Below are 274,220 nucleotides of genomic sequence, written 5' to 3'. Positions count from 1 at the left end.
ATCTATCTCCCTACTCATCTCAATGAGGTGCTTGAATTTTATTTTTTAATAGCACATAAGTCATTTGCTTCAGTGTTAAATTCTCCATTCAAATGCTCAGTATCATTCTGCTTTTATATCTTGGAGTCTCCCATTATGAACCCAGATATCTTTGAGTAATTTGAAAATTAAGATTTTTTAGATAGTCCAGCCAGTGTGGCTCAGTTGTTGAGCATCAACCTATGAAACAGGAAGTCACGATTCAATTCCCAGTCAGGGCACATGCCAGGGTTGTGGGCTCAATTCCCAGTGCGGGGCATGCAGGGGACAGATGACCAATGACTCTCATCATTGATGTTTCTATCTCTCTCTCCCTCCCCATTCTGCTCTGAAATCAATAAAAAAATATTTTTTTAAAAATATTCTTTGGATAACTTGACTTGTAGTCTTGTAATTATCTGACCCTTACTCAGCTCATGACTAATTCATATTATAAAATCTTTTATTGAATTTATTGGGGAGACATTGGTTAATAAAATTATATAAGTTTCAAGTGTATAACTCTAAAATACATCATCTGTATATTATATTATGCATTCACCATCCAAAGTCAAGTGTCCTTCCATATACTATAAAATTATAGTAAGCACATGACATCAGCGTTGTTTTTATACATCTCAGTTTTCTTGCTCCTAAAGACAATGAAGTCCAGTTCTGAGGGTCAAGTTTATTTCTCCTATACTTGCATGAGTTCAGGGATCTTTTATTCAGGTATGCACTCCAGAAACTGAAAGAGCGCCTAGTACATATTAGGTGCTCAATAAATTTTTTTTTTTTTTGCATGAAAAACATTCACTTTACCTTAATTTCCTAGCTCCTACCACTAAGTCCCTCTTATTCTATTTATCCCAAAAGGATGAACCAAAATTAACTGGTAGAAAAACACAAGCATCCAAAGCTAAAGGGAAAAATATATAGAAATAAGTATATGTACTAAGATATAGAGAAAGCAGAATTCACACATAAGGGGAAAAATCTGTATTTCCCTCTACATATAGAATATATAGGCTATAATGCTTAACTAACATCAAAGACTTTTGGGTAGCCTACAAGAATTACAATTCAGAAAAAGGAAATCTTTAAACTGAATACCAAATTTTACTCTTCTTCATGTTCATTGTCCAGTCCTTTTACGGGAATTCCCTGTTGGCCATGCCTTTCCCACCCCCACCCTCTACCTCATTGCATAACCTCAGTCTTCTGTTCCATAGAGAGAAGTTCTCCTCAATCTTCCCTTCACTCCTCAAGTCCGCAGATGCTGCACTCACCAAACTACTCCTACTTTGGAGCACAAAAAATTTAAATAACATCAAACTAATTCCTCCAAGAAATACAAAAATAAGGACAGATTTTTTCAGAATTAAATGGAATCTTAATATCGCAAGCTGAGGCATTTCCCTTTACTTCACAAGTTTTAGAGCCCTCCAGGGATAAATGAACAAGTATATGACTTGCCATTGCACAAACTAAAGTACTCACCAAGGGGTCCTTCCTTTGAATAATGAGCTTTCTCTAAAAACAAATTCTATCTTCCATCCTTAGGACCACAGGATAATAGGATGAGGAGGGGAAAGAGAAGAAAGAGAAAAAGCAGGCCCTGGCCAGTGTTGCTCAGTTGTTAAGAGTGTCAGCCTGCACACTAAAGGGTCTTAGATTCATTTCCCACTCAAGGACATGGACCTGTATTGCAGGTTCAGTCCCCGCCCCAGTCAGAATGTATTCAGTCTAAAAATCAATGGAAAAAGTATCCTCTGGTGAAGATTAACAACAACAAAAGAGAGAGCAGTTCAACCATCCTTCTAGAAATCCAAGGATCAGAAATACTAGAATTAACTTTCAGAGTCCTCTGCTACATTATTCTAAACAAGTTTATAATTAGAGGTATAGCAGGCATACACTCAGAACATAACAGAACTTCTCAAGCCCACCCATGCTTGTATATTTGCCAGGAAAGACAGAAAAGTATTGGAAATGACATGCAGCAGCTGGAGTCAAAGCAAAGTCACCATTGCATGCAGTGACTTTCAGACTTGAGGCTAAGAACAGTAAGCTATTGTAAGAAAGTACAAACAAAACCCAGTACACAACTGATTCCAGATAAGTTTGTGGGGGAGAAAATCACCCCATAATTTTAGATGGACCAAGTTGTCTACCAAACCTGCCAAACCCCAACAAAGAGAGCAAGTATCCAAGGAGTACTACAACTATTTGAAACCATCCTCTGTCTCTACTGCAATGAGAACAATGGAGTCCTCAAGACTAAACTGGAGGTGACTAAATTTTACTCAACTTACCTAAATTTAGGGTTGTTTATATCAATACTAGAGGCCCAGTGCACAAAATTTGTGCCCTGGGGGGAGGGTGTCCCTCAGCCCGGCCTGCACCCTCTCGCAGTCTGGGATCTCTCTCACAGTCCGGGATCCCTCTCACAGTCCAGGACCCCTCGCTCCTCACCACCCGCCTGTTCAAGGCTCCTTAGCACTGCTGCGGAGGTGGAAGAGGCTCCCGCCACCACTGCTGCACTCACCAGCAGTGATCCCGGCTTCTGGCTGAGCAGCATTCCCCCCGTTGTGAGTGCACTGACCATGGGGGGTGGGGGTGGGGGAGAGGGGGCAGAGCTCCTGCAATGGCATCTGCCCCCTGGTGGTCAATGCACATCATAGCAACCGGCCGGTGGTTCTGGTCATTCCACAGTAATGATCGCTTAGGCTTTTATTATATAGATTCAGAGAGATCAAAACATGGGGGGGGGGGGAGATTAGCTCAATTATTGAAAATTAAGTACATTTTCAATGTATTTCTGGAGATAATGTGGGTAAATATGTGATCCCACAACATTTCAAAGAAAGGAATCACAAAATTGGAGGTCATTCAGCAAGATCATGCTGTTCTTCATGGGGTACTTTCTAGACATGTAGAAATGATTCCTGCTTGCTGCCAAAACAGAATACAATGAGGATCAAGGGAATGAATGTCTCATGGGGAAATGTTTCAGGGTAGAACTCTCAAGAGGTACATAGTTTTCTATAAATCTCTTGACAATTTTTTTTTTTTTTTTTTTAGAAAAGACTCTATCAAAGGCGATACAGTCAATAACATAATTAATGTAAAATTCAAGCCACTTAGGTAGAGAAGTCGCAATCTATAAAGAGCCTCCAAGGGCAAGGGGCCTGATAGATTATTAAAATAGTCAATGTGTCCATAGCCTGGACGATTTTAATTCCACTCTAAAGCAGAGATCCAGCATCATCACAAGCCTAGGAGATGCTCTGAAAGACACTTTCTTCGCCCATTGTGCTATTCTACCTGAGAAAGAACAGTCTCCTCCAGGTTTTGCTGCCGTGTCCATGTGAGTCCAAGAAGGGAAGCATTCCTAAAGCCCCATCAATTCACAATAGGAGGAGAGACTTAATTTCTAGACTTTAAAAGTTTCAGTAACTTTGTCAAAAATTGTATTTAGTCTGTCTTTCCCCCATCTTCTTCCTTACCTCATTGAGCCTCTATTCACAGAGTTAATAAATTAGGCATATTAATTTTTAATTAAATTGGCCTTTCTCCAGAGTTGAGAACTTTTTTCTTTGAATTGAATTTTAAACATTTATTTTTTCTTTTCCCAATTTGAGGGAGGAAATAAAGCCAAGAGCAAAGACTTAATTTCCAGTTCAATATAAGTGCAAATGTAAATGATGCATCAGATTCAGCATTACTGCGCAAACTCAAGTATGGCATACTTCACCCTTCTTTTCCCAGTGATGACCACACTTAGTCAACTTACTTGAAGGTTAAATAATAATGAAGAGTAAATATGTTTGAGATTAGTGTTTGTAAAAGGGTATATTTAGTGATAGATCTATCAATGTTCATATCTCTGTTTAATTAAAGTTTAATCTAAATATATTTTAATTTTTGTTGTTTCTTAAAAATTATAAGATGGTTTAGTTTAAGGAACAAGTAAAAATACAAAAGAAACTGTTAATAAGAAAATTTCTTTGGGAACAAACTATTCATCAAAGGTAGTTTTCAAATAACATCTGACTCAGATGTTTAATACCTTTAAAGCGTTTTTAAGAATCTAATCTGTTGGAAGGCAAATAAGATATTAAAATAACAGCATACTAAAGGTCAAATCCAATACTAATCAATGCTATTATAACCCAAAACATCAAAACTATTAAACGACTTTGGTGAATCAATAAATTTAAGTAACATTCTAGAGCAGAGGTCCTCAAACTTTTTAAACAGGGGGCCAGTTCACTGTCCCTCAGACATTCCACACATGCGCACTGCGGGCCCGGGACGAGTCGGCTGCTAAGCAGGACAGGCAGTGGTGGCAAAAACACCCCGCGGGCCGGATAAATGTTTTCAGCGGGCCACATGTGGCCCGCGGGACGTAGTTTGAAGACCCCTGTTCTAGAGCAAATGAAAAGCAAAGTTCATTTTGTTTACACTGGGAATAGACTCAATTGCTGAAATACATGTGACATAAAGCATGAGAAATGTGATCACAGAGGGAAACAGGATGCAGAATTAATGGGAACTGGCAAAATCCAGTCAATCAATCAGTTAGTAAATATTTATTAATTAACTTACTATTGCCAAGTACTAAGGCAGGTGCTGCAGAAACATTAAACAAACAAAAAAACAAAATAGACTATGGTTTTGTTCTAAAGGAGTTTGTAACCTAGTAGAAGAAACCAATGAGCATTTAAGCAAATAACTCTTATTACATGATACTGCAATTGCCTTTTATAATATACACTCTTATCTCCCAGAAGACTGTTTTCTAAAGAAAAACTCTTCCCAAAGCAGGTGGCAGCCAAAGTGAATCCTGAGGAATGAGGCTGTTTGGATGAATAAGGAAACTCCAGAAAGAGTAGGTCCAGAAAGAAGGAGGGTGTGGTGCTCTGAGGGAACCAAAGAAAAAAAGACTAGAAATATGCTAGGATTAAATCACAAAGATTCTTGTATATCATCAAAGGAGACATTTTAAGGATAAGTCAGAGACCAACAATAGGGATGGTAATTGTGGAGTAATTGTTCTGCACTGCTCCGTAACACCGGAACCCACTTCTCTATGATTCCCTTTTGGGCATAGAACCATCAAATGCATTAACACTATTATTATTAACTAGAGGCCCAATGCACAAAAATTCATGCAATAGTAAGCCTTCCTCCCCCTGGCTGCCAGCACCAGCATTCCTCTGGGACCCAGGCTGCTTCCCTTCTCTGGCCACCCCCAGGCACCTGGGACCCAGGCCGGCTTTCCTCCAGCCCCGGCTTTGTCAGGAAGGATGTTCAGAATGACGTCCGGAAGACATCCAGTCAAATTAGCATATTACCCTTTTTTTATTATAGATAGTGCCTTGGCTTTCAACACTTGTTATAGTGTTTCCCATAGAAGGTGCATTTCAGGGCAGCTAGAAAGTAAGCAGCCTCTGAGGACTTGTCTTGCCAAGCAAACTTAGGTGATTAGTAGCAAATGCTTTCCACTTAAAATATAGAAATCCTTCGTTTACCTCCAGGGGTGGGCAAACTTTTTGACTCGAGGGCCACAATGGGTTCTTAAACTGGACCGGAGGGCCTGAACAAAAGCATGGATGGTGTGTTTGTGTGAACTAATATAAATTCAAAGTAAACATCATTACATAAAAGGGTACGGTCTTTTTTTTTTTTAGTTTTATTCATTTCAAACGGGCCAGATCTGGCCAGGGGGCCGTAGTTTGCCCACGGCTGTCCTAGACTCTGGTCATCAGACAAAAAAGCATTCTTACCACCTCCTTGTGTTGTATTTCTCTTGTCTGACTTCACCATTCATCTTAGCAGAATACAGAAAGAAGATGGGAAACACCCAAAACACATCTCTGGACACCGTGGTCACAGATTTCATTCTCCTGGGCTTACCTCACCCCCAAAATCTGAGGATCCTCCTCTTCCTGATCTTCTTCATCATTTACATGCTCACTCAGCTGGGGAACCTGCTCATTCTGCTCACTGTGTGGGCTGACCCAAAGCTCCATGCTCGCCCCATGTACGTGCTTCTGGGTGTGCTCTCATTCCTGGATATGTGGCTCTCCTCAGTCATTGTTCCTCGAATTATTCTAAATTTCACTCCCTGCAGCAAGACCATCCCATTTGGTGGTTGTGTAGCTCAGTTGTATTTCTTTCATTTCCTGGGCAGCACCCAGTGCTTCCTCTACACCTTGATGGCCTACGACAGGTACCTGGCAATATGCCAGCCTCTGCGCTACCCCATGCTCATGAATGGTAAGTTATGCACCATCCTTGTGGCTGGAGTTTGGGTGGCTGGCTCCATCCATGGATCTATCCAAGCCACCTTGACTTTCCGTCTGCCCTACTGTGGGCCCAACCAAGTGGATTATTTTTTCTGTGACATCCCCGCAGTATTGAGACTGGCCTGTGCTGACACAACTGTCAATGAGCTTGTGACCTTTGTGGACATTGGGGTAATGGCTGCCAGTTGCTTCATGCTGATTCTGCTCTCCTATGCCAACATAGTCCATGCCATCCTGAAGATACGCACTGCTGATGGGCGACGGCGGGCCTTCTCCACCTGTGGCTCCCATCTCACCGTGGTCACAGTCTACTATGTCCCCTGTATTTTCATTTACCTTCGGGCTGGATCTAAGAGTCCCCTGGATGGGGCAGTGGCTGTGGTTTACACTGTTGTCACTCCATTTCTGAACCCCCTCATCTATACACTGAGGAACCAGGAAGTGAAGTCTGCTCTGAAGAGAATAACAGGAGGTCGAGGGGGCTGCAAGTGAAAACAGTAACCAAAGGCTCAGGAACTACCTCCATCTTCGTTGCTACCACTCTTTTCAGCTACTGCTGCATGTGGCAAACATTCAACAAATAGATGTTAGTTTCAGCTTAATTGAATGTAAATCTGCTATGAAGAGCTTCTGGTGCTATATTTAACCTCAATATATTGGCCAGAACTGTTTTACACTTTTCTAACCCATCTCTCAGAAGAAAGCACATTCTACACAAATAAATATGAGGAATAAATGCTCTATCTAGGAGGAGAGGGGGTTATTTCAGGCAAATTTAGGGGAAACCAGCATAATGCCAACCCATCCCTCTTCATCCATTTGCTTCATTCCTAATTTCCCAAGCCGCTAGGCATTCAGGATTGCTTTGCTTAGGTCAAAGTTATCCTTCCAAGCACTTGGTGTGAATCTCTGTGGATTGTCTGTGTTTCCTTCCAGCCTTCTCTATCCTCCATGCAATAACTCACCAACTTCTGTTCACTCCGTCTCAGGAATGTCTCTCTGGCTTCCTAAGTGATCCTTTTGTTACCCCCATCCTCATCCATACCGCTACCAGATTTTCCTTTTTGAAACATAGGACTGAATGTGTCATTTCCACTTTGTGAATATTCACTGCCTCTCCACTGCATATAGATAAAGCCAGACTTCTTAGCTTGGAATTCAAAGTCCTCCACAATCATATCCCAACACACCTTATCTCTCTTTCCTAGTGGCTCCATCAATTTACCTGCCATTCTTTAAACGTTCTTCTTACTTTGGGGCCTCTGAGCCTTTGCTTAAGATATTCCTTTATCAGAAATACTCCTCATATTGCTAAATTGATGTTTTGTACTTCCTTCATGGCCCATGAAAAATTCTTATTCCTACAAGTTTTCTTTTTTTTTTTAAATATATTTCTTTATTGATTTCAGAGAGGAAGGGGGGAGAAAGAGATGGAAACATCAATGATGAGAGAATATCATTGATCGGCTGCCTCCTGCACACCCCCTACTGGGGATGGAGCCTGCAACCCAGGCATATGCCCTTGGCCGGAATCGAACCTGGGACCCCTCAGTCCGCAGACTGACGCTCTATCCACTGAGCCAAGCCAGCTAGGGCTATTCCTACAAGTTTTCTTTGATCTTTCCCAGTCAGAACTTATCACTTTCTCCCTGTACTCCTCTAGTCCTTTGAATTTTATAAGAGCACTTATCATAGGCTGGCCTGTACTGTAGTTTAGATCAGAGTCCCTGGAGACCAGAAAGATTGTTTTATTAGTGTTTGTGTTGTAGCCCCCTTTTCCCTAATATCTACTTGTAGGCACTGTGGTAGAGATGGCTAATTGCCCACCAAAATCCATTCTCTTCATCTTCCCTAGTCAGAGAGCTGTAGCTAGAATGTGGCTGCCCCACTTTGGACTTTTCCTGGTCCCTCTTGCAGGCAAGTGTATTTATATATCTAAGTTCTCCCAACATGAATATGAGGAGAGTTTATGTATATGTGATACTTCCAGACCTGGCCCTCAAAACTGGCCCAGAAACTTTCCTGTGTTCTTTACCTGCTCTGAGGTGGAATGGCATATGACAGGAACCCAGATCCATTAGCAGTACTCTGTAACCAAGTGGAGATGGGTCATCTGCCAAGTTGGAACACTCACCTCAGAATTTTAAGAGAGAGGAACATAAGCCTCTAACTTCTTTAATCCAGGGTTTTGTTATTGGGTTACTTTGTTATAGCAGCTTCACCACATCCTAATTTATATTTCATTCAATCGACAATTTTCAAAAAATTAAAACAGCCCCAGGAAAGCCCTGCCCAGGTGGCTCATTTGGTTGGAGTGTCATCCATATACCAAAAGGTTGAGGTTTTGATTCCAGGTCAGGGCACATACCTAGGTTTGTGAATTCAATGCCCAGTTGGGGCACGTATAGGAGGCAACTGATTCATTTTTTTCTCTCTCCCTCTCCACCTTCCTCTCTCTCTAAAATCAATTTTTTAAAAAACACATATCCTTAGGTGAGAATTTAAAAAAAAAAAAAACAGCACTAGGAAAACCTTTTGAACTACATTTGAATTATCCAAAGCATCCAGGAAAGCTTTTGGTCAATTATCATAATGCCAAACATCAAAATCTGGACACCAACTAGCTAGTCATTCATTGAGCCAATCAATCAATCATGCAATGTCCTTCTAACTAGGCCAGAATGAGGTAAATAGCCTTGACTTATCCCTGTAACCTGTCCAGGTCTTACCTGGAGGAACATTTAAAAGAAATTGGAAACAGAGAACTCAAGTACAGGACAGTGTTAAGAGCAAGTATCAATAGCTCCTTCCAGAAAATGAAGGACCAGGTAAATGTGTTCATTTATTGACAGTTTTTTCACTCAGCAGTGTATTTCATGTGAGCCAAATTTTTTTTTTGCAGATTTTTTATTGTGGTAAAATACACATCACATGACAATTGCCATCGTAACCATTTTTTAAATATATTTTTACTGATTTTGGAGAGGAAGGGAGAGGGAGAGAGAGATAGAAACATTAATAATGAGAGAGAATCATTGATCAGCTGCCTCCTGCATGCCCCACACTGGGATCAAGCCCACAGCCCTGACCGGGAATTGAACCATTACCTCCTGGTTCATAGGTCAATGCTCAATCACTGAGACATGCTGGCCAGGCCATCTTAACCATTTTTAAGTGTACAATTCAGTGGTACTTAATACATTCGTGTTGTTGTGCAACTATCACCATCATCCATCCCCATAAGTCCTTTCATCTTATAAAACTGATACTCTATGCTCATTAAATAATACTCCTCATTCTCCCCTTCCTCCAGTCCCTGGCAATCACCATTGTATTTTCTGTCTCAGATTTTGATTACTCTTAAGTACCTCATATAAGTAGAATCATATAGTATTTGCCTTTTTGTGGTTGTTTATTTCACTAAGCATTATAATGATATGGGATTTTTGGACTGGAACACGCGGTGTTGCCCTGGGCAGGATGGCTTCCCCGGATTCTTTGTCTGTGGGAGACGAAAAATGAATCCACGGATGAAAGATGGTATAGCAAAGGTGGAAATTTATTGAAGAACAAGTACAGTCTCCCACATAGGAGGGGGAAAGAGTCCCCCGAGTTCCTTTTTCCCAGGTGTATAAAGGCTGCAGTTTCTGTGCCTCGTTATCCCCTCTGATTGGCCACTATTCCCCTGTGATTTGGTCACTATAGCAACTCCTGAGCTCAAAGGTCAAACCTCACATGGGACATGTGAGGCTCTCCTTCTTTATTTTGTAAATATAGACCTTTGACTACTCCCAGTTCCTTTGTCTTATGGAAATGTAACTTCTGCTGTTCCCTGCTTCCTTGTCTTATGGAAATGTAAGCTTTGTAGCTCTGTAGCCCTGTGTTTCTTCCATGGACCCCTTTAATTTTAAAAATTCCCTAAATCTGCCAATTTCACCCCTAAAAATTCCTATTTAAATAACTTCAAAGTTCATTCATGCTGCAGAATATTGTGGAATTTTCTTCCTCTTTAAATATAAATAATATTTCACTGTATGTATATACCACATTTTTTTATCTATACATCCATTGATGGATACTAGGGTTTCTTCTACATTTTAGGTATTATGAATAATGCTACTATGAATATGGATATTCTAATATCTCTTTGAAACCCTGCTTTCAGTTACTTTGGGTATATATCCAGAAGAATTGCTGGATCATGTGTTAATTCTATTTTTAAATTTTGAGGAACCAGCAAGCTGTTTTTCACAGCAGCAGTATCTTTTACATTCCCACTAACTGTGTACAAGAGTTCTAATTTCTCCACATTCTAGCCAACACTTGATGTTTTTCTGGATATATATATATATATATATACATATATATATATATATATAGTAACCATTCTAATGGGTATGAAGTAATATTTTGTTGTAGTTTTCATTTGCGTTTCTCTAATGATTAGTGATGTTGAGAATCTTTTCATGGTTTGTTGGCCATTTGTATATCTTCTTTAAAATGTCCATTCAAGTCCTTTGCCCATTTTTTAATGAATAGGGTTATTTGTTTTTTATTGAGTTTTAAGGGTTCTGGGTATTTATTAATCCCTTATCAGATATGTAATTTGCAAATATTATCTTTCATTCTCTGGGTTATCTTTTTACTCTGTTAATAATGTCTTTTGATACACAAACCTGTTTAATGCTTATGAAATCCAATTTCTCTATTTTTTCCTTTGTTATATGTGCCTTTGGGGTCATAGCCAATAAATCATTGCCAAATCCAACTTTGTGAAGCTTTTGTCTTATGTTTTCTTGTAAGTTTAATTGATTTTAGACTTACATTTAGGTCCTTGATTCATTATGCATTAACTTTTGTAAAGTAGTCCCCCTTTATTCATGGGGAATATGTCCCAAGACTTTCAGTGGATGTTTGAAACCATGAATAGTACTGAACCTATATAGTCTGAGGTTTTTTGTATATATAATAAAGTTTAATTTCTAAATTAGGCACAGTAAGAGATTAACAACAACTAATAATAAAATAGAACAATTAAAACAATGTCTACACTAATAAAAGACAAACATGCAAATTGACCTACCTTTGTTACACCTTAAGCCACGCCCACCAGCCAATCAGAGCAACTATATGCAAATTAACCCAACCAAGATGGCGGCCGGCAGCCACGGAGCTGGAGCAAGCAGGAAGCTTGGTTGCCCCAGTGATGGAGGAAGCCAAGCTTCCCGCCTACCCTGGCCGGCTCTGAGCTCCACTCAAGGCAACAAAGTTTCAATTATAGAAGATAAATAAACCCCAGATACCTGCTTTCAGCTGGCCATGGCCACGGAGCTGGAGCAAGCAGGAAGCTTGGTTGCCCCAGTGATGGAGGAAGCCAAGCTTCCCATCTGCCCTGGCCAGCTCTGAGCTCCACTCAAGGCTACAAAGTTTCAATTATAGAAGGTAAATAAATCCCAGAATTAAAAAAAAAAAGAAAAGAAAAGAAAAAAAGAGAGGCTGGGAGCGTCTGTGGCCAGGGGGTTTGGCCAGCCTGAAAACGGCCCTCAGCCCCTCACCCAGAATGGCCAGGCACCCGAGTGGGGAACCCCCACCCTACAGGGTGTGTGGCCAGCCTGAAAACAGCCATCAGCCCCTCACCCAGGCTGGCCAAACCTCCATGGGGTGAGGGTCCCCACTTGGGGTGGGGGAGGAGGCTTGACCAGCCTACAAACAGCCAACAGCCCTTCACCCAGGCTGGCCAGGCACCCAAGCGGGACCCCCACCCTAATCCGGGACACCCTTCAGAGCAAACCAGCCAGCCCCCACCCGTGCACCAGACCTCTATCCTATATAATAAAAGGGTAATATGCAAATTGACCCTAACAGCAGAACGACTGAGAAAGACTGGTCACTATGACACACACTGACCACCAGGGGGCAGATGCTCAATGCAGGAGCTGTCCCCTGGTGGTCAGTGCGCTCCCACAGGGGGAGTTCTGCTCAGCCACAAGCCAGGCTGATGGCTGCCAGCACAGTGGTGGTGGTGGGAACCTCTCCCATCTCCTCAGCAGCACTAAGGATGTCCGACTGCAGCTTAGGTCTGCTCCCTGCTGGTAAGTGGACATCCCCCGAGGGCTGCCGGGCTGCCAGAGGGATGTCTGACTGCCAGCTTGGGACTGATCCCCCAGGGAGCGGGCCTAAGCCAGCAGGTGGACATCCTCCGAAGGGTCCCAGACTGCAAGAGGGCATAGGCTGGACTGAGGGACACCCCCAAGTGCACAAATTTTTGTGCACCAGGCCTCTAGTACTGTAATAAAAGTTATGTGAATATGGTCTTTCTCTCCCTCTGATAGCCAATCTGATAACCAAGACTGCTACTAAGTAACTAAGGGGCAGATAGTATATGCAGCATGGACACACTGAACAAAAGGATGATTTATGTCCGGCCCAGGGTGGAACAGGATGGCACAAGATTTCATCATGCCATTTGGAACAGTGTGAAATTTAAAACCTAAATTATTTATTTCTGAAATTTTATCATTTAATATTTGGGGGCCATTATTGACCACCACAGGTAACTGAAATCACAGAAAGCAAAACAATAAATAAGGAGGGACTATACTGTATATGGTGTTAGGTAAGGGTCCAACTTCATTCTTTACATGTGGATATCCCAGCACCATTTGTCAAAAAGACTGTCCCTATCTGGCCAGTGTGGCTCAATGGTTGAGCATACACCTATGAACCAGGAGGTTGGGGTTTGATTCCTGGTCAGGGCACATGTCCTGGTTCAAAACATCAGAATTATTTTTGTTTCTTTTTTGGGTTTTCTATCTTTTTTTGGTATTTTCATTTTGTTCACAAATACTTTTATTTACTTTCTCCACATCTTCCTTTAGTTCTTTGGGCATCTTTGAAACACTTGCTTAAAATATTTGTCTATTATATCTTCTATTAGGTCTTTCTTAAGAACAGTTTCTGTTGGGGTTTTTTTCTTTGAATGGGCCATACTTTCCTATTTCTTTGTATGTCTTATGAATTTTTTTGTTGAACACTAGACATTTGAATCTATTAAGGTGGTAACTCTGAAAATCAGATTCTCCTCCTTCCCCAGGGCTTGCCAGGTTTATTGGTTTTGGAGGGTTTTCTGTTTTGTTTTTTATTGATAGGGTGGTTGTGCATGTAGTCTATTTCTGCCAAGGATCAGCCTGAAATGTAAACTTAGATATTCTGAGGCCTTTTCTAACCTTTCCTTGGGCATATGTGGTCACTTTCTCATTTTCCCTGTGTGTGCAGTTGCTTTTTTTTTTTTTTTTTTTTTTAGAGAAAATGGAAGGGAGGGGGTGGGGAGAGAGAATCTATTGGTTGCCTCTTGCACACAACCCAACTGGGGCTGAGGATCAGCCTGCAACCAAGGTATATGCCCTTAACCAGGAATGGAACCCGTGACCGTTCAATATGCAGGACAATGCTCCAACCACTAAGCAATATTAGTCAGGGCTGAAGTTGCTTTTTTTTTTTTAATTTTATTTTTTTTAAAATTAAATCTTTATTGTTCAGATTATTACATTTGTTCCTCTTTTTTCCCCCCATAACTCCCCTCCTCCCAGTTCCCACCCCACCCTCCGCCCTCACTCCCCACCCACTGTCCTCATCCATAGGTGCACGATTTTTGTCCAGTCTCTTCCCGCATCTCCCACACCCCCTTTCCCCCAAGAATAGTCAGTCCATTCCCTTTCTATGTCCCTGATTCTATTATAATCACCAGTTCATTCTGTTCATCGGATTATTTATTCACTTGATTCTTAGAGTCACTTGTTGATAGATGCATGTTTGTTGTTCATAATTTGTATCTTTACCTTTTTCTTCCTCTTCCTCTTCTTAAAGGATACCTTTCAGCATTTCATATAATCCTGGTTTGGTGGTGATGAACTCCTTTAGCTTTTCCTTATCTGTGAAGCTCTTTATCTGACCTTCAATTCTGAATGATAGCTTTGCTGGATAAAGTAATCTTGGTTGTAGGTTCTTGGTATTCATCACTTTGAATATTTCTTGCCACTCCCTTCTGGCCTGCAAAGTTTCTGTTGAGAAATCAGCTGACAGTCGTATGGGTATTCGCTTGTAGGTAACTGAGTTTCTTTCTCTTGCTGTTTTTAAGATTCTCTCTTTATCTTTTGCTCTTGGCATTTTAATTATGATGTGTCTTGGTGTGGTCCTCTTTGGATTCCTTTTGTTTGGGGTTCTCTGCGCTTCTTGGACCTGTAAGTCCATTTCTTTCACCAGGTGAGGGAAGTTTTCTGTCATTATTTCTTCAAATAGGTTTTCAATATCTTGCTCTCACTCTTCTTCTGGCACCCCTATAATTCTGATGTTGGTACGCCTGAAGCTGTCCCAGAGGCTCCTTACACTATCCTCGCATTTTTGGATTCTTTTTTCATTTTGCTTTTCCGGTTGGGTGTTTTTTGCTTCCTCGCATTTCAAATCATTGACTTGATTCTTGCGCTCCTCTGGTCTACTGTCGGGAGTCTGTATAATATTCTTTATTTCAGTCAGTGTATGCTTAATTTCTAGTTGGTTCCCCAATATAACATCGAGGGTCTCATTAGTTTTCTTGTAGATCTCATTAAGTTTATCGGCGGCTTCTAAACAGTTCTTGAGAGACCTTAAAAGTGTGGTTCTGAACTCTAGATCTTCCATTGACAATTTTATCCTGTTTCTTTGTCTCCGCATTTTGTTATGCTTCCTTGGTGCACCCCCTAGTGGTCTTTGTTCGTGGTTTTATAGTTAAATCTTGATTGTTGTAGCTAATTCCAGGGAGGATTTGACCTCCAGGCCAAGTGGCTATAAGAATCAGCTGTGTCTGCAGTGAGAGAACTTCTGTCCTCTAGGGAGGTGCTAATCTAGCCTTTGCCTGAGGCTATCTGGCAAATGCCTGTGTGCAGGGCTTGGGCGGGGCGGGTCGCACAGGATCAACAGGGTGGGCCGGAGAGAGCAGTTATGGTGGCTCTCAGTCCTGTCCCCAGGGGCTCTGCCTCTCTGAGTCCCAGCAACGGCTGCAAACCTCGGAGAGAAAGCTGCATTCGCTCTGACCGAAGCCAGGCAGTCCCGCTTCTCCCGTTTGAGTCTGGGTCCCTAAAGACTCGCCCGGATCTGGAGCTCAGAGTCTGCGACTCCCTCCCGATTGAAAACGCCAACCGTGCCCTCCGCCGCCAGCCCGCTCCACGCACTCCGCACCTCAGAATTTGGCTTCAGCACGGCGCCTCCTCTGAGTGTCCGTATGCGTTTCTCTTTCCTCCTAGTTGTAGGACTTCCACTCAGCCAGCGTTCCAGTGGTTCTGGGTGATGTCCGTTCAGTCTTTTAGTTTCACTTTTGAAGTAGTTGTTCAAAGCAGCAAACTCCGGCGTTAACCTATGCCGCCATCTTGGTTCTCCGACCTGAAGTTGCTTTTTAATATTCATATCTTAATGTCTGTCTCCTGAAGAGATAAAAAGCAAAAAATAAAGGAAGAGAAAAAGACACAAGCTCTTTAAATCCCCTGGTAGTTACCTCAATTGGAGGAGGAGAAGCTTGCAAACATAGGGGGAGATGCAACAACAATGGCTGCCATCTCTTTATCTGCATCTCTCTCATCAGAAGCAATAAAATTGCCAATTGTGACACAACTAAAATAATGTTAGAAAGAAATGAAAGTTAATGGATATGTCTTTTGTGTAACACTTAACCTCATGGACCTCATTATTGTTGCCAGAGGAGATAAGATGCTGTGAGGCCTGTGAGATCTTGGGATTATATGCACATTTAATCCATAAAACCTAACTACTCTCTTAGAGGTATGTGTATCATTACTGTTATAGTTTTGGCTGGTGACAAGGGCTGTGAAAGAATTCACAACTAAAAGAAGAGATAGAGCCCTAACCAGTTTGGCTCAGTGGATAGAGCATTGGCCTACAGACTGAAGGGTCCCAGGTTCGATTCCGGTCAAAGGCATGTACCTTGGTTGCGGGCACATCCCCAATGGGGGGTGTGCAGGAGGCAGCTGATTGATGTTTCTCTCTCATCGATGTTTCTAACTCTCTATTCCCTCTCCTTTCTTCTCTGTAAAAAATCAATAAAATATATTTTAAAAAATAAAAAATAAAAGAAGAGATAGATGCAGAGAGAAAGTTTTGTTTGTTTTTTTACTTCCCCCAAGGGAAAGGTCTGGTGCATTGCTAATCAATACAAGGGCAAGAAATAAACATTGGCCTGCTCTTTTAAAGGATAATGGCTGTTGTTGCTAGGTGACAAAGCAGGGAGGAGGATTGGGCTGTCTGTGAAAACCTATCTTTTTTAAATCTGAGCGGATGTCCTAGGGAGGTGTCTTTATCAGTATCTTCACACAAGCCTGTAAATCATGCTTACAGTAAAAGTTATGAAGAGTTCAAAAGAGGCCTTTTTGAAGAGAAGGGGGGAAGGGAACTTTCCATAATTATCCTTGAGTTGTTAAACCAGCAGGGAGGAGGTGTACGCAAGAATGTACCCTTGAGAGTTACTCATCCTGTCTTGCAGTTTGAACAGAGTGATTAACAATCTTGAGGTTTAATTATCAGGTGCTCCTCATAAATTGTAGAAGGCTACAGCAAAGAAAAAGAGAGGACTTTTTTCTTGTTCTCACACTCACAATTGCTAATTTAATCAATGAACACAACTACTATTGTGAAAAAGAGTGATTTTTGTGGAACAAATCTAGAAGATGGTCAATTGAAACTGTGAAACTAGATTAAGTTGTGAACAACTTAGGAAATCATGAGCCTGTACCTGTATAGCCCTATTTCACAAAGTACTTCTTCACATGTATTCTGGTTGTAATATACAAACCTTGACCCATAAAATTTAACAGTTTCCTTTTTGAAAACTATTTCAACTGAAATCATGCTTTCTAGAATAATGGAAGCAGCAAAATATAAGAAAAGAAAAGGCCAGGCTGTGAAAAGGTAATACAGACATTTTCGCCTGGCTTCATCTACCCACACACACCCTTTTGGGCCAGTTCTCACTAATTTGTCACAAACAAGTTTTGTTCTTCCCCTAATCACCTCTATTCACCTGCGGTCCAAATTTAGCCTGCTACTTGATTTTTTTAAACCCTGCAAGCTAAGAATGGTTTTTACACTTTTTAAATAGTTGGGGAAAAAGAAAAGAAGAATAATTTTTTATGAAACATAAAATTTTTTTAAATATATTTTATTGATTTTTTACAGAAAGGAAGGGAGAGGGATAGAGAGTTAGAAACATCGATGAGAGAGAAGCATGGATCAGCTGCCTCCTACACACTCCCTACTGGGTATATGCCTGCAACCAAGGTACATGCCCTTGACCGGAATCGAACCTGGGACCCTTGAGTCCGCAGGCCGACGCTCTATCCACTGAGCCAAACTGGTTAGGGCTGAAACACAAAATTTATATAAAATTCAAGTTTTGCTATTTACAAATAAAGTTTTATTATAATATAGCTATGTCCATTTTTAAATATATTTTTATTGATTCCAGAGTGAATGGGAGAGGGAGAGAGATAGAAACATCAATGATGAGAAAGAATCATTGATTAGCTGCCTCCTGCACGCCCCCAATGGGGATTGAGCCCGCAACCCAGGTATGTGCCCTGACCAGGAATCAAACCGTGACCTCCTATTCATAGGTCGATGCTCATTCACTGAGTATGTCGGTCTGGCAGCCATGTCCGTTTTTAAGTGTACTATTTATAGCTGCTTTCATGTACAATGGCAGACTTGAATAAATGCAACAGAGACCGTATGGTCTTCAAGGCCAAAAAAATTTATTATCTGCACTTTACAGAAAAAATGTGCCAACCTCTGTGCTAGATACTTCAACATCGAAGTGACTTGGGAGCTACAGAGTTCACCTCAAAATTTTGGGGGCAGAAGAATAGATCACATTCAAGGTACTCTCTTAATACATAGACCATCACTAGACATTTGAAGAAAGTTTGAGAAAAGGTTCAGACAGTTCCAAAGATCAGACTAGCAGAAAAGAAGTCAAATGAATCTCAAAGTATTCAAAGAAACAGAACTAAGAAATACTAATAAAATTCACTACTCAGGGAGCATACTGTATGTGATAGTTGAATTGAATGACTTCTCGTGTCCCTCTAACTCTAACCCTGACACTCTATTTCTCCTAGTCTGTGCAGATTATGTTAGCACTGTAGTAATTCAAAGAAATAGGAATTTCATGAAATGTGAATATGCCAATAAAATAATATTTTGACTGATAACAACCACATTAGTTTTTCCTTCCTTTTTTTGCAAATTTGCTTTTGGAAGGTAAAAGAAATCACAGACATGCAATCATCAATAAGCCTTGTTAAGCCCCACAGACTTTGTCCAAATTGATGTTACAAAATTCAGAAAAGTTATGAATAAGGGAGTTTCCCAGAAACAAACCATAAATATTGGCCTCATCTTATCACAAAGATCCTATATAATAAAACCCTAATATGCAAATAGGCCAAACAACCAGCAGAACAATCGGTTGCTATGATGCACACTGTCCACCAGGGGGCAGATACTCAATGCCCCCCGCCCCCGCCCCCCCCAGAGAGAGGCAACCAGCAGCGGTAATTGGGGGGCAGGGTATGCCAACAAGCGCCCCACTGGTCGCCTCATGCAGAGGGAGGCAAGCAGTGGATGTGATCCAGGGGTGGGGCCAGCCAGCGGGCAGCACCAGACCACCAGCCAAGGCAGGTGCCAGCGGGGGCCCTCCGATCGCTCCACCCACCAGTCACCCCACAGATGGCCCTGATCACCAGCCAGGCCTAAGGACCCTACCCTATATATTGGGAACAGTCCCTTAGATTTAAAAATTAAAACCTGGCAAAGTTACTCTAACACTGAAAAAATAGGATGATGCAGTAATTACATGCATGGACTCTGGCTTGCACATTTTGTGGTCAGCCCTGATTATGACACATAACTGTGTGACAAAGCCAATTACTTAACTTCTCTCTGCTTCAGTTTTCCACCCATAAGATGGGGAAAATGGTACTACTGCCTCAGAAGGATCATGTTATGTACTACTTTTTATAATCAGGGCAAAAAAATGTAGCTTCCCATACAACAGCAAGATGCCTTTCACCTGTAAGAAAAATATGGTCACTGGTGCATGCAGCATCCTGAATTGCGAGAGGATGCAGGCCGGGCTGAGGGCCCCCCACCACCACCATGCACAAATTTTGCACACTGGGCCTCTAGTGCTACTATATTACCATACCTGATATCAAACTATACTACAAGGCCATAGTAATCAAAAGAGCCTGGTACTAGCATAAGAATAGGTATATGGATCAATGGACTAGAACAGAGAGTCCAGAAATCAACCCACATCTATATGGTCAATTAATATTTGACAAAGCAGGCAAGAGAAAGACAGTCTCTTCAGCAAATGGTGTTGAAAAATTGGACAGGTAGCCTAGCCAGTGTTGCTCAGTGGTTGAGCACTGACCTATAAGCCAGGAAAGTGATCACAGTTTGATTCCCTATCAGGGCACATGCCCAGGTTGTGGGCTTGATCCTCAGTAGGGGATGTACAGGAGGCTGCCAATCAATAATTCTCTCTCATCTTTGATGTTTCTATCTCTATCTCCCTTCTCCTTCCTCTTTGAGATCAATAAAAACATTTTTTTAAAAAGAAAATTGGACAGGTACATGCAAAAAAATGAAACTAGACCACTAACTTACACCATCCACAGAATAAACTCAAAATGAAAAAAATACTTAAATGTGAGTCACGAAACCATGAAAATCCTAAAAGAAAACATAGGCAGTAAAAGCTCATAGGCAGGCATCTCTTGTAGCAATATTTTTGCCAATATGTTTCCTAGGACAAGGGAAACAAAAAAAAAAATTAACAAATGGGACTACATCAAACTAAAAAGCTTCTGCATGGCAAAAGAAAGCATCAAGAAAATGAAAGTGAGCCCACTGAATGAGAGAACATATTCGCTAATGATACATCGGAAAAGAGGTTAATCTCCAAAATAGAACTTACACAACTCAACACCAGGAAGACAAGCAACCCAATTAAAAAATTGGCAAAGGACTTGAATAGACTCTTCTCCAGAGAGGACATACAGATGGCCAATACACATATGAAAAAAATGCTCAGCCCTAACCAGTTTGGCTCAGTGGATAGAGTGTTGGCCTGCTGACTGAAGGGTCCCAGGTTTGATTCCGGTCAAGGGCATGTACCTTGGTTGTGGGCACATCCCTAGTAGGAGGTATGCAGGAGGCAGCTGATCGATGTTTCTCTCTAATCGATGTTTCTAACTCTCTGTCCCTCTCCCTTCCTCTCTGTAAAAAATCAATAAAATTATATATTTTTTAAGAATGCTCAACGTCACTAGTCATCAGAGAGATGCAAATTAAAACTACAATGAGGTATCACCTCACACATGCCAGAATGGCTACCATCAACAAATCAACAAACAAGTGATGGCAAGGGTGTGGAGAACGGGAACTTTAGTGTACTAATGGTGGGAATGCAGATTGGTGCAGCCACTATGGAAAACAGTATGGGGTTTCCTCAAAAATTTTAAAAATAAAATTGCCACTTGATCTAGCCATCCCACTTCTGGGAATATATCCTAAGAATCCCAAAGCACCAATATGCACCCCTCTGTTCACAGCAGCGTTGTTTACAACAGCCAAGATCTTGAAACAGTTCAAATGCCCATCAGCAGATGAGTGGATTAAAAAGCTGTGGTACAGCCCTGGCCTGTATGGCTCAGTTGGTTGGGCATCATCCCGTTCACCAAAAGGTTGCCGGCTCAATTCCTGGTCAAGGCACATTCTTAGGTTGTGGGTTTGATCCCAGGTAGGGGGGATACAGATGTGTCTTTCTCTCTCTCCCTCTCCCTTCCTTTCTAAAAATCGATTTAAAATCTTAAAAAAAAAAAAAAAAAAAAGCTGTGGTACATTTACACAATGGGATACTTAGACTGCCATAAAAAAAAAAAGAAGGAAATCTTACCTTTTGCAACAACATGGATGGACCTGGAGATTATTATGCTAAGTGAAATAAGCCAGTCAGAGAATGACAAATACCATATTATCTCACTTATATGTAGAATCTAATGACCAAAATAAGTTGATGAATAAAATAGAAGCAAAGGCATGGATATATGAAACAGTCTGACAGTTGTCAGAGGGAAGTGGGCGGGGGGTGGGGAGGAGGGTGTTGGATGAACAAAGGTGAAGGGATTAGCCAAAGAACATATATGCATAACCCATAGACACAGACAATAGTATAGTGATGGCCAGAGGGAAGAGGGATGGGGGCTGGTTGGAAGGGGACAAAGTTGGGGAGGGGGGACATCTGTAAGTGTCAACAATAAGAAAAAAAAACAAGGGTTCTATTATAATATTCCCTAGGCTGAATGTCTCACACATTATAATTGACTCTGGGGAAAATAAATGATGTAACAGAACACAAAGGAGACCAACCTTAGCAGTTACCTTCAGAGGGAACCCCAACTCTTTTCCCCAGTTTGTAAGGACACTAGAAGAGGACTTCTACAACTAAGCAGGCAAATAATAAAGAGTTTCATTCTTTTGGTCTTTTGCCATGAGCTCTTCACAGTAAATATCCTGACCCTGTGAGACCCAAAACCATTGAAATTATCCTAGGAACAGCTTCGTATCTCTTCTTTCAGACTGCGAAAGGATTTTCTGTGGATACTGACACCTCCAGATGAAGGTGATTCTCTCCCCCAAGTCCCATTCCATTTTCCAGAGTTAAATGTCATCTACAGGACTTGATCACTGATGCGGAGAGGTGCTGACAAGAGAGGAAGATATTCCTAATTCTAGATGACCACAGAGTAAGTTTCAGATATCGATACATGTTGGGTTCAAACACTGTGCAAAGGATTTCTTCACATTCAGTCATTTTATCTCTCAATGTCTTTTCTTGTTTCATTATGCAATATATTTCTTTCTGCTCTCATAGAAATTTTCTTTCCTGCTCCAAGTCTAACTGTGCAGCTACTATTTAGCCTTATAATATGGGGATAACACTATCTCCCCAAGCCTTTTACTGGCTACATCTTTCTCTAAAGCCACCTTTCTTCAAGCTCATTCACTGCCTTAAAAGGTAAGAATATCTTGGAGTTCTGTGGTGGTTCCACCTTTACTCCTTGCTGTTTGGTCCTTGTCAGGTCCCTTCTTCCTGTAACACAGGTTCTCTGCCCAAAATGTGAAGAATGGATGTGAGTAAAACTATAATCTGATTTCTGTGTTATTTAAACAGACAGTTCAAATGCATTGCTAATAAGGGTTTTATATTTTAAAGGAAATTTGAGGCCTTATTTATCAAACTTAATAACTCAATTTTTTCTCATCTCATTGTTTATATGTATATATTTATTATATATCTACATATTATTTCTCTTTAGATTATTTTCAGTTTTATTTTATTGGGACTGTGAAGATTTCGATTATTTTCATGTCATGTAAAATTCGGAAAATGGCAATAGATTATATGTGTTCTAAATATTTAAGATGCTTTTATATAAATTAAAAGAAAGTGCTTTGAGTTTATTATCAAGACATAAAAAAATTTAAGTTTCTTCATGACCATTTGGTAAATGGATGACTAGAGTTAGGTATGTAATTTGAGACCAAAATTAAGCTGAAATAGGGTCAAGCCTGCTCTTTTCCTCATTAGAAAACGTACTTAACGCCCTAGGCCCGTGGTTGGCAAACCGCAGCTCATGAGCCACAGTTTGCCGACCACGGCCTGAGGCAAATCAGTCACTAACAATTTTTAAACATCAGCATTATAGGTTTACAGGCGTTTTGTGATCCACTAATGATTCCCATATTTTTTCAAACATGCTTATACTAGATGACCTTTTGTATCTGATATAAGATCACAGTGCAAAAATGTATTGCATCAATACCTTCACAGTCCCTGTAAAATGAAAATACTGCTAAGCCCCCAGGCAATGGTCTACTTTTTTAAAAAATGTATCAGTGTGACAGTGAAAGGAGATGGGCCATTTCACAGATTAATGGGAACAAAATGTGTTTAAGTTTAGAACCTGCACTTAACTCTACTACATCTAGGTTTAGAAATAGGGCAGCAATTAGAATCTTTGACAAAATGAACCATCAAATTCTTAAAATCGTTATTCTGATCATAGACAAAGCTATGGCTTCAGCACACTAACAATTAATGTTGTCAAAGAATTTTTAAAACTAACCATTTACAATCTGAAATAACCTGATTTACTAAATTATTTGGGCTTATTTGTGGGAAGGAATGCTAAGTAAAATGTAGAAAGAATACTAGACTGGAAATCATAAATCCTAGTGGTAGTGCTTACTCTAGCGCTGTATAGCCATGGGACTCCTCTGTCATTTAACTCCTCTAAGGATCATCACTGTACAGGTGTAAAATGCCATCATTATTTTGTGAGTTCATACCATCCTAGTTCATTGAGGTTTCATCAGTGCCATGTTTCTTTCTCTTTGTGTCATGTTCTTTTCTCTCTCTCTCTCTCTCTCTCTCTCTTTCTCTCTCTCTCTCTCTTTCTCCCTTCCTACCTCCAATTTTGTTATTGAAAGAAATTAAGGCATCTCAGAGCCACATCTGAAATATCAATGAATCACAGTAAGAAGAAGGGTGCTCACCCAAGTTTCATGCCTGGAGATCTATAATAATGGCAACAGCACAGGGAAGAAGGAAAAAGAAAATTGTCCTGTTAATATTTATAACTAAATTGGGAAGAAACTTGTTAGAGAAATAGATAGAAGAAACTTTAATTGCAACTGGAGTAAAATCACACCTAATAAAGACAGTATTACAAATAGGGCTATATGCCTTCCCCTCATCCTTCCCTTTAAGATGGTTCTAAAATCTAAGGGCAAGATTAGGAAATACTATTCCCTCAGGTTAAATAAAATGAGAATTGGCATATACAAACATTGAATCATTGTGTTGTGCATGTGAAACTAATATAATGTTATACATCAATTATACCTCAATATAAAAAATTAATTTTAAAAACATTTTAAGTTCAGGTTCTATGAAGTAGCATGTTAACTTTGTAGATTTCTTTTTGGTAGAAAATTTATCTCCAAAGCCATAGTTTCATTGCACTGTAACCAGGTTTATATTAATCTAGCAACCTTATGCCAATAGTCTTTTTTTTTAATGTCTATAAATACCCTATTCTTCAATGTTCTTAGAAACTTTATATTCTAACTAGTTTTCTCATTCTCATGTTAATAAATATTTTACATGTATTTAAAACACACACACACACACACACAAGAATCAGCACACTGCATGTGGACTGGATCTCCCTATTTACAGGAAATTTCCCAAAAGTAGTCATTGTTCCTAGAGAGTAATTCAGAGAACAGAGAGAGTATTCCCTAAAGCAAATAAGAAAACAGTACAAAAAATAAATAAGCAAAAGATAATTTAGGAACTCTAAAAAGTTGAGAAATGTGCTGAAAAGAAGAAAGCCATTGAAAATAATAAAGGCAATCTAAAAGAGATATAGACTCAGAAAGAAAATAATTAAAGTAAAACCTTGTGAACATATCCTCACTACTGCCCAGAAGAAAAAGATATTGTATCTGAAGGAAAGAGTGAAATCTAGAGATACTTGTGATTTACCAGGTGCAATTCATTGAAACTGTTGAAGCCTGAATTGTGTGCTCCATCAAATTCCCTTTGCTCTGATTCAAAACTCAGAAAAATACTTCTGGCTCCTAATTTGTTTTCCAGGGACCTCAATATTAATAAGTGGTTGCCCGGAGTAGTAGACATTCCATTTCAGTCATGGGAGTGAGCTCTCCCACTACAGATTAACAAATGGGTTGTTTGGTTTACAAGTCATTCTCTCAGGTATTTGAACAGTGTGAACTGATTTCCCGATGCCTGATTCTGTAGGGAGACCAAATCAAGCTTCTACCGTAAAACTGCAGAGTTTAACATCTGACCTTTTCTGGTTTGCTCGACCAGAGCAGGCACCTGACTTCTCACTGTGACCATCCCTCTTTGCTTCCTCCTCTTCTCTCTTCCTTTTCCATGTTCCAAGACACAAATATTAGATACAAAGGAATCAAAATACATAGCATCAAGCACCAACCACAACTTCACTTATATGCTCACAGCTTCATGGCCATTCTTTTCCTTTAATGATGAAGGACTTGGAGAGTAGACTTACACAGCATCAATCACTGTCACACACAACCAGCCATTTAATCAAAGTTCCATTCCGTTTTGTCTACTACAAAGAGGGAAAGAAAATTTTTCATTGCCTTTCTGCATATTCCCCACTCCATATAAGCTTATATCCTGGCAGAGATAAGAATGAGGCAGTGGCCTCTGGAAGTTTCTAACTGGCAGAATTCTAACAAAACAAATACAGTCAAACCTCAGTTCTCAAACATCCTCCATCTCAAACAATTAGGTTCCAAGTTATTCAAGGGGAAAAGTGTCTGTTTGTCAAGGAAAAAACCCAACAACATTCAGTTCTCCAACCAGCAACACTTTATGTTGATACCTCAGCATGACAAACAGCATCCCTAAGGCAACAAAGGAAAGCATGCTTTTGTTGCTGGCAAAATCAATGATTAGGACGATTTTAAAACATAAAGAGGTGATCAAGAGTGCTAATGTTGCCAAGGGTGTGAAAGTGCTCACAAAACATAAATCACAGGCAATTGTAGAGGTAGAAAAAGTGTTGCTAATTTGGATGAATGAAAAGCAGTTAGCTTGTGATAGCATTTCAGAGGAAATGATATGTGAAAAAGCAAAGATGCTGAAAGACATCCCTAGAACAGTGTTTAAAGTGACTCCTATAAGGCTAGTAAGGAGTGGTTTGATAAATTGAAGGAAAAAAGTGTTTATTTATAGATTAAACAGTACATTAGACATGTACTATATATCAGAAAAGTTAAAACAGGGAATCATTTCTGGGTCTGGAACAGAATAATTCAAATTTACATGATTTCTAATTGGAAAAAAATGATTCGGTTTTTGAACAAATCGCTTCTTGAACAGCCTTCCGGACTGTATTAAGTTCCAGAACTGAGGTTCTACTGAATCCTTTCCCACACGTGTCATTTCCAGTAAATCCTTAATCTTTGGCAAAAGTTCTCTAGGTACAAACTTCTAAGCGCAAACATTTTCTATAAACGTCCAGAGAGTGAATATTTTAGGGTTTGCAGGACAAACACAATGACCACCTTGCCATCCTAGCACTAAAGCAGCTGCAGCAATACATATGTAAATGAGCATGGCTGTGTTCCAATAAAACTTTCCTTACAAAACAGGCCAACCCCTGTCACAGAACACACTTTTCCCTACTTGTCATCTCTCCACATGAGAGAAACTTCTCTGCCACTGTCCCAATTTTTACAATCTCTTTCTCTAGTTCCTCCTCACTTTCCTCTTACCCCCATGCTAAGTCCTGTTTTGTCCATTCTGTAGGTAAGAATTCTCCAGAAGATGGAAAGAGTCAACAGCACATTGTTGACTGAGTTCATCCTGACAGGAATTCCCTATCCACTCAGGCTAAGGATGTTTCTTTTTGTGTTCTTTTTGCTGATCTACATCCTAACTCAGCTGGGGAACCTGCTTATTCTAATCACTGTTTGGGTAGATGTGCAACTCCACGCCCATCCCATGTACATCTTTCTTGGTGTTCTTTCCGTCATTGACATGGCCATCTCCACCATCATTGTTCCTCGCTTCATGATGAACTTCACTTTAGTCATCACACCCATCTCATTTGGTGGCTGTGTCACTCAACTCTATTTCTATCACTTCCTGGGCAGCACCCAGTGCTTCCTCTACACCCTGATGGCCTATGACAGGTACCTGGCAATCTGCCGGCCCCTGCACTACCCTGTGCTCATGAATGCTAAGCTGAGTACATTACTTGTGGCTGGAGCTTGGGTGGCAGGATCCATCCATGGGGCTCTCCAGGCCATCCTAACCTTCCGTCTGCCTTACTGTGGGCCTAATCAGGTAGAGTACTTCTTCTGTGACATCCCTGCAGTTTTGAGGCTGGCCTGTGCTGATACAACAGTCAACAAGCTGGTGACCTTTGTGGACATTGGGGTGGTGGTTGCCAGTTGCTTCTCCCTGATTCTCCTCTCCTACATACGGATCATTCAGGCCATCCTGAGAATCCGTACAGCTGATGGGCGGCGCCGGGCCTTTTCAACCTGTGGAGCCCATGTAACTGTGGTAACCGTGTACTATGTGCCTTGTGCCTTCATCTACCTGAGGCCTGAAGCCAACAGCCCCCTGGATGGGGCAGCTGCCCTATTCCCCACAGCCATCACTCCTTTTGTCAACCCCATCATCTACACTCTGCGGAACAAAGAGGTGAAGCTGGCCTTGAAGAGAATGATAGGAGGCTGTAGAACTTAGAGTCAGGTTTGAAAGTTCCTGTCCCCCACTGGGGAAACCTTCGCATTTACAATTTTTTCTAATGTTTAGATATCACTGAGTTTTGCTTTTTCTTCTTGCTTTTTCTCTTTTATGTAGCCATATAATATCAATACATCAATATCAAACACAGTTTAAGGTAAAATACTACTTTCTAGCCCTAACCGGTTTGGCTCAGTGGATAGAACGTCGGCCTGTGGACTCAAGGGTCCCAGGTTCGATTCTGGTCAAGGGCATGTACCTTGGTTGCGGGCACATCCCCAGTAGGGAGTGTGCAGGAGGCATCTGATCGATGTTTGTCTCTCATTGATGTTTCTAACTCTCTATCCCTCTCCTTTCCTCTCTGTAAAAAATCAATAAAATATATTTTTTTAACAAAATATATTTTTTAAAAAATAAAATAAAATACTACTTTCTAGCATCCCTTAGAGTTAAAAAACCTCAGCTGCTCCAAAAATAGAGAGTGAGATTAAAGCCACTCAGAAGATAGCAAAATCTGGCACACTTAGACATCCAGAGAAATGGCTTAACAAAGAAATCCTATAGGCTTTTTAGTCTCTAGGCTGACATTGGTCAAGAGCTCATAGAATAACCTATGCTTCCTCTTTTTTGTTTCAAGTTTTTTAAAATATATTTTTATTGATTTCAGCTAGGAAGGGAGATGGAGAGAGAGAGAGAAACATCAATGATAAGAGAGAATCATTGATCAGCTATCCCTTGCACGCCCCATATTAGGGATCGAGCCCGCAACACTGGCCAGAGCAGAGAAATTGGGAACTTTTATTAGATTTATTTATTTATCATTCAGAATTCCTCTTCTATCATTTATCTGTTTACAATAGTTGTCTGTTTTTTATTGAGTTGTTGACTTTTCCCTATCAATTTGTAAAAGATTTTTGTATATTATAAAAAAATCATCTGTTGATTATATGAATACAAATATTTTCTTCCAACTGTATCATTTACTTGTGTTTATTCTGTCTTTTTATTTAAAAAATTTTATTTTTGTGCACTAATCTTTTTTTTTATGGATCCTTAGCTCTTGGCTTGCTTAAGAAGCTCACTCCCCACACCAAGATTTTCTAGTATCCTGAATTTTCTTGTAACATTTTTATTTTTGTTTTGTTCATTTATATCTTTATTCCAGGCAAGACAAGGCAATTAGACAAGGCAAGCACTAAAAGATCCCAAAGGGAGCTGATGAAAGCTTATCTCCCCTCTGCCTCTACCGTTACTCAGAACATTGTTAGGGGCTTCATTGTAGGGGACACAAAGCACTTCATTGTATGGGACAGAGCAGGACCTCAGAGTGGGAATGGGGGGGTGGGGTGGAACAGAACCACAGTCACCCTTGATGAGGTGATGCGGAGACTATTCCTCCAAGCAAATTGTTGAGACTATTTCCCCACACAGGCCACCCTCATGTTCCTCCAGGAGCTAATGCCATGGTAGTAACAGTGTGTGTGTGGCAAGACCTCTGGGTAGAGATTTCATTGAATGACTTTGAAGATGGTGAGTTGACAGCTGTAAAAGTCAGGCTTCCACACATACCTCACAGTTGGACCCAACACCGGCCACCGGTGTCAGGGAACACATTTGCTCTTCTTGCAGCTCTTCTAGGTAGCCAGGCCTCAACCTTCATTATCACGTCACAATAATATTTGTACTTGCCAGAGACCTTTGCTTTGGGTCTGTCAACGTGAAGTTGTGGCCCTCAGAGAAGCCAGACTGGTCCTTTGGGAGAACCCACATCAGAAGCACATATTCTGTGTTAATCTAAGAACATATTCAAACCCAGAAAATTAAAAGTGGAACTGCCTTATAACTCAGCAATTCCATTTCTGGGAATATATCCAAAGAAACCTGAAACACTAATTTGAAAGAATATATGCACCCCTATGTTCATAGCAGTATTATTTACAACTATAGTCCCAGTGCACGAAATTCATGCATGGGTGGGTTCCCTAGGCCTGGCTGGCAATCAGGGCTGATCTGTGGGGCAACCAGCAGGGCAATCGGGGGTCCCCGCTGGCACCTGCCTTGGTCAGCCTGGCACCGCCCACTCACCAGTCCCAGCCCTCGCTGCCACCACCAGTCGCCTCCCTCTGCAGGGTGACCATCATGGCGATGGGAGGGGCCCCACTGGCACCTGCCTTGGCTGGCCTTGGGCCTGTGGGTTGGGGGCAGCTCCTGCATTGAGCATCTGCCCCCTGGTGGTCAGTGCGTGTCATAGCGACTGGTCGTTCAGATATTCAATTGATTTGCATATTAGGCTTTTATTATATAGGCTAGTCAAGACTTAGAAGCAGCCCAAGTGCCCATCAGTGGATGAGTGGATAAAAAAGCTGTGGTACATTCACACAATGGAATACTACTCAGCCAGCATCCAAGGAGGTCCTGTCCCTAGCAGAGAAGCTCGGACCCAACAAGGGAAAAGGACAGATAAATGGTGATGAAAGGAGACCTGACTTTGGATGCTGAACATACAGATAATATACAGATGATGTATTGTACACTTGAAATATCTATAATTTTATTAATCAATGCTACCCTTCTAAATTCAATTAAAAAAATTTTAAGTTTTGAAGAAAAATAAACAAATTTTAATAATTTCATTGACTTGGTCCTGGCCAGTGTGCCTCATTTGGTTAAGCATTGTCCCATGCACCGAAAGGTTGTCAGTTCAATTCCCAGTCAGGGCATATGCCCGGGTTCCGGGCTTGATCCCAGGTGGGTGGCATGCAGGAGACAGCTGACTGATATTTTATTCTCACACTGATGTTTCTCTCTCTTTCCCTTTCCCTTTCTCTCTTTCTAAAATCAATAAAAACATAATTGGGGGGGGGGGGTTTCTTTCTTTTGTTATCCTCACCTGAGGATATTTTTCCATTTGTTTGGGGTTTTTTTTAGAGAGAATGGAAGTGAGGGGGAAAGACAGAGAGACAAACATCAGTGTGAGAACCTACAACCGAGGTACGTGCCCTTGACTGGAATCAAACCTGGGACCTTTTAGTCTGCAGGCCAACGCTCTATCCATTGAGCTGAACCAGCTAGGACAATACAAACATTTTTAAAGACATATGTTTATTGATTCCAGAGAGAAAGGGAGAGGGAGAGAGATAGAAACATCAATGATGGGAGAGAATCATTGATCATCTGCCTCCTGCATGCATCCTACTAGAAACTGAGCCCGCAACCCAAGCATGTGCTCTGATGGAGAATCAAACCATGACCTCTTGGTTCATAGGTCAACGTTCAACCAAAGAAGCCATGCTGACTGGGCAATAAAAATATATTTTTAAAATAATAACAACAATTTCTTTGGCTTGTACGACTCCAGGATGAATTTTACTAAATATGCCCTGTTTCTAGAATTTTCAGCTTCAGAGTTGTGTTTATAACCTATAATTTTATAAGGCTGACATTTTTTATCTGTTTATAAATTCAGAATACAGAGTCAAACTTTCATGCAAGCTCCTTATTATATTTTGTTGTTAATAATCCTCATTCAATGATTTTTTTCCCATTGATTTTTAGAGAGTGAAAGGGAGGGAGGGAAGGAGGACAGAGAAGAGCAAAACACTGATGTGAGAGAGGCACACTGATTGGTTGCCTCCTGCATGTGCTCTAGGGAGCAAACCTGCAATCCAGGTAAATGCCCTTGACCGGGAATTGAATCGGCACACCTTCAGTGGGAGGGCCAACGCTCTAACCACTGATCCATACCAGCCAGGGCTCATGCATGCTCCTTACGATCAGTTAGCTCATAAGTAATCTCCACCAGAAAGAGTATTTTCATTTAACTCATTGTGATTCACTACATTTAATTTCCCTTTATAATGATTTTGTAATATGGATACATACTATGGCCATGGTAGAAATTAGTCTCTTTTAGATCAAAGGCATCATATTCTTTCTTTTTTTATTGAACATATGTTATACTTCTTGTTTCATATTTCTTGGATATCCTATTCTGGTTTTTTCTCACAGTCTTTTTTGTTTGCATTTTAGTTTTTGAGGTTTTTATTGCAATATCCTCAAGCTCAGAGGTCCTTTCTTCAGCTGCTTCTAGTCTACTAAAGGCCACCAAAGGCAGTCTTTATTTCTATCGTAGTGTTTTTAGGTCTAGCATTTCTTTTTGTTTTTTTCTTAGAATTTTCTTCTCTCTGCTTAAATCATCCATCTGTTCTTGTATGTTGTCTGCTTATCCATTAGAACTCTTAGCATGGTAATCATGGTTGTTTTAAATTCCTGGTCTGATCGTTTCAACCTCACCGCCATAACTGAGTCTTATTTTGATGCTTGCTCTGTCTCTTCAAAGTGTTTTTCATTTTGTTTTGTTTGAGGGATTTATTTTTTCATTTTTTGTTTTGTTTTGCCTTTTAGTGTGTCTTCTACCTTTTTATTGATAATTTGGCACGATATGTTTGATAAAAGAACTACTGTAAGTACGCCTTTAGTAACAGGGTAGGGGAGGGGAAGCATTCTATGGTTTTATAATTAGGCCTCAGTCTTTTACTCAGCCTGGACTTTATATGTGCTTCTCAGTCCCTCCTCCCGACCATGGATGGCTAGAGGGGGCTGGAGTTGAGTATTTTCCTTCTCCCAGGTCAGTTAGATTCAGATAATACTCCAGCAGGTTAGGCTCTGATTAAATCATTTCCCCTGAAGGTAAAACTTGTAACGAAGAGAATGCTCTGGCTTATTTCAAAATGGTTTCATTTTTTTCTCCTCCTGCAAGCAAGAGGGGATTTTTCTCACTTTTCCAGACCAAGGTAGAGCTCCTAGAAATAAAACACAAAATCCTGGGGGCCCCCCCATGACTAGATCTCCTGGAGTTTTTCTCTCAGATTTGTCCACACTGAGCCTCCAGGTAATTGTCAATTATAGTTCAGGTTTCCCTTCCCCACTAGTTCAGAGGGTACTGTGTCAATGTGGATCCATCAATTATAACAAATGCACAGTGGAAATGTTGATAATGGGGAGGCTTTGAGTGGTGGCAGGGTTATATTGGAAATCTCTGCAGTGCTCAATGTTACTGTAAATCTAAAACTGGTCTAAAAAGTAAAACATCTTTTTTAAAAGACTTTGGAAAAGATCCAGAAAAGACCAAAAGACATAAATAAAGGCTGGGGGAACAGAATTTCAGGAAAAAAAAGTTAAAAACGAGCAATTAGCAACATGTTGAGTATGGTGGGTTGGTTGTTGTTTTTCCATCCTATTTATACACAAAATTAGGGGGAGACGAGGCAACTGCAATTTGCAAGAATCACAGAAGAAAGCACTCAGCTCTGTGGATCTTGTCTTAGGCCTCCTGCCGGTGATAAGCCCCAGAATCCCATCATGGGCCCTTGGCCAGAACATGTAGTTATGAGAAGGGGATGGGGTTGCACTACCAGCTCCCTAAGAGGAACCCTCTAGCCTAGTTGACAAGCTCTTTTACTGAGATGGTGGAACCCGAGAAAGAAAGTATCTACTAAGAAATACTGTTCATGGTTAATCGGGTCCAAATTTGAAAAGAAAACCTAGCAGCCATTGCTGAACAAGGCCTCTCATGCACATCATGCTTCAGGAAGAAGCCATGTTGAACTGCCTGCCTCCTGCACTGCCTGCCTGCCTGCCTGCCGGGGTCCAGCCCCAGGGGTCCAGCCCCAGCGGTCCAGGGGTTCCCAAAGGTGTGGACGGAGTCGGCGAAGAATGTTTTACACGGAGACAGCGTTCAGAATTCTCTAGCTCTCTTTAGTCTCCGTGGATCTTCCTGTGCCTGGCTGAGGCCACAGAGAAGGATACCCAAGCAAGCTGAGCCTTTATTTTATAGTCAGAGGTAAACAAGGTAGTGGTCACCAGAGTTACACTGTTCTTGTGAGTTTCACTTGTTTACACTGTTCCTGTGAGTTTCACTTGTTTTTGTTCTTGTTGCACTTCCCTCAGCCCATTAGCTTCCCAGGTAAGATCTAGGGAGCATCATAAAGTCAAGCCTAATTATGCTAAGAGGACTGTGCCCTCTTAGCGGGGACTTATTTGTGACTTTGCCAACAGGTCAGTCCAAGGCTTAACCCTACATTGGCTCCCCACACCTGCCTACACTGTGTTCCTGCCATCTGAGCCAGCCCTTATAAAGAGGTCCTGGAATCACATTTCAACCATTAAGCCTGAAACTTTCCCCATCCAATGGGCACTGTGCGGCTCTATCTTCTTTGTATCTTCACTGACCAGTGGATCCATTATGACCAATCAGGATGGTGCTATTTGAACCAAACTAAGAATTTTGAGTCCTCGTTTGCTTATAAATGAACCAATCAGGGACCAGGGGCACGGACTTCTCTCAATATAAGTATTATGAGCTTCTAAAACCAGGTGAAACCGTTAATACTGATCGCTACTGACAACAAATAATCAATTTGAACCACGCTTTGATCATAAAATGACCAGAATGTGCCAGAAGACACGGCAAAGTAATTTTGCTTCATGATAACGCACCATCACACACTTCAAAACCAGTTAAAGACACGTTAAAAGATCTTGCCTGGGAAGTATTAACCCACCCACCGTATTCACCAGACCTTGCCCCTTCAGATTACCACTTGTTCAGATCGATGGCACACGCACTTTCTGAGCAGCACTTCAAAATGTACAAAGAAGTGGAAAATTGGGTCTCTGAATGGTTTGCCTCAAAAGAAGAAAAGTTCTATTGGGACGGATCCACAAATTACCTGTAAGATGGGGGAAATGTGTAGCTAGCGATGGACATTACATTGAATAAAGCATTTTTGGTGTTTCTCTTGAAAAAAAAAAAAAAGGAATGTGCTTTCTCTAATCAGAACAGAATCATCATGGTTAACAGAGCATGATTAATATTTCTTATCATTGTAGCTGGTCCCCAATATTCAATTCTGCCCCTAACATTTTCAGGATCTAGGTCTCCACTGAATAACTGACAGGTCAGTGCCAGGGCAGGGGGTCATTACCCAATGCAGCTGGTCCTGAGGTCAGCCCTGGGGTCACTGGTCTGGTTTTGCTGCTTCTTTGGACCTGGAACTGAAATACAACTGAGGCCTCGATGTTAACTCTAGGGAGAAAGGTCAGGGAGTTCAGACAACATGACCAGCGATATACTAGGGGAGGAAAGGTCACCCTGGGGAGGAGGTCCCACCCTACCATTGTCCTTTGCTAAGCACCTGGGCTTCCCACCTTGGTGACCTTCTGTACCTGGCCCATCGTCTTTGCTCTGCTCGTGTCTGTCTAACTGCCTACCACACAAGGGCAGCAATACCATGCCTGCCACAGCCTGGCTTCTGTTCCTATGATGGGAGAGATAGAATGTTAGCACTTCAACTCTGGAATACATCAAAATGACAGTGGAATAAGTCTTCTGGTTTCCGTTTGTAAGCTACCAAAGGCTGCCTCTAGAAGGGAAAGGAAGAGAAGAACATCATCCAGCTTCAGAATCATGCTGAATTTGTGGTGACAGCAAGACATTCAGGTAGGAAATATTTACTATGAAGTTGGGAAATATGAGACAACCTCATGTACCTATATTTGGATTGGATGCAAAACAAACAAAACAAAAAAAAAACCTGAGCCATCAACATAAAATAATATTTAAGTACTTTAAAAATACATGTGAGAAAAGACTGGTATTAAATACATCACAGCTAAACACTTTCCTAGGAGTGGTTCCTGAATGTTACATCTTTCACCCTCTTTCTTCTGCAGCTACTTAATAGCCTGCATCGCAGGCTCTCACTCATCCATCGCTCTTCTTGGTGGTAATTTAGTATTGCAACCACCAGGTGGAGATGTCACCCTGCTCTTCACTTACTATCAAAGAAAAGAGAGGTTAAGAAATTTGGAGGGGTGGAGGGGATCAGGTTCTTTACTTCCACTAGTTACACAAGTAAATGCGTGCCTTCATACCCTAGAGCGAAAAGAATTTGGAGAGTGAGTCTGAAAGGTCAGGCCGTGGCTGCCTCTGCCTCTCATTGTTTTCTTAGTCCTTTGGTTTCCATGGGGATCTGTGTTTGAGTAGCAACTCTGAATCCATTTATTGCCCCTCAAGGCTTGGGGCTGAGCCCAGAGACTGGTTGTGAAAAACAGCACGATTTGAAATAGGTGGAAAGAAGATTTATTTGGTAAATCTAGATAGCAAAAGATAGTAAGATCTCAGTAAAATATTTGTTGAATGAATGGATAGATGGATAAATGTTCCCTAAAATAGGATGGCCTTGACTCATCCTACTTTGTTCTAGCTTGCAATAAGACAAAGTAGAGACAAAGAAAATTGTTTTTTTTCTGTCATCAAAATCATAAAAATGTGTCTTCATTAACAGATTGACTAACTTAAAGATTGATTAGGGTGTTTTGTTGTTGTTGTTCTGCTTAAATTAGAAGTTTTTCATATTTGCATTACTAATAGCCCTTGTTTTTAAGAGCATTTGCTTTTCTGTCCTTTGGAGCAGTTCACTCAGTATCCATTCACAGATTGCAGTCCATCTACATATGAACAGCTTTCTACCTGGAGATGGAATCAAGGCTTCCCTCTTAGTCCCTCCCCCTCCAGCCCACCCTTCCGCCTCACTTTCTCTTCCATTACCTTGTTTAATTGCCACTCTCTATAATTATCTAATTTATTTCCTTGCCTTTTTATTGCTTGTCACCTTCCACTGCCTTCCTTACAGTTTTCTATTCTAAATTTAAGAGTCTAGTGAACTTCAAAAATTGGTCAGGCACTAGGCCAAATGCCTTAACTGAGTTGTGCTAAAACTCTATCACAATCCTATGAAGTAGGTACAATTAATCTCATTTTTCTATGAAGAAACCTCTGTCAGAGAAGTTAAGTAAAATGACCAAAATTAAGCAGTCGATAAGTGGTGAAGACGATTTAAACCCCAAAACTCACATCCCAGAATCCACAGAGTCTTAAGAGTACAGACTGTTTTAAGATAAATGTATGAGAGCTTCAGTTCCACAATTCACAGCTGCATGATCCTCAGTAAATTACCTCTCTAAACCTCAACTTTCTAACTGGTAAAATGAGGATAATAATGTCTATCTCACAAGATTATTGTAAGAAAGAATGTAATTAAAGACCTCAGATGGCCGTCACAAAGAAGTGGCCCATAAAGATTACCTACTTACCTGTTGACCTTCTATATCAAATTAACGCTTCTACATGAAGGATCTGGTTTTATTCTCTGTGCAGTTATGACATCTAGTACAGTGCTTTATATATAGTAACTAACCATGGACACTTGTTTAATAGAGGAAGGGAGGGAGGGAGTGAAGGAGGGAGGGAGGGAGGGAGGGAGAGATTTACTGCCTCAGTCAAGTGGACAATCAGTCAAGTATTCCTTCTTCCCATGAAACATTATGCATACCTTTATGGAATTTTCTCACATCATTATATATATATGTATATATTCAACATTATCCCTCTTCTCAAGGAGAGGCAGAGTCTATGTCTTACCTTTATAACCCCAGCATCTCAGTTCCCTTATAATAAGCATGAATGTGATTTTTTTTTAAATATATTTTATTGATTTTCCACACAGAGGGAAGGAGAGGAATAGAGAGTTAGAAACATCGATGAGAGAGAAACATTGATCAGCTGCCTCCTGCACACCTCCTACTGGGGCTGTGCCCCCAACCAAGGTACATGCCCTCGACCGGAATCGAACCTGGGACCTTTCAGTCCGAAGGCCCACGCTCTATCCACTGAGCCAAACCAGTTAGGGCTGAATGTGATTTTTTTATGTTGAGAAATATATTTTTTTAATGCTACTTTTCCTCCTAAATGCAGGTCCAGTGCCTGAAATATGAGGTGCATCTGATAAATGTTTGTTGAGACTGTGACTAATTGGAAGATCTAGTTCGGTCCTAAAGTCCAAGGGAAGGAAAGGATTTCTCCGGCCTGGGCTTGGGTTTAAATCCTGAGGGATTCTGCCATCCGGAGATACAGAATCATGAACTTGTAAGCTGCTTTGGTTTTTGACTGGACTTATTTCTAGAGGTCACAAAGATCATCAGCAGGCCTGAGGGTTGTTGATGGATTGTCATATTTTATTAATTTAATTCAAATTAAGTTCCAATATGCATATTAAATTATAATTACATTAAAGTCTTCAGAAGAAAGGGAGAGACAACAATGTAAAGAATGTAGTCAGTCCCACTCTGGCATTCCGTTCAATGAGTATAGAGTGAGTCAGTTCTCTTGTCCCCTCTCTAATATTAGCATGAGTGTAATTCTATATTAAGTGCATTTTTTTTTCTACCTACCCCTTAATGCAGGCCAATTGCATCATCTGATAGTTAGCCGAAGAAATGATCATATATTTCAATACAAGCACAAAATTGGTCTCTGGTACGTTCCTTCCTCAGGGATTTTCAACTCTGATTCTAGGTGACTTTTGTCCTGAGTAATGCCTTTGGAAACTGGCTACCATGAATTAATAATTGCAGGACCCTATGTAAAAGCACAGAGGTTAAAGCTGGGTGAGAAAGTCATCTGGTCTAACTTAATCATTGCAGACGGGGAAACAGGTCTGGAGAGGTAAAGACATTTCTTATGGTAATTTAACTGGGGAGTGGAAGAGTCTGACTGGAATCCAAGTCAATGACTTTTCCACTACAAATGGAAATATGTGTCATATGAGGTCTATTTGTCAAGTGGACTTTCAATATAAGGTCGTGGAGGGGGAAAACTATGATTTTATACATATGTGCTTTTTATTTTGAAAATTATATATTTTAATGCTCTTATTTTTTTATGTTAATCCTCACCCAGTGATCTTTAGAGAGTGTGGAAGAGAAGGAGGGAGGAGGAGAGAGAGAGGCATCAATGTGAGAAAGACTCATCCCTCAGTTGCCTCCCCAAGGCCCCCCAACCAGAGCAGGGGATAGAACCCTCAACCCAGGTACACGCCCTTGACCTGGAATCAAACCCTCAACCCTTCAGTGCATGGGCCCATGCTTCAACGCTGCGCCACACTGCCCGGGGCTTAATGCTCTTATTTTTGAAAGATCTTAAATTTAGAAGGGCTTTCATAGTAAATCTTCGTGGAACGGGCTTCTAGTAGTACTATACTAGTTATGACACTTTCTTGTTTGTTTTCTAAGATTTTGAATTAGGTAATGTGGTTGTATTGAGTTCATTTCCTCAGGCTATATTTTAGGTATCTTGGCCAGTGGGGGAGAAAGTGTTCCTTTTTCCATTTCAAGAAAACAAAGTTAATACTGGAATTTCAAGCTGATTGAATAAAGATGGAAAGATTAGAAAGGGTGTGTGCGGAAGGATGGCTGAGCTTTACAGTATAAAGAAGGGGGCAGGTGGTGGAAAGAGGGTCCGTTCTTGAGTAACAGGCCTATTTCTCTCAAGTCTCCCTCCTTACCCTCTCTTTTCTTTTAGACTTCCACCTAATATTTTGGAAACACATACATACCCTGGTAACATTTATCTCTTGATCAAAAGATGGGAACAGAGGTTGTTAAACCAGCTAGGGCAAAAGCAGATCTAAACCTCATAGAATAGAATTTGGTCCCTAAAGTCACTCCTCCATCATCCTCAATTTTTGTTCTAAATCCAATGACCCCTCCCCCTTCTTATCTTTGTATAAACATTTAAGCTATACATATATTTAAATCTCTCTCTGTATATAATATATATACAGATATATGTGTGTGTGTGTGTATATATATATATATATATATAGAGAGAGAGAGAGAGAGAGAGAGAGAGAGAGAGCGTGCATCCACAACATGAATAGTAAATTCCTGAACCTCATATTAAATTCCATGAGATTAAGTGGATCATGGGGTCAAGAGAGTGTACAATGCATTTTAAGACAAAGAATAATGAATCAAACAGTATATGATTATTAAATAATGTAAGTACTATATTGCCATCCATTCTCATAGAAAAACTCAGTTGCAGTGAAGCACAGAATTCTCCACAATGGCCCTTATCATACATTTTGAATTTCCATATTTAAGCCAGGTGCCATTCACCTCAAACCCACAAGTCCCATAAAGTCAATATTCATAGCAATCCTTCCAGTTCTTGACTCCTTTCTCCATTAACTCGTTTGCTATCCTATTCCAGCCTCTTTGGACTTTCAGGGTGGTCGGATCTTCAGCTCCTCCTCGTTCTCCTTATGGATGCTGGCTTTGATTTGCACCATCAGCTCTCCTTACTCTGAACTATCCTGTGACCTCCTGGTTCATAGGTCGATGCAGCGGGCTAAGATCTATTTTTTAAATGTTTACTTATGCTTGGCTTCTCACTCATCCTTGCCTTGTTTCTTCTTTAGTTCCAAAGTATAGTAGAAAGAGCAATTCCTTGAGATAAGATATGGTTCCAGAGAATCTTTTTTTTTTTTTAATATATTTTATTGATTTTTTTTTTTACAGAGAGGAAGGGAGAGAGATAGAGAGCTGGAAACATCGATGAGAGAGAAACATCGATCAGCTGCCTCCTGCACATCTCCCACTGGGGATGTGCCCGCAACCCAGGTACATGCCCCTGACCGGAATCGAACCCAGGACCCTTCAGTCCGCAGGCCGACGCTCTATCCACTGAGCCAAACCGGTTTCAGCTAGAGAATCTTTTGAAAAGTCACTTGGTCTCTGTTGTTCTTAGTTTCCTTATCTGAAAAGTGAGAGATTTGGAAATGATCCCTATGGCCCTTTTCAGATCCAAAGTCTTTGGGAGTCCACTTGTTCCTCCCCTTAAAGATTTCTCCTGAAAACTCTGTTTCTATTATAGGTTGTCAATTATTCATATTTTCTGACATACTTCAATCCATATCCTATTCCAGCCGTGGGCAAACTACGGCCCGCGGGCCGGATCGTTTGAAATGAATAAAACTAAAAAAAAAAAAAAAAAAAGACCGTACCCTTTTATGTAATGATGTTTACTTTGACTTTATATTAGTTCACACAAACACTCCATCCATGCTTTTGTTCCAGCCCTCTGGTCCAGTTTAAGAACCCATTGTGGCCCTCGAGTCAAAAAGTTTGCCCACCCCTGTCTGTTCCCTCAAAGATTTGCCTCTGTGACTTAACTCTTTCTTTCTCATCATTCTGATTTGTTTTCCTTCCTCATGGCTTGGTCTTCCTTCCTTCCTCCCTTCCTCCCTCCCTTCCTTCCTTTCTTTCTTTCTTTCTTTCTTTCTTTCTTTCTCTCTTTCTTTCTTTCTTTCTTCCTTTCTTTCTTTCTTTCTTTGCCTTTCTCATCATGCTCCCTCACCCTTGCTGTTTGTCCCTAATTCCCCATTCTTTGTTGATTTATTGATTTTCTTTCAAATGACCAACTTCAGGATCCCCAGAACTTTAACACATTGTTCCTATAATGTTTTCCTTGAAAACACACACACACACACACACACACACACACTCCTCCCCGCCCCCACTCTAGCCTTCTCCCACTGCCCACCAGGCTCAGGGCCCTCTTAGCTTACAAACCTCCCTTTCCTTTTCCACTCTCTTGTCCTCTTCACAAATTCTGGTTCCCTTTATTTAACATGAGTAATATGGAGAAATGAAGGTAAGCAAAAAGAGTAAGTTCTACCCATCCTCTTATGGGTGTTTCAATTCCGGCCATCCTTTCAGAATGAACTCTGAAAAGAAACACCAGACAAGAATCAATCTGAATGACACTCCTTGATCTTCACTCCCTGCCTCTGCCTCTAAAACACCATGGCAACTGCCACCTGAAAGAGGCCAGGCTGAGAAATCATCTAATAAGACCAGGGATTGTTTGCCGGTGGTTTCTTACTTAGTGAAGTGCTGCAAAGGGGACTTTTTCCTCCTTACTCTTGGTTGCCTTGCTTCCTTAATGCTAGTAAGGCAAAAAAACAAACAAACAAAACAAAAAAAACATTTGATAGTATATGGAATTAAAAGAAGCGTAATTTGTTGTCAATATTAATTGAAGGTCTTCAAATTTTCTATGGAAGTTGAATGTTTGTGCCATCCTCCAGGTCTGTGGCCAGAAAACAGGCCTATAACAGAAGCAGGAATCAGCAGAATGGCAATAAAGCGTCACATTGTAGTGAGAGAGAAAAAACCACGGGCTGCCCAAATAGGCATTGCTTGGGCAAATTTCAACCAGCCATTTATCAGCTCTGAGACTTTGAGCAAGAAAGCTACTATGCTTCTCTAATCTCAGTTTCCTCATTTGTAAAATGGGGTGTTCTGCATGTCTAAGTTGGGGATTGTATAATGCTTCCTTGGCAAAGGTATTTTAAAGAGTAAATAAGATGCCGAAACCGGTTTGGCTCAGTGGATAGAGCATCAGCCTGCGGACTGAAAGGTCCCAGGTTCAATTCCGGTCAAGGGCATGTACCTGGGTTGCGGGGACATCCCCAGTGGGGAGTGTGCAGGAGGCAGCTGATGGATGTTTCTCTCTCATCGATGTTTCTAATTCTCTATCTCTCCCTCTTCCTCTCTGTAAAAAATCAATAAAATATATTAAAAAAAATAAATAAAGAGTAAATAAGATTATGTATTTAAAGGGCTGTGATTATGGTTACATCAAGTTTACATGCTAGATCCTTAGTTTAGCTCTTTTGCAATTAAAATTTCTATACAAACTAGTAAAAGAGGAATTCTAAGAGCAGAGTATTGTCCTGAGAGAAGAGGCCTGAATGAAATGCCAAAAAATTCCTGGACCCCCACACAACTATAGTTGTATTTTGAGGGCAAAGCCATTATGAAGCTCTTTAAATGAGTTAACACTGTATTAATTTGCACATCAACAAACATTTGGCCAAGAATAATATATACATTTGAAGGACATGTTATATATTTGGATCTTTTACCAGGCCCTTTTACGTGTACTTGGATTTCCTTGTAACCGCACTGCAGTCCCCAAGGAATCTAGAGCCCATGGTTTAGAAACCACCAGTCAAGTGCAACTGCCTCAAACTTAACTCTGCAAAAGAATCATTCGAGAGTTTGTTTAAAAATCTTAGTGGCCCACCCCAGAGACTCTGATTAAATAGATTTGGGGTAGAGGCCAGGAGTGTGATAAATTCTCCATGTGTTTACCATGAATCCAGAGGAGTGTATAGAGCTCTGAGAATTAGCATTCCAGACCTGCTCCTCTTTTCTCTCTTCCAAGGATCTCATTCCAATCACCTTCTCTTTGTTCCTCACAATTCTAGGCTTCTTTAATTGGAGTGTTGTGCTGACATCACAAAACAATGTGCAGGAAACTCTCTAAAAGTCAAACATAGTGACTGGCTTTCTTTTAAAGAGCAACAACATATCTTTGCTTTTCTAAAGACTTAATCTTGACATTGGAAATACCCTAACATCCATTTTAACTAATTTAGAGGCAAATTGTACTCACTAATGAAGGATACAGAGATTATGTGTAAGTGGTCTGGCTTGAAAATTGGCTCCAAGATGTAAACAGCACAACAGTACTTTAAGCCATTCCTGAAGAAAGAAAGAGATTATTAGGCCAATAGCCAATATGGAAGCCAAGATAAAAATTGTTGATAAAATTAGAAAACATAAGAAGGAACCACAGAGCCAGAAGAAAGCGCTCATCTTTTCCACCAGCTCCCCCCACCCAGAATATTTTCCCTAGAGCAGAGGTGGGCAACCCCTGGCACGCGTGCCAAACATGGCACGCCAGTAACTTTTGCTGGCACGTGAAACCCTCTCTTATAATCTTCCATTTACAATTTTTTTCTTAATATCGACTTTTTTATTTTTCAGATAAATTCAGTGTAGGTGCATCTTAATTTTTTTTTTTAATATATTTTATTGAGTTTTTACAGAGAGGAAAGGAGAGAGATAGAGAGTTAGAAACATCGATGAGAGAGAAACATCGACCAGCTGCCTCCTGCACACTCCCCACTGGGGATGTGCCCGCAACCAAGGTACATGCCCTTGACCGGAATCGAACCTGGGACCCTTCAGTCCGCAGGCCGACGCTCTATCCACAGAGCCAAACCGGTTTCGGCTGTAGGTGCATCTTAGATAAATAAATAATTTTACATAACATGTTATCTTAAAGACCATACACATGGCTGACTTTGAAATGCAGTTGATTGAATTTCAAAGTAGCTCAATTTGGAAGCAGAAATTTATTGACCTTAAAGTTGACTTGGAAAACATTGAAAAAAAGCGATTAGAGACAGGAGTACCTGAGAGAAGTGTCGAAATGAACTATTGAGGACTTGGAATGCCATTCCAGAAAATTTTTTCTGTTTAAAAAACTTTGCAACAGCGTTACTCTCCATGTTTTCATCCACATACGCTTGTGAATCTTTGTTCTCAGTGATGAATTTTGCTAAGTCTCATAATAGGAGTAGCCTGACAGATGAAAGTAGTAGCTTGTGCATATCTCTGAAGGTCACGAAATATAAACCTGATGTAAAATCTCTGTCATCAGTGATGCAGCAGCAAAAGTCCCACTGATAATATCAAACGGAGTCATAAAGTTTTCTGTCGGACTATCAGTGTACATGTATACATTAAAAAATAAATGTATTTTTCATCATCATATACTGTGTTTTTGTCGCTCGAATGGATTTTATTATTTCTTCAAGGTTCTTCACATACATACACCTTATGAGATATCAAGTAGGCGTAACATGTTCTCAAAAGATTAGGGTTGGCATGCAGAAGAATTTTGAGTCAGAGATTTTGCTGGTTTTGGCACACACTCACAAAAAGGTTGCCCACCCCTGGCCTAGACCCTCTCAGGTTCCCACATGTGGGAAGGAACTGGGGGTAGGGTGCTAGGATAGGTCCCTTTTTCCTATCCTTTGAATGCCTCTTCACCTTCAATGCCCTTGAGTGCCTCTTCACCTTCTTAAGAATGAAAGTGTTCATTTACAAACAAGGTCGAAAGACCATGGAACATTTTCCAAAAATTAAATCACCAGTTGAAACAAGTAGAGTGTTGCTTTAATATTCTCTTCTGCTATTAAGTTTCTCTCTCTGTCTCTCTCTTTGTGTGTGTCTCTCTCTGTCTACCTCCCTTCCTTCCTTCCTCCCTCTACCTCTTTCATTCTCTCCTCTTTCTCTCCCTCCCTTCTTTTCTCCCTCACCCTCCCTCTCTCCTTCCCCTCCCCTCTCCACTTCACCACACACAGAAACCCCTTTTCAAAGGGGCTTTTTTCCAACTCAGTGAAGTAAAGTCTTTGCCCCTTTGTGGGGAAGGCTCATTAACATTCCCACAGCAGCATCTCTTCAAGGATTTTACTTTTGTAACTCTGTGGAGAGGTCAAAAGGCCACAGTGGAAAGAGGTAAAAGGAAAAAAATGGTAAATGGGGGAGGGCAGAAGAAAGGAGAGGAAGGGAGAGGGCCCTTCCTTTCACAATAAGGCCAGCAAAGAGGGTGGAAAAAAAATAAGAAAAGACAAGTCAGACCAGACCCAGGAAAGGGACCAATATTGAACTATCAAATCTACCCTTGGAGATTTCATAGACTCCTGACAAAAACAGAAAGCGGTATTTCTTCTCTCCTTTCTGTTTCTCAAAAGGGAAGTAAATGATGGGAAAAGTGGGATGAGAGAGTGACAGTTACTTCCACTGAGAAACTAGAAGCTTGCCTGGTCTCCGTGTTCCCATTTTCCCTACAATTACAGCCTCATGGTAGCTGCACCTGCTTACCACAGGGGAGCTAGCTGGATGAAAACGACAATGTCGGCAAGAGTTCCAAGGGTGGAATGTGAGGGAGGCACCCAGGGTCCTGACCCCAAAGGACTGAGAAAATAATGGAGATTCAGTGAACTCCAAAGCAAAGATCAGAGTGCTTCCCAAATCGCTTCATAGGTGGGTACCTGCTCCATTCATCACCAGCAATCCTCCTACCATCTGTTGTCTCTCTGCCTCCCTTTTTTGTATTGCCAGACTAGCCTGGACTTGTGTAAGGAAAGAAATGAAAGAAACCTCAAGTTTGCACCCAACACTGTGAGTGAGCTATGCTGTGCTTTTCTCTGAAGATGTAGCCATCAGAGATTTACATCATTAAACTTCAAAGAGAAAAGTAATTCCCACTTTGCTAAGTGATCGTGGTGTTTCAGATGCTCCTCATCTCAGCCAGAAGAGCAAAGGGTAAATAAGGTCGAAAGAAAAAGACCTAGACCTTGTAGCTAGAACGTAGGGCATATCTGGACATGTTGTGCCCAACAGCACAGTATTACTCACGTTCAGGTAGGAATAGCATGGCCACAAGTTAAAGAATAACAACAACAACAAATCACGTTTAAGTGTACCACCTGAGCAGAAGAGACCTGGTTAGTGACCAAGTGATGTATTTCAGAGATGGAGGATGTTCTTAAAGGTCAAACTTCATATCCAAAAGGACATTCTTCCCATAGAATCCTTGACAATTGTTTTCAGCCTCTGTGAGAACATATTATTTTTTTTTTAAATATGGAACGCTTCATGAATTTTCACATCATCCTTGCACAGGGGCCATGCTAATCTTCTCTGTATTGTTCCAGTGTTAGTATATGTGCTGCTGAAGTGAGCACTGTGAGAACTGATTACAGGAAGCTCACAAATTCACTGGATAATCTGTGACACTTAGAAAGTTCCTTCTATATTGAGCTCAAAGTACCCCCTCATTGCCTCCACCCATCTACATCATCTTCTCAGAGGGAGCTTCCCCTCTACACTAGAAGCTGGACAAGGAACGGGAGAGACAGAAAAGCTACTGACTCTGGTTGTTATTTTAAATGAGATTCCTTAAAATCGATCACTTTTTAAAAAATATATTCCATTGATTTGTTTTTTGTTTTTTGGGTTTTTTTTTAGAGACAGTGGAAGGGAGAGGGATAGAGAGATGAGAGAGGAACATCATCAACTGGCTGCCTCCTGCACACCCCTCCCCCCGCATAGGGGATCAAGCCCGGAACCCAGGCATGTGCCCTGACTGCCCTGACCAGGAATCGAACCAGTGCCCTCTTGGTTCCTGGCCCGATGCTTAACTGCTGAACTCCATGGCTGGGCATCAAACCCTTTTCTTTTCATGCCAAGAGTCTGTTGACATAGCATACCTTTAACAATATTACGGGGGTGGGGGAGCGGTGAATGCTAGCCTGACTGTCAGGCGCACCTGGCTTCCAGGCCCATCTCTGCTAGATCATAGCTGTGCATTCTCGGATAGGTTACTTAACCTCACTGAGCCTTTTGGTTCATCTATAAATAGGATCATCATAAATGGGAGTGGTAAAACATGCCATGCTAATGTCTGAGTTGTAATATTTTAAAAAAATGGCATGTACATGAGAATATTCTATAAATTATAAAGAGCTCTACATACATGAAGTTTTTATACTGACTGTTCATCTTTACTTTTTTTTTTTTTTGCCAAGTTTTTGTACACTCATTTTCAACTAGAGATAGCTGACTTCTTGGCCTCATTATAAGAATATACCAGAAAGTTCTTATTTCAAACTATAGCCCAGAAGCAGTCACATCATCAAACAAGGTGGTATAGAATCATGAAAGGATCAAAAGCACTGTGAATATCTTAGAAGAAGAGTTAGGAAAACAAGTGGTGGGTATTTTATGAACAGACCGCACGGGGAGAGGCCCAGGGCCCCAGCAGGGAGGAGAGGGTTAAATCCTTTCCTCTGCAGCACAAAAGAAAAGAGTGTGCGGAAAGATTAGGATTTTTGCTTTTACAATGGGAGCTGCAGAAGCGTAGGGAAGAAGCTGAAGGGGAAAAAAAGGGGGCGTCTCCCCTTTAAAGACTTGCAGAGATTGAGAGAGAAAGAGAGAGAGAGAGTCAGGGACAGAGAATCAGAGAGAGAAAGAGAGAGAGAGAGAGAGTCAGGGACAGTGAATCAGAGAGAGAGAGAGAGTTTGTCTATCTCTGGGAAGAGAGAACATCTCTGCTTCACAGTGATTTGGCTGAGGGAGAGGCATCAGTTGGCTTCAGACCCAAGGGAGAGACCAGACCAGGTCACCCTGGTTAAGACTAAGTGAGCGTCACCCCTCCTTCCCTCACCTCTCTCTACCCGGGAATGTCTAGGCGAAAGCAGCGGAAACCCCAACAGTTAATCTCGGACTGCGAAGGTCCCAGCGCGTCTGACAACGGTGGGTGCCTGGGGAGGGAGGAGGGGGGAGCTCTGAGTGCAAGCCTGTGTGGGTCAGGCCAGGGCAAGGGGAGGGCCCCCGGGCCATGGGCTAAACCAGGGGGAGGACATAGTCACAGGGGAGAGGACTGGAGGGGGCAGGAGGGGGGGGCTGAAGGAGTTGAGATACAGGGACTAAGGAGATGACCTGTGGTAGGGAGAAGCCCCACTTGGCTTTTCTCAGGAATGATTCTGTTTGTGTTTTCCTTGTTGTTTTTCTCTGGATGAAATGGAGTTTTCAAACTGGCTCTGTCTCCCCACCCAAGAGTTTTCTCCCCAGGTCCCCCTTTGCTCACTGGTCTTTGTGCCGTTGCTAAGTAACATCCTCAGACCTGAAGACTGTCTCTTAGGGGTGGGATTTTGCCCCCCTTTTCTTTCTGGAGAGTTGGGTTGCAAGAGAATGAATTGGATAAATGCGGAGATTCCCCTGAGGGAGAAGAGAAAAAAGTTTCTCATTGTTGGGCTGAGCAGAGAGCGGATCAGAGCTCCCAGAGGGAGATAGCTAATGTCGGTCAGATGAAGCCTGGTTTGGGACTTGTATCCGTGTCACCTGGGATAGAAGCTGGAGGGGAGGTCTGGATGAGGTGCTTAGGTTTGGGCTTCAAGGTAGGCCAAGCTAAAAAAAAAAAAAAAAAAAAAGTATGCGTTAATACGTACATGCATATCATTTTGTAAGGATATTATCATCTGTTTTTTTAAGTGATAGAATTTCTTTATGGGTGTTGGGGTAGATTTCTTATAGCATTCCAGGAATAGGCAGACAATAGAGCAATAGGGTACTGAGAAGTAATATTGTCCAAAGTCTCAGAAACAGAGGCATAGTCAGGATGAAAACCCAGGTTTCCTGAGGCTCAGGGTTGGTGGTGCTCACTCCACTAAATCAGGGTTTCCAAACTTGCTTGATGGGTAGGTCTAGGCTAGAGTCTGGGCATCTATATCTTTGCAAATGTCCAGGTAATTCTTAGGATCAAGCAAGGGTTGGACATACTGGTCAGTGGTATGGCTATATGTGTTCTCACTGTGACAGTCATGACTCAGGGATAAACTATTTGTTTAGCAAATAGTTAATTCACCCAACAATGTAGTGTAGGATTAGGCACAAGGGTTCTGAAGCCAGACTCTTAGGATTCAAATCCTGGCTCCACTACTTGGTTAGCTGAGCAATCTTAGTTGTTTGCTTTACCTCCCTATGCCTCAGTTTCCTCATCAGTAAAATAGGGATGACTATACTAGCTACCTCACTAGGTTATTGGGAGAATCGAAATGAGTTAATATATGAATGTACAGCACTTGGAAAAATTACTAGCATAAATAAGTACTTAATGCACGCGAGTATTGTTATTATCATTATACGTTAGGACAGTGGCAATTCCCAAAGTGCTGAAATATGACCAAAACTCAGGAATCTCTTGGCAGATTTCAACATTTCTTTATGAGAGGGGTGCCATGAAAAGCTCTAGGAGAATGTATTTGAAGTGACCAAAACTAACCCATGCATTTGGTTTTCCACCTGTTGTAAAAACATGACTGGAGGCCAGTCACATCGGTGCTCCAGGTGTGATGGCTTGACCTTAACAGACATACTGTGCTGCGGGTAGAACACCTCCTCCTCAGAGTCACTGCTTTGCTGGGATCCCACTGTGCCCATATTTAGAGGCTCATGGTGGTGACATCTGTTCCCTCCTGGGACACATTAGCCCTTCTTAATGCCTCTGCAGGCCGGATGTTTCCTCCTCCTGCGCTACAGGAAACTTCCCTCAGACCCTCAGAATTGCCTCACAGTCCCGCTCCCCTGCTGGCTTGATGTTGGAACAGTGCTTAATCTCCCCCAGCCCAGGAGGCTTCCTTTCTCTTTTCCCAAGTCTGCTCACCCATTCTCATTCCACAGCTGAGCAAAAATCTGTGAGGGACCCAGAGGAACCTTCAGCAACTGCCCTGAGTGGCTTCCCAAGCTCCTTGAGCTGTAGCTCCCACTTGGGGCTGTGAATCCTGGGGGGCATAAAGATGCTGCTCCAAAGCCATCCCCATGGAAACAGTGTAGACTTCAACCCAAGGTCAGCAACAAATTTCAGTTGAAATATTGCCTTGAGCCATGAAAATGAGAAACATAAATGTAAAGAGCGGCAAAGTATAGTAACCGTAGTTACCTCCTAAGATCTGCCTTAAGAAAAGCATAAGGGTTTTTTGATCAGCATTCTCCTGAAAGCGAAAGATCCTGGGTTACTTACATGACCTGGAGGGCTACTGGGTCTCATCTGTTAAGATGTGGGAGCTGTTTGATGAAATCTAAAATTCCTTCCTGCTCTTATGAGATATGTAGATTTCTCATTTCCTCCTTTTCCACAGATAGGGTTTCTGTTTGCTTATGTGATCTTCAGTCCCCTGACTTTTTCTTCTACCTTTGAGACATTTTCTTGTTCTGAATGCCCCAACAATTAGGTAGGGAAGTTTCTTTTTTAAAAATATATTTTTATTGATTTCAGAGAGGAAGGGAAAGGGGAGAGAGATGGAAACATCAATGGTAAGAGAGAATCATTGATTGGCTGCCTCCTATACCCCCCTACTGGGGATCAAGGCCACAACCTGGGCCCTTGATCGGAATCGAACCTGGAACCCTTCAGCCCGCATGCCAACGCTCTATTCACTGAGCCAAACTGGCTGGGGCAGGTAGGGAAGTTTCCTATTTGGGGGCTCTTATGTGTGTCCCTTGCTGTACCTGTGAAACTGGTCGTTATCATGAGCATCAGCAGACATGTATTTAGGAGGCTAGGGTGCCACGGAGGTTTTCTGGAGTCTTTGCCTTCTTTCAAGCAATGTTGACTCTATGTGACAAGCAGATGCTGAGCCTTTGTTGCACATTTTTAAAGCCGCATCTCTGCAGCGACCTAAGACGTCACCAAGAAACAGTCTGTAAAACCTGTTATCCAGCCATGTTTTTGTTCAGCTTCTTTGACCAGAACACCCAAACCTAACAGAATAGTTATTGCACATAAGTGATGAGAAGGAAATAGTCTATTTACTTTAAAACTCTGGAGAGAGAAAAAAAATCTCTCCCCTACAGAGTCTAGAAATCTGGATGAGAGAACATAAGGGACGTGAGTAGGGAAAATGTAAACTAGTACATCTGGGAAATAAAGGAAACAACCAGAAACCCAGATATTTAGTGAGAAGGAGAAACCAGGACAACAGCCAAACAGATCTAGAGGGAGAAATGGAAGCTGGCTGACATCAAGAGCAGCAAAAGGGGAAGAAAGCAAAATTAGAGTTTTAAGGGCTCTGTTCTCTTTATATCTGGAAGCAGAAAGCAACGTCCCTCAGGCTAAGCCCTAAGCCTTTCAGCCCTAGGTACCCCTGGGTCAAAAAGAGAGCATTTCTGAGTGGATAGAAGTAACTCAGGCATGATGTGGCAGAGACTGGAGAAGGAAGCAGAAAGCCTGGTTTTCAGTCCAGCCTGGACTTTGAAGCTATGTGACCTGGGGCAAGTCCCTGCTCCCAGGGCTTCACCTTTTGGCCTGTAATTAATGACACTCATCAATAATATTTGTGGAACATTTACTATTTGTCAGGCACTATGCTAAATCCTGAATGTATTTTTTGTTTATTCCTCCCAACTACACTATTATTACCTCCATTAAAAAATTCTTGTGTGTGGTAAAATACTATACTCATTAAACACTAATGCCCCCTTTCCCTCTTTTCCCCTCCCCCTGCGCAACCCCCCCCCCCCCCCCATCCCTGGCAACCACTGTTCTACTCTCAGTCTCTATGAATTTACCAATTCCAGGTACCTCATATAATGGAAGCATATAATATTTGTCCTTTTGTGTCTGGTCTAATTCATTTAACATGTTTTCAAGGCTCAACCATTTTGTAACATGTGTCAGAATTTCATTCCTTTTTATGGCTGTACCTCCATCTTAAAGAAGAGAATCCCAAGCCTGAGATAGATTAAGAACATTTCCCAAGGTCACAAACATTACAAAGTGCTGGAACTGAGACTTTAACTCAGGTCTGTTAGATTCTGAGCTGGGACACTCAATGACTGAGTTCAAAGAAGGGGTCAGATCTCTCAATTCCCTTTCAGCTCCCAAGTGCTATGAATTCTGAGTCTTTTGATGTCAGAAAAATATCCATTTAAAATACTTTTTTATGTTTGACCTAAGATATTCCTATTCTGGAAACAAACATATTTTTCTCACTTCGCACCAGATATACAAAGCATTGTGCTTGCATAATTATCCACCGTGTTGCACAGGCCCTGGGTGCATTAGTAGGTGTGGGTGACAAAGGAGTATCTGTGTATATTTAGGAGAGAAGAGTGAGGAAGAGAAGATGGGACATTATGCCTTAGAAATAGTCTATAGCAGCAGTTACAGAATCACTTCATAATTATGGACCCTGCTAATTAGTGTTGGTCCAATGTTTATAGTAAGTAGGCAGGTGTTTTGTTTCCTTAATGGCTGGAAAATTCTCAAACTCTTTGTAGAACAAAGCCTTTCATCTTAGAATTAGAAATGTGGTTCAAGAGGCACATTGGGAAAGGCAATACGGTGGCTAAATTCAGTCAGGTTTAAATCATCAAGTTTTCTTCACGGAAGTAGAATGCATGATAACTAACGTCTGGCTGTGGGCAGAATAGAGAGGGTGCCTGTCAGGAAGATTTAGCAGTGAGCAGCTCATTTTGCCTATGTCCACATTTTGGCCAGATTGGGCACAGATAAGATTTGTGAGGAGCAAAGTGGAAGGGTTGATGGGAAGGGCAGTACTCTGATAGGTACTGTGGTTCTCATCCTTGTGTGGACAGTAAAATCACCTGAGGAACTTTGCAAACATATTGATGCCTGGATTCCACCCTCAAGGATTCTGAACTGCTTGGTCTGAGGTGTGGCCTGACCATCGGGATTTTTAAGAGCTCTCCCAGTAATTCTAATAGGCAGCAAAGTTTGAGAACCATGTTCAACAAACCACCTTGCTGCACATTACCCACCTGTTTTCCTCTTTGTTCTCCCCTGCCATTCTCTCCCTAGCCTAAAGCAGCCGTTGGATGGCCCACCTGGTTTAGAGAGTCACCTGGTTTTCCCTTTTCCTCATCATTTAAGCTCTTTATAAATTTAAACAACCATGTCCAGGTCTTAGGCCTTCATCCATCCCAGATTTTGCATGTGACCCAGAATAGCTTACCTCACCTTATCTGCTATCTACTACACCATTACCAGCTTAGTTTATTCCAGCCAGTGTTTATGACTTCATTTGTGTCTGCCTAAAAATCATGCCCCCCTTTTCAAGACAGGCAGTGAGTGCAAAGTGCTGAGAAGTAGAGGGTTCCTCTTACAGGTGGCTGTTGATCTGTCACCTTTCACCAGGGACTAAATTTACCTTAAAGAAGAGTGCAGGTCAAATTACGCATCAGAAAGCAAGTTTCATTAAACCCAAGAAAGGGGACAGTGTTTCCCAGGAGAAGATGAAAAGAAAAGGATTTCTTTTCTTGTAGGAAGACTTGACAAAACAGCAACTTGATATCAAATGTTCAATGCTAATTAACAAATGCTCAGTAGAAAGCTTCCATCTGATTCCCTGCCCTTCCTGAGGCTAGAGAGCAAATGGCAGGTAGGTGCCACACAGGGCCCTTTCTTTAGCATTAGGGAAGCCACACAATGTTGATGTGCTTCAGAAAGCATTGGACAGGAGTCAAAATCCTGAACGCTTCCTTCACTGATTTACTGTGTGGACTTGGAAAAGTCACCTAATCCCTCCAAGCTTAAATGTCCTGATGTGTAAACATAACATTGCACTAACCTGTGACTTGCCAAATTGCAACAGACCCTCCCATTTCCTCATTGTAAGGGTCAGCCCTGGAAGCACTTAGCTCATCTGTTACAGAGCCATCGTTTACTATGTTATGATTCTAATGAATTACCTGAAGTTTCAAGACATAACTCAGTAAAATGTTTTCAGTGAAAAAAGATAGCAAAATTTCACCCCGTCGGTGTGGCCCAGTGGTTGGGTTGATTGTCTACTGATGAATCAGGAGGTCATGGTTCCATTCCCTGTTGTGGCACATGCCCAGGTTGTGGGCTCGATCCCCAGTGGGGGGAGTGCAGGAGGCAGCCAATCAATGATGCTCTCGTCATTGACGTTTCTATCTCTCTCTCCTCTCTGAAGTCAATAAAAATATATTAAAAAATAAAAGATAGCAAAATTTTGTTCAAAGGTTAAATGATGTTACTACTGTTAGGTTGTTTCAGCTCCTTCCAAAAAAGATTCCCTACCCTTGACATATGCCAATGGTATTAGCCAACATTTTATTTCAGAAATTACTAAGATTAATAAGAAAAATGACAAATTTTAGTATACACAAATTTTAGTGTATTTCAGTTTATTTTGTTTTGCCACTGACAATGTAAATTCTCTAATCCATAATATCTGGCACTCCCCCGAAAATTTAAAGTCCCATATGTACATACTAAGAGCTTCTCAAGTTTTTGTCCCCACAATACTTCTCTGAGGAAGATAGCACAGCTATGATATTCCCACTTTTCAGAAAGGGAAATAGTGGCATAGTGTGGTATGACTGACCACCGTGCCTCAACTTACCAGGCAGGCAAGAATAGAACTGGGACTAGAACAACATGGGTTTACTGTTGCTCAGGCAAACCACAAAACTAAGAACTTGTGGTCACCTCCTGTTAGTGAGATAAATTCTTTTAGGAAGTGGGAAATCCATTTCAAGGTAGGAAGAGAATGAATAGTACCCGATCTGGGAGGCATCTTATCCCTGCATACCTCTCTCAGAATAGGAGGCTAGGAGGCCTGTTGCCCCGAGCAATTTCTAGGCATTCAAACCAGGTTGAAGCTGAAAGGGGCTTTAAATCCAGAGGCTGCCAGGCAGCCCCAGCTGCATTTTTCCCATTGTTTCAGGACGAGCTCCCCTCCCCCAAAGTTAGAGCTAGGTGGGCCAGCATCTCCCCAAGCCCTCCCGTCCTTAATAGTGACAGTGTGTTGCAAGAGGACAATGAAGGAAGAGCAGAGAAGATGGCTCATTTAGGAGATGGCTCCTTAAATAAGCATGAACTTTGTAATTTACGTGTGGAGTAGCTGATCTGTGGAGTAACTTGCACTCAGCTATTATTCCGGAGGAGGCGGGGCAGGGTGGTTGGAAAAGAGGAGTCCTGAAATACCTTTCTTGGAAATTCTACCTTGCAGCCTCCCACCCTGAGAAACTTCTTTTGTGGAGGGAGGTGAGGGAGGGTGGTAATTGAGGTGAGGAAGACAGGATCAACCTTGGGGTGTTTTGGGGTGTGTGTTGATGGATGAATGTTTTGGGTTCCCCCTGCGCTCTGGCTTCTGGGGCTCCTCTGAGGCGATCAGACCACCCTCTCTGGAGTCGACGATTTCCAGGCTCAGCGGATCTTTTATGCAAAGAAAAACAGGAGAAGCCTATCGCTTTGCTCTGTTGAACAGGGTTGTGTTTCCCACTGTGCCCCCTTGAGCTTGCTGGGGGAGGGGACAGGCCTGGGCAAAGGCATCTGGAGATGGGGTGAGCTGGCAGAGGGCAAGGAAAGGTGAACCCCCACCGTGACCCACAGCACCTGTCACTGAGCCTCCGGAAACCCTCCTAAGCTCCAGGTTCCCGCCCCCGCACACCCACCTCCGCCCCAGCTCGCTCCTCTTCCAGCTCCCGCCGCCCTCCCCAGCAGTTCCCCCTCACTAACTCTCCTCGCCAGCAGCCCCACCCCCATCTCCCCTCTCCCAGCTTTCTGGCTTCTGCTCCTCCCACCTCCGCACCGCCCCGCTCCCCTCCCCCGCCTCCCTGCCCCCGCCGCCGCCTGCGATCTCCATCTCTGCAGTCTGGGCCGCTGGGTGCAGAGGCTGCCGCAGCCCCAGTGGCCACCGCCACCTCCCCCAATCCCCATCCCCATTGTCTCCCACTCCACCCAGCCCTCCACCTCCCCCACAACCATGGCGCACGAAGCCGGGAGAAGCTCCCTTCTCCGGGGGCCCTGCGGGGAGCCGGCGGAGCCCGGAGGTGCGGTAGGGTCCGGACTGGGCACGGGTGGGGGCGGAGGGGACACGCGGGGGGGAGGGGAGGACTTTCGGTGGACGGGATCAAATGCACGTTTATCTGCATAGACGCTCGTCCGTGTCCCACACCTATTCCATGGGCCCGCTGGCGGCCCGGGGTTGGTGGTGGTGGGTGGGGGGGACCCGGCAGGGCACTAGCTTGCGTGTTCCCCCACCGCACCCCCTGCTGGGGTTCTCGCGTCCAGGAGTGTCAGGACTGAGCTCTAGCCTTCTGCCTGGCCTGATGGTGAGCTCATCTCCCCTCCCCCAACCAGCAGTTACTGGGCTCGTAGTTAATTAGAACCTCGGGATGGCCATTCCGACCGCACCACCCACGCCTTCTCCTCTTCTTCCCAGGTGATGCTAGCGAGGAGGACCACCCCCAAGTCTGCGCCAAGTGCTGCGCACAATTCACTAACCCGACTGAATTCCTCGCTCACCAGAATGCATGTTCTACTGAACCCCCTGTAATGGTGATCATCGGAGGCCAGGAGAACCCCAACAACTCTTCTGAACCCCGGCCTGAGGGCCACAATAGTCCCCAGGTCATGGAGGTGGAGCACAGCAACCCCCCGGATCCTGGGTCCTCTGTGCCCACAGATCCCACCTGGGGAGCAGAGCGGAGAGGAGAGGAGTCTGCAGGGCATTTCCTAGTCGCTGGCACAGGTACAGCAGCGGGGGGAGGAGGAGGCCTGATCCTGGCCAGTCCCAAGCTGGGAGCAACCCCATTACCTCCAGAGTCCACCCCTGCGCCACCTCCTCCGCCTCCACCGCCCCCACCGCAGCCCCCAGGCGTGGGCAGTGGCCACTTGAACATCCCTCTGATCCTGGAGGAGCTGCGAGTGCTGCAGCAGCGCCAGATCCACCAGATGCAGATGACCGAGCAGATCTGCAGGCAGGTACTCCTGCTGGGCTCCCTAGGCCAGACGGTGGGCGCCCCTGGCAGTCCCTCAGAGTTACCTGGGACAGGGACTGCCACCTCCACCAAGCCCCTGCTTCCACTCTTCAGCCCCATCAAGCCTGTCCAAACTAGCAAGACACTGGCATCTTCCTCCTCCACCTCCTCCTCCTCAGGCGCAGAAACGCCCAAACAGGCTTTCTTCCACCTTTACCATCCGCTGGGGTCACAGCACCCTTTTTCTGCTGGAGGGGTTGGGCGAAGCCACAAACCCCCACCTGCCCCCTCCCCAGCCCTGCCAGGCAGCACAGATCAGCTGATTGCCTCGCCTCATCTGGCATTCCCAGGCACCACGGGATTACTGGCAGCACAGTGTCTTGGGGCAGCCCGAGGCCTGGAGGCCACCGCCTCCCCAGGGCTCCTGAAGCCAAAGAACGGAAGTGGTGAGCTGGGCTATGGGGAAGTGATGGGTCCCTTGGAGAAGCCTGGTGGACGGCACAAATGCCGCTTTTGTGCCAAAGTATTTGGCAGTGACAGCGCCCTGCAGATCCACCTGCGCTCACACACAGGTGAGAGGCCCTATAAGTGTAATGTCTGTGGCAACCGCTTTACCACCCGGGGCAACCTCAAAGTGCATTTTCACCGGCATCGTGAGAAGTACCCGCACGTGCAGATGAACCCTCACCCAGTGCCAGAGCACCTAGACTACGTCATCACCAGCAGCGGCCTGCCCTACGGTATGTCTGTGCCGCCAGAGAAGGCTGAGGAGGAGGCAGCCATGCCAGGTGGAGGTGTGGAACGCAAGCCTCTGGTGGCCTCTACCACAGCACTCAGTGCCACGGAGAGCCTGACGCTGCTCTCCACCGGAGCAGGCACAGCTACGGCTCCTGCACTCCCCGCTTTCAATAAGTTTGTGCTCATGAAAGCGGTAGAGCCAAAGAGTAAAGCTGATGAGAATACTCCTCCAGGGACTGAGGCCTCCGCCATTGCAGGGGTGACGGAAAGTGGCACAGCAACCCGCATGCAGCTAAGTAAGTTGGTGACTTCACTTCCCAGCTGGGCACTGCTTACCAACCACTTTAAGTCCACGGGGAGCTTCCCCTTCCCCTATGTGCTCGAGCCCTTGGGGGCCTCACCCTCTGAGACATCGAAGCTGCAGCAACTGGTAGAGAAGATTGACCGACAGGGAGCCGTGGCCATGGCCTCCACCGCCTCAGGAGCCGCCACCACCTCTGCCCCTGCAGCCTCATCTTCAGCTTCATCCGGACCTAACCAGTGCGTCATCTGCCTCCGGGTGCTGAGCTGTCCTCGAGCACTGCGCCTGCATTATGGTCAACATGGAGGTGAGCGGCCCTTCAAATGCAAAGTGTGTGGCAGAGCTTTTTCCACCCGGGGCAATCTGCGTGCACATTTCGTGGGCCACAAGGCCAGCCCAGCTGCTCGGGCCCAGAATTCCTGCCCCATCTGCCAGAAGAAGTTCACCAATGCAGTTTCTCTGCAGCAGCATGTTCGGATGCACCTGGGGGGCCAAATCCCCAATGGTAGCAACCCGCTCCCTGAAGGTGGGGGAGCTGCCCAAGAGAATGGCTCTGAGCAATCTACAGTCTCCGGGGCAGGGAGCTTCCCCCAGCAACCATCTCAGCAACCATCCCCAGAAGAGGAGTTGTCTGAAGAGGAGGAAGAGGACGAGGAAGAGGAGGAAGATGTGACTGATGAAGATTCTCTGGCAGGAAGAGGCTCAGAGAGTGGAGGTGAGAAAGCAATATCAGTGCGAGGTGATTCTGAAGAGGCATCTGGAGCAGAGGAGGAAGTGGGGATGGTGGTGGCAGCAGCCACAGCTGGGAAGGAGATGGACAGCAGTGAGAAAGCAATTCAGCCTCCTTCGCTGCCACCGCCACCACCATCAGACAGCCTGGATCAAACACAGCCGAGGGAGCAGGGAGGCAGTGAGGTTGCAGAAGTCACCGAAGAGGGGGGCAAACCAGAGAGGAGCTCAAGCCCAAAGGCAGCACTCGCTCTCGAAGGGGAAGGCAGTAGCACCACCTTGGTGGAGGAGCTGAGCATGCAGGAAGTGATGAGAAAGGAGCCAGGAGAGAGCAGCAGCAGAAAGGCCTGTGAGGTGTGTGGCCAGACCTTTCCCACCCAGGCAGCCCTGGAGGAGCATCAGAAGACCCACCCCAAGGAGGGGCCACTCCTCACTTGTATTTTCTGCAGGCAGGGCTTTCTCGAGCGGGCTACCCTCAAGAAGCATATGCTGCTGGCTCACCACCAGGTACAGCCCTTTGCCCCTCATGGCCCTCAGAATATTGCTGCTCTTTCCTTGGTCCCAGGCTGTTCTCCCTCCATCACTTCCCCAGGGCTCTCCCCCTTTCCCAGAAAAGATGACCCTACAATCCCATGAGCCTTTTTTTTTTTGTTGTACCTGCTACCCTTTGACCTAGTTTGCAGAAACTGAGAGCTCTGTAGAAGGACCTCTAAGATTTAAGAGGCTTCATTTGTCTTTTTCTCTAATTTCTTACATAGTATGTCCCAAGTGGTTTTTCTCTAGTCCCCGAGCTTGGAAACCATGCTCACAGGAGATTGACCCCCCTGAGGAATTTTTCTTCTCCATTCTTTGTACCTGAGGGAAATAGATTCTCTACAGCTTTCACATTCCCAAGGGAAACCCTTCCCAGCTTCCCTGGGGTGACCCTTCTCCCCTCCCCTCTCTTCCACTCCCTTTCCCTTTGGCAGGTGCACCTGAGCACCCACATTTGGAATTGCAGCCCAGCCCAAAGGGACCAGCAGCTGTCCCTGAAGGGCTCAGTGCCACTCCTCTCTGGTGACCAGGTCAACCTGCAGGGCTTCTTCTCCCAAGACATTCCTGCCCAGCTGGTAAGGGTGGGCCTCCTGTCTTTCTGGAACTAGAACATGGCTTTCCTGTCCAGTGACCTGCCCACCCAAGCCTGGGAGTTCCAAATCCACTTCCACTACCACTACCACTTTGGCACCACCAGTGCTATTTGGTCCAAGAGCTGTGGCTGGGGACATGCCTCCAGCAACAGGATTCAGAGAGGCTAAAGAGAAAAGAGCCCTCTTCTTATTTCAACCTCCTGCATCCAAGGCAGTGCCTGAACAGCTTATCATAGAAGAGAAGTAGCAAACTGCATTCCTTCCCCCTGCTCCAAAAGGTGCTAGCAATGAAGGTGCAGCAATATCTGTATCTGTGGCTCAGCCCTAGTGGGTAGGGAGAAATAAAGGGCATACTCTTGCCAGTAAGCTCCTTGATAATCTCATTAAGGCAAAGGTCGATATGCCAAGACATCTCCAGCTTCTCGTATTCCTTCATCATTGCCTCTCCAAGTTAGGAAACAAGTGAATTTCTTGCCAAGATGTCTCCCCTGGAATATTTTAGGAAATGTGAAGTTAGTTCATATCTTTAATAAGCGCTGTTGATGAGGATAGTTGAAGAAGTAATGGGGAGTTGAGGAGTGTTGCTCACTACAGGGCTTTATAGTGGGAACCTGTGTGATTAAGAAAGGGACGTGATATAAGGGAGTGGGCCTCGAATTCTTGGTTGGATGGATCTCATGAATGTTCTTTTGGACTAATAGTGACTTAGGGTGCAGCAGTGCACCATGGATCTTGGGAGAGTTCCTAGCACTAGTGTGCTTCTAGTTTTAGATTACTCCCTCCTTTACACCCTGGCCCCTTGTATTTTCATCACCTTTCTCTCTCAAGGCCCATTTCCTGCCCATTTTGCCTGCCCATGGACTGGGGCTTATGTCTTTGCTACTATCTGGCTCTTAGAGTCCCAGACTTTGGGAGATGAGCTCCAGATGGTGTCCTCCCTGCCTCTCCATCTTATAATGAGATGTAGTATTTACTCTTAACATAGGATCATTTGGAACAGTTCTGAGGAGGAGAAAGTGTTGGTTCTGCTAGTGACTGAATTGAATGATGGTTTCTCCTCTGAAGATGTAGGCTCCAGAGCTTCCTAACATAGAAAAATGTGAAGAGCAGACAAGGGAGCTGTTAGTGTCTTTCCCTTTTCATTAAAGGTGTTTTAACCAAATATTTGTGTGTTTCTCCTTATTTCATGACTAAATAGCCAGCTGGGGTGTGATATGGCATTTCCTAACATTGAGATTCCCTTCCCTGCCAAAAGCTGAGCATATGGTGCTAAAATATTTAATTTATGCAGCCTTGTCTTAAAGCAATCTCCAGTGAATGTAATTTCCCTGTTCTCAGAAGGTTCTGCAGGGGAGTTGCCCACTGTGTGCAGTCACTGTCGAGGTTTTCTCTTCGCCTAAAACCTTCTACCACCAGGCTTTTATGTTTCATTTTGTGGAGGTGTTTGTTTTCTTTAAAGGTTGGAAGCTGTTTATCAGTCTTTCCTGAACTCCAGGCCATCCTGGCTGACATCAATTAATTTGCAGAACCAAGATGAATTAATCTTTATGATCCTTGAGGTCAGATATTATAAACAGAAAGAAAAAGAAAAAATAATTCAACCCTAATAATTTCTACCAACAAGATAAAGGAGGATTCTTTTCTTTCTTTTTTATTTCAGAGGGGAAGAGAGAGGGAGAGAAAATAGAAATATCAATGATGAGAGAGAATCATTGATCCACTGCCTTCTGCACACTCCACACTGGGAATCACATGCCCCACACTGGAGATTGAGCTGACAACCCAGGCATGTGCCCTGACCAGGAATGGAACCAGGACCTGGTTCATAGGTCAGGTTGACGCCCAACCACTGAGCCATGCCAGCCAGACTAAAGAAGGATTCTTAGCAGAGGAAGTACATTGGGGGTGGAAGCATGAAATGAAGAGCATATCTATAGGCTAATATACAAAGTGTCCCCTTGGGAGCTCAACCAGGAATTCAAATGCTCCCTATGATGTGTGCTGATCACCAGGGGGCGGCACGAACGAAGGAAGGCCCCGGCTGGCAGCCAGAAGTCCCCAATCGGCCCTGATCACTGGCCAGGCCTAGGGACCCTACCCATACACGAATTTTATGCATTGGGCCTCTAGTATATGTGTGTGTGTGTGTGTGTGTGTGTATACACACACACACACATATACATATAATTTTTTACAACATGGTAAGGTTCATATTTAATTCTGCAACCTTGGTTTCATAAAGAGAAGATAATCCACATTGGCCTGCAGTCTGAAGGGTCACGGGTTCAATTCCATCAGGGGCACATGCTTCTATTATGGGCTCAATTCTCACACTGGGGTGGTGGGGACAAGTGGGGGAGGCAACCAATCAATGTGTCTCACATTGATGCTTCTGTCTCTCCCCCTTCCTTCCACTCTAAAAAATCAATGGAAAAAATGTCCTTGGGTGAGGATTAACAAAAAAATTTTAAAAAGAAGATGCTCCAGAAGTTTTTTTGTGACTACAATATCACTGAATCTTAGTGCTAAAGAGATGGAACTGGTAAAATGATTTGCCCGAAGTCACTTGGTGCTGGCTTCCTGCTACATCATTAAGGACTCCTGGTATAAAGCTGGAAGACAGAAGGGAGGGAGTGTGTAAATCTATTTTGGCTTGATAAAAGGTAAAGAATGATGTTTGATTCTAGTTGCCCCCACAACAACAGTACAGATTCCTTTAAAAGGTACTAATAAATAGGAACACTTAGGAATCTTGTGAACTCAATTCAGGGAAGAAACAGCTCCTGTCTCTTTAATTCCTGGCAAAGCTTTATAAATCTGTTTTTCCTTTCAGCCTGTGGAAGGAGATGGGTCACCAATCCTTCTATTTTCTTTACCTCCCCTACCCCTATTGGACATAGGTGATGCCACCTAACTAATTAAACTAGACTTGCCCTCTCTCTAGATGCCAGTTCTCATTATGATAACAGCTGTCAGTGAGGCCACTGCTGACGGTACTTCCTTGGGCAGGTCAGCGCTGAGCCTGACTCCCCATTGCCCTCTTTCTGTCTCCTTTTCACTCTTTTCCTACCTGTGCTGCTGCTTCTTTCATTGACCTCTCTTACCTGACAGCTTTTATTTCTTTTTCTTTTCACCTTAAATTTCTTTCTCTTCTGGAGCCTTTAGTCTCCCTTATTGCAGCCTCCAAGCCCCACCATTTCATATATGGTTTTCATTGATATTTTTAGAGAAAAAGAATGGGAGGGAGAGAGAGAGAGAGAGACAGAGAGACAGAGAGACAGAGAGAGAGAGAGACAGAGAGACAGAGAGACAGAGAGACAGAGAGACAGAGAGAGAGAGAGAGAGAAACATCCATTGGTTACCTCCCGCACATGCCCTGACCAGGGATCCAGTTCGCAACCCAGGCATGTGCCCTTGACTGGAAATTGAACCAGCAACCAGCAACCATGGGAAGATGCATCAGAAGATGGCCAATCAACTAAGCCACACTGGCCAGGTTGCATTTCTCACTCTTAATCCCTTCATTTGGCCATCTTTTTGGAAGGTGAATTAATTCTAACCTGCTGGAATGAGTGTGTAAATAAATGCGCTTGCCAAACACTATACATGAAATAGTCAGTGGATCCAGTTCAAACTGGATGGATAAAGAGAATTACTATTAGGAGTGAGAGACAGCTTCTTTGCTTATTCATTCAGTTAATTTATGAGGATTTATTTTCTTTCAGAGGCCAAGTGTTGAGTAGATACAAAAGTAAATAAATATGACACAATTCTGGCCCTAAGAGTTCAGTCTAGGAAGAGAAAAATGTAAACATTTTTACATGGTGGTAATACATACTTTGATAGACACAAACAATGGCCTGTAGATTCCCAGAGGGAAATAACTAACTAAATGCAAAGATGGAGAAGGGTGAGGAAGTGTATAATTCTCTTGAATTCAGCTTTCATAATAACCACTTTAAAATCCATACAACAAACTAAGGACCAAGACAGTTACTACTTAAGAACCTACACAAGATACACTGAGTCTCCTTTGGCAGATACAGAGATGTGCTGTTTTAGAGGTGTTCCTTCAAGAATGAAATGGCTACTCCAGCTGTCCTGCTCTTCACCAGCCCCAGGCCAATGACTGAGCGAGGTGGTGGGTGGTACAGGGGCCTAGTCATTCCCTTGGAAGTTGGGACTCTAATGAGCAATTTTTCTCAGGAACTTCCCATCAGGCTGGCAGAGACTTTGTCAGGTCTGCATTATAGTCTGACAGTTCTCCCTCCCCAAACTCCCTTCCTGTCCCCCATGTTTTTAAAATCTATGTTGTTGAAAGTATTACATATGTTCCCTTTCTCCCTCATTGACCCCATCTAGCCTGACCCCCGACCCTGTTTTTGTTTTTCTTTTCTTTTTTTAATATATTTTATTGATTTTTTACAGAGAGGAAGGGAGAGAGATAGAGTTAGAAATATCGATGAGAGAGAAACATCGATCAGCTGCCTCTGCACATCTCCCACTGGGGATGTGCCCACAACCCAGGTACATGCCCTTGCCCGGAATCGAACCTGGGACCCTTCAGTCCGCAGACCGACACTCTATCCACTGAGCCAAACCGGCTTCGGCTGTTTTTCATTTTTAAAAACATATTTTTATTGATTTCAGGGGGAAGGGAGAGGGAGAGATAGAAACATCAATGATGAGAGAGAATCATTGGTAGATGCCTCCTGCACACCCCACACCAGGGACTGAGCCCACAACCCAGGCATGTGCCCTGACTGGGAATCAAACCATGACCTGGTTCATAGGTTGATGCTCAACCACTGAGCCACACCAGCCAGGGTGCCCCCCTCCCCCAATTTTTTCTTAAATATATATTTATTGATTTCAGAGAGGAAGGGAGAGGGAAAGAGAGATAGAAACATCAATGATGAGAGAGAATCATTGATTGGCTGTGTCCTACACGCCCCTACTGGGGCTTAAGCCTGAAACCCAGGCATGTGCCCTTGACTGGAATTGAACTTGGGACCCTTCAGTCTGCAGGCCAACACTCTATCCACTGAGCCAAACCAGCTAGAGCTCCCCCTACCAATTTTTAATAACTGTTACTCCCCCAAAAAACGTTTTCCCCCCAATAAAACTTTTTAAAAAAAATATATTTTTTAATTGATTTTTTACAGAGAGGAAGGGAGAGAGAGATAGAGAGTTAGAAACATCGATGAGAGAGAAACATCGATCAGCTGCCTCCTGTACATCTCCTACTGGGGATATGCATGCAACCCAGGTACATGCCCTTGACCGGAATCGAACCTGGGACCTTTCAGTCCACAGGCCGACGCTCTATCCACTGAGCCAAACCGGTTTCGGCCCCAATAAAACTTTTGATCTCCTGTCTCAGCATGTGCTTCTCAGATATTTCAACCTTTGTCACTCCTAAAAAGGCCTAGATTCTACTGACATATGTTCATCTCTCTCAAACTCCTGTGACTCTGGTTACCATCCCTGGACTTCTCAGTAAACCAAGGAACATCTGTTTCCTGATTCCCAAAACAGACTTCCCTTTCTATGTCCTTCCTTGTCTTTTCTAATGTTTAATTTAATAACAGATTGTCTAACCCCAGTGGACTTATTTTGCTTTTGATCATAAAAACTTAGGTCCATCAGGTGTGGCTCAGTGGTCACGGTTCGATTCCCAGTCAGGGCTCCAGCTTGATCCCCAGTAGGGGGCCTGCAGGAGGCAGTCGATCAATGATTCTCATCATCGATGTTTCTATCTCTCTCTCTCTCCCTCTCCCTTTCTCTCTGAAATCAATAAAAATATATCTTTTAAAAAAAAACACAGAGAAATTTAGAGCCTGGCTGGTGTGACTCAGTGGTTGAGCATGTACCCATGCACCAAGAGGTCACTGGTTCAATTCCCCATCAGGGCACATGCTCAGGGTTGTGGGCTCAATCTCCTGCAAGGGGCGTGCAGGAGGCAGCCCATTGATGTTGATGCTTCTCTCTCATTGATGTTTCCATCTCTCCCTCTCTCTCTCAAAATCCATAAAACATATTTTTAAAAAATAAAATACTTAAGGAAAAAAAAAAAACCTTTGGCCAAAGATCCGTTGGTTAGTGCTGTAGATGTTTCAGTAATTCGTTGCTGTGTAACAAACCATCCCAAAACTTAGGGTCTTAATAATTATGTGTTTGCTTGTGATTTCATGTGTCTGAGTAGGCCTCAACTAGGATGGCCTGCTTAAGTTTCATGTGCTGAGGGCTGAGCTTACTCGAGCAGCACTGATTTGAGCTGGAGCATCCAAGTTGGCCTTACTTCTGGTCGCTCAGCTGAATGGCTGAAGTGATGGAGCCTCTTTCATAGATTCATCCTCCAGGGCCTCTTCCCCTTCAAGGTCTTTCAATCTCTAGAACAGCGGTTCTCAACCTGTGGGTCGCAGCCCCTTTGGCAGTCGAACGACCCTTTCACAGGGGTCGCCTAAGACCATCCTGCATATCAGATATTTACATTACGGTTCATAACAGTAGCAACATTACAGTTATGAAGTAGCAACGAAAATAATTTTATGGTTGGGTCACAACATGAGGAACTGTATATAAAGGGCCAGAAGGTTGAGAACCACTGCAGAATATCTCTCTCTTTTACTTCTCTCTTTTCAAGTGACTTATCTATCAGGATAACTGGATGTTCATGAAGGCCAAGGTCTCTAAGAAGGCAAAAGCAGAAACTGCAAGGCCTCTTAAAGTCTGGGCTCTGAAATTCAGTATCACTTCTGCCACATTCTGTTGGCCAAAGTTAGAGGGCCAGCTCATACTCAAGAGGAGGGGAAATGAGCTTTACCTGTTAACAGGAAGAGTGGCAAAGTCACATTGCATAAGGGCATGTGGGATGGGAGGCATTGTTGTGGCTAACTCTGAAAAGTCTACTACAACATTCTATATAATAAAAGCCTAATATGCAAATTGTCCCCTCGGATGGTCGATCGACTGGGAGTTCGACTGCTCGCTATGACATGCGCTGACCACCAGGGGGCAGCGTGGAACATGGTGGGCGTCGGTAGCAGGAGGCAGTGCTGCGGGCTCCGATGGGCCCTGATGAGAGTTGAACTGCAGCAAGATGGTGGAGCAGGTGAGTGGAAGGTGCCAGGCCAAGGTGGGTGGGAGCAGGGGCCTGATTGCCCCACTGATCGCCCCGCAGATGGTGACCAGTGGTGGCGGTGGCGGGGGTAGGGGCTGGCACCTGGCTCCCAGGTGCTGAGGGAGCCGGGCAGGGGGCCTGCCCCTGACCGATCGCCCAGCAGGCAGGATGGTGGAGCAGATGAGGGGGCGGCGCCAGGCCAAGGCAGAGTGCCAGGCAGGGATGCAGGGCTGCGAGGCTGGGGGTGTGAGCTGGGGCCCAATCTCCGCAGGCCACCCCAAGGGAGCCCACCTGTGCACGAATTTGTGCACCGGGCCTCTAGTATATGAAGAAAAGTTAAGAAATGTAGTGTATGCAGCACTCATCAGCTCACAACTAGGCTTACACCTGTTTTGGGTAGAAGAGATCTAGGTGAGGTTCCTTCCTCTCTGCGGGGCTCAGGGTTGTACGCAGACCAACAGTGGGCAGACAAGAAAGCAGCGGCTTTCCTTTTTGGCCCCCAGTGGCTTCTTTTTTTTTTTTTTTTTTTTTAGCAGAAAACTCTATCTCTCTCTCCCTCTCCCTTCTTCTCTCTGAAGTCAATAAAACAATTAAAAAAATAAATAAATGCTTCCTTAAAAAAAAAAAAAAAAAAAGACTCTATATGCAGATCATGCTAAGTGGCCCTCCTGTGCTCCTAAAATTTGCCTAATTTACTACTGTCATGATTTACCCAAAGTGAATGTGAAAGCAAAGATCTCTGGGGGCTGCTCTTCATCTGACTTATTTTCAAAAGTACTTGTGTTACTTCTTTGGCTTCCTCTGAAGATGAGAGGAGGCAATCCAGGCCTTAGGAATCCCAGAGCCTACCAGAAACTGTCTCTCTCTCTCTCTCTCTCTCTCTCTCTCTCTCTCTCTCTCTCTCTTTTTAGAGTTTTCTTAAATTTTTATTTATTTTTTAAAATTTTGTTTTATTGCTTAAAGCAGTGGTTCTCAACCTGTGGGTCGCGACCCCTTTGGCGGTCGAACGACCCTTTCACAGGGGTCGCCTAAGACCAGCCTGCATATCAGATATTTACATTACGATTCATAACAGTAGCAACATTACAGTTATGAAGTAGCAACGAAAATAAATTTATGGTTGGGTCACAACATGAGGAACTGTATTTAAAGGGCCAGAAGGTTGAGAACCACTGGCTTAAAGTATTACAAAGAGTATTACATATGTCTCCTTTTTTCTTTTCTTTCTTTCTTTCTTTTTTTTTTTTTAGAAACTAAGTCTCTTCTTCTAGAAAACCTTTCCTTTCCTAGACAAAAATGCTTATACTGTTTAGGGGGTGACCTGCAGAATTCTGATTTGAAGATGAATCACTTCCTTTCATCTTCTGCAAGGTATATCCAGTACTCTCTTTCTCCTCCAAGACTCTAGTCTTATTGCTATATAAACTTCTATATATTTCATTTCTATTTGTTCAGGTCCTTGAAAGAAACAGAAATTATATAACAAATGATAAATTCAGACTTGTGAATAGTCAAATGTTAATTTAACAGTTCTATAATACTGCCATAATAGGGCTACCTTACTTTAGTAATAATACAAGTGTCTAACCATAGGGCCATCAAGGATACATCCCAAATGAAAGTACAAAAGCAACTCTTATTAGCTTTCTGAGGGCAGTTGCTAGACCAAGGTTATTAAGAAGCAAATACGCTTAGGTAGAGCAGTCCCCGTGAAGTCTTCCTGATTTCATATCAGCCAACTTTCCCAACAGTATTTCAGCTGAGGAAGACAGTGTTTTTGCTTCTCATTCAGTGTAATCCCGAGAATTAAATGTTCAGAGATGCTCATGTGTGTGCATACTCATTTCTGCGTCCTCTACTTCTAGGCTCATATATAAAGCTACACATCACAAAAGGCAGTGTAAAATACCTAAGAAGTAAAGTAAATTCAGAAAATGAGATGGGAATTAGTATTTTGGTCACTACTAAATCTCTAAAATACCTATTACGTAGTAGTCACTCAATAAATATTTGCTGAATGGATGTAACTGCCACATTCCAATTCACATACATTTGAATATATATATATATATATATATATATATATATATATATATAGTGTGTGTGTGTGTGTATATATATAATTTTTTTTAATTAAATCTTTATTGTTCAGATTATTACATTTGTTCCTCTTTTTCCCCCCCATAACTCCCCTCCTCCCAGTTCCCGCCCCAACCTCCGCCCTCACTCCCCACCCACTGTCCTCATCCATAGGTGCACGATTTTTGTCCAGTCTCTTCCCGCATCTCCCACACCCCTTTCCGCCCCAAGAATAGTCAGTCCATTCCCTTTCTATGTCCCTGATTCTATTATAATCACCAGTTCATTCTGTTCATCAGATTATTTATTCACTTGATTCTTAGATTCAGTTGTTGATAGATGCATATTTGTTGTCCATAATTTGTATCTTTACCTTTTTCTTCCTCTTCCTCTTCTTAAAGGATACCTTTCAGCATTTCATATAATACTGGTTTGGTGGTGATGAACTCCTTTAGCTTTTCCTTATCTGTGAAGCACTTTATCTGACCTTCAATTCTGAATGATAGCTTTGCTGGATAAAGTAATCTTGGTTGTAGGTTCTTGGTATTCATCACTTTGAATATTTCTTGCCACTCCCTTCTGGCCTGCAAAGTTTCTGTTGAGAAATCAGCTGACAGTCGTATGGGTATTTGCTTGTAGGTAACTGAGTTTCTTTCTCTTGCTGTTTTTAAGATTCTCTCTTTATCTTTTGCTCTTGGTATTTTAATTATGATGTGTCTTGGTGTGGTCCTCTTTGGATTCCTTTTGTTTGGGGTTCTCCGTGCTTCTTGGACCTGTAAGTCCATTTCTTTCACCAGGTGGGGGAAGTTTTCTGTCATTATTTCTTCAAATAGGTTTTCAATATCCTGCTCTCTCTCATCTTCTGGCACCCCTATAATTCTGATGTTGGTACGCCTGAAGCTGTCCCAGAAGCTCCTTACACTATCCTCGCATTTTTGGATTCTTTTTTCATTCCGCCCCTCCGGTTGGGTGTTTTTTGCTTCCTCGCATTTCAAATCATTGACTTGATTCTTGCGCTCCTCTGGTCTGCTGTCGGGAGTCTGTATAATATTCGTTATTTCAGTCCGTGTATGCTTAATTTCTAGGTGGTTCCCCAATATAAAATCGAGGGTCTCATTAGTTTTCTTGTAGATCTCATTAAGTTTATCGGCAGCTTCTAAACAGTTCTTGAGAGACCTTAAAAGTGTGGTTCTGAACTCTATATCTTCCATTGACAATTTTGTCCTGTTTCTTTGTCTCCGCATTTTGTTATGCTTCCTTGGTGCACCCCCTAGTGGTCTTTGTGCGCAGTCTTGTAGTTAAGCCTTGATTGTTGTAGCTAATACCAGGGAGGGTTTGACCTCCAGGCCAAGTGGCTATGAGAATCAGCTGTGTCTGCAGTGAGAGAACTTCTGTCCTCTAGGGAGGTGCTAATCTGGCGTTTGCCTGAGGCTATCCGGCAAATGCCTCGGTGCAGGGCTTGGGCGGGGCCGGTTGCACAGGATCAACAGGGTGGGCCGGAGAGAGCAGTTATGGGGGCTCTCAGTCCTGTCCCCAGGGGCTCTGCCTCTCTGAGTCCCAGCAATGGCTGCAAACCTTGGAGAGAAAGCTTCATTCGCTCTGACCGAAGCCAGACAGTCGCGCTTCTCCCGTTTGAGTCTGGGTCCCTAAAGACTCGCCTGTATCTGGAGCTCAGAGTCTGCGACTCCCTCCCGATTGAAAACGCCAACCGCGCCCTCCGCCGCCAGCCCGCTCCGTGCACTCCGCACCTCAGAATTTCACTTCAGCACTGCGCCTCCTCTGAGTGTCCGTATGGGTTTCTCTTTCCTTCTAGTTGTAGGACTTCCACTCAGCCAGCGTTCCTGTGGTTCTGGGTGATGTCCCTTCCGTTTTTTGGTTTCACTTTTGAAGTAGTTGTTCAAAGCAGCAAACTCCGGCGTTCATATATAATTTTTTAAAATTGATTTCAGAGAGGAAGGGAGAGGGAGAGAGAGAGAAAAACATCAATGATGAAAGAGAATCATTGATTGGCTGCCTCCTGAACGCCCGACACTGGGGCTCGAGCCCACAACCGGGGCATGCACCCCTAACCGGAATTTGAACCCAGGACCCTTTAGTCCATAGGCTGACACTATCCACTGAGTCAAACCGACTAGGGCCACATACATCTTTTTTTCACAATAGACTCTGTTCATATTCATCCCTTGCTTTCCATTACTATCCATAACCAGTTTTTGAGTTAATTGAAGTTCCTATCATCAAAGACTTAGTTACAATAGGCTAACTATTTTCCCTGTCTTTAAACTCTCCTTTATCCCCATCTGAATCTAATTAGAACATAAGATAAACCTTAAAACACTCCCTATTCAAAAACTCTAAATTATCCCGTTATATTGTGATTAAATTGCAAGCTCTTTACTCAGGTAACATGTGCTTTTTTTTGCAATCTGGTCTCAAATATGGAAACAAATACCCTTCTAAATTCTCAAATAATATAATTCTCTATGTTCTAGTGAACTAATCTGGGTTAACAGGGAATTCATTTGCTTTCTTAACTCTAGTCTAGACGTTTGTTTTTAATCATGTCTTCATCCTGGAATTCTGTCCAATGGCTTCACCTACTGCAGACCAATCGGTCACTTCAAGCCTGAACCTCGGTGCCACCTTCTTCCCATGCCTTCCTGGGTCACCTGGGCTTGGAAGCCTCGTCTTCTTTGCAATCACATTTATTTTTAGAGCCTATGCTCATGCTACCGTATGTTGTAAAGATGGTTCAATATTAATAAAGGGTCCTGGCTCCTTTACCAGGCCAGAAACTCTTTGAAAATAGAAGACATGCCTTTTTTATTTTTTTTTTATTATTATTTTTTAAATATACTTTATTGATTTTTTACAGAGAGGAAGGGAGAGGGATAGAGAGTTAGAAACATCGATGAGAGAGAAACATCGATCAGCTGCCTCCTGCACACTCCCCACTGAGGATGTGCCCGCAACCAAGGTACATGCCCTTGACCGGAATCAAACCCGGGACCCTTGAGTCTGCAGGCCGATGATCTATCCACTGAGCCAAACCGGTTAGGGACATGCCTTTTTTTTTTTTTTTTAATTTTTATTTTTATTTTTTTTTTTATTGCTTAAAGTATTACAAAGGGTATTACATATGTGTCCATTTTATCCCCCCACCCTAGACAGTCCCCCAGCCTCCCCTATCCCCCAGTGTCTTAAGGGACATGCCTTTTTTAAGCGATTCTTTCTGACACAGTGTTTGGCATCATGGAGGCTTTTGATGAACCAGTGCCCCATTCAGAGGACCCTTTAAAAAAACAAACTTTTGTATTTAAGCTTACTACATGTACAGAGAAGTGCACATACCAAAATTGGCTTAATTTTCACAACATTCTTATGTAACCAGCTACCAGAATAAGAAACACATGCAACCCGAATCTCAGAAGCACCCCCCGTCCCCTTGTATCCCTTTATGAGGACTCTATTTCAATGTACTACTATGGTAAATGTAGTTTTGGTATAAGAAGAGTGAGAAGCCCTTAGCTGGGTATTTCTGCTGGTTAGAGAGTCATCCAGATGTGTTAAGGTTGCTGGTTCAATCTCTGTCAAGGCACATGCAAGAATCAAGGAATGAATGCATAAATAAGGGAAACAACTAATTGATGTCTCTCTCCCTTCCCTTTCTCTCTAAAATGAATAAAAATAATAGAAAAATATTTTTTAAAAGAAGAGTGAGATTATACATAGATACCTTATAATATCACTGCTCCATCTCTTCTTCCCTCTGAAAATTGTGCCCACCCATACACACCCATGGATTGGAACTAATAGCTATCTTTGTAAATGAATGCATGGAAACATAAACCTACACCTTCAGTGAGAAAGATATGTATCAAACTGTCAGAGGAATTCGTGATCCCTCATTTTAAATATCTGTATTACAAGTGTCACTCTAGGACAGTGATGGCAAACCTTTTGAGCTCGGTGTGTCAGCATTTTGAAAAACCCTAACTTAACTCTGGTGCCGTGTCACATATAGAAATTTTTTGATATTTGCAACCATAGTAAACCAAAGACTTATATTTTTGATATTTATTTTATATATTTAAATGCCATTTAACAAAGAAAAATCAACCAAAAAAATGAGTTCGTGTATCACCTCTGACATGCGTGTCATAGGTTCGCCATCACTGCTCTAGGAGGACTATCTTAGTCAACTCTCAAGACTAATCTTATACCATCTCACACCTGTCAGAATGGCTATCATCAACAAATCAACAAATGACAAGTGCTGGCGAGGATGTGCAGAAAAAGGAACCCTCGTGCACTGCTGGTGGGAATGCAGACTGGTGCAGCCACTGTGGAGAACAGCATGGAGTTTCCTCAAAAAATTAAAAATGGAACTCCCATTTGACCCAGTGATCCCACTTCTAGGAATATACCCCAAGAAACTAGAAACACCAATTAGAAAGGCTATATGCACCCCTATGTTCATAGCAGCACAATTCACCATAGCTAAGATTTGGAAACAGCCTAAGTGCCCATCAGCAGATGAGTGGATTAGAAAACTGTGGTACATCTACACAATGGAATACTACGCGGTGGTTAAAAAAGGAGTTCTTACCATTTGCAACAGCACGGATGGAACTGGAGAGCATTATGCTAAATGAAATAAGCCAGTCAGAGAAAGATAAATATCACATGATCTCACTCATTTATGGAATATAATGAACAACATAAACTGATGAACAAAAACAGATCCAGAGACAGTGAAGCATCGATCAGACCGTCAAAACCTCAGAGGGAAGATAAGGGAGGGCGGGGGTAAGGGGGAGAGATCAACTAAAGGACTTATATGCAAGCATATAGGCCTAACCAATGGACACACACAACAGAGGGCATGAGTGGGAAGGATGGGGGGTAATGTGGGGATAAGGACACACGTGTAAAAACTTAATTAATAAAAATTTTTTTTAAAAAAGATCAAAGTATCAGAATATGGGTATTATCTCCAAAATTGAGTGAAGCATATGGAAAGACATAAATAAAGCCAATAATTTTAATTGTAAACTAGGACAAGAAAATAATTGTTAAGTATAACAATCTTGCTTTATAATTATAAATGGGGATTTAGTGCAACACAAATAAAAACTGAATGATCCATGTTATTAAAACACACTTTTTATTCTAATTTTAAATCAGAAATTATTATGCTGATTTTACCTAAAAATTATATTGAAACAGTAATCGGATAAAAGGAAAAGTTTAACATTGCCTAATATTGCACTAGTAATTTATGTACAAATACCTGTTAAATACTCACCGGGCGTTACAAATGTAATTAGCATTGCAGGCAATTATGGATGATGCAACTGAAACTAGTACCATGTTATATTACTTGCTTTTAAAATAAAATTGTAGGTGAGCGCCAAAGATTCAGTCAGGGCTATACCTGCTGTGCAGAAACATTTATATATATATATTCATTGATTTCAGAGAGGAAGGGAGAGGGATAGAAAGATAGAAACATCAAAGATGAGAAACAATCATTGATTGGCTGCCCCCTACTTGCCCCCTACTGGGGGTCGACCCGGCAACCCAGGCATGTGCCCTTGACTGGAATCAAACCTGGGACCCCTCAGTTCACAGGCTGACACTCTATCCACTGAGCCAAACCAGCCAGAAACATTTCATACAGCAGGCCTAAGACTGCTATCCTTAGAAAGTCCTGCTTAAATGGATACCCTACAGTTGGTGTCTGAAAACCTGAATCCGAGCAGGGTTTTCACATTTTCCTAACTGATAATTGAGGCTCCCTGTGCCGAAACACTTTGCACAACCAATGGGGCTCATGTTGAACACTTGCTTTCCTTCTGGGAATCTGGAAGTTTGGTGCATGCTATGGGGAAGATGCCCATGTGACTATAGTGCCATAAATCCTTGGCACTGAGTCTAACCGGACTGGTAGGCGACATAGTTCACATGAGTTGTCAGAATTTGACACTGGAATAATGAAGACCTGGTAACTCCTCAGGGAGAGGACTCTTGGAAGCTTGTGCCTGGTGTCCTCCACCCTTTATCACACACAAACCTTTTCTCTTGGCTGATTTTACTTTGGTCTTTCACTGTAATAAATCTCAGGTATGAGCGCGCGCGCACACGCGCGCACACACACACACACACACACACACACACACAGACTAATCTTATATTCAACATGGCCGCATGCGCGCCTATCAGCAACATGGTCGCTCTGCCAGGCACCAAGATGGCGACCACAGCCTCACTGCACCCGGAAGCACCGGAGAGCGCCAATAAGAAAACATCCGCTCTCCTGCCAACACTTAAGATGGCTCCTGTTTCAGCGTCAAAGCTGCGCGAAACCGGAAGTGGCTTTTCATTTAGCGCAACACCGGTACCTCGTTCCGTTTAGCCTTGAGGTGTCCGTGTGAGAATTAGATTTTCCCGGAGCTTCAACTGGGAGGTGCTAGTCTCCCGCGCCTGATTCGAGACTTGTCCAGGCTGGGAGACAAGGATGTCGGACACGTGGAGCTCTATCCAGGCCCACAAAAAGCAGCTGGACTCGCTGCGGGAGAGGCTGCAGCGGAGGCGGAAGCAGGACTCGGGGCACTTGGGTGAGGCGCGTGTCTCCGGCCGGTGCTTAGCCGGGATGGGAGGGAGGGGACCTGGAGAGAAAGACAGCTCCCGAGTGGAAGCCCTTCTCCAAGTGGCTGTTTCTTTAACGCCTCCTGCATTGGTGCTCCCTCTCTCGCCTCAGCAGCACAGACATTCGCCTTCCTGCAAGGAGTCGAGGTTCCCACCCGGGCGTCGGGTCGCTCCGTTCGCTTTCCCGGCCCTGACGCCCGGGCCCCGTGCCCCACCTGCCTGGTTCCCCTTAAGTCCCCAAGAGGCCCCGTGTGCTAGGCCCCCGGCCCCGTTCCTTGGCGCAGAACGTCCTCCTTCCTGTTGCTCCCGCGGCGTGTTGTTCTCCCCGAGGTTCTGGTGACTGGTGTGTAGGGGCCTTTTCTTGGCGACTGTGGGCACAGTGAGAGCAAGCACTGGGCCTGGTGATCCATGGTGCCCATTTCAGTGCCCTCACAGAGTTGGTGTAGCGCAGTCAGCCGAGGAACTGGCATTGTTTCAGGCACTTACACACGGAGCAGGAATCTGAAAGCATTCGTTTTGGGTTTGTTTTTTAATTCCCCCAGCCCTGCTTCAGTGTCACAGTGGTAAAACGAAGGAACCTCACCACCCATTCCCAGTACAGTCTCTGAATTACCTAAGGCAGGTCAATGATAAAAGCTCTACAAGAAGAGCGAATCTCTGTACCACTACTGTGGTAGGTTATGCCAGTGTTTCTCAGGATATTCAAATCCATCACTAAATCTTGTCTTAACATATTCAGGACCATGCACACATTCTGGCCCTTGGAACTGGATGCCCTGGCAGGACTCTCACACCATAATAAATAAATATCTATTGAGTCAGTGTGCATGAGTGCAGTTAGACAAAATAAGTGTGACATTGACCATGCTCTCAAGGAATCTGAAATGTAGTTGGGGATAAAGGGTATGATACATGTAAAATGTCCACAAGAGTGCAGTGAGAGGAGAACTAACAAGAGTTGGTTTAGTCAGTGAAGGCATTATGGAGAGGTTGACTCTTGGAATTATTTTTTAACATTTAATCACATTTATTTGTTTGTTTGTTTGTTTTTGTTAATCCTCACCCGAGAATATTTTTCCATTGATTTTTAGGGAGAATGGGAGAGAGAGGGAAAGAGAGAGAGAAACATCTATGTGAGAGAAAGGGCCCTGGCGGGAGAAGCCTGCAACCAAGGTACCTGCCCTTGACCAGAATCAAACCCGGGACCCTTTGGTCCACAGGCTGATGCTTTATCCACTGAGCCAAACTGGCTAGGGCTGGAATTTAGTTTTGAGGGCTATATTGTACTTAGATAATTAAAAAAGAAGTTAAGAGGGTAGGGTGAGTGGAGGAAGAAGTGCAAGTCATATCGTCAGGGATTAATTAGTAGTCAAGTATTGGAGTAGTTACTGAATTACCCAAGAGGCAGACTTTCTTTTCTTGGTATATAACTTAAGTTTTTGACCTCTTGTAGATCAGTTTTCTGGTTTGTTTTTTTCTTATTCTTTGGGTTCCTCTGTTTCTGAGCCTTTTATATTTGCATATCAATTTATTTTTTGTTTTATTTATTTTTTATTTTATTGATTTTTGGAGAGGGAGAGAGATAGAAACATCAATGATGAGAGAGAATCATTGATTGGCTGCCTCCTGCATACCCCACACTGGGGATCGAGCCTGCAACCCAGGCATGTGCCCTTGACCAGAATTGAACCTGGGACCCTTCAGTCCGCAGGCTGATGCTCTAACTACTGAGCCATGCTGGTCAGGCGACATGCATATCAATTTTAGATAGAAAATATAACAATTACATCACTATCATAGACAAATGACCCATTGCTTCTTTTATTTTTTAATTACTGATTTTAGAGAGAGAGAGAGAGAGAGGAAGGGAGAGAGAGAGAAACATTGATTTGTTCCACTTATTTATGCATTCATTGGTTGATTCTTGTATGTGCCCTGACCAGGGATTGAAACTACAACCTTAGTTTATCAGATAATGCTCTAACCAACTGAACTACCTAGCTTGGGTCCCCAATTGCTTCTTAATTTATTATAGACTCCTATAACTGGAATTAAAGTATTTCATCAACTTTTTCAAAAACAGCATTCTGGAAGGATATGATTTGAGGCATTTCTACTATATACATATGTTATATGTATATATATGCGTTCCTGAAAAACTTTGCTTTCTGCAAAAGCCTGCATTAAAAATAGCAGGGTTTTCCCTGGCGAGTTGCTCAATGGTTAGAGTATTGGCTGAAGGATCTCTGGTTTGATTCCTGGTCAAGGCACGTACCTCAGTTGCAGATTCATACCTGGCCCTTATCAGGGCACATGTAGGAGGCAACCAATTGATGTGTCTCTCACATCGCTGTTTCTCTCTGTCTCTTCTCCTCCCTTCCACTCTCTCTAAAAATCAATGGGAAAATATCCTTGGGTGAAGATTAACAAAAACATGTGGTTCATTTTACAGACTTATTGCTCCCTTTAATAAAAATTATACATTGCTCAAAGAAGATCTAAATTTGGTTACTAACTGGAGAAAGTAAAATGTTTATGTGATTTCATTCTCCATAGTATCAGTAGGTTTAATTATAAAAAAAAACGCTTTCGCCCTAGCTGGTTTGGCTCAGTGGATAGAGCTTTGGCCTGTGGACTGGAGGGCCCCAGGTTCGATTCCAGTCAAGGGCATGTACCTTGGTTGCGGGAACATTCCCAGTAGGGGGTGTGCAGGAGGCAGCTGATCGGTAATTCTCTCTCATCGATGTTTCTAACTCTCTATCCCTCTCCCTTCCTCTCTGTAAAAAAAAAAAAAATCGATCAAATATATTTAAAAAAACAAAAACATTTTCCTTAGCACACAATGGAGTATACAGATGTTGTATTATAAAAATGTACACCTGAAACTTGTATGTTATTAACCAACTAGAGTCCTGGTGCATGAAATTCATGCACTGAGGGTGGGGTGTCCCTCAGCCCAGCCTGCACCCTCTCACAATCCAGCACCCTTTGGGGGATGTCTGACTGCCAGTGTGTGCCCGATCCTGCAGGACAGTGTTAAAGGCTGTTTCTGACTAATTTGATCAAGCAAAGACTCAAAGCCTCCAGATACTGCCTCTGTCTACAGCAGTGGTTCTCAACCTTGGCTGCACATTAGAATCACCTGGGAATCTTTTTTAAATCCTGGTTTCTGGGCCTCATCCTCCAGAAATTCTGTTTCTTTGTTACTAATGTTGTGGCCCCACCCCATAACAAAGAAACAGAATTTCTGGAGGATGAGGCCCAGAAATCAGGATTTTTTTATTTTTATTTTTTTATATATTTTTTTAATTTATATTTATTTTTATTTTTATTTTTTTTAGGATTTTTTAAAAAAAATATATTTTATTGATTTTTTACAGAGAGGAAGGGAAAGGGATAGAGAGTTAGAAACATCGATGAGAGAGAAACATCGATCAGCTGCCTCCCGCACACCCGCCACTGGGGATGTGCCCGCAACCAAGGTACATGCCCTTGACCAGAATTGAACCTGGGACCCTTCAGTCCGCAGGCCGACGCTCTATCCACTGAGCCAAACCAGCTAGGGCCAGAAATCAGGATTTTAAAAAAGATTCCCAGGTGATACTAATGTGCAGCCAAGGTTGAGAACCACTGGTCTACAGACTAATAGGATTCCAATTTGAATTGCCCCAATTATCCTCAGGAGTGGTGAGGGTTTTTTCCACAGAGTGGGGCAGTTGTTTTCTGCCTGGAGGCTAATTGTTACTTTTAATCTCTTAAGTGGCCTCAGGGCAAGGTGTTTTCCAGTAGGGTATGTCAACTGTCTTCCCCCCAGGCAAGGCAGATGTCTATGTGGGAAAGATGTCCTCCGCTGTGTGAGGGAATGGCTCAGCCCAGGAAACCTGGGGTGTCTGCCTTCTGAGTTCTATCCCCCAAGTCCCCAGTCCTGGGTTCTGCTCTCACAGCTCCAGTCCACTTCACCCTCCCTCTGCCAGAGCACAAGGTGGGTGGCCCCACAGGGAATTTTTGTGCACTGGCCCTTTAAGAGGGTGCCTGGACTTCCAGCTGCCACCCCTGGCAGACAGCACCCCACTGCTTTTCACAGCTAGATGTTTTGTGGGTATCCTCCTCAGTTTGGTGCTCTCTGCTGGGGAGCCCAGCTTCGGGCTTAGGTCCCAGGGTTCTCAGTGGCACCCCTCCCCCCGGGCTGAGATATCTCTCCAGGACTTCAGTTGCCTTCTGTGGGTGTCTGGCCAGCCCTTTCGCGCCTCCGCCCCTCCTACCAGTCTCTATGTGGTGGGTCTCCACCTTCGGTCCTTGGGTATCAGGGTTCTCTCCTGTGAGTTTTCTGTTGATTATTCAGGAAGCCTTTCCGTATTTCAGTTGTAATTCCAGTTTGTTCCTGGGAGCATGTCTGTGCAACATCTTCCTACTCTGCTGCCATTTTTTTTTAATATATTTTATTGATTTTTTACAGAGAGGAAGGGAGAGAGATAGAGAGTTAGAAACATCAATGAGAGAGAAACATCGATCAGCTGCCTCCTGCACATCTCCTACTGGGGATGTGCCCGCAACCCAGGTACATGCCCTTGACCAGAATCAAACCTGGGACCTTTCAGTCCACAGGCCGACGCTCTATCCACTGAGCCAAACCGGTTTCGGCTCTGCTGCCATTTTTAATCTCCCCTGATGGCTTTCTTATCCCTCAACGTCATTTGAAGTCTTACATTGCTGCCCTCAGCTCATTTGCTTTATTTCCAATTTTTTTTTTACTGAGAGTTTCCTGTCTAGATTCCATGTAGTCTAATTTAGAAATAGCAAATAACATTTGCATGAAAAGTTGGTAGGAAAGAAATTGAGAGGATTAACATCTAACCAAATTTATACATTGTTATTTTAAATGTTTGTGGTGTTTTTTGTTTTTGTTGTTATTCCTCACTAGAGAGTGAGGGTACTTTTCCCATTGATTTTTTTTAGCGACTGGAAGGGAGGGGGTAAGAGGGGAGAGAGGAAAGAGAGAAATATTGACATAAGGACATGAGAGAGTGAGAAAGACACACTGATCCGATGCTTTCTGCATGTGCCCTGACCAGGGCCGGTGGTTGAACCTGCAACCCAGGTACCTGCCCTTGACAGGGAATTGAACTTGAGCCCCTCTGGGCAACAATAACCACTGAGAAACACCAGCCAGGGCTATATATTGTTATTTTAAATATAATAGCAGTTATAATAATGTCAAATGGGTTACTTTTTTTATGTGAACTGCTAGCTCTTGACTTCATTTAAAATAAAGTTAATAGAGAACTTTATCATAAAAATAATGTGGTATTATTATATATTTAAGCCAAGTGTCTGAAGAACCATTTTTTTTTGTGGCAGTAATGAAAAATAATATGGTAGTGAATAAGTATGTTCCCAAACAGAATTTTGATTAGATTAAATTAATAAGAATTTTTTTCAGAGCGAAAGTCACTTTTTAAAAAATTGATTTTAGAGAGAGAGAGAGAAGAGAGAGAGACATCAGTTTGCTTTTCCTTCTATTCATGCACCTGTTAGTTGATTCCTGTATGTGCCCTGACCAGGGATTGAACCCAAGAGAACTTCGGCACTTCAGGACAACGCTTCAATCAAGTGAGCTACCCAGCCAGGGCAATAAGTGTTTTTGAGCTCTGGCTAGTGTGGCTCAGTTGGTTGAACATCATCCCATGCACCAAAAAGTCACCGGTTTGATTCCTGGTCAGGGTACATGCACAGGTTTCAGGTTCAACAGGAGGCAGCTGATTGATGTATCTCTCTCACATCGATGTATCTCTCTCCTCCCTCTCTATTAATTTATATTTTTTAAAGAATGTTTTGGCCCTGGCTGGTTTGGCTCAGTGGATAGCGTGTTGGCCTGTGGACTGAAGGGTCCCAGGTTCAATTCCAGTCAGGGACACAGGCCCGGGTTGTGGGCTCGGTTCCTAGTTGGGGGCGTGCAGGAGGCAACCGATCAATGATTTTCTCTCATCATTGATGTTTCTTTCTCTCTCCCCATCTCCCTTCCTCTCTGAAATCAATAAAAAAAATATTTTTTTAAAAAACAAAGACCAACCCCATAAGTCTCTAATTTGTACTTATATAAAAATAAATAAATAAAAAGGTCAGTATCTATCTATATAAAAACCCAGTGACCATTATGGCAGAATGAGCAGACGACCGGTTGCTATGACGCACACTGACCACCGGGGGGCAGACGCTCAATGCAGGGCTCATGGCTGGCCAGCACTAAGGGGTGATGAGCCAAGCAGCTAGGAGCGAGCAGGCAGGTGGTTAGGAGTAAGGGGTCCCGGATTGCAAGAGGGCGCAGGCCGGGCTGAGGGACCCCCTCTTCCCCCCTTCCACCCCCCTCGTGCCTGAATGCATCGGGCCTCTAGTTATATATAAAACAATTTGTGGATGCGATGCCTGAAATCCTCATTTTAAAGCACCTTGTACTTTTTTTTTTGTTTTGCCTTAATGAAATTTATCATTGATTATTCTTAGTTGGGTTGCTTAAGAAATTTTTGGAGCCAGTCACAAAAAGGTAAATACTGTATGATTGCACTTCTATGAAGTATCTAGACTAGAGTATTCAAATTCAAAGAAAGAGAAATCAGAATGCAGTTGTTAGGGGCTAGGGGATGTTGCTGCTAAATGGATACAGAGTTTCATTTGTGCAAGGTGAAAAAATTCAATTTGACTGTACTTAACACTACTGAACTGTACAGTTAGAAATGGCTAAGGTGATCAATTTTATGTGTGCTTTACTGCAACTTGATAAAAAAATCAACCACATTCAAAACTTAAAAAAATTAAATAGAAGATTGTAAATGTATTAGATTATTGAAAAAAGAAATCTTATATAATAAAGATTGACCATCATGCCCTAAAAAAAAAAAAAAAGAAAAGAAATTTTTGTTTACTTTAAAAGAATTTTATACTTGATAAAAAAAAATCAGTTTGATCCTAGTGTAAAATATAATAGGGGTATTTTAGCTCAAATTTATTACATTTGTAGAATTTCTGAATTGCAAGGGATTTCAGTAGTCACCAAATCAGTCCTGTTCAATGCAGGAATTTTACCTATAGTTTTTCAAGTAAGCTAAGTAGTAACTGTCACTTACATTTAATATATATTTTTAGCTTAAGTCAGTTGCTCTCAAACTCTTTCTCATCCTGACCTTCAAAGTGCTTCCATGACTCTTCCATGTGCATAACACCTTTTTGCCACAAGGAACTTTTATCAGTTCATCTGAGTTCTAGTTAAGATTCAGCAGAACATAAAGGAATTATAAGTAATCAAGGTGAAGAAAGTTATGTCAATTATTTAAAATTTGCAGCTAATATGGAATTGTGGAATCTGTTTTCCAAATAGGGTATAACTTATTTTCATAAAATGTTAACTATTCCAGCAAATTGTTTGTTATAGTTCAGCTCTGATGTCCTTGGAATTTCTGAGTCAAATTTTACTAAAGTTAGTTCCATGAGAGTGGAAATTTCCAAGTAATCAAAATATTTTTACATGTAAACTAATGCCTCATTTATACCTTATAATATTTAATTTAACAGAATTCCAGGATAGGTCCAGAGTTTAATATTTCATCTGGCCCTGGCTGGTGTGGCTCAGTTGGTTGGGAGTGGTCCCACACACCAAAAGCTTGCCTGTTCAACCAGTTCAGGGTGTGCAGGAGGCAGCTGATGTGCCATTCTCACATCGATATTTCTCTCTCCCTTTCCCTTCCTCTCTTTCTAAAAATCAATAAAAATAGATTTGTTTGGTTTTTGTTTCTTGTTAATCCTTACATGAGGATATTTTTCCATTGATTTTTAGGGATAGTGGAAGAGAAAGGGAAAAACAGAGAGAAACATTGATGTGAGAGAAACACATCGACTGGTTGCCTCCGACCAGGGCCAGGATCTGAGGAGCCTGCAACCAAGGTACGTGCCCTTGACCGGAATCGAACCCAGGACCCATTGGTCCGCAGGCAGATGCTCTATCCACTGAGCCAAACCGGCTAGGGCAAAAATAGATTTTAAAAAAAGTACAGTCAGGAAATATTTTGTGACTAGGCTTCAGCAAAGTTTTATAAGATTTTTATGTTTGATGTTAAAGGTCCCATTATTCTAACCTCTAACACTGTCATTTTGTATATCTTCTGATGTCTAGTGGCCTTAATTCATAAACATTTAAACTCCATTCCTCAGAGAGATTTTATCATAGTTTAGGTTATTGAAAATATTTCTGGCTTTTAGATTCAGGTTGATTATATCAGTTGTCACTTAGAATAGCTTGAATGGAGTTGGTATGGACATTTAAATCTACCATGCTGCTCATTTTCTATAAAGTACATGAAGGACAAGGAATTATGAAAACTTTCATTCAATAGAGAAAAAGTAAGCTCTTCCCAGAAAATTGAGGATTATCCTGGCAAAGCAGTGAATGAAAGCTTAAATATGTGTGAGGAAAAGTTATCTAGTGCTAAATTTGGTCGGAGGATTTCCCGCATGAAAGAACTGTGTACTGTGAATGCTGGAGAATTTGACTCCCGAGGAATATATAGGCTGGCAGTGGTTGCCCCTTTTTTAAAAATATATACATACATATATATATATATATATTGATTTCAGAGAGGAAGGGAGAGGGAGAGATAGAAACATCAATGAGAGAGAATCGTCGATCGGCTGCCTTCTGCATGCCCCACACTGGGGATGGAGCCGGAAACCCGGGCATGTGCCCTTGACCAGACTCGAACCTGGGACCCTTCATTCTACAGGCTGATGCTCTATCTACTGAGCCAAACCAGCCAGGGCACCGTTTTTCAGTATATATTCTCTTCATTCCTAGATCTACGGAATCCAGAGGCAGCACTGTCTCCAACTTTCCGCAGTGACAGCCCAGTGCCTACTGTACCCACTTCTGGTGGCTCCAAGTCCAGCACAGCTTCAGTTCCTGAATTAGCTACAGACCCTGAACTGGAGAAGAAGTTGCTACACCATCTCTCTGATCTATCCCTAACATTGCCTACTGATGCTGTGTCCATCTGTCTTGCCATCTCCACGGTAATGACCTGATAAGACAGGGTTGGGATCTACCACTTCTTTTCTTCAGTTCATGGTCAGTGTCTTACTGCTTTCTCCTCCTTCCCTAGCCAGATGCCCCTGCTACTCAAGAAGGGGTGGAAAGCCTCCTACAGAAGTTTGCAGCTCAGGAGTTGATTGAGGTAAAGCGAGGTCTCCTACAAGATGATGCAAATCCTACTCTTGTGACCTATGCTGATCATTCCAAGCTCTCTGCCATGATGGTCGCTGTTGCAGAAAAGGGCTCTGGGGAGGTAACAGGGTCTATCACAGGTCAGAAGCGGCGTGCAGAACAGGACTCGACCACAGTAGCTGCCTTTGCTAGCTCTTTGGCCTCTGGTCTGGCTTCTTCAGCATCAGAAACAGCCAAGGAGCCAACCAAGAAATCAAGGAAACATGCTGCCTCAGATGTTGACCTGGAGATAGAAAGCCTTCTGAACCAACAGTCTACTAAAGAACAACAGAGCAAGAAGGTAGGGGCACATGGAAATGTTTTCATACATATACTTGGGATTATAACTTTGGTTGAGAGGAATTTACCCCTGGCACAAGGAGCAATTCTTATAATTGAAGGTTTAGAACAGTGGTTCTCAACAGGGGATGATTTTGCCTTCCTCCCTCCTTACAGAGGACATTTGGCAATGTCTGGAGACATTTTTGGTTGTCTCAATACAGGGGAGTGCTACAGGCATCTAGTGGGTAGAGGCAAGGGATACTGCTAAACATCCTACAGTCATAGTAGGACAACCCCCATACAACAAAGAATTATCCAGCCCTAAATGTTAATAATGTCAATGTTAGAAATTCGGATTTAGAGAATCTTTGTTATTGGATCTGTTTGGAAGAATCATAAGATCAAGGTCAGGGGAATCCAGTTCTGGCTGGGTAGCTCAGTTGGTTAGAGCAGTGTCCTAATACACCAAAGTTGTGGGTTCAGTCCCTAGTCAGGGCACATACAAGAACTTGGTTTATATCAATTAGCCTATGGTAAAATTAGTTATACATTTTTTCACTTAAAGTTACAAAACCTATCAACAATGTTGAAGACTTTACTGTATAGTGGTTCTTGGTATAAGTAATGGAACCACATGAGTTCTCTCCATTTGCTACTTCTAGGTGTGTGAATTTGACAAGTTAAATTGACAGTAGAGTTCATTGTGCCTTGGTTCAGTACCTAACGTAAGTGGTTTTGGTGGGCATTACAGGTATTATCAAGTAGAATTTACACAGGTGGTTTAAGGCTAATTTTACCTACAAACCCTGTTAAGTCCAAAGCTTCTTCTGTCATAGGTCAGTCAGGAGATTCTAGAGCTATTAAATACTACAACAGCCAAGGAACAATCCATTGTCGAAAAGTTTCGGTCACGAGGTCGGGCCCAAGTGCAAGAGTTCTGTGACTATGGAACCAAGGAGGAGTGCATGAAAGCCAGTGATGCTGATCGGCCCTGTCGCAAGCTGCACTTCAGGTCTCTTGAGAGGGAGAGAGGTGGGATGGGTCTCCTAGAAATAGTCATTCCTTTTCAGCATGTTGCTTCCAATCATTGGGATTATGTATTTAATCCTGTTATTAAATGGTTTTCCTATGTCCTGGGCAGCATGGCTCAGCAGTTGAATATCGTCGACCTTTGAACCAGGAGATCACCGTCAGGGCACATGTCCAGGATTGCATGCTTAATCCCCAGTACGGGGCGTGCAGGAGGCAGCTGATCAATGATTCTCTCATTGATGTCTATCTCTCTCTCCCTCTTTATCTCTGAAATCAATAAAATTATATTTGAAAAAGAAAAAGGTTTCAATAGTTTGTCAAAGACCTCCAGATTCTGAAAGTATACTTTTTAAAAATTATGTTTTATTTTTAGAGAGGGAGAGGGATAGATAGATAGAAATGATGAGAGAGAAACATCATCTATTGGCCGCCTCCTGCACGCTTCCTGCTGGGGATCAAGCCTGCACCCCAGGCATGTGCCCTGACTGGGAATTGAACCGGTGACCTCTTGGTTTCTGGGTCATGCTCAACCTCTGAGCCACACCAGCTGGGCTGAAAGTATACTTTTAGAAGTAGTGTTCTGTGGGAGGAATACAGGCTGGACTCCCAAATAAATGCAAGTGTGTGGGGTTTATTTTGTTGTTTTTTTAATCTTCACCCAATGGTATTTTCCCACTGATCTTTAGAGAAAGTGGAAAAGAGAGGGAAAGACAGGGAGAAATATTGATGTGAGAGAAACACCGATTGGTTGCCTCCTGCACGTGCCCTGCCCAGGGTCCAGGCTGGGGAGGAGCCTGTAACCCAACCGAGGTATGTGCTCTTGACTGGAATTGAACCCAGGACTTGTTGGTCTGCAGGCCGATATTCTATCCACTGAGCCAAACTGGCCAGGGCCACGTATGTGTTTTTTTAATGCTCCTTTCTTGCAATAGCAAGGCACTTCTATCTCTGAGCCCCAGTGCAAGTTAAAGTTCTTTGGAAGGAAGATTATCTTAGGAGAAACAGGATTCTGGGCTCTTAGGTCAGTGTTATACTGCTCTAACCAGCAAGCCCTTTCTTCTTTCCTGTCATAAGCAAGTTATGTCTTTGCTCAGAGAGGAATTAAAACTCTTCATTAGTGTGAATTACGGATTTTCATGTCCCCTGGCCTCCCCCTTCCCTGAAAACTCTTGAAGGAAGCTCTAACAATAGAGAAAATTGGTAGATAGGAAATTGTGAAACAATTTGTTACTTGAACTGTTGGCTCTGACTGTGGAACACTATCTTGATTCTGATTTTATCTTTTTATTTCCCCAGGAGAATCATCAATAAACACACTGATGAGTCATTAGGTGACTGCTCTTTCCTTAATACATGTTTCCACATGGATACCTGCAAATATGTTCACTATGAAATTGATGCTTGCATGGATTCTGAGGCTCCTGGGAGCAAAGATCATACACCAAGCCAGGAGCTTGCTCTCACACAGAGTGTTGGAGGTGATTCCAATGTAGATCGACTCTTCCCACCTCAGGTACCTGTTGGCTAAGAAAACTTACCTCAATTTATGGACTTAATCTGAATAGGGCAGCCATACATGTAGGAAAGCAGGGCATAATTAGCAGTTTGTTTTGCTGATTGGGAATGGAGTGGGATAGATATGCTTAAAAGGGAGTAGGAAAATAGTTGGAAAAGAGGGACTGGGGCCATGAATCTCAGAGTGGAGGAAGGAAAGATGACCAAATACCACCTCATGCAGTGGATCTGTTGTGATATCCGCTACCTGGACGTCAGTATCTTGGGCAAGTTTGCAGTTGTGATGGCTGACCCACCCTGGGATATTCACATGGAGCTGCCCTATGGGACCCTGACAGATGATGAGATGCGCAGGCTCAACATACCAGTACTGCAGGATGATGGCTTTCTCTTCCTCTGGGTCACAGGCAGGTAATGCAGTTCAAAGATGTGTAGTTATGGGCAGGAATAGTACAGAGTGAGTACTGGGTGGGGATAAAATCCTGGGTTTTCCTAGCTGTGCTATTAAGATTGAGTCAGCCTTTTTTTTCCTACTGAGACCTAATGCTTATTTATAACAAATTATACCTTAAGTCCTATTTAACTTTACATTTGTTCCTTGTGAAAGGTAAGGCCACTGAGAATGGATACTGTTTTGTTTTTACATTCTTAAATCATCCTGTTGCCTTAATGGTGTCTTGCATGTAATGATATTCACTGAATATCTACTGAAAACAACACATATCTTGAAGCGAAAGAAAAAACAGGCTTGGAAGTAGCTGTTTAACTCTTTTTTCTTTCTAGGGCCATGGAGTTGGGCAGAGAATGTCTGAACCTCTGGGGGTAAGTGTTGCTTTCCTTTGGGGGAAATACATAATTGCTATAGTTGAGATATCTGTTTATTTCTCCCCGAGTATTCCTGTGATTCCTTACCTCTGTAGAGTAGATGGTACTACTCCTAAACTGTGAAAGCCTGATTAAGGCTCTAGTTCTTTCTTATGCCCCACAGTTATGAACGGGTAGATGAAATTATCTGGGTGAAGACAAATCAGCTGCAACGCATCATTCGGACAGGCCGTACAGGTCACTGGTTGAACCATGGAAAGGAACACTGCTTGGTGAGCAGCAGTGGGGTTCAATTCATTAGGTGGAGCAAAATAGAGGAATTATGTGACTTCTTATTGAGAAAAAGTTCAAATGTAGGGTTTCATAAGGTAATCTGTTCTCTGTGGTGAGCAGGTTGGTGTCAAAGGAAATCCCCAAGGCTTCAACCAGGGTCTGGATTGTGATGTGATCGTAGCTGAGGTATGTGCTTCCCAGGCATCCAACGTTTTCACATTTTAATTGATATTAGTTATTGAGGTCAAGGGTATTCTTGTCCCGAGTTCTCTCATTTGGATCTTAAAACATAAATGGAAAGGGCTAGAATTGCAATCTTGGGTAACTTAAAAGTAGCTAGACCCTTTATTTCCTAGGTTCGTTCTACCAGTCATAAACCAGATGAAATATATGGCATGATTGAGAGACTATCCCCTGGCACTCGCAAGATTGAATTATTTGGACGACCTCACAATGTGCAACCCAACTGGTAAGGTGACCAAAGAACATGTTAGCCCCCATGGGCAAAAGTATTTATAGTCAAGGACATTAGTTAGTAGCGTTTCACATCATATTCCAGTATTCTGTAAATGGGCTTCAGAGGATTCATAAGCCGACTAAGCTTATATTTTATTTTAGACTGTTTTACAGGGTTCTGCAACATTCATTGGAAATCCCATAGGTTTTAGGATTCAAACCACTGTTCTCTAGATTCCACTTTTACAACCTAATGTTATTCCTCAGTTAGTCTATGGTTTTTTAAAAAATATATATTTTATTGATTTTTTACAGAGAGGAAGGGAGAGGGATAGTTAGAAACATCGATGAGAGAGAAACATCGATCAGCTGCCTCCTGCACACCCCTCACTGGTGATGTGCCCTCAATCAAGGTACATGCCCTTGACTGGAATTGAGCCTGGGACCCTTCAGTACGGAGGCCAATGCTCTATCCACTGAGCCAAACCGGTCAGGGTTCTATGGATGTTTTGAATCTTTCCCCTGGTGGTTACTAAGAATCTAATCTGTCAAGAATTTTAATATCTTTCATTCTGTTAGTAGAGCTTTAAAAGACACGCTAATTAATATTTTTAAATTGAATTTATTTGGGTGACATTGGTTCATAAAACCATACAGGTTTTAAGTAAATTCAATTAAAAAAATAAATTTTAAAAAAGTAAATAAGAGACATGCTGCTAGCATTGTACTTATCCAAGGAATACTCACTGGCAGCAACAGCTTTGAAAAGTAGGCCTGGTCAGCCATCAGTTATTAACCCTTAAGTAACACAGATCCTGCCTATTTTACCACCAGATTCTGCCCATTCCTAACCAGTCATGCTTCCACATACTAGTCTATTAAGGTCTTTTAAAAAGAGTATTTGATGAGATGATAGGCAGTCTTAATAAAAGGTATTAGTATTTTAACAATATTAAGCCTTTTAATTCCAGGAATTTTGGTTTGCCCCATCTTTCCCCTTGCTTCAGGATCACCCTTGGAAACCAACTGGATGGGATCCACCTACTAGATCCAGATGTGGTTGCCCGGTTCAAGCAACGGTATCCAGATGGTATCATCTCTAAACCTAAAAATCTATAGAAGCACTTCCTCACAGAACTAAGCATCCATAGATATGGCTCTGTAGGCTGCATCTAAAGAGTAATATTTGTACCATAACTTTTTTTATTATTTAAATAAAAGTTTGTATCTCAGTAGGGATTCTGAGGTCAAATTTTGGCTTTGCCACTTAACAGTGTGTGAACTCATGTAACTCATCCCTCAGTATGATTCCTGATCATGTAAACTGGAAATATTACCTACTTCATTGGGTTGTGGTAAGGGTTCAAACTAAATGAATGCATGGAAAGCATTAAAATGTTGATTATACAGTATAGGATGGAAGTGATTAGTAATTAGTACTACATGAACAGGATAATAAAGAAGGGGCTCTGGGACAGCATTTCTCAAGGTAAGATTTGAGTTTCCCTCAAGGTTATCACTAGGGCTATATGCTCTAAATATTTGCTGATTCTGTTACAACTATGTGGCTTGGTAGTCTATTCTTTTGCTTAAATTTTCAAGAAAAGTGAAATAAGTGCATTTTAGATTAAATTTAAATGCTTAGGGTATGCAGAGAATAGGCTTATATAAATTATGTAAGTGAAACCACTTCTGGCATATTTTTTAAAAGATAGCTTATCAAACACAACTGAATACAACTGTAGACTTCAGTGAAACCGCTTGTTAAACATGTAGAATTCTGCCTTTCACACTCAGATACTGTGATAGCTGAGGTAAAGAAAGACAATGACTATAAAAATAATATTTGTAAAGAAGAATAAATAAGAAAATCCTAAATGTTATTTTCCCTATAGCCCAGTGTGCCTACTGTATTGAAAAACCTTTGTTCTCAAAGCAATGTATAGATGTGATATTACTAGCTCTCTGTTTAAAAGGTATCCTTTAATTCAACCTTTAATTACTTTTAAAATGGTGCACACAGTGGTAGGCTCAAAGCTGATATGTACTCATAATTTTACTCTTTTAGCCAAGTCCTATGACAATTATACTAATAAGTTTCTTCAAACCACCCCCCTTCCCACCACCCCTATGTTCTGCTTGTCCATATCCCCTTCACCCTTTCCTCTGCTATTATCACTGGCATCTCTGCTTGTACTTGAAAGTAAAGAGCAACCCCAGATTACAGCAAACTCAATGACCCTGCTCCATAGCCTGGCCCCTTGCTGAAGAGAGGAAAGGGGAGAAGCATGAAGGGACCATCATGGGCTCAGTTCAGGTACTATGAGAAGCCTGGCTTGAGTTTTCAAAGCAGGGTCTTGGACATGTTCCTGGCAGATAAATCTTCACTGGCTTGGAGAACAGGAAGGACTATTTTACAAACACCACTGTGTTCGAATTTCTAGAGGCTAACCAGGCCAAGAAGACATCCCTAAGAGAAAAAAAGATACACATAAACAGAATTATAGCTTAGATGTATTCTTTCTTAACTCTGTCTTAAATAAACAGGTTCTCAGTTCACTACCTGTAGCATCAAAGTGAAATGGTATCACTCAGTAGAAATATTAGGGCAACAGGCCTAAAAGTCAGCAGTATAGGCAATCCTAGTTTACTGAAGAGGATTTGACATAGAAAATACCAATGCCTTGTTTCATGAATGTAGATAAATCCCAAGAAAATTTGGGGAGATAGACAAAATCTTCAGACCTCCTCCAACTCCTGCCATACTATACTTAGCACCTTATTATGCTATTTATCACTTATCCATTCCTCCTCAAATTCTAATTCCCTAAGTGTTCTGATTTGCACTAAGGAGATAAGCAAAGCTAATATTCAGTCACTAACTGCTTAATGTGTCATCATACATTTAAAGAGCATACCTAAAGGTAAATGTGGTACCTGAGAAGCGTGACTGCTAATTATCTTTGTGTAGCAATTATATATATAAGCGCTTTATAAGCAGGGGAACTTTTCTAGTAGGCTTACATGTCTAGTAGACATATACATGTATATACCAACTTACTTTACCTAAGGTAAGGTATACTCTAAGGTAATACTGACATGCTCAGGGTTACCATGTTTTCCAACAGTTAATTTTAGCAACCCCTGAATTATAAGAGAAACTATAACTCACCTGCAGTGCTTCACCACACATTCATTGCTGCAGTATTCATTGTCCCAGTCCTTACTCGCAACGGGAGGGTTCTCACAACCAGACCTCACACAGCGAGGCTGGGGTGAGATTGTCACTGGAGACCCACTCACCAATTCAACATCCATTTGAGAAGGAGACTCAACCTGTGAGAGGAAGAGAGCACCAAAGATGGATTAGATTTGTTACCTACCTTGCCAGACACTAGTCAAATTAACTTTGGGACCTAATGGAGCAAACAGGAGTTAACATCCCTCACATATGGGGTAACATTTCAAAAGAAGATGAGTTCTTGGTCTCCTGCTTTTTATCCAGTTTTAGAACTTCGCCAAGCAGACTGACATGAAGTTTCTTCCCATTAGGAGAATGCTGGCATATGCTGGTATACTGACCCTTTAACAACTCAGGTTTGAACTGCAAGGGTCCACTCAAGTGTACGCAGATTTACCTGCACAGTTAAAGGGTCATTATTTTTGATCCAGGTCAGGAATCCATGTATGTGGAGGGTCAACTACTAGTTTTACGTGTGCACGGAGGGTCACTGTTCTCTTTAATTTTAATCTTACCCATCACTGACTTTATTCCACACTTGGATAATATTCCTCTGAAAATATAAAATCAAAAGTAGAATGTGAAAAGAGGTTGGGTCACCTCAACTAAGATTTCGAGAATTAAGACAAAATGTGCCATTAGAAAATGTGAAGAACTTGCAAATTCATAGTTTCCTCCTGATAGAAGGATTATTTTTCTTTAAAATTACTGCTTCATCAATTGTGGAGCTAGTCTCAAACAGACCCATACTTAAAAATAACCACTGGTCATGTGTAAGTTAAAGCTAGGGTAATGGACATCTGTTTGTCACTTTGGACTCATTGATATGAACCAATTGAATTTTTCTAGCTATACCCACTATTTCCCCACTGAAAACATCAAGCCAAGCAGTCCAGATATAGGAGAAATGGAAGCACTTAAACCTCCAAAGTTTAGGATCCTTGGGTAGATACCTCCAAAAAATAACTCTGGGCTTGGGTTGTATCCTCTCTAGTCAGACCACAGTATTTTTCTTAGTTAAGGAGTCATCTGGGAAAGGAGGTCCTCTTAATGCTTCTCACCAAGAACACTACGAGTATCCTGGGTGGGAACTGTCCTTTACAGAATGTTTCATTCTCCTGGTTGCCAAGCATTAAGTGCTAATGGCAACGCCTACTTTTATTGGATCATCAGAGGAAACTGATCATCAAAGGAAAGACTTGAAAACTGACTCACCTCAGGAACCACATCTGTGATCATCTCACAGATTGTATCAGTAGAGGTCTCCTCCACTGTATGGGCCTCAGGGCTGGTGTTCATAGGCCGCTCAGGACTACTTTCCACAGCTGGCGGGACTAAGGTGGTCTGCATTTTCAGAGTGGGTCCAGGCACAATCTTGATCTGCAGAGGAGGTGGCTGTTGCTGTAAATTGATTCGAGCTTTCTGAGGTGGAGGCTGTTGCATGGCCTGGAGTGGGGGAGGCTGCTGCAGGATGGTCACTTGCTGAGTGGGGGGCTGAGGCATCTGTTGCAATGGAGGAGGTTGTAGTCGGGGTGGAGGCAGTTGCATAGAAGCAGCAGCTGCTGCTGCTGCCTGCAACACTGACCGAGTAACAATCTGGGCTTGTTGACTGGGCTGTATAGTAGCTGTGCTGGTCTGGCCTAGTTGGATCCCCCGGGAGGTCACCACTGTGGCTGGGATAACAGTAACCATCCCTCCTTGAGACATGGTAATAGATGAAGGCAACATCTGTTTGGTAATAATCAACTTGGTGATATTAGGCTGACCCCCAGCCCCAGAAGATGCCTGATTGGCCACATAGGATGAAAGAGTGGAGTTAACAACAATGGAAGGAGACAGAGCAGGGGGCTCTGTTGAGGCTGGTGCTGGAGATGCTGGGTCAACAGTAGCAACAGGAGGTGGAGAAGGAGTCTGTGATGGTGGCACTGGATCCAGCTCCACTGTTTCCACAGTGGCCTAAAAGAAGACCAGAAAAAAAAAAAAAAGTCACTCAGAAATTTTCTGTATTCCCTGGGACATATTCACTTTAATCACCTCCCAAAAGACAATGATAGATTGAAAAGAAAAAAAAAAAGGAAAAAACCAGCTGTGGGTGCTACCCTGTCTAAAGTAAACAATGAAAATAAACTCACAAGGACTGGTTGGTAAGATTTATGATGGGAACAACAGGAAACCATGCTGTATATATTTCTAAGCTTTAACTACTAGTTAAGAGGTTGCACAGGTTTTTGGTGGTATAATAACTAATAAACAGCTTGAAAAAATCTTTTATTGGTTTAAATCTCCACCTGCCATACCCTCTTACCTGACACTCTTGATTGTCTTTATACGCAGCCAGAGCTTTCAGATACTCTTTCTTGGCAGCTTCAGTTTTCCTCTTATATACCTGCAGGAAAGAAAACCTGTTTAAGAAGTGCCCAAACACCTAGGAAAGACTGATTATCCTATTATTCATCACTGCATGGCAATCTCAATCTGAATACTGACAACTCCAGCTTGGCCAGTGTTGCTCAGTGGTTGGGTGTCGACCTATGAACCAGGAGGTCATGTTTCGATTCCCATTCAGGGCATATGCCTAGACTGTGGGCTTGCTCCCCAGTGTGGGCGTGCAGGAGTTAGCCAATCAATGATTCTTTCCCATCATTGATGTTTCTCTCTCTCTCTCCCCCTCTCCAAAATCAAGATATATATATTTTTCAAAATGAATACTGACAATTCCTTTTAGTGAATATACTTTTGAAAGCTAGTAATCAAGACAGCCTTCATGTCAGACTTTCCAGTGACCAAGCATATGAAAGCCAGCCAATCAACAAGAATCTTGCCAACCCTGACTGGTTTGGCTCAGTGGATAGAGCATCAGCCTGCGGACTGAAGGGTTCCAGGTTTGAGTACAGTCAAGGATCCATGCCCAGGTTGCAGGATCAATCCCCAGTACGGGTGTGTGTGTGTGTGTGTGTAGGAGGCAGCCAGCCAATCAATGATTCTCTCCCATCATTGATGTTCCTATTTCTCCCTCTCCCTTCCTCTCTGAAATTAATAAATATATATTTAAAAAAGAAAAAGAATAAGACTAAAAAAAAAAGTAGCTTGCCAGAATAACTACACTTCTAAAGTTAACACCAACCCATGCCCACTTCTATTAACAAAACAAATCCTGATTATTTGCTCACCTGTTTTTGCTCCTCTCCAAGACTGTCCCACATGGAGGCCACAATTTTTGAAACTTCTCCAAAAGTAGCATTGGGATTCTGTCCCTTGATGGCAGCCTGTGTATCACGAAAGAATAAGGCATATGCTGAAACTGGTTTCTGAGGTTCATTAGGATCTTTCTTTTTTCTCTTCTTTGGGGTCTTCTGCTTTTTTCCTGCTTCCACAACAACTGTCTTCTGGCTGGGAAGTTGCTGCAGGGGAGAAAAGAGAGAATTACAAGAAGGAAGAAGGGATGTATATCTGGAGAACTGCAAGAAAAGGACTTTTATATGGGGAAACTAGCTACATGGAGAAATTTTCAGAAATACTAAGAATAGAGGCAATAGGATTAAGATATTAGTAAAGTATGTGAGGACCAATAAGAATGAAGGTTGGGAGGAACGTTACAAACTATAAATTGAGAGGCAGGACCCCATACCCAGAAAAGAGCAGAGGAGATGGCAGAACAGGTGCAAAGATACTAAGTAGCTCTATATGCCAAGAGTTTTATCCCAGAATATCATGGCAGATTTGATTTTTGGCAGGGAATGCCTCACCCTCCGGAAATCCTCAACACCATCCTCATGAAGTGAATTAGTAGGTGAAGGGGTGGTTGAAAGACGATCCTCAGGTGACTGGGCAGGTGGCAGAATGGTACCACCCCCTAAGCTCAAACCAAGTTGAGAACTCAGTTCTGACTGATCAATGGTGGTCAACTGGTTATGCCCCATCAAGCCAGACGTCATGTCTGTCATTGGTACATCAATTGTAACAGGTGGGTTGGCGCTATACTGAGTTCCTATAGAATGGTCCAAGTCCTGAGAGAAGCAGAAGGACTAATTAACACTAAATATAAAGAACACCACTCTTCCCCCCACCGAGTTCAGGACAGTTTATAAACACCCTACTCATCTACATTGTATCATTGTTTAGACTCTAAACATAAAATAATCTGTCTACATATATAACATTAAGCTTTTAAATAAAGAATATAAATTAGTAAAGTCACTTCTTTGTACTCCAAAGCCTATTCCAAAACAACTAAAAATAACCACAGGTCTTAATTTTGGACAAATTAAAGAGTAAATAAATTATTTGGTAATCTGGAGGTAGTAATGACACAAAGAGTAAAGAAAAGGTTCTTCTCTGTACCCTGCTAAAATAATGGGGTTTAAAGTTGCAATACACAGGCAATGTGAGTAATAAGGCCGAAGTCAAGATGTTTCACATCAAATAAAATGTGTAGAGATTTGCTACTAATGAGATGTGCTGGAAGCCCAATATACTGATTTATAACACTAACCCACAGTTAATACATTTTGTTCAGACTGTTTTTGAATAAATCAATGTGCCAACTATCACACTCATATTTCAATTCTAGGATGTGAAGGCTATATTAAAAGGGGGGGGAGACCTCCTGCAAGTCACAATAAATCATCTTCAATTCAGAGTTAATCCTCAGGTAACTGGACATTTTACAATTTTAAACCATTTTTCAAGTAAAATTGACTCAGATGATACATTTCATTCATTCAATGGACTTTAAGTCTTTATCAATGAGCCTTTATCCACAAAAATGAGAAACATGTAATATTCAAGTGCAGTAGGGAACAGAATCACTTTTATCTTCCCTAACACCATGCCCATGAGCTTGGATAAGCCTGAACATATCTTGCCCCTTACCATGGTCAAGCCCCCACTCAGGAGCCCCCCGCCCTGCTCCATCAAGCCATGGGTCATGCCCACAGGCATGTCCAATGTCTGGACCCCATATTGGGCTGAAAAGCTGCCATCCTGAGAGGAGGATGGGTCTGCCAGGTCATCAAAGTGGCCAACCACATCTGAGACAGCCAGTGACGGATCAGAATCCAAGGAGATAGGTGGGATTTCAAATTCCTCATCACCCAGGCTTGGTGTATGGAATGTCTGTAGGGGGAAAAAGAGAGGGAAAATAATTTGGGAAGAGGAGAAACTGTATACTTCTAAGTGAAGAACATGGCTGAGTACTGGAGATTCTCAGTGTACCTCTTTCCAGCCTGGATCCTATTTTTGTTATCAATTTCTTAGGACCTATTCTATTTAGTTTTATAAATAAACCTCTCTTTCTCATATCCTTGGATATATGGCACATACAAAGCTGCCAACATCATTCACAATTTTCAATTCTTTTATCTCTTTTCTACTTTTATCATCTCAGTGGTCCTAAAATATTATGTCTATTATTCTAATGAATGATCCTTTCAGCAGCATTAGTAAGGACTCAGACTTTATTACCTGTTTAGCTATGATGTTTAAAATCTCTCCAAATATTCTAAAGATTTCACTACTACTATGCCTGAGCTTTTAGACCACAGAAATTCATCGTCAACCAGACAATTATATTTTGTTGTTTTAGGCTCCTTTGAAGCTTTTCCTATCATGGGTACCTTATCTCCCTCTAAAATGTATGCACTCAGAGTTTCCTACATCTTTTCCATTTTAGAAATCATGATGTTAACAACAAATAAGATTCCCATTTGTACAGTACTTTTGGAAAATCCAACAATGCCAAAATAAGAATAATAGTGAGGCGAAAAACATAAGAGCTACAGTCAAAAGACAAACTGGTGCTCACTTTGGCAGCACATAAGCTAAAATTGAAAGATTACCATGGCCCCTGCACAAGGATGACATGCAAATTCATGAAGCATTCCATATATATATTTTTTAAAAGGCAAACTGGTTTTCTATCAGCTCCTGAACATATTCTTAATCTTGCTCTGACCAAGCCTTTCTGTTAAGTGAGGAAGAAAAAGATTACTCCAGATGGCTAAAGACTCAATCCCTTCCTCTGAGTCCCACTACAAAAATAATATACTCTTTCTATTCCGAATGGGGCCACCATACACAGAGCTAACAGACCAATTGCTGACATAAGACACATTAAATGTTACAGTTTCTTTTGACATTAAAAAAACTAAAATGGCAACCAGCTGGTGTGACTCAGTGGCTGGGTGTCAACATATGAGTCAGACGGTCATGATTCGATTCCTGGTCAGGGCACATGCCCGGGTTGCGGGCTCAATCCCGTTGGGGGTGTGCAGGAGGCAGCCAATCAATGATTCTCTCTCGTCATTGATGTTTCTATCTCTCTCCCTCTCCCTTCCTCTCTGAAATTAATAAAAAATATATTAAAAACAAAATAAAGTAAAAAAACTATAAGATGAATCTATAGCACTAGAGCATTACACAGGGTAGGACAAAAGCACGTTTATAGTTATGAGTATACAAAACACAGTTTATTCTTGTACTATTAGATATTGTATGATTTTCCATATGAACTAAAAACTTACATTTGCCCAACCCTGTAAATAATATCAAGAGACATTGGTGTCAAGAGAGGTCTTGGTTCAAGTTCCAGCTCTGCCACTTACTATATAATCTTTTTTTTTTTCTTTTTTAAATATATTTTTATTGATTTCAGAGGGAGGGAGGGAGAGGAGAGAGAGAGAGAGAGAGAAAGAGAGAAAGAGAGAGAGAGAGAGAGAGAGAGAGAGAGAGAGAGAGAGAGAGAGAGAGAGAGAGAAACATCAATGATGAGAATCATTGATCAGCTGCCTCTTGCACATCCCCTACTGGGGATCGAGCCCACAACCTGGGCATCGAGCCCACAACCTGGGTATGTGCCCTTGACCAGAATCAAACCTGGGACCCTTCAGTCCACAGGCTGACACTCTATCCACTGAACCAAACTGGCTAGGGCTATATAATCTTAAATGAGATTTCCTCATCTATAAAACAGTAGTTGTAATGGTAATTTCCTTATATGGTTTTTATGAGGATTAATTGGATTCAGCATACAAAAGCTGATCGCATTGCTTGATATACATAATTGCTTAATAACTGTTATTAACATCTGAATTATTATTAACTTGCCATCTGCCCCAACCAATTATCATAGGTAGTGAAATTTTGGAAGCTTTAAATTTTATCAACCTGTCACATGGCATAGTAAATGTCAACTGATTCAGATAAAATGGATAAAATGCAGTAGACATCCATATTTTTTTTAATGATTAAATAATGCATTCTAAGAGGTCCTCTGGTTTTTCTACACCCAGAAAGGGTCTCAGTAATACCATTTTTATTTTAATGAAGACATTGCTAGAAGAATATTTCCAGGTAGTAGACACTAGGGAGAAAAAGGTATGTTTCTGAAATGCCCAATCTCTCTGAATCGTATATAGCTTCATTTCTATTTTCCTCTTCCAAGATCCTTACTATTTTACTTAGGGTAAAAATTTGGTAGTTGTCTGGGCTATAATATGACAGTAGCATAAGGAATACAAAAGCAGGCAGTTCTTGATGGAAAAAGTAAATATCTCCCTAAGAACTGAACTCTTCTTAGTACACAATTCATAATTTGTTATTGTGTGAAAGTTCTTATCTCTAGGTCCATGACTCTGAATTCGTTTTACCACCTTAAAAATATTGTTTTTTTATGTGAGTGAGGGAGAGAAGGAAGGATTGAAGGAGGGAAGGAGAGAGATCAATTTGTTGTTCTGCCTTTTTTTGCATTCATTGGTTGTTTCTTGTATGTATCCTGACCAGGGATTAAACCCACAACCTTGGAGTATTGGGACAGCACTCTAACCAACTGAGCTACCCGCTACCCAGCCGGGGCTTACATGACACTGAAATTTCAGTTTAGATTCATGTGAGCACTTTTCAGGAAGTGGGTACAAAGATTTTTATTTTTTTTAACCAAATTCTCATGCAAACAAACAAGCTACAGAGACAGGAAAAAGAATAGGGGAAACATTTATTGTGCTAGATCAATCGTTATATAATAGCAGTTTAAAAAATTTTTAAAGATACAGATTGTTTTGGCAAAGTAAAAGATGCCTATCCTCAACAAATGATGCTTACCATACAAATAAAAAAGCAACCCTGCTGAGATATAAAAATGATACCATCTGTTAATGAAAACTCTAAAAGAGTAAAAATTCATATCCAAAACAAGAGACCAGTGTTCTACAAAGGACTAGCCCTCACAAACCATCTGGAGTGCTCTCATGCACTACACTAAAAAAACAGACATGCAGAGATTCCCCTGTTTGAATTAACAAGGCATTCTTTGTATGTAACCTTCTGAAAACAGCTTTGTTAGTCACTATCTGTGGCTTTAATAGTATTGTGTGTGTTTTGGGGGGAAAGCAGAGAGGTGGGCTGTGTTGTTTTGCTTATTTTGGGATTCTTCCTTTAAGTATGAAGAGTAAAATAATGGCAATGAATAAGAATACGGAAGGGTAAACCACATGCTAGAATAAACACAGAGACTCCCTCAAAATCCCTTTACTACTACAAATGATTTGAAAGATTATGGTTAAAATCCAATTATTAAAATCCAAACTTATTTTATTTTAGTGGATCTACTACATAACTAGATCATATTCTAGACTAGGCTGTCAAATATAAAACAAAGATAACTGTAGCAAGTATTAAAGTAAATATAAATGAATTGGGCACAGAAGGAGAAAATAGAAACATGATGCAGTTACCTTCTCACTCAGCTTTCTTTTCCTTCTCTGTTAAATTCCTGGGCCTTTTAGGGGGAAGAAGCAGTTTGGGAATTACAGTTTATAAAATAAGGAGGCTGCCCAGCTGGTGTGACTCAGTGGTTGAGCGTTGACCTATGAACCAGGAAGTCATGATTTGATTCCCGATCAGGACGCATGACCACGTTTCGGGCTCATTCCCAAATGTGGGGCATGTAGGAGGCGGCCGATCAATGGTTCTCTCTCATCATTGATGTTCCTCTCTCTCTCTCTCTCCCTTACTCTCTGAAATCAATAAAAATGTTTAATAAAATAAGGAGGCTTACCTATTGAGAGAACAACAAAAAACCAACAACAAACCATTTCCTTCCCATTTCACACTCCCATACCAAAACACACAATCTAGCGTTTCTTTAGTTTCTTGTGTAAATTTTTCATTTTAAAGAAATTTAATCCAACACCTATTTATTCAATAATACACTAGTACTATGTGTTATTTAAATAACTTATTGTTCTTAAAAACTGATATAGTAGCCCTGGCTGGTGTGATTCGGTTGGGAGTCAGCCCTAGCGCTGAAAGATTGCCAGTTCCATTCCCGTCAGGATAAATGCCCAGGTTGCAGGCTCCATCCCCAGTAGAGGGCGTGCAGGAAGCAGCTGATCTATGTTTTGCTCTCACATCAATGTTTCTTTCTCTCTCTCTGTCCTCACAAAAACCCATTTTAAAAAAACAACTGATATAGTAGTGATTTTTAACTATTCAACCTGAAATCATTAACTGGGTCTAATCTTATAAATGCTATTTCTAATTAAGGTATGTTTATGATTACTATTTTCCCAAAGTGCTCAAAACACATTATCATTATACTAGAGGCCTGGTGCACAAAAATTTGTGCACTGGGGGGGGGGGGTCCCCTCAGCCCGGCCTGTGCCCTCTCGCAGTCTGGGACCCCTTGGGGGATGACCACCTGCTGGCTTAGGCCCGCTCCCCAGGGGATTGGGCCTAAGCTGGCAGTCAGACATCCCTCTGGCAGCCCGGGAGCCCTCAGGGGATGTCCACTTGCCAGTGGGGAGCAGGCCTAAGCTGCAGTCAGACATCCTTAGCACTGCTGGGGAGGCGGGAGAGGCTCCCACCACCACTGCGGTACTGGCAACCTGTGGCTGAGCAGAGCTCCCCCTGTGGGAGTGCACTGACCACCAGGGGGAAGCTCCTGCACTGTCTGCCCCCTCGTGGTCAGTGTGTGTCATAGTGACCAGTCATTCCCAGTCATTTTGCTGTTAGGGTCAATTTGCATATTACCCCTTTATTATATAGGATAGGAGCCAACCAGAATGAAACAAAAGATTAAACTCCCTTTAGATTATAGACATTTCCTATTTCAAGCAATGTTATAACAAATGCTATGCTTTTCTCTCTGGACACCTACTCTTTTTTTTTTTAAAATATATTTTATTGATTTTTTACAGAGAGGAAGGGAGAGAGATAGTCAGAAACATCGATGAGAGAGAAACATTGATCAGCTGCCTCCTGCACATCTCCCACTGGGGATATGCCCGCAACCCAGGTACATGCCCTTGACCGGAATCGAACCTGGGACCTTTCAGTCCGCAGGCTGACGCTCTATCCACTGAGCCAAACCGGTTTCGGCATGGACACCTACTCTTTAAAAATTATTTTTTATTGACTAAAGTATAACTTATGTTCACAATTTTTAAATATATACTTCAATGGATTTTTTACATATGCTAACATCCAATTAACCACCACTCAGATCAAAGATACAGACATTTCTATCACTCCAAAATATTTTCTCATGCTCCTTCCCAGTCAGTGCTCCCCCCTTCCACAACAGATATCACTATTCTGATTTATATCACTATAGTTTAGTACTGCATATTTTTTATCTTCATTAAAAATAAACTCATATAGTGTCTATTCTTTTATGTCTGGCTTCTGTTACTTACAATGTATTTTTGAGATCATCCAAGTTGCATTTATTAATAGTTCATTTTTTATTGCTGTGTAGTCTTCCTTTTTTACACATTTACCAGTTTATAGACACTTGGGTTGTTTCCAATGTTTAGCTACTATGAATAAAACTGCTGTGAACATACATGTTTTGGGTGAATATATGCACTCATTTCTCTCATGTGTGTATCAAAGAGTGGAATCACTAGGTCACAGGGTAAGTATATGCTTATCCTTACTAGATACTGCCAGTTTTCCAGAGTGGTTGAATCAATTTACACTCTTAGCAGCAATGATTAAGAGTTATCTACATCCTTTTCAACTCTTGGAATTGTCGGTCTTTTTAATTTTAAACATTCTGGTGGATGTGCAATGGTATCTCCTTAATTTTAATTGGCATTTCTCTGATGAGTGATGATGACCCTTTTTCATATGCCTAGTGGCAATTTGGACTCGCTCTTTTGTGAAGTATGTGTTCAAATCTTTTGCTCATACTAGCGTTATCAGGTGATCGCTTCCTAAGTCATATAAATGTGTAGTCACTATGTTGTACACTATGTCAACTCTAACAAAAAATATAGGGAGAGACAGGATTTAAACAGAGATCTCTCCATCACCATGCACTACCTCCTATCATGACATATTTGCAAAAACTTCAGCACCTAGAAAGTACTCAATATAATGAATGCCCTGGCTGAGTAGCTCAGTTGATTAGAGCATTGTCCTACATGCCAGACTGCAGATTCCATCCACTGTCAGGGCACATTCAAGAAGCAACCAATGAATGCATAAATGGGTTGGACAACAAATTGATGTCTCTCTTTAACCCCCCCCCCACCTTCTCTAAAAGAAAAATTTTTTAAATTACCTTTACTAGTTCTAAGTGGCTCACAATAAGACCAGACACAACAAAAACCATAAACCAATTAAAATAAAGCTAAAAAAAAAAAAAAAAAACACCAAAAAAACCGGGAAAGGAAGGTGAAGTGGCAATGAGGAGAAGAACTATTAACAATGGCAAAATCCTGGGCTAAAAGAAGCCACTGAAATGTAGTTATCAGCTTCTTGGCAAAGTACTTTTGTCTTAAAGTCAGAAAAACAAAACCAAAGGACGGGCTCAAACCCATCCAGTTTCTAGATGTGGACAATGTGAAATTTGCCACAGTCTAAATAAAGACACTTAAATGTGGAGACCTGATTTAGAAGAAATTGGCAATGATGCACTTTCTTTTTCTTTTAAGTCTTTTTTAAAAATACATTTTTATTCATTTTAGAGAGAGAGAGGGACAGAGAGAAACACCAATGATGAGAGAGAACCATTGATCAGCTGCATCCTGCACGCTCCCCACTGGGGACCGAGCCCGCAGCCAGGCAGGCATGTGCCCTTGACCGGAAGGGAACCGTGACCTCCCGGTGCCAGCTCCGCGCTCGGCCACGGAGCCCCGCCTCAGCGCCACAAGGAGCGGCTGCTGCAGCCGTCGGACAGCGGGAGAAACTGGGACACCCAGAGGTGACGCAGCCCGAGTCACCGGCGAACAGAAGCCCCTGTCTCACTTAACTTCTTTCATGTTTTCTGGTAACGACTTCCTTTCATCCTGTCACCAGCAAAACAAGCTCACTTTTCTGTTTTCATCGCTGAGAAGGAAATTTGAATGAAACAAAGACCCCCTTCCCCTCTCAACAGAGTTGTTTCAAGAAGGAACACAGGCCTGACCGGTTTGGCTCAGTGGATAGAGCGTCGGCCTGGGGACTCAAGGGTCCCAGGTTCGGTTCTGGTCAAGGGCATGTACCTTGGTTGTGGGCACATCCCCAGTCGGGGGTGTGCAGGAGGCAGCTGATCAATGTTTCTAATTCTCTATCCCTCGCCCTTCCTCTCTATCAAAAGTCATATATATATATATATATATATATATATATATATATATATATGGAACACATGCCCACGGCTAGCCCCTTTTAAGGCAAGCTCCTTCCCTCCCCCCAGGTTCTCTAGCTGACATAGTCTCTTCCCTCTGCGATTCCCTCGAGATGATCAGTTATTTCTCCCCAACCGAAGGAGACACTTTCACGCTGTCTTCCCCCCAAGAATCACTCGGAAATAGGTTAGCTCTTCCCTCCGCCCCGCTTTCCTGATGAGAGCAGCTCCCGGGCCGCCCCTTCGCCCTCGGGGTCCAGAGGAGCCGAAACACCAGCAGCGGCCTCGGTTGCCAGCCCCCGGCCCCGGGGTCCTCGCCTCCCCGCCGCTTCCTCCCGCCCCAGCCCTCCCCCCAGCGCCGGCCGCTCGTGCTCACCTCGGCCCCTGACAGGAAGGGGTGCGAGGGCCCTGTGATCGTCAGGTAATTGTCATTTCCTCCGGGAAACTGGAAACCAAAAGAAAGCCGCGGGGATAAGTTAGGGAGGAAGGGAGTTCGCTCGGAGTGACGGGTTCCGACCCCGACGTTCAGACCAACACTCCCCCAACCCCGCGCTCTCTGCGGTCCCGTCAACTGTCTCTCCGCCCGGCTTCCCGCCTCCGCTCCAACCCGGCCAGCCGCGCTCTCTCTCGCCAGCCTTCGCAGCGCTCGTTCCTACCTCCATCTTCACACAACGGTTACCACCGTCTCGGTCCCCTCACATCGTCCCCGCCGCCCCCGCCGGACCCGCGACCGCCGTCACTTCCGCAAGGACGCGCGTCGCTCTCCGCCGATTGGCAGGCGCGCCGGCTGCTGCGACTCCCGCCGGGAAGGCCCCGCGGACGGAGAGACTAGCTACCGCCCCCTGGCGCTTGGAGGAATTATGGCAGGAGGTGTGTTAGAGGCGTCCCGGGAGGCGGCGCCTGAGGACGACCGTGGCTCCCACCCAGAGAGGATTTCTGGGGAGAGCCATAGAGACGCGATCGGGACTAGAGGGGCCGGAGATGGGCGGATTGAGTGGCTAGAGAGGCCGGAGGCAAGTGGCTGTTGAAGTCGGGCGGACCCGGAATCCAGAGGAAACAGGACCATGACTTATGCTTATCTCTTCAAATACATAATCATCGGGGACACAGGTAACCGGCGGGCGACTGCCCTCCTGGCTGGGGCGGGGATCCCCAGCTCCCAAATCAGGTGGTGGGGGCGGGGCTCAGTGGGCTGGGCGGTTAAGGTGAGAGCGGGCGGGGGCGGGGCGGGGCAGGGCGGCGGGGCGGGGCTCGGGGTCTCCTTTCCCGGTTCCCAGTCCCCAGGCCCCGGCAGCCGGACTCGGGGCTGCTCCCCGGCCGCGCGAAGGCTAGGCTGTGCGTCCTCCTCCCTTAGGTGTGGGGAAGTCATGTCTCCTCCTGCAGTTCACAGACAAGCGGTTCCAGCCTGTCCACGACCTCACCATAGGTAAGTGCCTGTGCCTGTCCCGGAGCAGAGAGTGAAACCCGGCGAGCTAAAGAGGAAAGGGAGCCGCCGTCGGGGTGGGAAGTAAAACGTTAGCTTTCCCTCCTTTTAAATTAGTCCAAAGTTATATTACATGAAGAGTGACCGATCAAACGCCGTAAACGGGGAATAGTGGAATGGGGGGGTACATCATTGAAAGGTAACTTTAGAAGTGAGCGATAGGTGTGAATTAGTTGCTGTAGGATTTGATTTTTTCTTCCCCAAACGCAATTTGAATATTTATGGAAAATCGCCCGAAAGCATAATTTACAAACTCGCTCTGCCGGAAATCACGGGTAGCTTCACGTCGGTTTTGTAAAGTAATTACCAATGTGTAGTCTTTTTGTGTGTTGGAGAGGAAGAAGCAAAGGGAAGAGCCATCCCAGACTTAAAAGGCAGCTGACACTAATAATTTATAAAGAAAGGAGTATGGTAGGTTTCCAAAAAAATGCACTGGTGATCCTGGAAGGTATAAACATCTTCCACACATTTGGGATAAGGCATGGCCTGCTGGGGTCTTAGTATTCCCGTCCCCATAATCTCCCTAACTTCACCCCAAAGAAATGTATCAAACTAGCCTTCCTGCCATGCAAATGCAGTTTCTGAATCAAATCCCTGACTCCCATTCTTACCAAATTGCCACCTCCAAGCAACAGGTAATGGAAATCTGTAGCTGCTACTGCTTCCAAAGAACGTACCCAGAGCCAAATACCTAATGTGGTTACAAAAGGACTTAGAGAATTAGCAAAAACAGGAAAATATTTTCGGAAATGAATATTAAGTGGACACTCACACCATGATAGGTGCTAATGATGCAGTGCCTACCAAGGCAAACTTTGCCCTTAAAGTAGCTTACAATCTTCCAATGTAGGAGGTGGAGCTGGGAGTAGATACCGTCTAGTGACATGTAAATTCCTATTGCAAAGGCGAAGGAGAGACTGTCACCTCTCTCAGGAAAGGCTGGGAATTGAAGAATGGGCAAGAGTTAGCTAGGCAAAGGGCTTGTAGAGATGAGGTTGAAAAGTGATCAGGGCAAGAGGGAATAATAAACGTGCAAAGGCTCAGGAATGATGGAGACCTGGCTACCTTTGGAAAAGTGAAAGTAGTTTAATATGGCTGGAGCATGGAGTTTGAAGTGAAGAGTGGTAAAAATGAAAGGCAAAGAATAAATTAGGGACCAAGTTTTGAAATACCACGAGTAATAGGAGGAAATGACAAGTTTTTTGGTTTTTAAAAAAATATATTTTATTGATTTTTTTAAAAATATATTTTATTGATTTTTTACAGAGAGGAAGGGAGAGAGATAGAGAGCCAGAAACATCGATGGGAGAGAAACATCGATCAGCCGCCTCCTGCACATCTCCCACTGGGGATGTGCCCGCAACCCAGGTACATGCCCTTGACCGGAATCGAACCTGGGACCCCTCAGTCCGCAGGCCGACGCTCTATCCGCTGAGCCAAACCGGTTTTGGCTATTGATTTTTTTTTACAGAGAGGAAGGGAGAGGGATAGAGAGTTATAAACATTGATCAGCTGCTTCCTGCATACTCCCTACTGGGGATGTGCCTGCAACCAAGGTACATGCCCTTGACTGGAATCCAACCTGGGACCCTTGAGTCCACAACCCTACGCTCTATCCGCTGAGCCAAACCGGTTAGGGCGGAAATGACAAGTTTTAAATCTGAAGAATGATGTGATCAATCATGTTTTCCCCAGAGTCCATTACAGGCTCTGTTTCTTTCCTCAGTACCAAGATGAATTCAGTCTTCCGTACCAAGATAAACAAGACAGTTGGATAGAAAACAGGCAAAATACAAGCATCTCTGAGTTTCTAAATAGAGAAAGTTGCATAAAAGGAGATGAAGTTTTGTGTTTGTTTTTTAACCTTCCCCATTGAAATTCCATTCCTATTTTCCAGAAAGGGGAGAAAAAAATAGGGACATTTTTCAGTAGCTATCACTATTCTTTATTTTTAAAATTATTATTTTTAAATTTTTATTTCAGAGGGGAAAGGAGAGGGAGAGAGAGATAGAAATATCTGTGATGAGAGAGAATCATTGATCAGCCTCCTGCAAGCCCCCCACTGGGGATGGAGCCCGCCACCTAGGCATGTGCTCTGACCTCTTTGTTCATAGATTGACACTCAACCACTGAGCAACACTGGCTGGGCTGTTTTTAAGTTTTGTCTTGACGTTACCTTGAAAGAAGATAGATGCCAGGAAAACCAGAACCTTTATTCAGACTGTCAGTTTCCATACTCCTATGAGGAAAGCTATTTTCTAGTGAACTCTTGAGAATTTTTGGAGGTCTGAAATGTATCATTCTTAAGAACCTATTTCTTAGGTAGGCTCTTTTGTCAAACAAAAAATTCTGGAATTGCAAAAGTAGAAATAATTGTTTTATATAGAGGACTAAAGAATGACTTTGAGAAAAATGCTAGGAAATATTTCAGAATTTTTAGAAGTTTTTTTTAAAAAGTTACAAAATTAGCCCTAACCGGTTTGGCTCAGTGGATAGAGCGTCGGCCTGTGGACTGAAGGGTCCCAGGTTCGATTCCGGTCAAGGGCATGTACCTTGATTGCGGGCACATCCCCAGTAGGGTGTGTGCAGGAGGCAGCTGATCAATGTTTCTCTCTCATCGATGTTTCTAACTCTCCCTCTCCCTTCCTCTCTGTAAAATATCAATAAAATATATATTTTTTAAAAATACAAAATTAAACATTACCTAATCAATCTTAAACATGAAGTTATATTGCTAAAAATTTATTCACCTTTTCTACTTTGTTTTGTCCTCATATCTGTTCTTTGGTTACGTTTCTGAGGTTATTATCACCTAGAACAGTTTTTAATTTTAGAAATGAAACTTCAAGAAACACAAATTAATTGGAGCAAACAGGCTGTGATAATGGGTTTAGTGGCACCAAGGGCAAAGTCATTAGCATATTGAAGAAAAGAGGAACTTCTCACTTACCATGGCTGTTCATGAGAATCACATTCTTTCTCTTGGTCTTCACTGACAGGTGTGGAGTTTGGGGCCCGTATGGTCAACATTGATGGAAAACAAATCAAACTGCAAATCTGGGATACGGTGAGAGACGACAAAATAACACTGAAGGCCGATGAGCATGGGATGGGCTTTGTGGGTGGGGCTAATGGGGGAGAATGAAATCAAAGAGCTAGGGAAGCTTTCACTTCCCTCTGTTACAGTTACAAATCCTGAATGCCATATTTTTAATTTTTTGTTTTAAATTACCTAAGTAATATATGTGTTTGTTCTAGTAAAAATAAAAACCAACCATATAAGGGTACAGAATCAGAAGTAAATGTCACATAAAGCTCTCTCCTTCCCAATGTTGGTTTTTTACTTTGCCAGAGTAAACCATTATTAATGATTCACACTTTTCCTCTGTATTTAAATACAGAAATAGAAACATAAATATATGGTAGTGGTTTTATTTTGTTTTTAGAATTGTGACAAAGTAGACTTGCTTTGTGACTTGGGTTTTTGTTTTATAAACAATCTCTGTGTTGTGCAGATTTTTCCATGTTGATACATATAGATCTACCTCACTTCTTATAATCACTACATACAATCATAGAATGTCTGTACCATCATTAATTTAACCATTGCCCATGATGGAAATTTAAGTGGTTACCAAAATTGCAACGTTTCATTGTTTATTCTTATTTACTACATCTATATTCAGATATTTGAGGATTTCTGTGGTATACCTGCCCAGAAATGGAAATTCTGGGTAAGGGTTATGCATATTTTAAAATTTGACAAATGTTATCCTGCCAAAATTTAGTTGACTTCGTGTAATTTTATCCAGGTAAATTGCTTTCATATACATTATCTCATTTGGTTTGTACTTTTATTTTCCCTAAGAAAAATAATATTCTAGTCTCTATTTTAAGTTAAAAGGAGCTAGCACATAGTTCCTAATATTTAGCTAAAATCTCTATTTTTATTTACTTACTATAGGCCCAGTGCACGAAATTCGTGCACAGTGGGGTTCCTCAGCCCGGCCTGCAGTATCTCCAATCTAGGACCCCTCGGGAGATGTCTGACTGCCAGTTTAGGCCCGCCTAAACTGGCAGTGGGACATTCCTCTCACAGTCCAGGACTGCTGGCTCCTAACTGCTCACCTGCGTGCCTGCCTGATCTCCCCTAACTGCCTCTGCCTGCTGGCCTAATACCCCTAAGTGCTCCCCTGCTGACTCCCCTCTGCTGGCCTGATCGCCCCTAATTGCCTGCTTCGGCCCCCCGCCACCATGGCTTTGTCCAGAAGATGTCCGGTCTAATTAGCATATTAGCTGAGCCAAACCAGCTAGGGCCATATTACTTTTTATCTTTCTTCATCCTTTATCTATATTTGCCCAAATAACCATGCTAACTGAAGAGGCATTGTACTATAGCTAATATAAAATATTAATTAAATAATCCCAAATTAATTTGTATTTTATTTTGGAATGCACTTTGGTTCTTAGGAAATGAGCGTATCTGACTTTGTAGGAATTTATGCTTCCAAGTATATGTCTTGAAAGTACAATATGCTTCCACTTGGAAGAAATTAGAAAACTTAATTCTCTTTATCAGACCTCCATCTTAGCCTTTGCTGCTTCAGATTTTTTACTTGGATGGGCCAATACCTCAGACTGATGCAGACCAGCCCAACTTGAACCAGTCTTTCTAGCTTATTAGCTCACAAACTTTGATTCATAAACTGGGCTGAGACCAAGTGATTTTATTTCATTTATTTATTTAAACATATTTTTATTGATTTCAGAGAAGAAGGGAGAGGGAAAGAGAGATAGAAACGTCAATGATGAGAGAGAATCATTGATTAGCTGCCTCCTGCACATCCTCTACTGGGGATTGAGCCCACAACCTGGGCATGTGCCCTTGACTGGAATCATACCTAGGGCCCTTCAGTCTGCAGGCCAAAGCTCTATCCACTGAGCCAAAGTGGCTAGGGTGTGATTTGATTTTAAAAGACATATTCTGATGACCCACTGTAAGTATTTGCAGCTGCTAAAGTTAAATGCTACCATATAATTCAACCATCATGTGGGTCTCCCTCAAACTTTCCCTGTTAGTTCCTACTAGGCCACAGGATAGGAGGGTCTTTCAACAATAGAGGAGAAAAAGTCAGTAAGTGATAAAAGCAAAACAGGAATAAATTTAAGACAAAACTATTAGGGCGCCAGGCCAGAGTGGGCTTAGATGGTTGAGCATCATCCTATGCATCTGCCCGGCACTCGCGTGCACCATGTCTGGTTCCTCCAGCGTCACCGCTATGAAGAAAGTGGTCCAACAGCTCCGGCTGGAGGCCGGGCTCAACCGCGTGAAGGTTTCCCAGGCAGCGGCAGATTTGAAACAATTCTGTCTGCAGAGTGCTCAACATGACTCCCTGTTGACTGGAGTATCTTCAAGTACCAATCCCTTCAGACCCCAGAAAGTTTGTTCCTTTTTGTAGTAAAATGAATTTTGAAGGTGTTCTAAACCACTTTTCTTGAACCGGCAAATATTCAAAGAGAGCTAAATCTGAAGCCTGTACAAAAGGCTTACCCTATAACATGTGCCATACTCTACAAACTTCTGCTTTTGTCAGTCCTTAACATCTACCTCTCTGAATTTTCATGAATTTCTATTTCACAAGAATGATTATTTTATATACACTGGCAGCAGCATACAAATAAAATACTTAGTATAAAAAGTAACCAGGGCACATGCCCAGGTTGCGGGTTTGTTTCCCAGTTGGGGTCTTCCTTCCTTCCTTCCTTCCTTCCTTCCTTCCTTCCTTCCTTCCTTCCTTCCTTCCTTTCTTTCTTTCTTTCTTTCTTTCTCTTTCTCTCTCTCTCTTCCTCTCTCTCTCTTTACCTATCTCTCTCTGTCTCTCTCCCCCTTCCCTCTTTCTAAAAAATCAATACAAACATATTTTAAAAAACTGTTAGAGAATAAAGCGTTGAGTTCTTGGAAGGAAAACATGTGTTTTAAATCTTAAATTATTACTAATATTACCAACAAATTCTTTAGAATTATTTTTGGATTCTAATGTTCTAACAGGTATGCAGCTCAACAAAACCTTTGAATGATTCTTATTGGAAAGAGATTTAGTGTTGTTTGGAAAAGTATCCTTACAATTAGTGTACTGGAATTCTCATCTTCAAACCTGGGTTTAGATTATATGATGTCATGACCAAGAGAACAAACTTTTGTGCTAGGAAGTATTATGATACTAAGTTTAAGCTATAGATTCAGCATTTATAAACTTTATAATTTTTGGCCAGCTACTGAACTTACCGCTTTGAACCTCATTTTTTCCATTTGTGGTATTACTGGTATCATTTTGTCATTCTACTATGAGAGAGTCATTTCTTTTCCCATGTCCAATTTTAGTTTTTCCATCTTTAAAATATGAATAGTAGCCTTCCATCCCAAGCTTTAATTTTTTGAAATTTATTTATTGATTTGAGAGAGAGAGAAACATCGATTTGTTGTTCCACTTATTTATGCAATCATTGTTTGACTCTTGTATGTACCCTGACCAGGGATGGAACCCGCAACCTTGGAGTATCAAGATGACACTCTGATCAACAGCTATCTTGTCAGGGCACCCAATCTTCATGTAGGAATATGAGATTAATTGATTTCAAGAATGTGAAAACTCTACTAATATTATAGATTCAATTATTTTTTTATTCATACTATTACTTAAAAGATGCTTTTGTTTCCTATAAGGAGGGGGGGAAATCCCATCAGGAAAACAAAAGTACCCATTATGTGGAGGCACTAACAAATTACTCATTTATGAATAAAACTTAGTATCTTGACTCTAACTGGAAATTAGAGTGTGAACAGTTGAATTTTTTTTTTTTTTTTTTTTTTTTTTTAAGGAAAACTCTGTTCTGGGCCCTGGGCTTCTTTCCCTGTTCAAGTGCTTTGTATCTGACTAATTTTCTGTATTGATTCATTGAAATGAAACTTTCATTTGACAGCGTATTAGCATTTTAAGATAATTTTTCTTTTTATAGGTAAAGGAACAGAAACAGAAAAGAAAGGTTAATGTGATGTGTTCAATATCATGTTTGGATTGACAGTACATGTACTGAGTTTCTAGTCATTTCTAGTTATTCTAGTGGATATTGGTAAATGTCTTTGGTTGTCACATTGACTGCGGGGTGTAACTGGCATTTAGTGCCTAGAAACCAGAATGTTAGTCAACAATTTGATAGGTGGTCTCACAGGAATAATTGACCCATTCGAAATATCAATTGCATTCCCTTTGAAAAATATTGGTTTTCTCCGTGGGCAGTCATGTTTCCTTTCACTAATTCCCTTTTCTTATAGGAATTTTGTAAACTATTAAGCATGTGATCAAGTCAGTTCTGTGGAAATAACCTTGCTTTGTTGGGATTTTTTTGTTGGCATGTTGGTGGGAAAGGCTGGGCAAGAATCCTTCCGTTCTATCACCCGTTCCTATTACCGGGGGGCAGCTGGAGCACTGCTTGTGTACGACATCACAAGGTGAGTCAGATCTCTTTGTTCTCAAAATTGGAATGCTAAAGAGGAATGGCATCTTAATATTTTTCTTTACACACCTATCTTTTCTCCTTCTCATACATTGGAATTTCTTTGGCATTTTGAAATGGGCCTCAGACCCACTTTCTAAACTTTCCTACTGTAGGCGTGAAACCTTCAACCACCTGACCTCATGGTTAGAGGATGCCCGGCAGCACTCTAGTTCCAACATGGTTATCATGCTGATTGGGAATAAGTGGTAAGTTTTAATTTGAATAAATAATAAATACGAACAGTCATCTGGGTACTCTATGGACATTGAATCACTTGGTCCCCAAACTTTTTTAGTTTATGGTGCTCTTAGTATCTCAGTAAAGAAAAATTATTGTGGTAAAATATATATAACATAAAATTTACAGTTTTACTCATTTTTAAGTATACAGTTCTGTGGCATTAAGTTTGTACATGTTGCTCTATAACCATCACTACCATGCATCTCCAAACTTTTTTATCATCTCAAACTGAAACTCTGTTCCCATAAAACACTAACTCCACATTCTTCATCCTATTAGCCCCAGCAAATACCATTCTACTTTCTGTCTTTATGAGTTCTTTTTTTTTTTTTAATTAAATCTTTATTTTCAGATTATTACATTTGTTCCTCTTTTTCCCCCCCATAACTCCCCTTCTCCCAGTTCCCGCCCCAACCTCCGCCCTCACTCCCCACCCACTGTCCTCATCCATAGGTGCACGATATTTGTCCAGTCTCTTCCCGCATCTCCCACACCCCTTTCCCCCCCAAGAATAGTCAGTCCATTCCCTTTCTATGTCCCTGATTCTATTATGATCACCAGATTATTCATTCACTTGATTCTTAGATTCACTTGTTGATAGATGCATGTTTGTTGTTCATAATTTGTATCTTTACCTTTTTCTTCTTCTTCCTCTTCTTAAAGGATACCTTTCAGCATTTCATATAATACTGGTTTGGTGGTGATGAACTCCTTTAGCTTTTCCTTATCTGTGAAGCTCTTTATCTGACCTTCAGTTCTGAATGATAGCTTTGCTGGATAAAGTAATCTTGGTTGTAGGTTCTTGGTATTCATCACTTTGAATATTTCTTGCCACTCCCTTCTGGCCTGCAAAGTTTCTGTTGAGAAACAGTCGTATGGGTATTCCCTTGTAGGTAACTGAGTTTCTTTCTCTTGCTGTTTTTAAGATTCTCTCTTTATCTTTTGCTCTTGGCATTTTAATTATGATGTGTCTTGGTGTGGTCCTCTTTGGGTTCCTTTTGTTTGGGGTTCTCTGCGCTTCCTGGACCTGTAAGTCTATTTCTTTCACCAGGTGGGGGAAGTTTTCTGTCATTATTTCTTCAAATAGGTTTTCAATATCCTGCTCTCTCTCATCTTCTGGCACCCCTATAATTCGGATGTTGGTACGCTTGAAGCTGTCCCAGAGGCTCCTTACACTATCTTCGTATTTTCGGATTCTTTTTTCATTTTGCTTTTCTGGCTGGGTGTTTTTTGCTTCTTTGCATTTCAGATCTTTGCCTTGATTCTTGCGCTCCTCTGGTCTGCTGTTGGGAGTCTGTATAGTATTCGTTATTTCAGTCTGTGTATGCTTAATTTCTAGTTGGTTCTTTATCATAACATCGAGGGTCTCATTAGATTTCTTGAGGATCTCACTACATTTATCGACGGCTTCTAGACAGTTCTTAAGAGACCTTAAAAGTGTGGTTCTGAACTGAATATCCTCCATTGACAGTTTTGTCCTGTTTCTTTGTCTCCGCATTTTTTATGCTTTCTTGGTGCACCCCCTAGTGGTCTTTGTGCGCAGTCTTGTTGTAGTTAAGCCTTGATTGTTGTCGGCAATACTGGGGGTGATTTGACCTCCAGGTTAACTGGCTATGAGAGTCAGCTGTGTCTGCAGTGGGAGAGCTTCTGTGCTGGATCTCTAGGGCGGTGCTAATCTAGCGTTTGCCTGAGGCTGTCCCGCAAATGGCTCTGCACAGGGCTTGGGTGGGGCGGGTCCCCGGGGATCTACAGGGCGGGCCGGAGTAAGCAGTTATGGCTGCTCTCAGTCCCGTCCCTAGGGGCTCTGCCTCACAGAGTCCCAGCAACTGCTGCAAACCTCGGAGAGAAAGCTGCCTTTGAGTTCCGACTAAAGCCAGACAGTCCCGCTTCTCCCGTTTGAGTCTGGGTCCCTAGAGACTCGCCCGGATCTGGAGCTCAGAGTCTGAAACTCCCTCCCGATTGAAAACAACAACCGCGCCCTCCGCCTCCAGCCCGCTCCGCGTGCACTCCGCACCTTAGTATTTCACTTCAGCACTGCGCCTCCTCTGAGTCTGGGTATGATATTCTCTTTCCTCCTAGTTGTAGAATTTCCACTCAGCCAGCCTTCCTGTGGTTCTGGATGATGTCCGTTCCGTCTTTTAGTTGTTTTTTGAAGTGGTTGTTCGAGGCAGCAATCTCCGGCGTTAACCTATGCCGCCATCTTGGTTTCTCTCTTTATGAGTTTGACTACTCTGGGCATCTAATATAAGCAGAATTGAATCTTATAGTATTTGTCCTTTTGTGACTGTGGCTTATTTATTTATTTTTATTGAGTTTTAGAGAGAGAGAAAGGGGAAGAGAGAGAGAGAAACATTGATTTGTTTTCTATCCATTTATACATTCATTTGTTGTTTCTTGTATGTGCCCTGACCAGGAATCAAACCCCCAACCTTGGTGTATCGGGATGATGCTCCAATCAAATGCGCTACTCAGCCAGGGCTGACTGTGGCTTATTTCATTTAGCATAGTGTCCTCTAGATGCATCTATTTTTCCTTTCTTTTTTTAAAAAAAAAGTTTATTTACTTTTTCCATCACTGTTTATCCCCTCTCTGCCCTCTTCTACCTCCACTACCCCTCCTTCCGTTTTTAAGGCTGAATAGTATTCCATCAAAAGTATTTACCACATTTTGTTTATCTATTCATCCATTGGTAGATACTTGGGTTGCTTATACCTTTTGGCTTTTGTAAATAATGCTACAGTCAACATGGGTTTATAAATATCTGTTTGGGTCCCTGGTTTTTATTATTTTGGGTGTATACCCAGAAATGGAATTGCTGATCTCATGGTAATTCTGCATTTACATTTTTGAGGTACTGCCATACTGTTTTCTATAATGGCTATACCATTTGACATTTCTACCAGCAGTATATAAGGGTTTGAGTTTCTTTGCATCTTCCTCAACACTTACTATTCTCAGTAAATTTTCTATGACACCCATAAACCAAAAGAAATACCTAGCAGTTTTGTTATTAAATGGTTAGATCTAAACAAAATAACAAGTATTTTTGTTATAACAACTTAATAACTGAGAAAACATACGCAGTGCCTTAAGGTGCTAACACAGAAGGGTAAAAAGTAAGTCTCGATAAAACCCAGAGAAGAGATGGTAAAACTCCTCTTTGGATCCTGTCTGGAGTCACAGCTGGGAAAGGAAAAAGAAAGAAATGAAAAACATAAATAAAAAGAAAGCCATTTTTAAATAACCATAATTACTTATTAATGACCTGTAGGGCCTTGCTGGGCACTGCCTAGCTTCTCAAACCTTGGGATCAAGATGGACACTCACTCCCACTTCTTGTTCCAAATTGATTTTTGCACAGTACTTGCTTTTTATCACAGCCGCTGTCAAAACCTTTTTACGAAGAGATGAAGATATTAAACGGCATCTATTCTGATCTAATGTTGACTCTGTGAACTATCTTTAGCTTGTAATTCACACAGTGTTCTTATATTGAATGTTGCTGTATTTCCCACAAACATTTGAAGTATCCTGTGGCACCCTTCTGAGTTTGTAGTAGTCCCGAGGTTGCACCATTTGAGAATTGGCCACAGACTCATTGTACTCATTTATTGGGTCATTCAGTTTTATGGAAAACCTACTATGTCCTAAACACTGTGCCAGACCTTGAATGTACAAGGTTAAAAAAAAACCCCAAAACAACAAAACTCATGCCCCTGCTCCTATGGAGTTTAGAGGGGACACAGATATTAAATATAAATTATCTGTGTCTAATTACAAATTATGACAAATGCAATGAAGGGAAAAAAGGACTGCTATAAAAGAGTAACGAGCTGTTGTTTTTTTTTTTTTTTATTAAGAGTAATATTTAAGTTGGAATATGAAGGATGGGTAAGAGTTCAGTGGGCAAAGACTTAAAAACAACAGCAATAAAACAGCCCTGGCCGGGTAGCTCAGTTGTTTGGATTGTCATCCTGTACATCAAAAGATTGCAGGTTCCAATCCTGGTTAGGTCACATACCTGGGTTTCAGGTTCAATCCCCTGGGCTTATACAGGATGCAAGCAATCTACATTTCTTTCTCACTTCGATATTTCTCTTTCTCTCTCTGTCTCTTTCCACTTCCTCTCTCTCTAATCAATTAAAACACACACACACCACAAACATATCCTCGGTTGAGGATTTGAAAAAAACAACCCAAGCCCAGCCAGTGTTGCTCAGTGGTTGCGCGTTGGTCCATGAACCAGGAGGTCACAGTTTGATTCCCCATCAGGGCATATGCTCAGGTTGCAGGCTTGATCCCTAGTAGGAGGTGTGCAGGAGGCAGCTGATAGATGTTTTTCATCGTTGTTTCTATCTCTCTCCCTCTCCCTTCCTCTCTCTGAAACCAATAAGAACATTTTCAAAACTTAAAAACACCTCCCCCCCCCCCAAGATATTAGAGAGGGAGAACAAAGTGTATGAAAGCCTCAACTGGAAGAAGCTGTGCACATTATGGTATTGAAAGAAACCTGGTGTGGTTGGACTGAATCAAGGGGGAATGGTATCAGATGAGGTTCAGGGACCAGATCTAGTAGCATTTACAGGCCTTAGTGAGGAGTTTTGATTTTATTATAAACACAATGGGAAGCATTTAAGCAGAGAAGTGACTTGATCCGATTTTAAAAGGTCTCTTTGGAGGGGAGGAAGGGTTGAAGTGGGATCCCAGTTGCAGTACTCTGAGTGAGAGAGAATGGTGGGTTGGAGTAGGGCAGCGATGGTGAACCTTTTGAGCTCAGCGTGTCAGCATTTTGAAAACCCTAACTTAACTCTGGTGCCATGTCACATATAGAAATTTTTTGATATTTGCAACCGTAGTAAAACAAAGACTTATATTTTTGATATTTATTTTATATATTTAAATGCCATTTAACAAAGAAAAATCAACCAAAAAAATGAGTTCACGTATCACAGGTTCGCCATCACTGGAGTAGGGTGATAATGATGGAGAGAAAGAGAAAAGAATTTTAAGGTATGTTTTGGGAGCACCTCACTGTGGGGTGGATTGGGTATTTGGAGTGAAGGAGGGAAAGGTGTTAATAAAGGTATCTTGGTTTTTGCCTTGTGCCATTTACTGAAATGTGGAAGTCTGCCACAGAAGCAGGTTGGGAGGAAAATATCAAGTTCCATTTTGATGTAAGTTTGAAGTTCCTTTTACACATCAGAGTGGAAATGAAGAACAGGCAAACGGACAAACAGATCTGGAGCTTAGAGGAGCATCTGGACTAGAACAACAGCTTCTGAGTGTTGACATTTAGATGGATAGTTCTCCCTGGTCTGTATACAGCTGATGAACAATAAATATACATTTTGTAGATTTGTTGTTCTTTAATGGACTTACTCCTTGATTTTTATTTTTCATGGTTGAAATACTAGAAGCCTCCCAAATGTAAATTTCTAATTTGAAAAGTAAAAAAACAGCCTATCCTTACCTTATTTTACAGCCTTTTATTCTGTCTTTCCTAAAGTTTTTCCGCGTGACTCTCCATTCCCTTTCTGTCTTTTGCTCTATTCCTCTGCCCCATATTACCCAATTTTGTAATTTTTTCTGAATCCTTCATTTACCTGATGGCAAGCTGCTATTGTACATGTTAATAATGAGACTAGTGAGAGTTAAGGCACCTGTGTTCTTATTCCTGGTTTTCTCTCTTGTGAATTGCTTCCAGTGAAGGAGGAAGACATTCATTACAATGGGATGGGACATCTATGACTTTTCTCCTTTCTGACAACTGGAATTTCCCATTCATCTTCTTTGCTTTGCATTCACTGGATCTTATCTGAAAAAAAACACAGGGTATAAGCCTCGAGCAACTATGAGCTTGTCTAACCATTTATAAACACTATTCTCTAATAGAGTAAGATATTCTCAACCATGCAGCAGCCGACATGGATCTGAAGAATATTTTCCAAGATACCACAGAAATGAGTAACCCTATAAACATCACGTAGGATCTGTATTCCTTATGGGTTAACTAACCATTGGAACAGTTATGGGATTCTTTTAGAACGAGAGTTTCTTCTTTCATTTGGATCTTATTTTCCTTTTCTCCCCAATTAATCTCTTGTAGTGACTTAGAGTCCCGCAGGGATGTGAAGAAAGAAGAAGGGGAGGCCTTTGCTCGGGAGCATGGACTTATATTCATGGAAACTTCAGCCAAAACAGCCTGCAATGTTGAAGAGGTACTATTTGGAAAAAAGTAGGGAAAGCATTTCAGAGATTACATCGTATCTTTGCCCTTTTATTCAGAGACATGGGTAAAGAAAGAATGTTATGTAGTGAAAGTGTCTTCTGAAGGGAATCACCCCATTTCTTTACCTTGATTTCTACGGTTTTACTTTTGCTTTGGGTAACATTAATTGTAAGCTTGGATTAGTCAGCACTATTACTTGTAAATTACTTTAGTTGGAAGGTCTCATGGGTTCTACTGTAGTCATTCCTCAGCCTGGTGTTGACTGTATCAATTAAGAGAGCCTGTTTGCCAACCTAGAAACATCTCGGATCAGTACCAAAATACCATATAATTCTTTTTTTCTTTTTAAAACTACTCACAATGGCTTTTACAGCGTCTGTGAGGGACCTTCTACATTTTTACTCTGTTCTTCTAATGGTTCCTAATCCACTTTATTTTTTAATCCTCATCCGAGGATATTTTTTCCATTGATTTTTAGAGAGAGTGGAAGGGAGAGGGAGAAACACTGATTGGTTGCCTCCTGCATGCCCCTGACTAGGGCTGGGAGCCTACAACTGAGTTAGGTGCCCTTGATCGGAATCGAACCCAGGACTCTTCAGTCCACCAGCCGATGCTCTATCCACTGAGCCAGACTGCTAGGGCTCTAATTCACTTTCGAAATTCAAATAGGAATACTCTTTGTATTCTCTTTTCCTTATTTCTCTACCTAATCTGGAGCCTAATAATATAATTTATGTCTCCTTTAGGCCTTCATTAACACAGCCAAAGAAATATATAGGAAGATCCAGCAGGGTTTATTTGATGTCCACAATGAGGTGAGCAAGGGTGGGGCTGACAATTAAATTTGCTTTGTCTTAAATGCTACAATAAGCTCCTTAGAATGTAAGCATCCACTAACATTATACTAGTTGAAGCTATGCCAACTCATACTTATTTTTTATGTAGGTGCACGAAGACCTGTCATTATTTTCTGTTTTTGTTTTTGTTTTTTCTCAAATCTGAGACCCTAGAATGCTTCAAGTGATTTTATTAGTTGGTGATCTAAAAAGCTTATACAGTATGAGAGGTTTTCTTCTCAACCTCATTTCTTCACTATTTCAGTGCTTGAGAGAGGTGTAATACTTAATTGCTCAGCAGGACTATTATATAAAGCAAGTTTTGGGGCAAAACATAAAAGAATTATATGCTTATATACTACTTCTACTCTTTTGCCTGCTCCTACTCTTTCCTAATCACATCCTGATTCTGCACATAGCTGTGAATCTTAAGTATAACAGTCATCTTAAAAAGGGGCACAAAAGCCATTTCTAGTCATCTAATAGTATAACTAGCCACATCTAGTCATCTAATATTTGTAACACAGATGGCCATCTCATCTTCGCTGTCTCAGATTGTTGTTCTACAACAGTCTGGTTAGGGCACATGGCTACTTGCCAAGGTGATATCTGCTTCTAGAAAGTGTAATTAATGATTTCTCCTTTTATCCCCTTCCTTTCTCCCATTTACTTGAGCATTTGAGGTGGGCACTACTGCTTCTTTTCTTTTGCAGGCAAATGGCATCAAGATCGGTCCTCAACAATGTATTTCAACATCAGTGGCACCTATCGCCTCCCAGCGGAACTCTGGTGACATAGAGTCTAACTCTGGCTGCTGCTGAATGTCTGGCCTGGACTCTTTTTTCTCCTTCCTGGAACAGCTTCAGATCAATAGGTTTACAGAGGTCTTCATAACTTTGGCTGAGAAAAGCCTCTTTTCAAGGTGTGATGTTTTGCCTTTCCACTTAAAGACCGGGGAGAATTTGAGCCCTTACTGACCTGTCCCTTCTTTGGGGACGTGAGCATTCCTTATAGATTAGGGCTCTTCTTATACCCTAATTTTATTTCTAAAATGTTAGTATCAAAGTTGATTGTCATGGCAATTAAAAAATAAATTATTTTAGAAGTACACATAATCTACTCCCCACCAGGAATCAGTAACATGGGTCTGGGACATTCTGCTTGAGCACTTGAGATTACTGGGATCTGGCTAGCCTTTGGATGATAGATCCTCAGTCTTTGAATTTCATTGTTTTTCCACCTGTCACTTCATAAGAGTTCTTGCAGAAGGCTGCAAGAGTTCTTGAGCTGCTGAAGAATGCTGAATACTTCTCTACCATCTTATTGCTAGTCTTAGAGTAACTACAAAACTTTTGAGAGCAGTGGAATTGCTCCTGGACCTGTGGCCACTTATTACCTAAAGAAAACATCTTTCCCTGTTTGTTTGTTTTAGGGACCAGAACTAACATTGCAGTATCTTTCACCAAATAGACCCCTACTGTTTCATCATACTTAATGAGCCCTATTGAGACTTTTTACTCTAATCAAGCTATTCTGCTTACTTACTGGACATGACATATTCCACTTCTATGCCTTTGCACATGCCCTATATAGTCAAAGTCCAAAACTTTTTCCTTCAGAAAGTCTTCTTTGACTGACCTAGGGATTCTAAGCAATTATTGACACAGTACCCCTTAGCTTTCATATGTTGTTTATTCATATGTATATTTATTTGTATTTATGTTGCTTTGTAAATATGTTTTATAGTTGTTTTGTGTGTGGAATCTGTCTCCCCACATAGGATGTAAGCTCCTTGAGAGCAGGGACCACATTATCCCTGTACTTTGTGAAGCACTCCCTCCACCATTCCTTCACAGTGCCTAGTGCTATTTATGTGATCATTGAATTTAACTGACATACTTACAGGCTCAGAGGAAACAAAAGGCCTTAGAGTCATCTCCTTGTAACTCTATCTCAATCTCTTCCATCTGCTTACCCTGGATTCTGTATTGCTCTTCTCCCGCTCCTCTCTTTCCCTTCTTAGCTCTTTGCTTCCCTTCCATGCAGCGTAAAGTTGCCTGCTCCTAAGCAGTCAAATAAGTGGGTGTTGCAGCAGCCATTCTCCTTTTTTTTTTTCCATTCTCCTTTTTAAGAGCATATACTACTATCCTGGCCAAATTTGCCCTTGTTTCCCTCTTCATTCAGCTTTCCGGGTCAGTTGCTGTATCTTTTTGCCTTGCTGTCCCATTCAATTCCACAGCACTGAGTCTCGTGAATTTTTCTAATTTTTTTGTTGTTGGTGGTAAACTGCTTCATTATTAAATATATATGCATGTATCCAAGCTGCTCATATTTCATGTGTCATTTCTGATTTATCTCAAGCATAAGTAGATACTCTCCTAGGAAATTCTATCAAAGATATTGGAGGAGATACTTCTTTTTTTTTTGTTTGTTTCTTTTTCTTTCTTTTTTTTTTTTAATTTATTTTTATTTATTTATTTATTTTTTTTTATTGGTTAAAGTATTACAAAGGGTATTACATATGTGTCCTTTTTTTCCCCCCGCCCTAGACAGTCCCCCAGCCTCCCCTATTCCCCAGTGTCTTATGTCCATTGGTTATGCTTATATGCATGCATACAAGTCCTTTAGTTGATCTCTTACCCCCCTACCGAGGAGGTACTTCTTGAGATACATTCATGCCATAGAGGGTTCTGCCCCCAGTTAACACTGCACCACAGGAAGTTGAGAGACATTTGGGATATTGCTTTGGTTATGCTTTTGTTTTTTTAAATATGACCTCATTCCAAAAAGGATTTGAGGCTGTTGAATTTGGGGTTAGCCTGCACCTTCACACGAGGGACAAAACTAAAGTAAATATAACTATTGTTTTGGTACAGTTTTTCTTTATCAACCAAAAAATATTTAGTGTTTGTAGGCATTGATCAAAGAGCATTCTGCCTGGAGCGGCTGCTTTCAGAGCCATTAAAGCGTACCATTTGGATGTTTTGGAGCATATCTTTTTAACCCAAAAATCCTATATCCAGTTCTGTTATCCAAATCATTCATAACCTTCTATACTTGGGTATTTCACCAATTGTAAGATAAACAGGAGAAACATTTCTGGACAAATTCATGACTTGTGTTGATCATTGCCAATGCTCTGAGTGGAATGGTCATGAATTATCATAGAAAATGGTTCTCCCATCCATGCCCTAGCCGGTTTGGCTCAGTGAATAGAGCATCAGCCTGCAGACTAAAGGGCCTCAGGGTCATTTCCAGTCAACGACACATGCCCAAGTTGCAGGCTCGATCCCCAGTGGGGGGCATGCAGGAGGCAGCCAATCAATCATTGATGTTTCTATCTCTTCCTCTCCCTTTCTGAAATCAATAAAAATATATATTAAAAAAAAGAAAATGGATCTTCCACCCCTGATGAAGAATGGTAGCTATGTGATAATATGGGTGTTGATTGGTTTTTGAAGGCCAGCACCATTGGAAACCATATTATTTATTGCAGTCTAGATCTTACTATTGTAGATCATTGCAGACAGCAGTAATTAGACCAGGCACACCCTTTCTCCCTTCTATAATGTAATGTCTATAACTAGTTCCTTTGATAACAAGTTTATTTCATATCAAGCAGGATAATAGGTTCTCATTCTAGAAACTATTATTAAGATAATATCTGCATATGCAGTTACAAACAAACACATTGTTCTGATAAATACTAATACCTCAAGTTTGATAGAATGATAGGAGGGAATTTGGTCAACAGACTACAACATACAGGGAAATGTATGTGGTCAAGTCTTATCACTTCTGTGATAAAGTATTACTCATATGACTCCTTAAGGCCTCTGAACTCCTACCATGTGTGACCATGCAAACATGTCATTCATTTAGAAACTCCTGTCATGATCTGGAAAGGCTCCACTCCTCAGTTCAAAAACAAAAACTTCTGGTAACAGGGAGAGATTTAGACCAGGACACAGGGAAATCTCATTGACCACAAGAGCATTTAAGCCGCCATTAAATTATTTCCTGTGTGTTGTGGAATTGTGCACCTGAAACCTATAGAATTTGGTTAAGCAGTGTCACCCCAATAAGTTCAATAAAAAGATAAATAAAGTTATTTCCTTTCCTATTTATTTTTATTTTTTAAATATATTTTATTGATTTTTTACAGAGAGGAAGGGAGAGGCATAAAGAGTTAGAAACATCGATGAGAGAGAAACATCGATCAGCTGCCTCCCGCACACCTCCTACTGGGGATGTGCTCGCAACCCAGGCACATGCCCTTGACCAGAATCGAACCTGGGACCCTTCAGTCCGCAGGCCGACGCTCTATCCACTGAGCCAAACCGGTCAGGGCTCCTTTCCTATTTAAATGCAGTTATTAGAAAATTACTCGCTGCAGCCTGTTTTTAAGGCTGTCCCTTCATGGCTCTCTTCCTTACATATAATTTCTCTTAAGACTTCTATCATTTGCTCTGTCTGTATTCACAGGTAGTTTGGGTCTACTGATGAATTTAGTCCTTTAAAAAAAAAAGTTGTTCTTCCCTAAAACCTGTTTTCTCATTTCCAATGGACTCCCAGTCCAATGAACAGAACACTGGAAAACTTGCAAGAGAGGATTAGAAGCACCTACAATAGAGACATCACTTATATTGGTCTTACCCTGATGTCCCGGGGAGTGAGGGGACCATTAGGGATTACTCCAGGAACTGGGAAAACCACTGTCTTTCTAAGAACTCATTTCTGCTGCTTTGATTTGCTAAGATCGCCTCACTCCTATGAGAGGGGTGGCGGCTGCTCTCACCACATCCAGCAACATCCCAGCTTCTCCCCATCGTGAGCAAGGGACATTCTTATTATATAAGGAGTTGGGGCTGGACCTCAGCAGCCCGACAGAAGGCCGAAAAGCGCTCCACTTTCTCCACGCACTCCCTCCTCCTGCCCCAGGGCACCAGCCGGACCCAAGATGGCTTCCCAGAAACAGGTAACTAAATGTTTTCGTTCAGAGCGCCCCCAACGGCGGGGGCAGGAGAAATGCCAAGAGGCCTGGACGCCTGCGGACTGAGCCTGCCGACAGGAGCTACCGCCAGATTTTATTTTCAATCAGGCACATCTGTGGTTGCCTACGTACACTCCGGAGCCTTTTAGGACCTCCCACCCTCGAGAGACTTCCGGGATGGGACTCACACAACCCTGCTGGAAAGAGGCCGGGCGTCGGCTCTGCCATTGGTCGGAGGAAGCGTAGGTGGGCGGAGCCGGGCGAGAATGGACTACTAGCAAGCTAGATTGAGGCGAGGGCTGGCCATGCTCCGCCGGAAGGCGCCTTGTTCTCCGAAAGGGTGAGTTGAAACGCTGGCTGGAAAGGAAGTGCCGGGACTGGTTCAGGTAGGCTCCCCGTTCGTGCCCGCTCCTCAGTGCTGGTCCAGGGGTCTTTGCAAAGGCGAAGGCTCTTAGAATTGGTGCCAGTAACTCATCCCCTTCCTCGATCCACCGCCCCTTGCCCGCCCGCCAGTTGTTGAGGGATCAGGTGCTGGGTGATGCTCTGGACTGAACCATTCTCCTTTGTGAGAGGCCGGGGGAGCGGCCGGCGGCCGGCCGCGGGGCCCGAGCCGCGCGCGCCGCGGAGGGAGCTGCCCCGGCCGCCGTGGAGTTTGGGGGCTTGTCGTTGCGTTCCTGGGCGTGGTGCAGACCTCACGGCAGCTCCTTGTTCTCCTTGCCCCTTCGGAGGACGGAGACCTCCCCGGCTCCGTTTGGTTACTCCATACTTTGGACTCAGAAGTGGGAGATTAGGGTTTGTGTGGTTTTTTTTGCTTTTTTTGGCTTGTGCTCTTGTGTTTTAACAGTAAAAGTGGGTAGGAACGCATGGGGTAAGCGTGTGCAGGTTGTTAGATGTTATTGCGTGTAATTCCGGTGGGTCTTCGCGGGAGAAGAGCAGGCGTTGGGAGAGTGGTTGGAGGTGGGGGCGGGCGTGGGGGTGGAGGGCAACCCAGCCTGGCCCGGCCATTGACAGGTCCGCAGCGCGGACGGGGTTTCCGTGGCATTATGTAAACTCTCCTCGGGCGGCAGCCCCCTCCCCCTGCCTCGGGGCGAGGGCAGCTTCTTTATTTACCTGCCTCTGGTGTCGCAGGAAACTTCCCTGCCCTGGCAGCGGCTGGGCCAATGCAGCAGCGCCTGCCTGCCCTGTCCGGGGCGGTCCTGGCGTGGGGAAGGCCCTCGAGGAGGAGGTGCCCGGTGTAGCGACATGGGGGGGGGGGGGGCAGACGTTCAGTGAGCCCACTCTTTGCAGCGACTGAGCACGGCGAGCCGCGAGCCAAAGACCGAGCATTCGAGGTCCTTTTCTTTTAAAGAACGTCCCAAGCACCAGCCAGAGGAGCTGCAGAGTGAATGGGTGACTCCTGGCTCCTGCCACCCCGCACCCCGCGGCCCCAGATCCTTTACATCATTTGCTTACTCCCCCGCCGTCCTGAGCCTGTCGTGGCCGCCAGGGGTTCTCCGCCGGGGCCATCCTGCCACCGGCCCGGGCCCACCAGGCGTGGGGCGCCTTCGGCACTAGATGCTGAGTCTGCGATGTGAAGACTGACCTCCTCTAGTTTAATGAGATCCTGTCTTCCGCGGCAGAATTTCTCTGGAGTTGGTCACCAAATAGATTTCGGGACAGATTGTCAACCTCTTTCGGGCCAGAATGTGAGAGGCTTCCCATTCCAAGTGTTTTGGAATGAATCCTGCCCCCTTAACAAGAGTTATGAGAAGGAAAACATTTTTCGTTTAAGAAGGCCTGAGTTGCAAGAGTAGCATACCAGTGGGTGGGTGTGCAAGGCAGGATGAAGTACACTGGCCAAAGACGGGGCAGGCGGGTGTGTGTGTGTGTGTGTGTGTGTGTGTGTGTGTGTACAGGCTCAGGTGGGAGGTTTACAACTGAAGTAGCAAAGAAGTGATGGATGTTGATAAGGCATCTGATGAAGCAGTGTGCGGACACTTTGCACAATTCACACTTTCCCCAGGTCGTTTGATCTTTCTTCTGCATCTGGCCTTTTGATTTTGTCAGTTCCCAAGTTGACAAAATCCACTTAGACGTGGATAGAAAATGATACAAATCTGCTGAGCTGGCTGTGAATCACCAGGAAACACAGATCTTGTATTTCCTAGGACAGCCTTGTCTGCAGCGTCGCTGGGTGCTGGAGTGGAAGAATCCTGGCATTATAATCACCACCACTGCAGAGTTTTGGTTGTAAAATGAAAAACTTGACATTTTACGTGAAGGGTCGAGTTTCTGATAGGTAAGGTAGGATGGTGAGGGGGATCTGTCTTAAAAAACAAACACACACCATTGCACACATCTTTTAAAAACGGTGAGCTCTTTCCAAGCAAAACTACCACTTAAGAGTAATTGGTGGGTGCCAAGAACGGTGCTTGCTTACTGAAAAAATGAGATTTGCTATTCCCATCTGCTCAAATACTGTAACATTTTCAGAACATTCAGAGAGATACCAAATGCTTTAGAGATACTGTGTCCACAGCCCTGCAAGAGTTAAGCTAGCTTCTGAGCTTACATTGATCCTCATAGCTCGAGGATAAACAGAGACAAATATTTTTGTGGACGTCTCACCCTCACCCCTAGAAGTCAGTCCTCTTCTGGGGTTGCATTTGAGCAAGTCTCCTAATCTGCAGGCCTTTGCATGAACTACCCTTACACTACCGGGACCAACCTAGTACTGTGTTTACTATCCTACCTTTAACATTTGATTCTCTCACAGGCAGTCATTTCGTATTTTATTCAGTTTAACTTTATAGAGCTCCTCTTTAATAAATTTTTTATTCTTTTCTTTACAAAGTTAGTGGTCTTCCTTTCATCCTCCATTAGGATTTTGTTCATTTCATGTTTTTTTACTCACTGACACTGCACCTTTTTGCTTCTGTCTTGCTGAGGCCTTTTAAGGAATGTAGAGAAACAATAAATGGTTTCTAGTACCCAAGGGATAGTCATATTTCTATATGAAACTGTTCACTGTTGCCTGAAAGTTTTTTTAAGCACTTATTACATTCTAAATTTTATCCTGAATGATTTTTCCCTCTTTTATCCTCTCAGTTTTGTCTTATGTGTGTACATGTATGAAGTTGTAATTTAGCTCTTTTGGTGTGTGTTCTAACTCTCTCATACTGCCTTTAAGATTTTCATTGTATTTGTATTGCAAAATAAGTCCATCTTTTTGTAGTTACTGGTTGTTTTAAATTTAAACTACAAATTTCTCATTACGCTCTTCTATAAGTATCTGTAATTTTTTTTTTTACTTTTCACTTATCCATTATTTTCTGTCCTTCACCAGGTTCTTGGTTGTTTAATGAAGCAAAATGATCAATTAAAAAATATCTTAATTCTTGCCTTCAGATTGCAGCAGGAGACTTTTAAAAATAAAACACTTAATTTCTACCCACTAATGTATGTTACATGATAATCATAAAGTCCAGCAGGCTTAAACAGAAACTAGACTGGCATGGATAATTGCTTTACATTCACCTTCAGCAGGGATGGATCCAGGAATGTACTCTAAACAGTGTAGGGAACCTCGACAATGCTCTAGCCTCTTCAATTTCAGACTATCTAAATATATTCTTATTAGTGTGTTTGTGAAGACTTCCCAGAACATCAGGCTCCTGTTCAAATAAAAATGCCAAAAAAAGTCGAAGACAAATCAAGGATTTTAACAAGAAACTTACTCTTAAGCATAATTATTAAGAAAATATTGGGTTTGTCATTGAAAGAGTGAAACATCCCTTTCCTCTGTACACTTCCAGAGAAATTTATTGTGTATGGGTTCATTTTATTTGGCATTTTCAGACTTTACTTCATTTTAAAAAGGCAATTAAATGGCATGCTACTCAGATTACTAGGCAATAATAGGACGGTGCTTCTTTTCTCCACTGTATGTCAGCACATTAAATGTGATAGTTCTAATTCTTTTGGTAATGCCCCAATACTCCAGTAATTACTAATTTTATAATAAGACTTTTTGGTTTTGAGAGTCTGTAATTTTTCTAAAACAATGTCAGTACTTCTCTGAGAAAGGAAGTATATTAACTTAATTCTTAATTTCACCTGAGAGAAAGGATTTCAAGCGCTGTAAACTCTTTCAGATTTCCCCAATTGTCTTTCATTGTCATTACAGAAATCCTTGGAATATCCAAAGCTTTTGTGTTTTCTTTTTCCCCACTACGTACTTTCTTCTTCTTCTTCTTTTTTTAAAATATATTTTTATTGATTTCAGAGAGGGAGAGAGAGATAGCAACATCAAATGAGAGAATAATTGATAGGCTGCCTCCTGCATGCCCCACACTGGAGATAATCCTGCAAGCTGGGCATATGCCCCGACCTGGAATCAAACTGTGACCTCCCGTTTCATAGGTCGATGCTCAACCATTGAACCACACTGGCTGGGCCCCCACTATATACTTTCATTTTTTTTTCTTTCACTACATACTTTGGGGTCCACTACATCTTTGGGAATTACTCCTTTGGGACATGGAATAATTTGTACATTGTCCCATTAATGATATAGCATTTTCTTTTTCATTAAGTTCTTGAGGAAATGGTGATTTCAGTAGTTGGGCTACCTTTTTAAAGTCCAAATCATAGCAGGATTTTTTTTTTAAATCCTCACCTGAGGATATTTTTTCCATTGATTTTTAGAGAGAGTGGACAGAAGGAAAGGAGGAGGGGGAGAGAGAAAGAGAGAAAACATCGTTGTGAGACACGTTGATTGGTTGCCTCCCACATTCCCTGACCAGGTCCAGGATCAAACTTGCAACCTCGGTGCATGCCTTTGACCAGGAATTGAAACCACGACCCTTTGGGCCTGTGGCCAATGCTCTAACCACTGAGCACTGGCCAGGGCCATAGCAGGATTTTGTAACAGAACATGATTTTATCAGATATACATCTGCCTAAATAAACAGAATGGGAAAAACTTTGGATTTTTTAAATAGGGGCTGCCAAGTTGCATGGATACTGAACCTTTCCTCGGTGGTTTCTTCATTGCTTCTAATCAGTGCTCAGTCATTCTCTTTTTTTTTACCTCTTGTCTGTGGAGTGGAGCACGTTAGTAACACATCAATTCTCCTGTAAAATGTAGTGCTTTTGCTTATTTTTCAGGTATGCCTCCTGTTGGAGCAATCTTTTTCGTAAGGTCTTATATATAGGGAGCGATCACTCACGTTTACTCCTCTCCCAAAGATCATGGGAGTCAGAAGTTGAGGCAGCTGGGTCTGGGCATATGAACTACCAAGGGACAGCGTGGTTAGTTGGAGAACTGTAAGCTCCATGAGCAGGCCTTGTGAAGTAAATGGAGCAGTAGGCGACACTGGCACCATTCCTACAAAGATGAAAAATGATTAATTGAATTACCTGGATGTTGCCCTAGACGCCAGTGCTGGTTGAAGTCTTTTCCATGGGCTTGAGGTTAAAGGGTTTTACTGCTTTCTCAGCAGAGTCTTTTCATCCTGCCCAGCACTCCTGCTATTGTAATTGTGAAACTCTTACATCTATTTCCGTATTCCACCGTTATGCTCAGGAGATCAGCTCAGCCAAGTCTCAAAGGAGTAATTTTGCTTTGAGAGAAATCTTTGGTGGTACTCTTTTAAATTATTGGACAGGGAATAATAAACTTCTTTTTACTTTCCTACTGTGTGCCAAACATTGTACATTATCTTTTTCTTTTTAGATATGTTTTTATTGATATTTGTAAAGAGAGGAAGGAAGGAAGGGAGAGAGAGAAACATTGATTGGCTGCCGCCTGCACGCCCCTACCGGGGACAAACCCACAACCCAGGCTTGTGCCTCAACCAAGAATTGAATCAGCGACCTCTTGGTGTATGGGTCTATGCTCAACCACTGAGCCACACTGGTCAAGCTGTACATTATCTTTTAATCTTCAGAATAATCCTGAAATGTATGTGATGTTAGCTTCATTCTACAGAGGAGAAAAGAATAAGAGAGTGAAGTTAGGTAACTTAACTAGGAGTAGGACTTTAGTCTGTTGGACTTCAAAGCCCCATTCATTATCTAGCCTCCCCATTGAAAGGTTCAGTGTTGACCCCTGTGGGACAACTCTCTTTGACCACAACATGAGACAAGTAGGCATCCGGTAGCCTGTTAAAGCTGTACCTTTAGCAGTTGTAGAACCTTGAGAATGTAACATTTCTTTTTTAACATGTCTGTTAAAAGGCAAAAAAAATAATAGTTTGTTTCTTCTATTTAAGTTGGTTATTCTGAAGATAAGAGTATGTGAAATACTTTAAGCTCCACGGGGGAAATCACTTGGTCAGTCTTGCAAATGACTCCATGTTTTTAGCCAGTGCACGTCCAAGTAGCACACTAAGTTTTCATTAGTCACATGTCACTGGGGTCATTTTTTGTGCCTAGAGGCACAAGTGTGATAACAGTGCTTTATAATGTTTCTCCTCCCCCTGCCACACCTTTTTAACACAAATGTTGCAGTGAAAACAATCCCTCATAAATAAAGTAAATATTTATATTTTTCTGTTAGGCTGGACAAATTTATGTATATTGCCTCAGTAAAAGTAGAGCATGTAAGAGCGGTGTGTGTGTTGTGCCCCCGGGGGTGGGGGGAGGGGGGTTGAGGGGGGCATAAAGAGGACCAGGATTCTGTTACCTAAATTACATATATATTGTTACTGTGCTGAATAACCAAAAGTGGCCTTATACAAGGTGGACGTATTGATCCAGTTACATATTCCTCATCTGTAATCCAGAATGTTACTTTCACCTTGGTGACCATGTGCCAGTGAAGAGAAAGATCCAGTGTAACTTCACCAAAGGACCTAAAGATTAGGCTCTTATTTTCTGTTTCAAAGAGAGCAATACTCGGAGGTTTTACTGGAAAAAGAAAAACAACACATAATGAGGCTGACTTAAAAATGAATCCATGCCCTATTTTCGAGTCATATGGGTATAGTGTCATCTAGTTGCCGCTTGCCACAGCTTTAAATTGGCCACCACTGAGTGTTTATGGTCCCAAGCCTAAAGAGGATGACTAAAATTTCATTCCCCTCAATACTGTCGCACTATAGAAAAACAGTGTTTTTATGGGTATTGCCTGTTGCCCCTTTTGCTATATGTAAAAGCTGTGTCCGCTGCAGGTCCTAAAAAGTGAAGATGCTTATGATTTTATGATGCCTCTTCTGAATGCTTCTGGTAGGAAAATGTGCCACTGCTCATTAATTTGTTACTATCTCTGTATTCTGAGAGAAGCCCTTGCTTTTGCCAGAAACCTCCCCATTACCTCTCACTCCCACAAACCTTTGGCTGGAAGTTGAACATGCATTCCTTCAACAAATGTGTATTGAATGTCCATTGCCACCCAATAGGCAAAGGGAATATTGTAATGAAAAGTCACACGCAGTCCTTGACCTTGTGGAACTTGCATTCTAATATGGGGGGTGGGCATCAAGCTATTAATTATACTATAATCAGTTCAATATGTACTACAAAAAAGTTGTGGATGTTACAAGACAATTTATAACAGGGCATGTAACCTACAGCATCATGTAGTCGGGTGTTTAAGATTGTGACTTCTTTTTTAAAAAAATATTTTTATTGATTTTAGAGAGGAAAGGAGAGGGCTAGAGAGATAGAAACATCAATGATGAGAATCATTGATCAGCTACCTCCTGCACCCCCCCAACCCAGGCATGTTCGAGCCCGCAAGCCAAGCATGTGCCCTTGGCCGAAATCAAACCTGGGACCCTTCAACCTGCAGGCCGACGCTCTATCCACTGAGCCAGATCGGCTAGGGCAGAATTGTGACTTCTGAAGCCACACTGCCTGAATTTTAATCTGGCACTGCTTTTGCTAGCTGTGGATGTTGGGAAAATTATCATTCTCTGCCTCAGTTTTCTCATCTATAAAATAAAGATAGTTATTTTAGTCTTAAGAAAATGAAATGGGTTCTATATTTGCATTGTTTTAGAAGAGTGCCTGTCATGTAACATATACTGCATAAATTTGGCTTTTTGTCTGAAGGTCAGGGAAAGCTTTTTTTGAAATGATGATGTTTAAATAAGCTTTGAAGGATAAATAAAAACTAAACAGGCAGAATGGAGGGGAACCAGTTAGAAGGCAGTTGCACTAGTTCAGGGAAGTGAGGAGAGTAAATTGATCCAGAATGGCAGTAGAGACAGAAGTGGATGGATTGGAGGGATATTTAGGAGGTAATAGTAGGATTTACGAATATTGGATGTATTTGGTAAGGAAGAGGGTTTCTGGTCTCCGCAGCTATGACTGAATAGGAGATACTGGAGGTTGGTGACCATCTTTGTGTGTGTGCGTGCATGGCGGTGGGGATGGAGGAAACTAGAGAGATGACCAAGGAATCAGTCTCCTTAAAGTCAATAAGCCTCTTATAGGGAGAGTTGGACAAGTGGATCAACCAAGGAGAATGGAGAGACTACCAAGAAGAGCTCTTGAGTAAGTAAGTTATAAGCATATAGATAATTTGGTTGGAAAAAGTGAATAATAATTGAGGCCATGCATGTGAATTAGATATTCCTGAAAAGGAAGTATAGAATGATAAATAAAAGGGTTCTAAGACCAAAGCTTGGTGAACTTCAACAATTAAAGGCTGGTAGAGGAGAATAGCAAAGGAGAACTAGCTAGAGGTAGGAAAACCAGAAAAGTGTGGTATATTGGAAGTCAATTAAGGAAAGTGTTTCAGAGTGTGACTGACTTTTCTGAAATCTTCATGGCCCTTCTTTGGATCCCTGAGAGTCTTAACTTACGTCTCTCACCACTCAAAGTTGGATACTAGTGATTTAGAACATCTTGATTGTAGGTTTAGGCTGAACAAAGCCAGTTAGTTGAACATGGTCTTCAGAGTGTAGTTATTCCCATTTGCCTTAAATTAGATTTAATATAGAGGAAGAGAGCTAGAGTGCACATTCAAGCTCATAGGAATTAACTTGCTGAAATTAATTATTTTAGAGGCCATTAATTGGGGTGATGATCCCACTAAAACTGATTAGGTGGAGAACATTGGAAGAAACAAAATTTTTTTCCAACTGTCTATCCAACAATGTTTGTTGAGTACCTCCTAGGACAGGGGTGGGCAAACTTTTTGACTCGAGGGCCACAGTGGGTTCTTAAACTGGACCGGAGGGCCGGAACAAAAGCATGGAGTGTTTGTGTGAACTAATATAAATTCAAAGTAAACATCATTACGTAAAAGGGTACCGTCTTTTTTTTTTTTTTTTTTTAGTTTTATTCATTTCAAATGGGCCGGATCCGGCCGTAGTTTGCCCACGGCTGTCCTAGGACATAGTGGTATATGCCAAATATTGTGCTAGGTGTTTTATTAATCCTCATTACTGGTCCTGTGCCTTGATCCCTCTTTGTAGAGAGAAATGAACTAGACTCAAAAAGGTTAATTTACTTTGTGGGACAAAGATTTGAACCCTCATCCCTCTGACTTGAAAGCTCATTATACCTCCATGTACAAATATAAATGAAATACAAAATAGAAGATAATTATTTTTAAAAAGTACTTAATATGCTGTGTAAGTTCGTATCGGACTGATTACTTTTGGCTTGACAATGAAAAGTAGGGATCAAGAAGATTTTCAATTAAATCCAATGGACATTTATTATTGGACATTTTTGCTTGTTTAGTGTAATTGCTCTCTCTTTCTCCCTTGTAATACTCTACTCTCTTTGCTTCTGTGACATTGCCCACTCTGATTCTCTAGCTTTTCCTTCTTTACCTGCTTGGTAGGTATAACTTATTCTGATTCTTAAATCCTGTTGTTTTCCTGAGTTCCTCCTTAGCTTTTCTCACCAAAAAGCTCATTAATTGGATTTCCAGCTAAGCATTTTGTTTAGCCTCTATACAGTTTTAAACACTTTTTAAAAATGCCTGGCCAGTGTGACTCAGTGGTTGAGCATCGACCTATGAACCAGGAGGTCACTGGTTCTCTTGGTCAGGGCAGGTGCCGGGGTTGTAGGCTCCATCCCCAGTAGGGAGTCTACAGGGGGGTTGGGGGGTGTAGGAGGCAGCTGATCAGTGGTTCTGCCTCATTGATATTTCTCTCTCTCTTTCTCCCTTCCTCTCTAAAATCAGTAAAAACATATTTTTAAAAATTAGTTATCTTTTTTATTTATTTATGCAGTGTACATTTAAAACCTAGAAGATTTACATAAACTATTTCTGGCTTGAGAAAAATCTGAAGTTCTCTCTCAACATTGGATGTACATATGGGCAACACTTAACTAGAGCTAAATAGCAGCCACTCTATGGACATGGTTCTCCAATTCTTCACAGACCCCAATATTCTCTACTGTCTCCCCAACAGTATTGGTGCAGTTTTTTATATTCTTGCTTTGCTCTTCACACTCCCTGTGTAATCCTCACTCTTGAAACTGCTATTTAGATACTGATAACTCTACATGTATCACCAAGCCAACTGCTAGATTTATACATCCAACCTCCTATTGAATATCACTACTCAACATACTATAGGCCACAAACTCAACGTAGTTGAACTCATCTTTGCCTCTAAACTCCAGGTTCTACCATTTTTTATCTCATAAGCATTATTCAGCTCTTTCCCTTCCTTCCCATCATTACCTTTTAAACCACCACATTGCTATGATTTAGGCTCTAATCATCTTGTTTGCAAACAACAAAAATCATGTTGGCTAACTTAAGAAGAAAGGGAATTTATGGGAAGGATATTGTATGGCTTACGAAATCAATGGAAATGCTAGAGAATCTGGTTTAAAAAGATCTAAAACCAAGGGAAGTGAGAGATGTGGAAAACATAGCCAAGGTCACACCACTGAACAGTCTAAGATGATGCAGTAATACTCTGCTGTCTGCCACTGCTGAATGTTGTCTAACTGCTTGTTTTGGGTCTTTGCATTACCTCTTCAAAGTCAAAGTTCCCCTAAGGCAGCGGTTCCCAACCTATGGGTCACGACCCCTGTGGGGGTCAAACGACCCTTCACGGGTCGCCTAAGACCATCGGAAAACATACATAATTACATGTTGTTTTTGTGATTAATCACTATGCTTTAATTATGTTCAATTTGTAACAATGAAAATCCTGCATATCAGATATTTACATTATGATTCATAACAGTAGCAAAATTACAGTTATGAAGTAGCAACGAAAATAATTTTATGGTTGGGGGTCACCACAACATGAGGACTGTATTAAAGGGTCGCGGCATTAGGAAGGTTGAGAACCACTGCCCTAAGGACTGTCCAGGTAAATTAGTCTAGGTCAGTGATGGCGAACCTATGACACGTGTGTCAGAGATGACACGCGAACTCATTTTTTTGGTTGATTTTTCTTTGTTAAGTGGCATTTAAATATATAAAATAAATATCAAAAGTATGAATCTTTGTTTTACTATGGTTGCAAATATCAAAAAATTTCTATATGTGACACGGCACCAGAGTTAAGTTAGGGTTTTTCAAAATGCTGACATGCCGAGCTCAAAAGGTTCACCGTCCCTGGTCTAGGTCATGTGTGTACTTTGTCTCTGCCAGGAAGTGAAGGTGGGACCTCTGCCTCCAGCATCCTCCTGCATCCCCCTGCTCCCTGGCTCTGTAGTGGAAATTAATGTCTAGCCTTCCATTGAAGACTCCTATCTGAGCTATTACCCCAATGTAGGAAGGGGGCTTTTGGTTGTTGGGCAGAAAGAAAAATCAGCACATACCACTCTACAACTCTTTTCTAGACTACCATAGTAGCCTCCTAACTGCTTCTGTGAACTCTTTACCCTCATCCCCCAAATCAGTTCTCTAACAGCCAGAGCTAGCTAGCCAAAATGCAGTTCTGGCCATGCCATTCCCTGATTCAGTGGTTCCTCATCCACCTATAAGAAAAGGCTTTAGCCGAACCGGTTTGGCTCAGTGGATAGAGCGTCGGCCTGCGGACTGAAAGGTCCCAGGTTGGATTCCGGTCAAGGGCATGTACCTGGGTTGCGGGCACATCCCCACTGGGGGGTGTGCAGGAGGCAGCTGATTGATTGCTCTCATCGATGTTTCTAACTCTCTATCCCTCTCCCTTCTTCTCTGTAAAAAATCAATAAAATATATTTTTTAAAAAAAGAAAAAGAAAAGGCTTTAGCATTAGCCGGTTGCTCAGTGGTTAGAGCATTAGCCCACGGACTGGAGAGTCTTGGGTTTGATTCTGGTCAAGGGCACATACCTCGGTTGCAGGCTCCATCCCCAGCTCAGGTCAGGGCACATGCAGGAAGCAACCAATCGATGTGTCTGTCATATTGATGTTTCTCTGTCTCTCCCCCTCCCGTTCTCTAAAAATCAATGAAAAAAATATCCTGGGGTAAGGATTAACAAAATTTTCTTAAAATGCTTTAGCATCGTATTCAAGGTCCTCCTTGCAGGGTCTGGCCCTTACCTATCCTTTCCATCTCATCTCCCTCTAATTTGTTTTTTTGTGATTTACACTTTGGCAAGACTGAACTACAGAACTACTTAGAGTTTCCACTACATGCCTCACGTTGTTTCTCATTGCTGTGCTTTGTTTTGTTTTCCTCTTTACTGTTCCTGCTACCTGGATACCTCTTTTTGTAGCCCACTTACCTTCCCTACTTAACTCTTCATTAAGAAAGTACTAAGTTAAGTCTCTTTCATCTGTTTCTGTAATAGCTCCCTGCTTATTTCATTGCACATATCACCCTGTCTTATAATTGTTTACATTTGTCACTACTGTCATAATTCCCTACTCTTTACCCTCTCCCCACATTTATACTCAAATATACTCCTATATTTTGAAGGTAGAGGTCACATCTATTTATCTTTGGTTCTCTAATACTACCACATTACTTGGTATATCATATACTCAAATGTAAAGAAAATGAAGAGGCATTTGATGTACATCTTAGAGGATAAATAAGATTTTGATAAGGCAAAGAAATGAAATAAAGATGAGGTTTTGAGCCTGAGTGAATGGGAAAACAACAGTATTGCTGTTTACAGAAGTGGTAATTGGGTGTTCCTAGCAGTAGCGGTAATGCTAGAATGTTTAAAAATAGGAGCTCTACAGCCAAGTTAACCTGCTTCCTCGTTTGTGTCCTAGAGTACAGAAAGTAGAATTTCAATGGTTACATTTCAGAGGAAATGTGGTCAGATCATCAGCAACTCTTTTTAATAACAGTTTACTTTGGGGGATTTAAGCTTGCATACCATCACTCTGGAGTCGACTAGTCTCACTGGGGATTAGAGTGATGTCGAGTGCCATAGCAAAGTGGACACTGGCCAGTACACCAGAGCAGCCGAGTTTTAGCAGAAATGAGATGGGGGCAGGAGACCAGGTTTTGTGGTGAGCTGAGGGGCTGTTTTGGAGGGGAGGGCTCCTGGAAAGAGGTGCTGCTGCCCACGGGTTCCAGTGTCAGGAATGCAAACCAGCACTGGGAGTTGTGGCAGAAAGAGTGCTTTATCCTTTAAGAGTGAAAGGCCTCCATACCCTGCACTGGTCTGCCTCGCTCCCATGATGGAGAGATTTGGCCTCTTAATGGGGATGGGGATAAGGTGTAGTCACCACAGCCCAAGAGTTGACAGGGCTGCTAGAAGGCAGGGAGTTCAGGAGGCAGAGTTTGCCTGGAGTGGAACCCTCCCTCCTGAGTTTATGCTCTTTGGTGTACAGAACTCAGTGCTGGTGGTAGGGAATTTAATCCCTAGGACTAGTTTCCCGCAGCATGAGACAGTTCCTCTGGCCAGGCCCCTTTTTTTCCAAGCAAGCTGCAGGCTTCGCCTGGGCCCTAGAAACCGGATAGGCCTCTCCGTGCGCTCTCAACCTAACCCGCGGTGGCGGGGGAGGGGAAACTCTCCCAAGTCCCACCCTTTACGCTGTTTTGCGTCTTTGCTTCTCTGTGAGTGGCAGTCCAGTTTAGCCAATGAGGACGCGGGGCGGGCTGGAGCATGAGGGTAGGTTGCGCAGGAGGAGGGGGAACTGGTGCTGGAGAGACAGCGAGAGGGGCGAACCGGCCCCCCACGCCGCTGCAGGTAAAGGCACCTCTATTCCTACACGAGGGTGAGGCACAGCTCCTTTTCTCCTCTGGGCTTGTTGGGCCTTCCAGCCTGTAGCTTCCGCCCTAACATTGCTCCCACCCGGGCATCCACATCCCCCCTTCCGCCCCCCCCCCCCACCCCGCATCTTCCCGTCTTGGCCATCCCCACTCTGGAGGGCACCCCGCTAGCTCCCTCCTTCAAGTGCATGTACCTCATCTCCATTTTGGGGGCGCCAGTTGCCAGAAATCTCCCGCTTCTGCTGTATGGGCCTTACTGGCACCAACCCCGGCAGTATGAGCAGGTAATCTACCCGGGTCCCCGCCACCCCCACCCCCAGTCGCGTTTCCCTGTTCATAAACCCCTGACTTCCTTACCTTGCCCCTTCCCTCCTTTCATGTGAGTATATGATTTCTGTAGTTCCTCCTTTACCCCCTGGACATACGTACATTCTTTTAGCTTTCATAGTTGTCTATTTTGCTTTTCTTGTTTATTCAGGAGGGCTCACTTTACACCTTTGCCCCCAAATATCTGATTGAGGTGTGAGTGCTTTTTCCTTAGTAATTGGGAAAACGAAAACAGGGTAGTCACATTTAGCAATGAGAATAGCGAAGATAGAGGAAATGGCCTAGGATCTCAGTCTTCTTGAGGAAATCTGAGTGGCTCCAAGTTAAAAGCTCCAGTTCTTATCGTCAGTACCCTTCCATCCTTTGCTGTAGATCCCTTGCTGACCCTAATTGTGATTAAATTCACCTTGGGTGTTTGTTTCCCATTTCTTTATAAGATTTGAGACCCTTTGGGTCTCACAGATGTCTTCATGGTACAGTTTTTAAAGCCTTCTCTTTTAAAATTATATTGGTGATTTTCATTTTAGGCCTTCTGATTATTTTATTTTCAAGGGATTTCTCATTTCAAATTAAGCTGCTTCTGAGCATCTTGTTTCAGTAACATGTGTTTATATCTGTCTGCAGCTGGTCCTCTTCAAAGGATACAGTTTCCAATAACAAGATTTATACTTTGAAATAAAATAGTTTATTTTCTGAATGTTTGAGCAGTTAGAGGTTAAATGGGCATCAGTGGTACTTTGTAAAAGTACTTATTACCAAAAAAGAAAAAAAGAAGAAGTCAGCATTTGTCAATATGGCATACATTCATTATCTCTAAGAGGATGGTCAGTACAGAGAAATCTGTAAACGGAGAATGGATGTTATCTGTTAGACAACTGTTGCAGTGTTTCTCATCCATCATAAGCAATAACTATGATAAACTCCCTTTTGAGAGACCGTAAGAAACCTTACCCCACTACGGGTGTCGATAACCCCTGAGCAGGGATGCTTCTTTTTTCTCTGCTCCAGCACTCCCTGCCCCCCATCTTTTATACATCCTTACTAGCCAAGAAAATTTTGTCCTGTTTTACTGAATATAAATAACCTAAACACTGAGGTGTGTTTTCTCTTTCCATTTGCTAAATATAAAATAAGGACATTGAATACACATTTTCAAACTACTGTACCTTTCATCTCCCAGTTGAGAGTCACTGCTTTATTGTAAAGTACAGTATGGGGAGATTGAGATGGAAAAGTAGAGTATAATTAAAGTCCTTTATGATTGGACAATTGTAATGGGCAAGGGGAAGAAGACCTGTAAAATAAGAAAAGGAGAGTTAGAATTCTAAAAAAAAAAAAAAGAACACCTCAAGAACTATATTAAAGGTGATAAAACTGCAGAAGAATAAGTTTAGAATTACATTGAAGGAAAAGTGTAGTTAGCCCTTTAAGAAGGAGGTGAATCCTAGCTGGTTTTGTTCAGTGGATAGAGCATCAGCCTGCAGACTGAAGGGTCCTGGGTTCTAATGCTGTCAAGGGCACATGCCCCAGTTGTGAACTTGATCCCCAGTAGGGGGCGTGCAGGAGGCAGCTGATCGATGAGTCTCTCTCATCGATGTTTCTCTCTCTCCCTCTCTGAAATCAATAAAAATATATTTTTAAAAAAAAAAAAAAAAGAGGAGGAGGAGGTGAGATGCCGGACTATTATATAAAATATTTCTTAGTGTTAACTGGCTTGTTATTTGGAGAATATAGGTGGTGGTCTTGGATTTTAACCTTAACTGACTAGTATGTTCCACTTTTCCCCAACTCATTCCTCAAGGTTTCTGTCGTTAGTTTGGAATTAGTGAAAGTGATGAATTGTAACCATTAAATTCTGTCTTTCCTTTGGAGCATATACATGTGTATATGTGTTTTGGGCAGGTATGACTTCCTTATCTAGGTACTTGCTTTACTTGGGGCATCTAAATGCTTCATATATTTCTGTGCTTAACACCTATTTTTACTCCCAGGTTTGAACCATGGGATAGATGAGCTTTGTAGGATAGGCCAGCTGTGGATACAGCCAGGATGATCCACAAGTAGGAATAGAAGGAGGGGTGAAGAAAGTTGGAGATGTGCTGGGAGATGTTTAATCTTCTGAGGGGAAAGGACATCTTACAGGTAGGAGTTAGAAAAGGAGCAGGAGACTAGGATTTAAAAACATGTACAAGCCCTGACCGGTTTGGCTCAGTGGATAGAGCGTGGGCCTGTGGACCGAAGGGTCCCGGGCTCGATTCGGATCAAGGGCATGTGCCTCAGTTGCAGGCTCCTCCCTGGCCCAGGTCCTGGTTGGGGCTCGTGTAGGAGGCAACCAGTCGTGTTTCTCTTACATCAGTATTTCTCTTTTTCCCTCTCTCTTCCACTCTCTCTAAAAATCAGTGGAAAAATATCCTCGGGTGAGGATTAAAAACATGTACAAGAGCCCTGGCTGGTTTTGCTTAGTGGATAGAGCATTGGCCCGCGAACTCAAGGGTCCCAGGTTTGAGTCCAGTCAAGGGCACATGCCTGGGTTGCAGGCTCAATCCCCAGTAGGGGGTGTGCAGGAGGCAGCCAATCAATGATTCTCTCTCATCATTGATGTTTCTCTCTCCCTCCCCCTCCCCCTCTCCCCCCCTCCCCCTTTCCCTTTCTTTCTCCCTCCCTCTCTGAAATCAATAAAAATATATTAAAAAAACAACAACAACACATGTACAAGATGAATTAGATTAGTAGAAGTGAGTTGATGGGATGGGACTAAGAAGCAGTGAAGCTTGGTGGTGTGTCTTTAAGTCAATGATGGAGTTTTTTAAATTATTGGGCCCAGACTGAACCAAGAGAAGCAGAAATTTGACCTAAAAACTGGGAAGGGAGATAAATGGTAAGTGCATTGACCTGTAGAGACTTAGCAAGAAGTCGTGGAAAGGACAAAATAACCCATGGAAGAAAAGGCAAGTTATAAACTATTACCAGCATAAACTAATTAGTGGAAACTTTCATTGTAGTTTTTATATGGCATCTCTTATTTAGTGTAACTTATCTGATAGTAAATAGGAGGTGAAAGATAATAGGTAGCAAAGTGAGGGCATAGCTAGAAAAAAGTTGATAATAGTGTTGAGGAAGTTTATAAAATGGTAAGAGTAGATTTTCATTAAATCAAGAAACAGTCACTTTTCTCATCATCATTTAAAAAAAATATTTTTATTGATTTTTTTAGAGAGAGAGGAAGAGAGAGGGAGATAGATAAAAACATCCACGCGAGAGATACATTGATTGGCTGCCTCCTGCATAACCTCTCATGCCCTCCTCCCCCACTGGGGATTGAGCCTGCAATCCAGGCATGTGCCCTGACTGGGAATCAAGCCGGGGACCTCTTGGTTAATGGATCTGTGGTCAACCATTGAACCACACTGGCCAGATGTGATCACCATTTTGAGTAAGTTTGGGGCAGGCATTAGGAGAGGCTGGAATATGCTGGTGGAATATGTTAGTCAGGGATGGGAAATGATAGGGATTCTGGGTGAGACGAGGGTACATAATTACTGAAGCAAGGAAGATTTTGATTAACATTGGTGGAGATGCCATGTATACTTCGTAATTTTGACTGATGTACCAGCTACTGATAAGTCTGTTCTTTTTATCTGTGTCCAGGATATATTTACCCATATTACTATATTGTTTTGTAAGGATAACTGGAATGTGTTAAGGAAGAGGAAAAGTTTTGGGGTTGTGTGGAAAAGCCTTCTTCGGTAAAGTCTACTGTATCACTGACAGATTTCCTCTCTACTGCCTCTAAAACTTAGGAGAAATGGTTTTATCAATCAAGGCTTTCCAAGATTGTCAAATATTGACATCATATGACAAAGAACAGATACTACTTTTTATATAGTTTAGTTATTGCTGATGTACTTATAATCTCTTTTCTTAGTTTTTGCTTTTTCCAGCATTCTCATGAACTTGAAGCCCCAGACGTGGGTTTAGTAAACATACTTTCAGTTATTTGTATAACAGTTTTTCAAGATGGAAAGCTATCTACTGTCTCATCTTAAAATTAGGGAATACCATTTAGTGTCTGTAAGGCCTGAATGGTTCATACCAGATACAGCAAGCTAATATATTAATTCATTAAATATTTTTTAGTATTTACTGTATATATGATATCCTGCTGGTTCTTGAGGGATCCACAGATAAATAAGACATGGTCCCCATTATCAGGAACTTTTTTGTCTCTGCGAAGGAGGAGCTAGGCCACCATGCAGGATTGTGCAGGGTGTACACTGTACATGTTCATTATCAAAAATGATAATATGACAGTTTTCCAGCAGATGGCAGACAAGCATCTTCAGGAGCAGGCAGCGTTTTATAATTTGCACAAGGGAATCATTTGGGCCTTCAGAGGATATGAACAAGAGACTTATCATTTTAGTATAATATTAGATATAAATACTTTTTTTTAAAAATGTTTTATTGATTTTTTTACAGAGAAAGGAGAGGGATAGAGAGAAACATCGATCAGCTGCCTCCTGCACACCCCCCACTGGGGATGTGCCCACAACCAAGGCACATGCCCTTGACTGGAATCGAACCTGGGACCCCTCAGTCCACAGGCCGACGCTCTATCCACTGAGCCAAACCGGCTAGGGCTATAAATACTTTCAAGAAGGTGTAAACAGTGCTGTGGTATTTAAAGGTGAGGGACCAGGTCATCACAAATTGCTCTGTTAAAGGGGCTCGCCTTATGGAGAAGACTTTGAGGGTGGGAAAGATTTCAGCTGGGAGAGAGATTAGGGGTGTTCCAAGTATTTTATCTTAAATATGAGAAAGGGGGGAGGGGATTCAGAACAGAAACACTATGTATAGGTTAATTCATACGTTAATTAGAATAAACTTTACAAAACTTCCTGGGTAAAATTATACTATAAGCTTATTAGCAAGACTGTACTATGAGCTTGGTTAAAGGTATGATTTTTGCCAGTAGTAAGTAAAAGTATCTAAAATACAAGGGAAATTTATAAAATACAATATATTCAAAAACCTCTATCTGCAGTCTCTGAAATGCTGCTAGTATATCATTAAGGCCTGTCAACTTAAGAAACCTTTATCTCTGCCTCAGATTACCCATATTTCCCTCTTATTATTTTGATGTGATTTGATATTAAGGATGGTACCTAAGAAGGAGAAATTTTTCCTGGGGTTACCTACTTTGCTTATTTTTCATTTGTCTTCCCACAACAGGAGTTCTACCATCTTCCTCTGAAGACCTAGCCATCTTGCTCCATGAAGGTCAGGACAATCTGACATGCACTTGTTTCTTGCCTCTTTACCTGAAGAGTAGTCTTCCATTGTGTACATTTTTTTCTTAATAGGGGAGGGGAGGGGAGAGCCAATACCCCCCCTCCCCTTCCCTCCCTATATCTTGGGGGAAGTACCCTCCATTGCTTTCCCAAGATGGCAGACCCCATCATGGATCTGTTTGATGACCCAAATTTATTTGGCCTGGACTCTCTGACTGATGACAGCTTCAACCAGGTCACACAAGACCCCATTGAGGAAGCCCTTGGACTACCAAGCTCTCTGGACTCCTTGGATCAAATGAACCAGGATGGTGGAGGTGGTGATGTGGGGAATCCATCAGCAAGTGACCTGGTCCCCCCACCAGAGGAAACAGCCCCCACAGAACTTCCCAAGGAATCAACAGCTCCAGCTCCAGAATCTTTAACCTTGCATGATTATACCACTCAGCCCATCAGCCAGGAGCAGCCAGCTCAACCTGTCTTACAGACACCAGCGCCAACAGCAGGACTTTTGCAGGTCTCCAAGAACCAGGAGATCCTGAGCCAAGGGAATCCTTTCATGGGTGTCTCTGCCACAGCTGTGTCCTCTAGTAGTCCTGGAGGGCAACCACCTCAGTCAGCCCCTAAGATTGTTATCCTTAAAGCCCCACCGAGCTCCTCAGTCACTGGTGCCCATGTGGCACAAATTCAGGCCCAAGGTATCACCAGCACAGCTCAGCCCCTAGTGGCTGGCACAGCCAATGGTGGAAAAGTCACTTTTACCAAAGTGCTAACCGGCACTCCCCTTCGACCAGGTGTTTCCATTGTCTCTGGTAATACAGTGTTGGCCGCCAAGGTCCCTGGGAACCAGGCTACTGTTCAGCGCATTGTCCAGCCCAGCCGACCAGTAAAGCAGCTGGTCCTACAGCCAGTTAAGGGTTCAGCTCCTGCTGGAAACCCTGGGGCCACAGGGCCCCCACTGAAGCCTGCAGTTACACTGACCTCTACACCTACTCAGGTGACTTGAGTGAAAGGGGGAGGTGAATTTTGGTTTAGTAGAGGGCCCAGCAACTGTGTGAGAGAGAGCACACAGAGCTAGCTCTAGGAAATCCTGAATAAATTCCATCTTTGCTTTTTAAAAATATAAATTTTATTGATTTTTTTTTTTTTTTTTTTTTTTTTTTTTTTTTTTACAGAGAGGAAGGGAGAGGGATAGAGAGTTAGGAACATAGATGAGAGAGAAACATCGATCAGCTGCCTCCTGCACACCCCCTACTGGGGATGTACCTGCAACCAAGGTACATGCCTTGACTGGAATCGATCCTGGGACCCTTGAGTTCGTAGGCCGACGCTCTATCCACTGAGCCAAACCGGTCAGGGCCCATCTTTGTTTTTTATCAGTTAGTGTTAACATCCACGTACTTACTGCTTATCAGGTAGAAGCAGTTAGTGTTAACATTTTTTTGAACCCTTACTACCTATTTACCTAGCTGATACTGAACAGGACAGCTACAGTCCCTCTACTTAACAGAGCTCATGGTCTGCCAGGCCAGACAGATGGCTAGACAAGAATTCACAATAATGTATGATAGAAAGTTTTATGAGGAATATAGGATGCTATGGGAACAAAGAATCATTTTGGGGGAAAATATTTGTAAGACAGACAAGCTATGTGTATCTTTCCCCTGTTCTTATTACTGATTGTCTTCCTCCTGCTTTGCCTATTGAAAAGGCTAGTTTCTATTCTAAGAAAATCGAGGCTCTTGCCTCTGAAAAAAGGGCCAAAGAGTTTTGGGGGCGGGGGCAGTAGTATTAAGATAAGTAGGACCTGTAGAAAGAAACTATTAAGAAGGTGGATTTCAGTTCAATATAGACTTTTGTTCTAAGAGAGTTCCAGAAAGTGGAGTGACTACCTTGGAAGATAACCCTCCTATCGGGTTTTTCAAAAATAGGCTTGATACCTGTGCTACAGAAAAGATTCTGTCAAGACAGGAGGATGAACAAAATGAATTATACTGTGTTCTACCTCTCAGTTTTTACGTTTTTAGGATGAGGAAAACTGCTGTAAATATTTAGGTGTATATTATTCTTTAATGTACTTCTTGCAATTTCCTTTCTTCACTCTAGGGTGAATCGAAACGCATCACCCTGGTCCTCCAGCAGCCACAGTCTGGAGGTCCCCAAGGACATCGGCATGTCGTGCTAGGGAGTCTACCAGGGAAGATAGTGTTACAGGGCAACCAACTAGCAGCCCTGACTCAAGCCAAGAATGCCCAGGGGCAGCCCGCCAAAGTAGTAACTATCCAGCTGCAGGTACAACAGCCACAGCAGAAAATCCAGATCGTACCACAGCCTCCATCATCACAGCCACAGCCCCAGCAGCCACCCTCATCCCAGCCGGTAACGCTCTCCTCTGTGCAGCAGGCTCAGATAATGGGACCGGGACAGAGCCCAGGACAAAGACTTTCAGTACCACTCAAGGTGGTACTTCAGCCACAGGTGAGACTTACATGGTTAGGGAGGAAAATAGACCTCAGTCTCTTGCTAGTACCCTCAGTAACCACTCCTTGGTGAGGGTGGGGGCCAGTCTAGATTCATACCTCTGAACTGAGATGTAGAATTTTATTTCTTTCACCCATGGAAACCTTGTTTTAATTATATTATGGAAAGATTTGAGGGTTATTGTTGGCTTTGGGATAAGGGGTGATTTATCTCATATTTGTCTTTTTTTTTTTAAATATATTTTATTGATTTTTTACAGAGAGGAAGGGAGAGAGACAGAGAGCCAGAAACATCGATGAGAGAGAAACATCGATCAGCTGCCTCCCGCACATCTCCCACTGGGGATATGCCCGCAACCCAGGTACATGCCCTTGACCGGAATCGAACCTGGGACCTTTCAGTCCGCAGGCCGACGCTCTATCCACTGAGCCAAACCGGTCTCGGCTCATATTTGTCTTTGAAGTATTTCATTTACAATCTTTTCCTACTTTTGTGAAATAAAGATGGTTTTAAATATCTTCATTTGAAAGATAAAGAAATAGTCTTAATGAGGCCAAGAGATTATCACTCCTCCCACCCCCCAGGGAGATAAAAGGTAGGCTAAGAGTAGAATTTGAGATTTTTTACTTTAAGTCCAGAGACCAGAATTGGCTATATTGTATGAACATTTTCTAGAGTAATGGAGATGGTTATTGACATTAGGAGCAGGGCTAAAGGATATTGATGTTTAATTTGGCACAATTTTTTTTTATTTTTATTTTTTGTTAATCTTCACCAGATGATATTTTTTCCATTGATTTTAGAGATAGTGGAAAGGAGTGATGGAGGAGAAAAGAGAGAGAAATATTGATGTGAGAGAGACACATTGATTGGTTGCCTCCTGTGTGTGCCCTGACCTGGACCTGACCTGAAAGGGACACACCTGGGGCCAGGGATGAGGCCAGGAATCGAACCTGCAACCCAGATACTTCCCTTGACCAAGAAACAAACCCATGACCCTTCAGTGCCGAGGCTGACACTCTAACCACCGAATCATGCCAGACAGGGCTAACTTGGCACAATTCTGGTTGTTGGTATTTTATTACCCTCTTCCCACACACACAAAAAAAAAAAATTTAAAAAAAAGTGTCCAGATTTAGTGGGATTTGGGTCTGAACCTGATTCTTGAGGAATTAGAGAACTAAAGTTTCTGGCCCATCTGCCTCAGAGCTGTTTTATTTAGCTACAAGCATGTTAACATTTCAGTGTTTTCATTTCTCTAGGCTAGCTCTTCCCAAGGGGCCTCTTCTGGACTTTCTGTAGTTAAAGTCCTGAGTGCCAGTGAAGTGGCAGCTCTGTCCTCACCAGCAAGCTCTGCTCCTCACATGGGGGGCAAGACAGGAATGGAGGAAAACCGCAGGCTGGAGCACCAGAAGAAACAAGAGAAAGCAAATCGGATTGTAGCAGAGGCCATTGCTAGGGCCCGGGCTCGAGGTGAGCAGAATATACCTCGAGTCCTGAATGAGGATGAGTTGCCCAGTGTTCGGCCTGAGGAAGAAGGTGAAAAGAAACGCAGGAAAAAGAGCAGTGGGGAGAGGCTCAAGGAAGAAAAGCCAAAGAAGAGCAAAACATCTGGTACCTCCAAAACCAAGGGCAAGAGTAAGCTGAAGTAAGTACTACCCTTTGGTACTGGGGACATTTGAGGGCAGGGCACTCATTTTTACATTAATGCTGAGGAAATACTTGTGTTTACCAGCAACATAGTTTAAAGTGATCTGTCTGCTGGTTTCTGTCAGAGAAGATAATAAGGCCTTTTCTGTCGTAATGCTTACATGATTTGTTAAACAGAAATTTGCATATTTTGAAAGAGAATCACTAAGGCACAGGAAAAGATCCTTGTGTTTGGGGTTACATTTAAAATCTGTGACTATGTTTTTATATATTCGTCCTGATTTGGCATCACTGTAGTGCGAAGAATTCCTCACTATCCCCCTACCCCCCACATTAGGAAAAGAGCTGCTGAAGACATAGCTGCCCTGTTCTTCATCTCATCTGTGAACTAAATAGAACCTATTGCTGATAGTCTTAAGCAGTGTTGACAGCACCATGCTTGCCATGCATTCTTGTCACACCTAGTGTTCTCTCTTTCATGTCTTCTGGCTTTACTCCTTTCTCCTCAGCTTCTATTCCCTAGGATTTTTCAGCATTTATGGTGAAATTATAATAATGCTTTATATTTGTATATAATATTTTAGCTTTTCAAAAACAAATTTCATGTCTATTATTTTAGTTGATCCTCAACAACTGTCAGACCAGGTATCATCAATGCTTACAAAAGAGGAAACATGCTCAGCTAGTGACAGAACTGGAACTAAAATAAGGCCTTATAATTCTTAGTCTAGTATTCATTTTGCTCTGTTATGCTACTTTGCCTCAGATATTTGTAAATACAGTGGTAGTAAGGATTTGACAAATCTGGTATAAAGGTCAGCCAGTGGTTTAGAAACCCCAAAATCTTTTCCAGACACCCCACAGACTAAAGATCTAGATCCTTCTGTCTGTCTGGAAGCTTTATCTGTAATGGTTTAGATTAATTATATTTTCTTACTCCTTCATTTTCCTTGCCCTCATTGAAAATTATTTTGTTTTTTCCATTTTAGCACCATCACTCCTGTGGTGGGTAAGAAGAGAAAACGTAATACCTCATCTGATAATTCAGATGTAGAAGTCATGCCGGCCCAATCACCCCGGGAAGATGAAGAAAGCAGCATTCAGGTAAAAGAATCCCTAAAGAACTTATAGAAAAATTATGTTTAATTCTGAGAGACGTAGTTACTAAAAGACTATAAGCCTATGTATATTTCAACAGTTTTTCTAATCCAGAGCTAGGCCTAAAAGGTAAAAGAGATGGGACCTGGTCATGATCATGTCTTTTTTTTTTTTTTTTTTTTTTTAATATATTTTATTGATTTTTTACAGAGAGGAAGGGAGAGAGATAGAGAGTTAGAAACATCGATGAGAGAGAACCATCGATCAGCTGCCTCCTGCACATCTCCCACTGGGGATGTGCCCGCAACCCAGGTACATGCCCTTGACCGGAATCGAACCCGGGACCCTTGAGTCCACAGGCCGACGCTCCATCCACTGAGCCAAACCGGTTTCGGCCATGATCATGTCTTTTTAAATGTTCCCTTTTTAGGCAAAAAGCATATTACTGTAAAAATAGCAATATTAATTTCCTTAAATTCTAGTGTTTCAAACACTAAACAAAAGTGAAATTATGTTGCATGATTGTTATCATGGATATGTCCGTACTTTGGTTTCTGTTAGAAGTATCCCTTTTGCCTTACCTTCTCTATACTCAAGGGTTCTGATTCTGAACTAGGGTGCTTAGGCGCAATGTTTTCTTCTACCTTTTGATGATGAGGGGCATTGGAAGGGAATAAAAGAAGCCAGACCAGCAGAACTTTGGTTCTCTATCTCTGATTGTTGCCTTGAGATACCATCTTTGACTCGTTTCCAACCATAGATAGAACCTGGTATTAAGATTCAGGACACTCATGGTAATTCTAAGTAGCTCTTTGGGCCTGGCCCATTTACTTAACTGTATCTGTATTCCTCTTCTGTAAATGGAGATTTGGACTAAACAAATCTTAAGTGCCTCTGTAGCTATTAATATTTATCAGTGCCTCCCCTCTTTCTTAATATACATTCAATACATTGACAAACTGATGTTTGAGCTCTTCTGGGGGAAATTAAGAATAGCCAAGGGAGCATCTGAGATCTTGCTTCTCAGCATGTCGTTAGTTTGGCTCAAATAAATAGTTACAAATATTAAATGTCCATTGGTGTAGAAAAAGTTAAATAAAATTATGAAAACTTTTGTAATAGACCACTGCATGGCAATTAAAAACAATGAAGTAGAGTAGGGTATGCTAATCTGGAAAACTCTCCACATTAAAAGGAAAAGCTAGATGTAGAATAGTGTATATAACGTAGGTATGTCTCCTTTCATTGTTCTTCACATATTGCATTTTTTACAAATTGGAGAAAAGTCCCTCCATCAGCAAAAAGGTTTTGACTTGCTGAAAGAACTCAGGTGATGGTTAGCATTTTTTTTAGCAATATGGTAGTTTTAATGAAAATATCTACTTTTTTTTTGAGATAATGCTATAGTACACTAAGAGAGAGAGAGAGACTGTATACATGTATATGCATCCTTTTTTTTTCTGAAGGATACACACATTTTTAAGAGTATATAATATACTAAGGGGCCAGTGCACGAATTTATGCACCTTGAAAGAAACTGTGGGCTGCGAGGCTGCTTTGGGCACAGGGGTGGGTCTTGGCCCATCCTCCGCGCCCTCACCTGGCCCCTCCTGCCACAGCCCCAGGTCCCATTTGCTGGCAGCCCCACTCCCACCACTGCCGCTCCCATGCACTGACAGTGCCGGGCCCGCTTGCACCTGCTGACAGCGCAGAGTGTTTGGGGCCGGCGCCGTCAGTGGGTGCGAGCAGTGGCTGCTGCCCCAATTGCCCCTCAGGAGCAGGGGGAGGTGGAGAAGCCCTCAGGGGCAATCAAGGCCAGCAGCAGCTGCTTGCACCCTCTGAGCAATCAGGATCTGCACCAGGTGCTGGCAGTGGATGCGAGCAGGGCTGGCACCAGCAGTGGGTGTGAGTGGTGGCTCTGGCACTGGTAGTGTGTGCGAGAGGTAGCTGCCGGCCCCGATTGCCCCTCAGGAGCAGGGGGAGGTGCAGAAGGGGAGGTGGAAAAGCCCTGAGGGCGAGCAGCGGTTCCGGTGCTGGGAGTGGGTGTGAGCAGGGCTGGCGCTGGCAGCAGGTGTGAGCACCCAGTGGGACCCCGGTGCGCGGGGGCAAAGAATTTTTAGTAACTACCAAAGGCTCTCCCCAATGACAGCAACTGGCACCTAGCCTTGGTCTAGTGCCCCTGCTCACCTGCTTCACCATCCTGCCACAGCCAATGCCCTCCATGTTCCGCACACGCCCCCTGGTGGTCAGTGCAAGTCATAGCGACTGGTTGTTCGGTTGTTCCACTGTTCGGTCTATTTGCATATTAGGATGTCGTATATAATAAAAGCCTAATATGCTAAGTTGTCCAGTCAGCTGTTCAACCAATCAAAGCATAATATTCTATTGATATGCTAAGGCTGCTCAACCACTCGCTGTGACATGCACTGACCACCAGGGGGCAGACACTCCAACCAGAAGGTTAGCTTTCTGCCGAGGTCCAGCTGATTGGGACTGAACAAGATGGCTGAACACGCCCTGGAGCCCTCACACCATCCCTCCCTGGCTGGCCAACCTCCTACGTCCCTACCTGGCCCCAATTGTGCAATGATGGGGTCCCTCAGCCTGGCCTGCGCCCTCTTGCAATCCAGGACCCCTTGGGCGATGCCAGAGAGCCAGTTTCAGCTCGATCCTGCAGGCCAGGCCGAGGGACCCTACTGGTGCATGAATTCGTGCACAGGGCCTTTAGTTATATATAGAGATAATCTTTGAGGAAACGCGTTGAAGGCTAAGTGGGTCATGGTTACATAGTTTCAAATTTGTTCTTTGGAATCATGAGGTGTTTTTTTTTAAATTTTTTGACCATTTATTATTTTGTTATTTAGGTTAAAAAAATACACAGGGTGGAGCAGGCAGGCAGAGGGGCTGAGCAGGGATCAGGCAAACAGGCACACAGGCGAGTGGTTAGGAGCCAACGGTCCCGGATTGCGAGAGGCAGTCGGACATCCCCCAAGGGGTCCCTGATTAGAGAGGGTGCAGGCTGGGCTGAGGGTGAACTCTCCTCCCGTGCATGAATTTCATGCATCGGGCCTCTAGTAATAAATAATAATATAAGAATAAACTGTTTCACCTACTCACAACTGTGAGAAAAATGACAGTAGTGCAAAAGAGTAGACACTATCAAAGTCTTCCAGTCTAGATCCCAGCCTCACAGTACCCCAATTCTTTTCCCCAGAGGTAACTGCTGTTACCACTTTTTTCATGTGTTTTTCCCGAAATATTCTTTCTTTTCATGAGCACTCTATTTCTACATCCACTTAATATTAGTATTCCATACCTACTCTTCTGTACTTTGCTTTTATTCCCCCAATACTTCTCAGAAATTGCCCTTTATCTGAAAAGATAGATTTAGCCCATTCTTCTCTCCACCCTCATTTTATTTTAAAACATAGATTATTTAATGAAGTTCCATGTTCCATCACCTCAGAGTTTCCTTAAACCCTCTTGCAGTCAGTCCACCCCTCCCCCATAGGCAACCATTGTTCTGATTTCTATTATCATAGACTAGCTTAGCCTTTTCTTGAACTTCATAATATGTTCTTCTGAGTCTCACTAATTTCAGCATATTTTTGAGACTCGTTAATGTTGTTGAATATATTAGTAGTTCATTCTATTTTTTTCTTAAGAAATATTTTAGTTTCTGTCCATCCTCTTGATGGACATTTGGGTTGTTTCCAGTTTGGTGCTATTATGTGCCATGTCCCTCAATGACAGATGGCACCCCTGGAGCTATTATGAATAAAACTTCCATGAACATCTAAGTCTAAGTATTTTGTGGATACAGGTTTGCATATCTCATAGCTAAATACCTGGGAATGGAATAGACTGTAGGGTAAACATATGATCATATCCTATATAATCCTATATAATAAAAGGGTAATATGCAAATAGACCAAATGACAGAACAACCAAACAACCAATCAAAGCGTAATATGCTCATGATATGGTAAGGCTGCTCAACCGCTGCTATGATGTACACTGACCACCAGGGGGCAGACAGTCGATGGATCTGCTAGTCGCTATAACATGCACTGACCACCAGGGAGCAGATGCTCCGACTGGTAGGTTAGCTTGCTACTGGGGTCTGGCCGATCGGGACTGAGCAAGATGGGCGGGACACTCCCTGGAGCCCTCCCGCAGCCCCTCCCCGGCCCAATTGTGCACTGGTGGGGTCCCTCAGCCTGGCCTGCACCCTCTCGCAACCTGGGACCCCTTGGGGGATGTCAGAAAACTGTTTCAGCCTGATCCCACAGGTCACTCCGCTTGGGAGGGCGCTGGATGCAGGGCTCATGGCTGGTGAGTGCTGCTGCAGCAGCACAAGCCTCTCCCAATCGGGACTGATTGGGCATGAGCCACTGTGGCCGGCACAGTGGGGCCAGGATGAGCGGGACCAGCAGGTAGGAGCTGCAGGCGGCATTGGGCCGTGGGTTTCGGCCTGATCCCTGCAGGCCACCCAGAAGGACCCCACCCGTGCATGAATTTGTGCACTGGTCCTCTAGTAACTTTATAAGAATTTACCAGCTTCCAAAGTGATTGTGTCATTTTACACTTTCACTAGTAATGAGAGTTCCACTTCCACATCTTCAACATTTGGTATTATAAATGTACCCCATTCTTTTTAAATAGTTTAATAGTGTTCCATTTGTTTATTATTTTATTTTTATTGTTAACGCTATTACAGATGTCCCCACCTCCTCCCAGACCCCACACTCCTCCCTCTGGCCCTCACAACACAGTTGTCTGTGTTTATGAGTTATGCATATATATTATTGACTATTGTCTTTACCTTTTTTTCATTCAGTATGCCCCACCCATTTCCTCTCTCAAATCTGTCAGTCTGTTCCATGTACCCATGCTTCTGGTTCTATTTTGTTCCTCATTTTATTTTGTTCATTAAATTAAATTCCACATATAAGTGAGATCAAATGATATTTGTCTTTCTCTGACTGGCTTATTTTGCTTAGCATAATAATCTCCAGGTCAATCCATATTGTCGCAAAGGATAAGAGTTCTTTTTGTAGCCATATAGTATTCCATTGTGTATATGTACCACAGCTTTTCTATCCATTCTTGTGTTGATGGGCACTTGGGCTATTTCCAGTCTTGGCTTTTGTAAATAATGCTGCTATGAACACAGGAGTGCATATATTCTTTCTGATTAGTGTTTTGGGATTCTTAGGATGTATTCCCAGAAGTGGGATCGCTGAGTCAAAAGGCAGTTCTTTTAATTTTTTGAGAAACTCCATATTGTTTTCCACAATGGCTGCATCAGTCTGCATTCCTACCACAGCGCACTAAGGCTTCTTTTCTCCACATCCACACTTGTTTATTGATTTCTTTTTTATTATTATTGTTTTATTTTTGATTAATTAAATCTTTATTGTTCAGATTATTACATTTGTTCCTCTTTTTTTCCCCCATAACTCCCCTCCACCCAGCTCCCACCCCACCCTCCTCCCTCGCTCCCCACCCATTGTGCTCATCCATAGGTGCACGATTTTTGTCCAGTCTCTTCCCTCACCCCCACACCCCTTTACCCCCCAAGAATAGTCAGTCTACTCCCTTTCTATGCCCCTGATTCTATTATAATCACCAGTTCATTCTGTTCATCAGATTATTCACTTGATTTTCAGATTCACTTGTTGATAGATGTGTATTTGTTGTTCATAATTTGTATCTTTACCTTTTTCTTCTTCCTCTTCTTAAAGGATACCTTTCAGCATTTCATTTATTACTGGTTGGTGGTGATGAACTCCTTTAGCTTTTTCTTATCTGTGAAGCTCTTTATCTGACCTTCAATTCTGAATGATAGTTTTGCTGGATAAAGTAATCTTGGTTGTAGGTTCTTGGCATTCATCACTTTGAATATTTCTTGCCACTCCCTTCTGGCCTGCAAAGTTTCTGTTGAGAAATCAGCTAACAGTCATATGGGTTCTCCCTTGTATGTAACTGACTTTCTTTCTCTTGCTGCTTTTAAGAGTCTCTCTTTGTCTTTTGCTCTTGGCATTTTAATGATGATGTGTCTTGGTGTGGTCCTCTTTGGATTCCTTTTGTTTGGGGTTCTCTGCGCTTCCTGGACTTGTAAGTCTATTTCTTTCACCAGGTATGGGAAGTTTTCTGTCATTATTTCTTCAAATAGCTTTTCAATATCTTGCTCTCACTCTTCTTCTGGCACCCCTATAATTCGGATGTTGGTACGCTTGACGCTATCCCAGAGGCTCCTTACACTATCTTCGTATTTTTGGAATCTTTTTTCATTTTGCTTTTCCGGTTGGGTGTGTTTTGCTTCTTCGTATTTCAAATCGTTGACTTGATTCTTGCGCTCCTCTAGTCTGCTGTTGGGATTCTGTATAATATTCTTTATTTCAGTCAGTGTTTGCTTAATTTCTAGTTGGTCCTTTATCATAACCTCGGGGGTCTCATTAGATTTCTTGTAGGTCTCATTAAGTTTATTGGCAGTTTCTAGAAAATTCTTGAAAAACCTTAAAAGTGTGGTTTTGGCCAAAACCGATTTGGCTCAGTGGATAGAGCGTCGGCCTGCGGACTGAAGGGTCCCAGGTTCGATTCCGGTCAAGGGCATGTACCTTGGTTGCGGGCACATCCCCAGTGGGGAGTGTGCAGGAGGCACCTGATCGATGTTTCTCTCTCATCGATGTTTCTAACTCTCTATCTCTCTCCCTTCCTCTCTGTAAAAACTCAATAAAATATATTTAAAAAAAAAAAAAAGTGTGGTTTTGAACTCTATATCCAGTAGTTTGCTTTCCTCCATTTCTGTCATTTGTGTCCTTTTTCTTTTTCTCTGCATTTTTTATGCTTCCCTGTGTTGATACAGTGGTTTTCTGTTCTAAGTGTCCTCTAGGGCCCAGTGGTTCAGCCTCCCCAGTTACCTGAGGAGGACACTCTTGGTGCACCCCCTTGTGGTCTTTGTGCACAGTTTTGTTGTACTTAAGCCTTGATTGTTGTAGGTATCACTGAGAGGAATTGACCTCCAGGCCAATTGGCTGTGAGAATCAGCTGTGTCTTGTTTGTTGATTTCTTGATGATCGCCATTCTTACAGGTGTGAGGTGATATGCCTTTGTAGCTTTAATTTGCATCTCTCTGATAATTCGTGACTTTGGGCACTTTTTTTATGTCTACTGGCCATTTGTATGTCCTCTTTAGAGAAGTGTCTATTCAAGTTCTTTGCCTATTTTCTAATTGGATTGTTTGTCTTCTGGGTGTTGAGTTTTATAAGTTGTATCATATGTATCATTGGCGAATATGTCCTCCCATATATGTTCTCTTTTCATTTTATTCTGCAAAAGCTTTTTCTTTGATGTAGGCCTGTGTGTTTATTTTTTTGCCTTCATTTCCCTTACCCTAGGAGACGTATTGGCAAAAATATTGCTACGAAAGATGTCAGAAATTTTACTGCCTGTGTCTTCTAGGATTTTTATGTGTTTTTTTTTTAACTTACATTTAAGTCTTTTATCCATTTTGAGTCCAGATCATCTGAGGTCTGTGCTCCAGGAATGTTGCTTGTGGGTTATGTGCACCCCCAGTTGTAGTTGTGTCTTGTTGACAGTATTCCATTTTTTGACTATGCCATAATTTGTTTAACCAATTCTCTAGTTTTCCATAAGTAATGTTACAAAATTTGTACACATGTACAAATTCATCTGTAGGGTAATATTTTTGAAGTGGAATTGCTGGATCAAAGGATATTGTCAAATTTTCTTCTATAGAGGCCATGCCCATGTATACTCTCACTAACAGTGTATGAATTCCTGTGCACCTCTGGGTTGCTGGTTTGATTCACAGTCAGGGCACATGCCCTCGTTGTGGGCTCAGTCCCCCATAGGGGGCATTCAGGAGGCAGCCGATCGATGTTGCACTCCCACATCAATGTTTCTCTCTCTCTCCCTTCCTCTCTAAGAATCAACTTAAAAATCTTTAAAAAATAAAATGAGATCCCTATAAAAAATTCTTTATTCTTAGGAAACGTATCATATAGTATTTTCTGCATCAGTTTTTTTCTTTAAATATATATATTTTTATTTTAGAAAGGGAGGGAAAGGGAGAGATAGAAACATCAATGATGCTAGAGGATCATTGACTGGCTGCCTCCTACATGCCCCTTACTGGGGATGGAGCCTGCAACCTGGGTATGTCCCCTGAATGGGAACTGTGACCTCCAGTTCATAGGTTGACAGTCAACCACCAAGCCACACTGGCTGGGCTGCATCAGTTTTATTATTTGTCTCAACTTTGTTTATAATGGATTATATAGAAATGTGTCTCTGTTTCACTGTTAAATCTTCGATCCTTTTGTAATTTTTTTCTTCCATCCTAGATGCTAGCCATTTGTTTTCAATCCCATTTATAAAATATCTACTTTTGCCTCACTGATTAGAAGTGTTATTTTTACCATGTTCTTAATCCCCATAAATATTTTAGTCTAATTTGGGCACTATTTAATTGACTTGTTTATCTCTCCTTGGAAAGGTAGCAAGCTTTGTTATTAGTATAGCTTTATATTGTCCTTAATATCTGCTAAGGCCCCTTAGTACTTTTTCATATTTTTCCTGCTTACTCTTAAATGTTTATTTCTCCATTTGAATTTCAGAATCAACTTGTCTCATTAAAAATTTTATTAATCTTATTTTGTCAAATTTATGTTGTTAGGGAGAATTAAGTGTTCTTTTTCCAGAATAGTATGTATTACTATTTATTCAAGTCTTCTCTGCGTCTTCCTATAATGTTTTAAAGTTTTAATCGTATAGATTTTATGTATTTTTACTAAATTTTATCCTGTAGATAATCTTTCTTTCATAGATTCATTATATTTTCTGGTTGTGTCTATGTAGGAATGCTATTAATGGACGCAGACAATAGGGGGTGAGGTTGAGGGCAGGATTTGGGGGATGGGGGGCAATGGAAGGATAAGGACACATTTGTAATACCTTAATCAATAAAGGGGGGGAAAAGTTCAGCCTTACTTATATCTTAAAGTTTTGGATCCTATTATTTCCCAGTTAAATAAAATCCCAAAACTCCAAAGTAAAAAAAACAAACAAAAAAAACCTGATTTTATGCCAAGCAAGTTTGCTCAATTTCAGAAGTTCTGCTTATAGTAACTCATTTGATTCATTTGTGTTTTCAAGTGATAGAGTTATGATTTAAAAATAATACTTTTATTTCTCCACATTTATTTGTTTGTTGTTAATCCTCACCCCAGAATATTTTTCCATTGGTTTTTAGAGAGAGTGGAAGGGAGGGGGAGAGACAGAGAGAAAAACTTCGATGTGAGAGAGACATCAATTGGTTGCCTTCCGCACATGCCTGGATCAGGGCAGTGGATCAAGCCTGCAACCGAGGTATGTGCCCTCGACTGGAATCGAACCCACAACCCTTTAGTCCTCAGGCCAACGCTCTATCCATTGAGCCAAACTAGCTAGGGCCCCTTTTCTTTCTTCTTCTTTTTTAATTTAATATAATTTATTGATTTTTTACAGAGAGAAAGGGAGAGGGATAGGGAGTTAGAAACATCGATCACCTGCCTCCTGCACACTCCCCACTGGGGATGTGCCCGCAACCAAGGTACATGCCCTTGACTGGAATTGAACCCAGAACCCTTGAGTCCGCAGGCCGACACTCTGTCCACTGAGCCTAACCGGTCAGGGCTCTTCTTTCTTTAATTCTCACCCAAGGAGTGAGGGTATTTTTTTCATTGATTTTTAGAGTACAGTGGAAGAAGGAAGGAGGGGAGAGAGACACACACATCCATCTCTGTGAGAGAGGCACATTGATTGCCTCCCACACGTGCCTCACTAAGGGGAGGATCAGGTCTGCAACCCAGGTACAAGCCCTTCACTGGGAAGCAAACCCTCAACTCTCCTCTGCATGGGCTGATGCTCTAACCACTGAGAAAACCAGCCAGAGCAATTTTTCCCAGTTTTTTTTTTTTTTTTATCATGATCTTTCAAGTATTGCTTAAATTATTTAATTTAAAATTTTTTTTTATCTCCTGGCTGGCGTGGCTCAGTGGTTGAACATCAACCTATGAACCAGGAGGCCACAGTTCAACTTCCGGTCAGGGCACATACCTGGTTTGTGGGCTCGATCCCCAGTGGGGAGCATGCAGGAGGCAGCTGATCAATGATTCTTCCTAATCATTGATGTTTCTATCTCTCTCTCCCTCTCCCTTTCTCTCTGAAATCAAAAATATATTTAAAAAATTTTTTATCAACCACTTGAAAGAATATGGTCAATCTAAAATATATTGATATGGAGAACACATGTAAGAAACATTGTTAACTAGAAAAATAAACAGGAGAACAATACATATGATTCTATTTAATAAAACAAAAACACTTTAAAATTAAAACTAAGAAACAAAATATTCCTTTTGTATCTTTGCACATCAGGGTTGTTCCTGGCATGAAGTACATTATACCCTGCAGACTAAGAGTCCTGTTTCATTTCCCAAAGCATTTTGCCAGTAATTCCCAGGTTTCTTTCAGTTTGATTCTGGTTCTTTGATAAAGCAATTCAGCAAAATATTATACTATATTCAGTACATCGAACAAAATTCATGGTTTGACAAATAAGCTTTTTATCTTCCTTTGGTTTGATTTTTTTCATGGGATTTTGAAGTCAAATTTAAGTATGACAATGAGCAAATAATTTTAAAGGTAATTTAATAATTTTTGCCTTTATAGAAGAGACGCTCAAACCGTCAGGTTAAGCGAAAAAAATACACAGAAGATCTGGATATAAAGATCACAGATGATGAAGAAGAAGAAGAAGTGGATGTAACCGGTCCAATAAAAACTGAGCCTATCCTTCCTGAACCAGTGCAGGAACCAGATGGCGAGACTTTGCCTTCCATGCAGTTCTTTGTGGTAAGCTGTCTACTTAAGCAGTGTGTCAGGTTTGTCTAGCTGCTTGCTCACACTCTCTATTGACTGCACCTTCTGCTACAGGAGAATCCCAGTGAAGAAGATGCAGCCATTGTGGACAAAGTGCTTTCTATGCGGATTGTGAAGAAGGAGGTGAGGCCTCTATCTTCTTTTTTTTTGTAATTAAATTTATTGGGTTATAACAATGTATAAATTTCAGGTGTACCGTTCTATAATCTGTATATTGCATCATCCATACATTGTATTGTATGCTCAACACCCAAAGTCTAGTCTCCTTCTATCGCTATATACTTGACCCACTTCACCCTCTTCAACCTCTCCCTTTGCCCTTCTCTGCTGGTAACTACCATACTGTTGTCTGTGTCTATGACTTTATTTGTTGCTTTCTGTTTCATATCCCACATATGAGGATCTTGCCCTTTTCTGTCTGACTTATTTCGCTTTGCATGATACTTATCCCATATGGAAGCCTCTATCTGTCAACCAGTATTACATTCACAGGCTTTATTTAATGAGCACCTTTGGATGTCAGGATAATTGCTACAGTGTTGTTACAAGAAATGATCGGGGAATGTTAGTTCGAAAATAGGAACTGTCTTATTGCCTCTTCTTTTGCTTCTCTGTTTTTAATGGGTAAAGGCTTATTTTTTTCCTATCACGCCTTTAGTATTGAAGTACCAGGTTAGTTTTTTAATCCCTCAGTCAATAATATATTCTGGGAGCATTGATAGGAAGTTCTACCATGTATGGTTAAAATGAAAGGTTCTTTCTTTAACCAAGTACTAATAACTGTAAATTTTTTCTTCCCAGCTTCCTTCTGGACAATATACTGAAGCTGAAGAATTCTTTGTCAAGTACAAGAACTAGTATGTGATCTGTGCAAAAAGCTTTTTACCCCAAACTCCACAGGGTTGTAAAAAGTTCTCCTGTATAGTCTATCCTGGGTGGGAATGTGTCTCTTTTTTATAGTCTCCTAGCCCAAATTATTTTTAGTGAGGAAAAGTGGGTATTCAGAGAGAAGTTTAGGAAATGACATGACTGTTATGGTTTCCCGGCAGGAAGGTGGGATGAGGGTGGTTTCTGATCCTCCTTGATACTCAAAGTGTAATCCATGGATCAGCAGAATTAGCATCATTTGGGTGCTTGTTAGAAATGGGAACTTTTAAGCCCTCTTCAGACCAGGTTGTTTGTGTTCTGCAAATGCAAGTTTAAGAGCATATCTCTGATTTAAGCTTGTAGTCATTATGTCGGCTTCTTGCTAATCTCCAAATCTCAAATAACAGCCTGTCAGCTCCCCTTTTTTGCACGACGATTGACTATTTCCATCCCCTTCAGTTCCTATCTGCACTGTGAATGGGCTACCATCTCCCAACTAGAGAAAGATAAGAGGATCCATCAAAAACTAAAGCGCTTCAAAACCAAAATGGCTCAGATGAGACACTTCTTCCATGAGGTAATTAGGAATAGGTATTGCCTACTTATTTTATAGAAACATAAATTACTGGGGTTATCAGCCTTGACTGGTTCTTTAAAAGACTTACAGTTGCTTTGTATACATGAGTATATGCATTGGATTTTGAACTTTCCTTAATTTTCCCATGCAGAGTTTGGCCAGGTCTAAATATGGTCGTCTAATTATAGGGTATTTTAATATTGACTTGCTTAGTAGTCATGAAGTATTTTCAACACAGATGATAAACCAGCCCCTGGTCTACTTGAGGCATTCTTATATCTATAATGCTGGTCTTCAGCAGTTGATGGTATCGGTAGCCGTAAGCAACCATATCATTAAGAGACTGCATTTATTTTCTCAAATTTCTAATCCAGTATAACTAGAAATATTGATAAAGGAACTTTAATTTCCCATATATAGTGTTACTACTAAACACTGGAGCATGCGTAACGGTCTCTTTAGCCATATTTAGCTCTCCGTTTTGTTTTGAAAGTTTTTGTACATATCCCTTTGCCAAACTGGGATTTTTCATCTTTATATATGTATATAGAGTACTAAGTGCCTTGAGAGAAAGAATTATTTTTCACAAAGCTTCTTAGAGATAAACGGGATAAGGTCCAGTAAAAAAAAGATTGAGAGACGGAATAATGTGTAGTTTTAGCTAAAAAACAGTTCTGACTGAATATATCTGATGAAGTTAACTTTATACCTCCAGGTTTGCCCATAAATGGATTATTTTCCACATTACCTAGGGCAAGTAGGACCATGCAGGCTTTATAATTTCTTTTTACATGAAAATATTAATAATTGGGTTGCGTTTTTCAACCATGTTCTTTTAAAGCCTAATTTGTGAAATGTACAATGGAGCTAATCCCATTCCAGCTGGTGTTAGATGTACAGTTTGTGACCATTGAACCGAGCTCTACTAACTCAGATGCCATTTAAATCTGCCTTTTATAGGTAGGCGTTTAATCAGATTAGTCATTCATTTATTCATCATTTATTATGTGCTAGTCACTATGGTAGACAAACCAGGCAAGGCCTGTGTTTGCATGCACCTCACTGTCTGGGGAGGGAGATTAAAAAATAACTCAAGTTGTGGTAAGTGCTAGGAAATAAAGAAGGAGGTGATGAATTGGAGATGCCATGTATTTAGAATTCTTAGAAAGTTCAAGTAGGAAGGAGAACAGAAAAATAGGTGCAGGGGGATGTGGAGTCAAAAGAAGTCTTTTTAAGCTGTCAAATGGAACATATTTGTGTGTTTATGGGAATGATACAGTAGAGAGAGATTCCTGAAAAGTTGAGAAGGGATTAAACCAAAGCATATATGGAGAGAATGGCCTGTGTTAGGGAGAAGAGATGCTATTGGTAATAAATAGGCAAGAAGGTGTATGCAGACACAGGTAGGTTTATAAGATTTGATATGAAAATGTGGAACTTCCTTTTGATCTTATTGTTGGGTTTCCTAACTTCTCTAGGATGAAGAGCCCTTCAATCCAGACTACGTAGAGGTAGACAGGATATTGGATGAATCTCACAGTATTGACAAGGACAATGGGGAGGTGAGTTGGGTCATAGAGGAACATGAAAGGCCTCTTAAAGATTTCTGCTGGTCTGCTTGTCCTTTGTTTATTTTTCAGAAAAATCCCTTAGATGGAAAAGGTATTTCGCATTTTTTTCAGAGGGATTCTTAGAATGATATTGGGAAGGAAAGGGAGTAAAGAGAGAGACTAAAAGGAAAGATTTCCATAAAGTTACTAGTATACATACATTATAAGTACTAGGAGCTATGTTTACAAGTATTCATTAACCTTGTTCTCATTTTCTCAGATTTTATATGGGAGATCCTCAACATTCACTTGGGGGTGAGAGGTCAGGGGGAGGGATACTTCACAGAGATCTAAATTTATGAATTAAAAATACTTATACAGGCTAATAGCTTTCTCTGTGTTGTTGAGAGAGCTATTTATTTCCTGAGCTTACCATCAGTTAAATGCATTTTCATTTATTATTAAAACAGATCTACTGCATTTGAATCTGTCCCTTTAAAATGATGGTGGAGTCCCACTTCCACAGATTCATATTTGGTAGGTCTAAGATGGGATACAGTGATCTGTATTTTTAAGTTGGTTCTCCAATGGGTTCTCATGTATAGCTCGATTTGGGAATCACTGCACTAAAGCTTTTTTAGATTGGGGAGCAGATTTTTCTTTTTTTTAAAAATATATTTTATTGAGTTTCTACAGAGAGGAAAGGAGAGAGATAGAGAGTTAGAAACATCAATGAGAGAGAAACATCGACCAGCTGCCTCCTGCACACTCCCCACTGGGGATGTGCCCGCAACCAAGGTACATGCCCTTGACCGGAATCGAACCTGGGACCTTTCAGTCGCAGGCCGACGCTCTATCCACTGAGCCAAACCGGTTTCGGCTGGGGAGCAGATTTTAAATACGCTAAAACACTTGCTAGTATAGATTTATAAATCACCTTTTTCGTTTTTCCAAATAAGAGTCATAGAGATCTAAGCCACCATTGAATTCAGCATTCTCTCATTTAAATTTATTTTAAACTTATTTAGGCTGTGACTAACCACTTCCTTATAACTTCATTTTCTTTTCACTTTAAGTAGTAGTTGTTGGTTTGGTTTTGTAGGTCCATATTTCATAAAATTTTTATCACATCTGACATTTATGAGATGAGTAGAAAACAACAGAATCTTGTTAAGCTATCAGTACTGAGTGGTGAACTGGGCTCATCCTTATAGAACCTAAAAGTCAGAGTCTTCCCACTATAAAATACTAAGTTTATTTTATAAGCCTTCAGGGTCACTTAGGTAGACCTTAGATATCTAAGGCCTATTACAATTCCATATGTCTTTAAATCATAACAAGCATTTCTGGGATCACATATATTCTGCTTTTTTGGGTTGGAGTGGGAGTTATTGTTTTTTATTTGTGGGAGGTGAGTGGGAACAGACCAATTATCAAAACAGGTTAGTTATTATTATCCTAGTGACTGGTTTCGTGTGAGACCCGGGACTCCTCCCCTTCTCCCCCCTTCCTCCTCCACCACGGGACGGCCCCGAGTCCTGGAGTGCCACCCTGATGAGCTGCATCCGAGCTGTGTGCAGCAGCCACCGGGTCCGGCCCCCGTGGCATGCATGTGGGACCGCGGAAACCCCGGCAGAAGCCGCATGAAGCAGCCACCGGAACCCCGGTGCCCCCGTGGGGCCACAGAAACCCCAGTGGAAGCTGCTGCCGGCCTTGCCCCTGCTGTGCATGCCACCATCTTGTGACGGTGTTATGGTGTGAGGGCAATTTCCATATTACCTCTTGATTATGTAGGCTTTTCAGGAGGTTGACCTTCTCCGCCTTGTTCTCTGCCACTATACTTACCCTTCCAAAGTAATTGGCTTTTGATTAGATCCCTTTGTAATGTGTTGCAGTGAGCATGACAGATGAAAATATTTTAGTATGCTGGTACTGTAATTTATGCTCCCAATATTGAATAATAGCATTCTTTGTACCCATTATTCCCCTCTCCAAAGTCAGTTTAATTTATCATCCTTTTTACATTACCTCATAGTAGAAATAAATCTATCTCTATAAAACCCTAATATGCAAATAGACTAAACGACAGAACAACCTGTCACTATAATGTGCACTGACCACCAGGGGGCAGACGCTCAACACAAAGCTGTCCCCAGCCCATAGGCCCCAACTGATGGCGGCAGGGGGTGGCGCCAGACCAGCCAAGGTGGGAGCGAACAGGGCTCCCCCCCCCCCCCCCCCCCAGTTGCCCTGCCGGTTGCCTCGTGGGGCCAGCAAGCGGGCGGCACCAGGCCAGCCAAGGCGAGTGCGAGCAGTATCCCCAATCACTGCCAGTCGCCCAACAGATCAGCCCTGATCGCCGGCCAGGCCTAGGGACCATACCCATGCACGAATTTCATGCACCAGCCCTCTAGTATTACAATAAATATTAAAGTCCATGGATAAGTAAGGCATGATGTTGGAAATATGTGACCTGGACAAGTGGCTTTACATAGAAAATGACCTGTGAGCCTTAGCCAGTTTGGCTCAGCGGAAAGAGTGTCAACTGGGGACTGAAGGGTTCTGGGTTCGATTGTAGTCAAGGGCATGTACCTAGGTTGCAGGCTTGATCCCCAGTCCTGGTTAAGGCATGTGTGAAGACAACCAATCGATATGTCTCTCTTACATCAATGTTTCTCTCTCTGTCTCTCTCTCCCTTCCATTCTCTCTCAAAACCAATGGGAAAATATCCTCAGGTGAGGATTTAAAAAAAAAAAAGAAAGAAAATGACCTGTGAGTCAGTACAATAAAGAAAAAGGTATAAGAGTAACTAGATTAACTCTAGGGATCCTTCTTCTGTAACTGGAAATATCTTTCTGCCTGTTTCATAAATTGGTAATTAGAGGCCTCTGTTGATTATACTAGGCCCTTCTTGCTTCATATAAGCCAAAAATGGAAATGCAGTTTATGAAGTGATCATTGTGAGTCAGAAGGATATGAGCCGCTTAACATTGGTCACTGCCCCTTCCCTTGCAGTGGAATGCATACATAAAGCATAATACTATAGTTGGAGCTTCAGCATTTTTTCTTCCTCTTCATTATTATCTCTCTTCTGTGAAAGCTCTCTAGTTATGTCCTAGCTTTCTGAAGTTCTCAAGGAAATCTCTTTTCTATCGTATGACTGCTCTTTGAAGTAGCATCTGCACTCAGAGAGGTGCAAGAGCTCAGAAGCCCACTGATTTCACCCTGCTTTGCTCCTATGGGTTTAGGCTGTTCCTACTTCTAAAAGTAGCTTGGCTACTACTGTGTCAAATTTAGTGCCAGGAGAATAGTATGGAATAGAGCCATATCTTTTAATTTCAACCTAATTTCAACACGGTATATAGGAAAATAGATTTTTTCTCCTGTCTTGGTTGATCAGCGTAATGTTTCAGTGCTTATTGTTTTAGAAACTACTTACCTGTTTTAGAAACAGATTCTAATAAATTGTATGGAAGAATGATTAAAGCCATCAGCAGGTGAGAATGTATTTTCTGCCTGACTTTTCCAGCATCTTTTTAAGGTATTGACAGTTTGTGATCTGCTTCTATAGTCAAATACTTATCCTTTTACAACAGCAGATAACAGAGAGTCAGTATATAAAGGCTTTGGCTTCTTCTCTTCTAGCCCGTAATTTACTACCTGGTGAAATGGTGCTCTCTGCCCTATGAGGATAGTACATGGGAGCTGAAAGAAGATGTTGATGAGGGCAAGATTCGAGAATTTAAACGCATCCAGTCAAGGCACCCAGAACTCAAAAGGGTGGTAAGTACATTTGCATTTAGACTAGAGTATAAAGTCCATATAGGCAATGGCTTAATTTTTCTCCTATAGAAGTTTATATTGTTTTAGCTTATGAAAAATTTCAAACATATACAAGAGTTGAAAAAATGATATACCCATCACCCAACTTTAATAATTACACATAGCCAATCTTGTTTCATTTATATCTCTACCCACTCACTTCCCTGTTTCCCAGATTGTTTTAAAGCAAATCCCAGATTTCTATATTTCATTTGCAAATATTTCAGTGTTTATACCTAAAGATAAGTAATACCATTATTATCCCTGAAAAAATTTAACCATTCCTAAATATCATCAAATAACCAATCACTATATATATATATATTTCCCTGCTTCTCTCCTAATTTTTGTTAAGTTGTTTGAGTTCAATTATAAATAAGGTCCAGATATTATTATTAGTTAATATGTCTCTCTTGATTTCCTTTCCCTCCTTTGCCATTTTCTCTGGAAGAAACCAGGCGATTTGTTCTCTAGGATTTTCCATAGTCTGAAGTTTGCCAATTCCCCTTGGAACCTTTTAACATGTTCTCTGTCCCTTGTATTTCACATAATGGTTGCATGTAGGGCAGCACTGTGCATTAGTGCATTTTAGAGCTCTGCTGTCCGCTGTCGTAGCCACTTGGCACATTTCAAATAATCAATAGTTACATGTGGCTAATAATAAAACATTTACCATTGTCAGTAGTTCCATTTGATGTCACTGTTCTAGAGGCTTGATCAAATGGGGAGGCAGGCCACTAAATCTACTTTATAGGTGGTTCTTTTAGGTTGTCTTTTGTGATATTATCAGCCATTTAGCATCATTGCCTAGATCCATTCTTTAAGGGTTTTTAAATGATGATATTTTAATTTTATCATTCTTCATTTTATTAGCCAGAATCTTCTATACAAAGAAATATGTTTCACTTACTGTCTGGTTATCTTGAGGTACAGATGGTATAGGAAAGGAGGATAAATACTTTATTCTTTTCAAAATAATGAAGTAGTTTCCTCTCATCAGCATCCTCCAAAGATAACCAGTGGGACTTTCCTTCTTTAAAAAGTGTCATTATGAACTCATGAATTTTAATATATGTAACATGTTTTAATCCAAAGAATTGTGATTTTTTTAAAAAATATATTTTATTGATTTTTTACAGAGAAGGGAGAGGGATAGAGAGTTAGAAACATCGATGAGAGAGAAGCATAGATCAGCTGCCTCCTGCACACCCCCTACTGGGGATGTGCCTGCAACCAAGGTACATGCCCTTGACCAGAATCGAACCCGGGACTCTTCAGTCCCCAAGCCAACGCTCTATCCAGTGAGCCAAACCGGCTAGGGCAAGAATTGTGACTTTTAATGGACTTCAACTACTAGAACTACCTAGTAAGTTTGCGTAATTTTGTTAATGTCTCCATCCCATTTATTCAAATTTTCTATTTTTAAGAATCGTCCGCAGGCAAGTGCCTGGAAGAAGTTGGAGCTGTCACATGAGTATAAAAACAGAAACCAGTTACGGGAATATCAGTTGGAAGGGGTCAATTGGCTGCTCTTTAATTGGTATAACAGGTAAAGAAAAGAATGGGCCTATAGATGGAGGTTTAGTTTGGGTGTTGTTTTTTTTCTGTGTAAACAGGTTTTTTTACATACTTTTAAAAAGATGATAGCTTTTGACATGCTTTTCATTTTCCATGATGACTCTGCAGGCAGAATTGCATCCTGGCTGATGAGATGGGATTGGGCAAAACTATTCAGTCCATTGCCTTCTTGCAGGAGGTATATAATGTAGGCATCCATGGTCCCTTCCTGGTCATTGCCCCACTGTCCACAATTACTAACTGGGAGCGGGAATTCAATACATGGACGGAGATGAACACTATTGTGTACCATGGCAGTCTGGCCAGCCGGCAGATGATTCAGCAATATGAAATGTACTGCAAAGATTCACGGGTGAGTTGTAGTTCATGGGATGTTACACTTTAGAGAGTAGGCCAAGGTGCCTGGTATTTTAGAGGGGTTTTTTTTGTTGTTGTTTTTAAATATATTTTTATTGATTTTTTACAGAGAGGAAGGGAGAGAGATAGAGAGTCAGAAACATCGATGAGAGAGAAACATCGACCAGCTGCCTCCTGCACACTTCCCATTGGGGATGTGCCCGCAACCAAGGTACATGCCCTTGACCAGAATCGAACCTGGGACCTTTCAGTCCGCAGGCCGATGCTCTATCCACTGAGCCAAGCCGGTCTTGGCTTTTTTTTTTTTTTTTTTTTTTTTTTTTTTTTTTTTACAGAGAGGAAGGGAAGAGGGATAGCGAGTTAGAAACATCAATGAGAAAGAAAGAAACATCGATTCAGCTGCCTCTTGCACGCCCCCCACTGGGGATGTGCCTGCAACCCAGGTACATGCCCTTGACCGGAATCGAACCTGGGACCCTTGAGTCCACAGGCTGATGCTCTATCCACTGAGCCAAACCAGCTAGGGCTTTAGAGGCTTTTTGTATTAATAAGAGACTTTTGCTGAGGCTCTAATTTAAGGCATTTGAATCTAGATTGTGCAGGGCATGATTTTGACTTTGCTATTTTAACCCAGTGGACATTTTGAACCAGAGGAAGTCCTGACTCTATTTATGAATACATATATTTTAAATAGAATTTTATCAGAATTGATGAGTTTTCATCAAGAAATTATTTTCCAGAATGAAATTCATTTAGCCACTTTAATTCCTTGATCCATATATTGGTGAACTTAAGAAGCCATTTTCTTTTTCTTTTAAGTCTATTAAAATTTACATTAAGATTAGTTTCTTCTATGTAAATCTGAAAATAAAAATTTGAATAATCTAGTCTTAACATCAGATTTTACAAATTGTTTTATAGAAAAATCATTACTGTGATTTTTAGTTCTACCAATCCAAATTTATTCAAGTTACATTTTTCTGCTCTTAATTTTATTGAGGTGATTCTGTTCTTCTGTTCATTTTTAGACAGTAGCCAGTATTGTCACATACTATATTAGTGACTTTCATTTTTAGTTTTATCTTGTATGTTTTAGCAATACTCAACATGTGTGGATTTCAGTGTTAACCACCAAAAGATCTAGGGGCTGAGTTGAAAATGTCCAGCTTTATTCATAAGGCCTATTATTTTTCTAAGGAGCTGAATATGTTGAATGATTGGCACATTGGGTGATTTGGCACTATTTATCAGGAAGATAAACAGCAGCTGAAGAGGCTTGTGGTGCAATTTTATTGCCTATTAAGCCTACCTGAATATAGAAAAGAAAATGTATACTTCAGAAGAGCTCCTTATTTAGGTACTTTTCTGATTTACAACCTTCATGCTTAGGGGCGCCTCATCCCAGGTGCATACAAGTTTGATGCTCTTATCACCACTTTTGAGATGATATTGTCAGACTGTCCTGAGCTTCGTGAGATTGAATGGCGCTGTGTTATCATTGATGAGGCCCATCGACTAAAGAACCGTAATTGCAAGCTGCTTGATAGTCTCAAGCACATGGACCTGGTGAGTTCCTCACACTGACTTGTGGGCAGAGACACCTGGAATTAAAATAAGCCTTAATTCCTGTAGAATTAATAAACTCCTAACTTAATAGAGAAAAGAACAGGATCTTGATATTGTGTGGTGTCTATAGTCTATGGGAATGGTAACCTTAAAGTCATAGAAATTTTAGAATTGGAAGGCAACTGTGGGTTCGTGGTTCTCAACCAGTGGAGAGGTGGAATACTATTATTAGATACCTAATACTGCACAACAAAATACCCCAAAACTTACTGGCTTAAAACAGTAACTATATTTTTCATGATTCTCTGGCTCAGCAAGTTGGGCTGGGCCCAGCTGGGCCATTTCTTTTGGTGGAACTTGGGCTCAGCTGGGCCATTTCTTTTGGTGCTCTTACCTGGAGTCAGTAATGCAGCCGCAGCTAGCAGTCAGTGCTGGTTGTTGGGTGGGGTGCCTGGGTCATCTTCCACATGGCCTGTTATCCTCCAGTTGGCCAGACTTTGCTTCTTTAAATGGTAGCATCCGGGCAGTATTCCAAGAGGGCAAAGGCAGAAGCTGCAATGCCTTTGAGGTATAGACTCTGAAACTCAACACGATATTACTCTGCTACATTCTCTTTTTCAGAGCAAGTCACAGGCAAGCCCAGATTCAAGGGGTGAACCTTGATAGGAGGAACTACAAAGAACTAATGGCTATATTTAATCCGACACCTTCCCTAAAAGAGGACATATTAGTATATAGGAGTTGAGTGTGGAGAAGTATATGTAATTGCAAAAAAGGCCATTCTGAATATTTCTCTGTTTATAATCATAATAATTAAGTTAATTCAAAAATGTTGAATAATATCAAAGGTTTTCTTAAATGTTTTGTGTTTATCAAAAGAGGGAGCAAGTGAAATAAAAGTTAAGAGAGTAATCTGTTCCATTCCCACAATTTTACAGATAAAGAAAGTAAAGCTAAAGTTACATGCTTGAGAGAAAATCCCAAAAGACCTTTGTATTTTTGAGTCTTCTCAATCTTCTGTTTTCTCCATTTCTAGGAACACAAAGTACTACTCACAGGAACACCACTGCAAAATACTGTGGAGGAGCTGTTTAGCTTGCTTCATTTCTTGGAACCATCACAGTTCCCCTCGGAATCAGAATTCCTCAAGGATTTTGGGGATCTCAAGACAGAGGAACAGGTAGGATGACTGTATCTGATGAGGTGATAACCTCAGACAAGAAAGATAAAGTTTGTACTAAACAGGCATCTATTTCCATAGGCATCAAGGGTCTTTCCGAACTTCATATAAACTTGTGCCTAAATCATGTGTAGCATTGTCCAAAATCTACATTTTTAAGATACTGGAAATCTCTCATTGTATTTCTTAATGTTTCCACATACTGTGAGAATGTCCTCATGTTAGTGATTTCATTTCTCTCTGTTTCAGGTTCAAAAGCTACAGGCCATTCTCAAGCCAATGATGCTGAGAAGACTGAAAGAGGATGTTGAAAAAAACCTGGCACCCAAACAGGAAACTATTATTGAAGTAGAGCTGACCAACATCCAGAAGAAATACTACCGGGCTATTTTGGAGAAAAATTTCTCCTTTCTTTCCAAAGGGGCAGGTCACACTAACATGCCTAATCTACTCAACACAATGATGGAGTTGCGCAAATGCTGCAACCATCCCTATCTCATCAATGGTGAGGAAATTTCTGGAAAATACCTGCCATTCTTTTTTTTTTTTTTTTTAAAAGAAAAACTGATATACCCTTCAAATGGAGAGCAAGACAAGACTGAGTTTAGCATAGTACTTAAGAGTGTGGGTTTTAGCTCTGGCTGGTTTGGCTCAGTGGATAGAGTGTCAGCCTGTGGACTGATGGGTCCCAGGTTCGATTCTGATTAAGGGCACATGTCTGGGTTGCGGGCTCGATCCCCAGTGGGGGGCGTGCGGGAGGCGGCCGATAAATGGTTCTCTCCCATCATTGTTGTTTCTATCTCTCTCTCTCCCTCTCCCTCTCTGAAATCAATAAAAATATATTTAAAAAAGAGTGTGGGTTTTAGAGCCAAACAGTCTGGAGTTCACTTTTTTAAAAACATTTTTATTGCGTGTTTTTTGTTTTTAGAGAGAGGAAGGAAAAGGGAGAGAGATAGAAACATCGATGAGAGAGAACATCAATTGGCTGCCTCCTGCATGCCTCTTACCAGGGATCCAGTCCACAACCCAAGCATGTGCCCAGACAGGGAATCGAACTATCGACCTCTTTTTTTTATATATATATATATTTTATTGATTTTTTTACAGAGAGGAAGGGAGAGGGATGGAGAGCTAGAAACATTGATGAGAGAGAAACATCAATCAGCTGCCTCCTGCACACCCCGCATTGGGGATGTGCCTGCAACCAAGGCACATGCCCTTGATCAGAATCGAACCCGGGACCCTTCAGTCCGCAGACCAACGCTCTCTCCACTGAGCCAAACCAGTCAGGGCTCGAACTATCGACCTCTTGTTGGGTTGACGCTCAGTACCTGAGCCACACCACCAGCTGGGCAGTACCTTCCATTTCTATATTTCATGTTTTACTTTCTAAATTATATTCCCTAGGAACAATTGGTACATTGACTGATTCAGCCTAATTTGGGAGTGGAGGGGAGGGAGTTTTCCTTTTGAAATAATTCTTATGTGAAATATCTTTTTTTTAATCTTTATTGTTGACAGTATTACAGATGTACCCTGTTTTTCCCCCATTAATCTCCTTCACTCCATTTCCATTATGTGAAATATCTTTCTCTATTTTTTCTACCTGCTTGATCCTAAACCTCTAAAATTAATTAGGATTTGCTGTTTTGAATTTCATGAATAATCATTCAAGTCATTCTCTTCTCTGGTTAATGTCATTATTGCTACTCCATTTTGCTGTTTTTGTTTTTGATGCAAGTAGCATCGAATGTCTTTGTCCACACATTAACATATTTTTTACCCAATTAATAATTTTAAGCCTTACTTGGAATATTTTAATACAGTTGAAGATGATTAGAATTTCAGGAGTGCTGAAATTCTGTGTGATGTGTTGATCTCAAGTCAGATTACTCTTTTCTCCTTTATCTCAGTTAAATAAACTATAGCCTTAGTATGTTTTTCTGGACCTTGCCATCAAGTTTGATTTTTCTTTTGACAGGTGCAGAAGAAAAAATCCTAACAGAATTTCGAGAAGCTTGCCATATTATACCTCATGACTTCCACTTGCAGGCCATGGTCCGTTCAGCTGGCAAATTGGTTCTTATTGACAAATTACTTCCAAAACTTAAAGCTGGTGGCCATAAGGTTCTGATCTTCTCCCAGATGGTACGCTGCCTAGATATCCTAGAGGATTATCTAATCCAGAGGAGGTGAGCAAAGAGTCATTCCTTGCCTTATGTTTACTGTATCATCATAAAGCTGCAAAAAAAGTAGTAGGACCTGAGTTTAATTTGATCAGGACTGGGATAGGAGAAGTATTTAAGACTCTGATTCTCAACTTTCTGTTCAGCTTTTAGTCAACTAGAGACATGGAAGTACTGGTATTGACCCTACTCTGCTTTTTTTAATCTATTTTTTCTCCTTATTCAATTAAATTTTTTTTCCCTGTGACTCCCAAACAGGTACCTATATGAGCGTATTGATGGGCGAGTTAGAGGGAACCTTCGACAGGCTGCTATTGACCGCTTCAGCAAGCCTGACTCAGACCGCTTTGTCTTCTTGCTATGCACCCGGGCTGGTGGACTTGGTATTAATCTCACAGCTGCTGATACCTGCATCATCTTTGATTCAGACTGGAATCCACAAAATGACCTGCAGGTAAAAGAAATCATTGTTTTAGGGACTAACTACCTAACCTGGGAAGTTTTTCAGTGGGATCAGGGTCTCTTAGAAACTTGTACTTCGGAGAGTATGCAATTGTTTACTTAGTAAGGGTGGCAGTCTAGATCAGAGGTCAGCAAACTCTTTCTTGCAAGGACCAGATAGTAAATGTTTTAGGCTTTGCGGAACATATAGTTACTTTTTGTTTTAATGTGTTTTTATTGATTTTTAGAAAGAGGGAGGGATAGAGAGATAGAAACATCAATGAGAGAGAGACATCATTGATTGGCTGCCTCCTGCACACCCCCTGCTGGGGATTGAGCCCACAACCCATGCATATGTCCTGACCAGGAATCAAACCAGTGAATTCTTGGTTCCTGGGTTGACATTCAACCACTGAGCCACACCGGCCAGGCCAGAACACATAGCTTCGACTCTTATAACACAAAAGCAGACATAGACAATATGTAAATGGATGGGTAGGGGTATATTCCAGTAAAACTTTATTTATAGAAACACGGTGTCTATACAGACCATAGTTTGCTGACCCCTGGTCTACATGATGGGGCAATAATTTCATCTTGAAATATACTTTTGATTTTGAGTTGATCTCATGGCTGCTTTATAGATGTGAATTGGTATTTTTAATCAGCATCCCCATCTCCCATTTTAAGTTATCTTTCCCTTTTCTTCCATTTTTTATATCCAGGCCCAGGCACGATGTCATCGAATTGGGCAGAGCAAAGCTGTGAAGGTGTACCGTCTCATCACTCGGAATTCTTATGAGAGAGAAATGTTTGATAAAGCTAGCCTCAAGTTGGGATTGGATAAGGCTGTGCTGCAGTCAATGAGTGGCCGGGATGGCAACATTACTGGCGTGAGTTCTCTTGGTCTATTGATAATGTTTGTACCAGGTCATAGAGATAGAGATAGAGAGAGACAAAAAACTATTTTTGCATTGGAATCTGACGACCTTATTTGGATTTTCAATTTTTATTTCTTTTTTAATTTTTTTAATTTTTAGAGAGAGAGGAAGGGAGGGAGAAACATTGATGTGTGAGCAAAACATTGGCTGCCTCCTGTATGCCCCCTACCAGGAATCGAACCAGCAACCTTTATAATTCTTAAAATATAACAAACTAAAATATTATGATATCGTTAGATAATGTTATCTTGGTAGTCTTTTCATCTTTCTATTGGATTTTGTAGATCCAGCAATTCTCCAAGAAGGAAATTGAAGACCTCTTACGAAAAGGAGCATATGCAGCCATAATGGAGGAAGATGATGAAGGCTCTAAGTTTTGTGAAGAGGACATTGACCAGATTTTGTTAAGACGAACCACAACCATCACCATTGAGTCTGAAGGAAAGGGTTCTACCTTTGCCAAGGTATGTTCTATCTGTGCCAGAGGCTAGACAAGCAGAGATAGACACAAGAATCTCTAGGCAGGGGAGGTATATATTTAACTTTTATTAGCATTTATTTTATGCTGATTTTACTCCTGGGCCAAAAGTTTTTGTTTCTTCAGTTTCTTCTGGAATATCTTTTTCTTCTGTACAACCTCCTCTTCTGGTTTAGGAACAGCCTTCTCTTTTTCAGTGAGGATCACCTCAGTGTGGCAAGGGGAGCTCATGTGTGGGTTAATCCACCCATGAGGTCTGTAAATTCTGTGCTGCACCTAGGGAGTTTTGTTCACCTGGAGGTGCTCAGTGACCAGAAAATCTACATCTAAACCCTTAAGTTCAACATTACTCTGCATTTTTAAGCATGTGCAGCAAAATTCAGTACTCTTTTTTGGCCACTGACCCTGTGTTCAACCCCACTATTTGGCCTGGACACACCTACCAACTCCAGTATTTGTAACGACAAAGGGGCACACATTGCTTCTGTAAAGTGGCATCCTTCAGATACTTGGTAGCTTTTAGGATATGTGTACCCTTGATGGCCTGGACAGTTTCACAGGTGTTCTTAAAATGAACGTGAAGATTTGAACCTCTTGGTTTGCATGATTTTGTGGGGTTTTCTGGGACAAGTGAATAGCGAACCATTTTCAGAAGTCACCTCAGGCTGCTTTTAGGACAAGCTAACTATGTGTTGTAAAAACAGTTAACTGGTTTCCCATTGCTCTGTTCTTTTGTTCCTCACCAGGCAAGCTTTGTTGCTTCTGAAAATAGAACAGATATTTCTTTGGATGACCCCAACTTCTGGCAAAAGTGGGCCAAAAAGGCTGACCTAGACATGGATCTACTCAATAGCAAGGTGAGCTGCCTTTTCCTTTAGGGAGGAAATACTACAGAAGACACAGTACTCTCGAGAATCTTTATAGCTGCTCAGTTTCTTAGATGCTGACCTTGGTTTATAATAGTGTATTATATACAAAGGCTGTTGAAAAAACTTTCTACATAGTAGGCCCCAGAAAACTTCTTAGATATCTACCACTTCATTTATTTCCTGAATCCCTGTAGTTTATTCAGCATGTCCTAAAAAAAATCTCTGTGAGTATCTACAAACGTTACATCCAAGGCTATTTCAACCCATAATTGTCTTAATGCCTTTCTCATGATCATATCATGAAGAGTTACATCTCTTTCTATTCTTTGCATAGAATAACTTGGTGATTGACACACCTAGAGTACGAAAACAGACCCGCCACTTCAGCACTCTGAAGGATGACGACCTGGTAGAATTCTCTGATTTGGAAAGTGAAGATGACGAGCGGCCACGCTCTCGCCGGCATGACCGTCACCACACCTATGGACGCACTGACTGCTTTCGGGTGGAAAAGCACCTATTGGTATATGGGTAAGAACCCACCTTCCCATCAGAGTATGTGCATTTCCATCTTGATAGGCACCCTGTTTGTCATTCAAGTTGGAGATTTCAAATGGGACAATAGGACAAACTTTATTTATTCTGTTACTATGTTTTCCCAAGATCTTATTGTCTCACACCTTTTTGGGATATGTGATTCTGGGGACTGGGGAATGTTATTGAATTAGAGTCCCCAGGAATATGCTAATTAGCCATTATGACCCAAGTGTATCACAGCGAGATCAGGAGATCACTCACTCATGAGATCAGGAGATCACTCACAGATCAGCAGGAGGGTGGGCCAGCGAGGTACAAGCAGGCTTCGGCTTCGGAGAGTTACAGGAGGGGGCAGGGCAGCAAGCTATGGTGGGGAGGAGGCTAAGGGGAGCTACAGGAGAGCGGGGCAGTGGGCAGAGAGCTACAGGAGGGTGGGGCAGTGGGTGGAGAGCTACAGGAGGGCGGCAGCGACCTACTGGCGCACGGATTCGTACGCAGGGCTACTAGTATATTAATATAATTTCCTTTTTGTTCTTCTAGTTGGGGACGGTGGCGAGATATCTTATCTCACGGACGCTTTAAGCGACGTATGACTGAGCGAGATGTGGAGACAATTTGCCGGGCCATCCTTGTGTACTGTCTTTTACACTATCGTGGGGATGAAAATATTAAAGGCTTCATTTGGGACTTGATTAGCCCTGCTGAAAATGGCAAGACAAAAGAATTGCAGAATCATTCTGGTAATTACCAACTCTTTACTTTTCATCTTTCTTTAGGTTATCTAATCCTTTTCAGGTCCAAGGAGTTTTCTCAATCCAAGTCTTCAATGTTTCCCCTTCTCCAGGTCTATCTATCCCTGTGCCTCGTGGTCGCAAGGGAAAAAAGGTAAAGTCACAAAGCACTTTTGATATTCATAAGGCAGATTGGATCCGGAAATACAACCCTGACACTCTGTTCCAAGATGAAAGTTATAAGAAACACTTGAAACATCAGTGTAACAAGTAAGGATGGAATTTGACCAAGACTAAATTGTTTCCACTTGAGACTTTCTCTACACTATTATTGAGCCATCTCTTCCTCTCTTCTTCGTAGGGTGCTGTTACGGGTACGAATGCTATACTATCTGAGGCAGGAGGTGATTGGAGACCAGGCAGAGAAGGTGTTAGGGGGTGCCATTGCCAGGTAAAGTTCTTCTGTAGTTTTCTTGTCATGCCTTATTGAAGAAAAGATTCTTTTATTTATTTAATTTTATATTTATACTGGATAATTAAAATTTATCTAGTAGGTCTTTAGTTCTGTATCTGATACCAGCAGAAGGAAGTAGACAGCTGCATAAGCATTTAAATTAATGGATAAAAGAAGATTCTTATAGTACTCTTTCCAAGATTTATTATTTTAATTTCCTGCATTGCCGTACTGACTCTGCCCTCTTACACCTTTTTTTCCCCCAAAGGAAAATGTTTACTATAAAAATTCAAGATTCACATTATGATAAATGGTAAATGAAATATCCTCTTGATAAGAGTTCAACTTTTACTTTTCCTGTCTGTGGTTACATTGGTAGATTCCCTCCTTCACAAGTTAGGATTATCATTACAAATTTTAATACACACTTTAACTTTACCAACATCTAGGTTATATTTGTAATCTTCCTTTACCTTCATTCCCAAGTATACTTTTAGTTGTACATGTTCTTGGAAAGACATGTGGCATTTTATTTTTCAGTTTTCTGTTGATTTTTGGTGTTGTCCTCTTATACCTTTAGTGAGATTGACATATGGTTCCCAGTAGTGGATCAGCTGGAAGTTCCGACAACATGGTGGGACAGTGAGGCTGACAAGTCCCTGCTCATTGGCGTGTTTAAGCATGGTAGGTACCTTCTTTTAGTCTGTTCCTTTCCTGTTGTAGATTTATATCCACAGATTGAACATTTAGCAAAATGCTCATGACTAATAACTGACTTCTGTGATTGATCTTCAATAAACTTACGTTTGAGTGGGAAACTAGTTCTTAAATATTCAGAGCTGAGTAGCTATCCCTATAAATAGATTTTTAAGAAAGACCAGATGGATAGTTAAATCCCAATGTAGGGAGTCTTCCATCAGTTCTCTAATAATTGTTACCAATCTGTATGTTGTGGTGTCTAAGTTAAGGTTCCACAAATCAGGGGAGGTAGTATATCCTCACTATCATTAAATGTACTTAATTTGTATGACTTTACTGTGGCTTGCTGAAAGTGTTCTATAACATCCATTTTTCTAAATGTTCAGCAGTCACTCCGAACCTTTATTAAAATAGGATGTTATAGAAGTAGATACTTTCTACTTCTGATGTGTGTGTAAACAATAGTGTTTGAGTGAAATAAAAAGGGGGGGGGGGTATGAGAGAAAATACTTTCTCTTCATGTTTGCCTAATGACAAATCCTAGGCATTAAAAGCATTGAGCGCTAAATTCCAGCCCACTGACTTGGTGAATTGGAATATTATTTCTTTTTTTAAAATATTTTTCCTGCTCTGGCTGTTGTGGCTCAGTTGGTTGGGCATCTCCCCGTGCACCTAAAGATTGTTGGTTTGATTCCCTGTCAGGACATGTGCCCTCGTTGTGGGATCAATCCCCAGTAGGAGGCATGCAGGAGTAGCTGAACAGTGTTTCTCTCCTCTCTCTCTCTCTCTCTCTCTCTCTCTCTCTCTCTCTCTCTCTCTCTCTCTTCCTCCTCTCTCCCCTCCCTCCCCCCTCCCTCCCCCCTCTCCCTCCCACCCCCACCTTCCTCTCAAAAAATCCATTTTTAATAATAAAATACTTCTGTTTACTTTTATGTAATAAAAGTAATGGCACTGATCCACATGTTTTTGAGAAGTTTAATGGGATAAGAAAAAGTGTGAGCATTTGTAATTTTGGGCTTACTTGTGAGACACATAGGTTTAGAAAAGTATAAACATCCTAAAGTGTGAGCATTCATTCATTTACCATTCATGAAAAGTTCAGTCTGTTTGCAGGTACAAGTTTTTAATCCTTCATTTGAAAATGTGTGACTTTTCCCTAAATTTTTTTACTTTTTTAGTTTCCCCATCTATGTAGTAAAAATAATAGGAAGACTACCAATTAAATGGCTGTCCCTATAAATAGATGTGCAAGAAAGACCAGATGGATAGTTAAATCCCAATGTAGGGAGTCTTCCATCTGTTCTCTAATAATTGTTACCAATCTGTATGTTGTGCCATCTAAGTTACATGTATAAAAATTGATTAAATTCCTATTTTTAATAACTAGTATTAAAGCTCTTTATAACTCTAAATTGCTATAGAAATATTAAATATAGTAATACTAGAGGCCCAGTGCACGAACTCATGCACAAATGGGGTCCCTTGGCCTGGCCTGTGGGATCAGGCTGAAACCGGCTCTCTGATATCCCCCAAGGGGTCCCAGATTTCGAGAAGGCACAGGCCAGGCTGAGGGACCCCACCGGTGCACGATCAGGGCTGGGGAGGGATGTGGGAGATTGGTCATCGGGAGAGGGACCGCAGGAGGGCTCCAGGGTGTGTCTGGCCCGTCTAGCTCAGTCCGGACCCCAGTAGCAAGCTGACGTACTGGTTGGAGCGTCTGCCCCCTGGTGGTCAGTGCACATCATAGTGACTGGTTGACCAGTTGACTGTCTGCCCCCTGGTGGTCAATGCATGTCATAGTGAGCAGTTGAACGGCCTTAGCATATTATGCTTTGATTGGTTGACCGGACACTTAGCATATTAGGCTTTTATTATATAGGATAACTCAACAGCTGTCCAGGTTAACATTTAAACTATATTTTGCATTGTGAACAAAGGAATCCATATAATATACAAAATAAGCATATGAAATAAGCATAAAAACAAAATGAATTCATGATTTTCTTCAATTTATGGCCCTTTTTCTTCTAGGCTATGAAAAATACAATACTATGAGAGCAGACCCAGCTTTATGTTTCTTGGAAAAGGCTGGTCGACCAGATGACAAAGCTATTGCAGCAGAACACCGAGTGTTGGATAATTTCTCTGACATAGTAGAAGGGTAAGCATTGGTGTTTAATTCTCTTAAAGTTCTGAGGCAACCCTCTAAAGGCTATTAGATAACTTGTGCTAAGAGATAACTTTAGCCTTAACTGAACACATTGGGATTAACCACAATGGTGGTTATACTTGTGAATGATAAATTCTTAACAAAGAGTGAGACCAGCAGAAAGGACTCCATAAACTGGCTTAAAACCATGCATTGCCATAAGATACAACTAAGGGTGAAAATTAATATTACTCCCAATTGGCTTATTTGATGTTTTATTTCATTTTCTTTGCAATACTTTTCTGTACAGCCACAGTAGCTGAAAGGATAACTAGTCTTCTTAAAAAATAATAGCCATGTAGCTCTTTCATACCACTTACGTGGTAGAGCCTCAGGAAATTTTAGCTCTGGTTTATCATCTCTTAGTGGTGGACGACACATAAAAGCATTACTCTGTCTGGATACATGCCTCGATGATGAATTGCCATGCTAATACTGAGCCATCAGGTGGGGCAGTGTTGCCCTACTTGGGTGCCAGTGAGTTGAACAAAACTTCTCATGTGGAGACCTGAGGGGCATGTGAGAGAGTTGGCTTAGTTCATGAATACCCATACATCTTCATGATTGAGAGGTTTCTCTTTGATTATCAAAACCTCAGGTTGCTTAGTGAAGGACCCTCAAAGGAAATTGGGCCGTTTATTCATTGCAATAATAAATTATTTAATTATTATGTCACTCTTCTGCTCAGTAGAGCAAAGTTGTAAAAATAAACAAGCATGGGTCATTCGAATGAAATAAAAGTATATAGTTGGGAAGGGGGTAGGTAATGGGTTAAACAATAAACAGGGCTATCAAGAGACAACAAGTGTGCTTGCTGGTGTTTCATTTTAAATTAAAGCAACGTAACAGTGCTCTTTGTCAATTTTTCCCTGTTCTTTGTTCTTTTGGATGCTGTGCCTAACTTACTCAGAGCTTAGCACCTGGCCTGCCTTTCCTTCCAGCATGAAAAAAAAGACTATTCCATGCTGGATTGTATGTTTGGCCAGCTCTTCATCCTAGGTTCCTCTTAGTGAAAAAAGATATGTTGCTAATAGCATTTTCTCATGCCTCTGTGTAATTTTAGGGTTGACTTTGATAAGGATTGTGAAGATCCTGAATATAAACCACTCCAGGGTCCCCCAAAGGACCAAGATGATGAGGTGAGAATTCTCATTTAAGTCTATTTTCTCTCTTATTAATAGTTAAGTATTCTCCCATTCCTTCAATCCTGAAGTATATTGACTAATTTATAATACAAAATGAAAAGTAATTACCATTTGAGAATATAAATTATTATAGAAAGGATTGTAATGCTTCTGGGGGAGATCAGGGATGACTTTGTGGAAGACCTAAACTGGACATTGGAAAATACTATTTTTAATAAATTCCTGAGTCCTGTTATCTTCAAGCCATTAATAAGAACTGACTTTTCAGGTTCTTCTTTCTTATTCACTTAGTTACTTCAAGTGTTTCGTAGGGTTCCTTTCAATAGAAAATTTTCTTGATCCCTTGGTACTATAGAAGGACACACATGAGAAAGTGATTTCAGAGTATCAACTTCTTCCCCTTTCCCTCTTCCCTCCATCCTGTGGGGTGGATCTCCTTCTCTAGGGTGATCCTTTGATGATGATGGATGAGGAGATCTCAGTAATTGATGGAGAAGAAGGTAAATGTCTAGGTCACCTAGTACAATTTGTGTGGGATGGTGCGTTTGGGGAATTATCAACTGATTCTATCCTATCCTGGGATTTCTAAGAGCTTTGCCTTTGGGTGGGTTGAATTACCAGTATTATCTGTACTGTCTTCCCTGTACTTCTTTTTCATTCTACTTTGGTTCCCACAGCCCAGGTAACCCAACAGCCAGGCCATCTATTCTGGCCTCCAGGCTCTGCCCTGACAGCTAGGCTTCGGCGCCTAGTCACAGCCTATCAGCGTAGCTACAAGAGAGAGCAGATGAAGATAGAGGCTGCAGAACGTGGGGACCGGAGACGGCGACGTTGTGAGGCAGCCTTCAAGCTAAAAGAAATTGCACGGCGGGAAAAACAACAACGGTAAGATATGGCTGGGAATTTGGGCTAAACTGTAACCTTGTCTTTACTATAGGCCCTATATTGAAAAGCATCTTAAGAAGAAATTATTTGAAATTCTCTAAAGAGGGACCATCTTCTTTGCCCTTAATTGTTACACTTCTTTGACATAAACTTCACTTTCTACATCATTATAACTCCCAGGAAGATCTCCTGTGTAGACATTCTCATTATTTGCCCACATCATTTTTCCCTTTAGCTTGCTAATTATTAAATTCTTACATGTTACAGAGTACCTCTTAACTACCTCTTCTGCTATCTTCTGGGCCTTTATTTTCCCCCTAATTTCAATTTTTGTGTATTCAGATTCTCTAAGCCACACTAAGAAGTAACCAGTTTCCCTATATTCTTCTGATCACTGTTGTCTGATTCCTCTTCCCTTTGTAGATGGACAAGGCGTGAACAAACTGATTTCTATCGAGTAGTGTCTACCTTTGGTGTGGAGTATGACCCTGACACCATGCAATTCCATTGGGATCGCTTCCGCACTTTTGCTCGACTAGACAAAAAAACAGACGAAAGCCTTACCAAGTATTTCCATGGCTTTGTGGCCATGTGCCGCCAAGTGTGCCGTCTTCCCCCAGCAGCTGGAGATGGTATGCGAAACTAGAGATTTTTGGATGAGTATAGGGATGGATGGTGACAGAAGCAATCATGGCTCATTTCTCCTTCCACATTTATCTCTTGCAGAGCCTCCAGACCCTAATCTGTTTATTGAGCCCATCACTGAGGAGAGGGCCTCACGAACTCTCTACCGTATCGAATTGCTTCGGCGCTTACGGGAACAAGTTTTATGCCACCCCCTTTTAGAAGATCGACTGGCATTATGTCAGCCTCCAGGTCCTGAATTGCCCAAATGGTGGGAACCTGTTCGACATGATGGGGAGCTTCTACGAGGGGCAGCCCGTCATGGGGTGAGCCAAACAGATTGCAATATCATGCAGGACCCAGACTTCTCTTTTCTGGCTGCCCGAATGAATTATATGCAGAACCATCAAGCAGGAGCACCAGCTCCATCCCTGTCACGCTGCTCTACTCCACTGCTACACCAGCAGTATACCTCGCGCACTGCCTCACCGTTGCCCCTGCGCCCAGATGCTCCTGTTGAAAAGCCACCTGAGGAGACAGCTGCCCAGGCCCCCAGTCTGGACAGTCTAACTTTAAAGCTAGAGCATGACATGGTAGCCAGGAGCCGACCAACCCCTCAAGTCTATGAGATGCGAGTAGCCTCCTCTGATACTACCCCTCTGGTTTCCCGGAGTGTCCTACCAGTCAAACTGGAAGATGAGGATGATTCAGACTCTGAGCTGGACTTGAGCAAGCTGTCACCATCATCCTCTTCTTCCTCATCCTCATCCAGCTCCAGCTCCAGCACTGATGAGAGTGAGGACGAGAAGGAAGAGAAGCTAAGTGAGTGCATGTGACAGGCTGTTAACCTTCTTCCTTATTACCCCCATCTCTGCTCTTCCCCTTCTTTTCTAAATGCATCTTCTGAAAGAGATTCAGATTTTGATTTGATAGAATATCCAGAGATCTGTTATTCTCTGAGTCTTTATTTAAAAGTCTATATAATGCCATTCCTATATAATCTTATTCTTTCATCTTTGCTCACACATTCTGTATGATCTCTAGCTGCTGACAGGTCCCACTCAAAGCTCTATGATGAAGAGAGTCTCCTGTCCCTCACTATGTCTCAAGATGGATTCCCAAATGATGATGGAGAACAGATGACCCCTGAGCTTCTGCTGCTACAAGAAAGACAAAGAGCCTCTGAGTGGCCCAAGGTAATAGCCTCATTCCTGGACATGTAGAGTCTGGAAATATAGTGTAACATACAAGAAACAAGGAACAGATGGTTCTGATTTTCTTTGATTGTGTTTAGTGCTACATGTTTTTTTATAAAACTCTTCTCAGTTGACTAAGGATTCTGATACTATTACCTCCCTCCTTTCTGCCTTATGATTGTACCCATCTTGATAATGATGGCATTGTGATTATCACAAGATCACATAGCTAATACTCGGGCCCTAAAACCAGTGTTGACTTCTTTTTCCCCCACTCAGGATCGTGTCCTGATCAACCGTATTGACCTCGTCTGCCAGGCTGTACTCTCAGGGAAGTGGCCTTCTAGCCGCCGAAGTCAGGAAATGCTAACAGGAGGAATTTTGGGGCCAGGCAACCACTTGCTAGACAGTCCTTCATTGACTCCAGGAGAATATGGTGACTCTCCAGTCCCCACACCACGAAGTAGCAGTGCAGCTTCCATGGCAGAGGAGGAAGTGTCCGCAGTCACCACAGCAGCAGCTCAGTTCACCAAACTTCGCCGAGGCATGGATGAGAAGGAGTTTACAGTTCAGATCAAAGATGTAAGCTTATCATTTAGGTATTGGGAAGTGGGGAAGGAGGTTACAGTTCTTGCTAACTCCTTTCACTAAATTCATTTCGTTAGCTAACTTTAAAAATGAGAGGAGGAAAAGAAATTTTAGCTAGCCCAGCTGGTGTTGCTCAGTGGTTGATCATTGATCCATGAACCAAGAGGTCTCCAGTTTGATTCCTGGTCAGGGTACATGCTCAGGATTGCAAGCTCGATCCCCAGTAGAGGGTATGCAGGAGGCAGCCGATCAGTGATTCTCTCTCATCATTGATATTTCTATCCCTCTCTCCTTCTTCCTCTCTGAAATCAAGCAAAAGCCTATACATTTTGTTATATTTCTAGTTTCTACCCTTTGGTGCAATGGCCTTTTCACTATCATTGAGTCAGAAGATGACTCTACCCCAGGGGTCCTCAAACGACAGCCCGCGGGCCACATGCAAATACAAATATTGTATTTGTTCCCGTTTTGTTTTTTTACTTCAAAATAAGATATGTGCAGTGTGCATAGGAATTTGTTCATAGTTTTTTTAAAAACTATAGCCCGGCCCTCCAACGGTCTGAGGGACAGTGAACTGGCCCCCTGTTTAAAAAGTTTGAGGACCCCTGCTCTACCCCAAGTCCCCCAAAGCTTAACCCTTATTTTAAAAACATGTGCCATATGACATCTTGGGTTGGTGGGTTGTCTTACTAGGAGGAAGGACTGAAGCTAACATTCCAGAAGCACAAGTTGATGGCTAATGGAGTAATGGGAGATGGACATCCTCTGTTTCATAAGAAGAAGGGGAACAGAAAGAAGCTAGTTGAGGTGAGTGGTAGAGAAAGTCTTTAACAAGTTGATTAGATAAGAGCTTTTTATTCTCAGTAATGGTGAAGGCACTTGGGATTGAGGGACTAGAAGATGTTAGAGTTATTTTATGGCTACCATTGGCTCTGCTCCCCCTCCCTTCCTGCCCCAAAGAAGAGTATGTGCTCATGGGGGTGGATTCTGGGTTTGCAGCTGGAGGTGGAGTGCATGGAAGAGCCTAATCACCTTGATGTGGACCTGGAGACTCGGATCCCTGTCATCAATAAGGTGGATGGTACTTTGCTGGTGGGTGAGGATGCCCCTCGCCGGGCTGAACTGGAGATGTGGTTACAGGGTCATCCAGAGTTCGCTGTCGATCCCCGATTTCTAGCGGTGAGTGGCAGTTCCATCCAGCAAGATTTAAAGTCATTCCCTTGATTTTTAAGATGTGCGAGACGGAGGAAGCATGCCATATTATGTTGTTGTTTCTGCATCTTTAAAATAGGTGTAGTACCTACCAGTCATCCTACCTTACAGAGTTGTAAGGATCAAAAATAAAATAATGTTAAAGCACCTGTTAAATTGCTAGGCAAATATTTGCTATCAAATTATTATATAACCACCTAAAATTTCTGGAGAGATCCTACTTCATTGCAGTTTTCCACTAGGACTAATCTGTTTATCCATGCAATAAGCACTTACTGTCAAACTAGACACTAATACCTTAGTAATTATTCTAGAGCAGATTTTTACTCCTCTAGGATAACTGATGCTTTTCTATTGCAGTATATGGAGGATCGCAGAAAACAAAAGTGGCAGAGATGTAAAAAAAATAATAAGGTAGAATTGAACTGTTTGGGAATGGAACCAGTACAGACCCCCAACTCTAGGAATGGAAAAAAGGTAAGTGAGACTGAGGCATTACCGCTCTATTCCCACTAAATATGACTGGAGAAATTTAATGCTGTTTATCTTTTTTCCAATGTGTGTCAGAGAAAATGTGTCTTCACCAATAAGGAAGCCAGAGTAATTTTATTGGTATTTTTATAGTCCTGATGGCATCGTTATCTCTAGAAAAGCATAAAATTCTAAAAACTAATTTCAGCATTTTAAGCATATTAAAATAAAGAATTAGTAAGATGTGTTAGAACATTTAAAGCCTTATCCTACTCTTCTACTAAGTGGTTTTCGGCAAATCCTTTAACCTTTTCTTTTTGCACAGCCTGCCTGAAAAGAGAGGTTTGGACCACATAATTTCTAAAAGTTTTATGATTCTATATATTTTAGAAGTGATTTGGGACCTACTAAGGAAAACAGTCATGGGGTTTGGGTTGAGAATCACTAATAATATGCCAGTAATTCAGTAGGTTATTATTTAATAATTACTATGTGTTTTATCATGGTTACAGACCTTCTGGATTAAGTACTCCTATCCTTTCCACCAACATAAAACTGCAAAAGTTTCTCTTGGCTGTGTTTTTCTTACTTTGGGTAATAGTTGTATTTTTTTAAATATATCATTATTGATTTCAAGGAGGGAGAGAGGGACAGAAGCATCATTGATGAGAGAGAGTCATCGATTGGCTGCCTTCCACATGTCGAGCCTGAATGGGAATCGAACCATGACCTCCCATTTCATAGGTTGATAACCACTGAGCCATGCTGGCCAGGCAATAGTTGTATTTTTTAAACAGATAAAAATCATGGTTTGGTTTGGTAAGCATTTATAATGGATTAGCACTTTTGCATACTCACTTTATTTAATCATTAATCATTTGATCATTATACATCTTTTTACATAATTTCTCTTAAAATTGATTTCTAAATGAACAATATCTTTTGTATTTAACAAATTCTTATAACATCATTTTGCATATAATATATATTTATTTATGAGGCTTATTTTATTTTGGTGAAAGTGTTGCATATAAATAGTTTCATATAAATATTTTGTTTCATATAAAACAAAGAATGTTTTCATTTTTCCTCTTAGTCTCCATGGGACCAAGTGGGTAATAGGCAGAATAGTTGATATGAGAGGCTGATGGCTAGAAGGCTGGTACCTTCTCTGTCTTGAATTTATCATTGTAGAGCAGCCTGTAAAAAAAAAGGACTTTTCTTCCTTTAATTCTAAAACTAGTGTTACCTCAACTACTTTTACTAATTCTTTATAGTCTATTGATAACTCTAAGAAAGAATCATAGAAAATTATGACTAGTACAGAATTCTTATATAGAATTGATCACTGTGTGTAGCACTACATACTTTATTATTGAAGTTTAGGTGCTGTTATAATATTTTAAAAGTCTTTACAAATAGAGTTTTGAGATGTTTGTAAGATAGAAAGGTATATTCTCATGTGAGATGGTAGGCTTAGATTGGGCAATGTCCAAAGACACAGATACCCATTGTCTGAATTCAGTGACTGTTTTTACCCAGCATTATACATATGTCTAGCAAAGCAGAGGCATTAAAAGTAATAATTTCCAGCACCAGTGAACTTAACCAAAATTTAGTCAGAACATTTGAAAGAAGCAATTTAAAATTCAGCAGATACGTAAGTTTTTATCATTGTGAGAAATGTATTACATTTGGTGAGGAGCTAGCCACAATCTTTTTGGTGTTCTAGACATCCAAAAGTGTAACCTGACCTTCTCTTTGGTTTACCCACTCTGATCTGATGAAGGATAGTATCGTAAATATCAGTACAGTTGTGAGCACTTCACATGGTAAGATTGTGTGAACAAACTCCTGTCAGTAAAGTATACTGTACAAGTATTGATTCAGTGTCTTACTCAGACACCTCATTAACCAAGGTAAGCATTTGTGAAGTGGTTGGCCAGAGTAAAAGTACAATGTACTCCTGGGGAAAAAAGCAAAACTCTGGGCATGAGTGTCAGTATGAAATCTTTGATCTTAGCATCAGAATGCTTCAACCAACTACTTCCAGCATTTGCTCCTGTAACTGTTTACTTTTGTTTCATTTTTTCCCCTTCTTTTTACTGTCTTTTTTTGTTCTTCCTCACAGAGTCACCATGCTGAAACTGTATTCAATCGGGTTTTGCCAGGGCCTATTGCACCAGACAACAGTAAGAAGCGAGCCCGTAGGATGCGACCAGACCTTTCTAAGATGATGGCCCTGATGCAGGGTGGAGGCACTGGCTCCCTGTCTCTGCACAATACCTTCCAGCACAGCAGTAGTGGTCTGCAGTCTGTGTCATCTCTGGGCCATAGCAGTGCTGCTTCTGCATCCTTGCCTTTTATGCCGTTTGTGATGGGTGGTGCAACATCATCCCCTCATGTAGACTCCAGCACCATGCTTCATCACCACCACCACCACCCCCACCCCCACCCCCACCATCATCACCATCACCATCCAGGCCTGAGAGCCACTGGTTATCCTTCTTCACCAGCCTCTACCACCTCTGGTACTGCCTTGAGGTTGCCATCACTGCAACCTGAGGACAATGAGGACGATGAGGATGAAGATGATGATGATGATTTATCTCAGGGCTATGATAGCTCAGAAAGGGACTTCTCACTCATTGATGATCCTATGATGCCAGCCAACTCAGACTCCAGCGAAGATGCGGATGACTGAAGCCTCAGCTTGGCCCCATTGCTTGGGTGGCTGCTGTATTTTCATTTACTCTGGCCCTTGGACTATGGAAAAATGGGAGGGGCAGGGGAGATGTGGGGAAACCCAAGACTCCCACTCGAGGAGGTGAAAGGAAAAAGAAAACTTATACCTAATTGCTTCCAAATTTGAGCGGATTGGGTGGGCAGGGGAACTCCTTAAATAATACACGACCACTTCCTCATTTCGGGGGAAGGAAAGGAGACTAGAGCAGCTGAGGTGCTCACCCCTCCCTAGAAACCTCCATTTACCACAGACTATGTAGCGCTGGCCCTAGCCTCTGGCAGAGCCTGTTCCTGGCTGAACTGTGGATACAGCGGGAGGGTCAGGAACTGTTACCTTCCTTCCCTTGGCATTAATAAATTTAAGTTAATCCTTTCCCACTCTTCCCTTGTTCTACATCTGCTCAAATCCAATATAAATATTAATTTTAAGTATTGCTGTTCATGATGGGTAATTTCAACACCACTTTCCGAAAGTCCATTACTGTTCATGCGAAGTTAAGTTGGATAGGGCAGTCATTTGTACTGCATTAAAGGTTATAGATAAGTGTAGGCTGTCCAGTTTGCTAAAGGCAGGGGGATTAAGCTAAATAGTAGGCAAAATGTTACAGATTCAAACTCTAAGTTCTGAGAAGAGATGGAAGAATTTTGGCAAGAATCATGAAACTTTTGTTTCAGATGAAGTAACTGCTTTAGGGAAGCCTGAGTGGTGTCACTGAACTGCTGCAAGAGTTTGTCAGGACTCTGGGCCGGGTATGGGCTGAATCCTCTTAAGCCATTTGTTTCCTACAACCTTTCCCCTGCCATTCCAGCGCTCAGATGAAGCCTGGGCATTTCCCCCTCCCCCTGTCCTTACCCATAACTGGTGTGGTAGTTTGATTGGGAGGATGGGCTCCCTCTCCCTGATTTGAGCTCTCCTCTTCCTGGAGGCCCTGACCCAGCGTCCTGACAGCGAAGAGTTTCCCAGCCCCGGAGCAGCAGAGACGTTTGCTTCCCCACCATTTCCAGGAGCGGAACGTACCACTCCCACGCCAGATCCCGCTCTTTCTGCTTCCCCTTACTTTGCCGATGGGTGGGGCCGTTCCACCCGCGCGCGGCAGCTTGCGAGGGGCGGGGCCAGCGCGTCAGGCCTCCCGCCCCCTTAGCTTTCCCCAGCCGGCGCCTCGGCGAAAGCTCGGAGCTCCTGGGAACTGCGGCCCGGCGGGGAGTAAGGGCGGAGGCAGAGCGTCACGTGATGACGTCGACTAGCGTGCGGTTACTAAGTTAACAAAATCCCGCGAAAATCTAGACTTTGCACATTTTGTTGGTTTCCCCACACTTCCTTCTTCCTATTAACCTCCCAGGGGAGGGTTTTTTTTAAAAAAGCAAAACCCAGTGCTGTCGGGACCCGGAAGCGGAAAGGGCATCTTTGAGGTCGACACTTCCGGGTCACTGGGAGAGTGCGGGATTCCGGGGCCGAGAGCGGGTGGTGGAGCCGGGACCTCGCGTGAATCTCGGGACCCGAGGAGGAGCGGCGTCTGTGGCTATGGCTGTGACTCTGGATAAAGATGCTTATTACCGGCGAGTGAAGAGACTGTACAGCAATTGGCGGGTGAGCTAGATCCCGTAATTTTCCCTAGGGAGCCCCTCTTTTACATCCCATAATAACCCCGTTTCTCGGCGCCCTTTTTTCCCTTTCCTTCGAGAAATCCCGGTTTCAGTGTCGCTCCCCTTTAGTTGCTCCAGGAGCATTCACCTGAGGCGGCCCCGAGCGCTGCCCCGTAACAGGGAATCCCCCGCAGTCACCCTGCGGCCACCACCATCTTCTCCGCGTGCCGGCCCGGGTCATGCATAACAGCCACCTCTCGTAGTTTCTTCCCGCCCTAGAAGAGGCTTGCATCATCATTCCCTCCCACTCCGTGACCACGTCTGGCCGCCCCCTCCTGCAGTGTTCACACCCACCCACGCACTCGCTCTGTCCTTCCCGAACCAGAGTATTCTGCCCAGGTCCCGCCAGAATCTCAACGGTCTTCGTAAAGGATGGACAGAGGGGCGAGGAGGATGTGAATCGGGCACTTCGCGTTTATTCTTTGCGGGCCTTTTGCTACAGTTCAACAAATGCTGTTTACCTGCAACCGCCTCATGTTCTAGGCCCTGCCGTGGGTAACAGAAAACCGGCAGGCATTAGTAATACAAAAAACGATGTGATGCATGAAACCTGGTTAGTTTTCCCCCTTGGTAGAGGGTCCAGGGCACGTTTACAGAAAAGAGCTGTTGCAATTCCCAGTCTTTTAAAGATTGGGCAGTTTTGTTGCTTGAAAAACCTTCACTGTTAAAATTTATTCTTATGAAAGTAATTTGTCAATTCAAACATTTGGTTGCATCCTGTGGTGCAGCCTGAGCTGTCTAGATTAAGTCTGGCCTCTGAACTCTGTCAACCAGGGAAGATAAGCTAATAAAGACTTTTAAAACCTGAAAAACGTTCTGGTAAAAAAATGTTCAGTTCTGATTTCAGCATTGTAAGTTGCCTTCCAAATTGATCCTCTAAAAACCAAACTATTAAAATTGATCATTTCCCTGCCATTCACATTAAAGGTTCCTGTGCATGTTTCTTCTTTTGAGGAGAAATGCATTAAGTAACTGAAAATAAAATGCACTAGATAATTGAAAATAAAATAAAATTAGATAATTTTCATAAAAGTTACATTTTATGAAAAGCAAAAATAAGGACTCTATGCTAGACAAGTCTTGAACATAAAATTTATTTTTAAAATTTTTTGTTGGTTTTTAACAAATGTCAACTTTTAAAATTTGAACATGATGCATGTTAGAAAAACTGTAAGGGTCCCGATATCTTTTAAAGATTAATACGTGTTAATTTGCTGGTAATAATCAAAAGCCCTTCTTTTCCCCCCTAGACCCTACAATCATATACCTTTGATGTGGAGGTTGTTTCTAGTCTGGGTAATTCAGACTTTATCAAATTCGTTCATCCTCTCAAAGCCGTTCATGAAAACAAATTAATTTAGACCTCACCATTCCCCTATGTGATAATTAAATGCAAAGCATGAAACTAGGAAAAACTTGGGGCCTCAAGACAAATTGGCAAACTTAATCTCAAGTGATAGTCTTTAAATCCATGAAAGTTCACTTGTTGGCCCCCATTTTTTATTTCTCAAAAATAATTAAAATTTATGTTGGCCCTCCTATTTAGCTAATGACATCATTTGAAAGGGGGATTGTTAGATATTGATAAGACCCTGGCATTATACAGTTGAGCCAAGTCATAAAAATTAATAGCAAAATTTATGACTTATTATAAAATCTTACTCAAATTTACTTTCTTTTTTATAATTACATTTTAATAACTCCGCTCAGAACCTACCTGTAGAATTTCTCTATGCACAGTCTTTCTAGTAGAGTGCTTTCATTCTGCTCTGCTTAAGCAGAGATCATAGTTTTTGGGATAATTTCTGATTGTTTATTCTCTTAGCTGTCCAGAAAGAGTGAAATATGTAGGTGCATGCTATATTTGGTTTGTTTGCACTTTTTCCTTTAAGAAAACTGGCATTGAAATAAGAGAAGAACTTGAAGTTAACTATATAACTCCCAAACCTGTGTTGTCAGCTCTCATCTTCAAACCTCTGTTATGACAAAAACCAGAGGCCCAGTTCACGAAATTGTGCACGGGTGGGTCCGTAGGCCTGGCCGGCAATCAGGGCCTATCGGGGCCCAAAGGTTCCTGTAGGGTCGGGAGAGGAGGCAGTGGTCGCCGGGCCAGGCACAGAAGGAATGGACGCCCAACGCTAATCCGGTACTGTGCAGTTTCCCGCCTCCCCCACTCCTTCCCTCGCTGCCATTGTGGCAGGTGGGTGGCGGGCTGATCAGGGCCTGCCGGCCAGGGGAAGGAACAGGGCATGGGAAGTTGGCCGCTGGCCCTGAGGAGGGAGCTGGTCCTTGGCCCCCCTGGGAAAGGGGCCGCATCTGCAGCCACCCATCCCCAGTTTCCCGTTCCAGCCCAGGGCTCAGCCCCGGTCAGGCGATTGGGGCCTGCTGGCTGGGGGGAGGGACCACAGAAGGTTGGCTGGCTGGGGGAGGTTGGCTATGGGAGTACACTGACCACCAGGGGGCAGCTCCTGCATTGAGCGTCTGCCCCCTGGTGGTCAATGTGTGTTATAGTGACCGGTTGTTTGGTTGTAACCGTCGCTTAGGCTTTTATATATATAGATAACTGAGAAGTTAGCTTGTGTTCCACATCCACTTTTTAGTCTTAGATACCTTTAAGCATAAGCCTTTCAGAACTGTGTGGTTGCACAAGCTAACACAAAGTAGATCAAACTCTCTTCAACTACATAGAATTGTAGAAAACCAGAAAGCTACAACTGCCCCTCTCCTTTTTTAAAAAAAATAAAAGTGGGAGCTAATGTGGGTCCTAATTTCACCTATCTGCAAGTTGAGTTTGGGTTAGATATATATATTGTGAAGCTACTGCAAATAAGATATATTTCTTACTTAACAGATTTCATAACTTATGTCCTAAAAACAATTGCAGTGTTACACACTTTTAATTGAGTAGAAATTTTTAAAACATTAAATCTCATACCTGAGAAAATAGGCTCTGCCAAAAATCAAACAGGAGACCTTCATAGTGACTAGAACTTGTTTTATGACTCTGGGATGTTTGAGTCTAGTCCAGTCGTGCCTCTTATTTTAAAACTAGAGGCCAGTGCATGAATTTGTGCCCTGGTGGGGTCCCTTAGCGTGGCCTGCAGGGATTGTGCATATCCAACACCACCTGCTGCTCCCACTCATCCTGGCCCTGCTGCTCCTGCTGTGGGCTCACGCCCAGTCAGTCCTGATCGGGAGAGGCTTGCGCCTCCGCAGTGGCACTCACCAGCCTTGAGCCCTGCGCCTGGCGCCTGTCCCAAGGGGAGTGGGGGGCTGGAAAGCAATCAGCCCTCTGGGCGGGCATTGGGATGCCCATGCCAGCCCAGGATCCAGATCTGTCCCGCTGACCTTCGCTCCGGTTGTTGGGAGCCACCTGGCGGCCGCTTTCATATCATTTCTTATGGAGCATCTAGGGAGGGGAAGCAGCCATGGTGCCTGGAGGCCGGCGGTGCTGTAAGGATTGTGCCGGTGGCACTGGTCCATCGGTGCCTGGCCTGTTCAGAGATTGGACCTGCAGGACTACTGAAGGAGTGAGTGGCTGCCACCGGGCTGGTGGACCACCAGGACGGTGCACATCATAGCTACTGGCCAGTAGTCCGGTTGCTTAGGCTTTTATGTATATCAATTAGACCTGCTACAAACAGAAAAGGTTTGCAGCACCATTGTATTTTTGCAATAGGAAACTCTGGATGCTAGTGGTAGGTCATGAGAGGGGCGATGGTCTTCTCCTCTGTCCTCTTATACTTACTAGGTCCTTATTCAGGGCTTCCCAACCATTTCATGATTGTAATTATTTTTAACCAAGTAATGGGATTAGTACTGCATGTGATACAAGGGGAGAGGTTCCCATCATTTTGCGATCTTTGAGAACTGAGGGATACAATATTCAGTTACAACTGTAATTCATTTGAGACCTGCCTGTTAGGACATCCTGTTATAAGTGAAACTGGACTTTAGTCATCTTCCTTTTATCCCAAAAGAATTCCGTAAAATGTCAAAATAGCAGCTGTTTTCTATTTTGAATATATATTTATTTGAGAGGGAGGAAGAAACATTGATGTGAGAAAAATCAATCAGCTGCCTACTGGGATCAAGCCTACAACCCAGGCTTGTGCCCTGACCAGGAATCAAACAGGTGACCTTTTGGTTTATGGGATTAGGGACGCTTAACCAACTGAACCACTCCTGCTGGGAAAACACCAGCTGTTTTCAAAAGGAATGCTGATCCAATGCATTAATTTATGTGACTCAACCTATCAGGATTGAGGCTCCAACCTTAAAAAGAAAATTTTTGCCCTTGGAGAAAACTAACCTGTAGTATCAGTGCTTCTCCTGAGTGCTGCTCCCTGGCTCTGCTGATTTTTTGTCATGGATAAATTTTTTTTGCTCCAGATTGCTTTCCAAGACTAGGCAGTTATCTCCTGTGACTTAAGAAATATAGGCAATTCCCATACTACTTTTTTAAAAAATATATTTTATTGATTTTTTTACAGAGAGGAAGGGAGAGGGTTAGAGAGTTAGAAACATCAATCAGCTGCCTTCTGCACACTCCCGACTGGATATGTGCACACAACCAAGGTACATGCCCTTGACTGGAATCAAACCTGGGACCCTTGATTCTGCAGGCCGACACTCTATCCACTGAGCCAAACCAGTCAGGGCCCATACTGCTTTCTCCCAGATAATGTTCATCTCAGTTCTTATGGTTCCTTTATCTCTGGAGGGAAATAGGGAAAGGTTTAAATAATGCTTTGGTCTCATAAAGAGGGATAAAGAAGGAAGTAAATGCCTGGACAGGTTGGGATTCGTTTATACTTGCTTACTCAGCTTTTATAGTCTACTCTGTTATCTACTTTTTTATGTTTATTTTTTTATCCCTATTACCAAGTATAATTAGTGCCTGGCGTAGCATAGGCATCCAGTGAACGATGGTGATTATTTCTGAGCTTACATGTCTCCCTTTCTTGGTTTGAAAAGATTTTTCCCAGGCTATACTTAGGATGACCAGAAGTCCTCCTACCTTTCCTGAAGCTATCCACCTTCTGCCCTTGTGTAATTATTTTTAAAAATATATTTTTATTGATTTCAGAGAGAAAGGGAGAGGTAGAAAGACATAGAAATATCAAAGATGAGAGAGAATGATTGATCAGCTGCCCCCTGCACACCCCTCCCTGGGGATGTGCCCTAGCCGGGAGTTGAACCATGACCTCATGGCTCGCAGGTCGATGCTCAACCACTGAGCCACGCCAGCTGAGCCCCTCTGTAATTATTAATGGTATACTCTTGGGTTTTTTTATTCTCAAAATTGTCTCCGTTTGGATGATAAATTATGTGGGTATCCCAGCTATCACCAGAAACTTCAAAGTGTTTCCTCTTTTAGTGCAATACCTAATTGGTTCAAAGGAAGGTAGTTGTTCCTGTGCCCTGCAATATTTCCCCAACTTTTATCATTCAGATACTGCACAATTTTTGCTGGTTCCTAACCACTTATATTATTAACTTGCATTCTAAAAATTATTTTAATCAAGTAATACATAGGCTTGAAAAAAGCAAATAGTTTTAAAAGCCTTTTTAAAAAGTAACCCGCCCTTGCCATTCTCAGCAGTTAGAGCATCATCCCGCAGGTCTTGGGTTCGATTCCCAGTCAAGGGCACATACCCAGGTTGCAGGTTCGACACCCCCCTAACCCCTCCTGCCCTAGTGGGAGCACATTCAGGAGGCAATCAGTCAGTGTCTTTCATTAATGTTTCTCTCTCCTCCATTCCTCCCTCCCTTCTTCCTACTCTCTGAAAATCAGTAGATAAATATCCTTCAGTGAGGATTAACAACAACAAAAAAAGTTACCTGCCCCAGAAACAACCACTTTTAGTTCTCTTTCATATTTTGAACTAATATCTATATACTATTAGTTCTTGGTTTGTCTCTTTTTCATGTTAACTGTTTTGGTAAATTAGGATTTAAATTTAATGTTTTATGCCATCACACCTATTTCAACTTTCCTCTACCTCCTGACACTTAAAATTTCTTCTTAATACATTGTTATTAAAGATTTTAAACATTCAGAAAGGTAAACGAATTCTACACTAAATACAGTAGGTCCACGTTGGAGACCTATTCCCACTGCACGAGGTAACGTGATCTTCACTGTAAGTCAGACCCACCTACATAGCACTTACGTCACATGGAGCACATACACAGCAGTAATGAAGTGAAACAGTAAGAAAAACTTGAAAGATAACAATTCCTGACCTTTACTTGTGGTAAATAAATAATAAAAAACATAAGCACATATGTACATACATTAAAATGGTGGAACTTTTTTTTTTTATAAATAAATGGGAGATGGCGACGTAACCATGAAACCATGAGACGACGTACATCGAGTCCTAAGTAACCCAAGGACTGCCTGTACCCATATACGAACCACCATCAGGGGTGGGCAAACTTTTTGACTCGAGGGCCACAATGGGTTCTTAAACTGGACCGGAGGGCCGGAACAAAAGCATGGATGGAGTGTTTGTGTGAACTAATATAAATTCAAAGTAAACATCATTACATAAAAGGGTCCGGTCTTTTTTTTTTTTTTAGTTTTATTCATTTCAAACGGGCCGTAGTTTGCCCACGGCTGACTAGATTATACAATTAGCATTTTATTACACTTGCTTTATCTCACATTCACCCCTCTATAAGTTTTTTTTCATAGTTTTTAATAAAATTAGTAGTCAGTTTACATAGTTAGTGCTCATATAAATAGTTTCACTGGTGGGTGAAGTAACAGAACAGTTACCTTCCCTTTTCTGCTATGGTTTTTATTTTTCCTGGCGTTCATGATTGCCTCAATTTTTCTCCCTTTTTAAGTGTCCTCAGCCCTAATTTTCCTGTGGGTCTGTTATAATCTCATCAATCATTCTGAAATTCTTGCACTCTTCAGACATTTTATTAATTCTCTGTTTGTTTTTTAAGTACTACCACCACCACCTACCCTACCCTTCAACCTTACATTATACTGTTCTATATGGATAGGTTGCTCTCCAGGCCTATTGAACCTTGGGACTTCCCAATGTTGAGTGACCTATATTCTATAGCCCATGTCTTGAGTTTTCTCTATTTTGTTAAGAGCATTTTCTCTAAGAGGTTCTTAAGAAAGGATACAGAAAATACGTATTTCTTGAGCCCTTGTATGTCTTAAAAGGTTTTGTCTCTACTTTTTGTTAATAATACAGTTCAGTGGGTATAAAATTTGAGGTTGAAAATCACTCAGGATTGTCAGAATTGAAGCTATTATTGTCAATCTTCAAGCTTACAGTATTTTGGGAAGGCTGATCTAATTCTATTCCCTGTCACAAAAATCAAAATGAGGCTTGGCTATATTCATCCATATAAAGAAAAAGGCAATACGAAACTGGAAGCTCTGCATGAATGGAGCCTCTCGACTTGGGCTTATTCTAGAGTGAATAGGCTGGCTCAGTCAATGGAGGACCCACAAATGTCAGTGTCAGAAGTGTTTTCTCTAAATTCAATGAAGATGCACAGAGAGAAAATCTTCTAATTCTTTTCCTTGGGCATTTTTTCCCAATTGTCATTCAAAATGCAGACTTTTGTTTAATTCCCCAACATTTTGCACTTTCCTTCTGCTGGGCCTACTATCTGAGTCTAGAGCTTTCTGAGTTCATTTCTTCAGAGAATAAAGTAAGTCTTTTTGTGGAGAGATTAGGGATTGTGTCAGGATTTCCAAGAACTGGAGGGGTCCTTCTCTGACCAGACCTGTTTTTAGCCTTGAGCTCATCCATGTACAATATACCCTATCTCCCTTCCTTGATACTTGGTGCCTCCTGAATCTGAGCCCCTTGGGGCTCTATGAGATATGCATATTTATCATCAGTATCATCCCAGTGAGAATACTTGTCAACCACTTAGGGTGTTGCTATCCCGGCTCTGCTTAGTCACTTAACCACTCTGTCCATTTCCTCTTCCAAAACAGTCTGACTCGGATGTGAAATGGAACAGACAGATTGGAAGGTGTCAGAATTTGGAGACAGAAAAGATTTGGTAGATGTTGAGAAGCTCTGCATACCAGGGTGTCATTGCTGCAAGATAATTCATCTATAAAGAAGAGCATAGGGGTTGCAAGTCCAGATTTAACAAGGGCTCCAGTCTAAGTCCTGAAGACCAGCCTAAGCAGGAGAGAACAGGCTAGGAATTGGGGACCTTGTAAGCAGCACAGAATTGAGCCCCAGCCCCCTCAAATAGCCAGGCTGGCGTTTGTAGCTGGCTGTGGGGCCGGTCCAGGGGCAAGGGGCTGCTAAGCTAGCCTGGCACTTTAAAAACACACACAGAAAAACTAGTCCCCTCCACTCCAGTATTTCAAAACGAATTCCAGATATTACTAAATCACAATATTTTAGTATTGTATATAGCTTATCGTGTGAGTTTCACAAGAAGATTATTTAAAATCTCCCACAATTTCAGACTTTTCTTGTTTTTTGTTGTTATTGTTGTTAATCCTCACCCAAGGATGTTTTTCCATTGATTTTTAGAGTAGACGGGAAGAGGGAGAGACAGAAACACCAATTGGTTGCCACCTGCACGTGTCTTGACCAGAATTGAACCTGGGACCCTTCAGTCCACGGACTGACATGCTATCCACTGAGAAAACTGGTTGGGACCAATTTTAGACTTTTTAAATGTAATCTATATAAGGCATTTGTACTCCTCAAAGAGTTTGAAAATAAAAAGTACTCTTCTGGATTTTGCTGTAAAAATATTTGGTTTGATTGTAATCTTTTTCATTGAGTCACATTTTAAGAAAAATTTGATCCAAATTTGCTAGTATTATTTTTGATATCTTAAATTCTGGTGTTATTATATTTCTTCTGGGGTTAGAGCTCATTCATTTTTATAAGGACTCAACCAAGAACATATGGTCATAGCAATTGGTTCCAAGAGAAATTAGGATTCATCCTCTTACCTTTTTAAAAAAAAAAAAAATTTATACACACACACACACACATACATTAGAGGCCCAGTGCATGAAATTCATGCACGGGTGTAGTCCCTAGGCCTGGCCAGAGATCGAAGCACAAGCGTCTGGCATGGAAGGGCAGGTCCCAGCTGACCTCTGGGCCCTGGGCTCCCAGGCCCCTGAACGCCCCCCTCTGCTGAGTCATTGGGCCCCTGCTGGGCTCCCTCAGTTCCTGGGAGCCCACCGCTGGTCGCCATCTACCGGGCAATCGGGCCCTGCTTGCACCCACCTTGGCCTGGCACCGCCCACTCACCTGCTCCACCATCCCGCCATGGTCCCGCTCTTGTCAGGGCCCATTGGGACCAGCAGTGCCTCCATTGCCACCCACTGCCAGTGCTGTGTCGCCGACGCCTGCCATGTTCCATGCTGCCCTTGGTGGTCAGCGCATTTCATTGCGAGGGGTCAAAGGGACAGTTTGCATGTTAGGCTTTTATTATATAGGGGGTGTGTGTGTGTGTGTGTGTGTGTGTTTCTTTTTATTGATTTCAGAGAGGAAGGAGGAGGGGGAGAGAGATAGAAACATCAGTGATGAGAGAGAGTCATTGATCAGCTGCCTCCTGCACGCCCCCCACTGGGGATCAAGCCCACAACCAGGCAAAAGCCCTGACTGGGAATTGAACCATGACCTCCTGGTTTATAGGTTGACACTCAACCACTGAATCAGACCATCCAGACCATCCCCTTACCTTTTTTGATCAGCAGTGGAAAACTGCACATTTTACTAGTATATGAGTTGAAATCCTTGAGATTTTGGGGTTTGTTTTCTCTATCAAAAAAAGCTGAATGTGTGGGTCTTTTTTTTTTTTTTCTCTGCCTACTTTTAATTGTACTTAGGTTCCTTTGGATGATTTTCCCATATTATTAATGATTAAGTCACATGATTATATTCTGTACACTTTAAAAAATGAATCACTGTGTCTTTTGAATTTTTGTACATGTTGATGCCTTTTTCTTTGTTGAAATTTTTGACTCAACTAAATATCAAAAAATACTAAAAGGGACTTTCTGTTTAATTTCAGTGGTGCTTTTTTATATCTAAAACACATGAGAATTAAATATAGAGGACTGCCTGTTACTAATTTTGGGAGGTTATCAAGGTAGCAGTAATATTACACAAAATCCATGTTTATTAACAAACTAGGGGCCCCGTGCACAAATTCATGCACGATGAAAGGAACTGTGGGCTGCGAGGTTGTGGTGGGCACAGAGGCAGGTCTCGGCCCATCCTCCATGCCCACGCCATGGCCCCTGGTCTGTCTGCTGGCAGCCCCGCTCCCACGCACTGACGGCACCGGCCCCGCTTGCACCTGCTGACCCCACTGATGGCACAGTGATTGGGGCCAGCGCCAGCAGTGGGTGTGAGAGGCGGCTGCTGGCTCCGAACGCCCTTTAGGAGCATGAGGAGGTGAAGAAGCCCTAAGGGCTGATCAGGGCCGGCAGCGGGTATGAGGGGCTGGTTCCAGCAGCAGGTGCGAGCACCGGGCAGGACCACAGTGCATGGGAGTAAAGAATTTTCAGTAACCACCAGAGGCTCGCCCCAGTGACAGCAACCAGTGACCCTTCTTGGTCTGGCACCCCTTGCTCACCTACTCCACCATCCCAACAAGGGCAACACCTGCCATTTTCTGCGTGCGCGCCCCCTGGAGGTCAGCGCATGTCATAGTGACCGGTTGTTCGTTGTTCTGCCAGTTGGTCTATTTGCATGTTAGGATTTTATATAGATAGATTGGAGTGTACATAGCAAAAATTTGAGCAACCTGAAGAAAAACATTTTCTCACTGCAAATCAATGGGTGAATGAATACAGTTTCTGGTAACTTCTTTTAGTTATATGTTTTGTTGGATTATTTGGCAGCTATAACCCTTAAAATGTGGAAAAGAGTCTTAGTAGATGTTTTTCTTGACTTTACCAAGTCAAGAAGGTTTAACCTTATAACCCACAAATAATTACCAGTCCTTTGGGCTCATATTGCTGTCCAGAAGTGGTTAATAGTTAGAGGACTCACATGTAAACTCTAACTTCAAAACTTACTACAAAGCTGCAGTAGCCAAAACAATGTGGTACTAGTGTAAGGACAGACATGTAGATCAATGGAATAGAATTGAGAATCCAGAAATAAACCTTCACATTTACATCATTTGATATTTGACAGTGGTGCCAAGACAGTTCAATGGGGAAAGAATAGTTTTTTCAACTTACGGTGCTGAAACAACTGCATATCCACATGCAACAGAATGAAGTTAAGCCCCTTCCTCACACCATATACAAAATCAACTGAAAATGAATCATAGATCTGAATATAAGAGCTAAACTATAAAACTACTATAGAAGAAAAGTATAGGTATGCCCTTGAGTTAGGTAAAGCCTTCTTAGATATGATATCAAAAGCCTAAGAAGCCCTGGCCTGTTTGGCTCAGTGGTTAGAGCGTCGGCGTGTGGACCGAAGGGTCCCAGGTTCAATTCCAGTCAAGGGCACATGCCTGGCTCGCAGGCTGGATCCCCACTAGGGGACATCCAGGAGGCGGCCGATCCATGATTCTCATCTATGATGTTTCTATCTCCCTCCCTCTCCCTTCCTCTCTGAAATCAATAAAAATATATTTTTTTAAAAGCATAAGAAAATGCCCTGGCTGGGTTGCTCAGTTGTTAGAGCATCACGCCATACACCTGGTCAGGGCGCACATACTTAGGTTGTGGTTTTGATTCCCAGTCGAGTACTAATGGGAGGCAACCGATCAATGTTTCTCCCCTTCTCTCTTTCCCTCTACCTCCTCCTCCTTTCTCTCTCTCCCCCTCTCCCTCCTCCTCTCCCTCTTTCTAAAATGTATCCTCAGGTAAGGATTTTTTTAAAAAGCACAAGAAAATAATTTGGATTTCTCCAAAATTAAAAAATTTATGCTTCAAAGGGCATCATTACGAAAGTGAAAAGAACCCACTGTGTTAAAAATTTGCAAATAATCTAATAAGAGACATCTCTAGCATATAAAAAGAACTCTTACAATTTAATAATACAGTAATAACCCACTTACAGAACGGGCAAAGGATGTGAATAGGCACCTCTCCAAAAAAGGTATACAAATGGTCAGTAATCACATGAAAAGATGCCAAACTCATTTGCCATTAGGGAAATGCAACTCAAAACTACAATGAAATAGTACATCACATCTATTGAAAGGCTGTAGTAAAAAAGACAACAATATTAGTCAGTATGTGAAGAAATTGGAAATCCCATACATTGCTTGTTGGGAATGTAAAATGGTATAATCACTTTGGAAAATAGTCTGGTGGTTCCTTAAAAAGTTAAACAGTTACCGTAAGACCCAGCAATTCCTCACCTAAGCATATACTCAGGAGAAATAGCTCCACATTAAAACTTACATGAATGTTCATAGCAGCATTATTTATAATCTCCAAAAAATAGGAATAACCCAAATGTGTAGCAATTGATGAATGGATATAATATGATACATATATACAATAGAATACTGTTATTGAGCAATAAAAAGGAGGTACTGAAACTTGCTACAACATGGATGAACCTTGAGAGCATGTTAAGTAAAAGAAGCCAGACACAAAGGCCACATGTTTTATTATTGCATTTATATGAAATGTCCAGAATAGACAAATTAGATGAGTTAGAGGGAGATGGATAATAATTGCTAATGGGTTTGTTTGGGGGAGGTGAAAATGTTCTAAATTGTGGTGACAGTTGCATAGAGCAATGGCTGTGAAGTTGTCAAGTAAACATGGAATTTCTTAAACTTGAAAGTTCTCTTAGGGAAAAATTATATACATTTTAAGTAAATACTGAAGTCACTATTCCTATTTTGCCTGGTGTAAGAAGAAAATGACCAAATTACCTACTCTTTACTTTTCAGAAAGGAGAAGATGAATATGCTAACATTGATGCCATTGTTGTATCAGTGGGTGTTGATGAAGAAATTGTTTATGCCAAGTCAACTGCCTTACAGGTGAGCAGTTCTTAGCCCTGACTATCATTGAATCATCTACTGCACTGTTCAGTATAGTTGCCACGTAAAAATTTAATTCCTCAGTCCCAAATCTCAAGTACGCTATACTGACTGCCATATTAGAGCAGATGAGAATATTTTCATCTTCACATAAAGTTCAGTAGACAGCACTGATCAGAAAATAAGGAAAAAAGAGAGGTATATAAATTGGGACAAATTTATATATCAAAAAAATCTGAACAGTGGATTACACAGTATTTCTTTTTCTCTTGGATAGTCTTCAGGGATCCAGTTTTTTTTCCACATCTCGACCATTTATAGAGTTTATCCCTGTGCTCATGATACACAAATTGCTAGAGCTTCAGTCAGTACATTTGCATTCCAAGCAAAAAGAATGGAGAAAGGGAAGAAAATTGGCTATCTCCTTCCCTTTTTAAGGAGACTTGCTTAAAGTCCTACAGAATACTTGTACTTACAATTTATTGGCCAAAATTTAATCTGTTGGCCATACTTAGTTGCAAGAAATGAATGGAAATAAGTCTTCATGCTGAGCAGTCTGCCCAGCTCAAAATCCCATCTTTTTTAATATATTTTATTGATTTTATAGAGGAAGGGAGAAGGAGAGAAACATCAATGATGAGAATCATTGATCGGCTGCCTCCTGCACGCCCCCTACTGGAGATTGAGCCCGCAATCCAAGCATGTGCCCTAACTGGGAATTGAACCCTGACCTCCGGGTTCATAGGTTGACGCTCAACCACTGAGCCATGCCAGCTGGGCAAAATCCCATCTTTTTTGGAGAGAAAAAATTAATAGTTGGTACACAACTAGCAATATTTGGGGGAGGTAGAATGCACTGTTCCCTAGAGCTTTATTCTGTCCCATTTTATGCACTGCTGCCCTAAAAATAAGATAGTTTCAATAAACACAAATTGTCCCAAGATTTGATGGTCTTTGTTACAGAATATTTCAAACATATAAAACTAGATAAAATAATAATATTGAACTCCTGTATACCCGTTGTTTAGTTTCAGTAAATTGTCAACTCCTGGCCAATTTTATTTCATTTGTCCACATCCAGGCCCCCTCCTACCTCAAATTATTCTGAAGTTAATTTCACATAATCTTATTTTATAAGTATTTCTATACAAGTACATTAATTTTTTTATCTGTAACAACTGTTGTCGTTATCTTTTCCAATAGACATGGCTCTTTGGTTATGAACTAACTGATACTATCATGGTCTTCTGTGATGACAAAATCATTTTTATGGCCAGCAAAAAAAAAGTGGAGTTCTTGAAACAGATTGCCAATACTAAGGGCAATGAGAATGCTAATGGAGCCCCTGCCATCACACTGCTGATACGAGAAAAGGTCAGAACTAATAAAGAATGTGTGTCATAAATGTGAAAGAATGTTTGTAAAAGTGATAAACAGAAATGCCTTCTAGGAATTTAATAGAATATGAGGGAAAGGTTATAACTGAGGGTGGTTATAATTTCAAAGTTTTGTCGCATCTTCATTGTTAAGAAGAAAAGAATTGAACAACCCTGTCAGTTCTTTGGCTAAATAATCTGTCCATTCTCGAGGATACTGTCATCTTATGCTTGTTTTCATCTGAGTACCTTAATTGGAACACATGGCTTCAAATATCCTTAAGGAAATTTAGGTATATCTTAGTTCTAGTTTTTATTAAATGTAGTGTGTTTTTTTTCATACTGCTCACCTGACAAAGATTTTTTTCTCAGAATATTGTTCACCTATGTGTTTGAGTTTCTCAGCTGTTCCTGGGGGGAAATGATCAACTTTTATGGCACTTCACCTAAGCATATGAAAATATACAAAGAAATGTATTAACTTTTGGTTTGTTACTGTTTACCCTAAAGAAGTGGGTAGGGCCTGGGGATAGAATTCTTTCTTTCCAGTGTTTAGAGTATTTGTCTCTGCTATTTTTTACTAATAGTACATAGATGTCTAATTCTAAAACCAATTGATAAACCCCTCTTCTTCCCTGTGACACCAATAGAATGAAAGTAATAAAAGCAGCTTTGACAAAATGATTGAAGCCATTAAAGAAAGCAAGAATGGCAAGAAGATTGGAGTGTTCAGCAAAGACAAATTCCCTGGAGAGTTCATGAAGAGTTGGAATGACTGCCTCAACAAAGAGGGCTTTGACAAAGTAAGAATACTCCTGGAAAGAAGCAAATTGAGAGTTGAGAAGGCAAAAGTGTGACGGACCTCCATAACAGATAGTGCAGAGAATGTGGGAAAACTGTACATGATTTTACATTTCCATTTTACGTTCCATTTGGCTGACCAGTAAGCCTTTATTTGGAAATATATTTCTGTTGATTTCAGAGAGGAAGGGAGAAGGAGAGGGAGATAGAAACATCAATGATGAGAGAAAATCATTGATCAGTTACCTTCTGCAGGCCCCACACTGGGGATAGAGCTCACAACCTGGGCATGTGCCCTGACTGGGAATTGAAACCTGACCTGGTTCATAGGTCGACGCTCAACCACTGACCCACACCGGCCAAGCCAGTAAGCCATTTTACTTTTCACTCAGGTGTGAGGCATTTAGGAGATAGTTGAGCTATCTTCTATATAATAAAAACCTAGTGGTCATAATGCCGTAATGACCAAAAACCGGTCACCAGGAGGCTGCATGCACGGCGAGGCGTGTGTGGTGGATGGGAACTTAACTCTGGGTCCCGCGGCACGCTGGGACTTGGAGGAGTCCTGTGGCGCTGGCGGGACTCAGGGATCCTGGGTCTCGTGCGATTTCACACGCTGGGTCACTAGTTTAGAGTAAGTCTCTTGTCCAGAAAAATTTTGGTTTTTTTGTCCCCTGATCTCTTGCCTATCTTTCTTCAACCTTTACAAAAATGTCTGGAGAGGGGCATTTACATTTAAAATGGTAGTTTAATGCCTCTTAAATGTACACAATGACCTGTTAAAGAGTTACTTCAGATGTTTATTCAATCCAAGAAAGGAATATTTAGATATTCTGTAAACTACTGATGAATCATTTGCTAAATAACCTAATATCGTCACTTATAATGTCACTTATAATATTCACATTCGGAGAGAGGAATTTATTTAGCAGTTCTGTATCTGCATGTTAAAAACTCTTACCACTTTGACTACAGATAGATATCAGTGCAGTTGTGGCCTATACCATTGCTGTAAAGGAGGATGGGGAGCTCAATTTAATGAAGAAAGCGGCCAGCATCACCTCTGAGGTCTTCAACAAATTCTTCAAAGAAAGAGTCATGGAAATAGTTGACGCAGATGAGGTAAATGGAGAGGGGAAAGTCTTTTTACTGTTTTAATAAACCAGAAGTACCCTACCATGCAGTGTTTTGGTCTGTTCAGTTTCCTTTGAAATGAAGACTGATAATTAAGTTGGTGGTATATCATTGTGCCAGCTCTCTTTCAAAATAACTATAGGCCTGCACTATAGTTTCTATGTTTACCCAATATTTTACTTGAGAATTTCTTTAATACTTGTGATTTCCACATATTATTATCATCTAAATTTGCTTTGGACAAATATCAGTATGTTATCTGATGCATAAATCATAAGATTTTTATAGCATACTAAGGGATACCACGATATATGTTGTCTTCCATTGATAACATCCAAAATTGCAGCACCCCTTTTTGCCACCCTCTAGTAAGTATTGTTTCATTTCTGGGTACACTTATAGAAAGTTCGACACAGCAAACTGGCTGAATCTGTGGAAAAGGCCATTGAAGAGAAAAAATACCTAGCTGGGGCAGACCCCTCTACTGTGGAAATGTGTTATCCTCCTATCATTCAGAGTGGTGGCAACTATAATCTCAAGTTCAGTGTGGTGAGGTAAGTTTGAGAATTTCAAAATAAAACAGCTAGAACATTTCAACCTTTAGCCTATTTTTCTTTTGACTCATTCTGGAATTCAAAAAAGTGGGAGACAGAATAACTATTACTCTGCCTTCTATATTGTCTTCTTGTCTTATTCCATGCATATTTCTCTTTTATTTCACAGTTACTCATTTCTTACTTGAGCATTTGATTGTAAGCATTTTTCCAAATGATTAAAAATGCCTGGCAAAAAAAATGCAAAAACATCACACACACACACACACACACACACACACACCCAAAAAAACAACATAAAAACCTTACTAGGTGTTGTATAATGTAACCTCTTTAATTTAAAAAAATACTATAAAAAATGCTTTTTTCCCCTGGTCAAACCTGAAGGAATTATTTCAGAGTGAATACTGCAGTTCATGCTGGACCAGTGGATAAGTGACTCCTTACCATTGTACTATCTATAATAATAAAAGCATTATATGCTAATTAGACCAGACAGCCAGATGACCTTCTGGACGAAGCCAGGGCTGCGAGGGCCAAGGAAAGCTGCCTTGGCGGTGAGGGCTGAGCCCCTTGCATGAATTTTGTGAATCAGGCCTCTAGTTAGAATAGAATGTAGTATATCCTTTGCATAATTAGGAAACAACTCAACTTCTCACTGAATTTTCATCCTCAGAGTTTTGGTCACTAATTTTACTCCAGGTCTTTTATAAACTGGTTTATTTAAAAAAAATTTAGGTCCTTCTGGTTCAGCTTTGGGATATAGCAGTGAAAGTTAACAATTACAGATGTTATATGTCAGAGATAGTAAGGCCTTTCCTAGTTTGGGTAATCAATGAAATGCTTTCTTCCTTTGGTTTCTAGTGATAAGAATCACATGCATTTTGGGGCCATCACTTGCGCCATGGGTATTCGTTTCAAATCTTACTGCTCCAATCTTGTTCGCACTTTGATGGTTGACCCCTCTCAGGAAGTTCAAGAAAATTACAACTTTTTGCTCCAGCTTCAAGAGGAGCTGCTAAAGGAATTAAGACACGGTGAGGTGCCTTACAAAAGAAGGTTTGGAAATCAAGTAACAAAAGTGTTATTAATGTTCATGTGATTTTATGTCCCTGGGACTCTCATACTAAAAATAGAATTAGATTTTACTAACTTCTAATTATCCTAGCATTTTAGTTCTTGAATCTACTTTTAGGCATGTGTGGTTATTGTGGTTTTACATTGATTTTTACAAAAACCTCTCTGACTGGATACACCACTGTGTCCGAATCTTCATGAAATATTATGGCTTATGACTCTTCTTTAGAATTTTAGAAAGTTCTTTTTTTTTTAATTGAGGTATAATTGACATACAAAATTATGTTAGTTTCAGGTGTACAACATAATGATTTAGTATTTGTATACTAGTATATTGCAAAATGCCCTCCCCAGCAAGTCTAGTTAACGATTGTCAGCATACATAAAGATTTATTTTTCTTGTGATGAGTGACAACTTTTAAGCTTTACTCTCTTAGCAACTTTCAAATATGCAATTCAGTATTAATAAACATTAAGTATGATGTTAGGTGTGGATTCGTCCTATATTGCCTTTATTATGTTGAGGTACATTCCTTCTATACCCACTTTCTTGAGTTTTTTAATGGACATTGAATTTTATCAAATGCTCTTTCTGCATCTTTTGAGGTAATTATATGATTTTTACCTTTGTATTGTTAATGTGGTATATCGTGTTGATTGAATTATGAGTGTGGGACCATCCGTGTATTCCTGGTCTAAATCCCTCTTGATCATAGTGTATGATCCTCTTAGTGTATGAAATTAGAAGCACCTTAGAAAGTTAAAGAACTAGTATCTCTACCAACAGAATGTGTCATGTTAATTCTACATTGAATGGATAGAATAATCTTAGTGTAAGAGCAGAACTAATAGTAATCCTGCTAATCAGCAAGGTACAACCTCTTTTAAGACTGTCACCCCCAAATGGCTAAGTGGGACTTTATATTTACCACCTTTAAGCCACTTTGTAAGCCCATCTGTGTTGCCCAGAGCTTCCAGACATCATTTCCCATGATATTTCAAGTCAATTTTGAGAAATCCTTTTGGAAATCATAGTCACAGGTGGTTTAATGAGGATAAAGATCCCTCTAAGGCTATCATATGTGGAATACTCTGGTTTGAAATATCTTTTTCTATCCTAAACCCTGAAAAATTAAGGCCAGAGTCCTTCTAACAGTAACTCACTCCTTCTGTAGCCCTGTTTTTCAAAATTTATAACTTAGTGTATTGCCATTTATCAACACTTAAGAAGCGATTTCTCTGAGACCACCTGGTGTTCCACAGTCTCCCAGGTCAGTGATTCTCAAATAGTGTAATTTAAAATGACAGGATGGATTGTTTTAAAAAGTACAAATTTCTAAGCCCTACCATTCCTGAAAGAAACTATATTCCGTATTTCACACTTTGAGAAACACTGCTTTAGGAAAAGTTGATTTTTAAATATGGTGGGGGGTTTTATTTTCTGGAAGATACTTAATGTTCTCTTTCTGTCTTGTCATTAGGTGTGAAGATATGTGATGTGTATAATGCTGTCATTGACATGGTTAAAAAGCAGAAGCCGGAACTGCTGAACAAAATTACCAAAAACCTAGGGTAAGATGCTATGAATGTAAGTTGTCACTCTGAGTAAATTTTTATGACTGGCTGTCTTCAGGCAAACTATTTTGAGATTGATTCAGCCAACATTTATGGACCGTTGTACTTAACTGTGTGCCAGACGCATCGTGTTATCAGAGAATGTGAGAAATTTAAATTCTTCTCCGAGAAATGGGGTGGAGATTTTTCTAGACTGAAATCAAGAAAGGTTCCAGGCTTAAACTACAAATGTTAGGAAACATCACATGCTGTATTTTCTTAGAGCACCTCAGCTCACATTTGAAAATTAAATACTGTGAGCCTTGTGACCCAGCGATTCCACTTCTGGGTGTATATCTGCAGAAACCCAGAACGCTAATTCGAAAGAATATTTGCACCCTCATGTTCATTGCAGCATTATTTACAATAGCCAAGCTATGAAGTAACTGTGGTACATATATAAATGGAAATCTTACCATTTGCGATAGCATGGTTGGACCTAGAATAGGGGTGGGCAATCCCTGGCACGCATGCCAAACATGGCACGCCAGTAACTTTTGCTGGCACGCGAAACCCTCTCATAATCTTCCATTTACAATTTTTGTGAACATTTGAATGACTTAAATGTTAAATTACGAGGAACTGGCAAGACACTTGATGTTATGTTTGGTTACATAAAGGCTTTTGAAAAGAAACTGAAAGTCTTTAAGAGGGATGTGGATGGTGAGAGATTTTAGATATTTCCCAAACCTCAAGAGGCACATCAAAGACCTCCCAAAAGATGACAGAACAGACTGTCAAAGCCTTCAGAAGCTGTTTTTAAACATCATCGAGTCAACTATTGAGCAGTTCTCAAGATTTGCGAAATTCAGAGAACTGGAAGAGACAGCAAAATTCATGAGGTTTACAGACAGCATGAAACTGGAGGAACTAAACTTACAAATGTTTTCATGGATAGACATGGCTGACTTTGAAATGCAGTTGATTGAATTTCAGAGTAGCTCAATTTGGAAGCAGAAATTTAATGATCTTAAAGTTGACTTGGAAAACATTGAAAAAAAGCGATTAGAGACAGGAGTACCAGAGAGAAGTGTCGAAAACAAACTATTGAGGATTTGGAATGCCATTCCAGAAAATTTTTTCTGTTTAAAAAACTTTGCAACAGCGTTACTCTCCATGTTTTCATCCACATACGCTTGTGAATCTTTGTTCTCAGTGATGAATTTTGTTAAGTCTAGTAATAGGAGTAGCCTGACAGATGAAAGTAGTAGCTCGTGCATATCTCTGAAGGTCACGAAATATAAACCTGATGGAAGTGTCTGTCATCAGTGATGCAGCAGCAAAAGTCCCACTGATAATATCAAATGGAGTCATAAAGTTTTCTGTCGGACTATCAGTGTACATGTATACATTAAAAAATAAATGTATTTTTCATCATCATATACTATGTTTTTGTCTCTTGAATGAATTTTATTATTTCTTCAGGTTCTTCACATACGTACACCTTAAGAGATATCAAGTAGGCGTAACATGTTCTCAAAAAATTAGGGTTGGCAGCAGAAGAATTTTGAGTCAGAGATTTTGCTGGTTTTGGCACTCACTCACAAAAGGGTTGCCCACCCCTGACCTAGAAGGTATTATGCTAACTGAAATAAGCCAGTCAGAGAACGACAAATACGTGATATCACTGACATGTGGACTCTAAAGAACAATATAAGTGAAGAAACAAAACAGAAACAGACTCATACATACAGAGAACAGAATAATGGTTGCCAGAGGCGAGGGAGTGAAGGGATTGAGAAGTACAGACTGGTAGTTACAAAATTGTCATGGGGATATAAAGTGCTGCATAGGAAATACAGTTATTAATATTATAATAACTATGTAGATGCCAGTTAGGTACTGGACATATCAGGGGAAACACTTTGTAAAATGTATGATTGTCTAACCCAGTGGTCGGCAAACTGTGGCTCACGAGCCACATGCGGCTCTTTGGCCCCTTGAGTGTGGATCTTCCTCAAAATGCCACGTGCGGGCGCCACATACAGTGCGATTGAAACATCGTGGCCCATGCGCAGAAGTCAGTATTTTGTGGAAGAGCCACACTCAAGGGGCCAAAGAGCCACATGTGGCTCGTGAGCCGCAGTTTGCCGACCAGGGGTCTAACCAGTATACTGTGATCCTGAAACTACTACAAAACAATATTGAATGTAAACTTTGAAAAATAAAATAAATAATTTTTTTAAAAATACGAAAATTAAATACTCTGAGAAGTCCGATTGTTTTAGAAAAAAATATTTGAATTTTTATTTAATCCAGTGTTTCACAAATGTATTTGACCATTGAATACCTAGAAATAACTGATAACATCTTATAGAATCCAAGACATTTTGGGAAACAAAAGTAGGCAGTCTCCTTAGATGAAAAGTAGTCTGGATGGAGGGGGGATGGGCGGAGGATGGGGGTTAATGGGGGGGTGGAATGAGGACACATTTGTAATTCCTTAACTAATAAAGAATTTAAAGATAAAAAAGCAAAAAAAAGAAAAGTAGTCTGGGGTATATAGTTACTTTCTGGGCTTCTCTGATGGATAAGAGGAAATGTATTGATCTAAATGGCAAGTCTTGGCCCAGGTGACGTAATGAGTCTACTTATCAACATTCCACTGAAAATTGCCTCTCTTAATCCAGTTATTACTGTCTTAATAATGTGTCTCTTAATGGTCTCTGCTAAGCATATAGGAAAACTCCTAACTTGATTTCATGGTAGAGGTTAAAATTTAAATGTGGGTAAATAAGCTAAAGTAAAGAACACTTGATATAATAAATGTTATTTGGGGTACTTTATTAGGATATTTTTAGCTTATTAAAAGTGCAAAGACTATTCTCTCTAATCCTCTTCCTTAATACTGATCAGCAGCAGCAAATCACTCAATATGTTTGCCTGCCTTATCTTGAAAATTAAAATAGGCCGTAGCCAGTTTGGCTCAGTGGATAGAGCGTCGGCCTGCAGACTGAAGGGTCCCAGGTTCGATTCCGGTCAAGGGCATGTGCCTTGGTTGCGGGCACATCCCCAGTGGGGGGTGTGCAGGAGACAGCTGATCGATGTTTCTCTCTCCTCGATGTTTCTGACTCTATCCCTCTCCCTTCCTCTCTATAAAAAATCAATAAAATATATTTTTAAAAAAATTAAAATAGAATAAATTGTGGGAACATTTGAGATCTTGCTCCCCATCATATGTCACTAGTTTGGCTCAACTAAACTCTAATTGGGGGTGGCAGGCGGGGGAGGGGGGCTGCTCTGCCTGTGGAGTAGCCTTATCTCTGTCCCACTTATTCACGAATACACTTTCATTTTAAACTCAAAAAAAAAAAAAATAGAATATATTATACTTGACCCATGTATGAGATCTATTAGCCTATTGCTAAAGTTTCTTGTTTCTTTTTTCAGGTTTGGAATGGGAATTGAATTCCGTGAAGGCTCTTTAGTAATTAATAGTAAAAATCAGTATAAACTGAAGAAAGGTGAGTTTTACATGCATACAGTAGGAAAATACTGTTTTGAATAATTTCCTTTATCTTCCTCTTTTCTATGTAAAATGTACATTTTTCCATCCTTTCACAGTCTTAGTCTGATTCTTGTTTTGCTATTTTAGGGATGGTTTTCAGCATCAATTTAGGGTTCTCAGACCTAACTAACAAAGAAGGGAAGAAACCAGAAGAGAAAACCTATGCCCTATTCATTGGTGACACAGTTCTTGTGGATGAGGTCTGTATTGCTTAAACTTTTGAGTGCTCATGAATTGACTTTTGAGGAGCATTTTGTACTTCTTAAAAGTCTTTGTTAAGTGCTAGCCAAGGGGAGAAATTCATGTGACAGCCTGTCCTAATATAGCTAGGAATCAAGATTGTAGTCCATGCACAGGGAATAATGTAAACCACACTGTTACCATATTATGGCTTCAACAATGGTAATATCAGGAGCCGATTCTAATGAAACTGATTTATAATTCAACCATTTGAAGTGTACAGTGTAGTGACTTCTCAGTCTATTCAGTTGTTCAGCCATCACCACAATGTAATTTAGAACATTTTCATCACCTCAGAAAGAAACCCTGTACCCATTAGCCGTCATTCCCATTCCACCCCCACCCCACCCCAAGTCTCCTCGGTCTGCACAATGACTAAACTACCTTCTGTCTCTAAGGATTTGCCTGTTCTATACATTTGGGGTCTTCTGTGACTGTTTTGTTTTTTGTTTTTCCACTTAGCAGGAACTCATTCTTGATTATGATGATGATAGCAAATATTTCAGTATTCTTACTATAAGCTAAGCACTTTCATGAATTAATTGAGTCCTTACAATAATCCTATTAAGTAGATACTCTTATCCTCATATACAGATAAAGAAACTGAGGCACAGAGAAGTTTAAGTAACTTGCCAAATATTACACAACTAGACAGGAATTGAGCTAGATTTCAAATCAAATCTGTGTGCGTTGGTTTGGATTTGTGGCAGGCCCATCCCCCTGGGTCTCATAGTGTCCCATGCCAGAGCAAGCTGTGACCTTGAACCATAGCTTGGCCTCTGCTAATAGGCTGCAGGCACTGGAGCAGGTTACACAGTGGAGGGGAGAGGGAGGGGTATTTTTTTTAAAATATATTTTTATTGACTTCAGAAAGGAAGGGAGAGAGATAGAAACATCAATGGGAAAAAAAGAAACATCAGTGATGAGTGAGAATCACTGATGATGAGCCCTACCCTGGGGATTGAGCCTGCGACCCGGGCATGTGCCCTGACCGGGAATTGAACCATGATCTCCTGGTTTGTAGGTCGATACTGAGCCACGCCGGCCAGGCTCAAGCCTGTATTTTTAACTATTATCCCAGTGTTACCTTCCAAATTCTAGTTCCTACTGAGAGATTGGGACCTAAGAACTGTACTTATTCATTATCAAAAAGTCTAGCATCCAAAGGTTCAAAGCATTTCCCAGGTACATACTAGGTTAGAAGGTGAAAGTGTTTTCATTTCAGTGTTCTTATAGGTGTCTGACTTCTCCGTTTTATTCTAGGATGGTCCAGCCACTGTTCTCACTTCCGTGAAGAAGAAAGTAAAGAATGTGGGGATTTTTCTAAAGGTAGGAAGAGGATAAATGTGTGGTATGGGAATTTTGGGTACAGTGAAGAAGATATAAAATATTGGCTAAAAAGTAAAAACTCGAATTTCTGATTATGACTTTTTTCCCCATAGAATGAGGATGAAGAAGAGGAGGAGGAAGAGAAAGATGAGGCTGAGGACCTGTTGGGAAGAGGTTCACGGGCAGCATTACTTACAGAAAGAACACGAGTGAGTTTACTGTTTTTAACTACATTGATCTCGTATTGGTCATGGTTCACATGTTTTGATAGCTTGGGGTTTTTTCTTCTCTAGAATGAGATGACTGCAGAAGAGAAGCGAAGAGCACATCAAAAAGAACTGGCAGCTCAACTCAATGAGGAAGCAAAGAGGCGACTGACTGAACAGAAAGGAGAACAGCAGATTCAGAAGTAACTGAGTTTGCATTGAGCATTGTCTCAGAGTTATATGTAATTTGCAGAAATTTCTCATAAAATATTTTATCCCCACTCCAGAGCTCGGAAATCTAATGTGTCCTATAAAAACCCATCTTTGATGCCTAAGGAACCACATATTCGGGAAATGAAGATCTATATTGATAAGAAATATGAGACTGTAATAATGCCTGTGTTTGGCATAGCGACGCCTTTTCACATTGCCACGATCAAGGTACTAACATTGAATTAGGTTCCCTTCAAACTTCTTCTTAAAATAGTAATTGGGCTTACCATAGATTATTGTTTTATCTAAATCATTTCTCTAACTCTTCTTCAGACTCTACCCTTCTCACTTATCTTCTGCTATCATTTTCCTTCCTTTCAGTTTGCACTTTGTAGAGGGTTTATTGGTGTAGTATAGAAGCATAATTGTCCTCTTTCCTTGAATCTTTTTTTTTTTAGCATTTTTTAGCCTGTAGTTGTACATGTAGCGTAAGTAGTTGGAGAGCTCATGATTCTTTTTGAAACATATTTGGTCATATAAAAAGATGCTAAATATGTAGGTTTAGCAATTAGCTTGTAACTTCTAACTTAATTTTAGTATTTCTATTATAACTCCTAATTTTTATCAAGGAAAGAATCCTGTTTATTTTAATGCTGTTTCTTTTTTAACAGAATATAAGTATGTCGGTGGAAGGAGATTATACTTATTTGCGAATTAACTTCTATTGCCCAGGCAGTGCTCTGGGCAGGAATGAGGGCAACATTTTTCCTAACCCAGAAGCTACTTTTGTCAAGGAAATGTGAGTTCCCAAGAAAATAACCATCCCCAATTCCTTGCTAGCTGGAATGGCACTCTCAGAAGCATTTCATTCTCTGTGCTCTCCTCTCCCATCTAGTTAGTGAATGGCAAAGCCTCCCTCAGTGACACTTGTTTAGAATCACCTTTCAGGCTTTGTATTACTTTGAGGATGAAACATAATTTAGAATCCTCATGAAAATATTTTATACTTGCTACACATATTTTGCAATAGAATCTCAAGAAAGGTGTGCTGCATTGGAGTCTATTCTTTCATGGTTTGGAATGGGATCATTTGGGAGGTTATGACAGATTTGAAAAATAAGTGTGATTGCCCCACCCAGTGGATTAGCCAACATTCTCTATTCAAAAGAGAAGAAAAGAGGTGGTTTGTTTGTTTGTTTAGCTTTCCAAATGTTCAAACGTCGTTTCTCCATTCAGTGGTGCTGTTTTCTTCTAAAAATATTTTTTTTAATATATTTTATTGATTTTAGAGAGGAAGGGAGAGGGAGAGAGAGATAGAAACATCAATGATGAGAATCATTGATTGGCTGCCTCCTGCACGCCCCCTACTGGGGATTGAGCCCGCAACCCAGGCATGTGCCCTTGGCCGGAATCGAACCTGGGACCCTTCAGTCCACAGACTGACACTCTATCCATTGAGCCAAACCAGCTAGTATAAATATTAAGCCAGTTATAAAATATAGTGAAAAATGCAGGTCACCTAGCCTGATGAAGAAACTCATATAAATGCTTACCCCCTTCTACAGTACATACCGAGCTTCAAATATGAAGGCACCCGGAGAACAGACAGTACCAGCCTTGAACCTTCAGAATGCTTTCCGGATTATAAAAGAGGTACAGAAGCGTTATAAGACTCGGGAAGCAGAAGAGAAGGAGAAGGAGGTAAGCCTGAACACCACAGACAAAGAAACTTTCTGCAAAAGGACACGTGGGTTTGGGGGATGTGTAAAGATACATGAAGATTCACATTAATTTTCATTCTGCTTAGGGCATTGTGAAACAAGACTCCCTGGTGATCAATCTAAACCGGAGTAACCCCAAACTAAAAGATCTATACATTCGGCCAAACATTGCCCAAAAGAGGATGCAAGGTTCACTGGAGGCCCATGTCAATGGTATGGACCATCTCTCATGTGCCTGGGCTTTGTCATCAGGGACACGTTTGTAAGAATGACACATCAGATAATGTAGTACGACAAGGAAATGCTGGAAGGAATCTGCTTATATTGCTGTATGGACAGAACAAAAGGAAAGCTCTGTACAGTTGTCAGCATTTCCTCTGACCCTGTTCAAATCAATAAAGAAAGATGCAGTGCCTCTTGGCCAAGCTCAGGGTGCTGCTTGGTAATTAGCTACTTCCTCCACTCTTCCCCCAGGTTTCCGCTTCACATCTGTTCGAGGAGACAAAGTGGATATTCTGTACAATAACATCAAGCATGCATTGTTCCAGCCCTGTGATGGAGAAATGATTATTGTCTTGCACTTTCACCTCAAGGTATACCTTTCTACTTACTAGCTATGAGATCTTGGGCAAGATCTCTCTGTCAACCTCTGTCCTTTAAGATATTGATGAAAACGTTACCGATCACATATGGTCTTTAAGAAGATTGAATCAAATAAATGTTTATAAAGCCCTGGCCAGCATAGCTTAGTGGTTGGAGCATCGGCCCTCACACCAAAGGCCCATGGGTTCAAATCCTGGTCAAGGGCATGTACCTGGGTTGCTGGTTCAATTCCTGGCCCTGGTCAGGGCACATGTGGGAGGCAACCAATCAATGTATCCCTCTCACATTGTTGTTTCTCTCTCCTCTATCTTCTCTCCCTTCTCCTTCTCTTCCACTCTCTAAAAATCAATGCAAAAAATATCCTCTTTTGGGGATTAAGAATAAATAAATAGTTATAATAATAATGTTTATAAATCCACAGTGCCTAACATCTAGAAGGTGCTAAGTGTCTTTGTCCCTTTGGTGATGATACATAATGATCACCAAAGCGTATTAGGTCTCCACATTCCTCTTTCTGAAATAGAAAATCTTTGCTTTAGACACAATTTATTACCAACATAATCTCTCCAAAGTCCATTGTAATAAGTAGGAGTACTTTTTAAAGTTTATCCTCTTTTACATTCCCAAATGTCATTAGTTTATGGTGACTTCAGGAATAGTTTATCCTATATAATAAAAGGGTAAAATGCAAATTGACCAAATGGCGGGACGACCAGTCACTGTGACGTGCACTAACCACCAGGGGGCAGATGCTCAACGCAGGAGCTGCCTCCTGGTGGTCAGTGCACTCCCACAGCGGCGGTGGCCAGATCCTCTCCCATGTCTGCGGCAGCACTAAGGATGTCAGGCCTGCTCCCCGCAAGACATCCTCCGAGGGCTCCCGGACTGTGAGAAGGTGCAGGCCAGGCTGAGGGACACACACACACACACACACACACACACACACACACACACACCAGTGCACAATTTTGTGCACCAGGCCTCTAGTTTTTATATAAATGCTGTCGTTTTTAGTAATGATATTTTTATATTTTCACATTTTGTTGTTACCTTGCTTTCTTATCTGTTGTATAGACTAAGTTTTCTGACTTTTTGCTTTTTGCCCTCAGAATGCCATCATGTTTGGGAAAAAGCGGCACACAGATGTACAGTTTTACACAGAAGTGGGAGAGATCACCACAGACTTGGGAAAACATCAGCATATGCATGACCGAGATGACCTCTATGCTGAGCAGGTCTGAAATTTAGTATTTTATTTGCAGGGTAGTAAGGTAGGATGTAATCCAAATCTGAGTTCAGTAATTGTTATATTTTATAAAGAACCCCTGAATCTATCTAGAGAATAACTTAGGTATCTGCTGAGTTCGTGTGCTACAGTGGCTTATGGATTAGATTTAAGTTGCAGACTCAGCTCTACAGTTAATGGTATGATGACCTTTAATTGGGTATACCCATTAGTATCATAGTTATGACTGCAAAAGCACTTCACTGTTAACAAGTAAAGTAATAGCTATAGTTAATTAGTATTTTTTTTTTTCCACAGATGGAACGAGAAATGAGGCACAAACTGAAAACTGCCTTTAAAAATTTCATTGAGAAAGTAGAGGCTCTAACTAAGGAGGAACTGGAATTCGAAGTGCCTTTTAGGGACTTGGGGTAACATATCTTTCTTTATTTTTTAAAACATATTTTTATTGATTTCAGAGGAAGGGAGAGGGAAAGAGAGATAGAAACATCACTGATGAGAGAGAATCACAATCGGCTGCCTCCTGCATAACCCCCCCCCCCTCCATTGGGGAGTGAGCCCACAACCCAAACATTTACTCTGACCGGGAATCAAACCTCAACCTCCTGGCCCATAGGTGGACATTTAACCACCGAGCCACACCAAACAGACTATCTCGTCTTTTTTTTGCTTGTTTTTTATTGACTTTAGAGAGGAAGGGAAAGGGGGAGAGAGAGAGAAACATCAATGATGAGAGAAAATCATTGATTGGCTGCCTCCTGCACATCCCACACTGTGGACTGAGCCTGCCACCCGGGCATGTGTCCTGACTGGGAATGGAACTGTGACCTCCTGGTTCCTAGGTCAATGCTCAACCAATGAGCCACGCTGGTCGGGCATATCTCCATTTTCTAGCCTGAAGTTTCACGGGTCTACCTTTTACAAAAATTGGTTATTCTTCCTTTAATAATAATTTAACATACCTTCTCCTTTTTCATATAAATGATATCCTTTGAGATATCCATTTCCTCTTGAAACTTTAAGGGCTGGGATGAGTGGCTAAGATAGAGAGGCTTCCGTTGGGAATGACTCTGTATTGAATATGCTGGAGTTGTTGGGAATGGGAAACAAGTTTATTGTGGTAATAACAGTTTCTCTTACAACAAGTTTAGTCTTAATGTGGTTTCTTTTCTTATTCTCTTTCAGATTTAATGGAGCTCCCTATAGGAGTACCTGCCTCCTTCAGCCCACTAGTAGTGCGCTGGTAAATGCTACAGAATGGGTGAGTATTTCTAAACCCCCTTTTAGTAAGAAAATTCTTAGAGAAAACAGAGGATAGGTGTTTTGAAAAGTAGATCCTTGTTATTTCTTTTGATATTCACTTACCTTAGACATAAAACATATTGAACAAATGATTATAAGCCTCTTTAGTTTTTTTGATAGTTCATATGGTTTCCTTAAATTTATTCTTGAGAATAATTTAATTTTGCAGATTCTTTTACTGGGGCTCCTTAATATGTTGTACTGCTATTAGTCTTTCCAAAAAAAACCCCAAAAATTGTTTAGTTATCCTTTAAGTAATGGATTCTGAAAGTATTTGAAATTGCTAATATATAATGGTTGGCAAAGTATTTATATGATAATATCCAGTTCCTCCTTGACAGCCACCTTTTGTGGTGACATTGGATGAAGTTGAGCTGATTCACTTTGAGCGGGTTCAGTTTCACCTGAAGAACTTTGATATGGTAATTGTCTACAAGGACTACAGCAAGAAAGTGACGATGATAAATGCCATTCCTGTAGCCTCTCTTGACCCCATCAAGGAATGGTTGAAGTAAGTAAATGTGCCAGCAATCTCCCATTTACCCCATGAATCCTATATTATCTATATACTAGAGGCCTGGTGCACGAATTCATGCATGGGTGGGGTCCCTCAGCCTGGCTGGCAATCAAGGCCAATGGGGGGGGGGGGGGTGTGCCACGGGAGGTTGCCCAGTGAATGGCATCTCCTGCATTGAGCGTCTGCGCCCCCCGCCCCCCGTGATCAGTGTGCGTCATAGTGACTGTAGTAACTGGTTGACTGGACGTTCCGGTTGTTCGGTCATAATGGTCACTTAGGCTTTTATATATCGATTATAGAACCCAAACAAACCAGATACCTGCTTTCAGCAATAGAGGCCTAAGAGCTGGAGCCAAGCCTCAGAGCTAAAGCTGGCCCAGAATAAAAAAGAAAAGAAAAAAAGGAGCGGTTGGGAGCTTCAGTCACCCGCCAGCCTGAAAACAGCCCTCAGCCCCTCACCCAGGCTGGCCAGGCACCCCAGTGGGGACCCCCACCCTGATCCAGGACACCCTTCAGGGCAAACCAGCCGGCCCCCACCCGTGCACCAGGCCTCTATCCTATATAATAAAAGGGTAATATGCCTCCCAGCACTGGGATCGGCAGAGCCGAGAGGCCTCCCGGCACTGGGATCAGCATGACGGGGCAGCGCCCAAACCCCCTGATCGCCCTGCGGCTCTGTGTGTGACGGGGCAGGGCCACAACCCCCTGATTGGCCTTGCTCTGTGTGTGACAGGGGGTGGGGCCACAACCTCCCTATCCGCCCTGCTCTGTTCATGACAGGGGAAGGCGCCCCAACCCCCTGATCAGCCCTGCTCTGTGCCTGATAGGGGGGAGCTCCCCAACCCTCTGATCGCCCTGCGGCTCTGTGTGTGACAGGGTGCAGCGCCCCAACCCCCTGATTGGCCCTGCTCTGTGTGTGACAGGGTGCGGTGCCCCAACCCCTCCCTCCCCCCACAGGCCCTGCCCTGAGTGTGACAGTGGCAATGCCCCAACCCCCTTATCGGCCCTGCTCTGTGGGTGATAGAGGGCGACACCCCAACCGCCCCCCATGGGCCCTGCTCTGTATGTGACGGGGTAGAGCCATAACTTCCCCATTGGCCCTACCCTGAGTGTGACAGGGTGTGGCGCCCCAACCCCCTGATCCGCCCTGCTCTGTGTGTGACAGGGGGCGGTGCCCCAACTCCCCTATCGGCCCTACTCTGTGAGTGACAGGGGGGAGCTCCTCAACCCCCTGATCGGCCCTGCTCTGTGCGTGACAGGGGGGAGCTCCCCAACCCCCTGATCGACCCTGCTCTGTGTGTGACAGGGTACGGAGCCCCAATCCCCCTGATGGGCCCTGCTCTGTGAGTGACAGGGGGCAGCACCCCAACCCCCTGTTTGGCCCTGCTCTGTGCGTGACAGGGGGCAGTGCACCAACTCCCCAATCAGCCCTGCTCTGAGCCCGACCAGGGGCTGCACCTAGGGATTGGGCCTGCCCTCTGCCTCTGCCACCTGGGAGCAGGCCTAAGCCAGCAGGTCGTTATCTCCCGAGGGGTCCCAGACTGCGAGAGGGCACAGGCCAGGCTGAGGGACACCCCTGCCCCCCCCCCCCCACCGAGTGCACAAATTTTTGTGCACCGGGCCTCTAGTAAAGATATAAAAGCCCAAGCGACTGGTTGCTATGATGCGCACTGACCATTGGGGGCAGACACTCAATGCAGCAGCTGCCCCCTGGTGGTCAGTGTGCTTCCACAGCGGGAGCGTCACTCAGCTGATCCATGGGCTGGTGTCAGACACTGAGCTCAACACTGAAGCGCAGCTGCGGCCGGTGCACGAATCCATGCACTAGGCCTCTAGTAAAATATAAGTATGGTATGTTATACATAAAAATTGATATACTTAAGATGAACCTGTCTTTGGTTTGAGTTATAGACTGGGATTTGAAAATTCAAGATCCATTAGAGCTATTCACTTTTTTCTGAATACCCAACAATAATTTATGGATACTTATACAAGGAAAATCAAAGTCAGATCTTTTCTAACTCTATTTGATATATGTATAAAAAGATCTATACTCGTTTATAATAATATTTACAAAAAGTGGGGAGTGTTTCTTACTTGTTCTCTCTTATTACTGAGATGAGAGAGATAAAGTTTTATTTTATTTTACTTTATTTTTTAATCCTCACCCAAGGATAATTTTTTCATTGATTTTCAGAGCATGGGAGGGTGAGTAGAGAGACACAAACATTGATGTAAAAGAGACACATCAATTTGTTGCCTCCTGCATGCACCCCAACCAGGGCTAGGGATCAAACCAGAGACCCTTTGGTGTGTGGGCTGATGCTCTAACCACTGAGCATGCTAGCCAGGTTTTTTGGGGGTTTTTTTTTTAGCCATTAACACCATATGCTCACACTTTAGCTAAAAGTATTTCTCATGGCCGAAACCGGTTTGGCTCAGTGGATAGAGCATCGGCCTGCGGACTGAAGGGTCCCAGGTTCGATTCCGGTCAAGGGCATGTACCTGGGTTGCGGGCATATCCCTGGTAGGAGATGTGCAGGAGGCAGCTGATCGATGTTTCTCTCTCATCGATGTTTCTAACTCTCTATCTCTCTCCCTTCCTCTCTGTAAAAAATCAATAAAATATATTTTTAAAAAAAAAGTATTTCTCATGGAAGTACCAGAACCCAAATAAACAGGGGATGTCCGTTACTCCCTAGGTAATGTGTGAGGCTTCGGTAGCCATGAGTATAATTTGCTCTGCCCTCTCTCCTTCCCCCTTCATTATCTGGAAAAGGAAGGTGCTATAAATGTAGTCTCTTCATAAGAAATATGTCAAGAGCTTAGAAATAAACAGAAAAAATAGAAATTTATGGTTTCCATGAGGATTTTCCTAAGAAGTATGTGCAGGTAAGTGATACAGGATCAAAATGTTATGTGTAAGATGCATATGACTTTTTCAAATCAGCTTTATTGAGGTACAGGTTCCATCTAATAATATTTACCAATTAAAATATATGATTTGATGAGTTCTAACAAACATATGCAATCTCATATCTATCATCATAATCAGGATTTAGAACATTTCCTTCACTCCTAAAAGTGTTCATACCCCTTTACAGTCAATCCCCTTAACTCTGTCCCTGATTTCTGTCACTATACACTTTGCAGAAGAATCTAGACTGCTACATAAATGGAAATATACAGGATATAACCTTTTTTTTTCTTGCATCCTTTACTTAGTATAATGCTTTTGAAATTTATCCAAGTTGTGCATCAGTACTACATTCCTTTTTATTACTAAGGAATATTATACTGTGTGAATAGTCTGTACTTGACCCATTTACCAGTTAATAGGCGTTTGGGTTGTTTTTATTTGGGGATTATTATGAATAGCTGCTATAAACATTATATACAACTCTTTGTATAAACATGTTTTCATTTCTCTTGGGTAAACTACCTATAATATTGGAAGTGCTGGCCATATGGTTAAATTTATGTTTAGTTTTATAAGAAACTATAACATCATTGTCCAGGGTGCTAGAAAACCTGCAGTGTGTGAGAACTGTAGTTGCTCCACATCCTCACCAGCACTTGTTATTGTCAATCTTTTTAATATTAGCCATTATGGTGGGTGTGTAGTGCTATCTCATTATGCTTTCAGTTTGCATTTCCATGATGACTAATGATGTTGAGCACCTTTTCATATGCTATGTATCATTCTGTACCTTTGATAAAAAATATCTTCATATTTTTTGCCCATATTGAAAATTTGTTACTGAGTTGAAGAATTCTTTAGGCTATATACAAGTCTTTCAACAAATACAGATTTTGCATATATTTTCTTCCAATAGTTTCTTTGCCTTTACATTTTCTTAAGTGTCTTTTACAAACCAGAAGTGTAAAATGTTCATGAAATTTTTGGTCAACTTTTTCTTTTGTAATGTTGCTCTTAAGTCTTACCTAATTTTTTTTGTTGTTAATCCTCTCCAAGGGTATTTTTTCCATTGGTTTTTATTTTTTTTATTCTCACCTGAGGATATTTTTCCGTTGATTTTTATTTATTTATTTAAATATATATATTTTATTGATTTTTTTACAGAGAGGAAGGGAGAGGGACAGAGAGTTAGAAACATCGATGAGAGAGAAACATCAATCACCTGCCTCCTGCACATCCCCCAATGGGGATGTGCCAAGGTACATGCCCTTGACCGGAATTGAACCCGGGACCCTTCAGTCCACAGGCCGACTCTCTATCCACTGAGCCAAACCAGTTAGGGCTTTCTGTTGATTTTTAGAGAGAGTGGAAGAGAGAGAAGGCAAGACACAGAAATATCATTGAGGGAGAAACACATCAATTGGTTGCCTCCTACACGAGCCCCAACCAGGGCCGGGTTGGGAAGGAGTCTGTAACGTTAGGCATGTGCCCTCTACCAGAATCAAACCGGGGACCCTTTGGTCCACAAGCCAACACTCCATCCACTGAGCCAAACTGCCTAGGGCTTTTCCATTAGTTTTTAGAGAGTGGGAGGGAGGAAGAGAGGGATGGAGGGAAGGAAAAATAAACAGAAAAACATCTATGTGAGAGGGATACATTGATTGGTTGCCTCCCAAACACACCCTGACCCAGGTTGGGGATTGAACCTGCAACATAGGTACATGCCCTTAACCAGGGAATGATCCTTTGACCCTACAGTGCACAGGCCAACACTCTAACCACTGAGTGACACTGACCAGAGCTTATCTGATAAATTTTGCCTCACCCAAGGTCATAAAAAATGTTCTCTTCTAGAGTTTTATAGATTTAGGTGTTACATTCAGGTCTGTGATTCCTTTTGAGTTAATTTTTTACTGTGGTAAAAGGGTCAAAGTTCATGCTTTGGAGATAGATATATACTAGTGACCCATCGCGCAAGACCCGGGATCCCTTTCCCACCCTCCCCCGTGCCATGGAACCGCCCCAAGTCCTGAAGTTCTACCCCGAGTGGCCGGCGCGCCGCAGGACGGCCCTGAGTTCTGGAGTGCTGCCCTGATGCCCTGCCTCCAGACTGTGCGCAGCGGCCGCTGGGCCCCATCCCAATGGAGTGCATGCAGGGCCACAAAAACCCAGCAGAAGTTGCTTCAAGCGGCTGCTGGCCCCACCCCTGCTGTGCACGCCACCATCTTGTGTGGTGTTATAGTGTGGGGGTCAATTTGCATATTACCTCTTTATTATATAGGATATACTGGAGGCCCAGTGCGTGAGATTTGTGCACATGGGAGGGGGAATCCCTCAGCTGGGCATGTGCCTTCTCACAGTCTGGGAACCCCATGATTGATAGCCCCAAAGAGGGAGGCCCTGCCCGCCCACCAGTCGGTGGCCTGGGCCTCCCTCTGCAAGGTGATCATGGGGCAATGTCTGGACCTATCGCATAGCACCCACCTTGGCTGGCCTGGAGCCAGTTGGTGTCATAGCGTGGTCATCCGGAAGGTCATCTGGAAGGTCCTCCAGACAACTGTCCAAATGGTCATTCTGCTGTTCATTCGATTTGCATATTATGCTTTTATTATTATAGATGTGGGGGGCGGGAATATCTCCAATTCTAGCATGATTTGCTGAAAAGATTATCTCCTACCCATTAAATTACCTTGGCATTTCTGTAAAAAAAAAATTTTTTCACCATGTAGGGGATGGTCTATTCTTTTTTTAATAATTATTTATTGTTGAAAGTATTACATATGTCCCAAATTGACCCCCTCCAGCCTGCCCTCGCCACTGCCCCAGGTCCTCACTGCCCCATTATCTGTGTCCATGGGCCATGCATATATGCATACGAGTTCCTTGGTTGATTACCTCCCACTCCCCTACCTTCCCTCCAAGATTCTGCACTCTGTTCCATGCTTCCATGTCTCTGGATCCACTCCATTCATCAGTTTGTTTTGTTACTTAGATTCCACATATGCGTGAGATCATGTGTTATTTGTCTTTCTCTGATTGACTTATTTCACCATGTCCCACCATGCTGTCTCAAAGGGTGAGAGAGTCTCACCCTTTACTTCTGCATAGTATTTCATGGTGTAAATGTACCACAGCTTTTTTATCCACTCATCTACTGATGGGCATTGGGTTGTTCCCAGATCTTAGCTATTGTAAATTGTGCTGTTATGAACATAGGGGTGCATACATTCATTTTCATTGGTGTTTCGGGTTTCTTGGGATATATTCCTAGAAGTAGGATCACTGGGTCCAAGTGGCAGTTCCATATTTAATTTTTTGAGGAAACTCTATACTGTTTTCCAGTATGCATTGCCACCAGCCGTGTACTAGGGTTTCCTCTTCTCCACATCCTCGCCAGCACTTGTCATTTGTTGATAATAGCCATTCTGACAGGTATGAGATGATAACCTCATTGTTGTTTTAATTTGCATCTCTCTTTATTGTTTAAAGTATTATATAAGTCTCCTTTTTCTCCCATTGACCACTCCCCGGCCCTCCCCAGCCCCCAGAACATGCTCTCACCCCCCACCCCGGTCTGTGTCCATTGGTTATGCTCATAATGCATGCATACAAGTCCTTTGATTGATGTCTTACCCCTCACCCCCCCGCCTTCCCTCATAGGTTGGATAGTCTGTTCAATGCTTCTATGACTCTGGTTCTATTTTTGTTCATCAGTTTATGTTGTTCATTATATCCCACAAATGAGTGAGATCATATGGTACTTATCTTTCTCTGACTGGCTTATTTTGCTTAGCATAGTGCTCTCCAGTTCCAGCCATGCTGTTGCAAATGGTAAGAATGCCTTCTTTTTTACCGCAGGGTAGTATTCCATCGTGTGGATGTACCACGGTTTTCTAATCCACTCATCTGCTGATGGGCACTTAGGCTGTTTCCAAATCTTAGCTATTGTAAATTGTGCTGCTATGAACGTAGGGGTGTACATATCCTTTCTGATTGGTGTTTCTGTTTTCTTGGGATATATTCCTAGAAGTAGAATTACTGCGTCAAATGGAAGTTCCATTTTTAGTATTTTGAGGAAAAGCCATACTGTTTCCCACAGTGACTACACCAGTCTGCATTCCCACCAGCAGTGCACGAGGGTTCCTTTTTCTCCACATCCTCTCCAGCACTTGTTTATTGATTTGTTGATTTGTTGATGATAGCCATTCTGACAGGTGTGAGATGATACCTCATTGTTGTTTTGATTTGCATCTCTCGGATGATTAGTGACTTTGAACATGTTTTTATATGTCTCGTGGCCTTCTGTATGTCCTCTTTGGAGAAGTGTCTATTTAGGTCCTTTGCCCGTTTTTAAATTGGATTGTCTTCCTTCTGTTAAGTTATATGAGCTTTTTATATATTTTGGATATTAACCCTTTATCAGATATATCATTGCCAAATATTTTCTGGGGAGTGTCTATTTCTGAATTACATTCTTTTCCACTGGTATATGTGTTTTCTTATACATGTTATTTATTGTGGCTTTATAGTAAGTCTTAAAATCAGGTAGGGTAGTCCTCCAATTGTGTTCCTTTTCAAAGTTGGCTATTATTAATTTAGCTATTCTATATAAATTTTAGAATTAACTGTGTGTTTCAAAAAACTGGTCTGTTTCATCTAAGTTACCAGCTTTAGTGTCTGTTTACTCTATAATGATGTCCCCTTCTATCCCTAATATTGATAATTTGTTTTTTGTTGGTTAATCTGACTAAAGGATTATCAATTTTATTGGGAGGGTTTTTTTCATGATTATAAAATGTTCATCATTTCTAGTAATAGTCCTCGTTTTGAAATCTGCTTGGTACAATATTACTATAGACTTCTGGCTTTGGTTAATATGGCTTATCTTTTTATCTTTAACTTACATTACTTTATATGAAAGTAACTTACTTATAAATAGCATATAGCATACATGTAGGGCTTTTTTTTTTTTTTTTTTTTAAGAGAAAGAGAGCGAGCGCGAGCAAGGGAGAGGATAGATAGAAACTTCGATGAGGGAGAAACATCCATTGGCTGCCTCCAACATGCCCCCTATGAGGATCGAGCTGCAGACTGAAAGGTCCCAGGTTCGATTCCGGTCAAGGGCATGTACCTGGGTTGCGGGCACATCCCCGGTGGGGGATGTGCAGGAGGCGGCTAATCGATGTTTCTCTCTCATCGATGTTTCTGACTCTCTATCTCTCTCCCTTCCTCTCTGTAAAATATCAATAAAATATATTTTTTTTAAAAAATAATCACTCTAAAGTTTACATATACATCTTATCACCATCTGCTTTCAGATAATACATCTTTACTGTTGGAAGGTTTTTATGCTTCAATTTCTCTTCTGTCCTTTCTGCTATTGCCATATCTTGTACTTCTGTTATGAATTCCACAATTTGTTATCATTATTTTAGCTTTAAAACGGTTACCTTTCAGTTTACAAAATGAGGGGAAAGTCTTTTGTATAACTCATATCTTCCATACCTAGTGCTCTTCATGCCATTGTGTGGTTCCAACCTTCTACCTGTAGCCTTCTGCTATAATTTTCCTTTGCCTCATAAACTTTTAGTATTTGAGGTGCAGGTTTTTTGTGTAAATTGCATCAACTTATTGAAAGTATTTCACTTTGAGAAGGTGTTTTTGCTGCATATAGAATTCTAACTTGATGGTCTTTTCTTTTACTATTTAAGATGTTATTTCTTGTCTTTTAGCTTTCAAGAGTTTCTGATGAGATATCTATCATTCTTCTTTCCTCTGTCTTTTTTTCTTGAGCTTCTTTAAGTTGTTGTTTTTTGGGGTTTTTTTTCTGGTTGGTTTTTAGCATTTTGATAACCAGATGTTTTGGTATGGTTTTCTTTATTATAATTATTCAAATGTTTGGTGTGCATTGAGCTTCTTAGATCTATGGGCTTTGTCATTTTCATCATATTTGGATATGTTCTGACCATGAATCTTTAAATATTTTTGCTCTTTCCTCAGTCCGCCTTTTTTTCTGAGAGTAATTACACAAATTTCATTTTTTTCATCTCATTGTCTTTAAGGTTCCTTCTTCTTAAACTTTATATGGAACATGTATCAGTGCTTTTTTAACATCTTTATTTGCTACTTCATTACCTTTGTATTTTCTGGGACTGTTTTCATTGGTTGATTTTTCTCCTGTTTTGCATGCCTGGTAATTTGTGATTGGTTGCCATACATTGTGACTCCACATTTTTGGGTGCTCTGTTTTGTTATTTCAAATATTTTAGATTCTATTCTAAGCTACAGTTAAGTTATTTAGATTCCATTTGATCTTTCAAGGCTTGGACACTTTACAAAGTGTCATGAATGCTGGATCAGAACAGCCTTGAGTCTGGGGCTAATTGGCCCCATTGCTGAGGTAGAACTCCTCTGAGGATTCTTCCCGATTCCCTGAGTGTTTTGAGGTCTTTGCACTAAAGCTGATGGGAACGAGAATTATTTCCACCTCTGTGTGCGATCTGGGAATTCTGTGATTCTTTGCCCAGTTCTAATTAGTTTCCTCTCATGTTTGTGCAGATCGATCCTCAGCCATAGAATTTGAGGGGATCTGTCCTCAGCTAATCTTCAGAGCTTTCCCATCACTCTGTCCTCTAGTACTCTGTCCCACACATTCTAGCTGTCTGCCTCCCCAAATCCTCCTCTCTCTCTTTCTCTTTCTCACTCTCAACTCCAACAGCCTTCCAAGTTCTATATGGGTTCTGCCTTCCTAAAGAAAATAGAAAAGAAGAAAGTGAATTAGATTAGTTCAGTTGAGGGACAGAGATTGCTGCAGTTGGAATGCTGCTTTGATGTGAGGGTTCGTGCTTTGGGAGACCAAATATCAGCTGTCTGGGCATGTTCTGGTGGCACAGTGCAGAGCATACCTGTTCCCCATTCATTTAAGAAAAGGTTAACTGCTCTTCCGGTTATAATCACCAGTTTGACAACTGGATATTCTCAGAAAATATAGAGGATTGATTTTGACTTTGTAATATTATTTCTCTCAGTTCCTGTGACCTAAAGTATACAGAAGGAGTACAGTCCCTCAACTGGACTAAAATCATGAAGACTATTGTTGATGACCCTGAGGGCTTCTTTGAACAAGGTGGCTGGTCTTTCCTGGAGCCTGAGGGTGAGGTGCGTGAGTGTGGGGTTTCTTTTCTGTTATATAATAGTTGTCCGTTATTTGGGCAATTAGGAGAAGTAGCACATAAACGACCAGACTAAGTGGGAAAATCTCTGAACACATCTGATGTTATTTCTCCAAATTAGTTTTACAGGTAAACAATAAATTAACTAGGTATTTGTAGTCACTGACAAGATTTCCTGGAAATTATCAAAACTGTTGGAAATTTTTCAAAAATTGTTCTCTAAAAAATGGTCCTCCCACCTCAGCATAATGCATTATTACCAAGAGTATTTCTGCAGTTAATATTCCTGGGCAAGGAAAGATGAAGTGAAACTTTAAGAAATATGAATTATATATTTAGGGTATCCATTAAAACAGTATATAGTGTTGGGTTTTTTTCTCTAATTCATCAGGGTAGTGATGCTGAGGAAGGGGATTCAGAATCTGAAATCGAAGATGAGACATTTAATCCTTCAGAGGATGACTATGAAGAAGAAGAAGAGGACAGTGATGAAGATTACTCATCAGAAGCTGAAGAATCAGGTTAGTCTTTACAAGGAAAAGTTTCTGTGGCTTTCTAATCTAATGCCATTTCTGGAAGCCACTTTTGCAAAAGGGAAAAGTTCTATCATTCCATTCCAGTATAATGACTAATGGTTACTAATCTTTTTTTTTTTTCTTCAGACTATTCCAAGGAATCATTGGGCAGTGAAGAAGAGAGTGGAAAAGATTGGGATGAACTAGAGGAAGAAGCCCGAAAAGGTAAATTGTTTTGTTTGTTTTATTTTTTGAGACACAAATTTCTAACAGATTTCAGTCCTTAACTAGTGGAGAAAACAAGGTCTGTAATTTGTATTCTCCAAGAGGTATGACTGCCTAATTGGATACTTTTTTCATCTGTCAAGTCCCCAATGGACCCATAGTCATGATAGCCACATAGTCTTATAAGGCTCTAGAATTAGGTTATTCAGTTTCCAAATCTAAGTTATATAATAGTCTAAATTTTTAGGCCTCTCCCAGGTTAGGAGTATTTTTATAGTGCCCTGGCCGGGTAGCTCAGATAGGTTAGAGCATCCTCCTGACACACCAAGGTTGTGGGTTCAGTCCCTGGCCAGGCACATACAAGAAGCAACGAATGACTTCATAAATATGTAGAACAACAAATCGATGTTTCTCTCTCCTTCCCTCCCTCTCTTTATAAAATCAATAAATAAAACTTAAAAAGAAAAAATAGATGAAAGGAAATATCTACTGTATCCTAAATTATGATATCCAAAGTTATGATAGAACTTTGCATAAATTACCCTATTTAATCCTTCTTTGTTTATAAATAAACCAAGACTCAAAAATGTTAAGTACTTGGTCAAGATCACATAACTGGTAAGTGACTGAGTCCAGATTAAAAGATCTAACTCCAGCCCTAACCGGTTTGGCTCATTGGATAGAGCATCGGCCTGCAGACTGAAGGGTCCCAGGTTCAATTCCAGTCAAGAGCATATACCTTGTTTACGGGTACATCCCCAGTAGGGGGTGTGCAGGAGGCAGCTGATCAGTGTTTCTAATTCTCTATCCCTCTCCCTTCCTCTCTGTAAAAAAATCAATAAAAAAAAAAAAAAAAGTAAATAAATAAATAAAAGGTCTAACTCCAAACTATATTCTCAGTACTATTCCATGCTATCCAGTAGTATTAGGTACTAAGGCTAACCTATATCCAACTAGTAATACCTCTTCTGTTTAGCGGACCGTGAAAGTCGTTATGAGGAAGAGGAAGAACAGAGTCGAAGTATGAGCCGGAAGAGGAAGGCATCTGTGCACAGTTCAGGCCGTGGCTCTAACCGTGGTTCCAGACACAGCTCTGCGCCCCCCAAGAAAAAGAGGAAGTAACTCCTGAACTTTGGCCCTCAGCTCCATTCTTCCCCTAGCCAACCCCTGAAAATTTTACATGACAGAAACTGTATTTTTCCTTTTTTCTTTTGAAGTTTTGCCATTTGTGTTTATGGGTTTAGGGGGCCATTTGTGTGGACCAATCTACTCGGGGAATTCCAGGCCCACCAGGACACGTGCCAATGGCCCCATCCAGATGGCAAGGCAGGAGGTGTTCTTGAAGAAGGGCAGAGGCTTCCGCTGTTAATACCATTTCATTCCTCTCTTCCTGTCACCTTCTGCCAGGACGTCAGTGGCTTCTGACATCTTATTCTTTGATGTCTCAAAGTATATTTCCAAGATGTTAGTACAAGGTGAATAACTGCTTGCACCATGGTTCTTGACCAGCAGAGTTGATCCAGCATCCTACCCTCCAGCCATGACCTTCCTCACATCTCTTTAAGTTGCATCTTTGCAGTACTCAAGAACAGACAGGTTCTTGGAATTTGCTAATGATTGTGATAAACCATACAACTTGAGCTAGTAAGGCAGATCAGGCTGGTACCTCCGTCTGAGTTTTCCTGCTTTCTTGCCTCATGCAGATGCTGGGGTATCTGCTGCCTTGGAAGACGTAAGCAGCAGCGACGCTCCAGGGCGTGGTTTCATCCTTTCAAATTCACACGTGGTATATGGGCAGAAACAAAACTACCATTGTTTGTTTTGTGATATACCTGAGTAAGAACAGCCGTGCTTCGTGTACTGCTTCTAGTAAAATCCAGGAGGAGGCTCATTATTAAGGAATCAACATTTAGATCTGGAAGGGGCAATAGTCATGCCTTGGGCCTAGAATACCCTGATGAGAAGAGAAAAGAAGAAGGGAGGTCACTTCTACAACATGGCCTCTCATCACTGCTGCTCCTTATTTTTACTTGTCTTGCATTGTCCTGTATTTATCCCAGTTTCTGTTGAACAGCTTTTTAAGTATTTGGGGAGTTTATCTTGCCATACTCCCCCTCCTGGTTCTCTGCACCCACCTGTTCCACTGCAGTTAATTCTGTGTTTTGTGACTTTAAGAGAGGAGGGGGGAGGGGTCTCAGATTTTGTTTGTTTTTTTCTCTTTAGCAGTAGGACTTGATATTTTCAATTTTGGAAGAACTAAAAGATAAATAAACTGGGTTTTTTTGTTGTTGTTTTGTTTTTGTAAATTCAACTTCTGTGACAGTTTTTTTGCAGTTCCTAAAAGCAAGCCTGCTCGCTTGGTAAAGTGCTGAAGCGTTAGAAAATAATCATTTTGTCCAGCTAGTATCCCGAAAACAAACTTTCATATTCTAAGCTTTTATGATTAGATTGAGAGATACTAGCTAGACATCACAGTAAACCAAACTTATGGATTAGCAAGTTACTTTATAAGAGACTTTTTTACTATGGTTCCCTCACAGAGTATAGAATGGAATAGCCCTTATTCTATCACGAAAACAAATCTTCGGTCATCTCCTTGTGAATAGCATGGAAGGCAGCAACAGCTTGAAGGGACACCTTCAGACTTCCTATTGGGGTAGCCTGGTCTGCAGGGCTAACAACTGTTGGGAAAGGAAAAAGAAAGTCCATCAGGCAGCAGCGGCATTCCGTTAACAAACACTGGGTGCTAGGGATACTAAGCTACTTCATTTCTCCGGGGGACTCAGTTGAATGGAAGACAAAGGAAAACAGTTACAGTGTGGTAAGTGCTGTGATGAAAACAGGGTGCTTTGGGAACCCACAGAAGCGGCACCTAATCAGGACGGAGAAACTGGAAAAGGCTTTCTGGAGACAATCCCTAAACTGAGTCTTTTTAAAAAAGTAAAAGATACCTAAGCTTACGCCAATTCATGAGAACATGACAAGTTTAGAAAATTGCAAGGAGTGGCAGAAATGAAGGCTATGCAGATAAGCAGGGGCCAGATCATAAAAGGTCTTATTTGTCTTGAAAGTAATTTGATTTTCGCTGTAATTATTAGTGACAGTTTTTATTTGGATTCTAGAAAAGTAACTCCATTATTGGGTAATATATTCAAAGGGGATACAAATACATCAGGAAGGGTGGTTGGGCTGTTGCACTAATTCAGGGGAGAAATGAAGGGGTCTGAAGTACAACAATGAGGGTATGGGGATGGGGACATTCAGAATATTTAAAGAGGTAAAATAGAATTTTGTGATTGAATGTTGGGAGTGAGAAGAAGGTTGGAATCAAAGATGACCGTTCTTATTTGGGTAAGAGGGAACATAAGGTACAAGCTTGTAGTGGGGGTGGGGCGGTACTGAGGACATAACAAGTAGTGACTTAGTTTGCTGTATGCTAAATTGTATTAAAAATCTGGTCTAGAAACCTAGATCTGAGATCAATTCTAGGTTCTAATTAAAATCCTAAGAGTGGACACAAACATGTAGGAAAAGGGTATATGCAGAAAAAAGGCCAAGAATTGAACCAGGGGAACCCACCATTCAAACTCAGGATGAAGAACCTGCAAGATAAACAAGGATCCCCTAGGGAGTGATGTGGACGGCCAAACTGGCCTGAAAACCAAGGGAGAAAAGTTTAAAAACGAGAATGAGAAAGGTCTAGTACGATGGTCAGCAAACTGCGGCTCTTGGGCCCCTTGAGTGTGGCTCTTCTACAAAACACCACGTGCGAGCGCCCACATACAGTGCGACTGAAACTTCGTGGCCCATGCGCAGTAGTCGGTATTTTGTGGAAGAGCCACACTCAAGGGGCTAAAGAGCCGCATGTGGTTCGTGAGCCACAGGTTGCCGACCAGGGGTCTAGTAGAATGACTAAGGAAACCATTGGAGTTGGCAATAAGAAAAATTGGTAAGAGCAAAGTGTTTGGATAGAAACTTCATCTTAATTGAAGAAGATAGGAGGTGCCAAAATAAAAAGTATTGTGGACTGACCATTCAGCAAATATTTCAAGGAGCTGAGTTTTGAAGTGATAGAATATGTAGCTACAGAGTTTTGAAGCCTAAATGGAAGGAAGGCAATAAAAAGGAAATTACTATAAATTTTTTTATTGTTAAAAAAACTGAGAAACATTCATTGGCTTTAGGGATTTTGAAGTCACTAGAAAAGGCTCTAGATCAGCGGTTCTCAACCTCTGAGTCACGATCCCTTTGGGGGTTGAACGACCCTTTCACAGGGGCCGCCTAAGACCATCGGAAAACACATATATAATTACATATTGTTTTCGTGATTAATCACTATGCTTTAATTATGTTCAATTTGTAACAATGAAAATACATCCTGCATATCAGATATTTACATTACGATTCATAACAGTAGCACAATTACAGTTATGAAGTAGCAACAAAAATAATTTTTTGGTTGAGGGGTCACCACAACAAGAGGAACTGTATTAAAGGGTCGCGGCATTAGGAAGGTTGAGAACCACTGCTCTAGAGGATTTCCCTTATGTGCAAAGGGCAAGGAGGTCAGGAAGAGTATGGCACGTGCAGGAAATGGGACAGGAATAGAAATTGTGAGTGACAGTTGGAAAACAGCTAACAGAGGGCACTTGCCATGTCCTAAGCACTTAACCCTTCACTTAAGAACTTCCTTAATCCTCATGACAACACTATGAAATAGGAACTATTTTTCCAATAGTTGAAACAAGCACAGAGTGGTTAAATAATTTGCCCAATATTACCGTTAACTAGTGGAATATAATGAAGAATCTTGTCTACCAGTGAAAGTTTGAACTTTGTAACCCTTGGTCTGAAGAGTTCTGCTCAAAATTTCTTATAATTAGTAAAAAAATTTATATCATGACTCAAACATGTACATTAAGCCTAGTTTCACAAGATATTTACTCTGTGCAATGTATTCATACCTTCTTTTCTACAGTTTTCTGGTGTGTCGTTTTGTCTTCAAAATCTGACTTACTAATTTAATTTCACCATCCACTAATGGGTTATGACAGGAAGTTCAAAAACCATTAGTCTGGTGAATAGTAAATGCCTACTACAGCCTAGCAGCTAAGGTAAATGTGTGAAGTCCCAGCTGTATATGGTAACGGGGAACAGAGGACTGGACAGGCCCACCTAAAGGCATTCAAATGCAAATATTGTTAAGACGTGTTGGCCTTATCGCAAAGAGTCTTAAAAACAGATTTAAGAAGAATGTGGTTAGCAAATGTATAGAAATACTGTAGTAGATGGATATGGGTTGAAGAAACCAGTGACAGGGAGACCAGTTCAGAAAACTAGTTTAGCAGTTGTAATGTAGTCAAGACACTTCTGAAGCAGAATGGATAAGACTTGGTCACCAATATTGTGAGAGGGGAGGGAAGTAGAAAGTTGGTGTCTAAGAAACTGGGTGCATGATCAGGCATTAAAAGAAAAGGGGTATTAGCTGCCTTTACAAACTTTATATGCTTCAGAGAGGTCAGAAATTCTGGCGTTTAAATTTGATTAAAATTAAAAGAACTTGTCTTTTCAAACTTCCTATCTCAAACACTGGAGAATCATAGTAGATTCTAATAATCAAGAGGTATATGAACTAAAATTGACAGCTAAAAAGGTATAAAAATTTTAAAAAATAAAGTCGACAACTGACTACGCTCAGGCTTGATCTAGAAGTAAATAGAGCTATAGGGATTTTGATCCAATTTGTCTCATAAACTTTGTAGCAGTAATTGTGTATTGAAGGTAAAACAGGAAAAGTATTCATTATTACGATGACTTGCTCAGAAATAAATGGAACTGAGGAGCACAAAAATTTATTACTCACTGTCTAGCTTTTGCTCTATAATGTCTCTTCCTGATTCCATGATCTGCCACAGTTTCAGGTATGCATATCCTACTTCTTGACATTCATTCTTTTCCTCATCCATAGGATCACTTACCACTGTGAACTTTAAACTGAGAGGGGGGAAAGTACATTTAATTGAGCACTGCTGATACCCTAAGGCTTAAAAAAAAATAAGGCTAAAAGTAATCATAAGTTAGACAATGTCTAATTACAACAGCAAAAGAGTGAGGAATTGGTATAATTTAAAGTAACAACTGGGTCCTGGTCAGCTTGCTCAGTTGATTGGAGCATCATCCTGTACACCAGAAGGTTGCCGGTTCAATTCCCAGCCTAGGTTGCGGCTTCAATCCCCCATTCAGTTGGAAACTGATCAGTGTTTCTCTCTGGCATCATGTGTGTGTGTGTGTTTCTCTCTCCTCTCCCTCTAAAAAATATCATTAAAGAGATATCTGCAGGTGAGGATTTTTTAAAGTATATTAAAAAATTTAACAGCTGGCCTTGAGAAGAGGGAACTATAAGACTCAAGATAATGTAATTGATCAAGTTGTCTCAAAACTGTTGAGATATAATTCCTTGAAAGATGGTTTACAATTTTTTTTTTAATTTTTTTTTAAATATATTTTATTGATTTTTTACAGAGAGGAAGGGAGAGAGATAGAGAGTCAGAAACATCGATGAGAGAGAAACATCGACCAGCCGCCTCCTGCACATCCCCCACTGGGGATGTGCCTGCAACCCAGGTACATGCCCTTGACCGGAATCGAACCTGGGACCTTTCAGTCCGCAGGCCGACGCTCTATCCACTGAGCCAAACCGGTTTCAGCGGTTTACAATTTTTTAAAAAACATATCTTTTTTGATTTCAGAGAGGAAGGGAGAGGAATAGAAAGAGATAGAAACATCAATGATGAGAGAGAATCATTGATCGGCTCCCTCCAGCACACCCCCCACGAGGGATTGAGCCCGCAACCCAGGCATGTGCCCTCTACCGGAATCGAACCCGTGACTCTGCAGTTCCCAAGCCAACACTCTATCCACTGAGCCCAACTGACTAGGGCTGGTTTACAATTTTGATGAAAGATTTGATATGGAGGAGTTGCACAAAAACCAATAAACAGGAGCAGTTAGAAGAAAATGTTTTCAATTTCTAAATAAAAGTTGGGTACCAAGCCTGAGCATAGTAAAGGAAACAGAAGAAATACAGAATTGCAAAATGAATATAAAATGTGTATTCCTTAGAGCTGTATGTCTTGAAAGATGACACTATAAAGCACACAGCACTGTGCCTCACAAGCAGTGAGCAGTCAACAATTATTATTTCTTAATCCTCACCCAAGGATATGTTTACTAGTATAGACATTAGAGAGAGGAAGGGAGAGAGAGGGAGAGAGAAACATCGATAGGTTGCCTCTCGTACACCCCAACCAGGGACTAAACCTGCATCCTAGGTATGTGCCTTGACCCAGAATCAACCTGTGACCTTTTGGTATACGAAACAATACTCCAACCAACTGAGCCACCCAGCCAGGATAAGCAGTCAACAATTACTACCTTGACTTAGTCTAGCAAAAAAAAAATGATAATTGAGTTCCAGAGACTGGTACCTACTAAATTTTTTGAGAAAAACTCAAGTACCATAAATTCATTATTTTAACCATTTTAAAGTGTGCAATTCAGTATTTCTTAGTGTCATCACAATCTTGTGCAACCATCACCACTATCTAATTCCAGGTCATGTTCATCGCCCCCTCAAAAACTCCTGTACCCATTAAGCAGTCATTCTCTATTGACCTCTCCCTCAGCTCATGGCAACTACTAATCTACTTTCTGTCTCTCGATTTGCCTCTTCTGGACACTTCATAATCCTGTACTTCTCTTGAATGTTTTTATTGATTTTAGAGAGACAGAGAGGGGGAAGGAGAGAGAGAAAGAGAAACACTGATGTGAGAGAGAAACATTGAGCAGTTGCCTCCCCACCAGGGATCAAACCTGAAACCTGGGTGTGTCCCCTGGCCTAACTTGAACCAATGACCTTTCCGTGCATGGAATGACACTCAACCCAACTGAGCCACAATGGCCAGGGCATAATTCTACATATTTTTAAAAGCAAACATTGGCCCAGCCAGCGTGGTTCAGTGGTTGAGCATCGACCTATGAGCCAGGTGATCATGGTTCGATTCCCACTCAGGGCACATGCCCTGGTTGCGGGCTCAGTCCCCAGCGTGGGGCGTGCAGGAGGCAGCTGATCAATGGTTCTTTCTCATCATTGATGTTTCTATCTCCCTCTCTCTTCCTCTCTGAAATTAATAAAAATATGTATTTTTTAAAAAGCAAACATTGGTGGCTAATAGTACTAAAGGAACAAGCATAGGACTAAAAATTCAAGCTCTTAAAATTACAGCTAAAGATAACTAAGCTGAAAGAAGAATTCTGAAAATGATACATTTTTAGCGCAGTAAGCAATATTCATTTGTGGTTATGTTTCTGTATGGTTACTGCGAACTTCACAACTGCAAAGGATAATACCAACTCCCCCATCCCAATTTTCCCAGGAAAGGATGGTAACTGTCATTACTGCATGCTGGACACAATACCAAGTGCTTTAGGTAAATGATGTTATTTCAATTTTATGCTCACAGTAGCCTTCAAGTTAAGTAATAACTTAGAGATCATAGTAAGTGGAAGAGTCAGGATTCAAAACCAGGTCTGTCTGATTACAAAGACAATGTTCTGCCCCTTGTACCATACTGGCAAAAGAAAGTAAAAATAAACTGAGCTCTGAAATTGAGTAGAAGGTTGCAAAAAGGAAAGAAAAAAGTGTGACCAGTATAAGGAAGTAAAGGAAAAGAGAGCTCTAGGAATGCTGAGAGAAAGAAGAAAAGAAAAAGCTAAATTTAACACGAATGCAGAAACAACCAAATCACTTTTCATTCCCAGAAGTTATCAGTAAGCTTTTATCTATTTTAAAAGTCCATTGTGATATTGAAGTCAGATTCACTCTTTATTTCAGCTGTCTCCTTTCTCAGGTCTCTCTATGACTAACTGGAGACAAAGTAAATGCAAATTAAATAAATGTATTGGGCTTTTAGATAAGTAATAAAACACTGGCCCTATCTTATTTCTTAGCCACATACACATTAAGGAATTAGGGGTGGCAGATTTTGCAAAAGAAAAGAAAAGAAAGAAACCCCAAACATATGCTTACTTAAATTTGAATTTCAAATTTCAGCTAAACAGTGAATAATTTTTGTAAGTATAGGTATATCCCGTATGTTTCATCTGGAACCTCTAAAAGGAGAACTCCTCAGATGACAGGAATAATGACGATTGGCTTTCTTAAAACTTATAGTAGATCTAGAATTTACTTCAGTTATATCAAAGTATTTCCTGCAAATAAATATTTAAAATCAAACAAAATTAATATTATAACGCCATAATATTTGGTAAGGTAGTAATGGTACTGTGTTTATGCAAAATGAATCTAATTATCTCAAAATATTGAAGCATTTGTCCATTCCATCCAGAGTACTGTCAGTATTAAGTAAATTGCTGCCTAAAACACACACACACACACACACACACACAACCCCCCACACAAAAACACACATAGGAGCTGGTATGGCATGAGAAATGAACTAAATCTACAAGCTTATATATTTTATCAGATAGTTAGCCATGAACATAAATTAGACGCAAGTAGATGAGAAATTCATTAAGGGTAAATCAATATAAAAGAAGTAGTTAACATATTCAATATCAGCACAAAACTAAACTAAAACTCTTGGATTCTCGGGTGAATATCTCCTTTATTTCAAAGTGGAGAGTAAATGCTTACCGTCCTTGCTCAGAACCTTGTCCATTCAGCATGTCGAACAGAAACTGCCTCCGGCCTTTTTGCTCCAGACGGTCCAGGTCTATCACTGTATTAGGGTACGAGGGAAAAGAACAAAGAATCATACCCTTTGCTATTTGGGCACCAAGATTTTCGTAAGCGGTACACATAAAACAGGTTGGAAAAGTAGGGCCCGTGGGCTGGCCACCCAGTTTTATAAAGTTTTATTGAACCCAGCCAGCCATGCCTAGTATTTATTTATTTATTTTAAATATTTTTTAGTTGATTTTTTTGGAGAGAAAGGAAGAAAGAGGGATAGAAACATCCTTGAGAGAGAAACATCATCAATCTGCTGCCTCCTTGCACGCCCCCTCCTGGGGATTGAGCCTGCAACATGACCTGGAATCAACCAGCGAGTCTTGGTTCATGAGTCTCCGCTCAACTGCGGAGCTATACTGGCTGAGCCTCACCTATTATTTACATACTAGTGACCTGGTATGTAATATGCACAGATTCATGCACATTGAAAGGAAATTAATTAGAAGGTGGCCGGTGGGGCGGGACTGGGTGAAATGGGCCTGACATGCCCTGGAGCCAACCTGCTGCAGCCCCTCCCCCACCAGCCGCACCTGGGGTGGCACTGTGGCTTGAAGTCCCTCCGGCAGGTGGGGTCCCTCAGCCTGGCCTGCAGGGATCGGGCTGAAACCGGCTCTCCCACATCCCCCAAGGGGTCCCAGAGTGCAAGAGGGCACTCTGCAAAGTTGGTGTCGTACAGGGTGTGGAAACAAACGCAAGTGTGCAGTAAACCAGATTCGGGGCTGACAGTGCCCCAGCAGCAACATAACCCACGGCCGAAGGTGGAATCGCATGGCCCCATGAGGAATCGGTCTTCCTCCTCTCTGGTTTTGGGTGTGTCACCCAAGTACACCCAAGTACCACTGCTGCCAAGTCACTGCAGCTCCTGCATTGAGCGTCTGCCCCCTGGTGGTCAGTGTGCACCACAGCGACGGTCAGATGGTGGGAGGGACACTTAGCATGTTAGCCTTTTATATAGAGAGATTATCTGTGGCTTCTTTCCAACTACAATGATAGAGTTGAATTGTTGTAATTGAGTAGACAGTTGGGCTCACAAAGCCTAAAATATTTACTATCTGGCCCGTTAAGAAAAAGTTTGCCAATCTCTGATATAAAGAAAGCCTTACAATCTACAATGAAAGTTATTCTGCCACATGGCAAGATAGATGTGCCCTTACCACTTCACTGGTGAAGAATTCTAGGAGGCACTTTTTTGGGGGGGACCTAGAGATGTGGGTTTTGTGGAAGTTCAACTTAAAATGCTTGTTTCAACATCCCTTTCTCCCTTCCTCCTCATTTTCGTATAAGAATGCTGCAGTCTCCAATAAACTGACCTATGTTTTCCAGCCTCTATTGTAGCTAGGGTTGGCCACATGATTAAGTGCTAGCCATTATGTTGCATGAAACCTGCGGAATAGGCTCAGAAGGAGGCATTCTTCCTTTTCCCTGCGGCCATTAAGGACCATGGTGTAACTGAGCAACTAAAAGGATGCAAGACAGACACTTGGATGGTGAGAAGGCAAGATAGAAGTTTGGACCTTGATGGTATCATGGAGCCTCAGCCCTGAACTGCCCACCTCTGAAATCATTTAACGCAGTGAGAAATAAACTTCTATCTGGTATGTTATAAAGAGAGGATTGCTTTTATTTTTTTAATGGTATAGAAAACAAGAAATAGCACTTAGAAATTTAAAGTATTTAGTCAATGACTGGACAATAAAATGAAGGAAACCTCCCAAAAATTGAAAGAAAGAAAAAACAGAGGTAAGATTAGGAGGAAAATTACAAAATTAGAGGATTAATGTGGAAGATCAAAATTCTACTAAAAAAAATAAGAAAATGTTAGAGACAAAATTATCAAAGAAATGCAATGATATTTCCCAGGACTAAAAGTTATGAGCTTTCAGATTGAAATAGCCCACAATATGGCCAGAACAATTAAAGAAAAAAATATGCACATTACTGCAATTTAAGAACACTAGCAATAAAGAGAAAATGTTAAAAACTTCTGGGGAGGAAGGGGGTAGTTTTCATAAACGGATTTCACTCCTGGCCTGGATCTAAAGAACCATGGACCAAACGCTTTGAAATTCTCAATAAGAATGTTTTCAGCCCTGGCCATTGTGGCTCAGTGGGTTGGGCATCAGCCCGTGCGCTGAAAGGTTGCCAGTTCAGGATGGGCCTTGATCCTTACTGGTGGGCATGCAGGAGGCAGCTAATGGATGTTTTGCTCATATCTATGTTTCTCTCTCTCCCTTCTTCCTTCTTCTCTCTCTAAAAACGAATTTTAAAACATTTTTTAAAAATGTTTTCACCCGCTCCCCCGCCCCACCCCCCCAAAAAAAACGTTTTCAGACAGGCCGGCGTGGCTCAGTGAATAGAGCGTTGACCTAGGATCTAGGAGGTCACGGTTCGACTCGGTCAGGGCACATGCCCAGGTTGCGGGCTCCATCCCCATTGTGGAGTGTGCAGGAGGCAGCAATTAATTATTCTCTCTCATCATTGATATTTCGATCTCTCTCTCCCTCTCTATTCCTCTCTGAACTCAGTAAAAACATTTTTTTTTTAAATTGAGGCAAGCAAAAAATGTAAACAAGAAAGGAAATATCATGGTGTACTAATCTCCTTGGCTCTGTAAGAATTAATATTTACATATCTATAATAATAGATACAATTAAGATTAGATTAAATAAAAATTGTGATCCATCTAAGGGGGGAAGTGAACATGGGGGTGGTGTGAAAGAAATTGCAATAAAACATTACTCAGAAATATGGAGTTAAATAGCAGAGGAAATAACAGACAAGGGGAAAAGTGGTACAGTGGACTGAGGGATGACAGAAGGGGCACGGGAGTGATTTTGGGAGAAGGGGAGGGGCAAAGGACTATTTACTTTTTACTTCAAAACCTTTTAAGGCTATCTGATCTTTTCAAACCACATGCATATACTATTTTGATAAATAAAAGAGAAAGGGTTGGATCCGCCCCATCGGAAGTCCAGAGTAGTTCTGCCCCCTCAGTCTAAACGTCTGTCGGCCCGCTCTCCCCACTGACTGCGGGGCTGCCTCACCCTTGCTAAAGTGGAAGTGGATCTCTTCTCCTGCCCTCGGTTTCCTCAGGGACACAGGCGTTTCGGTCTCTGACAAGGGTAGATCGTGGAACTTGTACTCCACATACACCTGTTTTATGTTCTCATCAGACATCACTTCAGCTTCTGAGTAGAAGGCCAGGCTGACAATTTCAATGCACATCTTCTCTGAATCCTGATAGGAAAAAGACATTTATTTCCTGTCGGTTAGTGATGCTCCGAGTCTATACTCCACTTAATTAACACATTACTCTCTGTCAAGCACAGGCAGACTCCGTCTCGTGTATTCCTCCTTGAGAATCAATGTGTCGGTAATATTGGCACTGAGACAACGTGACTGGGTTGTCCCAGCTAATGTGGGGGAAATTGGTAACGAGAATCCAGTCGTTTTGTCTCCTGGTCCAGTGAATCCTGTTCTCAGACCAGCCTTCCTCAGCCATCTCCACATACAGGAAGAATCAAGAAACTTCCTGAGCAGATAGCTTTTCTTCAACTTTCTAGATGAAAACCAATCCAGCATTTTCCTGAGATTAGCTCCTAGGAGACCTGCTGACTGATATTGGAGAGTTAATAGCTGTTTCAGCCTCTATAGCAAGGAGCTGCCTACTGGGCTTTTTGTTGTTGTTGTTGTCATAGTGCTGGCTGGGACTGCCCCCTACCCCACTCCCCCGCCCCCATGATTACATTACCCGACAATGGATGCCAGCTCACAGTTGAAAAGCATTGCATTAGAGTTATGGCCTATAACACGATAGCCATTCGCCACATGTGCCTGTTGCGCACTTGAAATGTGACTAATCTGAATTGGGATTTTTTTTTTTTTTAAGTTGACATCTAAATGTGTTATTTTTTGAACTGGGATTTTCTATCAGTGTAAAATTCACATGGGACTTTGAAGACTTTGCATTAAAAAAAAAATGAATGTAAGCTACCTCAATATTTTTTTTTCTCTTGGCTTGGTGGTGAAATAATAATACTTTGGATATTTAGGTTAAATAAAATATATTTTTTAATTTATCTCTTCAAAATTTTTACTTGTTTCTTTTTACACTTTTAATGTGGCCACTAGAGAAATTTTAATTGCATTTGTAGCTCACGCTGTGATTCTGTTGGAAAGTACTTCATGGACTGTAAGCTCCACGAGGTCTAGGACCATGAGTCTGTCTCTCGAACCTCTTCAGCCCCCGCATTTAGCGTGCCCCTAATTTGTTTCCTCTCCATGCACTTAGACCTAAGTAATCTTCAAAATTAGTTTGACTCCTTCCCTTGCGAACACTCTCATTCCATTAAAGTTGGGAACTGAGAACGGTGGGGGAATGTTGTTGGTAACACTGTGAGAAAGAGACCACTGCAGTGTGAGAGTGCAAATTGGTATAACTTGAGGGGGGGCGCGATAATTTTGTGGCAGGCATGAAATTTTCAAGTGCACAATTCCTTTTATTTTTTTAAAATATATTTTAATTGATTTTTTACAGAGAGGAAGGGAGAGGGATAGAGAGTTAGAAACATCGATCAGCTGCCTCCTGCACACCCCCTACTGGGCATGTGCCCGCAACCAAGGTACATGCCCTTGACCCTTCAGTCCGCAGGCCGACCCTCTATCCACTGAGCCAAACTGGTCAGGGCTGCACAATTCCTTTTAAAACCAGCAGTTCCACTCCCAGGAATCTGCCTCACTAAAGTATTTGGCAAGTGCACAGAGGTACATGTGAATAAGGCTGTTACTACAGCACACACACACACACACACACACACACCCTTTTACTGTAGGTAGCTGGTGGCACAGAAATGAAAGTGACAAGGTCCCGGTACAGTTGTGCGGTACAGTTACAGATCAGAAGGCAAATTCTTTAGAAGACAGTTATGGTCATTTGTTCCTCTCAAGGCTCGTTTACAAAGCCTGGCTTCAGTCCAAATGTCTCCTCCTCAGAGCAGTCTTTCCTCACTGGCCTTACCTAACTCAACCCCACTCACTGCAATCTATTATTGTCACCTTATTTGTTTTCTTTTAAAAAAAATATACATATTTGAAAATACATTTTTAGTAATTTTAGAGATGAAGGGAGGGGGAGAGATAGAAACATCAATGATGGGAAAGAATCACCGATCAGCTGCCCCACAAGTGGGGTTGAGCCCGCAACCCAGGCATGTACCCTGACTGGGAATTGAACCTTGATCTCTGGGTTCATAGGTCAACACTCAACCACTGAGCCATGCCAGCTGGGCCCATGTATTTTCTTCATAGTATTTAGAATCAGAAAATATCTGGCTTATTTCTTCGCTGATTTGATATTTGTTTTCCCTCAGCAGAAGGTAAGATTCAAGAGGGAAGGGACCAGCCTTGGCCAGTGTGGCTCAGTTGGTTGAAGTGTTGTCCAGTACACCAGAAGGTGGCGGGCTAGGTTCCCCGTCAGGGCACATAGCCAGGTTGCGTGTTTGATCCCTTGCTGGGGTGTGTGCAGGAGGCAGCCTATCAATGCTTTTCTCTCTCATCTCTCTCATCTCCCTCTTCTCTCTCTCTCTCTTTCCCTCCCTGTCCCCAGCTTTAATAAACATGCTCTAAAATTCACCTGAGCTATTTTTCTGCCTGAAGTCAAGAACCCACACACTACCAACTGGTCCTAAGCCGACCCCCTAAGGGCCAGGCCCCTCTTTCGGTAACAATATGTGGGAAATATAACTGAAACTTGTGCACACAAACAACAGTGTGGTGGTTGCAGAGGGAAGTTGGTGGGTGGGGAGTGAAGGGAGCCTAATATATGGTGATGGAAGATTTACTTTGGGTGGTGGACGGGCAGTGCAATACACAGATTTTGTATCATAGAAATCTACACCTGAAACCTATATGCTCCTATTAACCACTGTCACCCCATACATTTAATTAAAAAACAACAACAAAAGACTCAGGAAGAATTATTGACCTTCCCCCAAAAAATATCTAAAAGCATTTGAGATAGAAGGCCTGTCCCAAGAAGAACTACCACCATAGATGACCACAGTACAACACGAACTAGCATGGTAGGTAGGGAGGAACCTAGCAGGCCCCTTTGGGTCAAAGTCCTCTCTCTGATCCGTTGTCTCTAGATGGCCCAACAAACATTTGTTTACTAAACAGTAACTCTTTTCAACTCACGGTGAGTTGCCCCATTTCCCTTTCAACTCCCAGACTGTTACCTCCTCCTCAATCCAGAATGACATACACACCTTATTCTGCCTTACTGATTTAGAATTTTCATGCTTCTGTGAATTTCCTGTACATATATATATTTTTTCCTGTGCGTATATATTAAAACATGATTTTCTCCTGTCATTTTAATTATTCAACTAGCCATAAGGAACAACATGGGGTTCCAGCCGGTGTGGCTCGGTGGTTGAGCATTGACCTATGAACCAGGAGGTCATGGTTCGATTCCTGGTCAAGGCACATGCTCAAGTTGCAGGCTTGATCCCCAGTGTGGGGCGTGCTGGAGGCAGCCAATCAATGATTCTCTCTCATCACTGACATTTCTATCTGTCTCTCCCTCTCCCTTCCTCTCTGAAATCAATAAAAAATGTAGATTAAAAAAAAAAAAAAAAAAAGAGGGAAGGGACCAGTTCTGTCTTATTCATCATGTTGTGTGAAGAGAGCCTGGCCACATTGTGGGAATCTACCACAGTTTGTTTATTCATACTCTTACTGATCAATACATTGATGCTTCCACTGGGGCTATATGACTAAAGCTGCTAAACATTTTCTAGGTTAAAAAGAGAGCCTGGCAAATACTTAGACAGGCACGCCATGTTCCTTATTGAAGGAGTAGACATCTGACAGGCTACTGTGAGGCTTTGGTGAGTTCATGAAGATCAAGCACAGAGCATAAAAGCTCAAGCAGCATTACACAGGGAGGTCTAAGGAGAAGGTCACATATTAATTTAGTGGCATACTGATCAGTATTTAAGATGAATTAAATAGAAAAACTCAATATGGACAGGCTATCGACATGGACAGACTACCAAACACTACTGATTGGAAAATGCACGTTTCAGAATAATATGCATTAAAAAAATGGGGGAAACTGAGTGAAAAGTATATGGCACCTCCCTGTACATATTTTTGCAACTGTTTGTAAATCTATAATTATTTCAAATAAATAGTTTAAGAAAAAATAATATGTACAGTTTAATGTTATTATTTGAAAGCATAAAGACAAACACAAAGCAATATGACTGCTAAAGTCCTTTAAGATCTGAAAAGATACACCCCAAGTTCAAAACAATAATTTTCTTTGCAGGGGTCAGGGGCAGAAGAAGCAGCAGGGATTATAAGTAGTGGTCAAAAGAGATTTAGCTTTATCTATAATATTCTAGTTTTAAAGGAAAAATGTATTCTTACCTTGTGTAATTTAATAAATTTTTAACTTGCAAATAAACCTATAGCAGATGATCAGAAACCCATATTTATGCACACTACATCAAATTTATTCTGATAACAAAGGTGAATTAGGAGGATGAATAAGATTAACATTTGAGCCAGTTACATATGAAGACTTTATTCATTTCTATTAGGTAGAACCATATGAAACACATTTTAATCTATAAAAATGATAATTTTATATGGTTTGTTATGGATGTACCTCCTCAAAAGTTATATATATATATATATATATATATATATATATATATATATATTTTTTTTTTTTTTTTTAAATGGGACGCACCGCCCAGGTGGCCGGGCTGGCTCAGTGCCTTGCGCCAGTGCTCCTCAAAAGTCATATATTAAGCCCAACCTGTGTGGTTCAGTGATTGAGCATCAACCTATGGACCAGAAGGTCATAGTTTGATTCCTGGTCAGGGCACATGCCTGGTTGTGGGCTCAATCCCCAGTGTGGGGCCTGCAGGAGGCAGCTAATCAATGGTTCTCTCTCATCACTAATGCTCCCATCTCTCTCTCCCTCTCCCTTCCCTCTGAAATATATATATATATATATATATATATATATATATATATATATATATTTAAGTCATATATTAAAACCCTAATCCTGCCCTGGCTGGCATAGTTCAGTGGTTAGAGTGTTGGCCCATGCATGGAAGGGTCTCGGGTTCGATTTCTGATCAAGGGCACATCCTGAGTTTCAAGTTCTAGTCCCTGGCCTGCGTCAGAGTGCATGCAGGAGGCAACCAGTCATTGTGCCTCTCTCATACTGGTGTTTCTCCCTCTCTCCTTTCCTTCTCTCTCTTTCTCTCTCCCTTCTTTCCCCTCCCTTCCACTCTCTCTAAAAAAAAATCAATGGGAAAAAAATACCCTTGGGTAAGGATTAACAAAAAACATACAAAACCCTAATCCCAATGTGATGGTATTTGGAGATAGAGCCTTTGGGAGATAATTAGGTCACAAGGGTGGAGCCCTTATGAATGGGATTAGTGCCCTTATAGGAAGAGGTCAGAGCTAGCTCATTCTCCTTCGGCCTTGTGAAGATACAATAAGAAGCTGACAGTCTGAAACATGGAAGAGGATCCTCGCCAAAATCTTACCAGGCTGGCATCCTGATCTTGGACTTGTAGCCTTGAGAACTCTGTGAAATAATCTGCTGTTGTTTATAAGCCACCCAAGTCTCTGCTATTTCATTATAGCAGCCCAAATTGACTAAGATATGGTTCCATATTTTAATTTGACCCAGAATCATTTACATGAGCTAGTTCCTTTATATAATTTTATCGGAACTGAACAGAAGAAAAATATATGCAATTAGTAATATTAAATCACACTAACCACTGTATATACTAACTCATTTGAATTTGCTGGCAGAAACCTAAGAGCAGTTAGTTATGCAGCCAGCATTAGTGTCAGATAGGCAGTTCCCCTCAGTTTATTAGTTCAGGTGTAATAGCTAATATTGCTGGGAATGGGGGGGGAGGGCAGAGTTACTAAAATTAATTGGCTAGCATATATAAGGGGTCAGGACATCCTCCACACCTGAAATTAAGAGTATAAGGAAAGAGAATTAACTTGGAGGTTTTGATACACACTACAGCTAAAAGACAAGTAACCTGGGGTCATGGAGCAAATGTAAATGATTGTTCCCTTCTCATTAGCAGCTGCGAGGACGGGGAGGGAAACGTTTTCTATGGTCCACTCAGCGTGGGAGACTGCACCCTGGGACCAGGAATGGGACTTTATCTGGAGGAAACCACGTTTGGATTGAGATCATTTCCTTTTTTGTATTTTTTATTTTTATTGATTTTTTACAGAGAGGAAGGGAGAGAGATAGAGAGTTAGAAACATCGATGAGAGAGAAACATCGACCAGCTGCCTCCTGCACACCCCACCACTAGGGATGTGCCCACAACCAAGGTACATGCCCTTGACCGGAATTGAACCTGGGACCTTTCAGTCCGCAGGCCAATGCTCTATCCACTGAGCCAAACCGGTTAGGGCATTGAGATAATTTCTTGGGGAGTCTTAGGGAGAAGATAAGTACAGAGGGCCTTTAGGAAGATTGTGCTGGTGTTAGGGACAAAGATAGAATACTGGGGACTAGCTGTGGTTATGGGAAATATCAATCATGCTGTTAACCAGGATTGCCTTGTGTTGGTTAAAGAAAGGACATTCTGACCTGGCTGGGAGTTGTGTGCCCCTGGGACCTGGGAGTCAACCTTGGACCAGGGAGTCAACCTTTAAATGTGGTCCATTCTCATTCAAGTACTGCCTGTTATCATGGAAAGATTAACAACCTGGTTGCCCAAACAATGGAGTCCCACCCGAGCCTGCATAGCCTACTTCCCCACGCCCATAATCCCTACTTCCCCATGTAATCTTTGCCGTACTCTATATAAGCAGCTGACTTATTGGGGGATTGCCAGCAGTATTGGAATAAATGCTCATATATGATTCAACACTGTCTCTGCTTAATTGGCTCAAGTAGTGACAGGCAGCATGGACTCATTGATTGTCCAATTATACTGGTACCACACCAATCCTGTGAACACAGGAACTGTCCTAATTCTGGACTCTAAGAAAGGTTCTCAAAGATCCATATGTATTGTCATTGTTTCACTTCTTTAGAAGTGTAAAAGGGGCCCAGCCAACATGGCTCAGTGGTTCAGCATTGACCTATGAACCAGGAGTCATGATTCAATTCCTGGTCAGGGCACAAGCCCTAGTTGTGAGCTTCATTCCCACTGTGGGACGTGCAGGAGGCAGCGGATCAGTGATTCTCTCTCATCATTGATATTTCTATCTCTCTGTCTCCCTCTCTTTCCTTTCTTCTCTAAAATCAATAAAAATATATTGGGGGAAAAAAGTATAAGGGAAAGGCATTTTGAAAGGGTCTTATTTAGGTTGTATTGTTCAACCTACTCCTCGATTGACCTGTCAGGCAGAAGAGAAATGACACTCCTATTTTAATCCCCTCCCCTCAGGGCCTGGTCCTTCTTTGTAGGGACCTCCTCGGATTATAAAAATTTACCCTTGAGAACTAGGATATTTCAGAGAGAATAGACTACTGACATCATCAACATCATCATCCCTATCATTCAGTGCTTAATTTGTCTCAGGCATTGTACTGAACTCTTACTACACATCACCTTCTTTAAATCTTGCCTCATCACTATACAGGAGGCAAACTTAATATTAATGCATTACAGGTGAGGAAACAAAGCCTAATCCAGGTTAAATAACTCCCCCAACATTGCATAGATTTTAGCAGCAGAGCAGGCTCTAAACCACTTCTGCACGAACCAAATCTCCATGCTCTTAAACTACACACTCTTCCTCCTCTGCTACCTGGGCTGATCCAGGCAGAAGAGTGGCAGAGTTCAAGTATTGAATCTGGGCCTTCAACTCTTTCAATCTTTTATGTCTAACTATTTTAAAATATAATCATGATTGAGCAGACATATATACAATCATATATTTGTCTATGTTGTAAATTTAATTTGATAATAACAACACTAATTTTTTTTTTTTTGCCAAGTAAGCTCAGTTTTTATATTTAGTTTCTCAAGTAACATTTTTGGGTACACAAAGATTTTCTAAAAGGAGGTTAATTTAGCAGCCTTTAATTTAGAGTAATATTTCAATGTAATCCGTCTGCCTTGCAGTTCAAAAACGTGCTGACCAGCTGGCTGCTTGTTGTGTTGATCTGAGGTGGCATGGTTTGGAAACCTTGACTGGAGTTCTGGCTCCTTCACTAGCGAGCTCTGTAATCCCAGACACATCTTTTAATCGTGTTCACCTTTATTATCTCTAAGATGTTGTTGTCTAGCTCTAACATTCAAGGGCTCTGATCTGTCTTATAAACATTTCTCAAGACATTAATTACATAATGTCTAAAAAAGATATGACAGATAAAAGTTCAATAAACAGATAAACTTAACTACTTGCCATATTCACTGTTTAAGTCTACAGACTTCGAGTTGTTTCTCCCCACTCCAGCATCCTTCATTTTCCTGCAAATCCTCAGGACAGGTCTGACTTTCAAGTAAGTTTTCTGACCTCTACAGAATTTCCTTTTTCTGGATTCTTGAAAACCTTAGAGTTTATATCACATAATCTACTCCCTTGATTCTAAGTCGCCTATACTTTACTGTTTCTAATGAAGTTCCTAATCCTCAATGAGATTTTCGTCTTTCATTCAGTCACTCATTCAACAACTGTTCACTGAGCACCTACAAACCTGCCAGGGAGCATTCTAGTGGCTCAAGAGAGTGATTGTTTTCTACCTCATGTATAAACCACAAGACTCTAACACAATGATTGTTGCGCTTGTGTATCCTCACTGAGTTCCCCAAGAGACTTGAGACTGAAATGTTGAATAACTAATTGTAATGACAGGTTTTAAAGGTTGGGTCAGAAACTTCAGAAACGGGATGAGCCCTCTGAGCCCTCCCAGGAAGAACCTCTCCCTCTCTCTCCGCCTCCACCTCCCCAAGTAAATGTGCTCTCCTCCGGTGGAGTTAAAGGAAGGGGTGAATCACAACTACACAATTGTAGGGCGCAGCTATAGGGTTAAGCCTCGAACTGACCTGTTGGCGAAGCCACAAACAAGTCCCAGCTTAGAGGGCACAGTCCTCTTAGGATAATTAGGCTTGACCTTATGACGCTCCCTAGATCCTTTCTAGGTAGCTAATGGGCTGTGGGAAGCGCAAGTGCTGCCAAAACAAGTGAAACTCACAAGAACATTGTAACTACGGTGACCACTAACTTGTTTACCTCTGGCTATAACATAAAGGCTCAGCTTGCCTCTGGATCTCTCTGTGGCCTCAGCCAGGCACAGGAAGATCCACCTAGAGCCAGCTTATTCTCTTTGTCTGTCATTTCTTCATCCTTTTGCTGCCTCCTGCACTCAGGCTTTCGAACCCTTGGCTGAGCTGGCTTGGCCCACACAATGAAGAAGGCAGGCAAGGGATTCAAACAGGAGAGAGAAGTGTGGAAGCAACTCCTCATTCACATCATATCAAGAAAAACGATCCTTTCATCTGACTGCATCAACAGAGTTCTATTTACTCTCAATGCATACTTAACTGAATAAGTTAAATTCCCTACAAGCATCATTAAAACTAGACTTGAGCCCTGACACGTTTGGCTCACTGGATAGAGCGTCGGCCTGGGGACTGAAGGGTCCCAGGTTTGATTCCTGTCAAGGGCATGTACCTTAGTTGCAGGCACATCCCTGGTGGGGGGTGTGCAGGAGGCAGCTGATCAATGCTTCTCTCTCATTGAAGTTTCTGACTATTCCTCTCCCTTCCTCTCTGTAAAAAAACAAGAAAATATATTTAAAAAAAACAAACAACTAGACTTGAACTTCACATGGCTGGTCATTAAACATACTAGCTGTCATAATTTACCGTCTTGCCACCCACTCAATGATCACCCAGCATACTTACTGCCTTCGGACATTTCTGAGATATGGCTGTCACTATGTCGTCACTGTCTGTAGTTTGTGCTTCACTGACCTCAGAAGCTCGTTCACAGGATTCTTTATCTGCTAAGGAAGAGAATTGCCAGGTTGTGAACTTTTTTTTCTTTTTCTATTTTCTATGTAATGTAGGCCACAAATAGTAGTGAGCTATTTGCTTAGTGATACAGCCCACTGTAGAGTGTGGTATTCTCCCAAATAGCCCAAGTTGGTAAAGGTTATTAAAAAATAAAACCTTCCTGTGTCAATACTCAACCACTGACATGTCCAGGAAGCATAGAGAGTCCAAAGCAAGATGAACCCAGAGGCCCACACCAAGACACATTATAATTAAAATGCCAAAGGTTAAAGACACAGAGAGAATCTTAAAGGCAGCAAGAGAAAAGCAGTTAGTTACCTACAAAGGAGTGCCCATATGACTGTCATCTAATTTCTGAACAGAAACTTTGCAGGCCAGAAGAGAGTGGCAAGAATTATTCAAAGTGATGAATAAAAAAAAAAAAATACTACCTGCCCTGGCTAGTTTGGCTCAGTGGATAGAGCATCAGCCTGTGGACTGAAGGGTCCCAGGTTCGATTCTGGCCAAGGGCATGTACCTTGGTTGTGGGCACATCCCCAGTAGGGAGTGTGCAGGAGGCAGCTGATTGATGTTTCTCTCTCATCGATGTTTCTAACTCTCTATCCCTCTCCCTTCCTCTCTGTAAAAAATCAATAAAATATATTAAAAAAAACACACACACACACAAAGTGATGAAAAACAAGGACCTACAACCAAAATTACTCTACCCAGCAAAGCTATCATTTAGAATTGAAGGTCCGATAAAGAGCTTCCCAGACAAGAAAAAGCTAAAGGAGTTTATGACCACCAAACCAGTATTACATGAAATGTTGAAGGTATTCCTTAAGAAGAAGAAAAAAACAAAGAAGAAGAAGGAGAAGAAGAAAAAGAAGAAGAAATAAAAAATATGAACAACAAAATGGCAACAAATACATATCTATCAACAATTGAATCTAAAAATCAAAATAAACAAACAAAAAATCTAAAAACAAAATAAACTGGTGAATAAAATAGAAAAGAAAATAAATTTGGGGGGGGAGGTTGGGGGTTAATGGGGGGATGAGGACACATTTGTAATACCTTAACTAATAATAAAAAAAACAAAAACAAAAAAAAGAAAATAAATTTGGAGCACTAGTTGGTTTGGCTCAGGGGCTAGTTGTCAGTCTGTGGTCGGGGCATGTGCAGAAGGCAGCAACCAATTGATGTGTCTCTCTCACATTGATGTTTCTCTTTCCGTCCCTCCCACCATCCCTCCATCCCTCCATTCCTCACACTCTCTCTAAAAAAGCAATGGAAAAAATATTCTTGGGTGAGGATTAACAACAATAAAAAATTTGGATTAACATCACAAATGAGCCAATTATGCTCCTTCTTCTATTTCTTTGTAACCATAATTCATAAGACCCTGGATTGATTAACATCTTAAAATTGCTAGGTAACTAAACTGGCTATAGCTAGCTTTAAATACACAGAAATCTACTTTCTTTGAGAATTCTAACCTTAATTGGCCTAACCAGCCCACTGTAACATAAAACTGAGCCTAGGGTCTTCAGTACTACATTCCCATAAAAACTTTAGCAATGAAGATGAAGAAGTAACTGTCTTGATCAAAGATTTCAATGATTAAATAGGAAAATCAGATTTTAAAAAAACAATACCAATTACAGGATGGAGAGCTTCATTTTGTATCAGTGCTGAAGGGAATGATGTCATTTCCTCTTCCTTTTTCTGATTCTTTAAATAATCATCTATGGAGATGTTAAACCCTGAGAATTTCCATTCAGTGTAGTTCACCTGCTAGAGAATAAACACAATAAATAAAATTCCATATAATGATATTGTATAATTATAATTATTTAATAAAATTAATAATCACATTAATATATAATTAATGCAATGCAAATTATCCTATAAAATAAAAGCCTAATATGCTAAGTGTCCAACCATTCAGCTGTTTGACCAGTCACCATGACATACACTGACCACCAGGGGACAGATGCTCTGACCAGTGGGTTAGCTTGCTGCTGGGGTCTGACCAATTGGGACTGGGCGAAATGGGCTAGACACACCCTGGAGCCCTCCTGCGGTCCCTCCCCTGCCCTGATTGTGCGCTGGTGGGGTCCCTTGGCCTGGCCTGTGCCCTCTTGCTATCCGGGACTCCTCGGAGAATGTCAGAGAGCCAGTTTTGGGCCGATCCCTGCAGGCCAGGCCAAGGGGCCTCTAGTTATAACATAATAATGTAATATATAATCATATCACACATATTTATAATTTTTTTAAAAAAATGTATTTTATTGATTTTTTACAGAGTGGAAGGGAGAGGGATAGAGAGTTAGAAACATCAATGAGAGAGAAACATCAATCAGCTGCCTCCTGCACACCCACTACTGGGGATGTGCCCGCAACCAAGATACATGCCCTTGACTGGAATCGAACCTGGGACCCTTCAATCCACAGCCTGACGCTCTATCCACTGAGCCAAACCGGTCAGGGCTTATAATCTTATATGAACATATTTTTAGGTGTTACATAGTAACTTTCCTATAAAGAAAAGGCAGTATCAAGCACACAGTAGGTGTTCAATAAATACTTGTTCTTTTTTTTTTTTAATTGATCTTTAGAGAGAGAGGGAGAGGGAGGGAGATAGAGAAACATAGAGAGTGACACCAGTCCATGCCGTCTATCAAGGATTGAGCCCAAAACCCAGGCCTGTGCCCTGACTGGGACTGAAACTGGTAACCTTTCAGAGTACAGCGTGACGCCCAACCATGTGAGCCACACCAGCCAGGGCAATACTTACCTTTTAATTTGTTTTCATTATAGTTGAAGTGGACTGGTTAAAACTGTGGTACTAAAGTTCTAAGCATAAATTGCAGATTACATAATCTATTACATTGAATTGAACAGTCCAGAGGTTTATTAAACTACTTGTTTGTGGAAACACATAGTAGCCACAAAAAGCCATGATTATTGCTTATCCTGTGTGTCTGCTTCTGCGTTTTCCTCTGAGAACAATATCTTTGGGGATACTACAACCCACATGTTAGTTCTTCGAGTTTCTAAGGCCTTACCTGTAGTGTATTTCCACTTAAGAAGTTACGACTAAGATACTCCATTCTGTTCTTTCCTTGGATACCTGTTCTTTTGCCGTGTTTTCTTCTTGAGTAGCTTACAACCTGGTGTTCCCTTTCCTTTCTTTCTCCCACATGAGGAGGTTTTCTCTTAGCTGCATGCTGGTCAGCTGCGATGGGAATCTCAGCAGATACCACCTGGTCCGGAATAAAAGGAGCAGAAACAGCCTTATAAGATGATAGTTAACAGCCTTGATTCTCAAGAAAGGAATTTGAAGGCTAGCATTAGACTTCATGTCTCTCCTGTCACAGAGCTGAGAGATGCCATCTCTTTCTTCTCCCCACAATAAAACCCAGCGTTTGGCTCCATGAAACGCCTCGCGGCATTATGAAGGATGCTGACTAGGTCTGCAGAACGCATGACATTCACAGAAGGAACTTTTTTCCCCTTCAATTTTAATACTATTTTCTTCACATATGCTCCACAGGATTGGTGGAGGCCTGCTACCTGGGAAGGAAAGGAAGCCTTGTCCTCATCAGATGAGATCTCTGAACTGCGGTTGGCGCCGTTCTCATCAGTCTGAGCTTCTGCTTTCAGGAAGCTCTCTGGAGATAGATAGCAAGACTTCCAATCCAGCTGTACCTGAACAGATCCATTGGGTTTTCTCGCAGGATCAGTGAGGTTAAAATCACCTGAGACACACACAGACATTAATAAAATCTGATCAAATGAAATAGGTAAGCGAGCTTAATCAGCACCTTGTCTATTCCCTCCATTTTTAAATTTCACCATATTGTTTACAATTAACATTCATCAAATAATCATGATGCTAATATACTCAGAAGTGACATAGAATGGTCTTGAATATTTATGTTCCCATTAAGAATATTTACTTATAATACTCCCTTAAAATATTTGGAGGGGAAGGTGGGTAGCCCCAGGTTTCAAGAAGGGATAGGCAAAGGATGTATGGATAGGTAGAGCTTGCTTGTCATCAGTCACTCAGTCAATAAACAGGATCGCGTTATCATTGCTATTACCAAATGCTTGCTATGCCTTAAGCACACCAAGGAAACCATTATCTATACTCAAGTGGTCCTTATTTCTAAAATAACAATAGCCAAGGAAACTCAAGCAAAATAGCTTTTTCCCAAAGGCCAGGCTTCTGATCTGTAATGCTGATTAATTTAACAGATGACTCACATTTTATCTCCTCTTTGGCAAAGGATGGCTTGTGAGCAGAAGTGTCAGCCTTTTTGTTTGTTTGTTCAGAGCACTTGTGATATTGGGAGGAGAGAGTCCTCACACACTTCCTGGCACATCCAGATGCTTGTTAAACATGGTTGGTTTACTGGCTGCATCCATTTCACTTCTTTTTAAATTTTTTTTTTAAATGCTATCTTATTAATAACATTTTCTACACATTTTCATTTAAAATACACAAGATTTTCTTTTTTAAAAAAATATATTTTATTGGTTTTTTACAGAGAGGAAGGGAGAGGGACAGAGAGTTAGAGACATCGATCAGCTGCCTCCTGCACACTCCCTACTGGGGATGTGCCCGCAACCAAGGTACATGCCCTTGACCAGAATCGAACCTGGGACCCTTAAGTCCGCAGGCCAACGCTCTATCCACTGAGCCAAACCGGTTAGGGCTCCATCACACTTATTAATGAGAGCGTGGATATTCCTTCCTCACCCTTCCAGAGAGTTGACCCTTCCTGGGTGCACCCCACAACCCTGGGTATGAAAGTAAAGTAAGGTAGTATGAAGTTAAGCTCCATTTGGGGGAGGGGGAAGGGATATTTTTAAGAAATTTCCCTTAGTTGTGGTATAGCATAGAACCCTTGCTAACTTGTGTCTAATATTTAAAGGAAGAGAATTATGAGGGACTGTTAAGGACAGTTTATAATCAGATATCTAGTCATGTGCTAAGAAACAATAGTCCTTAAGTAAAGACAAATACTGGGAAGCATTATAGAATTGAAAAATGTTTGTTCAGAAATAAAGGCATGACTTCAGGTAGGTGGGTCTACCCTCTTGGGAATCTTGCTTTAGTTGTTGAAGCAGAAGAAGCCAATGTTTCCACTGACCAGTGAAACTCTAAGTCTGCACTGTCACTTTTGACAATATTCTAAAGTCCTTTCAGCAGGTTTTTAAGAGAGACTGTTCCAAGCAAGTAATCAAAGAAAAGTAGAATTAGGACTAGAAGATAACACTGGGCAAAGACCATAACAATGCAGTAACCTTGAACTCCCACCTTTAATGGATTTGTTTTGTGCAAGAGGCAGCAAGGGCACTTGGACTTTGCCAAGGTAGGAGCCAGATTCTGCGTCTTCATCATCAAAAACGTATATAGACAGGGCCTCCCGTCTCAGATATTGATCCAGGTCGGAAGTCACAAGCACTGGGAATTGAGCCTGGTCTCTAAAGTAGGGATTGTTACTGGCTGGAATGACGGCCGTGTCGTGGTCAGGAAAGGTGAAAAAACGGTACATGGCATACGGACTGGGTTGGGTTCCCAGCCGTCGACTCTGGAGGCCACAGCATCTGGTGATTTCCACCTGCAGCTCATTCTGATGCTTCCAAGTCTCTGATCTGGACTGGAGAGATGTTGGTCTTGGATGGAGAGAAAGGGCAACCTAGGAGAGTTGTTGTAGGTGAAGCCCGGCACCCGTAATGAGCAAGAGCTCTGACCTGGCGAACTGGGTCACAAAGAAACCTAATAACTTTCACCTGCCTGCACCCTGACTCCGGCAGATGGCTATCAGAGGGAGATGCTGGCACTCAGGCCTTGTCTGAGAGAATGGAACAGAAAAGCTATTTTGTTCACAGCAGGGAGAGGTAACTAGCTCCAAGGGCATGGTTTCATTTCAAACTCAGGCTTGGCCAAGGAAAGAATCTGAACTACTTGTGGTGTGACAGTTTTTCTCTTCCATTCACATTCAACGGGAGGATGAGCTGATATCATGAGCTGCTGGGATGAGGCTCCTTTGAGATGCATGGGCACATCCTTTTTCTCACCTCATCCTCCTGGGCCCTCCAGGCTGACAGGTAGGCCTGAGCTTTTTTTCGCTTATTGCATGCCTGTAGGCTGGATCTTATGGGGAAGTGCAGCCTCATCCAGTATTCTAGCACCCCAAAGTCTTCTCCACCAGCTCCTGGGCAGCAAAAAGTATGAAAGGCATGGAGGACACAGATGGTGTGGCGAGGATCAAGAATAAAGGGAAAGGAAATGGGAGAGCAGCAGAGCAGCAACTATAGATGTTGGGAAATTCTGCATTGGACCCAGGAGCTGTGGGAAGCTGATAGCACTTACCAGTAAGTGTGGCAGAGCCATGGACTCTCTCCACAGTCTCCAGCACCCTGTCAAAGCAAATCCATCCGGCTGCAAGGGTGTGGTGCTCACTGGCTAGAGCCTGGTGAAGCTCAAGCTGGGCTGAAGCCCCTTGAAGGTAGTGCAAGAGAAAGGAATCTGTCTCTACCACATACTGGGAGGTGAAGTCATAAAGTGGCTGTGGCCCCACAGCTAGTGGGGTACAGTGGGTTTCAAAATCATAGAAGGAATAGGTGCAGAAAGTGGTAGGTTGAGTGTCTTCAGCCTGAGCCAGAGCAGCAGATGTCAGGAAGGCCTGGTGAATGTGCAGTTCAAACAGATTCTCACTTTGATGCAACAGAGAAATGTTCACTTTATCCTCATCTCTATGGGCTGGCAGTGTTTCCAGATATAATGACATCTGTCGGGTACCATAAGCCACGTCTTTGAGCTGTTCTAGAGGGGAAAGAAAACTGCCTATCCATGAAAGGGTAGGGAGCTCGTTCTTAGAATAAAGGAAGGTGGACAAAAGGAGACTAGAAACCATGGTGGAAGTCCAAGTTGTGATTATTTCAAGAAACCATGTGATTCAAAAGGAAAAGCAGCAGAATGACAACCAGGAGCTTTGAATTCTGGTGGCTAACCAGAATTAGAAGTAAGGTTCAAAATGAGTAATGGGAAAGTAAACACTAAGCTCAGGAAAACACTGGAGGCACAATTTATTCTACAAATGACATTTTGGCTCACAGCAAATTGGTAATTCCATCAGAGAAGCGCTAGAAACAGAAAATGTGAATATTTCCAAAATGTTGGGATATTACCCATGGAAAAAATAGCAAGTTATAGTCATGGTATCTACACTAATAAAAGAGAAAGATGCAAATTGACCATACCATCACAATGCCCACTAGCCAATCAGGAGTGAGTATGCAAATTAACCCATAAAAAACTGGCAGATTAATTTACATGCACGGGCACTGAGTGGCTGGGGGCAGGCATTCCGCACTGCCCCAGCCACTCTGGGCCTCTGGGCAGCGTGGGAAGGTGGAAAGGTGGCTCTGGGCCAGAGCAAAGGCGGTGCCGGCAGCCAGGGCAAGGAAGGCCCATTATTGCACGAATCTTCATGCATCGGGCCTCTAGTCTATTATGTTACCTTGGGCCCCTTCTAATAAATGATTCCCCTTCTCCAGCCAGATCAGTGCCAAGAATCTTCATTCTGTTAAGAATTTGATTTCATCATAAGAAGGCAAAGCAAATCCACTTTAAGTTAAAGAGTAATGAAGTAAAAAGGTGGAGGAGGACACCTATTGGAAAGAGGTTGAAAATATTGACAATGGAATGCAAAGATATGTAAGACAGTCTAACAAATCTATGCATTACCTCCCATGTTCAACCAACCAGAAACTTGATATTGGGGAGTATTTGAGGCTTCAGTGTGTTGATGGTGAAAGTCCTATTTAAAGAGTTAAAGTAGCAGAATAAAAATATTTTGCACACATTAGAATTTCGTCCTGCCCCAAATAAATGGAACACAGAGATTGAGATGGGTTTCTTAATTGATAAGGTTAATATAACTCAAGAAAATAAATCTAAAATTTTGCATTTCATGACACAGAGTTAACAATCTTAGCATATGAAGAAATTCTACAAATCAATAAAATACAGAGCCACTTGCCTGACTGGCACAGTTCAAATGGATAAAGAACAGAAACAGGCAATTCTCAAAAGAAATAATACATATAACTGGTAAACATAGGAAAAACTCGTTAGCCTTACCAGTAATGACAGACCTATTAAGTTAAAATAAATGAATCTGTTAAAAAATAAATAAGTAAATAAATAAATCCTTAGAAGTAGATAAGGGTGTTTATCCTGCACTGTTCCAGGAGAAAGACCGTGAAACGGGAAGACATGAGAATTTCAGCCCAAGGAGGGGTTTCCTTTGTTATATGGCAGTGACCTTTTAACAGACTCACCCTGCTTTGGATAAGTCATGCCCCAGAATGGGCCACCGCCCTTTACTCTAGCTCCATGCTCACTAAGTAACCTGCTTACTGATTCTGCTTCCAGAGAGAGGGCTGTCCTGAACAGTGGTTTCAAATATTCTCGTGGCAGCCGCTATCACAGATATAACAAATGAGCATGCTGGCTTAAATATCAGTCTTTGATGAATCTCGATTTGTGTAAGTCAGGTCTCTCACCGCTGGGTATAATAACAAAGCCAATTTGCTTGACAGGCATGGCTGAAACCGGGTCCTGGTCAGTAGGGATTGTACTAAATACAGGAAGTACCACACTATGAAATTTGCATACGTGTCCAGCCACATGTCCTGTTATGCCTACCTCCTCAAACTACAACAAAGAATTTAGAGACGTTGAGAGAGAAATCACATAAAAGGATGATGAGAAATGAGTGATGAAATTCTATTATCTCACACAAACTGCTATGTAGGCCTGGCTTGAGGCAACAATCTTAAGAGAAGGAGTGTTTACACCAGCCTGAGGGCCAACGGTGATCTGCTCTCATCCTCAAAATAGATCCAGAAATTGCTGGGCCCTGTTGAAACTCTCCAGAGAAAACAGAGAAAGATGCTGATGTGATGAAGCAAAAGAAGCTGCTGGCCATGTATTAAAACAACAGAGATGGTAGGATAGAGAACAGGAGGGAAAAGTCATACGCCAAGGACACAGACAGTAGCTGTGTGATGGGTCCCAAGGAGAGGAGAACAAAATACTAAGACTTGCCAGATAGTGGGAGGCCATGGCTTCTTAAAATACCTTCCAGCTGCTTGATACGATTGTTCTTGAGGTCTAGGAGTCTATTCAGCCTCTCCATTTTTTCATTGTGATCTTGATTCTCATTATCGGCTTTTGTCATCATTGCATCCAGTTCCTCCTGAAACAAAATAATGTCTGAAATTTTCTACCTCAGTGGCCCAGAACTAAAGAGCCCAGATAAAAGCTGGTACTTGCTGGGTAAAAGACACCCCGCTATCTCCTTAGCAGGTCCAATTCAGCCACTAGGAAAAAATCTGGATTCCTCACAGACCCCTCCAGGACCTGTAGTGCTATTAGTGCCCTGGGGCAATGTTTTCCTGGGACTGGCAAAATTTAAATTCAGCAGGTTCACACCCGCCATTTCCATTCCCAGCCCCCTCACTGGCTTCTGTCGCCAGTGGGCTTGCGTGAGTTCTCAAGTTTTTCAAAGGACAGCACTTTCTGTGTTTGCACAGGACCTCATGTCACCTTGCATCAGCTCTGGAAACTCGGGCCTTGCTTCATTCCCAGTCTGTAAGTGGTTCCCATGTGCCTATTTCTCTCTCCCCTTCCTGTACCCTCTTTTCTTGCACCTGATAACACACGTTGATCTTGCGCTGCAGAATAAGCATGTCTCTGGTCTTTTCTAGTTCCAGTGTGGTCTCTGCATATGATATTTGCAACTCACTTAACAACTGGGACAGTTTCTTTTCTTCTTGTTTTTTTGGTTCACAGAGCTGTAGAGGGAAAAGCATAGGTAGAAGGGAGTATAAATATGACAGGTCCGGTAGAAACTATTCTCCATAAAGCTGTTGTTGGTAACAGTAAAATACCAGCAGCAGAATCTACTCCAACATGTAAGAGAGTTCTGGTGCAAGCTCACAAGTGCCCTCTCTCCTAGCTCCTCATGCGCAGTCGCAGTGAGGAAGTTATGCAGCCTCTACTGGCTGCTTGCTCTTCAGCAGATCATTTCAAGCCCTCATCTGAAAAAGATGCTAAGTTTTTTTTAACTGTAAAGGGTAGAAAGAAAAAAAAGTATGGATTAGTGCTGTAATCCTTTCATCTTTTCTATAGAGGGAGCTTGCTGGATTAAAGACACACATACCTCTATCTGAGTGGCCTCCAGGAACAGAGGCGGGGGAGTGGCTGGCTCAGCTGGCCTGTCAGTAGATTGGGAAATTGTGTCTTTATTTTGGAGGATCTCTACTTCCTGCTTATGTTTCTCAAGCAGGTTGGTGACTTCAAGCTTCAGATCCTCGTTTTGAGCTGGGGGAAAAAGTAATCCGGAAAGTTGAAACTCTGTAGTTATCAATAGCCATGGTTAAAGCTGGACCAAGTATAAATCAAATTTCCCACCAATGTTTAATTCATTTTATAAATTTGCCCTGAGAAAAGCAATTCTCTTTTATTTCTACAAAGGAGTTCCAGCTTATTGACCCAGTAAACTGAGTTGATCTTTGGACTCCAAAGACAAAACAAAAAGCCACCTGCAGAACTGTAGAGTGAAAGGTAGAACAACAAACAAAAACAGAGCCACTTGACGGGCCTGGCACAGTTCAAAACTTTTTTGACAGCACCATCCAAACCAGTGTGCCAACAACTCCTCTCCAACTCCATTTAGACTTCCATCTGTTGACTTTCTGTGGCACCCGCTCCACACTCACCCTAATCGGGAGGGAGGGTGGGCATTTGGGCATTTGTGGGTATGTGTGTTTAGGGAAGGAAGGTGATCAATGTGATCATTCTATTATCATGCATTAAACAGGGGGTTAGATTAGATTACCTAAGGCAGTGGTTCTCAACCTTCTGGCCCTTTAAATACAGTTCCTCATGTTGTGACCCCCAACCATAAAATTATTTTCATTGCTACTTCATAACTGTAATGTTGCTACTGTTATGAATCGTAATGTAAATATCTGATATGCAGGATGGTCTTAGGCGACCCCTGTGGAAGGGTCGTTCAACCGCCAAAGGGGTCACGACCCACAGGTTGAGAACCACTTGCTAAGGTCTTTGCAAGACTTCACTTGTGCACCATACCTACTACAAAGTCAACATGTGCTCCTAGCTTTATCCTTTTATGGATCCTGCCTCTAATTGAAAAAAATAATTTTTCTCTTTAAAAATTATTTTTATTTTTTTCAATTACAGTTTATATTCAGTATTATTTTGTATTAATTTCAGGTGTTTATCATACTGGTTAGATATTAGTATACTTTACAAAGCGTTCCCCCTGATATTTCTTAATCCTCATCCAAGGATATTTTTCCATTGATTTTTTAAAAAATATATTTTATTGATTCTTTACAGAGAGGAAGGGAGAGGAATAGAGACTTAGAAACATCGATGAGAGAGACAGATCAATCAGCTGCCTCCTACACCCCCCCCCCCCCAATGGGGATGTGCCCGCGACCAAGGCACATGCACTTGACTGGAATCGAACCTGGGACCCTTCAGTCCGCAGGCTGACACTCCATCCACTGAGCCAAACCAACTAGGGCCCCCCCTCATATTTCTAGGACCCAAATGGCACCATACATATTATTACAATATTTGATTATCTATGCTGTACTTTATATAACCATGACCGCCTCAATTTTTTCTTTTTGTGTGTGTGGCTTTATCTTTTTTGGTGTCATATTTCTTTTTTTTCACTCTCTTATGTGAATATACTATAGTATGATGAAATCGAAGTTTAATAAGACTAAATATCAAGGTCTAGACTAGCAAAAAAAAAGTGAGGCAAAGGTCTTTTTGATAGTATTTTAAAATCTTTGAGTCTTTATTTTCAATCTTTATATTTAATTCACTTTTAGGATATAGTCTGGTGATTAGTCAGTATACACTAATATCGGTATAGTGCAGTAACAAATATGTGCTTTATCTCCATGGCTTAACACAGGGGTCCTCAAACTACGGCCCGCGGGCCACATGCAAATACAAATATTGTATTTGTTCCCGTTTTGTTTTTTTACTTCAAAATAAGATATGTGCAGTGTGCATAGGAATTTGTTCATAGTTTTTTTAAAACTATAGTCCGGCCCTCCAACGGTCTGAGGGACAGTGAACTGGCCCCCTGTTTAAAAAGTTTGAGGACCCCTGGCTTAACACAACAAGGTTGAAGCCTGGGCTTGAGAAGTCCAGTATAGATCAAGAGACTTTTTTTCATGTGAGTCTTGGGGATTAATCAGCTTTAATTTTTTGGCTCCAATATTTTGACATGTGGCCTCTGATGCGGTTTATATAAACTATGCAACTCTAACAACTCAGCCAAAAGGACAGGCTGCTGGGCTACTACCCTGTCTGCCAATTGCCTCCTCAGCCAGGAAACAGAACATGTTGTTCTCAATGTAGTGAGCCCTAAACATTTTTGGAGTAACTATCTACTGTGATCCAAGAGTTAGGATAGGAGAAAATGGTAGTGGTAACTAAGAGCAATAATTTGCTTCTCAATTTCAGGTATCAAATGCTAAAAAAATAAATAAGGCCCTCAATCACTTCTAAAATGATTAATAAGAATAAAAGGCAGAGAAATTCATTTTCAATACTTTCAATAAATAAAGTGGCCCTAGCCAGTTTGGCTCCGTTGATAGAGTGTTGACCTATGGACTGAAGGGTCCTGGGTTTAATTCTGGTCAAGGGCACATGCCCAGATTGTGGGCTCGATCCCCAGTAGGGGGCATGCAAGAGGCAGCCGATCAATGAAGCACTCTCACCATTGATGTTTCTATTTCTATCTTCCTCTCTGAAATCAATAAAAATATATTTAATAAATGAATAAAGTGAATGTTTAAAAACATAATAGCCTGGCCAGTGTTGCTCAGTAGTTGAGCGCCGACCTATGAACCAGAAAGTCACGGTTTGATTCCTGGTCATGACACATGCCAGGGTTTTGGGCTTGATCCCCAGTAGGGGGGCATGCAGGAGGCAGGCTGATTGATTATCTGCTTTCATCATTGATGTTTCTCTCTCTCCTTCTCCCTTCTCCAAAATAAATATTAAAAAGTATATATATATATTATGCAAAAATATATATATATTATATATATATTATATATATAATATATATATGCATAATAAATTAAGAATTGGCATCCTCTCAAATGGAAAGTCATTATGTAGAAAAAAGTATAAGTGTGAGGTAGGTGTTGTGCTTTCTGGATTGTAAAGCTTATCCCCATTGCCAGTGTCCTTATTCTAGCCAACTATGAACAACTGAGGGATTAGAGAAATGCTGACCCAGGTTCCTTTCTCCCCAACCAGATGCAGAGGATGCCTCATTTGAGACAGCTCTTTAAGACCCAACCTACCTGTCACTCTGGACAGCTGAAGTAAGACTTCTCTCTTCTCCTCCAGCTCAGCATCCAGCTGATGCTGCAACTGAGAGACTTTCTGCTGTAGCGGTTCTCCTCCAAGCTCTTGGCTCCAGTGGGGAGGATTACTGCTGTCCAGCATGCTGAACCCGAGAAGAAGTAAGGAGGGAGGGGGGATCTGTCAGATGGATACTCAAAGGTGTTTGACAAAATGTCTTTATTACACAGTCTCAGCATCTCCTGGGCCTAGTTCATCATTCACTGTCCTACATGTTTTTTCTGCCCCTGCTTTATCTGTAACTGTCAGTTACCAACTGCCTTGGAACTTTGGGTCCTATTGAGTTCTTTAGCATCACTTCTGTTTAGGCCCCAAATAGCCCGCTGGGCAAACCACCCAAGTCACATCTATTTCCCAAGGAACTCCTCTAGCATGACAGCTTTCTTTAGTCGGGAAACTGTGTACCAGGACATTCTCAGGCCTGCTGGATTAAAATGAGGAACAAAATACTCCCCTTTTCCTCGCTCTATTCCTCTATCTACCATCACCAGTGGCTAGTTTAGAGAATACTTGCCTTTGAACTAGAATATAAATTGCTACACTGAGCCCAGCCGGTGTGGCTCAGTGGTTGAATATCTACCTATAAACCAGGAGGTCACGGTTCAATTCCTGGTCAGGGCTCCATCCCTCATGGCAGGTGTGCAGGAGGCAGCCAATCAATGATTCTCTCTCATCATGATGTTTCTATCCCTATTTCCCTCTCCTTTCCTCTCTGAAATCAAAATATTTAAAAAATTACTAGGAAGGCAGGAACTAATAGTTTCAACTTTTCAGTGACTATACCCTACAAACACCATTGTATGTAGCTGTCAGGGCAGACCAAGTTTGGGTTTGTTTGTTTGTTTGTTTTGTTACTCCTCATCCAATGATATTTTTACCATTGTTTTTTAGTAAGAGAGGAAGAGAAGGGGGAGGGGGAGAGAGAGTAAGAGAGAGAAACATCAATGTGAAAGAGACACCTTGATTGGCTGCCTCACACAAGCGCTCCAACAGGAGCCAGGGAACAAACCTGCCACCCAGGTAGGTGCCCTTGACCAGGAAGCGAACCCGAGACCCTTAGGTTCTTGGGCTGACACTCTACCACTGAGCCACTCCGGCCAGGGCAGGGCAGACCCATTTTGAAGGTAAACACACATGGCCAGTCCTTAGTTGTTTACACAAGTGGAGTGATATTGACAAACTGTTATTTCTGCTTAAGTCTTTTTTTCCTATTTATCACTTCAATAAAAGTGGTCTAAAAACAACTGGCTTGGGCTAATATTAAGAGTTCTTGGCACTTCCTGACCATACATTCGATGACGGTCCAAGAAGATAATGTTCTGCATGATGAGGGGAAGACCAATAGTAGTGTTTGTAACAGGGAGGCTTCAATGTGGTAATCCCCCACCACCTCATTTCACTGAGGTGAAAGCATCAGTTGTTCCTAGGATATCCCCACACAACTTCCCCAATAGATCCTCTTCTGCCTCTAACTGAATCAGAAGGCACATTTAATTTTTATTAATTCCAGGTATTTTTAATTCCAAGAAGGAAATGCATGAATGTATGTGTGCTGTGAAAAAGTAAAATGATGTGGAAGTGTGTAGAATAAAAATGAAGGTGCCTCTTTGCCCTACTCCAATCCTTTTGGGTCAGAGTTAATATATTCTTTTGCAACTGGATTTTTCTTTTAATAATAGGCAAATATGACTACAGCATTTTTGTTTGTTTGTTTGTTTGTTATGTTAATCCTCATCAGAGGATATTTTTCCATTGATTTTTAGAAAGAGTGGAAGGGAGGGGAGAGACAGAGAGAAACATCGATGTGAGAGAGACACATTGATTGGTTGCCTCCCACACGAGTCCTGACCAGGGCCGGGGATCGAGCCTGCAACCGAGATATGTGCCCTTTGACCGGAATCGAACCCGGGATCCTTCAGTCCGCAGGTTGACACTCTACCCACTGAGTCAAACTGGCTAAGGCCACATCATTTTTAATAGCTTCATCAGATTTTTAAAAATTTATTTTTATTTTTGAAAGTATTACTGCTGTCTCCTTCTCCCCCCCCCCCCCCCATTGACTCCATCCACCCTGCTCCTGCCCTCCTACCCCCAGGCCTTCACCAAATTATTGTCTGTGTCTGTGGGTTATGCATATATGCATATAAGTTCTTTGGTTAATCTCTGCTCGCCCCCTGCATCCCCCTTCCCAGCTTCACCATATTTTATTGTGGAAATGCAAAATGATTTACTTAGTCAATCCTTATCAAAGAAAATTTGGATGATTTCAATTATTTTTTACTATTATTAACAATGCAGCCTGGCTGGTGTTGCTCAGTGGTTGGATTCTGGTGTTGCTCAGAATCTAACTAGGCGGTCAAGGTTAGATTCCCAGTCAGGGCACATACCCTGGTTGCAAGCTTGATCACCAGTAGGCGTTATGCAGGAGGCAGCCTATCAATGATTCTCTCCCTCTCCCTTCCTTTCTGAAATCAATAAAATGAAAAAAAAAAATAATGCAGTAATTAACATTCTTATTATATAATATCTTTGCATATACATATAATAAGATTTGTTTTGTTTTGATTAAAAAATGGAATTGCTGGCACAAAAGATATACAGAGGTTTAACATTTTGGTAGATAGTATCAAGTTCCCTTCCAAAAAGACTGTGCTGATCTACATTCTCACTCACAGTATTGAGTACCAGTTTCCCCATATCCTTGTCAACTATGTATTATTTTTACAATTGGGAAGGCACTTGTCTATAATCATCTTTTATAGCAAACAATGCACTGGGACC

At 41.7% G+C, this 274,220-nt stretch overlaps 10 protein-coding genes and 1 pseudogene across 13 annotated transcripts; 8 read left to right on the top strand and 3 right to left on the bottom strand.

Annotated features, from left to right (window-relative positions):
• Window positions 1-5,876: 5,876 nt before the first annotated feature.
• On the top strand, window positions 5,877-6,824 carry LOC308519701 (olfactory receptor 10G2-like; the record flags this gene model as incomplete). Its single annotated transcript, XM_081091838.1, has 1 exon — window positions 5,877-6,824. One exon carries the CDS (start codon window positions 5,877-5,879, stop codon window positions 6,822-6,824), a length of 948 nt encoding a protein of 315 aa, XP_080947964.1.
• Window positions 6,825-26,835: 20,011 nt separating this feature from the next.
• On the top strand, window positions 26,836-27,765 carry OR10G3 (olfactory receptor family 10 subfamily G member 3; the record flags this gene model as incomplete). Its single annotated transcript, XM_081106595.1, has 1 exon — window positions 26,836-27,765. The coding sequence occupies one exon, from the start codon at window positions 26,836-26,838 to the stop codon at window positions 27,763-27,765; it is 930 nt and encodes a 309-aa protein (XP_080962721.1).
• Window positions 27,766-47,723: 19,958 nt separating this feature from the next.
• Window positions 47,724-59,245, top strand: SALL2 (spalt like transcription factor 2; the record flags this gene model as incomplete). 2 transcript variants are annotated; one of them, XM_081106547.1, is made up of 2 exons in its annotated part: window positions 47,724-47,847; window positions 56,304-59,245. In XM_081106547.1, the coding sequence occupies 2 exons, from the start codon at window positions 47,775-47,777 to the stop codon at window positions 59,243-59,245; spliced, it is 3,015 nt and encodes a 1,004-aa protein (XP_080962673.1). The 2 variants fall into 2 exon arrangements, with proteins under 2 accessions (XP_080962673.1, XP_080962674.1); XM_081106548.1 differs by lacking the exon at window positions 47,724-47,847 and adding an exon at window positions 55,845-55,911.
• Window positions 59,246-75,314: 16,069 nt separating this feature from the next.
• METTL3 (methyltransferase 3, N6-adenosine-methyltransferase complex catalytic subunit) lies at window positions 75,315-90,451 on the top strand. The gene is made up of 11 exons (XM_081095976.1): window positions 75,315-75,558; window positions 84,432-84,646; window positions 84,736-85,137; window positions 85,955-86,130; window positions 87,447-87,663; window positions 87,889-88,076; window positions 88,449-88,487; window positions 88,654-88,762; window positions 88,884-88,949; window positions 89,120-89,232; window positions 90,227-90,451. Exons 1-11 carry the CDS (start codon window positions 75,459-75,461, stop codon window positions 90,336-90,338), a joined length of 1,737 nt encoding a protein of 578 aa, XP_080952102.1. The 5' UTR covers window positions 75,315-75,458; the 3' UTR covers window positions 90,339-90,451.
• A 134-nt stretch (window positions 90,452-90,585) lies between these two features.
• Window positions 90,586-105,816, bottom strand: TOX4 (TOX high mobility group box family member 4). Of its 2 annotated transcripts, XM_081095965.1 has the most exons (10): window positions 105,727-105,816; window positions 105,447-105,515; window positions 101,190-101,233; window positions 97,333-97,575; window positions 96,207-96,467; window positions 95,631-95,861; window positions 94,766-94,846; window positions 93,676-94,416; window positions 92,392-92,555; window positions 90,586-91,689 (listed from the first exon to the last, which is right to left on the bottom strand). In XM_081095965.1, exons 4-10 carry the CDS (start codon window positions 97,399-97,401, stop codon window positions 91,629-91,631), a joined length of 1,608 nt encoding a protein of 535 aa, XP_080952091.1. In that variant the 5' UTR covers window positions 97,402-97,575; window positions 101,190-101,233; window positions 105,447-105,515; window positions 105,727-105,816; the 3' UTR covers window positions 90,586-91,628. The 2 variants fall into 2 exon arrangements, with proteins under 2 accessions (XP_080952091.1, XP_080952090.1); XM_081095964.1 differs by lacking the exon at window positions 101,190-101,233.
• A 241-nt stretch (window positions 105,817-106,057) lies between these two features.
• On the top strand, window positions 106,058-123,743 carry RAB2B (RAB2B, member RAS oncogene family). The gene is made up of 8 exons (XM_081108819.1): window positions 106,058-106,180; window positions 106,425-106,496; window positions 109,553-109,620; window positions 113,981-114,063; window positions 114,224-114,316; window positions 120,457-120,568; window positions 121,326-121,394; window positions 122,129-123,743. Exons 1-8 carry the CDS (start codon window positions 106,135-106,137, stop codon window positions 122,234-122,236), a joined length of 651 nt encoding a protein of 216 aa, XP_080964945.1. The 5' UTR covers window positions 106,058-106,134; the 3' UTR covers window positions 122,237-123,743.
• Window positions 111,806-112,447, top strand: LOC308531741 (guanine nucleotide-binding protein G(I)/G(S)/G(O) subunit gamma-5-like; the record flags this gene model as incomplete). Its single annotated transcript, XM_081108832.1, has 1 exon — window positions 111,806-112,447. The coding sequence occupies one exon, from the start codon at window positions 111,806-111,808 to the stop codon at window positions 112,010-112,012; it is 207 nt and encodes a 68-aa protein (XP_080964958.1). The 3' UTR covers window positions 112,013-112,447.
• A 16,616-nt stretch (window positions 123,744-140,359) lies between the features above and the next one.
• Window positions 140,360-192,606, top strand: CHD8 (chromodomain helicase DNA binding protein 8). Its single transcript, XM_081108648.1, has 38 exons — window positions 140,360-140,449; window positions 146,032-147,087; window positions 148,197-148,568; window positions 149,834-150,219; window positions 151,211-151,325; window positions 162,060-162,242; window positions 162,324-162,392; window positions 163,071-163,126; window positions 163,596-163,713; window positions 165,192-165,275; window positions 168,909-169,046; window positions 170,513-170,634; window positions 170,772-171,015; window positions 172,410-172,586; window positions 173,623-173,766; window positions 174,016-174,271; window positions 175,748-175,958; window positions 176,211-176,406; window positions 177,119-177,286; window positions 177,619-177,798; window positions 178,559-178,669; window positions 179,016-179,212; window positions 179,759-179,958; window positions 180,063-180,219; window positions 180,311-180,400; window positions 180,984-181,087; window positions 183,134-183,263; window positions 184,375-184,450; window positions 184,902-184,956; window positions 185,134-185,341; window positions 185,765-185,973; window positions 186,068-186,787; window positions 187,010-187,161; window positions 187,441-187,743; window positions 188,443-188,556; window positions 188,749-188,928; window positions 189,322-189,438; window positions 191,564-192,606. Exons 2-38 carry the CDS (start codon window positions 146,245-146,247, stop codon window positions 192,134-192,136), a joined length of 7,758 nt encoding a protein of 2,585 aa, XP_080964774.1. The 5' UTR covers window positions 140,360-140,449; window positions 146,032-146,244; the 3' UTR covers window positions 192,137-192,606.
• Window positions 177,906-178,458, bottom strand: LOC308529665 (large ribosomal subunit protein uL22-like; annotated as a pseudogene). Its single transcript has one exon. The product of its transcript is annotated as a large ribosomal subunit protein uL22-like (transcript).
• A 963-nt stretch (window positions 192,607-193,569) lies between the features above and the next one.
• Window positions 193,570-237,374, top strand: SUPT16H (SPT16 homolog, facilitates chromatin remodeling subunit). The gene is made up of 26 exons (XM_081108660.1): window positions 193,570-193,765; window positions 206,722-206,814; window positions 208,018-208,188; window positions 208,841-208,993; window positions 209,967-210,113; window positions 210,528-210,679; window positions 211,544-211,716; window positions 213,238-213,328; window positions 216,761-216,834; window positions 216,966-217,078; window positions 218,382-218,447; window positions 218,561-218,656; window positions 218,741-218,856; window positions 218,941-219,094; window positions 219,538-219,665; window positions 220,432-220,567; window positions 220,674-220,800; window positions 221,062-221,180; window positions 222,300-222,425; window positions 222,734-222,846; window positions 223,622-223,697; window positions 224,080-224,249; window positions 234,204-234,333; window positions 234,739-234,868; window positions 235,010-235,087; window positions 236,064-237,374. The coding sequence occupies exons 1-26, from the start codon at window positions 193,700-193,702 to the stop codon at window positions 236,207-236,209; spliced, it is 3,144 nt and encodes a 1,047-aa protein (XP_080964786.1). The 5' UTR covers window positions 193,570-193,699; the 3' UTR covers window positions 236,210-237,374.
• Window positions 237,375-237,655: 281 nt separating this feature from the next.
• Window positions 237,656-267,700, bottom strand: RPGRIP1 (RPGR interacting protein 1; the record flags this gene model as incomplete). Its single annotated transcript, XM_081108673.1, has 10 exons — window positions 237,656-237,768; window positions 240,951-241,081; window positions 244,806-244,890; window positions 247,946-248,138; window positions 257,831-257,931; window positions 259,582-259,720; window positions 260,995-261,192; window positions 261,503-261,687; window positions 267,057-267,207; window positions 267,662-267,700. 10 exons carry the CDS (start codon window positions 267,698-267,700, stop codon window positions 237,656-237,658), a joined length of 1,335 nt encoding a protein of 444 aa, XP_080964799.1.
• Between the last annotated feature and the right edge of the window lie 6,520 nt (window positions 267,701-274,220).

This window comes from Myotis nattereri (genome assembly GCF_964212035.1).
Source record: "Myotis nattereri genome assembly, chromosome: 1".
NCBI classification, from domain to species: domain Eukaryota; kingdom Metazoa; phylum Chordata; class Mammalia; order Chiroptera; family Vespertilionidae; genus Myotis; species Myotis nattereri.
Note: the sequence above shows the minus strand (reverse complement) of the source record. Positions and strands in the feature narration are given on the sequence as shown.

Bases quoted from the DNA above. Each gene is read 5' to 3' on its own strand.
- METTL3 (XM_081095976.1), top strand. From the start codon at position 75,459: ATGTCGGACACGTGGAGCTCTATCCAGGCCCACAAAAAGCAGCTGGAC. The intron at 88,077-88,448 runs GTAATGCAGTTC...TTTTCTTTCTAG, and splicing joins TTCCTCTGGGTCACAGGCAG to GGCCATGGAGTTGGGCAGAG. The intron at 88,488-88,653 runs GTAAGTGTTGCT...TATGCCCCACAG, and splicing joins GAATGTCTGAACCTCTGGGG to TTATGAACGGGTAGATGAAA.
- TOX4 (XM_081095964.1), bottom strand. The intron at 97,576-105,446 runs GTGAGCACGAGC...TTCCCCCTACAG, and splicing joins CCTTCCTGTCAGGGGCCGAG to ACATTCCATACACCAAGCCT. The intron at 91,690-92,391 runs GTGAGTTATAGT...TTTTTCTCTTAG, and splicing joins TGTGTGGTGAAGCACTGCAG to GGATGTCTTCTTGGCCTGGT.
- RAB2B (XM_081108819.1), top strand. From the start codon at position 106,135: ATGACTTATGCTTATCTCTTCAAATACATAATCATCGGGGACACAG. The intron at 114,064-114,223 runs GTGAGTCAGATC...TTCCTACTGTAG, and splicing joins CTTGTGTACGACATCACAAG to GCGTGAAACCTTCAACCACC. The intron at 114,317-120,456 runs GTAAGTTTTAAT...AATCTCTTGTAG, and splicing joins ATGCTGATTGGGAATAAGTG to TGACTTAGAGTCCCGCAGGG.
- CHD8 (XM_081108648.1), top strand. From the start codon at position 146,245: ATGGCAGACCCCATCATGGATCTGTTTGATGACCCAAATTTATTTGGC. The intron at 176,407-177,118 runs GTAAAAGAAATC...TTTTATATCCAG, and splicing joins ATCCACAAAATGACCTGCAG to GCCCAGGCACGATGTCATCG. The intron at 184,957-185,133 runs GTAAATGTCTAG...TGGTTCCCACAG, and splicing joins AGTAATTGATGGAGAAGAAG to CCCAGGTAACCCAACAGCCA.
- SUPT16H (XM_081108660.1), top strand. From the start codon at position 193,700: ATGGCTGTGACTCTGGATAAAGATGCTTATTACCGGCGAGTGAAGAGA. The intron at 216,835-216,965 runs GTGAGTTTTACA...TTGCTATTTTAG, and splicing joins TCAGTATAAACTGAAGAAAG to GGATGGTTTTCAGCATCAAT. The intron at 223,698-224,079 runs GTGAGTATTTCT...CCTCCTTGACAG, and splicing joins TGGTAAATGCTACAGAATGG to CCACCTTTTGTGGTGACATT.